Below are 243,793 nucleotides of genomic sequence, written 5' to 3'. Positions count from 1 at the left end.
GGTGCGCCTGGCAGGGGTTGCTCGCTTGCATGCATGCTCGCTCGCAGGCGTGCACGCATGCTCTCTCGCTCACATATACGCACGCACGCATGCACGGACACATGCACCGACAGACGCATACACGCACGCCCTCACGCACGGACGGACGTATACACGCCAGGACACACGCGCACACACACACACACGCACGCATGCTCTCTCGCACGGACGCATGCACGCACGGACACACACACGCACGCATGCACACACGCACTTAGCACACCCTCCTCTGATGCTCTGGGCACCCAGGTTAGATTCCAGATGCCAAAAGGCACAGCCTGGGGGATCTCAAGGCTTGGCCCCGGGTTCTAGTCCGCACGTCCAATCAAACCAAGTCATGCCCTTGCTGCAAGCCTGCGTCACACTAAACCCAAAGACCCGCCCGCCCTCCGCATGCTGGCAGCTGGCCTGGGTGGGACCTGGCCCCTGTTACCCCGCACCGTGCCGCAGCCTTTGCCTCGCCCTCTGTTGTCTTCGCACCCAGGAGGCTAACCCGCCCTCTCGCTCCCACACCGCGTGCCCCTTGCCCGGTCCCACGGCCAATCAGAAGGGCTGGGACTGCGTGCAGCGTGGCCGAAGCGATGTGCAAACACGGACCTCGGGGGGTGCAGGTATGGGGGGGTCCCTTCTTCTCCCCGCCTCAGGACAGGCTCGCCTACAGCTTTCTGCGTGCAGAAAGGGGGACTCCGAAGCGGGTGACAGCTCTCCGTGGAAGGAGCGGGGAGCCAGGGCTGCCCAGAGCTGCGAGAGGGGACCCCAAGTGTTGGGGGGCGCGGGGGGGGGGGGCGGGCAGAGCAGAAGCACCTGCCTCCTCCTTGGCTGGCAGCTGGGGAACATCAGGCTCCAGGGGTCACACCTGGCCCCACCTACCTCTGCAGGGGGGCTTCTGCGCTCTCAACCATACAAACCCGTGGAACTGCACAAGGCCCGGGATAACGCCCGGGCGGACTCGGCCACACGCCGGAGCATTGCGCCAGGAGGTCCCAGGCCTCCAGAGCTGGCCTTACAGGACTGCCCCTCCCCCCCCCAGAGCAGGGGTGGGGAGTGGGCAAGGGCTATGAAGGGACCTGGGGGATGGGTGGGCACCCCTGCCCTCCCCCCACCCCACTGCACAAGGTCTAGCAGGGGGCATTGGTTTGGGTTGCAGCAGATTTTGAAGGAGGGGAAGGGTGTTGGCCCCAAGAGGCACCTGGGAGAGTTGGCACCTGCACCTCGGGAACAGTCTTCCTCCTCTTGCCTCAGTGGCACCTTGTCCCCGACTTGTCTACCCGTTCCAGCTCTCCGAGGACCAGCCTGCCCCAGAGTTCCCAGTCTGACTCCTTACGCGCAAACCTTCCCTAGTAATAACAATACTATTAATAATACATAACGTATCTGACTTGCTTCTCTGCTCGGCACTCTGAGGGGCACCCTAAGAACATGAGGTAGGTACTATTTTATTAGACCCATTTTACAGATGGGGCAAACTGAGGCACAGTGGTCTTGAGCCAGCCGCTCCCTGACCACACGGCGAAAGGGTGGCTGCGCACCTTGACTGCAATCCTAGCTGTCTCCAGAGTCCGCGTTCCTCAGCACCCTCTTTGAGCGCTGCCAGATGCTCGTTGGAGTTCCCATGGGATCTTCCCCCAACCAGAAGGGGAGCCACGAGCACCCTGGGTCCCCCTGGGGGAAGGTGGCAGCACTGCCACTGGCGGTGGCGGCCAAGAGCCAGCCCGTGGGGGAGAGGAGTTGGGCTAAATCTCTTTAAGGGCACATGATCTGGCACGGGCACCTGGGACACATTCGCTAAGGCTCGGTAAGGCACCGTTACTTCCTGCAGTCGGAGTGCAGGGCCGCCTGCCTCGGAGGGAGGAGAAGTCTACCCAGGACCGGGGGGCTGGCTTCCACGGGTCCCCCTGCCCAACTCCTCCTCCTCCTCCTCTGTCATGCCCAGAAAGTGGGAGGCAAGAGGAACTGCGGAGGCTCAGAACCCACCGGTCACTATGCACTGACCCACTCTCCTGGCCTCCACCCTGACTGGCCTCCCGCTTCTGGGATCTGGGGACCCTCCCTGCACCCCCCAAAAGCAGCAGGGCCTTCCATGCCCACCTGCAGGAAGGGACTGACGCCATCCATCCATCCATCCATCCATCCATCCATCCATCCATTCGCGGCCCCTCCTCCCCGGCAGGGCCTCAGCTGCCCATGTGTCCAGTCTGGCTCCCGCAGAGGCTCTCTGTGGGGGTAGCAGCAGAGTTGGGGATGGGGTGGGGTGGGGGTGGGGGTCCTGCTGCGGCCACCGAAGAACCATCCCGCTGAATTGGTGTCTGGTGACGTTGGAGGGCGAGTCCCCCGGGGCACGGGCATCAGGCCAGCCCAGCCTGCTTCCCAAACTGCCCCCTTGTCCCTGCGAGGCTCAGACAGCCAGCTCCGGTCCTCCGGAATACACAACAGCCTGGGTTTATTGGGGGCGCCCGCTGCAGGCTCCTGGGCAGGAACGCTCCCGGGCCCTGGGCCCTGCGGGCACTTCCAGGGGCTGCCCCAGCGGGCCCCCTCCCCCACATCCCTGCACACACGTCGTCGCGTCCCCCCCCCCCTGCTCCCCGAGTCTCTCATTCCTTCACCAGCCGGTAGATGTGATGCTGGGCCCCATGCTCGCTGGCGGACACCTCGAAGACGTAGGCGATGCACAGGAGAGTCTCCTGCGTGTCTCTGTTGGTGACCACCTGCAGGGGACGGCGGAGAGGAGAGCTCAGGCCCCGCCCCACAGCGCCCCATTGGCCCTTCTGGTCCTGTTGGCCACGCCTCTCTCCCTCCATTGGCCCTCCCTGTCCAGTGGGCCCACTGGCCCCGCCCCTGTTGGTCCTGCACCACCACGCCCCATTGACCATTTCCGAGCCTGTTGGCCCCGCCCAGCCCCACCCATTGGTCCCTCCTCACCGCGCCCCATTGGCCCTTCCGGTTCTGTTGGCCCCTCCCCTCAACTCCCCATTGGCCCTCCCTGCCCTGTGGGCCCACTGGCCCCGCCCCACTCTTTTGATCCCGCACCACCACGCCCCATTGACCATTTCTGAGCCTGTTGGCCCCGCCCAACCCCACCCCATTGGTTCCTCCTCACCGCGCCCCATTGGCCCTTCCGGTGCTGTTGGCCCCGCCCCTCCCTCCTCATTGGCCCTACCTGCCCTGTGGGCCCACTGGTCCCGCCCCACTGTTGGTCCCGCACCACCGCACCTCATTGACCATTTGCAAGCCTGTTGGCCCCGCCCAGCCCCACCCATTGATCCCTCCTCACCGCGCCCCATTGGCTCTTCCGGACCTGTTGGCCCCGCCCCTCGACTCCCCATTGGCCCTCCCTGCCCTGTGGACTCGCCGGCCCCGCCCCACCCTGCCCGTTGGCCCCGCCCCACGCTGTACCCACCTGCAGGATGGTGAAGTTCTCCAGCACGCTGTTCATCATGTACTTCTCCGGCAGGTGCTTCAGCTTGTGGATGAAGTTGATCATGTACTCACACAGCGGCGACCGGTGGATGCGGTAGGAGTAGTGGCCGTTCTCATAACGCGCGTACTCGGTCTGCGGGGTCCAGGGCAGCGGGGACTCTTTCACTGGCTTGTTTTTAGGCCCCACCTGGCAGTGCTCAGGGGTCACTGCAGGCGGGCCTCAAGGGACCACATACGGTCTTATAAGAATGTGAAAAAACCACCTCCTTTCCATAGATGGTTAGAACGAGCACGCATAGGGCAGACTTTGCACGTGGGAGGCCTGGGTTCCCTCCCTGGCACCGCGCGGTTCCTTGAGCACTGCCAGGAGCAACCCTTGACCTCTGAGACTGGAATAACCCCTGAACATCGCTGGGTGTGACCCTAAAACAAAAGTCACTCCAGGGCTGGAGCACCAACAGTACAGTGGGCATGGTCCCTCGCATGCGGCTGACCTGAGTTTAATACTCCCTATGGTTCCCTGAGCATTGGCAGGACTGATCCCTGAGCACAGAGACAAGATTAAGCCCTGAACTCCCGTGTATACACACACACACACACACACACACACACACACACACACACACACACACAGAGTCACTCCAAGCCAGGAATGTGGCTCAGCATCAGAGCATTTTGCCTTGCACAGATGAGGTCCCACAAGAGGGAAAAGGGAGTCACTTTAAGAGTTATGAAAAAACCTGGGCTGGAGCAATAGTGCAGGGGGTAGGGTGCTTGCCTTTGCATACACTGACCTGGGTGTGATCTCCAGCATCCCAGATGGTCCCCCAGGCCTGTCAGGAGTGATCCCCTGGCCCAGAGCCAGGAGTAAGCCCTGATCACTGCTGGGTATCTTCCCCCCCCCCCAAAAAAAAAGACGAGAAAAAATCATTTTAGGTGCCAGTATTGAGAACCCCCCTAAGATGGGGGCCATCACTTCCGATTCTGTGTGACCGGAAGTGGGTGGGTTATGAGAGAAGTGGCCAGAGCCGGGAGGAGGTGAGGCTGGGGAATCCATGGGATCCGTGGCGTGGTGCCTACCTCCACTTTCTCCACCACCTGCTTGCCAAAGGAGCAGACCTTGGTGGAGCAGGTGATGATCATGTTCTCTGGGCTCTCGTACTGGCTGGACACCCCATAGAAGGAGTTGCCTTCGTCCTCCATGTTGGTGTTGAGGTCTGCCTGGAAGGAGTGGCGGAAGAGAAGGTCAGTGGGGCTGAGTGTGGGGGTCAGTTCACAGAACCCCCTGGGGGGTGGCCGCAGGCCAGGCGCCTTGGCCATGGAGCAATCAGGAGGACCCTTCAGAAAACACCACGATGTCACAACCCTCTTTGAGCCCCTCTGTCGCAAGGGGATGGCTGCCCCTCCCTGGGGTCTCCCTCCCCCCATATGAGCAGCAGTCCTGACAGTCCTTTAGCCGAGCTGGAGTGCTAATCAGCTCCTCCCATCTAAGAGGTGACACTCTCCCCACACCACGTGCCCCCCATCCCCACTAGCTCCAGTTAATTCTCCCTGACAGCCTTGCCTAGGCCACCCAGTGGGGAAGGAGCAGGCCCCAAGTGCAGGACCCCAGGGAGAGACAGGGAGCACAGGCTGGGTGCCTGCCCAGAGGCAGGAATCACATTTCCCTTTTTTTTTTTTTTTTTTTTGCTTTTTTTGGATCATACCCAGTGATGCTCAGCGGTTACTCCTAGCTCATGCACCCAGGAATTACCCCTGGCAGTGCTTAGGGGACCCTATGGGATGCCGGGGATCGAACCCAGGTCGGCCGCGTGCAGGGCAAACGCCCTTCCCGCTGGACTATCGCTCTAGCCCCAATGCACAGACTTTTTACGAAGGGCTTCTTCTTGGGCTGAGGCCTCCATCCACCCACTCCTTGCAGTTCCGTATCACTGAGAAGCTGAACTCTGAGCGCAGCCTGTAAATGAATGGGACTCCGGGACCCTAGAGGCCTCTCCAGGCAGAGGGGGCCCGAGAGCACCAAGGAGGGACAGGCAAGGATGGAGTCAGGAGTCAGGCAGCCTGTGACTGGGCCTTAGGAGATGCTCAGTTGGTGGGGGGACAGGGAGGGAGAAAGGGGGAGAGAGGAGAGAGGGGAGAAGCTTGGGTGGTGGGTGTTGGACATCTGAGGGCACAGCAGAAAGTGCTGGGGCCAGAGAGACCCAAGCTCTCGCCTTACACACGTCTCAGTACTGGATTGACCCCAGTACCCCTTATACGGTCTCCTGAGTCCCCCAGGAGTGAACCCTGAGCACAACAGTTTGTGGATCACAAAAGAACAAACAAAAAAGAAAATGCCATGGAGCTGGGCCCGGGGTGATGGTACAGTGGGGAAGGTGCTTATCTTGCACGTGGCCAACCCGGGTTTAATCCCTCGGACCCCATATGATGACCCTGAGAATGATCCCTGTCAGGAGTGATCCCTGAGTGCAGAGCCAGGAATAAACCCTGAGCACTGCGGGGGTGACCCAAACGCCCTCACCCGACCATAAGAAGATGCCATGTAGTTGCAAAAAACAGTCAAGGGGACAGAGCGATAGCACAGCGGGGAGGGCGTTTGCCCTGCATGCGGCCAACCCAGGTTCGATTCCCAGCATCCCAAAGGGTCCCTCAAGCATTGCCAGGAGTCATTCCTGAATGCAGAGCCAGGAGGAACCCCTGTGCATCATTGACTCAAAAAGCAAAAAAAAAAAAAAAAAGCTGGGGATCGGGGGTCGGAGTCCGTGTGTGTGGGGGCATCTGTAGCACCTGCAGGTGGCTGCAGGCAGAGGCACGGGAGAGAATTGGGGAGCGGGTCTGAAGAAAAGGTTGGCTGGAAGACCAGGAGCTGGGAAAGGCAGGGCCCCAAGTAGGGAGTATGGAGGTGGGCGGAGGATGCCGCCCAAGGCCCAGAGCCCAGAGCCCAGAGCCATCTCTCTCTCGGCTGGCCTCCACTTCATTCGCTTCCTTCATGCTCCACCTGGTCTCTTACACCCTTAAATCTATTCCATTCCAGGCCCCAATACCGGCCAGTATAACCAGGGCACCCCAGATGAAGCAGGTACAGCCCCCCTCCCCCCGCTTACTCCAGGTGGAATCCCAGTAACCAAGAGCTTCAAGCCAGGCCCTCGATATGCGGGTTCCAGGACTACATCTCCAGGCCACATGGCGGCAGAGGACCTGGGCTGTCCCACCACCGGTCCCCACCCACCCAGAGGACTGGCTGCCACACTCACAATTTGCCTCTGGGCTCCATCTTAGCGCACCAACAGCCCTGGCCCAGAGACTCCCAATGGAATCCCAAAATGGATCAGTGCCATACAGAGATGTCTCTGGAACCCAGCCATTTATAATCTAGAACTTTACATGTGCGATCGCGGCCATGCGAGTTCTCATGATATTCAAAATGAGCAGTGGAAAATAAATTATCTAGCATCCGCCCCCTGGCAGGTAGGCTTGAATGATGGTGGGAAAATTTGAGCGAAACATAGTGCCCCAAATTAGAAAGAGAGAGAGAGAGTATTGGGGAAATTGCCTGCCATAGAGGCAGGGATGTGTGTGTGTGTGTGTGTGTGTGTGTGTGTGTGTGTATGTGTGTTGGGCGGGAGTAGGGGGTAGCGGATACCGGGGACATTGGTGGTGGAGATTGTGCACTGGTGGAGGGATGGGTGTTCCATCATTGTACGGCTGAATCTCAAACATGAAAGCGTTGTTTCTCTATCTCACGGTTATACACCGTCACTGTCCACTCTCCTCCCGTTGTTCATTGATTCGCTCGAGCGGGCCCAGTAACATTGCGAGACTTGTTGTTACTGTGTTTGGCATATCCAATATGTCACAGGGAGCTTGCCAGGCTTTGCCGTGCAGGCGAGATACTCTCAGTAGCTTGCCGGGCTCTCCGAGAGGGACGGAGGTTTCCAAGACGGAGGAATCGAACTCGGGTGGGCCGGGTTGGCCCACGCGCAAGGCAAATGCCCTACCTGCTGTGCTCTCGCTAAAATAAAATAAAAAAAAAAGTAATGTGGAGTTCATTCCCAATTCAATCAGCTTAATCAGTGGCTGAACAAATAGCAATATTCCTACATAATTATTATTATTATTATTATTTTTAAATCTGCTCTATTATCCTAAAGTGGCAGGGCCAGGAATTGAACCCAGGACGCCATACCCTGGAGTGGCACCCCGTCCTCCCTCCTAGTCACAGTTCCCGCTCCAGGCCGCTAAGAAGCCAATTCATTTTACTCACTCAACACCACTCAAGCCAGGTGGGGAAACATGCAGGCAGCCCTGGGGCTCAGGCGGGACAGGCACCCCCAGTATCTCGAGGGGTGAGTGGGAACTGCGGCTCCCCGCCCACCTGCTGACCCCCCGCCCTTCCCCTGGCCGGTGGAGAGCTCCTTGAGGGTGGGCAAGCGGCTCCTTTTCCTGCTCTGCCCCGGCCTGGCCCTGGAGAGGACAGAGGGGTGGGGGTGGGGGGCTTCCTTTCTGCGGCGTTTCCGCTTCTCTCCGCTGGGTGGCGCTGGGCACAAAGCGAGAGGCCTTGGTCTCCGCGAGGAACTGAAGCTAAGTGGGACCCCGCGGCACCCCATCCCTCCCGCAGCAGCGCCTAAGACAGTGGACCCCCCAGCCCGGTCATCTCGGGCACACGCAGGGGCACAGGCAAGGCTGCCCCCACCGAGAGCCTGGCCTGAGTTCGGCCCGCAGCATCGAGATGCACCGAGATGCCGCTGTTCTCAGGACCACCCTGACCGCCCCTGCACCCACAGCCCCTGTGCCTGCCCTTGTTGCTTGACGCCCCACGCTGCTCCCCCTCTACCCGTTCAGAGCCCTGGTGGGGTGGGCAGGGCAGATGTGGGGGATCGAGTGACTGAGAGATGAGCCCCCACAACCGTGGCCTGGGGTGGGGGGGTGGGGGGGATTCATTGGGGGTGTGGGGCTGGCGGGGCTGGGAGTCATTGTCATGTGCTGGTCTGAGCCTGGGACAAATGTCAGGGCTGAAAGGGAGTGATAGTACAGTTGGGAGGGCATCTGCCTTGCCCGCGGCCGACCCGGGTTCGATTCCCAGCATCCCATAGGGTCCCCTGAGCACTGCCAGGAGTGATTCCTGAGTGCATGAGCCAGGAGGAACCCCTGAGCATCACTGAGTGGGACCAAAAAAAAAAATTTTTTTTTAAATAGTCATTTATTCTGTGTCATTTATCCTCAGCTTGGCAGGCGTGGGCCAGTGCGTTGAGCGGCTGCCTTTGAAGGGGTCATCTGGGGAGAGGGCCTGCAGGAGCCCCTGTGTGAATGAGGCCCAGCGAATGCCCTGTCACTGTCCTTTCCCACGCGCCTAAGGAGTCGTGATGGTTCTAACCACACAGCTTGCCCACATTGGGGGAGTCCCTCAAACAAGGAGGGGGGGGGTCTCAGGGCCTGCGAGCAGGAGGTAATGGGAGGAAATGTGGAGGGGTTTCACCGTCTTCACTGCCCCAGTCTCCACCTCTGTAAAGAGCTCAACAAGGCAAAGGCTGGAGTGTGATAAAGTCCTTTCTTAAAGGTGGGGCATGGGCTGGAGCGACAGCTCAGCGGGTAAGGCGTTTGCCTTGCACGTGGCCGACCCAGGTTCGATTCTCAGCATCCCATAGGGTCCCCCGAGCACCGCCAGGAGTGATTCCTGAGTGCATGAGCCAGGAGTAACCCCTGTGCAATGCTGGGCGTGGCCCAAAAAGAAAAAAGAAGAAAGAAAGAAAGAAAGAAGGAAAGAAAGGAAGGAAGGGAGGATGGCCGGGCAGGAGGGCAAGTGCCCAGCATTTGGGTCCTTCCTCCGTGTGGCATGGAAACGACCACCAGGGCCCCAGTCCCAAGGACAGAGGTGGCCTCTGCCAGTGCCAGGTGTGTGTGTGGGGTGGGGTGTCTTACTTAGCAACTCGGCCCCTGCTCCATCTCCTGCAGGAAGTGGCCATCGCGTCCAGCCTCAGAACCCCCATCCCTCCTGCTGCCAGCTGATTTGCCCGGGCAGCACAGGAATGAGGGACTGCCCAGGCCCTGCCAAGCACTGTGGCTTGGCGGGCAAAGGGGTTGGGGCGTGGGGGGTTGGGGTGGGGGGGGGGGGAAGGGGATGATGGCGAAGTCAACACTGGCTGCCAGGGTGCCCGAGAGATGGTACATCAGGTGAGGAGGGCAATGGTCTTGCATGCGGCTCACCTGGGTTCAGTCCCCGGCATCCTATATGGTCCCCCCAAGTCCTGCCAGGACTGATCCCTGAGCACAGGGCCTGGAGTCCTCCCTGAGCACAGCTGGGTGTGGTCAATAACAAGCCAAAAACCCCACTGAGTGCAAGGTGGGACAGGAAGGAGGGCTTAGGAGGGCCAGAGCACTGCAGTGGGGATGGTGGTCAAGGGAGGGACCCAGGGGGGCTCATGAAGAGGGTCCCCCGTGTGTGGGCGGCCGGAGCTGCCCACAAGGTCCCGAAGGTGACTCTGACAGCACTCGGATTTGCACACCGGCATTTCTCTCCTGCCACCAGGCCGAGACGTGAGCTTCCCCGGGGACTCTGGCCACTCCACGCACCAGCAGGGAGCAGGTGGCCCAGCGACCGTGTCCTGGCCACAGCTGCACCCCCGGCTCTGGTTTCACCTGTCCTCACTCTGCCCGGGCAAGGGGGTGGCGGGCACACAGTGGAGCCCAGGCTGGCCCACACCTCTGCACCCTGCCGGCCCTCAAGAACAAACCCTGAGGGGCTGGAGTGGTAGCACGGCGGGGAGGGCGTCTGCCTTGCACGCAGCCAACCCGGGTTCGATTTTTGGCATCCCATAGGGTCCCCCGAGTAACACCGCTAGGAGTAATTCCTGAGTGCATGAGCCAGGAGTAACCCCTGTGCATCGCCAGGTGTGACCCCCCCCCCCCAAAAAGAACAAACTCTGGGGCCTGGTCAGGAGTTCAGGGATTGGGATGCACGTGTTGACCATGCAACACCCCAAGTTTAATCCCCGGCACCCCACGTCTTTATACCCTCAGCTCGGCAGGTCCTGGGCAGTGCCCCAGAATGGAACTGTCCAGCCTGCGTGGCCAAGTGCTGCCAGGAGCACTGTTTGGGAACACCCAAACTCTCCACTTTCCAAGTGGAGGAAGAGGCCAGAGTAGCCACGCTCCAGGCTCCAGGCAGGGGGCCCGAGGAAAGCAAGCTCGGGGCTCTTGGTACAGACGCCACCGACCCTGCCTCATGCCTCCCCACACACCAAGCCCTGCTCTGCAGGGTCCCCCAGGCTCATGGCTCCCAGGTCCAGAAAGGCCACGGCTAGCCCATACCCTGGGTGCATGAGGCCCATGCGTGTGTCCACACCGACTTCGTGGCCTTATCCCCTCAATCCGAGGCCCCCTTCACCTCCCAGAAAGGCGCTGAAGACCAAAGCCCTGGGCAAGGAGGGAACATGGCAGAACTTCCTCCACGTGTGACAACTTTTTTTTTGGGGGGGGGGGGTACTTGATCATTGTATAACTGAAACCCAAGCACAAAAATTTATAAGTCTATAAAAAGGTAAAGGCCCTCCCGTTGATCGTCGATTTGCTCGAGCGGGCCCAGTAACGTCTCCATTGGAGAATTTGTTGTTACTGTGTCTGGCATATCGAATACTCTCGGTAGCTTGCCGGGCTCTCCGAGAGGGGCGGAGGAATCGAACTCGGGTCGGCCATGTTGGCCGCTTGTAAGGCGAACGCCCTACCCGCTGTGCTATCGCTCCAGGGGCATAAGTCTATAACGTGTGCCAACTTTTATCTCCAGGTTAACACCAACCTTCTGAGTCTTTTCTTTTCTTTTCTTTTCTTTTCTTTTCTTTTCTTTTCTTTTCTTTTCTTTCTCCTTCCTTCCTTCTCTCTTTCTTTCTTTCTTTCTTTCTTTCTTTCTTTCTTTCTTTCTTTCGTCACACATCCTGGCTCTGCACGTGGCCTACCTGAGTTCGATTCCCAGCATCCCATAGGGTCCCCCAGCACCGCCAGGAGTAATTTCTGAGTGTAGAGCCAGAGAAATAACCCCTATGCATCGCCGGGTGTGACCCAAAAAGTAAAAAGGAAAAATAAAATAAAATAAATGGAAAAAAATTAAAGTGCCACAGCTGGTAGTGCTCAGTAATCACCCCCGGGGGAGGGGGGGTTCAGAATGATAGTCCAGTGGGTAGGGCATTAGCCTTGCACAAGGCTGACCCGGGTTCGATCCCTGGTGTTCCAGCTGGTCTCCAGAGCCCACCAGGCGAGATCAGTAAGTATCGCGCCAGGAGTAAGCCATGAGCAACTAAAACAGCAACAAGAAAAGGAATCATTTCTGATGGCGACTGCGGATGGGGCTTGGGATTGAACCCTGGTTGGCTGCAGCAAGGCAAGTGATGCCAAAAGGCTGCCAACAGAGTGGGAGACAAGAACTTGCGGATTCTCAGCAAGTTCTATCTGCGCTGGGACTACTCATTCAGAGGGAGGAAGAAATCAGAACTCAGTGTGAGCCCGGAGTGTCTGGGAACAGCCCAACAGCCCAAGAGCAGGTAAGTAGATAAAGATGTGGTATTTGCCCACTCCTGGGAATATACCCCAGAGAGGCAAAAATGTATAGTCGAAGTGACATCTGCACTTGTTTGTTCATTGCAGCACTCTTTACAATAGCCAGAAACTGGAAGAAACCTGAATGCCCAAGAACAGATGACTGGTTAAAGAAACTTTGGTACATCTACACAATGGAGTACTATGTAGCTCTTAGAAAAGATGAAGTCATGAAATTTACATACAAGTGGTACAATATGGAAAGTATCATGCTAAGCGAAATGAGTCAGAAAGAGAGGGATAGACATAGAAAGATTGCATTCATCTGGGGGATATAAAGTAACAAAGTAAGAGATTAATACCCAAGAATAGCTGAGATCAGCACCAGGAGGATTACTCCATAACTTAGAGGCCAGCCGGGTATCCTAGAGGAAAGGGCAGTTCAGATAGAGAAGGGAGCACCAAATAAAGGATGTTTGGAGGTTCCTCCCAGGAGGGGAGATGCATGTCGAAAGTAGACTATGGACTGAACATGTTTGCCACTCAATGCCTCTTTTGCAGACCACAACACCCAAAAGGAGAGAGAGAACACAGGGGATTGCCCTGCCACAGAGACAGGGGGGATGGGGGGATGGGGGTGGGAGGGATATTATCCATGGTGGTGAAAAACGGGCACTGGTGGAGGGATGGGTATCTGATCATTGTATAATTGAAACCCAAGCACAAAAAAATGTAAATCTACAACTGTAAAAAAAATAAAAATAAAAAAAAGAAAAAAAAATAAAATTCACATGTAAAGAAATTAAAAAAAAAAAAGTCAACTATCAAAAAAAAAAAAAGATGTGGTATTTGCCACACAGCAGGATATTAATCAGTCACTGAGGAAGATCACTTGATCACTTGACATCCCGGTACTCATCGATTTGCTTGAGCCGGCGCTGGTAATGTCTCCATTTGTCCCTGTTGCAGTTGATCATATTCCTCGTCAATGTTGTCAATGATGGTATCTTCCCATGTTGCCGCAATAATGCCAAAGAGCTCCCAGTTGGTGGTCGTTCTGGGAGTTCACTTCTTAAACTTTGCAGCCCTTTCTCCCTGCTCTGTGAAGTAGTATTTTGCATGAAGGAGACAGTGGTCTGATCCCATTTGGAATTTTGGGACAACAGCGACATTGGTCAGGCAAAACCGTCGACTGAATATGATGTGGTCAATTTCATTGTGGAACTGTCCACTGGGAGACTCCCATGTCCAACATTTAGATTTGGCCTTCTGGAACTGTGAGTTACCATGGATGGTCTTGGTCGACATGATGAACTCAGACAGTCTCTCACTCTGTTCATTCCATTCTAGGCCATGGGTCCCGATGTGGAGTTCTTCGGCTGATCTTCTCGGTCCTATCTTGGCATTAAAATCACCGACAATGATCTTGTAGAAGGTGTGGTCTTCTTCACAGAACTTCTCCAGCTCCATGTAGAACTTCTCAATTTCTCCTTCATCATAATTGGATGTTGGTGCGTAGACAACGAAGATAGAAATTGCCGGCATGAGCCACATCTATTCAAGTGGAATCATCCGATTCGGGTTGTTAGGCATTCGGTTGAATCGATGCTCATGGTGAAGTTCGTGTTGACAAGGACACTGACACCTCTGATGCCTCTTTTGCCGCATGTTCCGAGGAACAGTTCTTCTCCAGTGTCGAAAACGGTGTGATGTGATTGATGCCTTCTTGTCTTGGTCAGACCAATGATGTTGTACTTGATCTTTCGTGCTTGTACCATCAGGTCCTCGATGGATGCATCCGATGCCATCATATGTGCATTGAAAGTACAGACAGTCATTTTTGTCTTTCTTCGTTTTGGCAGCCTAGTTCGGCCTTGAGATTTTATCGGCCTCTCCTTCCTCATCCTTCTAGGGAAGGTAGAGGGTTTTTTTTTTTCCCTTTTTGGGTCACACCCGGCGATACTCAGGAGTTACTTCTGGCTCTGCACTCAGGAATTAGTCCTGGTAGAGCTTGGGGGACCCTATGGGATGCTGGGAATCAAGCCGGGGTCGGCTGTGTGCAAGGCAAATGCCCTCCCCGCTGTATTATCACTCCAGCCCTGAAGATAGAGTCCTGTCTCTTGCTGGGACTCAAGGGAACCTGGAAGCAGTTATGCTAAGCAGAGGAAGTCCGAGGGAAAGGGACAAAATCAAAGAGCAGAGTCCAGGACCCGGAGGGATAAGACAGCGGGAGCCGGGGGGGACGTTTGCCTTGAACATGGCTGACTTGGGTTCGATCCCTGGCCCCCTCCTTATAGTCCCCTGAGCACTGCAAGGAATGATTCCTGAGGAGACAGGTGTTAAGCCCTGAGCACTTCTGAATGGGATCCTCTCCCCACGCCAAAAAAAAACCCCCGAAGTTCCTTTGCTTTTGCATTATCATGTGTGGAACTGGATCTCTCTGCGACTGGGGATCTGAAACACAGGCACAAGAGTGATCCTTGCATGCAGAGCCAGGAGTATGCTCTAAGCACTGCCAGGTATAGTCCAATCCCATCACCACCTCCCCCAAAAATAATTTAATCAAAAAAAGAAAATAAAAAAAATGAAACGAAATAAATGGCACTGGAAAAACTAGACAGCAAAGTGCCAAAGAATGACGAACCCGGGCCATTATCTTAACACCACACACGAATCAACCAAAAATGAATTGAAGGGCAAAAAGACAGCACAGCGGGGTGGGCACTCACCTGGCACTCGGCTGACTTGGTGTACACCGCCCCCGCCCCCCGCCCCGCACCTGAGTCAGGCCAGGAGTGATCGCTGAGTACAGAGCCAGGAGGAAGCCCTGAGCACTGCTGGTAGCACTGTCCTCCTGTTGTTCATCAATTTGGCCGAGCAGGCCCAGTATCGTCTCCACTGTGAGACTTGTTGTTACTGTGTTTGGCATATCGAATACGTCACAGGGAGCTTGCCAGGCTCTGCCGTGTGGGCGAGATACTCTCGGTAGCTTGCTGGGCTCTCCAAGAGGGACAGAGAAATCGAACCCGGGTTAGCCGCGTGCAAGGCAAACGCCCTACCCGCTGTGCTATTGCTCCAGCCCAGAGCACTGCTGGGTATGATCCAAAAACAAAAATGAAAACAAAGGAGAAGAAAAGAAAAGAACTGGGGCTGGAGAGATAGCACAGTGGGTAGGGCGTTTGCCTTGCACGCGGCCAACCCGGGTTCGATTCCCGGCATCACATATGGTCCCCTGAACAACGCCAGGAGTAACTCCTGAGTGCAGAGCCAGGAGTAACCCCTGTGCATTGCCGGGTGTGACCCCCCCTTCCCCCAAAAAAAGGCAAAAAAGGAAAAGAAAAGAACTGAAGATCTGAGTGTATGTCCTAAAATCATAAAACTCCTGGAACGAAGCTGGTGGCAAGCTTCTCAGCAACAGTCTTGGGACTGCCTTTTTTTTTTTGATTACTGTGGGGGCCACTCCCAGTGGGCCCCGCAGTGGCCAGCATACCGAAAGGCCAGGGTATGCTGGGCAGTGGGCCCAGCATCTCAGCTACGCAAGGCACGTGCTCCACCATGGGAACCACATTTCTGCCCTTGTGGGTTTTTTATTATTTTGGGTTTTTATTATTTTGGGTTTTTCATTGTGGGGGGGACTACATTGGTGGTACTCAGGGCTTCTCTTAGCTCTTTGCTCAGGGATCACTCCCGGGCCTACTCAGAGGACCATATGGGGTGCCAGTGATCGAACCTGCTGTGCCATCGCTCTGGTCCCACTGGTCCCACTCATGTTTTTTTTAATTTGTGTATTTATTTTTTGCTTTTTGGGTCACACCCGGCCATGCACAGGGGTTCCTCCTGGCTCTGTGCTCAGGAATTACTCCTGGCAGTGCTCAGGGGACCTTATGGGGTGCTGGGAATCGAACCCGGGTTGGCTCCATGCAAGGCAACCCTACGTGCTATGCTATCACTCTGGCTCCACTCCTGTTGTTGTTGTTTTTTTCTCCCACTCCTGGTTTTTAAAACCTGACACCAAAACCCAAAGCAACTAAAGCAAAAATACATACAATATAATACATGCATAAGTGAAACTACATACGTAAGTAAAACTTTTAAGCACAGCAAAGAAACCCCCCCCCCAAAAAAAAAATTAAAAGGCAACCTATCCAATGGGAGAAAAATCTTTGCAACCGGATCAGAGGTTACTATCTAAAGCCTACAAAGGATTCAGAACAGAAATACGAATTCTCGACCAACAGGTACATGAAAAGGTACCACAGCTGGTAATCCTCGTGAACAGGCGGCACCGGGAATCGAACCGGGCCGAGTGTGTACTAGGCAGGGCCCAACCTGCCGTTCTCTCTCCCAACCCCCCTCAAGGGCGCTTCAGAGCAGCTGTTCTGCTTGAGGCTCTGCAACCAGCCAGCATCCACTGTTCAAGCCCAACTCCGGGCTGACTCCTCACCTGCCTGTGCCCTGGTCTCTCCCGGACCTTTCCCTGGTTCTGCAGCCCCCTGGATGCTCCATGGACAGCCCCCACCACACTGCTCAGCACCCCCAGCGCTGGATGGCCTCAGGACCCCTGCTCCCAGGGACCCTGGTCCAGCTGGGCTGACTCCTCCACCTCCTCCCCGCTCCTGTCTTCTCAGCTCTGGGGCAGTGAGAGCCTGTCCACGGGCTTACCCAGAACTTCACGAGGAAGAAGGCGTTGGTGGGACCCCGTTCAAAGAGCTCCTTGAGCCCTCCCTTCTTCTCCGGGAATTTGTCGTAGATCTGGCGGATGTCCACGGCCTCGAGGTAGGGGTCACTGTAGCTGGGGCTGGACTGGCCGATGTGCACGAAAAGGTGCTTGTTGTACTGCGGAAAGGATGATGGGTATGTGTGTGGGGGTGGGGAGGGGAGGCGAGAGCCTCAGGCGGACAGATGGATGGATGGACAGACAGGATTCCAGGCCCCAACCACATCACTGGCAAAGCGGAGAAGCAAAGCTGAGAGGTGGGCATGAGGCCCCCGAGAGTTGTGCCAGCACCCAGCAAGGGAGGGGCTCCAACTGCAGCTGCTAAACTCGTACCCCAGCCCATGCCATCCGCAGGCAGGGGGCGTCTCATCTCACCCGACCCTCAACTAACATGCATGCCACATGGAGCACCCCCCCCCCCCGCACACCCTATGCTCTGTCCCACATCTCTGTTGCTGCTGGGACCCTGGCAGGGGCCGCTGGGCCCCCCGGAAGGGAGGACGGCTGCTCCCTACCACCGGTTCGGGGGGATCAGGAATGGGGGGAGGGGTCTCTTGGAAGGACGCATGCGTGTGCCCAAGGAGCGTGGGGGACAGACAGACAGGGTGTGGGGCAGGGTCCAGGGCTTGGCGGGGAGGGCTGAGGCCTGGACCAAGGCCCTCTCGAGAAAGCAAGGGAGGGGCTGGAGCCATAGCACAGCCCGGGGAGGGGGGGGGGGCGTTTGTCTGGCACGCGTTTGACCCGGGTTCGATCCCCAGCATCCCATAGGGTCCCCTGAGCACTGCCAGGAGTGATTCCTCAGTGCAGAGCTAGGAGAAAGCCCTGAGCATCGCCAGGTGTGACCCAAAAAGAAAAAAAAAAAAAAAGCAAGCAAGGGAGAGCAGGCAGGGGAGGGGGAGGGGAGGGAAGAGGCTGGATGGGCAGAGGGACCCCCCCCCTCCCTAGCCTGCCCTGGGGTCGGGTGGGGTGGGGAGCAGAGGCAGGGGGCCGGGGTCTCCGCGGAGGCAAAACCTACTGCATCGGGGTCCTGCTGCTCCAGGAAGGCGGAGAACTCCAACATCCACAGCTTGGAGCTGGCCACGCTGCGGCCCTGCCACGGGGGCGCCGGTGGGGACGGGGCAGCTCCTGCGGGCGAGTGGAACTCTGCACACAGGCTGCGGCATGGGGACCCCGGGGTGCACCACCTCCAGGTCACCACCACCCTCCGTGAGCGGGGACCTCACTGCCAGGCCCCAGCACGAGCCTCCTCGCTGGGCGCTGGGGGGATGAGAGGAGGGGAGTCTGGTCCAGCACGACCCCCCAAGTCCCCTCCTCGAGCTGATGCCGGGGCCAGGAGCAGGCTGCCCGCTGGACAGAGGGGTCCCCGGGCAGGCACCCAGAGATTCTTGCCCGGAAAGACTGTCCCTATCAGTGAGATGTAACTGAGACTTCGAGATGTGCCTGTCGGGGCTGTTTCACTTGGGGCACCTTGGAGGGGTCAGGGGGTGGGTGAGAGCCCTCCCTGCCCCAGGGACCAGTCCCGGTGGCCGGAAACCTCCACGCTCACGGCCGCTTTCCACACGCTCGGGCGAGCCTCACCCACGAGTGTGAATCTGTTCCTGGATGCTTCAAACCACACACCCTGCCCATCCTCCAGGATGAACCGCAACACATTCCACATTTGGTAGGGTTCAAAGTAGGAGGCAGGGGCTGGAGAGATAGCACAGCGGGTAGGAAGTTTGCCTTGCACGTGGCTGACCCGGGTTCGATTCCCAGCATCCCATTGGGTCCCCTGAGCACCACCAGGAGTAACTCCTGAGTGCAGAGCCAGGAGTAACCCCTGTGCATCACCAGGTGTGACCCAAAAAGAAAAAAAAAACCAAAGTAGGAGGCAACAATCTTAGAGGGAAATATATATATATATATAACAAACACACACACACACACATATATATATATATATATATCACTGTCCTCCCATTGTCCATTGATTCTGCTCGAGCGGGCCCAGTAACGTCTCCATTTTGAGACTTGGTGTTACTGTGTTTGGCATATCGAATACATCACGGGGAGCTTGCCAGGCTTTGCTGTGCGGGATATATATATATATATATATATATATATATATATATGTATACACACACACACACACACACATATATAGCACACAAGGCTCAACCTTTAATAACATGTTAGTGATCTCTTATAGAAGGGCTTAATGCCCCTGGGTGAAATACAACAATCTCCATACTCCTTCTTCTAAGGAAACTTTTTTGGTAGCATTTTCAGTGGTTTTTCATAACAAACAATACAGAGTATATTATTTCAGTTCTGCTTTGGGGCAGGGCTTGGGGTTCAGGACTGAAACATCTGAAATATGGTGGTGGGAAGGTGTCATGGTGGTGGGATTGGTGTTTGAATATTAAATGTAATGAAATATTGTGAACTACTTTATAAATTAAAAAAATTAAAAATAAATAAATAAATAATTTTAAAAAATGTGCTTGTCATCATGCTGGAGCAATAGCACAGCGAGGAGGGCGTTTGCCTTACACACGGCCGACCTGGGTTCAATCCCAGGCATCCCATATGGTCCCCTGAGCACCGCCAGGAGTGATTCCTGAGTGCAGAGCCAGGAGTGACCCCTAAGTGTTGCTGGGTGTGAACCCCCCCTAAAAAAAAGTGCCTGTCAAGGAAGGCCAGAGAGATAGCACAGCAGGGAGGGCTGTGGCTGCCTTGCACGCAGTCAACCTGGGTTTGATCCCTGGCACTGCACATGGTCCCCCAAGCACTGCCAGGAGTGGTCCCTGAGCACAGAGAGAGGAGTAAGTCACAAGTACAGCCAGATGTGACCCAGAAATTAGAAGACAGAAAGAAGGAAGGAAGGAAGGAAGGAAGGAAGGAAGGAAGGGAGGAACGAAGGAAGGAAGGAAGGGAGGGAGAGAGGGAGGAGGGGAGGGAGGGAGGGAGGGAGGGAGGAAGGAGGGAAGGAAGGAAGGGAGGGAGGGAGGGAGGGAGGAAGGAAAGAAGGAAGGAGGGAAGGAGGGAAGGAAGGAAGGAAGGAAGGAAGGGAGGGAGGAAGGAGGGAGGAAAGGAGAGAGGGAAGGAAGGAAGGAAGGATGGAAGGAAGGGAGGAAGGAGGGAAGGAAGGAGGGAGGGAGGGAAGGAAGGAAGGAAGGAAGGAAGGAAGGAAGGAAGGAAGGAGGGAAGGAGGGAAGGAAGGAAGGAAGGAAGGAAGGAAGGGAGGGAGGGAGGGAGGGAGGAAGGAGGGAGGAAAGGAGAGAGGGAAGGAAGGAAGGATGGAAGAAAGGGAGGAAGGAGGGAAGGAAGGAGGGAGGGAGGGAAGGAAGGAAGGAAGGAAGGAAGGGAAGAAGAAAGGAAGGAGGGAGGGAGGGAGGGAAGGAAGGAAGGAAGATAGGAAGCAAGGAAGGAAGGAAGGAAGGGAAGAAGAAAGGAAGGAGGGAGGGAGGGAGGGAAGGAAGGAAGGAAGATAGGAAGCAAGGAAGGAAGGAAGGAAGAAAGGAAGGAAGGAGGGAGGGAGGGAGGGAATGAAAGAAGGAATGAAGGAAGGAAGGAATGAAGGAAGGAAGGAAGGACGGAAGGAGAGGCAGCCCACAGGCTCTGCAGGTGACAGCCCGAGGCAGGGAGTCGCTCCCCAGCCAGAAAGTGGGGATGCCCTGTCTTACTGGGGCTGTGGTCCCTTGGGAGAAAGAAGCAAGGGGCGAGTTGGGCAGGGGGCAGGGGGTGAGAGGCTCCTGGGGGGTTCTGCCACCAGCGCCCCCTCCCCGCCCCCCCCCCCACCCCGGGCGGGCTGCGGTCTGCTAGCTGTGCTCAGGGGAGCTGTATGGAAGGTGAGGACGTGTCTCCCCGGGGGGCCAGCCAGTGGATGGGTGCAGATGTACCCCCTGACTGCCGGCCGAGCCCGCACCAGGACAGGACACCCCCGTTGTGTGAGTGCGTCTGGGGCAGACCTCGGGGTGCGTGACCGCGCAGCAAGGGGGCACCCCGCGCTGAGACTCACCTGGCAGCGGCAGGGAGGGCTGGACGGCGGCGTAGGATTGCGGGGAGAAAGGTTTCACACTGCAGAGACCACACGGAGGGAGGCCTGAGCCCCGGGCCCTACACGGCCCCCAGTCCTGCAGCTGGGCTCACCTCCCCTTCTCGGTCTTCTTCCCCGCTGACCCCCTACCCAGAGCCCCTTGCCCCAGCTCTGCTGAGCTCTGAGAGTCACCAATGTCACTCCAGGGCGTCCACACTGCAGGCTGGGCCAGGAACAGGCTAGAGTCTCCAATCCCCCAGGCTGCCCAGTGGGGACCCCCCCCCCCATGCCACCCTGGGGGCCAGGCTCAGGTGACAGTCCCCGGCCATACTCACTCGTGGGATGTTCCGGCTTGTCCCGGCAAATTTCCCTGCCAAAACTGAGGGGACAAAAAGTAGAGTGAGGTGGGGGGGGGGCTGGAACAATAGCATAGCGGGTAGGGCGTTTGCCTTGCACGCGGCTGACCTGGGTTCGATTCCCAGCATCCCCTATGGTCCCCTGAGCACCACCAGGGGTAATTCCTGAGTGCAGAGGCAGGAGTAACCCCTAGGCATCGTCGGGTGTGACCCAAAAAAGAAAAAGAGAAAAAAGAAAAAAAAATGACCCAGCAAAGTCCCCAGCGCCCAGCCCTGGCCATGCCTCCTTCCGTCCCTGCCTGCACGGGTGCAAGACCCAGGTGGCCCCTCCAGCCAAGCGCCCCTGGGAGGACTCGCCCTGGAGAGGAGACGCTTCCGGAACCTTCTCAGAGAGCAACCAACCCTTCCAGTGGCGGAGCCTGGAGACAGGGGGAAGGGAGGGCCAAGCCAAGCACCTCTGGGCACAGCCGCGTTGAAGAGCTGGTGGCCTTCACCCCCTCGTCAGCGTGCCACAGAGCATGGCTCTCCCTGGGGACAGGGTTGCAGGGTCACCCCCACGCAGGGGACTCTTCATGGCCCCTTCATCCTTGCTCTCAGACCCCCTGCCCCCTCCCCCCTAAATGCTACATGCAAAAAGCCAAACAAAACAAAACAAAAAATGACTTGCAGAAATGGTTTGCTTCTGGGGACAGGACCAGGCACCCAACTTCCAAGGCCTTTCATTTAGGCCTAATTATTTGGGGGTCACACATGAAGGTACTGGGGCCGAGATCTCTAAGCCTACTCGGATTGGGGCCGAGCATCCTCCACCCAGATCCTCCAAATTCCAGTAGGCAGGGGTCACACCCACCAACTGGCCCCCTGGCACCATGTAATCCCATCAACGGCCAAGACTCAGAGACTATAAAACCCAGCTCCCGGAACATCTTATTATGACATCTTATTATCTCATTCCTACTTTGGACAAACTGGCAGGCTACCGAATGTAGCCTGCCCACACGGCAGAGTCTGGCAACCTCCCCGTGGCGTACCCAATATGCCAAATACCAGTAACAATGATGGGTCTCATTCTCCTAAAGAGCCTTGAATATAATCTCAGGGCTAGGATGAAGGAGACGTTACTGGGGCCTGCTTGAGGCAATTGACGAATAACAGGATGGTCGTGATTCGTGATTTGGGGGTCATTTTTGGTGACCGGAAGTGCTCCGAAGGCAAGACTGGAGTGTCACATCCCACCCTGGAAAACCAGACCAGACTCCGGATGATCTTGTCAACAGAGAACTGGACCCACACCTCCCAGTGGGCAGCTCTGATCCAACAAAGGTCTCCTGACTCAAATGAGACGCACTGGGATTCTCCAGAGGGGAGGAGCGAGCAGGCCACGCTGCCCACTTACCCCTGAGACAGCTGCGTAGCCGGGGCCCCGGGCCAGGGCCATTTTACTGTGGAAGGCGGAGGCGGAAATGATCTGGGCCGATGACATGGTAGCCATGCTCTGCAGGGCCTTGTCCTTCGCTGCCTGGTCCTGGAAGGAGATAACGGGTGGGGGTCTCAGTAGGACAGCAAGGCTCCGAGCGGGTGGCAGGGAGGCTGTCCTCTGCCTGCGGCTGTCGCCCTGGACCAGGCACAGGTCCCCACGGTGCCCACCTGCACACGCTCTGGGATGCTGAGCACGGCCCTGAGTTTCCCGGGCCCGCGGACCTCCCTCTCCCGGGACATGACACTCGTCTCCTGAGAGCTGGGCGAGTGTCGGCAGACTGGTGGCCAGACCGCAGCTGCCCTCTGCCTGGTCCCCGCATACCCTGAACTCTTGTCATTTTATGACGAGTGTCTGTCCTGCAAACAGTGTCGTGGGATAACCAACCAGCTGACTGGCAATTCTGAGACATGAAGACAGTGGGAAATATAAAAAAAATGATTTGTAGAGACTGGAGCAATAGCATAGCAGGGAGGCTGTTTGCCTTGCACGCGGCTGACCCAGGTTCGATTCCCAGCATCCCATAGGATCCCCCGAGCACCACCAGGAGTGATTTCTGAGTGCAGAGCCAGGAGGAACCCCTGGGCATCGCCGGGTGTGACCCAAAAAGAAAAAATAAATAAATAAAAAGAATGGCTCTCCCCTGCACGGGCTGTTAATAAGCTTTCAGGAGAGCGCCAGGTAGGAGCAAGTAAGAGTGTAAGACACAGCATCGGCGAGACAGCCTCTGTGATTTCTGAATAACGGGCCCGAAGGGCTTTAGGACCAGAGGGACAGCATTCTGGATTTCAAACACTCTAAGTTGGGGCCAGAGTGATAGTACAGAGGGCAGAGCACTTGCCTTGAATGTGGCCGGCCTGGGTTGCATCCCAGGCATCCGACGGGATCCCCCGAGCCCCTCCAGGAGTGATCCCTAAGCACAGAGCCGGCAGTGAGCCCTGAGCACTGCTGAGTGTGCGCCAAAAGCCAAACAGAGCACTCTAGGGGCTGGAGTGATAGCACAGAGGGTAAGGGCGTTTGTCTTGCACGCGGCCAACCCGGGTTTGATCCCCAGCATCCCATAGGGTCCCCCCAAGCACCGCCAGGAGTAATTCCTGAGTGCAGAGTCAGGAGTAACCCCTGACATTTCAAACATTCTGTATTTCAAAAAGCCCTCTAGGAACGGTGTCTCTGACCAAATGAAGATCACATAATCTGCTGGAACGAGGCGTGTCAGCCAACCAGCGTCACAGCTTTATTGGGGCTAAAAGATGGGATTCCACAGGTCATCTGTGAGAAATTCCCTGTGTTTCTTTCGGGGTTGTTTATTATCAGCAACACTCGGGGCTTCCTTCTGGCTGTGCGGTTCACTCCTGAGGTTGGGGAGTCGGGGGGGGGGGGTCATATGGGATGCTGTGGATCAAACTCCGGTCAGCTCTGAGGAAAGCAAGTGTTTTCCCTGCTGTTCTATGGCCCCCGGGTCCTGAAATTCTTCACCTTTCTGATGGATTCTCTCACGGGGATAAGGAATGGGCCATGGCAGGGGAAGGATCTGGTAGAACTGGGTCAGTGCTGAGTGAGGGGCAAGTTGAGAGTGGACAGAGGTCCTGGAAGTTGATCGGGCCTGGCCCCTCCTCAGTTTCCCTGGGAGAAGTATCCAGGAGTCAGGCTCTGAGGGGCGCGGGGGTCCATCAGATCCTCCGTGGGGCCCCTCAGAGACCACTAAGGGCACACATCCCACCGCGTGGCATGAGATAGTCCAAGACCGCAGTGTCATAGCCCTCTGTGAGGCGGGAAGCACCCACCCAAGGAGGGCACCCCACAGAGTGACTCAGTGACAGGGCCCGAGGGGAGGACCACAGGACTAGGGAGGCACAGGTGGGACTGGCACTGCGCCCCCACCAGGGGCATCCGGGCATCCTGCCAGGCCTTCAGGATTGGGGAATAGCTGGCGTGTGCCCGAGTCCACCCAAAGAGGGTCAGGGACCTCCTTCACCCGCGGCCCCACCAAGCCAAGGCTGACTCTGCTAACTCAGGTGGGAGCTAGGGACTGGCTGGGCACCCTGGTCAGCCTGCTCAGACCCCTCCTCCTGGAGGACAGGCCCGGAGCGGTGGCCGTCCCCCGGGAAGTCTGGCAGACTAGTGTCCCCTCAGTCTCAGCTGCTGCAGAGCTCAGCAGGGAGTAGGGGCCCTGACCAGAGTCCCGGAGGAGGTGACCTATGAGCCCACCCTGTCACAGGCCGTTTGAGGGGGTTGTTTCTGTGCCACACCCAGGAGTGCTTGGGGGCTGCTCCAGACCTAGTGATCAGATGGTGACTGATCCTGGCCCAGTGCTCGCTCCTGGCAGTCCTTTGGAAAGAAAGACCATGCCCTTTGGAAAAGCACCAAAGACGCAAAACAGCTGCCCCTCAGGTGCCGTCCCTCCACCTGTCCCCCAGGAACCCCGCCAGCCGCCATCTTCTAGAACTCAGCGAAAAGCTCCACATATGGGTGGCGATGGCAGGAAGCGCCAGGCCTCACAGGACAGGGGAGGAGTGGGCCCTTCTCTTCCCCCAGCCCCGATGGGACTCTGAGATGACGCCGCATCCAACCATGTCACAGTGCCATGATCCAGAGACACACAAATGAATCTTGGACCCAAGCAACTTGCTTGCAGTGAGCTCTCCGGACCCTAATCATTAAAATTTTAGAATTCCCAGAGCGAATGTGGCCATGCGACATTTATGTCGTATCCATAAAAAGCAATACAAAACACACTGTCTAGCATTGCCTTTTCAGCGGGTCTGAGTGGTGGTGGGACTGGGCTCAAATATCGAAGGTAACTGAAGTAGAGACAGAGACTATTGTGCAAATTGTCTGCCACACAGGCAGGGGGAGGTGTGGAATGGGGGGCGGGGGGATACTGGGGAATTGGGTGGTGGAAAACGTGCACTGGTGACGGGATGGGTGTTTGATGACTGTATGATCGAAGCTCAAGCGTGAAAGCTCTGTTACTGTACCTCACGGTGAATCGACAAAAAGGGGAAAAAAAAAATACCTGCCCTGCAGCTTGCAGCAGAAAAGTGAACGGGCTATGCGTTAATCCACGCCACCATGCCTGCCCGGAGGGGAAAGGGTGTTGCTCCCTTCCGCCTTTTTCCCTCTGGAAAAAAAGATGGCAGCCACTTCGGAGCTTTATGGAAAGCCAGGTATGAGCTGGTCGTGTTGGGGTGACTGAAACCTCATGGGAAGGGAGGTGTTCCCGGCTCGTCCTTCACGCCCTACCGAGGTCACCAGTTGCCCCCCACGAGTGGCTCTCTCCGGCACAGCCATGGCTCCAGAGCACAGAAACCAATCTCATAATTATCTGACTCTCAGCAGAAATACTTCCAGGCTTAATTAGTAAAATACCAGAAATCCAAAATTGCGCAGCCGTGTTAGTGGCCGCGCGACATCGTTTGATTCTTGTGACCAGCTGTAGAAAACAAATTATTTCACAGTACCTTTTCAGCAGGTCTGATTTGGGGGTGTAAACTCTAAATAATAATGGTGCATCTTTTGTCAAAACAATGAATCTGATCAAAGTAGATAGAGTGTTAACTAGAATTCATCTGCCTCACAGGCATTGGGAGGTTTGGGGGGGAGGGGGGCTTACTGGGGTTCTTCGTGGTGAAAAATAAGTATTGGTAAAGGGAAATGTGTTTGATATTTGCATGACCGAGACTTAAACCTGAAAGCTTTGTAACTTTTCCCACAGTGATTCAATAAACAAATTAATTAATTTAAAAAAAAAAAGAAAAAAATACCTGCCCCTAATTTCATGGTTCCCAAGTCCGCACTGAGCTGGCTGATGGTCCACTGAAGGCTGCCCTGGGACCTGGGCCAGAGGGTGTGGAAAGGTAACACAGTCCCTTAAAGCAAATGTGGGCCACTCTCTGGACCCCAGAGAGTTCTTTTCTCAGGAAAAGAAAGGTTGGTCACCCCACCGCCTGTCCCCTCCACCCAGTCACCAGCAGAGGCACTGTCAGGACTCACCAGAGAGGGGATGGAAGGGGAGTAAGTGTGTGTGTGTGTGTGTGTGTGTGTGTGTGTGTGTGTGTGTGTGTGAACATTTGGGCCCCAGGGCTGGGAGTTTTCAGGGTACATGTGGTGGCCTGAGAGGATGGGAGCAACAGCTGCGGCCCAGCCGCTGTCCGGGCACAAAGGGGCAGCTGTGAAGGGCAGAGGACAGCTGAGGGACCAGGGAGGGAGCCCAGCAGGCACTCCTGCAGCCCACTCACTCCCTCCTCCTGGGACTGTCGGGATCAACCGACCTTTGGGGCATCTAGTTTAGAGACTTCTTTATTCTGTTTTTGGTTCGGTGGAGGCACATTCTATAGTGCTTGGGGGTCACTCCAGCGCACAGGGAAGCAGAGAGATAGCCCCAGGCTCAGCATGCAGACCCCCCCACCATCTGGCTCACCTCCCTCTTCCTCGGGGAACCATAAAAACCACTCAGTGCCTCCCTGGAAATCTACCTTCTTTATGCAGACAAGCAGAAAGCACTCCCCTCCCAACTGTACCACTCCCCAGGCAGCTCACATTAAGACACACTAGAGATCTTAAACCCTAGGGTAGTTTGGGGTTCTAGGGTTTATACCTACAACTCAACTACCAATAACTGAAAAACCACAGTTCTGTACTTAAAAAAGAAAAAAAAGAAAAAAGAAAAAAGAGATGTTTGTGTGAATGTGGTGTTTTTTTCTTTTTCTTTTCTTTTCTTTTTTGCTTTTTGGGTCACACCTGGTGATGCTCAGGGGTTATTCCTGGCTTAGCACTCAGGAATTACTCCTGGCGGTGCTCGGGGGACCCTAAACGATGCTGGGAATTGAACCCGGGTCGGCCGCGTGCAAGGCAAACGCCCTCCCTGCTGTGCTATCGCTCCAGCCCTGTGGGTATTGTTTTAATGCACCATAACCCGCCAGAGCCAGGCTCCCACCCTTCACCCCAACACCCCGACACTGTGTTCATCCCACAGAACACAGAATCCAGACACAACTCCCATTGTGTAAGGTGCCCCACAGGCTCCAGGGGATGTTATGAAGGGGCCAGAGGGACTTTGAAGGGGACAGTCACTCTAGCAGGTTCTCAAGAAATGGGGTTGGATTTTTTTTTTTTTTTTTGGTTTTTGGGTCATACCTGGCATTGCAGAGGGGTTACTCCTGGCTCTGCACTCAGGAATCACTCCTGTCGGTGCTCAGGGGACCATATGGGATGCTGCTGCGTGCAAGCCCTACCCGCTGTGCTATCACTCCAGCCCTGGGGGTTGAATTTTTGAGAGCAATTTCCTGCTTTCGGCCATGTGTGTTCCTGCCGGGCTGCAGGAGTAGGGACTGGAGAGATAGTGCAGTGGGTATTTGCCTTGCATGGGGCTCACCCAGGTTCAGTCTGTGGCTTCCTATGTGGTCGCCCAAGCACCATCAGGAGTAATTCCTGAGGGCAGATCCAGGAGTAATGCCTGAGCATTATCTGTTGCACCCATCACTGGGTGTGGCCCCCAAACAAACGAAAAATGAGGGAAGAACAGGGATACCCTGGCAGCTTCCCAGTATGCTATATGAAACTTGCTCTACACACACACACACACACACACACACACACACACACACACACACAGCACTTGAACCCCCATCAATAGGGAGATGTAGGCTATCTCTGCACACAAGTAACCAGGCCCCAAACCTCAAAGGAAGAGAGCTCCAGGCTCAGGGACGCACCATCCTCCCCTCTCCAGCCCTGGTTACTCCAGCCCCCCTCTGCCCGACCTACCTTCAGTTTGGCTTGGATCTCGCGGGCTTTGCGACGAGCCAGCACCTGGATGTGGCTGGAGACCTGTGACCGGAAGAGAAGGGTCCTTGTCTCTCCTGGTACTCCCAGCCCTCAGTCCCGCACAGCCCTTAAATCCACATCTGCAGATGGAGGGAGGGGTGGGTGGGTGGATGGATGTAGGTGTTTATGTGTATGGGTATATGGATGGATGAATGGATGAAGGATGGATGGATGGATGGATGGATGGATGGATGGATGGATGGATGAGTCGGTGGATGGATGGACCATAGGAGAATGGATTGGGGAATGGAGAGTGGGTAGATGGTAGATGGATGAATTGGTAAATGAGTGGATGGGTGACTGTGGGTGGGATGGATAGGCTGATGAGTGTACGGATGGAGGGGTGTATGGATGATGGATAGATGTGTGGGCGGGTGGGTAGATGAGTGGATGGATGAATGGGTGATAGATGAATGGGTTGGTCAACGGATGGATGAATGGGTGAGTAGATGGATGATGGATGGATATGATGAATGAAAGGAAGGCCAGGTCAATCACAGACCAGGAGACCTGCCTTATCCCACTAATTCAGAGTTCAGCACCAAATCCAAGAGAAGTGTCAGTGTTTTGCCCTGCTCTGGGGTACCAGAGGAGGAGGAGAAGGGGCTGCTGGGTCAGGTTCAGGGACCCATCCCAGGTGGTGGCTGCAGGGCCCACTAGCACAGCAAACAGAACCCACCCACACAGCCTGAGGTGGGGGGCTGCCCCCGGGGCCCTCAGATCCATCTCCCCGGGCTCACCTGCTTCCTGGTACGGGTTTTCCCTGTCCGGAGCTTGATGTATCGGGCAATCAGCTCGTTCCGACCTGCAGAGACACCAGCAGGGGCTGAGAAGGGAAAGGACAAAAGACTACCAAGACTGGGGTGGGCGTCCCATGCTGCACGCTGTCCACCTGGAGTACAATAAAAACACTGTTTTTTTTTTTTTTGCGGGGGTGGGGGGATGGGGGAATGCAGCACATCCGTCAGAATTCAGGGCTTAGTCCTGGCTCTGTACTCAGGAATCGCTCCTGGTGGGCTCAGGACTCCTGTGTGTTGCTGGGGATCAAACCCGGGTTGGGTGCATGCAAGGCCAGTGCTTCACCCTCCGTATTATCTCTCTGGCTTCATTATTTATTTTTATCAAGTGAGCAAGAGGCTATTTAAAAATAAGCAGATCTGGGGCTGGAGCGATAGGACAGTGAGGAGGGCATTTGCCTTGCACGTGACCAACCTGGGTTCGATTCCCAGCAACCCGTATGGTCCCCCGAGAACCGCCAGGAATAATTTCTGAGTGTAGATCCAGGAGGAACCCCTGAGCATCACCGGGTGTGGAAACCCCCCCGCCCCCAGCAAAAAAAAGCAGATCTCCAAGAGTGAATAAACTAAAATAGTGAGCCTAGTCTATTCAAGGGCTGCAGGGATAGCACAGCGGGTAGGGCGTTTGCCTTGCACGTGGCCAACCCGGGTTCGATTCTTCCATCCTCCTGGAGAGCTCGGCAAGCTACCGAGAGTATCCTGCCTGCACAGCAAAACCTGGCAAGCTCCCTGTGGTGTATTCGATATGCCAAAAACAGTAACAACAAGTCTCACAATGGAGACGTTACTGGTACAAGTCTCACAAAGGAGACATTACTGGTGTCGACTGGAGCAAATTGATGAACAACGGGAGGACAGAGCTACAGTGCTACAGTCTATTCAAAATCGACAAAAAAACCCCAAAACAAAACAAACTGTATTGAGGCACACTTTATCCGTGAGTTTGAAACAATCTTCTGGGTATAGAAGACAGACTATTTCACTTTTTGCACCTCAAACACGTGAGCACCAAAACTGTCAAAGAAACTTGATATTGAGTAAAAAAAAAAAAAGTAAGGAATGGACTTGTTCTTCAAGCCTGTGTTCTCCCTCCAACATGTATGTCACTTGCTTGTCTCTGTGTAGTATTGCCTGTATCTTCCACTCTGAAGAAGCTGTGTTCTCTTTTGAACACGCATTCCTTTCCTTCCTCTCTGCATCTTTCTAAGTAAGTCTTGTTCAGTGAAAACTATCGTGTGGGCCAGACAGCTGGTGCAGCAGTTGCCTTGAGTGCTGTCTACCTGGGTTCAATCCTGGGCACCCCATATGGTCCCTTGAGTCCTAGTAGGAATGATCCCTGAGGGCAGAGCCAACAGTAAGCCAGAAAATGGTTGGGCGTGACCCAAAACCAAACAAGCAAACAATCTCGCTCCCCTATGCACCCCCCACTCCCGGCCCCCCCCCAAAAAAAAATCCTAGTAAGGAGTGTGAAAATTAAGGAGGTGTGAGGAGGAAAGGAAGCATGTGTAAAAGAAATCTTGGAGACTAGTTTATTGCAAAGAAAACAACGATATACACTCCGGGGCAATAGCACAGCGGTAGGGCGTTTGCCTTGCACACAGCCAACATGGCCAACCCGAGTTCGATTCCTTCGCCCCTCTCGGAAAGCCTGGCAAGCTACCGAGAGTATCTCGCCCGCACGGCAGAGCCTGGCAAGCTCCCCGTGACGTATTCGATATGCCAAACACAGTAACAACAAAGTCTCCAATGGAGACGTTACTGGGCCCGCTCGAGCAAATCGATGAACAACGGGAGGACTGTGATCCGTGATCCGAGACACATAAAATACCATAAATCGGGGCTGGAGCGATAACACAGCGGGTAGGGCTTTTGCCTTGCACGCTGCCGACTTGGGTTCGATTCCCAGCATCCCGTATGGTCCTCTGAGCACCGCCAGGAGTAATTCCTGAGCGCAGAGCCAGGAGTAACCCCTGAGCATTGCTGGGCGTGACCCAAAAAGCAGAAAAAAAAAAACCCATAAATAGAGACTGGAGAAATGGTCACACACTAAACAATGGATAGTCCATAAATTAGAGGTGTGCTGCGTACACAGAGAAGAAGCAACCGTGAGTAAAGCAGAAAAGACCCGTCCCCAAGGGAAGGGTGGGAGGATGCACCGTTCTGCAGACCCCTTCCTGGTCCCCTGAGGCCCCTGGTCACCTGGAGTCCTCGCGGGTTCGGAGCATGTGGGCCACCGTGTCACCTATACCCCATGGCAGATGGGGAGCCCCCTCTATCCCCCCTCCTGAGTGGGACCTTCGACCCAACTGTGGGGCTGCAGGGACATCCCGGGTTCTGGGCTTCCTCCTGCAGCTGACACCCGTGGACCCCCCCATCCCTCTCCCAGGCTGACCCCCACAACAGTCCAACACGGGGACTGCAGAGATAGCGCAGTGGGTAGAGCACTTCCCTTGTATGCAGGAGACCCGGGATTGAGCCCCATACAGATACAGTTTTCTGAGCACCACCAGGAGTGATTCCTGAGCACCCCTGGGGATGACCCCAAATCAAAAAGCAAACAAAAAAACAAAAGCTGCCTGTTCTGTGGGTGGGGAATAGGCGACCAAGGGGGTGTCAATGTGGAGACCCCAAATGAACCCAAGGAGGCAGTCAGAGGCCCTTAAGTCCAATACAGAGAAGCCAGGTGAGGGGCCGGAATGATAGCACAGCGGGTAGGGCGTTTGCCTTGCACGCGTCTGACCCGTGTTCAATTCCCAGCATCCCATAGGGTCCCCTGAGCACCGCCAGGAGTAATTCCTGAGTGCATGAGCCAGGAATAAACCCTGTGCATCGCCAGGTGTGACCCAAAAAGAAAAAAAGAAAAAGAAAAAAAAAAGAAAAAGAAGTCAGGTGACCTGCACACACCTACTTGCCGCCCTGTGAGCTCCTGGCCCAAACAAGGCCACCTGAGTGTCCACTATAGTAAGGGGTGGGGATCTGAGCAGACACAGGGGCTGCACAGTGAACCCACTGGGACCCCCACAATGGGCGCCGCATGTGGAACCACGGGCGGGGTGGGGGTGGGGGTTGTCACTTCTCTGCGCAGCGCAGGATCAGCGGGCCCAGCACCCCGCCCCCTCCCGCCTTCACTCAGGAAACGGGTGGTGCGAGGGAGGTGGAGTGTGTAGGCTGGAGGCCACCTGGCGTGTCCCCAGAGAGAACCGCCAAGATGCAGCTGGCCCCCCAGCTGACCTTTCTCCCCTGCCAAGGCTGAATTACGAGGCCGAGGCCACCGTTGGGAGGACTCGTCGGCCAGGAAGAACGGGGCCTGGGAAAGGGGGGTGGATGGTGGAGACCCACCACGGCCTCCCCAGCACCCCAAGCTGCCACACAGCACTGTGTCCCTGCTCGGGCTTTCCAGGGAAAGGCGTCACGCAGCCACCACCCTGCACCCAGGCACCATGGGACGGATCCCCCTCACACCCACCACCCCCGGGTCTGCAGCCCTGGCCAGGGGACCCCAGTGATAAGCGAAAACAGGGCACAGAACAGGAGCTGGAGGTCACGGCCCCAGTTAGTAGGGAGCTGCCGTCCTCACACTGCTCCTGGCACAAGGGTCAACGGACTGGCCCTCGGAGCCCACACAAGGAGACTAGTGGCCTCCAGTCTTTATCAACAACTTTTATTTATTTATTTATTATTTATTTGCTTTTCGGGTCCCACCTGGCGATGCTCAAGGCTCTGCACTCAGGAATCACTCCTGGTGGTGCTGGGAATCGAACCCGGGTCAGCCGTGTGCAAGGCAAATACCCTCCCCGCTGTGCTACCACTCTGACCCCAATCAGTGTTTCTCAACCTGCCCTCTGGGACATCTCCTCTGGGGAACAAACCCAGAGCCTGTGGGTTCAGAAGCATCTAAACACTGGGAGAGCATCCTTGAGAAAACCGAATCAAATACGAGGTCAGAGAGATTCGGGGCTCAAGTCGTTTGCCTTGCACGTGTAAGGGACCCCAGCTGGATCCCTGACACTCATATGATCCCCCGAGACCCTCCAGGAGTGACCCCTGAAGTACACAGACAGGAGTAAGTCCTGGGCACCATCAGATGGGTTTATCTCTGCCCCACCACCAAAAAAAAAAAAACAAAAAACCAAAAAAGTAAGGTAAAGGTAAAAGGTAAAGGCCCTCCCATTGATCGTCGATTTGCTCGAGCGGGCCCAGTAACGTCTCCATTGAAGACTTTGTTGTTACTGTGTCTGGCATATCGAATACTCTCGGTAGCTTGCCGGGCTCTCCGAGAGGGGCGGAGGAATCGAACTCGGGCCGGCCATGTTGGCCGCTTGTAAGGCGAACGCCCTACCCGCTGTGCTATCGCTCCAAAAAAGTAATAAAGAAAAATACAAATGCAAAATTAAGGAAAGATCCTTCTTCTTTTGGGGGAGCGAGGGGTGTGTTCTCTTCTGATGGCACTTACCTCTGCCAAAATGTACAACAAAAAATGCAGATTTCAGGGCAGAGAGAGAGAGCACAGTGGGTGGGGCACTTGCCTAGCATGTAGCTGACCTAGATTTGATTCCTAGCACCACCTGGGTCCCGAACACCACTAGGAGTGATCCTTGAGCACAGAGCCAGGAGTATGCCCTGAGCACTGCAAGGTATGGCTGGAGCGATAGCACAGCAGTAGGGCGTTTGCCTTACAAGCGGCCAACATGGCTGACCCGAGTTCCATTCCTCCACCCCTCTCGGAGAGCCCGGCAAGCTACCGAGAGTATCTCGCCCGCACAGCAGAGCCTGGCAAGCTCCCCGTGACGTATTCGATATGCCAAACACAGTAACAACAAAGTCTCCAATGGAGGCGTTACTGGACCTGCTCGAGCATGGCTAAAAGAAAAACTAAAATGAAATCAGTAATTGGGTATCAGTAATTAGGTATCAGTAAAGTTGTTCTGTGGTGGGACGCTTGCCACAAATGATGTGTGTGTGGGCGGGGAGGGGAGCCAGAGAAGGACTGAGAAGGGACCACTGGGATAATGATAGCTGGGAGTAATCACTCCGGACAAGAACTGAGTGCTGAAAGTATATAAAGGGATGTACACCTGTACTGCAAACCATAATGTACCTATATTACAAACCATAGTGCCCAAAAGAGGAGGGAGGGAGAGGGGGAGAGAGAGAGAGAGAAGGAAGAGGGAGAGAAGAGAAGAGAGATGAAGAAAAGAGAGGAGAGAAAGAGAGAAAAGAGAAAGATGGAGAGAGAAGAGAGGAAAAGAGAAAAAAGAGAGATGGAGTGGGGCTGGAACGATAGCACAGCGGGTAGGGCGTGTGCCTTGCACATAGCCAACCCGGGTTCGATTCCCAGCATCCCATAGGGTCCCCTGTGCACCGCCAGAAGTAACTCCTGAGTGCAGAGCCAGGAGTAACCCCTGTGCATCGCTGGGTGTGACCCAAAAAGCAGAGAGAGAGAGAGAGAGAGAGAGAGAGAGAGAGAGAGAGAGAGAGAGAGAGAGAGAGAATGTTGTACAGGCAGGCCAGGCTGAGGGGGGGAGGGAGGGTGTTGACAGAAGAGAAACTGTTGATGGGAAATGTACACTAGTAAAGGGGCAGGTGTTGGAACATTGTTATGACTGAAATCCAATCATGAACAACTTTGTAACTGTGTATCTCATAATGATTCAATATGTTTCATTTATTTATTTATTTATTTATTTATTTATTTGCTTTTTGGGTCACACCTGCTGATGCACAGGGGTTCCTCCTGGCTCTGCACTCAGGAATCACCCCTGGCGGTGCTCAGGGGACCACATGGGATGCTGGGAATCGAACCCAGGTCGGCCGTGTGCAAGGCAAACGCCCCATCCGCTGTGCTACCGCTCCAGCCCCTCAATATTAAAAAAAAAAAAAACCCACTATATTTCCATGAGAATAAATAGGTTTTTATAGCACTGTAGCATTATCCTCCCTTATTCATCGATTTGCTCTAGCTGGCACCAGTAATGTTTCCACTGGTGAGACTTGTTGTTACTGTTTTTGGCTTATCCAATACGCCACGGGAGCTTGCCAGGCTGTGCCGTGTGGGCGGCATTCTCTCGATAGCTTTCCAAGCTCTTCGAGAGGGATGGAGGAATCGAACCCAAGTCGGCCTCATGCAAGGCAAACAAACGCCCTACCCGCTGTGCAACCTCAGACCTCTGGAGAGATAGTATCAAGGGCAGGGCTCTTGTCTTGCATATAGCCAACCTGGGTTGAATCCCTGGCACCCTATACAGTCCCCCTGAGCATTGCCAAGGAATTATCCCTGAGTTCAGAGCTGGGAGTAGGACCTGAGCACTGTTAAGTGTGGCTCCCACACCAAAACAAACCAAAACCCTAAACACCAGGTCATTCTGGAAATTCAGATTTGTAGGATACAATTTAGGATGTTGGAAGGGAGGGGGAGTTCACACGCGTGCGTGTGTGAGGGGTGTGTGTGTGTGTGTGTGTGAGAGAGAGAGAGAGAGAGAGAGGGAGAGAGGGAGAGAGAGAGAGAGAGAGAGAGAGAGAGAGAGAGAGAGAGTCTGAGCCCCTGACCTCCTCCCTAGAATACTGTAGATGATCAAACCTATCTGCTTTTAATTTCTGTGTTTTTGTTCAGTTGGTTTTAGTTTTTCTGTCACATCTGGTTGTGCTCAGGGATCCCCCCAGCAGGGCTCAGGGGACCATACAGGGTGCCTGGGATTGAACTGGGTAAGTTGCATGCCCGGCAGGAAGTGTATTAGTGCTGTACTATCTCTCCAACCCCTATTTTGGGGGAGACAGGTCGGGGACTGGGTCAGCTGGCAGGGCTACTCCCAGTTCCACACTCGGGGCTCACCACAGTGGTACTCAAGAGACAATATGGTGCTGGGGATCGAGCCAGCATCATTCAAGGCAAGTGCGCTAACCCCTGCACTCCCTCTCTGGCCCTCAGTGCTCCCATTTGCCAGAGAGGAAGCTGAGGGCCTTACCCAGGCGACCCAGCAGCCAACAGATCCCGATTCAGCCACTTCCAAGTGGCACAGAGCATGGCAGTTGAAAGTTGAAACCCCAAGCCCGGACTGAGCATACCTCTTAACCCGGATGCAGTAGTGCTTCCTCTGCACTGCTATAGGGGTGAGGGGGGGTCTGCTCTGCACCCCCTCCCTGTGAAGACCTTCCCTGTAGGCAGCAGAGGGAAGGAGAGAAATCCCAGTGAACACACAGGAGGGAAAGAAATAAGTGTCTGCGATGGAGTACTATGCAGCTGTAAGAAAAGATGAAGTCATGAAATTCATATACAAGTGGTACTACATGGAAAGTATCATGCTAAGCGAAATGAGTCAGAAAGAAAGGGACAGACATAGAAAGATTGCATTCATCGGGGGAACATAAAATAACAAAATAGGAGACTAACACCCAAGAATGGCCGAGATTAGTACTAGGAATTTTACTCCATGGCTTGGAGGCCAGCCACACATGCTAGGGGAAAAGGGAGCTCAGATAGAGAAGAGAGCACCAAATAAAGGGTGTTGTGAGGATCCTCCCAGGGTGGGAGAAGCATGCTGAAAGTAGACTATAGACCAAACATGGTTGCCACTCAATGCCTCTCTTGCAAACCACAGGACCCAAAAGGAGAGAGAGAACAAAAGGGAATGTCCTGCCACAGAGGTAGGGTGGGATGGGGGGATGGGGGGTGGGAGGGATATTGGGATTCATGGTGGTGGAGAATGGGCACTGGTGGAGGGATGGGTACTCAATCATTGTATAACTGAAACCCAAGCACAAAAATTTGTAAGTCTACAACTGTACCTCATGGTGTTTCACTAACAAAAATTTAAGAAAAAAATAAAAGAAATAAGTGTCCGGAGCTGGAGCGATAGTACAGCGGGAAGAGTGTTTGCCTTGCATGTGGCCGGTCTGGTTCAATTCCCAGCATCCTACAGGGTCTCCTGAGCACCACCAGGAGTCATTCCTGAGTGCATGAACCAGGAGGAACCCCATAGCATCGCCGGGTGTGACCCAAAAAAAAAAGGGGGAAAGAAAAAAGAAAAAAAGAAATGAGTGTCTGTCCCCGGCCCCAAAGCCCTCCAGGGGCTGAGTGTGCTTACTGGGGACACAAGTGACCTCAGGGGAGGCCAGCCGGGCAGCTGGGCATGACAGTGTGGCAGGTGGTCTTGGCCAAGCCCAGAGAGGCCCTGGGTGTGGCTGAGAAGGACGGCAGTGCATCTGTCAGGGGACATGTGTCCAGCAGCCCCCACCCAGGTCACGGCCACCCCCCACCCCAGGCCAGGGCTGCCCTGGCCTCGCCCCGGGCTGAGGACCAGCACCCCTCTGTGGGGTTCACACAGCGTCCCTCCAAACCACAACCCCCCACCCAACCTCAGCACGTACCCCCACCAGGTTCTTTGGGGAGGGGCAGGGGTGGGGACACACCTCGCGGTGCTCAGGGGCTACTCCTGGCTCTGTGCTCAGGGGGCCCGATCAGAGTTGCCCGAAACGAGGACAGCCCCTCAGTCCCCATCCTCTCTCTCCCGCCTGCTGCCCAAACCCCGAAGCCCGTGAGGGGACGGGTCATCTCTGGGTCCCGTCGTCTCCTCACCGCGGTGTCCTCCTCTCGCCACCAGCCCTCTCTCGGGGGCCAGAAACCGAGTCCACATTTGTGCCATTTAATAAGGGAAGCAGCTGCCGCCTGCCGCGAGCCAGCACACTCAGCTACTATTATTACTACCGTGAGAACGTCCCCTTACGACGGGCTGATTCAGTTTCAGCTGGAGGAAGCGCCAAGAACCCTGAGCTTGGGCCTCCCCAGCAAGGGGCGGCAATGCATCTCTCCCCAAAGCCCCCCCTAGTGCACGGGCCTGCACCAGGGTCCCCGGGCAGCCCGGATCCAGCCGGGCCTGTCGCCGTTATCCCGCCCCCCCCCCCCCCGGGGCAGCCCAGGCAGGCTCAGGCACCCACCCACCCGCCTCCAAGGCGGTGCCCCAAGAGCAGCACCCCTCTGCACCCAGGGGGTGCATCTGCTCCCTCCCGGGGTGCTGGGCCTTTGGGGCTGCCTCACTGTGGTGGTCAGACACACTCGGACATTAAAACCCAAGGGACAGGGAGCAGAACCAAGCCTCCCGCCTCCACTCATCCACCGTGAGGCTCCCCTGATGTGAGGGCCCCAGCACTCCCTCAGAGTCAGAAAGGCACCTGCCCAGACCCCCATGGGAGAGGGAGCCCCCCTACCAAGCTCCCAGGCAGAGGGTCAGTCTCTCCCAGGGCCGGGCACTGCCCTCCCTCTCTCCCTAGCTCAAACTCCACGCGCCCCCAGAAAACTCCCAGCAGCTCGGGGATCTGGTTCCTTGAGCTGGCCAGGGGTGGAGGGTGCTGGGGTTTGACTTCTTCCAGGATGTTCTCCTGCCTCTGCTCTGAGACCATGAAACTCCTGAGCCATGGTTTCTCTCTCTCTCTCTCTCTCTCTCTCTCTCTCTCTCTTTTTTTTTTTTTTTGCTTTTTGGGTCACACTGGCTGATGCCCAGGGGTTCCTCCTGGCTCTGCACTCAGGAACTGCTCCTGGCGGTGCTCAGGGGACCCTATGGGATGCTGGGAATTGAACCTGGGTCAGCCGCGTGCAAGGCAAACACCCTACCTGCCCCACTGAGCCTTGGTTTTCTCCAACCCACCTGCCACTCAAATGGAGCAAGAGGGGAACCGGGTCCGCTCTGAGAACCGAGGGCAGAGCTGGTGCAGGCGGGGGGCACTGCCCCGGGAGCGGCCGAGGGCCCAGGAGGAGGAGAAGGCGAGGAACAGAGAAGCGAGGCGGAGAGAGGCAGAGGGCGGCGGGGCCCGCCTTGGCCCTCCCTGACCTCCCGCCACCAGCCCGCGGGGCCGCAGCCAGGCCGGCCGAAGGAGGTCAGAGTGACCAGGGGGCCGTGCCAGGGCGAGGGTCAGACCGTGACGGGGCAGAAACGACGGCGGCGGCCGGGAGCGGGTCCACGTGTGGGGGTGGCTCGGGGCGCAGAAATAACAGGCGCTAATCTGCCCGGGGGCTCTGCGTGCCACCCGAGTGCCCGCCAGCCGGCCGGCCGCCCACCTGCGGCGCGAGCAGCTCCGTCCCTGTCCTCAGGGCCTCTGCGTGCAGGGCTCCCGGGGCCCTGGGGCCGTGCGTGTGCTCCTGCCGCGGCCGCCAGCTGGCCAGGGCCACACTGTGCTCTGGTCTCAGGTCTCAGGAGGGGACAGCGGGGAAGGCGGGAGGGGGACAGCACGGGGCTCGCAGGGGCTCAGGAAACGTGCAGCCCGAACGGGGCAGGAGAGGCCTGGAGGTCAGGGGCAGTGCAGGGAGCCTGGGCAGCTGGGGGACATCTCTGTCCCTGCCTCCCGGGGCTCACTAGGGTGCGCGCGCGCACACACACACACACACACATGCACGAAAACACACATACACACACGCACGCACACACACATCTCATAGACACACATGTCTTCCCCACACACACATGCATCTCATACACACACATTTCTCTTTCACACATCTCATTTGACACACAATCTCATATATACATATCACATCTCATACAGACACACGTCGCACACACATCATCTCATACACACATCTCATAGACATATGTGTACCCCCCACACATACACACGCACATCTCATACACACATATGTACCCCCCACACACATACACACACACATCTCATACACATCTCATAGACACGCTCGTCCCACATACACACACATCTCTCTCTCGCACATCTCATATGCTCATATGTACATGTCACACACATCTCATACACACACACACATCCCACATGCAGACATATCTCATACACAAACACATCTCATACACATACATCTCATATACAGACATCTCAAAAACACACATTTCATATACAGATACATAATCTCATACAAGACACACATCTCACCCACACACCTCAAACACACACACAAACATCTTATACACATCTCATACACAGACACATAATCTCAACGCACACACATTTCACACACACCCATAGCAAATATCACGCAAACCTCTTGCACACACATACACAAACCTCATGCATACACACCTCGTAGACACAACCTCACACATACACATCTTCTACCCACAGCTCACACAACCCCATGTCCCATACACACACCTCTCATACACAACTTATCTATGCAGACACATACATATACACATCACATATGCATACAAATCACACACAGATACGTTAGTGGTGACCTCTCTGCTGGGGCTTCTGGTGACCCATCGTACACACACGCACACACACACACGCATGCACGCACGCACGTATGCACACACACACACACACACACACATACACTGAGCTCAGAACTATATATACCGTCCAGCTGGACAGGCCAGCTCTACAGAAAAGCTCTTGCCAACGTCCTGTGTGCCCGGCCATGGCACAGACCAGGGCCCAGCTGAGAAGAGCTGAACCCACTCCAGTGCCCGGGCCACGGTGGGGTCTGCAAGGGGATGGGTCAGCCACCAGCCGCGCAGCCTGCAGCCCACCTGGCCCTGCGCTGGGCACAAGGTGGGGCCGGGATGGTGAGGGGTGGGAGAGCCTTTTCCCAGAACTCCCGGAGGCCTTGCAGGGAGGCCCAGGGGTGCAGTGCGGGAGGCTGACGTGGGCTCCTGGGCTCCCCAGGGAGGCCGGGGAGAAAGCCCAGGCTGTCTGCGTTCCTATCGCTCAGGCCTCTGTCCCCACGGCAGAAAAGAAGATAACCGGTGAGCAAGATCACGGAGCATTCCATCTCTCCTATCTGTTCGGGGCAGTGCTCGGGGGTGCCTCCGGGCTCTGTGCTCAGGGGTCACTCCGGGACCATACGTGATGTTGGGGACAACACTCAGCACTCTGAGCCATCTCTCCAGCCCTCCACATCCTATTTCAGCAGGAGTACCGGCTGTATTTCACCCAACAGCTGTCCATGATGTGACACATTAATTGTCACAGCCTATCTTTAAGTGACGCTGTCATGATTTTTAAAGCATCTCAGAAGGGTCAAACGCTGTCTTTCATTTTTTAAAATTTTGTTTGGGGGCCACACCCAGAAGATCTTTATCAACCAGGTGTTGCAGTCCTGGGGGCTTCAACACCCCACCAGTCCAGCCTCCCAAACCGGTGACACCTGGTTTGGGACTTGGGCCCCCGGCCTCCACCCCCAAGCTGAGAGTGAATCAGTTCCAGTGGTTTTAAGCCACAATTATGGTCATCTGGTAACACACAACACACCCCAGGAAACAAAAAGCTGCTTCCCCCCCCCCCCCCACCCACCCACGCCGGAAGCAGCTGAAAAAGCAGAGGCCAGGGAAGCATGCGGCTTCAAATGGTGGGAAGTTGGGAGCCGGGCAAGGCCGGGAGTGGGGATGGGGGCGCAGAAGCTGGCCTGCAGGGGGCTGGAGCAATAGCACAGTGGGGAGGGTGTTAGCCTTGCACGCGGTCAACCCAGGTTCGAGTCCCAGCATCCCACAGGGTCCCCTGAGCACCACCAGGAGTAATTCCTGAGTACAGAGCCAGGAGTAATCCCTGGGTATGACCCAAAAAGAAAAAAACAAAACAAAAACCCTGCAGGTTGGGGCTGGAGCAATAGCACAGCGTGGAGGGCGTTTGCCTTGCATGCGGCCAACCCTGGTCTGATTCCCAGCATCCCATATGGTCCCCTGAGCACCACCAGGAGTGATTCCTGCGCGCAGAGCCAGGAGTAACCCCTGTGCATTGCCGGGTGTGACCCAAAAGGCAAAAAAACAAAAAAACAAAAACAAAAACACCCCTCCCCGCTGCAGGTTGACATTAATTCTTCCGATAGAAACAGAAGCCTGTGCAGTCCGGCTACTCTCGGGCTTAGCTTTCCTAGGGGGCCCCTCTCTGCTGCTCGGTCAGCTGTGGTGGCGGCCATGCAGTGCATTTCTGAGGGGTCCCACCTCCCCATGACGTTGCTGGCCAGGCCCTGTGGGAGTGCAAGGTCCCTGAACATGTCTGGGACCCTTGTCTACCTTGCCGGTCTCCCCAGGGGGCCGGGGAGGGCAGTCCCCACTGTGAGACGGGACAGACCTGCTCCACTGACACAGGAAACTTGGGAGGCCCTGCAGGGCCGAGGCGGGAATGAATGACTCAAGGTGTCCAGGTGGGCACACGAGTCCAGGGACCAAACTCTACCTTCCTTTGGCGTGATGATCCGGAATGAGCCCTGGCATGGCTCGGAGGGGTTGGGGGGGTTGGTTGAGGGATTTTCCCAGTGTGTAGAGGTGGGTGTCGGGGGACAATGAGCCTCAGTTCCCAGACCCCTTGAACAAAGTTTCTCCCTACCCCTAACATCCACTTGCAGGTGACCCTTCCAATCCCTGGGAACCCGGGACAGAAACCCCCAACACCAACACCCTCTTGCCTGGCTGCTGTATTCCGCGCCGAGCCAGGAGCCGTCCCCACCGGGCTCCTTACCGTACATCTTGCCCTCGTCGGACAGGATGATCTTGCGGCGGCCGCAGGGCGGGTAGATGGCCAGGGCCTCCTGGAAGCTCTGCTCGATGTCGGGGCTCCACACACCCTCCGCGTCATTGTCGATGGGCTTGTCCAAGGCCTGGCTGCCCCCAGAGACGTTGCTCCCCTCGGGGGAGTTGGGAGAGCTCCACTCGTTGGAGGTAATGGTGCCGGCCTTGCCCTCCAAGGCTCCGCTTGGAGTAGCTTCTGCGGGACCTGGCTGGGCAGAAACCCGGGCGCTGGTGAGACCGTGGCAGAGGACCTGGATCCCCAAACCCAGGGTCTTCTCTGCTTAGCCACTCACAGCATAGGGGCTTGGGAAGGGGTGGGAGACGAGGCCAGTGGGGGAGGTGAGGAGGAGCTGCAGAAAGAAAGTGGGTAGAGGGGCTGGAGCAATAGCACAGCGGGCAGGGTGTTTGCCTTGCATGTGGCCGACCCGGGTTCAATCCCAGGCATCCCATATGGTCCCCCAAGCACCGCCTGGAGTAATTCCTGAGTGCAGAAATAACCCCTGAGTATCACTGGGTGTGACCCAAAAAGGGAAAAAAAAAAGAAAGAAAGGAAGGAAGGAAAGGAAGGAAGGAAGGAAGGAAGGAAGGAAGGAGGAGAGAAGGAGGAAAGAAAGAAGGAAGGAAAGAAAGAAGGAAGGAAAGGAAGGAAGGAAGGAAGGAAGGAAGGAAGGAAGGAAAGAAAGAAGGAAAGAAAAGAAGGAAAGAAAGAAGGAAGGAAAGGAAGGAAGGAAGGAAGGAGGAAAGAAAGAAAGAAAAGAAAGAAGGAAAGAAAGAAGGAAAGAAAGAAGGAAGGAAAGAAAGAAAGAAGGAAGGAAGGAAGGAGGAAAGAAAGAAAGAAAAGAAAGAAGAAAGGAAGAAAAGAAACAAAGAAGGAAAGAAAGAAGGAAGGAAAGAAAGAAAGAAAGAAAGAAAGAAGGAAGGAAAGAAAGAAGGAAGGGAAGGAGGAAGGAAGGAAGGAAGGAAGGAAGGAAGGAAGGAAGGAAGGAAGGAAGGGGGGAGGATCTGGAGCCATAGCACAGCTGGAGAGGGTGTTTGCCTTGCATGCTGCTGACCCGAGTTTGATTCCCAGCATCCCATAGGGTCCCCCAAGCACCGCCAGGAGTCATTCCTGCGTGCAGAGCCAGGAGTAACCCCTGAGCATCACTGGGTATGACCCCAAACACAAAAAAATAAATTAAAAAAAAAGGGGGAGAGGGCCGGAGTGATAGGACAGCAGGTAAGGCATTTGTCTTGCATTTGGCTGACCCTGGTTCGATCCCCAGCTTCCCAGATGGTCCTGAGCCCTGCCGGGAGTGAATTTTGAGCACAGAGCCAGGAGTAAGGCTTGAGCGCCACTGGGCGTCTCCCCCCACCAAAAAAATGATAATAATAAGAAGAAGAAGAAGAAAACCCGGAAGAGGAATCTGCCCACTTTGCTACTGTCCTATTAGACCTTGAGAAGCTTGCGGCACAAGGACATCAACTGTGATTCCAGTGTGACCTGTCCAGGACACAGAAAGGAGATCGATGGTTATCAAGGGCCAGAAGGCAGAAGACGTGAGGGTTTTAAAAAGAGTTCTGGCTTTTGCAAGATGAAAGAGCTTTCTGGAATTCCGCTACCCAACAATGCGGAGAGCAGGGCAGCTGCCCACGCGGGGTCGGGGAGATAGAGGTGAGGGGAGCTTCTGCCTTGTACACGGCCAACCCCGTTAGATCCCTCGAGCACCACACAGGGTCCCCTGAGTCCACCAGGAGCGATCCCTGAGTGTAGAGCCGGAGCTGCCCTGAATGTGGCCCCCAAACACACAAAAACCTGGAGACTTAGAGCCGGCCAGGAGGATACATTCTGTTATGTTTTAAAAAAATACTAGTATAGGTGCTGGAGCGATAGCACAGCCTTGCACGCGGCTGACCCAAGTTCGATTCCCAGCATCCCATATGGTCCCCTGAGCACCGCCAGGAGTCATTCCTGAGTGCATGAGCCAGGAGTAACCCCTGTGCATCGCTGAGTGTGACCCAAAAGGCAAACTAATTAATTAATTAATTAAATTAAAATACTAGTACAGCCTTGCTTGCACACTGCCAACCTGGGTTCAATCCCCAACACCCTGTGTGGTCCCCCAAGCATCGCCAGGAATAAATCCTGAGTGTAGAGTCAGGACTAAGACGGAAGTGTGGCCCCCAAACCCAAAACAAACCTCTGTTTATTTATTTTTGTTATTTTGGGGGTCACGTCCGGCAGTGCTCAGGGCTTACTCCTGGCTCATGCGCTCAGAAATTATTCCTGTCCCCCCTCGCCCAAGGACCCCAATGACGCTCCCTTATAACACCTTCCCTGACCAACTCGATTGTATGGATCAGTTCTCCTGTTGTTTCTTTTAAAGGTGTAAAATAAAATGCAGTTTCCCATTCTCCTAAACCAGTGCTCCCAAAGTGGGAGATACTACCTGGGGAATAGGGGGAGTGGAAGCTTCAGGGGAATGGAGGGACACAGAGAAAAATCTTTTTTTCTCTATAAAGGGGACAGTAAGCCAAACACGTTTGGAGATCCCTGTCCTATTACATACCCTTGCCCTATTACATTTCCGATATATAACAGAGAGAGAGAGAGAGAGAGAGAGAGAGAGAGAGCACGCTATGACCTACAAAGGAAGCCTGAGTCAATACAATATTTATTTATTTATTTATTTATTTATTTTTGCTTTTTAGGTCACACCCGGCAATGCACAGGGGTTACTCCTGGCTCATGCGCTCAGGAATTACCCCTGGCGCTGCTCAGGGGACCATATGGGATGCTGGGAATCGAACCTGGGTCGGCTGCGTGCAAGGCAAACGCCCTACCCGCTGTGCTATTGCTCCAGCCCCGTCAATACAATATTTATTAAGAAGAAAAAAGTTGGGGCCGAAGCAATAGTACCGCGGGTAGGGCATTTGCCATACATGCAGCCGATGCGGGTTTGATGCTTGGCATCCCGTATGGTCCTCCAAGCACCTCCAGGAGTAATTCCTGACTGCAGAGCCAGGAGTAATCTCTGAGCATTGCTGGGTATGAATTCCATCCCCCCCCAAAAAAAATAAAGTTGGGACTAGAATGACAGTACAGCAGAACAGGTAGGGCATGGCCCACGTGGGTTGGATCCCCGGCACCCCATAGGGTTCCCAAGTACTTCCAGGAGTAATTCCTAAGTGAAGAGCCAGGAGCAATCCCTGTGCATCGCTGGGTGTGACCCCAAAATAAAAAAATTTAAAAGTGAGAATTAGGCAGGGGTAGGCTGGAGGGCACTTGAGCTAAAAAATTCTAAATCGAAAATTCTGGTCTTAGGTTGGAGTGACAGCACTGCAGGTAGGGCTCTTCCCTTGCAGGCAGCCAACCCAGGTTCAATTCCCGACACCTCTATGGTCCCCTGTGCACCTCCAGGAGTGACCCCTGAGCACAGAGCCAGGTGGCCAGGTGTAAGCCCTGAGCACCACTAGGTGTTGCCACAAAAAAAAAAAAAACAAAGTAAAAAGAAATTCTGCTCTTGATTCAATCATGCACACAGATACATATTTCTGTGCCTTCTAGAAATAAAAACTTGACTGGGATGGGGGTGATTTGGGCTACACCAGCAGTACTCAGGGTCTACTCAGGGCTCAGGGCTCAAGGGACCACCCGTGGCACCGGGGACCCCTGCAGGACCAGCCACATGAAAACTCTCTGGGCTGCAGGAAAAGACACTTCTTAGAAGAGAAGTCAACTTTTAAAATGTGCAGCAGGAACCAGAGAGAGCTCAAGGGCCGGGGCTCATGCTTCACATGCCAGAGGTCGGGCCTCCATCCCCGGAACCGCACAGCCCATGAGCACTGCCAGGAGCACTGATTTGGGAGCAGTCCCCAGCCCGGCTGGGTAGGACCTAAATGAAACTCAGAAATAAATGCCTCACAATTCAGTAGATGTTTTTGAAATGCTCATACTACAAAAGAAATTTAGTGATTATTAAAAAAAAAAAAACGGGCTGGAGCAATAGCACAGCGGGTAGGGCATTTGCCTTGCACGCAGCCGACCTAGGTTCGATTCCCAGCATCCCATGTGGTCCCCCGAGCACTGCCAGGAGTAATTCCTGAGTGCGTGAACCAGGAGTAACTCTTGTGCATCGCTGGATATGACCCAAAAAGCAAAAATAAATAAATAAATAAATAAATAAATAAATAAAATAACAAAGGCACTTTTTTCTTTTTGTGGGGGGGGGCCAAACCTGGTCCAGTCCTCAGGGCTCATTCCTGGCAGTAGTTTGTTGTGGCGTCAGGCTCTAGCCTGGGGTTCCAGCAAGCAAAGCTTCCAGCCCTTTGAGACATTCCTCCCTCAGTCCAGCAAACTTACTTCCCCTTCCCTCCCCCTCCCCTTCCCTCCCCTCCTCTCCCCTCCCCCTCCCTCTCCCCCTCCCCTCCCCTCCCCTCTCCTCCCCTCTCTTCCCTCCCTCCCTCCCTCCATCCCTCCCTCCCTGTCTCTTTATATCTCACTATCTGTCTCTATCTCTCCTTTCTGTCTCTCTCCCCTTCTGTCTCTGTCTATCTCTCCTTCCCTCTTTCTGTCTCTCCCTCCCTCTCTCTCTGCTCTCCCTCCCTCTCCCTCTCTCTCTCTCTCTCTCTCTCTCTCTCTCTCTCTCTCTCTCTCCTTCCCCCAAACCCATACACACTTAGGGGCTACTTCTGGCTGTGCTCAGGATTCATTCCGTGCTGGAATCCAAGCCTGGTCTCCCAAAGCTTCTCTCTGGCCCCAGCAACGCCATTTTCCAACATGCAGCTGACCCCAGAAGAGAGGAAATCTTGAAGGTGACAGGTGAGAATGCCAGAGAGACGGGAGAGAGGTGAAGGCACTTGCCTGGCATCCCGAACATCGGGTTCGAATTCCCGGCAACCATGGATGGTTTCCCAATCAAGGCCAGGGGTCACTCCTGAGCACAGAGCACCAAATGCACTAACTCACCCCCCCACCACCCAAAAAATAACATCAAAACCCTCAAGTGAGAGCGACAGCAAGGAGCTGTCCCTATCATGGCCCTGGGATGTCAAGAGTATCCCCGAGTCAGGATTAGTCTTGTGGCACCACAAAGGGACAGACAGAGGGAGGGAAGGAGGGAGGGAAGTAAGAGAAGGAAGGAAGGAAGTGAGGGAGGGAGGAGGGAGGGAGGGAGGAAGGAAGGAAGGAAGGAAGGAAGGAAGGAAGGAAGGAAGGAAGGAAGGAGAGAGAGGGAGGGAGGTAGGAGGGAGGGAAGGAAGGAAGGAAGGAAGGAAGCAAGGAAGGAAGGAAGGAAGGAAGGAAGGGAGGAAAGAAGGAAGGAAGGAAGGAAGGAAGGAAGGAAGGAAGGAAGGAAGGAAGGAAGGAGAGAAGGAGGGAGGGAGGAGGGAAGGAAGGAAGGAAGGAAGGAAGGGAGGGAGGGAGGAAAGAAGGAAGGAAGGAAGGAAGGAAGGAAGGAAGGAAGGAAGGAAAGGAAGGGAGGGAGGGAAGAAGGAAGGAAAGAAGGGAGGGAGGGAGGGAGCGAGGGAGGGGGGAGGGAGGGAGGGAGGAAGGAAGGAAGGAAGGAAGGAAGGAAGGAAGGAAGGAAGGAAGGAAGGAAGGAAGGGAAGGGAGGAAGGAAGGAAGGGAGGAAGGAAGGAAGGAAGGAAGGAAGGAAGGAAGGGAGAGAGAGGGAAGGGAAGGGAAGGGAAAGGGACGGGGAGGAAGGAAGGAGGGAAGGAAGGAAGGAAGGAAGGAAGGAAGGAAGGAAGGAAGGAAGGGAGGAAGGAAGGGAGGGAGGGAGAAAGGGAGGGAGGGAGGAAGGAAGGAAGGAAGGAAGGAAGGAAGGAAGGAAGGAAGGAAGGGGAGAGAGAGGGAAGGGAAGGGAAGGGAAGGGAAAGGGACGGGAGGAAGGAAGGAGGGAAGGAAGGAAGGGAGGGAGGGAGGGAGGGAGGGAGGAAGGAAGGAAGGAAGGAAGGAAAGGGAGGAAGGAAGGGAGGGAGGAAGGAAGGAAGGGAGGGAGGGAGGGAGGAAAGAAGGAAGGAAGAGAGAGAGGGAAGGGAAAGGGACAGGAGGAAGGAAGGAGGGAAGGAAGAAAGGAAGGAAGGAAGGAAGGAAGGAAGGGAGAGAGAGGGAAGGGAAGGGAAGGGAAGGGAAAGGGACGGGAGGAGAAGGAAGGAGGGAAGGAAGGAAGGGAGGGAGGGAGGGAGGGAGGGAGGAAGGAAGGAAGGAAGGAAGGGAAGGGAGGATAGGAAGGAAGGGTGGGAGGAAGGAAGGAAGGGAGGGGAGGGAGGGAGGAAAGAAGGAAGGAAGAGAGAGAGGGAAGGGAAAGGGACAGGAGGAAGGAAGGAGGGAAGGAAGAAAGGAAGGAAGGAAGGAAGGAAGGAAGGAAGGAAGGAAGGAAGGGAGAGAGAGGGAAGGGAAGGGAAGGGAGGGAAGGGAAGGGAAGGGAAGGGAAGGGAAGGGAAGGGAAGGGAAGGGAAGGGAAGGGAAGGGAAAGGAAAGGGACGGGAGGAAGGAAGGAGGGAAGGAAGGAAGGAGGGAGGGAGGGAGGGAGGAAGGAAGGAAGGAAGGAAGGAAGGAAGGGAGGGAGGGAGGGAGGAAAAGGATGGGAGGGAGGGAGGGAGGGAGGGAGGGAGGGAGGAAGGGAAGGAAGGAGGGAGGGAGGGAGGGAGGGAGGGAGGGAGGAGGAAAGAAGGAAGGAAGAAAGAGAGAGAGGGAAGGGAAGGAAAGGGATGGGAGGAAGGAAGGAGGGAAGGAAGGAAGGAAGGAAGGAAGGGAGGGAGGGAGGGAGAGAGGGAGGGAGGAGGAGGGGAGGGAGAAAGGAGCTGCTTCTTCCCCTGAGCTTAAGTGGCTAATCAGAGCCAGGACAAGGTGCAGGGAAGCTGGAATCAGCAATGAACCTCAGTCCCCAAAGGAAAAAGCGACATCCTGATGGAATAAAACAAAGAGAGTCTTGGTCTAGGCCCCATGATGGTTAACATAAATTAAAAAGTTTTTCCTGGGTTGGGCGCTTGCATTACATGTGGCCAACACAGGTTCAATCCCTAACACAGCATTTGGTCCCCCGCTGAGCCCTGCCAGGAGTGATGCCTGAGCACTGAGCCCAGAGTCCACCCTGAGCACAGCCAGGTGTGGCCCAAACAGCAGAAGAAGAAAAAATTTTTTCCTAAGGATTTATAAGCAAAGACATTCAGAGCCTGTCTTTAGATGATTCCAAAACTGGAAAATTTTAAATTAGGGAGGAACTCTCAATCAGTTCATAAAAATAAACAGTGCTCCCAAGCTGAAAATCTCTGACAAGCGAAGATTCCTGGTTGCTGTTACTTTGGGGGCCACACCAGGCAGTGCTCGGGGCTCCCACGTGAAGAAGCATTGCAGGAGGCCTTTGAGCCATCTCCCCAGCCCACCTGAAAAGACTACCTTAGCCCAGACTCCAGGAATTTTCCAAGATAACAGTCTCCTAAGAGGATCCCAAAACCCAAAATTGCAACATCTGAGTTAACAATCTATGGGCTGGGGAGACAGTGCAGTGGGTAAGGCACTTGCTTTGCACGCAGTCGGCCGGGATTCGATCCACAAGGTTCCCCGAGCACCGCCAGGAAAAAATTTTTTCCTAAGGAAAATTTTTTTCTGTGTTTATAAAGGCCCTCCCGTTCTTCGTCGATTTGCTCGAGCGGGCCCAGTAATGTCTCCATTGGAGACTTTGTTGTTACTGTGTTTGGCATATCGAATACGTCACGGGGAGCATGCCAGGCTCTGCCGTGCGGGCGAGATACTCTCGGTAGCTTGCCGGGCTCTCCGAGAGGGGTGGAGGAATCGAACTCGGGTCGGTCATGTTGGCTGCGTGCAAGGCAAACGCCCTACCGCTGTGCTATCGCTCCAGCCCTTTCTGTGTTTAACTGTGTTCAAAATGATTCAAGGATTGGTGCCAGAATGATGGTACAACAGGAAGTGCGTTTGCCTTGCATGAAGCTGACCTGGGTTCGATCCCCGGCATCCCATATAATCCCCTGAGCATTGCCTGAGTGCAGAGCCAGGAATAACCCTTGAGTGCAGAGCCAGGAATAACCCTTGAGCATCACTGGGTATAGCCAAAAAAAAAAAAAAAAAAAAAAAGGAACAATCTACCAAGATTCACTGTGATTAGCACCCCAAGAAGAACAAATAATCAATAATCAAGCTTAAAAATTCTTATAAAATTATAAAATTGTGAGGCTGGAGCAATAGTACAGCCGGTAGGGCATTTGCCTTGCACGCAGTGGCCCCGGGTTCGATTCCCAGCATCCCATATGATCCCCTGAGCACCACCAGGAGTGATTCCTGAGTGCATGAGCCAGGAGTAACTCCTGTGCATTGCCAGGTGTGACCCAAAAAGGAAAAAATATATATTTATATAAAATCATGTTTAGAATAGTCGCTTAAAATTAACTGTGTTTAACTGTGTTCAAAATGATTCAAGGATTGGTGTCAGAGTGATGGTACAACAGGAAGTGCGTTTGCCTTGCATGAAGCTGACCCGGGTTCGATCCCCGGCATCCCATATAATCCCCTGAGCATTGCCAGGAGTAATTCCTGAGTGCAGAGCCAGGAGTAATCACTGAGCATCTCCAGGAGTGCCCCCCAAAAAATTTTAAATTTATTTAATTTTTAAAATAATAAAATGAGTCAAGGATTTAGATGCTTGAGAAAAACTAGACTATCAAAAGAAATATAGAAAAAGAAACCAAATAAAACATTCAGAAATCGATGTTTTAGTCATCTAAATGAAAAACTCAGGGGGCCAAAGAGATCGTACAGTGGGCAGTGAGTAGGGCACTTGCCTTGCACACGACTGATCCGCGTTGGATCCTGCCCCCACCGGCCCCCGCATGTTCCCCTGAGCCCTCCAGGAGAGACCCCTTGAGCTCAGAGCCAGGACAAGCCCTGAGCAATGGTGAGGGTGGCCCCCGCAAAAACACAGAACAAAAAAGATAATAATAAATAACAACAGGGGCTGGAGCGATAGCACAGCAGGTCGGGCATTTACCTTGCACGCAACCGACCCGGGTTCGATTCCCAGCATCCCATATGGTCCCCTGAGCAGCACCAGGGGTGACTCCTGAGCACAGAGCCAGGAGTAACCCCTGTGCATTGCTGGGTGTGACCCAAAAAGCAAAATAAATAAATTAATTAAATAAAATAAAATTTAAATTAAAAAATTATTTTAGGGGCTGGAAAGATAGCACAGCAGGTAGGGCGTTTGCCTTGCACGCGGCCGACCCGGGTTCGATTCCCAGCATCCCATATGGTCCTCTGAGCACCGCCAGGAGTAACTCCTGAGTGCAGAGCCAGGATTAGCCCCTGTGCATCGCCGGGTGTGACCCAAAAAGCAAAAATAAACAAATAAATAAATAACAATAAAAAAACACTAAAATGTATCTGGTAATATTCAAACTCAAGACCCAGTTATAGTTAGAACTTTTAGAACTACCAGAAAGTTGGCAGAGTGGAGAGACAGTGCAAAGGTCACGGCGTCTGGCTGGCATGTGACTGCGGCTGGGATCCTGATTTTAATCCCGATGTCACACGTCGTCCTCTAAGGGAGCAGCCTCTGAGCGCAGAGACAGGCAGGTTCCCAAAACCGAGACAAAATGAAGATTTCTTGAAAGAATCAATTCGAAATCAATTGGTGCTAGAGTGATGGTACAACAGGAAGTGTGTTTGCCTTGCATGAAGCAGCCTGGAGCAATAGCACAGCGGGAAGGGCATTTGCCTTGCACGCGGACGACCCGGGTTCAATTCCCAGCATCCCATAGGGTCCCCCGAGCACCGCAAGAAGTAATTCCTGAGTGAAGAGCCAGGAGTAACCCCTGTGCATTGCCAGGTGTGACCCAAAAAAGCTTAAAAAAAAAAAGATTATCTTCCAAACAGTACCATTTAATCACCAAATAACAGCATCAGAATTGAAGAGATATTCCAAGTGTTAAGGTATTTCCCTCGCATGCAGAAGACACTGACTTAGCTCCCAGCACAAGGTCCCTGACCTGAGCACCACTAGGAGTGACCCCTGAGCAAGGAGGGAGAAATATCCCTCACCCCAACTACTACAGTCCCCAAACCAAATAAACAAATACTGGAAGGACAGCCTTTAAAGTCAGGAATGAGGGGCTGGAACGATGGTACAGCGGGTAGGGCATTTGCCTTGCATGTGGGCCGACCCGGGTTCAAATCCCAGCATCCCATATGGTCCCCTGAGCACAGCCAGGAGTAGTTGCTGAGTGCAGAGCCAGGAGTAACCCCTGAGCAACGCTGGGTGTGACCCAAAAATCCAAAAAAAAAAAAAAAAGTAAAGTCAGGAATGAGATTTTTTTCATTCATTTTTATTATATAATATATATAAATTATATAAATATATGTATTGTTTTGGGGTCATACCTGGCAATGCTCAGGGGTTACTCTTGGGTTTACACTCAGGAATCAATCCTAGTGATGCTTGGGGGACCTTATGGGATGCCAAGGATGGAACCTGGATTGGTCACGGGCAAGGCAAACATCCTAGCTGCTGTACTATAATTGCTCCGGCCCTGATTTTTTCTTTTTTAAATGCTCATGCTCAGTGCTCATCCTGTAACAGAAGTCAGAGTCAACCAAAAAAGACATGTGATGAGCAGAAAGAAAGCAGAATAACTGTCATTTTTCAGTGATAAAAGACTGAAAATAACCTTATCAATGACAAAAGCTGCTAATGTATAGTTTGGTAAGATTAATGTATCAAAATCAATCACATTCTTTAATACCTGCAAGGCATTAGACAATAAAACTCTTCCCCTCCCCCCCATTCTACTTAGTGGACACCAAACTCATCATTTATCTAGTGGCAAATCTAACAATAGTGGAGACCTTTACAGAGAAAATTAAAACTATTTTTGAAAGACACTAAATAAAATTAAAGAAAAAAAAGACACTAAATACCTGAATAGACGGAGAGGAAATTGGGTGTTTATGGCTGGGAAACAGTATTATAAAAATGTTCCTGTGGAATTACGATGGGAAAATCCCACATGGTATTGTAAAGAACTAAACACACACACTGATGATCAAGATGCATGTGAAGCAAGAGACCACTCTTTATTACGTTTTTTTTCTTTTTGGGTCACACCCAGCGAATCTCCTGACTCTGCACTCAGAAATGATTCCTGGTGGTGCTTGGGGGACCCTATGGGATGCCTGGTATTGTGCCTGGGTCGGCAGATATCCAAGGCAAATGCCACCCTTGCTTGTATGATCACTCCAGCCCCAAGAGACCATTCTTTTTTTTTTTTTTTTGCTTTTGGGGTTGTACCCTGCAACGCACAGGGCTTACTCCTGGCTCTGCACTCAGCAGTTACTCCTGGCAGTGCTGAGGAGACCATATGGGATGCTGGGAATCGAACCCGGGTTGGCCGCGTGCAAGGCAAACGCCCTACCCGCTGTGCTATCTTTCCAGCCCCAAGAGGCCATTCTTAAGCTGGCCCATGTCTCCACTTTTCTTCTGCATGACTTCCTACATTTTGTTCCCTTGTTTGGGGGCCACACCCAGCACTGCCCGGGACATATTCCTGACACTGTACTCAGGAGTGACCTTTAGCAGTCCAAGGGGTCCATATCCGGTGCTGGGGATTGAACCAGGGTCAACTTTGTGCAACGCCCAATCCTTGGCTTCCTACTTCTCCATATGGGTTTTTTGTTTGTTTGTTTCTTTTTTGGGTCATACCTGGTGATGCACAGGGGTTACTCCTGGCTGTGCACTCAGGAATTATTCCTGGCAGTGCTCGGGGGACCATAAGAGATACTGGGAATCAAACCCGGGTCGGCCGCGTGCAAAGCAACTGGACCATCCACAAACCTTCTGAAGGAGACCCACTCATGGTTCACAACTCATGGTGGCTCAGACCACCGAGGCTTTGAGGTCCAAATCTGTGCCTCTGTCCAGACTCTGAGCTTACATCATGCCACCCCCTCCCTCCTAGCCGAGCTCCAAAGCTCCTCAAACTCAGGAGCTACTTAAACAGAACCTTCAGCTGCTAACCCCCCTCCCCCACCTCCTCAGGAAATGACTCCACCATGCAGCCAGAGGCCAGAAACCCGGGGCTGTGTTTTGACTTTTCTCTCTTATCTCCCATAAACAACAAGAGTTTTACATTCTTGGTATTCCCACAACACAAACCCCAGCCAATTCAACTGATTCTTCTTTTTCTTTTAAAAAAAAAAAAAAAGTTTGAGCCATGCCCAGTGGTGCTTGGGGCTGGCTCTCTTGGTGGGTTAAGGGGACCTTATGGGGGGTCTGGGTACAAGGCAAATGCCTTCCCCTGGTGATTACTGCTCCAGCTCCAGCCCCATCCATCATAGGCTTTGTAGGTCACACACACACACACACACACACACACACACACACACACACACACACACCCCCCTATACTCCCTTCTCGGCACCCACAGCCCCATCCATCTTAGGCTTTGTAGGTCACACACACACACACACACACACACACACACACACACCCCTATACTCCCTTCTCGGCACCCACAGCCCCATCCATCATAGGTTTGTAGGTCACACACACACACACACACACACACACACACACACACACACCCCCCTATACTCCCTTCTCGGCACCCACAGCCCCATCCATCATAGGCTTTGTAGGTCACACACACACACACACACACACACACACACACACACACACACACACACACACCCCTATACTCCCTTCTCGGCACCCACAGCCCAAGCTCACTCAGGAAATTCAAATGATGGGCCCTGCTACCTTTCTCCACGCCTATTGGGTGGGCCTCAGTAGCTTTCCTCTCTCGTCCCGCCCCCTTTCCCCTGACTTCCGCACACTCACAGGTCCAGCCAAAGGGTCCCGTGCAGGATGGGAGGATAGTCCAGCGGGTAGTGCGCTTGCCCGCTGGACAGTCCACACGGCTGGAAGTGGCCCTGGGGCCTCGCAAGTACGCCCTTGGAAGCACCCAGTTAATTAAATTGAACTTTTTAAAGCTAGGGCTGGAGAGATTGGACAGGGAGTAGAGCTTTTGCCTTGCACGCAGCGGACCCGGGTTCTGTCCTTGGCATTCCATATGGTCCCCTGAGCCCTGCCAGTAGTGACCCCTAAATCAAGAGCCAGGAGTAATCCCTGCCCGTCGACAGATGTGACCCAAAAACCAAAGAGAGAAAAAAAAACAGCAAAGGGCCCCTTCCTCTGTCAGGAAGACCCCAACTTTTTATGATTATTATTATTATATCTTATTTTCTTATTTTTCCTTTGGAGAACCTGGCAGGCTACCAAAAGTATCCTGCCCACACGGCAGTGTCTGGCAAACTTCCCGTGTCATACTCAATATGCCAAAAACCAGTAACAATGATGGGTCTCATTCTCCTAATCCTGAAAGAGCATTGAAATGGCTCTTTTAAAATCTCAGGGCTAGGGGCTGGAGAGATAGCACAGCGGGTAGGGCGTTTGCCTTGCACACTGCTGACCCAGGTTCAATTCCCAGCATCCCATAAGGTCCCCTGAGCACCGCCAGGAGTAACTTCGGAGTTGCAGAGCCAGGAGTAACCCCTGTGCATCGCCGGGTGTGACACAAAAAGCAAAAATAAATAAATAAATAAATAAATAAATAAAATCTCAGGGCTAGGAAGAAGGTTACTGGTGCCTGCTCAAGGCAATTGACGAACAACAGAATGATCGTGATCGTGATTATTATTATTATTATTATTTGAAAGTCTGGCAAGCTACCCATGATGTATTCAGTATGCCAAAAACAGTAACAAGAAGTCTCACAATTTGTTGCGAGACGTTACTGGTGCCCACTCGAGCAAATCGATGAGCAACGGGAGGACAGTGCTACAGTGGACAGTGCTATTATTATTATTATTATTTATTGAATCACCGTGAGATACAGTTACAAAGCTTTCATGTTTGAGTTTCAGTCACACAATGATGGAACACCCATCCCTTCACAGTGCACATTCTCCATCACCAATGTCTCCAGTATCCCCCCCCAAACCCTTTCCAACCCTCCCCCTGCCTCCATGGCAGACAATCTTCCCCATACTCTCTCCCTACTCTGGGGCATTATGGTTTGCAATACACAGACTGAGAGATCATCACATTTGTGGAGGACCCCAACCTTACACGAGATTCAAAGTCCCCTGACAGGCTCCAACAGATGCCCCCCCCGCCCCTGCCCCAGGTCTTGTACAGCCTACTGCTGCCCCCAGATTCTTTTTCCTCCCCTCACACTTCTAGACACTGCCCTAGCCAGAAGGGTTTTCCTCTGCCAATCTTCAGCATAAACCTCTGCTCCGGGGGCCAGAACAATACACAAACCAAGGGTTCTTTGTAGTATTAGGATTTTTCTGGGAACAAAGAGTCGCCTATGTCAGGAAACTAGAAAAGCTGAAAACGCCCATGATTTCGCTTTGGCACATCAGCGGGGGTGTTGGAGCCTGCGTTGGATGGTGGTGATCCCTTTGAACTTTCTGGAAAATGCAAGGGAGTCTTGTGGTCACCAGTTCTACAAGCTACAATGTGACCCGTGGTCAAATTCCTCTAAGCCTCTGCAGCCCTGTTTGCTCGCCAACGAAAAGTTGACAAGTTGGGGCAGGAGAGATACAACATCAGGTGGGGAGCTTGCCTTACACACGGCCAACCTGGGCTAGGTCCCCGGCATCCCCACACTGACACCCTGAGCGCCACCACGAGTAATTCCTGAGAGAAGAGTCAGAAGTGGGCCGGAGTGATAGTACAGCGGGTTAGGCGTTTGCCTTGCACGCAGCCGACCTGGGTTCGATCCCTGGCATCCCATATGGTCTCCCAAGCACTGCCAGGAGTGACTCCTGAGTGCGGAGCCAGGAGTAATTTGCTGGGTGTAAACCCCCCCCCCCAAAAAAAAGTCAGAAGTTAACCCTTGAGCATTGCCAGGTGTGGCCCAAAAACAACAACAACATAAAGGGGGGGCACAGAGAGATAACACAGGGGTTAGGGTGCTTGATTTACATGCGACCAACATGCGATCAAACATAGGTTTGATCGCCAACATTCATATGGTCCCCACATGGTCCCCTGAGCACTGCCAGGAGTGACTCCTGAGTGCAGATCCACACTGCTGAGTGTGACCCAAAAGTAAACAATAAATAAATATAGAAATAAACAGATAAATGAGAGAAAATAAACAAATAAATAATAGAAATAAGACAAGCCAGAGGGAGAGAGCTGGGCACTGGCTTTGCCTGTGTGTCCCTGGGCCCAATCCTCAGCACTGCGTCCATCCATCAATCAAACTGATGAAGGGCCAGGGAGGGGGGATGATGGCTCAGAGCCCTGAGTTCTGTTCCTGGCCTGCATGGTCCCCAAGCACTGCAGGAAGTGACCCCTGGGCACCAAGTACCAACCTGGCACTGCTGGGGGTGGAGGGTGGGGGGGGGGCAGGGGGAGGAGACCCAAAGCAATACAGAAGGGTGGTGGGCTGCTCCCTTGATCCTCTCTCGTCCTAGCCACGCCCCCACCCCCAGACCCCTGCTCTCTCCCTCCCGGAGACCTCCAAACAAAACTCATAGACTCTGCCTTGTGGCCTTGGTTCTGGAAGGCCGGGGAGTTGCTCTGTCATGGAAAGACCCCACAGAGGACCAGCTGGGAAGCGACGTGTGCAGGCCCGACCAGGTCTGGGCCAGCAAGGACCACTCCCTGTCACCACCTGCACTGTCGAACTGTCCTCCCATTGTTCAGCGATTTGCTCAAGCGGGCACCAGTCACGCCTCCATTGTGAGATCTGTTGTGACTGTTTTTGGCATAGAGAATACGCCACGGGGAGCTTGCCAGGCTCTGCCGTGCAGGGGAGATACTCTCGGTAGCTTGCCGGGCTCTCCGAGAGGGGTGGAGGAATCGAACCCGGGCCGGCCGCATGCAAGGCCGCAGGCAAATGCCCTCTCTGCTGTGCTATTGCTCCGGCCCCCAGTTTGCAGGGCTTCTGGCAGCTCAACACAGAATGCTACTTGCAGCCCAGCTGCACAGAAGGCTGAGGCGACCTCCAAGAGACAGAGGCAAAGGAAGCCACGGGCATCCGTGGTCTCTGGGGCCTTCCTCCCCCCAAGTCCAGCCAGAAGGTGAGTAAAACCGGAGACGCATGACAGGCACCACCCCGTGAGTAAGGGTTCCTGAGGAGCCGCACTCCATGTCCCCAAGATTGGGCCCAGCCCAGGGAAAGCAGGGCAGCAGGTCACCCAAGGCCCTGGGCCACGGGATGGATTCATTGCGACATGGAGCGGCTCCCAGCCCCAGGGGACCGTGCTCTGGCCTCCCCTCTCCCATCCTCCCCGTGCTCCCAGACCTGGCAGCCGACCCTCACCTCACCACGCAGCCCCTGCCCTGCGGGGTGAATGACACAGGGGACCTGCCAGCACCAGCCCAAGGCAGGGTCCCCATCCACCTCCTCCCAAGCACAGCAGTGACCCTTGGTGCCCGCCAGAAGGATCTGAGGGGGCAGGGGACAGTTGGCCCCAGGACGCGTGCCATGAACAGAGGAACAAAAATAAGCCCCGACTTGGCTGCAGGAGCTTCCAGAACCATCCCTCCCCCTCCCCCAAACCTCACTTGGTACACCCCCCACGCAGTAGCAACCCCACCTTGCCGAGCCTGGACAGCCAGGGAAGCCATGGCTCTGGAACTGTCCAGAAGCATCGGGAATTTAGGAGCTTTCATGAAGATTTTCTTTTTACTTTTTTGGGGTGGCGGGGGATGGGGGGGTCATACCCAGTGATGCTCAGGGGTTCCTCCTGGCTCTGCACTCAGGAATTACTCCTGGCGGTGCTTGGGGGACCATGTGGAATGCTGGGGATTGAACCCAGATAAGGCAAACACCCTACCCGGCTGTACTCACGCTCCAGCCCCTACTGTTGCTTTTAGTTTTGGGGGAGAGGGGTCACGCCCTGCAGTGCTCAGGGACTACCTCCACCTCTGCACTCAGGTCCCCACTGGTGGTCTCAGGGGACCGTATGGGGTGCCGGGGATATCAAGCCAACGCTGGCCCCGTGTAAGCCAAGCACACTGCCTGCTGCACGGTGGCTCCAACCCCACACAGGTGCCACTCGGCAATGCCCCGGGATGGTGTCGGTGAAGCGCTTTTTGGATCTCTGACCCTCTTTGAGACTCAGAGTCTCCTGCCCCCACTCCTGGCTGCCCTCAACGGGGCCCTTTGGAGGGAGGAGGATTGAGGCTCTCTCCCTGCTCCCCCCACCCCAAGCAGAGCCCCAGTAGCTGAGGACCTCCGGAGCCGGCCATGGTCATGCTGGGACCACTCTCCACATGTCCGGACGGGCCTCATGCATGAAAGAACTGGCAGAGGAACCCAGGCATGCGGGTCCTGGGGCTGGGGTCTCCAAGCCTACTTGGACTGGGACTGGGCCTTCTCCACCCAGACCCCCCATCTTCCAGTAGGTAGGCGTCACACCCACCAGCTGCCGCCAGCGCCAGGTTGGTACCATCAACGGCCAAGACGCAGAGACTATGAAACCCAGCTCCCAGAAGTGCGCAGTCGCATTTGCAGCCACGCAACATCTTATTATCCTATTTTTCCTTTGGAGAACCTGGCAGGCTACCAAAAGTATCCTGCCTTCACGGCAGAGTCTGGCAAACTTCTCGTGTCGTACTCAATATGCCAAATACCAGTAACAATGATGGGTCTCATTCTCCTAATCCTGAAAGAGCATTGAAATGGCTCTTTTAAAGTCTCAGGGCTAGGAAGAAGGAGACGTTACTGGTGCCTGCTTGAGGCAATCGACAAACAACAGGATGATCGTGATCATGATCGTGACCCTCTTTGGCCAGGAAGGGAGCCAGTGCCCCCCTCTCGGGGCAGAAACTGGGCTCCGTGGAGAGGGCTGTGTGCAAGCTAATGGCCACGGCAGCTCCATGGCCGACTCCCCACAGGTGACGCCTCTTCCCCAGAGCTAAGTGTCACCAGCTGGTTCTGGGGACTCCAGGAAAGGGCGAGGGCCTGACGCAGCAGGGTGAGGGGGTTCAGGTGAGTTGTGAAGGCACGAGGGCTGTAGTCAGCCTAGCGGGGGTGACGAGTTTAAGTCTCCCTGCAACACAGGCACTCCTGGTGAAAGCTGCAGCTAAGAATTACGGGGCTCCTGGGCGACGTGGGAGTGAGGGTGAGAACCCTAGAAAGTTGCACCCTGGGTTGGAGCGAGAGCACAGCAGGGAGGGTGTTTGCCTTGCACCCGGCTGACCTGAGTTCAATCCCCGCCAACTCATACGGTCCCCCAAGCACCACCAGGAGTAATTCCTGAGTGCAGAGCCAGGAATAACTCCTGAGCATCGCCAGGTGTGACCCCCTCCCCCCCAAAAAAAGAAAGAAAGCTGCACCCTGATTCCCAGGTGGAAGGATTAAGGTCCTGAGACAGGACTTGCCACAATGAGGGGCCAGAGAGACCGGACGGGGCTTAAGGCATTTGCCTTCCAGGTAGCCCACCCCAGTTCAATCCCGGGCACTGCACGGGGTCCCTCAAGTCCTGGCATATGTGAGCACTGAGCGTGGTGCCAAGTGTGAGCCAACAGACCGTCCCTCCCGAGAGCACACACAACTAGGTAAAAGTGGGACCAGGAAGGACATTCAGCCTGCACTTCCCTGACAGGCAACTCCAGCCTCTGTGCCTTCATCTGCAAAAAGCCGGGGCCGAGGAAGAGGGAGTAAGTTCTGTACGTGAGCCAACAGCCTCACCACGCACAAACTCCCGACTGGGCTTCTTTTCATGCCTAACGCCTTACCATTGGTGCTGTGAGTCCTTCCTTCCTTCCTTCCTTCCTTCCTTCCTGCCCCTTCCTTCCTTCCCTCCCTCCTTCCTTCCTTCCTTCCCTCCCTCCTTCCCCTCCTTCCTTCCTTCCTCCCTCCCTCCCTTCCTTCCTTCTCTTCCTGCCCCTTCCTTCCTTCCTTCCTTCCTTCCTTCCTTCCTCCCTCCCTCCCTCCCTCCCTCCCTCCCTTCCTTCCTTCCTTCCTTCCTTCCTTTTCTTCCTGCCCCTTCCTTCCTTCCTTCCTTCCTTCTCTTCCTGCCCCTTCCTTCCTTCCTTCCTGCCCCTTCCTTCCTTCCTTCCTTCCTTCCTTCCCTCCCTCCCTCCCTCCCTTCCTTCCTTCCTTCCTTCCTTCCTTCCTTCCTTCCTGCCCCTTCCTTCCTGCCCCTTCCTTCCTTCCTTCCTCCTCTACACTGGCCACCTACAAGACACTAAGCATGGGTACCAAGCCATGTATGTCCCCGCCCTCGACCTCCTTTGTTCTAGAGGCCCAGAGTTCCCTGCAGGAGCCATGTACAGTTGGATCCTTATCTGTCATCCTCACCTGCAGAGCTCACATTTGCAAATGCACGAGCTCACTGAAATGTGGAGCCCCCCCCCAAAAACCTGGAGCTTCCAATCCCCTTCAAAGCATGTGCTGAGCTGCCCCCAAATGTGAGTTCCCAGGAATCGAAGCAGGAAGCACTCACGCCCTGGTATCTGGTATTCTCACTTAGACTGCAAACTCCTACGTGCCTTTTTCAACATCAACTTCGTGTCATTTTTTTTTCTCATTTGCGATGCTGTGCTTCTTGTCAATCCCCAGATGTCCCTCCGAGCTGCTAGCTAGCATTCTCAGTGCAAAACTCAGGGATGTGCCACAGAGAAAAACCACGTGTTTCCATGAGCTGCTCAGGCACCAGTGAGTGCGATGTCCTGAGCTCAACAGTAAAGAACACACAACATACCTAACAGGAGGTGTTCTCTCACTGGAAAGAGATAGGAAACAAGGACCAGAGTGATAGTACAGCGGGTAGGGCATTTGCCTTGCACGCGGCCGACCCAGGTTCGATCCCCAGCATCCCATATGGTCCACCAAGCACTGCCAGGAGTAATTCCTGAGTGCATGAGCCAGGAGTAACTCCTGAGCATTGCTGGGTGTGACCCAAAAAGCAAAAAAAAAAAAAAAAAAAGAAATAGGAAACAAAGTTTGTGAGTGAATGAAGAGGACAAGTCAGATACTTGGGAATCTCATCTCCTATTCTTCTATATCCTCTGCAGTCATGACCCAAGATTGAATTCTCTAACTTTCTAGAACAGCACCACTTCGAACAAGACTCAATTGTAGGGGCGGAGCGATGGGACAGCAGCGAGTGTGTTTGCCTTTGCATGCACCCCACCCAGGTTCGATCCCTGGCACCCCAGATGGTCCCCCGAGCACCGCCAGGAGTCATTCCTGAGTGCAGAGACAGGAGGAACCCCTGAGCATCGCTGGGTGTGACCCAAAAAACAAAAACCAAACAAACAAAAAAAAGACTCGATTTGGGGCTGGAGCGATAGCACAGCAGGTAGGGCAGGGCGTTTGCCTTGCACGTGTCCAACCCAGGTTTGGTTCCCAGCATCCCATATGGTCCCCTGAGCACTGCCAGGAGTAATTCGCGAGTGCAAAGCCAGGAGTAACTCCTGTGCAACGCAGTAACTCCTGTGCATCACCGGGCGTGACTCAAAAAAAAGCAACAACAACAACAAAGACACAATTGTAAAACTGGGGACGTGGCCCTGTGGTAGAGGATGCGTCTCACCTACATACAGCCCTGGGTTCCAAGGAGGGAGGGAGGGAGGGAGGGAGGGAGAGAGAGAGAGAGAGAGAGAGAGAGAGAGAGAGAGAGAGAGAGAGCATCCGGGGACTGTGAAGTTTTTTTAACAGTCGCTGCACTCAAGGAACTTGAGAACAGCACACCTGAGAGAAATGTCAAAAGGTGCCAGAGAGATGGGGGCCGGATAGCACAGTGGGCAGGGCACTTGCCTTGCATGTGGCCGACCCAGATTCAATTCCCAGCACCACATATGGTCCCCCAAGTACTGACAGGAATGACCTCTGGGCACACAGCCAGGTGTAAGCCCCGAGCACTGCTGGGTGTTTCCCCATCCCCCAATAAAAATTAAAAAAGAGCTTAAAAAAAAAGGTACCCAAGAGAGTCGCAATATGAAACATCAGATAAGTCCATCAGTCCATCAACAAATTAATAGACTAATATGGTAGATCCAAGTCACGGAGCATCATTCAGTTCGGAAACTGAACAGAGGGGTGAGGAGACAGCTTGAGGACCCAGAGCACATGTGTTGGATGCAGGGGACCCGGATTAGATTCCCCGGCACTGCACAGCCCTGAGTACCACAGTGTGAGACCCCCAACGCCAGAAATAAATAATGTCACTGTCCTCCCATTGTTCATCAATTTGCTCAAGCGGGCCCAGTAACATCTCCATTGTGAGACTAGTTGTTACTGTGTTTGGCATACCGAACACGTCACTGGTAGCTTGCCAGGCTTTGCCGTGCGGGCGAGATACTCTTGGTAGCTTGCCGGGCTCTCCGAGAGGGGTGGAGGAATTGAACCCGGCACAGCCGGGCTGGATGCACGCGAGGCAAACGCCCTACCGCTGTGCTATCGCTCCAGCCCAGAAATAAATAAATAAATAAGTAATAAATATGGGAATGGGATCATTCTAGGTGACAACGTCTGACACAAAAGGACACATCAGCTCACTCTTCCAGGCCATGCTCTGCTCACATGCCTACCTCCTTTGTTAGGTCTCTGCTTGTTTTATCCTTGTTCTCTCTGCAAGACAGATTTCCTCTTTTTTTCTCTCCCTCCCAACATCATTCAGTAAAAACTACCTTGTGCCACTGAAAAAAAAAAAAGGACAAAAGGTGCACGGCTGCGCTGTCAAGTACTTAAGACAGGCAGAGTCACAGAAACCAAATAAAATAGAGACCACGGAGGAAGACGGAGAAGGATTGGGAGTCAGTGTTTAATAGATGCAGGAAATCCCTGTTGGGGTGATGAAAGGGCCCTGACAATGGATGACACGAGTAGCACTGTTTCTCAGTGGTTAAACATAGTCAGTTTGGGGCCAGAGAGACAGTATAGCTAGTACGCAGCTGACCTGGGTTTGATTCCCAGTATCCCATATGATTTCCTGAGCCTGCCAGGAGTGATCCCGGAGTGCAAAGGCCTGAGCAAGCTTGGTGTGGCCCACTCCCACTCCATCAAAAAATTAAAATCGTCTGGGCCGGAGTGATAGCACAGCAGGGAGGGCGTTTGCCTTGCATGCAGCCGACCCGGGTTCAATCCCTGGCATCCCATAGGGTTCCCCCCCTCTCCCCAGCCCGAAGCACCGCCAGGAGTAACTCCTGAGTGCAGAGCCAGGAGTGAACCTTGGGCATTGCTAGGTGTGACCCAAAAGGAAAAAAAAAAATTAAAATGCTCTATTTGGGAGCAGGAAAAATAGCATGGGGGAGGGGGGGCATAAAGGTGCCTGTCTTGCGTGCAGCTGACCTGGTTCAATCCCTAGCGTTGCATAGGGTCCCCCAAGGCCTTCCGGGAGTGAGCCCTGAGCCCAGAGCCAGGAGCAAGCCCTGATTCCCAACTGAGTGTGGGCGCAAAACCAAAACAAAAATACTAAAATCGGGGGAAAATACTTGCCTGGCATGTGCGGACCCCAGGTTGAATCCCTGACACCACGTGTCCTCTCAGGCACCAAGAAGTGTAGCTCTGATGACCTCCAGCATCCCTGGTGTAATCCTCCACACCACCACGCCCCCCCCCCCCCAAAAAAAACAAAAACAAAAACAAAACCACCAAAACTCACATCTTGAACTCCCATGCGAGGGCACCCTCCACAGCTGCTGAGTGGTGTCTCTGCTTTCCTAAAAGGCAGGATTTGGGGGAAGGACCACAGACAGGCCGTTTAATGAAGAAGCTTCTAGAACCTGAATTGAAACCTGCCTCTTGGGCCTGGAGCAATAGCACAGCGGGTAGGGCGTTTGCCTTGCATGCGGCCGACTCGGGTTCAATTCCCAGCAACCCAGAGGGTCCCCCGAGTACCACCAGGAGTGATTCCTGAGTGCAGGAGTAACCCCTGAGCATCGCTGGGTGTGACCCAAAAAGAAAAAAAAAAAACTGCCTCTTGCAGGGCCAGAGCACCCAACATGCTTTGCTTGGGGGAGCCTGAGCTCAACCCCCAGAGTCCCACCAGGCACCACTCACCCCCCAACCTCCACCTCAGCACTGAGCTGGGCGAGGCCCCTCTACCCCACACTGCTGAGTGGGGGGCCTAAAAGCAGAAACCCAAAAAGCAAAACAACACAGGAGGTTCAGCCAGCGTGGAGGATCTGGTCCCTGACACCCCACATGATCGCCAGAGCCCAGGCAGGTGTGTGATCCCGGGGTGCAGAGCCAGGAGTAAGCCCTGAGTACCGCCAGCTGTGGCCCAAATACCAAACAGAAACAAAACCTGCTTCTTTGCAGTCCTGTGGCCAGTGATTTAATCAACGTCCCTAACAGCTGGTTCGGAGGGATGGGAATACGTTAAGAGAAAGAGATGCCCACCCAGACCCACACTGACCATGCCCTGCAGAGTTTCCCGGACCCAGCGGACCCACTGCCCCGTCATCAAAGAAAATCACTCAGGGACTGGAGCTGTAGCACAGTGGGGAGGGCGTTTGCCTTGCACGCTGCTGACCTGGGTTCGATTCCCAGCATCCCACAGGGTTCCCTGAGCACTGCCAGGAGTAATCCCTGAGTGCATGAGCCAGGAGTAGCCCCTGTGCATTGCTGGGTGTGACCCAAAAGCAAAAAAACAGAGAGAGAGAGAGAAGAGAAGAAAAGAATAGAAAAGAAAATCACTCAGCATCTCCCTCACTCCCTTCAAGTGAAGGAACAGATAACACCTTTAACTGAACCCAAGACTGGCCCGGCCCCACCACCACCAAGGACCAGGGACCCCTTGGAGGTCTCTAGCCACCTCCCCCCACCCCACTGGGAAAGAGGGCTTTAAGGAGGGGGAACTGAAGCCAGGTCCCGAGGGAGGCCCCGCCTGCACTCAAGACCTGCCTCCCTGCCGCCCCATCACTGGGCCGGGGGCACACGCTCTTTCCCTGTCCTGCTGGTGGCCGTGCCGGGAGGCTGTGGTCAGTGCTGCCCATGAGTTGCCCGGCTCCTATGGGGCTCAAGTGGAGTGTGGGGGTGGTGGGTGGGGTATGAGGAGGGCGAAGGCCAGCAGGCCAGGGGCCCAGCGGGAGGAGGAGTAACAGGAGATGCAAGGAGCTGCATGAATGAGTAGGTGGAGACTTGGGGTGGGTAGGGCCACCGGGCGGGGTGCTCGGAGGAGGGAGACAAGATCCGGCCGGCAGCATTGAGGCCTGGGCAGGGCCGGCGGCAATCTCCGCCCACCCACCCGCTCCGGGGTGCAACGTGCAGAGGGGAGCCCGGCCCCGCCAGGCCCGCCCGCCCGAGTGGCAGCTGCGTGGGCGTCCCGGGGGCCTGGCCAGGCACGCGGAGGAAGTGGGTCACAGCAGGTGGGCGTCCGGGGCCCTCCCGGGCCGGGGCCAGGCGGGGGCTGAGGGTGGGGTGAAGCCCCTCCAAACATGTCACGTGGTCAGCTGGGGCCTCCCCTCCTCTCCCCCGCCCCAGACCTCCCCACTTCCAAAAAAAAAAAAAAAGTGTGTCAATTCAATGATAGGAAATGAGCCAGTCCAGGGTGCATTCACCCGCAGATGAAGCCTGGGTTCTAGCCCCAGCACCCTCGGACCTGAGCACTGCAGGGTGTGGACCAAAAAAAAAAACAAACAAAAAAATCGGGGAGGGGGGTTGCAAGGGAGGGGGCATGCGAATAATACAGTGGGGAGGGATTTTGTTTTGCATGCGGCCAACTTGGGTTCAATCTCTGGCAGTCCATACGGTCCCCCAGCCTGCCCGGAGTGATCAGGAGTGAGCCCCAGGCACCAGCGGGTGTGGCCCAACTTGTCCCCCTTACCCACAAAAAGAGAGAAGTAAAAATAAAAATAAATAAATAAAAGAATAGGGGCTGGAGCAATAGTACAGTGCGTAGGGTGTTTGCCTTGCATGTGGCGACCTGGGTTCGATTCCCAGCATCCCATATGGTGCCCCGAGTACAGGAGTAATTTCTAAGTGCAGAGCCAGGAGGGACCCCTGAGCATCTTCTGGGTGTGACCCAAAAAGCAATAAATAAATAAAAGCTTTTCAGAAGGACTTGGGTTTTTGTTCTTGTTTTGTTGTGTGTGTGTGTCTGTCTGTCTGTCTGTCTGTGTGTGTGTGTGTGGTGTGGGGTTGCTTTTTGAGTCTTCCTTGAGGATTCCACAGCAAAACAAACATTGGACCAGAATACAAAGGTGAAGGACCTTGCCTAGCATGTGGCTGATCCCCGTTCAATTCCCGGCACCACACATGTCCACCTGAGCCCGCCAGGAGTGATCCCCGAGCACAGAGCCAGGAGGAAGCCCTGAGCACTGCCAGGTGTAGCCCAAAAATGCAAAATAATTTTTTTTTAATTTTAATAAATAAAGTTGGCTCACTCCTCAAGCCCAGGTTCTCCCTGGAACACGTTTTGCTTGCCTGTTTCCAGTCTGGAGAAGTCTGCATTCTCTCTTGAACACCCTTTTTCTCTCTCTGCACATCTCTCTAAAATAAATTTCAATAGAAACTACCTTGCTTCACCAAAACAATTAAAAGAAAGGCACAGCTCCAGGATCCCTGGAGAGGTGTAAGTACTAAGGACCCAGGAATTCCACTCTCAGGACTGTGGATCTGGGGCTGGAGCACAGCGGGTAAGGCGTTTGCCTTGCATGCTGCCAACCCGGGTTCGATTCCCAGCATCCCAAAGGGTCCCCTGAGCACTGCCAGGAGTCATTCCTGAGTGCAGAGCCAGGAGGAACCCCTGTGTATCGCCGGGTGTGACAGAAGAAGAAGAAGAAGAAGAGGAGGAAGAGGAGGAGGAGGAGGAGGAGGAGGAGGAGGAGGAGGAGGAGGAAGAGGAGGAAGAGGAGGAAGAAGAGGAAGAGGAAGAAGAAGAAGAAGAAGAAGAGGAGGAGGAGGAGGAGGAAGAGGAGGAAGAAGAGGAGGAGGAGGAAGAGGAGGAGGAAGAAGAAGAAGAAGAAGCAGCAGCAGCAGCAGCCCTCAAGTGTCCCAGAAGAGCATGGGTTGAAAGGGTTTCCTCTGCCACATTGCACGGCCTGGGGCGGGGGTGGGACTTCCTCCACCCTCAACCACAACTTATCCAAGAAGGGACCTCCATCACTGGGCCTCCCGACCAGGGGGTGCAGGTGACCCCAGGCCCTGAGAAGACTCAGTTTCTACAGAGGTGGCTTCTGGGAAACAGGAGGCACAGGGGAGGGAACAGGTAAGAGCCGAACTCCTCTCCTCGGCTGAAAGAGTCCTCAGACCCTACGCTGAGCTCGCCGGCACAGGAGACCCCACCCTGACCCAGAAAACTCACCCCATTGACTTCCTCTTGCGCCAGCAGCACACCCCACCATCAGCCTCGCACCCAGGCCATTTCCCCACCTCCCATTCCAGAGAGGCCCGGTCATCTGCTTGGGAAATAGGGCCACGTGGGACAGGAACGTTCGGGGTCATGGAGGGGACCGGCCTAGCCTGACTGGCCAGCCAGAGCAGTGGGCCAGGTGCGGCCAGCTTTGAGGAAGGGTGTCCAGCACCTAGACACCCACCCACCCACCCACCTACCCACTCACATGGGCCGCTCTACTGAAGCTGCTCTAGGGCAGAACAAAACTTCACGGAGGACCCAGTTCCCCGTCTTTTCTGTCAGTGATGCTGACATCATTGTCCCCATTCTTGCCCTTGTTCTTGTTTTTGTATTTTGTGAGTTTTTTTTTATTTTTTGCTTTTTTTGAGGGGGGGGGGGTCACACCCGGCGATGCTCAGGGGTTACTCCTGGCTCATGCACTCAAGAATCACTCCTGGCAGTGCTCGGGGGACCATATGGGATGCTGGGAATTGAACCCAGGTCCGTCATGTTCACCTTACCTGCTGAACTATCGCTCTAGCCCCCTCCTGCGCTTGTTCTTGACAATGAGGAAAGAATGAAGTTCAGGATCCAACAGGATCCAAATGTTTTTGAGCTGTTTTGGGTGTTTTTAGCTTAGTTCAATTTAGTTTTTTTTTTTTTTTAAATTTTGAGCCACACTCAGGGCTACTGGGGCTATTCCTGACTCTGTGCTCAAGGAGTGACTCCGCCCCCGGCCCCAACGGTGCTTGGGGACCCAGGGATTGAACCAGGGCTGGCCACAGCAAGGCAAGCACCTTACCTCCTGGGCTATGTTGCAACCTCAGCACCCCAAACTCTCACCTTAAGCTCAGAGTCTTTACAACCTGCAACTTCTTTGAGGTCTTCTCCCCTAAATGGATCTTTTGAAAACAACAACAACAACAAAAAGTGCAACTCCTACACCTGACCAGAACCTGGGCTTGAGGAGTGAGCCAACTTTGCTTTACCAAAGGGGGGGGGGGGGTTGTGTGCACATACACGCGTGCGCGTTTGCACACACACACACACACACACACATACACACATTTTGGGCAAAGAGCAGAAAAACGTGCCACAAGCTTAGTCATCAGGGAAACACAAATTTAAAATACAATAATACATAACGGAGGAAACCGAGAGAGAATTCCACAGGCTGAGCACAGGTTTTGCACACAGGAGACCGTTTTTCCCAAACTGCCAGGAATGACCCCCAAGCAGCAAGAGTAGTCTCTGAGCGCGGCTGGAATATCATAGGCTGGAGAGCTAGCACAGCGGGGAGGGAGGGCACTTGCCTTGCACGTGGCCAACCTGGAATTGATACTTAGCATTTCATATGATTCCTCCAAACACCACCAGGAGTGATTCCCGAGTGCAGAGTTAGGAGTGAGCCCTGAGCATCACCAGGTGAGGCACCCAAACCAAACCAAACCAACATAATGAACCCACGCCAGAGAGATGGTACAGTGGGTAGGCCACTTGCCTTGCATGTGGCTTACCCAGGTTCAATCCCCAGCATCCCATATAGTCTCCTGAACACTGCCAGGAGTGATCCCTGAGTGCAGAGCCAAGAGTAACTCCTGAGTATCGCCAGTTGTAGCCCAAAAACCAAAATCCAAAACACACACACACACACACACACACAAATATAATGAACCTCTCCTCGCTGGCCAAGACAAAAACAACAACGAGACACTTAGCACATCAGGAAAGGCACTTGCCTGAACAAGGGGGTTGGGGTGAGAGGTGGAAAGCCACCAATTAAATCCCCTAAGTCAGGGGACTGCATATGGTCCCCTAAGCACAGAGCCAGGAGTTATCCCCTGAGAACAGGCCAAGGTAAGCTCTGAACACAGCCGCTGGGTGTTCCCCAAAACAAACAGAAAATATGTTCAACTGAGGATCCCACATTCCCAACTGATTCAAGAGAAAGGAAAGCAGGTATTTGGAGTCACCCAACAAATCCGACATCTGTAGACTGCAGCTGAGTCTGGAAATATAGCTGGCCCTTCAATCAGTGATGGGAGGGGATGGAGCGATAGCACAGCGGGTAGGGCGTTTGCCTTGCATGTGGCCGACCCAGGTTCAATTCCCAGCATCCCGTATGGTCCCCTGAGTACCGCCAGGGGTAATTCCTGAATGCATGACCCAGAAGTAACCCCTGTGGTATGACCCAAAAAGAAAAAAAAAAATCAGTGATGGGATTTGCAGGTCTGACTTCACCTAGTCAGACTGTCGCTCAGTACCAAGAGGAGCGATTTTTAAGGAGTGAGGGGCCTAGGAGCCACGCACCGCTCAGTGACTTAGAACTGTTTTCGTAATTGGGTTTGGGGCTATACCTGGGGGGGGGGGGTGCTCAAGGCTGATTCCTGTCTCTGAGCTCAGGGATCACTCCGGTGGGCTTTGGGGACCGTATAGGATGCCGGTTGAACCTGGGCTGGCAGCGAGTAAGTCAAGCGCCCTACCTGTTGTACTATTGCTCTGACCCCTGGTTTCTTTCTTTCTTTGCTTTTTGGGTCACACCCAGCGATGCTCAGGGGTTACTCCTGGCTCTGCACTCAGGAGTTACTCCTGGTGGTGCTCGGGGGACCATATGGGATGCTGGGAATTGAATCCGGGTTGGCCGCGTGCAAGGCAAACGCCCTCCCCCCTGTGCTATCACTCCAGTCCTGACCCCTGGTTTCTTAAGCGTTTCTCTGAGACACAACATGACACAGCACCGCCGAGAACTGGAATTTCTCATGCGGCTGTGTTTGAATTTAGTCTTACTCGTTGCCTGTTCAAAAACCATTCACTGCACCCAAAGTCTTCACAGCTTCCACCTCTGGGACACAGCCCCATAAGTCCTGTGTCCCCCCACCACACCTCTTCCCTGCCACCAGCCCTTGCTGAAAAAAGTCAGAACTCAGCTATGAGCTCCAGTCAGGTGGCCCTGAAGGTGCCAAGCATGGTGCTGGCAGCTTTGCCATCTGAGCCCCTGGTACTGCCATACCATTTCTGGCTGCCACAAAGAAAAACACCATGATGGAAAAGGGGTGTGACAGCAGAAACCCCATCTGTACTCCTATGTTCATGGCAGCCCTATTCACAATAGCCGGAGTCTGGAAACAACCCGAGTGCTCGAGAACAGACGACTGGATAAAGAAACTATGGCATGTCGGAAGCAATGGAACACTACACAGCTGTGAGGGAAAACGAAGTCGTGACATTTGCCTATAAATGGATGGAACTTGGAGAGTATTATGAGTTGATAATGGGCCAGGAGGACTGGTCAGTTGTTGGAAATTACCACAAGGGGGTGGGGAGTAGTTAAGATAGAGGAGCGTCCATTATGACAACATTAGTTGGAAATGTTCACTCTGGACAAAAACTGAGTGTTGAAAGTAGGTGAAGGGATATACGTGATAACCTTTCAGCATCTGTATTGCAAACCATAATGCCTGCGATGAGAGAGAGACAGAGACAGAGAGAGAGAAAGAGAGAGAGAGAGAGAGAGAGAGAGAGGAGAGGTGCCTGCCATAGAGAGAGGCAGGCTGGAGTGAGGGGTGTTTTGGAAGGGCAGGAGAGAAACTGGGGACACTGGTGCTGGGAAATTACACTGGTGGAGGGAAGGATGTTGGAACACTGTATGATTGAAACCCAGTCATGAACAGCATTGTGATGCTCGATCTCACGGTGATTCAATAAAATAAAAAAATACTATTAAAAAGAGAGGGTGTGTTGGGGCTGGAGTGATAGCACAGCGGGTGGGGTGTTTGCCTTGCACACGGTCGACCTGGGTTCGATCCCCAGCATCCCATATGGTCCCCCAAGCACCGGGCAGGAGTAATTCCTGAGTGCAGAGCCAGGAGTGACCCCTAAGCATCGCTGAATGTGACCCAAAAAAAGCAAAAAAAAAAAAAAAAAGAGGGGTTGTGAACCCATGTGACCGCTGCAACTAAAATATGCCTGAGGGGCTGGAGTGATAGCACAGCAGGCAAGGCATTTGCCTTGCACGCGGCCAACCCGGGTTCGATTCCCAGCATCCCATATGGTCCCTTGAGCACTTCTAGGAGTCATTCCTGAGTGCAGAGCCAGGACTAACCCCTGTGCATCGCCAGGTGTGGCCCAAAAAGCAAAAAAAAAAAAAAAATGCCTGAGCACTATGACCCAGAAGTGCAACCCGCCAATACCTACACCTTCCTCACCTCATGAGCACGACAGCCAACATGTGTATAAACTTGACTACTAAAGGGTGTAAGCGCCCGGGAGCTCGGGTGAATGCAGATCCAGAAGCTAAAAGAGTAAAAAATCCCCTGACAAGCAGCGCCATTATGAATTGTGTGAGCACCAAAGCCGGGCATGTGTGGGCGACCTCCGATCCCTCAACCACAGCAACAGAGGGAGAAGAATGTGGGGAAATGACAAGGGTGAGAGGCAAATCCAAAAGGCTCTGTGAGTCCATGCAGTCCTGTCAAGGAGAAGATACAGGGGCTGGAGCAATAGCACAGGGGGGAGGGCGTTTACCTTGCACGCGGCCGACCAGGGTTTGATTCCCAGCATCCCATATGGTCCCCTGAGCACCGCCAGGAGTAATTCCTGAGTGCATGAGCCAGGAGTAACCCCTGTGTACCGCCGGGTGTGACCCCAAAACAAAATAAAACAAAACAAACAAACAAACAAACAACAACAACAACAACAAAAACACAAGAGCTCAAACTTGTGCTCTCAGGGAATGGGTTTATGAGAGTAATCCCTGAGTGCAGAGCCAGGATAACCCCTGAGCATCACCAGGTGGGACCCAAAAAGTGTGTGTGTGTGTGTGTGTGAGAGAGAGAGAGAGAGAGAGAGAGAGAGAGAGAGAGAGAGAGAGAGAGAGAGAGAGAATTTTAGGGACAGGAGAAATAGTGCAGCAACTAGGATGCTTGCCTTGCATACTGCCGACCCTAGTTCCATCCCCAGCACTCTGGAGGGTCCCTTGTGTCCTGCCAGAGGTTTCCCTGAGCACAGAGTCAAGAGTGATCTCTGACCACAGAGCCAGCACCACATGTGGCTTAAAAGTCCTGAGCGTCACCACATGTGGCTTAAAAGAAAAAAACAATCGAAGATAAAAATTAAAATTAGAAAATCAAATGAAACAAATGAAATTTCCAATTTTGCTTTGTTCTGCCCAGGGTGCCCAGCTCAAATCAACCTCATGCCCAATGCCCAGTTCTTTTTTCTTTCTTTTTTTTTTCTCCCTGCTCTATTTCATGATGCTAGCCCTAAGACCATTTACCTTTTCTGTATCCTCACAGCGATTTCTCCACCTGCCTATTCCCTTGCCTGCCGCCCCCCCCCCGTATTTCACTCTCTTTCTCTGTCTCTGTCTCTGTCTCTGTCTCTCTCTCTCTCTCTCTCTCTCTCACACACACACACAGAGCTCTGAAAATCCAAATCAGTCATCAAAACAGAGCTCTTGCTTCCTCTAGGAAGTCTTCCCTCCCCGCTCCCAGCCCCGCCCCACCAGAATGAACTTGTCTCACCAGGCGCCCTTCTTGACACGTGTGTGTGTGTGTGTGTGTGTGTGTGTGTGTGTGTGTGTGTGTGTGCTTTTAATAGTCTCTCGGAGGGGCAGGTGGTTATTGTTTAGTTTTTGTTTTCTTGGAGCACACGTGGCTCTGAACAGAGCCCTAGTCCTGGTTCTGCACTCAGGTTCCCTCCTGGCAGGCTTGGGGGGCTCTCCAGGGCACTGGGGGGCGGGGGTCCATCCCAGGTCGGCGGCCTGCAAGACAAGAGCCACGCCCACTGTACTCCCACTCCAGGCCCTACAAGCCCTTCGCTCATCTGGGACAGGACCGGCCTGTAGCCCCTGCGGGAAGCAAGTGGCTTAAGGAAAAGGATCATTCCACTCGCGTTCTGTACCTCCCCTCGGCCCCTCCGCCCCACCCCGCACCATCCACACTGACACCGGTGCTGATGTCAGGGGCGGTGGGCTGCGAGCACACCGGACCCACTGGGACTGCTCTTGACTGCTCCGGCGGCAGGCTCTGCCTCGCTCTTGCCTCAGCTCTCCCCTCCCACCCCAGGACGAGGTCCTGTGATTTACGACAGAGTCTCTGGAGGCTGCTGCTTCCTCATGCCACCCAGCACAGTTCTCAAGCATAAGCAGTCACACCCTTTTGGGGCTGTCATTCCCCACCCTGAGGAGGCCGCCCTCGGCCTCAGCAGCAGAAGCGCAGGCCCTGGTGATGCAGAACTCCTAAGCTCAGGCTGGGGAGAGGCAGGGCAGGCTGCAGGCTTCAGATCCCAGCATCGCAGAGAACCTCCAGGCACCCCCAAGACCCACCCCCAAACACCCGCCTGGGAGTCATTTCTGGGCACCATCTGGGGCTGCAGAAAACTCAGCAAAAAGGTACAGCCCTGGGGGGCTGGAGCAATAGCACAGCGGGAGGGCGTTTGCCTTGAAGGTCGCCCACCAGGGTTTGATTCCCAGCATCCCATATGGTTCCCCGAGCACCGCCAGGAGTAATTCCTGAATGCATGAGCCAGGAGTAACCCCTGTGCAACGCTGGGTGTGACCCAAAAAGAAAAAGAAAGAAAAGGCACAGCCCAGACCCCCAAGCCAAAGTCACTCTACAGTTTGATGTTCCAAGCATCTCACCTTCTCCCTGTTAGAAATTCTAGCACATTTGGGGCCGGAGCTATCGATAGATAGTACAGTGGGTAGAGCCTTGCCTAACACGCAGCCGACCTAGGCTCAATTCCCCAGCATCCTATATGGTCCCCCAAGCACCACAAGGAGTAATCCCTGAGTTCAGAGCCAGGAGTAAGCCCTGAGCATTGCCGGTGTGACCCTAAAAACTCACACACAGAGAAAAGAAACAAAAGAGACTCTAGTGCATTGTCTATAGGGGATTTGTTTGATAAAGCATTTCATAAGTGTGCAAAAAAAAGCTTCTACCAATACTATCCTTTTAAATTAATTTATTTTGCTTTTTTGAGTCATACCCATGGTGCTCAGGGGTTACTCCCGGTGGTGCTCAGGGGGCCATATGGGACCATGGGGATCTAACCCGGGTCACCCGCATACAAGGCAAACGTCCTGCCACTGTACTACGTCTCCGGCCCCAATATCATCCTTTTAAACCATCAACCACATGAGGTTGGCTCTATGGATATTATGAATAGAGCTGCATTTTGCAGAGGAGAAAAATGGGACAAATTTTAGTTAGATCACCTGCCCACAGGATGAGAGGCAGAGAAGGGACCCAGATGCACAGGCTCTGGGTGATGTGGCCCCAAGCCCAGTTACGTGGCTGGACCATGGAGCACTTAAAAGCACTCCTGAGCACACAGAGGTAGGAGCAGTCTCTGAGCACCAATGGGTGTGACCCCAAAACCAAATTTAAAAAAAATGGGGGCTCATCCAGCTGAGGGCTTCTGAGGGTCAAAATGTAACAAAATAAGATAAATGAGAAAGAACTTCTGGGAACACAGGGGTAGCACAGTGGGTAGGGCGTTTGTCTTGCTGGGATGCTGCCATCCTGGGGTCGATCTCCAGCATCCCATATAGTCCTCCCAGCACCACCATGAGTGATCCCTGAGTGTAAAGCCAGGATAACCCCTGAGCACCACCACATGTAGCTCAAAAACACTGAAAGAAAGAGGGAGGGAGAGAGAGAGAGAGAGAGAGAGAGAGAGAGAGAGAGAGAGAGAGAGAGAGAGAAAGGGAGAGAGAGAGAAAGAGAGAGGGAGAGAGAGGGAGAGAAAGAGGGTGAGAGAGGAGGGAGAAAGAGGGAGAGAGAGGAGGGAGGGGGGATTCTGAAGGCCTGAGTGGGCGTTTCCTGGTTGAACACTTGCTCTGTAGATGTGAGGCTTTGGGTTCAATGTAGAGCAACACACAGACGCACACAGACTCTCACTCAGACACACACACTTTGGGCTGGGGTCTGGCTCGGCAGTAAAGCGTAGCCTTGCTTGCATGAGACCTGGGTTCAATACTCAGCTAGGCAAAAGAAGGAAGAGAAACATGGGACTGAGTGACAATACTGTGGGTAGGGTGTTTGTTTGCCTTGCACATGGCCAAGCTGGGTTTGATTCCTGGCATCCCACAGGGTTCCCCCAAGCACCACCAGGAGTAATTCTTGAATACAGGGCCAGGAGGAACCCCTAAATATTGCGGGGTGTGGCCCAAAAACTAAGAAAGGAAAAGAAAAGAAGAGAAAGGAGAAGAAAACCTCAACAGTAGAGCACACACCTTGCAAACTGAGCTACTCAATGTGAAATACACGCTAGGGGCCAAAAAGAGAATAGGATGCTTGCCTTCCCCGGGGTTCTAGCCCCGGCATCTCATATAGTCACCGGAGTCCGCCAGGAGCGATTCCTGAGTGCAGTCAGGTCTAACCCCTGAGTATCGCTGGGTGTGGCCCAAAAACTGATTGATAAATAAATAAATAAAGATAAAACAGGGAGCTGGAACAATAGCACAGCGGGTAGGGTGTTTGCCTTGCATGCGGCCAACCCGGGTTCGATTCCCAGCATCCCAGAGGGTCCCCTGAGCACCGCCAGGGGTAATTCCTGAGCACAGAGCCAGGAGGAACCCCTGTGCATTGCTGGGTGTGGCCCAAAAAGCAAAAAAAGAAATAAAAGATAAAATAAAATACAAGCTGGATTTCTAACACTTTCTCTGAAAAAAGAATGACTGAGTTCATTGAGATTTTTATTATTTTATTATACGTTTAGTGTTGCTATCTTAGCGGCAGTGCAGTTTATTTGCTTTTCTAGGGGGGGGGAGGGTGTGTCAGCCACTTACTCCTGGCTCCACGCTCTGTCATTACATCTGGCAGGGTCATTACATCTGGCAGGACTCAGTAGTGCCAGAGAAGCTAGGTCAGCCACACGCAAGGCATGGGCCCAACCCGCCAGGCTTCCTCTCTGGCCCATTAAATTTAGTATCATAAATTCCTTGAGAAAGTAGCTTATGGGGGCTGGAGCGATAGCTCAGCGGGTAGGGTGTTTGCCTTGCACGTGGCTGACCCAGGTTCAATCTCTAGCATCCCAAATGGTCCACTCATGCACTACGAGGAGTCACTTCTGAGTGTGGAGCCAGGAGCAACCTTTGAGCATTGCTGGGTGTGACTCTCCCCAACAAAAAAAATACGTAGCTTCCGGGACGGGACGGGAAGATAGGGGGTTAAGGCACTTGACTTGTGCCATTCCCCAAATGCTCAGGCCGAGCCTCATGTACGAGTGAATGTAATCCTAGACCTCAACACATCATAAGACACTCCTGACCCATTCTCCATAAGTACCACACCACATCTGATTGGGTTCAAATAGTAGGCAACAAATCACAGAGGGAAGTATATATATATATACTTCTCCCGGAGGAGAACAGCTCAGAGTTTCCTGCCCCCACGCCTGGCTGTCCTCACTGAGGCCCCTTGGAGGGGGAAGGGTTGAGTTTCTCTCCCCCCACCCCCTGCCCTGAGCAGAGCCCCAGCAGCTGAGGACCTCCGGAGCCAGCCATGGCCATGCTGGGACCACTCTCCACACGTCCGGACGGGCCTCATGCATGAAAGAACTGGCAGAGGAACCCAGGTATGCGGGTCCCTGGGCTGAGGTCTCCAAGCCTACTCGGATTGGGACTGGGCCTTCTCCAACCAGACCCCCCATCTTCCCGTAAGTAGGTGTCACACCCATCAGCTGCTGCCAGCGCCAGTTTGGTCCCATCAACGGCCAAGACGCAGAGACTATAAAACCCAGCTCCTGGAAGTGCGCAGCTGCATTTGCGGCTGCGTGACATCTTATTATTTTATTTTCCTTTGGAGAACCCGGCAGGCTACCAAAAGTATCCTGCCCACACGGCAGAGTCTGACAAACTTCCCGTGTCGTACTCAATATGCCAAATACCAGTAACAATGATGGGTCTCATTCTCCTAACCCTGAAAGAGCATTGAAATGGCTCTTTTAAAATCTCAGGGCTAGGAAGAAGGAGCCGTTACTGGTGCCTGCTCAAGGAAATCGACGAACAATAGGATGATCATGATCGTGATATATATATATACATATATATATATGCATATATACACAATTCCAGATATACAAAAGCTCACATCACTAAACCTTTAACAACATGTTAGTGATATTCTATAGAATGTCTTAATGGCCCCCTTCCAAAATAGAACAATCTTCACACTGTCTCCTGTATGGATACTTTTTTGTAGCAATTTCAGCATTTTCCATAACAGACAATACAAAATACATCCTTTTGGTTGTGCTTGGGAACAGGGATTGGGGATTGGGATGGAAATGTTCCAAATTTGGTGGTGGGATTGGTGTTTGAATATTCACTGTAATCAAATATTGTGAATCACCTTATAAAATTTAAAAAAAAAAAGGCACTCGCCTTGCTTATAGCTGACCCGTTTCTAATTCCCAGGATCACAAGGGCCCCCAAGGACACCAGGTGTGGCCCCCACCCTTGAAATAAATGGTAGCTTACCTCTTTATTTTAATATTCGGAAGGGTTGGGTCACACCCGAAACAGAATAAACTAAACCAAGACAAAATATAGCTCAGGAGCAATGCCTGCTGGGTACTGAGAAGTGACCAGCTAGGTCCAGGGCAAGCATGGTGACCCCTGCTCTATCCCTCGAGCCTCTCCTTTCACGTCCTTTAATTTGTTGTGTTTTGTGGCTACACCCGGTAGAACACAGTGCCTTGCCCCCACTCCCAAGGGACCATGCAGTGCTGAGGATCAAATCATCAAAGCATGTTCATGAGCCCTTTGAGTTTTCTCCTGGGCCCTCTTTTTCTTTCTCTTTTTATTCCTTTTGGGCCACACCCAGCGATGCACAAGGGGTTACTCCTGGCTCTGCACTCAGGAATGACTCCTGGCGGTGCTCAGGGGACGCTATGGGATGCTGGGAATCGAACCCAGGTCGGCCGTGTGCAAGGCAAATGCCCTACCTGCTGTACTATTGCTCCTTCCCCCAGTTCTTAAATGACTCCCAAGGGTTGGAGATGTGGCTTTATGGCAGGGCGCCTTCCTTGCACGTGCAAGGCCCTGGGTTTGATCCTGGTACCAAAATTGAACAAAGGGAGGGAGGAGGAGGGACAGGGGAAGGAAAGGGGAAAAGAAGAGAGAAGAGGGGTGAGGGAAGAGGGGAGCAGAGGGGAGGGGAAGTGGGGAAGGGATAGGAGGAGCGAGGAGAGGAGAGGAGGGGAGAGGAGAGGGAGGGAGGGAGAGGAGGGAGAGGAGGATGAGAGCTGAGAAGGAAAAGAATCAGAGAACAATTAGGGTCCAGAGAGAAAGTACAACCCAACTGCACATTAGAGTCCTATTGGAGAGCAGACCTTGGCCTGGCTTGGAGGCGCCCCTCCCCCTGCCCAGCCTCTCCCTCCTCACCCCTTGATCCTCAGCACAAAGGCGATGGGGACCCAGCGAGAAGCAGCGCAGGGTCCCCTCTGCGCCCAGAGTGGGGGCCAGGCTGTCCTGTCCTTCCCGGGTCTCAGCGACCGCCGAGGAGCCCTAGAATGCGGGAGTGAGGGCTGGTCCCTCCCAGATGCCCGGGCAACCCCATCATCTTCTGCTCTGCCGTGGCTGCAGCCTGGGGCAGGAGACAAAAGTTCGAGAAGCAACCGGTCCCAAATCCACCGTGCAAAGAAATCTCTTCCCCACCTTCTCCTGCTCTCTCTCCCTCTCTGAGCCACACGGAAGAAATGACTGAGGGGGGTCTCCATTATTCCCGTAACTCCCCCCCCCCTTTGAGGGGCTCCTCTCACACCCTACCAGGGCTCTGCTGCTTTCACTCCTATAGCTTCTTTCAGGGTAAACTCGCGCCCCCCACTCCCACCCTACACGAACAGGCAATCCCGAGGCTGAGAGATTACACAGGGGCGGGGGTTAATTCTTGCATGTGTCATGTGTCGGACCCGGGTTCGATCCCTGGTACCGTCTGGCTGAGTCAGTTAGCCAAGGACTGCGGGGAGTGGGCTTGGGAGCTACCCCCCACAAAGAGGCCGTCGGAACCCAGAAAATTCTGTGTGATCTAACTCCTTTCTCTCCGGTACATCTTTCCCACCCCACAGACTCTGTTCTCTGAAGATGCAGAGGACCAAGGGCGCTCTGCCTCCCGGAACATTCCAGCACCTGCCTCAAGCAGGAATCTCTCCCGGCCTCCTGTGCTCCTGTCTATCTTCGTGCTCTGATTTGTGGCTTGGGGAAACACACACACACACACACACACACACACACACACACACACACACACCCCTTCCTGTGAGCCAGCTGACCTAAGCCTCTGCCCCGAGCTTGGCCAGTGCCCAGCCACCTCCCACTTGGTCCGCTCCAACTGTCTTCCTGCTCAGCACCGGGACAGAGATGAGCCGGGAAGCCGAAGCCACCAGCGGAGCCTTTGATCCCTGCTAGGGGGCGAGTCTCAAGGCTCCAGGAGGGGACAGACCTGCGGCAGGCAGGGGGCAGCTGGGCATGGGGCGAGACACCTTTGCCAGAAAGACCCAGGGTGCCCAAGCTCCTCCGAACCAACCAGGGTGTTTAAAGCCGCTTCAGTTTCAGGGAATCGAGAGCCCCCTTGGGACGGAGCCCCCTCCCCCACCCCGGTGCCCTTTGCACCGCCCAATACCCAGCCTTTCCTCAGTGCAAGATATGCCTCCCATCCCCCCCCACTGGGACCTCCCCACCCCCCCTCCCCACACACAGCTCCCATTTCCGGCTCCTGGTGACTCTTCTGGAGCCTATTGTTCCCCTGAAGTTTGAGTCCCCACCCACGGGGGCCCGCCCACCCTCCAGTCAGCCCCCACCACGGAGGGCTGCTGCAGCCTCCCAGGGACTTGCCCCAGTCCAGACTGGGGGGTGTGGGAAAGGGGGCTCGGAGGTGGGCTTCCGAGGCGCGTTTCCCCCCAAATCTCCTGGCTAAGAGAGCCGGTTCCAGCCCAGGCCCTACAGGGGGTGATTAAACACATGCCCATGACCCATCTACGTGGGAGCTTCAGAAGCACCGGAAGGACTGTCATTCGGGGGGTGGGGGGTGGTGCTGGAGCGACCCAGGTTCCATCCCCGGCATCCCAAAGCACCCCGAGCACCTCCCAGGCGTGATTCCTGAGTGCAGAGCCGGGAGTAACCCCTGAGCATCGCCGGGTGTGGCCCGAAATAGTAATAATAATAATGATGATGATGATGATGATGATGATGATTTAAAAAGAACTGTCATGTGGAAGAGGGGGAGCCAAGCTGACCCGAGAGTGCTGGAATTGGAGACTATCTCCCCAGGGATAAAGCCCTGCCCCCCCTCCCCCAGCTGGTTGAATACTCCCCCAGGGGAGGGGGGCCCGGAGAACAGCTGTTCAGCTCCAATTTCAGAGCTTTAAAGGGACCAGCCACCCCAGCTCTGCCAACAAAGGGTCACGAGGGGCAAAGGAAGACAAGCAAGGTACAGACACGCTCCCAAGCCTGAGTTTCCCGCTGCCTCAGACTGACCTCCAGGAACCAGAGTCCCTTTCGCCGGGAGGAAGAGGAGTTACCAGTGGGGCCTGCCGGAGCCGAACTTCAGATGGAAGGACCCTGGGAGCCTGGGGGGCTGGAGAGAGGCTGGAGGGCATGCTCTGTGTGCTGGAACCCAGGGGTCACTCTCCAGCACCACGGGGGTCCCTGGACGCCGCTAGGAGAGAACCCCAAAGCACTAGGCTGGCAGAAGTCTCCAAGCACGCTGCCCAGATGGGAAGCCGCATTAACACCCAGCTAGCTGGCCCTGGAAGTTAACACAGCGGTTAGAGACCTACGCCAGGACCCTGACTGCTGGACCCAGCCCCACCTCCCCAGGGCCCCAATGCGGGTCTCTAAGCAGGAAGAATCTTAGGCCGGGCCAATGCTCAATGCTCAGGGGTGTGCCCTGGGCGGGCCAAGGCTTCTCCGGGATCTACCTGGCATTTGGTGGGGTATCTCTGTGAACACTGATTTTTTTTTTTTCCCAACAAATCTTCTCGACAAACTTTCTGAATACTGGCCACCTCCTCACCATTCCTCACCAGGGAAATGAGTCTGAAATCCTAAAAAGGGTAGCGAGGGGCCGCGGGCACATGCGCCCAGCTAGGTCTAACTCCAATCACAATCACAATCACGACCATCCTGTTATTCGTCGATTGCCTCGAGCAGGCCCCAGTAACGTCTCCTTCGTCCTAGCCCTGAGATTTTTTTCTTAAAGTGCCATATTCAAGGCTCTTTCAGAGTTAGGAGAATGAGACCCATCATTGTTACTGGTATTTGGCATATTGGGTACGCCACAGGGAGTTTGCCAGACTCTGCCATGTGGGCAGGTTACATTCGGTAGCCGAAGTAACCTACCGAAGTTAGACCATTCGGTAGGTCTAACTCCAAACCTGTGCTTTTCATACTGCTTCAAAGCTGCCTTTAGGGGCTAGAGCGATGGCCCAGCAGGCAGGACACTTGCCTTGAATGAGGCAGACCCTGGTTCAAACCCCTGAGTCCCATATGGTCCCTGGAGCCTGCCAGAAGTGAGCCCTGAGTGCAGAGCCCAGAAGTAGGTCCTGTATATCACCCCCAAACCAATAAACAAATATACAAAGCTGCCTTTGAACCAGAACCCCCACACACACACACACACACACTCCACATACACACACCTCAGTGGCCCAGTGGTACACCTGTATTTTCAGGGGAAATGGAAGAGTAGTGACAAGAGTGCACCTCCCCCCCCCCAGATTCCTGGACAGCACACACACACACACACACACACACACACACACACACACCCCATCATCATCATCATCATCATCAGGAGAGTTCAAGAACCAGGGCTACCATGCCCCGCCCATGGGCACCTTCATGTCCTGCCCAGCTCCTGCCCTCGGCTGCTCCTCTGCCACCCCGCTCCTCTCCTCTAAAATGTTCCTACCAGTAAACTCCAAAGGAGAGAAAATGGGGAACGAATGGGCAGAGATGGGAACATGAGCACATGGGCGGCAGTCACGCTCTCCCAGGCTGGCACTGATGGGTGACGCCTGCCCCAGCAATAGACACCCCCTGCCACAACCAAGTGTCACACGGTCCAGCGCTCATCTCCATGTGGATTGCTGCCCCATCTAGGGTCCCACCACCAAATGTGGAGGTGGTAGAAAAAAATCTTTAAACGTTTGTTTGCAGGGGCTGGAGAGATAGCACAACAGATAGGGCCCTTGCCCTGTGAGCCGCCAAATGGGTTCGATCCCTCCTCACATCCCATGGGGTCCCCTGAGCACAGTCAGGAGTAATTCCTGAGCACAGAGCCCGGAGTAACCCCTGAGTATTGCCAGGTATGGAGGTATGGACCAATACCCCCCAACACACATACACACACACACATACACACACACACACACACACTTTTATTTTCCAATAAATTTCCTTGGGATTCATTATCAGTAACTTTTATGTACCCATACGCAGGGGATGACATAAACATTTTTCAGGAGAAAGAGGATCAAGTAGTGGGAATCATCCCGGCAAGAACATAAACCCCCTCACCCCCCCCCCCCCCCCAGGAAGAACAGGTGCCCGCGGAGGCTAGTGTGGACAGCATCCTTCCCGGTCTGCCCAGTCCCAGTCCCAGGCAGTGAGGCCTGGAGCCCCCCGCGCCCCCTCCCCCGACCCCACTCCCGCCAGGAGGGCGGAATCACCCCAGAACACAGCCAGCCCGGGCAGGTCTCTCCCTGAGCTCTGCAGGACCGAGGCGCAGAGAGCTCCGAATCCTGATCCCGGGAGGGGAGACGCTTAGAGACCAACCGGCACATGGGCTCGGCCGCCCCGCAGACAGCGCTCGCCCCCCGAGTGGAAACGGTCCGGTCCAACACAAACCTCACACGTCCCGGAAGTCTCGGTGAGTCATGCGTGAGCTGAGACACCCAGAGCAAAGGCGACCAGCACCCTCGCAACTCCGCCGCGACCCCCGGGGCCGGCAGCGAGCGCCTTCCAACAGGTGCGCACCCCGGGACCGCGCGCGCGACCGGTTCCCATACGCGCGCTCCGGGGGCGGGGGTGCGAGTTGGACCCCCCGGGTTCCCGTGTCCCGAGGCTTCGCTGGCTTTCAGTGCCGGGCATCCCCAAATCCCCTGGGGTGTGTCGGGCGACGCCTGAGCTGCCGACTCCCATCAGGGACCCCAATAGGCTTAAGAGCTGGGGGCAAGGTCCCTCCCATCCTCGCCCTCTCCTTTCTCCCTCCCTAAGTTCCAGGGCTGGTTCTGCGGAAACTCGTCCCCCCTTTGGAGCGCCCGTCAGAGGCTCCTGCGCCGCGTGGCCGTCGGTCCTGCCTCCGGTCCTCTCCGCAGCGCGGACTCCCTTATCCCTTCCACACCGGGGGTCCCCCATCCCCGCCCCCGGCGCCCGCGGACTCCTGCCTAGCCCGGGTCGCCCCGCGCGCGCAGCCTTACCCGTCCCGGGGTGCGGGGCGGCGGGGTCGGGGGGGGGAGGGAAGGTGGTCCTGGGGGGTGGGCGCACCTCCCCGAGCGCCACTTCTTCCCAGCGCGGCTCCCGGGACGCGGGCAAGCGAGCGCGCGGCAGGGACCCCCGCGGGCAGGTCGGCGAGCCGAGGTGGCCCCTGGGGTCCCCCGCGGGCAGCGAGCAGGGCTGGAGCGCGGCACGCCGAGGGAGGAGCTTTTCCGCGAACGGGCCGCGGGCAAACACCGGCGAGCCCTATTCCTGGAGCGGTGAGTCAACCCCGGGAGGAAGGGAGCCGGGCGCGGCGTCCAGGGGCGGCGCGGGGCGGGCAGGGGCGCGGCGGGCCGGGCGGGGGCCCCGACGGCGCGGCCGCCTCTCACCTGCGGGGCGCGCGGCGCGGCGCTGCGGGCTCTCGGCGGCCGCCGGCCGGGGCTGGGACGCGCAGAGGCAGGAATGCGCGGAATGAGGGCTGGAACGAGATGCGCGCAGCTGAGGGTGGCAGGCGGCGAGGGAGGAGACTGCGGGGCGGGGCGGGCCCGCGGGGCGGGGAGGGGCCTGGGCCGCCCTTTCTGCGGGGCCCCCACCCCCCCAGCCTGGCCCCGCCAAGGTTCTTTTCCCTTTGATCCTGGGGCTCCCCGCCGGGCGTCCACTCCGTGCGCTCCCGTGCCGCCCTCTCCTGCTGCGGTCTCCACTTTTCCCTCCCCGGGGGCAGCTGATCCAAGGGGGGTCCTGGAAGGGAACAACTGGGGGGTAGGGTCCCGCGGCACCACGCTCGCCCACCCTCCCCCCGGCCTCGCGCCCTGGCCACGCGGCAGGTCCCCCAAGGGCCGGGGAAGGGGAGGGCGCCGGCGAGCAGGAAGGGCTGTGCCCTTCCCGAGGTTCCCACCAAAGGACACTTGCTCCGGGGAACCAGGAAGCAGGAACCGGCGCGCGCGGCTGGGGTGGGGTGGGGGGGGTGGGGGGACCAGGTCGCCCCCAGGCTCCGCCCGCGGCAAAGCGCTACCCGGCTGCCCACGGCGGAGAGGGACGCTCCGGAAAGCCACAGGTGGCCCGGACGCCTGCGGGCTGGGACCTCGGAGGCCACTTGGTGGGGATCTCCGCGCCCAAGAATGGGGGGCGGGAGTCAGTCACTTCCTCGGAAGGTTGAAAGACCAGGACTTTTCCCCAAAATCCAACCCACGTTCGATGCATCGTTATCACTTCACCTCGCCTATCTGTGGCTGCCTGGATCTTATCTCCTTGGCCAAACCGAAACTTCCTTGAAGACCCAGATTTATCTTATCGCTGACCCAGCACCGGTTTTGGGAGGGCTCAGAGCCTAGACCTCTTAGAGAAATGAAAATCGCACCCCCATAGTATGGAGAAAGAGAAGAAAATACTGTGAATGTCAAGGCTGTTTCCACCAGAGGTTGCCAACGTGTTTGGGGTAACGACAGCACCCTAGTGCGATTTACAGTCGGTGGTGCTCAGGACTTTCTCCTGGCTCTGTGTTCAGGAATCACTCCTGGAGAGCTTGGGGGGACCATATGGGGTGCTGGGCATGGAACCTGGGTGAACCATGTGCAAGGCAAGTGCCCTGTTTGCTGTCCTATTGCTCTGTCCCTCCCCGCCCCCCTCCCAGATGCAGTTAGATACTGGACCAAGTATCCAGTCGCATTAGGAAAAGGCCTTGGAAGGAAGTAGACTTATTTGTATACATAAATTATGTATGTTAAAATTATGTTATGTATATTAAATTATGAGTCACATCAGACTTGTTCACACCTGACTGTGACAAGAACAGCAAAAGAGAGCAGAACACACACACACACACACACACACACACACACACATACTGTAAGTGCTAAAATGTGACAATTGCCTTGATTGTCTTTTTGTTTGGGGGTTGTTTAGTTTTGGGGCCACACCCAGTAGTGCTCAGGGGATATTCCTGGCAGTATGTTCAGGAGTGACTTCCTGGCAATGTTGGGGGACCGTTTGTGGTACAGGGTATTTGAACCTGAAGGCAAATGCCTTCACCCATATGGCCCAATTAAGTGTCTTATTAATTTTGATTGCCGTGCTAAGTGCCTGCCCCCAAGAAGACTGTTACACAAAGTTCAAGAGAAAAACCCAAGGAGACCACCTGGTTTTTTTTTTTTTCTTTTTGGGTCACACCCGGTGATGCACAGGGGTTACTCCTGGCTCTGCACTCAGAAATCACTCCTGGCGGTGCTCAGGGGACCACATGGGATGCTGGGAATCGAACCCGGGTCGGCTGCGTGCAAGGCAAACGCCCTACCAGCTGTGCTATCTCTCCAGCCCCACCACTTAGTTTTTGATCTTTGGGGTTTTGTGGGGTGGGGAGTTGGTTTGGGGGCCACACCCAGTGATGCTCAGGGATTATTCCTGGCGCTGTGCTCGAGTGTGACCCCTGACCATGCCCAGGGGACCATATTCAGTGCCAGGAATAAAACATAAAGTGGGGGGTGGGGGGAATCACACACCAGGCGAGTGCCTAACCTCCTGTACTACCTGTCTGTATTTTCTTGTTTTTTTTTTTTTGTTTTTTTGTTTGTTTGTTTGGTTGGTTGGTTGGTTTGGGTTTGGGGGCCACACCCGGAAATGCTCCGGGGTTACTCCTGGCTCTGCACTCAGAAATCATTCTCAGCGGGGTGTTCTGGGGATCCTATGGGATGCTGGGGATCAAACCTGAGTCACCACGCTCAAGGTGATCACTTTGCCCATTGTACTAGTCTCCAGCCCCAAGGCCCCTGTTGGTTTTGGTTTGGTTTGGGCACAGGGACTGAACTCCTGGGGGTATGACGGGACTCCTGGCAGTGTATGGGGAATCATGCAAGATCCAGAACTGAACCTCCCGAGTACAAAGCATTTATTAGCCCTTTGAGTTCTCTCCGACCAGTGACATTTGATCTTGCTGGTGAAGGGTAGAGGTGAATTTGCCAGATTGAAACTGGACAACCCACAGAGGTTTGATGGCCAGCACACGTGGGAGAAGTCGAGGGAGAGTCTGATAAGCTGATGTGGCGAGATTCCGGTAAGTGGGGGGTCCCTTTATAAAGAGCACCATATACCACGCTGATGAGCACCTAGTGTTCCCTGCAGAAAGGCCGGGTTAGCCTTGAGAGGCGGGGCTTCTAGCCTGTGCTCTGCTCTTAAGGTTGGGGGAGGGGGAAGGGCCTGGAAAAGAATCAATCTAGGGGCAAAAACCATGCCGAATTGGTGATTAGATCTTTTGTGAGGAGAAGCAAAAAAAAAAAACTTCCCTCTAAACTTTGACAGCTAGCACAGCGGGTAGGGCATTTGCCTTGCACGCGGCCAACCCGGGTTCGATTCCCAGCATCCCATATGGTCCCCTGAGCACCGCCAGGAGTAACTCCTGAGTGCAGAGCTAGGAGGAACCCCTGTGCATTGCCAGGTGTGACCCAAAAAGCAAAAATAAATAAATAAATAAACTTTGACAGCTGAACAACTGAAGGTTCATTCATGGAGATACGAATTCATAGGGCGTGGGGGCAGGTGGGATCTGGCTCAGTGATAAGGGCAGGGACTTGGATACACAAGGGTCTTCTTTTCTACACAGAGGTTTGAGAAAGAGAATTCAAAGCAAAGGAGGAGAGGGGGCCGAGCTATAGCACAGCGGGGAAGGTGTTGGCCTTGCACGCGGCCAACCTGGATTCAATTCCCAGCATCCCATATAGTCCCTCAAGCGCTGCCAGGAATAATTCCTGAGTGCAGGGCCAGGAGTAACCCCTTATACGGCCAGGTATAACCCAAAAAGCCAAAAAAGAAAAAAAAAAGTGAAGAAGGAGGAAGGTGGTGGAAAAGAAACCTGGAGATCAAAGCATTTTTGATACCTTGATTTATTCCTTCCCAATGTCATGAAAGACACTGCCTTATTCCTTCCCAGTGTCATGGTGAGTCTCTGGGGCTTAACCCTCCTGAAGAATCCCTGCTCCACCCACCCTGGCTTCAGGACCTCCGAGAACCTCACTCCCTAGCCATAAGGAAAGTTCTTTTTTGTGTTTGTCGGGGGGTCACACCTGGCTATGCTCAGGGGTTACTCCTGGCTCTGCACTCAGGAATTACTCCTGGCAGTGCTCGGGGGGACCATACGGGATGCTGGGAATCGAACCAGGGTCGGGTCACATGTAAGGCAAATGCCCTACCCGCTGTGCTATCCCTCCAGCCCCCAAGGAAAGTTCTTGCACATAGAAATGCTGCAGGAATCAAGGCTGACATTAGTTTGAAACACATGTCCTGTCCTTTCTTTATATTTAATTTGTCACATATCTTTTGTGGGGAGTTAGGCCACATGTGCTCAGGGGGACATATCTAGTGCTGGAGGTGGAACTAGGATTGACCATGTGCAAAGCAAGTGCCTTAAACCCTGTACTGTCTCTCTGACCCTAGAAGTTACATTTCTAGAGGAAGGGGCCTTTCATTCATAGGCTTTGGGGAATGAAACTATTGAGGGACATATTTCATCTCTACAGGCGTGGTCCCCCAATTACACTACAGAAGCAGTACATCTCACTTCCTGTTGTCCAACCACTCTCCCTAGGGGTACTAGTGGATGGTCACTCAAACTAGATAAATAGTGACGGTCTGTTTTCTTATTTTGGCTTTGGAGCCAGACCCAGTTGTGCTCCTAGGATGATGTGACACTCGGGATTGGACTCAGAACTCCATCATTCATTTATTTTATTATTATCATTATTTTCAGCTGACCCGGGTTCAATTCCTCCGCCCCTTTTGGACATCCCGGCAAGCTACTGAGAGTATCACGCCCACACCACAAAGCCTGGCCAGCTCCCCGTGACATATTCGATATGCCAAACACAGTCACAAGTCTCACAATGGAGACGTTACTGGGCCTGCTCGAGAAAATCGATGAACAACTGGAGGACAGTGACAGTGACAGTGATCATTATTTTGCTTTTTGGGCCATACCCGGTGATGCACAGGGGTTACTCCTGGCTCTGCACTCAGGAATTACTCCTGACAGTGCTTGGCGGACCTTATAGGATGCTGGGAATTGAATCCAGATTGGCCACTGTGCAAGGCAAACGCCCTATCCTCCTTGCTATCACTCCAGCCCCATTATTTTATTTAATCACTGTCACTGTCCTCCCGTTGTTCATCGATTTGCTCAAGCGGGCCCAGTAATGTCTCCATCATATGAGACTTGTTGTTACTGTGTTTGGCATATCGAATACGTCACGGGGAGCTTGCCAGGCTCTGCCATGCGGGCGAGATACTCTAGGTAGCTTGCCGGGCTCTCCGAGAGGGGCGGAGGAATCGAACTTGGGTCGGCCATATTGGCTGCGCGCAAGGCAAATGCCCTACCCGCTGTGCTATCGCTCCAGCCCAGCCCCATTATTTTAATTAATTTATTTATTTATTTACTTATTTATTTTTCAGAGCTCCCTCATTCAAAGGATTATGCTAGCCCTCTAAGTTACCTCCCTGGCCTCTGGTAAGTGGGGTTTTTACAGGGAATTTTTAGGTGGGTTTTATTTCATTTTGTTTTGGGGATTACATCTGGCAATGCTCAGGACTTCCTCCTTGGCTCTATACTCAGGGATCAGTCGCAGCTGGCAGGGTTCAGGGGACCACATGAAGTGCCAGGGATTGAATCCAGGTTGGCTGCATACCACAAAAGCACCCTCCCCCCTGCCCTATTTGTCCATCCCCTGTTGAGTGGTTTTGATGTGGAGAGGGTATTGTGGCTGTCAGTACCCCAAATTCTATGTTTGAAAAATTGTCTTGCAGGGCCATGGAGATATAACATGGGTTGAAGGACTTGCCTTGCATCTAACCCCAGTTTGATCCTCCACACTATCTATGTCCTCTGCACCCCAGTAGAGTCACTCCTGAGCGCAGAGAGAGCTAGGAATAGCCCCTAAGCACAGTTGGGTGTGACCCAGGCTATACCTCCAAATCATCTTGCTTTGACATTGTTGCCGAATACAATTCCTTTTATGAAGTCTCCCCTCTCCACACAGACTAAAATATTACCCATATGGGGCTGGAGCGATAGCACAGCGGGTAGGGTGTTTGCCTTGCATGCGGCCGATCCAGGTTTGATTCCCAGCATCCCATATGGTCCCCCAAGCACCACCAGGAGTAATTCCTGAGTGCAGAGCCCGGAGGAACCCCTGTGCATCGCCAGCTGTGATCCAAAAAGCAAAAAAAAAAAAAAACTCTTATGATACTTTTATGTAAAATCAGCCACACCTGGGTAAAGGAATTTTGCAGCTGTTAATAAGATTTTTTTTTTAGCAAATCAGAGCAATATTCATGATATCAAAAATAGAAAAGCGGATTCCCACATCCATATAAGCTGTTCACTCAAGTCATCCTGAGTAGGATTGGCAGAACACTTGATGAAGGACAACCATGCAAGCAAGCCGGGTTCCGAAAAGGATTTAGCACGATCGACCATATCCACATGGTAACCAAGTTCATTGAGGTGTCTCGGGAGTTCAAGATGCCACTCTGTCTAATGTTCATTGATTTAAAGAAGGCCTTTGATTCTGTTGGAACTGAAGCAGTCATCAAAGCCCTAGCCAAACAGGGCATTCAAACTCAATACATCAGGATCCTCTGTGAGCTGTATTACGGATTCACTACCAGGATCTCACCATTCTACAAAAAAGTAATCATTGATGTCAAGAGAGGGTTTCGGCAGGGTGTTACCATTTCAGTGAAACTCTTCAGTGCCACCCCCAAGAACGTCATGCGACGACTGGAATGGGAAGGAATGGGAGTGAAGATAGACGGTCGGCAACTACACCACCTCCACTTCACTGATGACATTGTTCTCATAATACCAAACATTAGCGAAGGGGCACAAATGCTGGCCGACTTCGACCCTGAGCGTGGAAAGGTCAGACTACACCTGAATCTCATGAAGACAATGTTTATGAGAAACATCATTCCTGATGTTCCATTCGCTCTCAATGAAACAAACATCTCTGAATGCAACAGTTATGTGTACCTAGGTTGAGAAGTCAACGTGATGTTGAATTCCTGAGTTGTGCAGGAGGAAGAGAGCAGCTTGGAACACCTTAAAAAGAGTCGAAGAAACAGCTAAGAGGACGAAGAGCCTCTGGCTCCGGGCACATCTCTTCGATTCCACTGTTCTTCCTGCATTAACATATGCCTCAGAGACCTGGGCCCTACGAAAACAGAATGAGAATACTATTTGGGTCTCCCAAAGAGGAATCAAAGGAGCTATGCTTGGAGTATCACGCTTCACTCAAGTGAGAGAAAGAATCTGGAGTTCTGACCTCCATCAACAATTGAGAATCAGGGACGTTATCTCGTTTGCCAAGGTGTCGAAAATCAGATGGGCTGGACATGTAATGCTATTTGGAGATGACCTCTGGCCATTACCAACTGGATTCCACAGGACGTCAAAAGATCGCATGGCCTCCCACCTACGAGATAGTCAGACTTCTTCATCAAGACCCTGAATGATGAGTTTGAGGCTCTTCGTGTTCCTGGAGCAAGCAGAAGCCATTGGGCTACACTAGCATATGACAGGGATGAATGGAGACGTTACTGGTGCCCGCTCAAGCAAATTGATGAGGAACAGGATGTTAAGTGATCAAGTGATCAAGTGAATAACTTCATCCATACATATCTTTTTCTATAGATAACAACTCAATTTTTGAAAAATAAACTGAAACATATTTGAGTGGTTATCTCTGACAGATCACAGAGTGAGGGAGTTTTTTTATGTTCTATAACAAACTTGTACTTTTCAGATAAGTGTGTTTTATGAGGTATTTTAAAATATATCGTTGAAGAACTATATATTTAAAACTATATATTTAATTTAATCCTTCTAGAATTTCCCCCACTCACCCCCACCCCCCTTTTTTTTTAACCCACATGTCCTAGAGATCTAGTTCAGGGTTTTTTTGGGGGGGGGGGGTTTGTCCTTTGGGGTAACATTCAGCTATGGTCAGAGATTACTCCTGCCTCTGCTCTCAGGAATCACTCCTAGAAATTCTTGGGAGACCATATAAGATGCCGAGGCATTGAACCTGGGTCAGCCGCTCTCAAGGCAAATGCCCTCCCCGCTCTACTATCACTCCAGCCCCTACTGCAGGGGTTAAGTCTTTTGCTTTGTATGCATTGTGACTCAGTCCCAGCACTGTATATGATTCCCTAAGCACTGTCAAGAGTGATCCTTGAACACTCAGCCAAGAGTAAACCCTGAGCACCACCAGGTGTGCCCCCAAATACCATAAACAAAGGAAAAAATACTCACGGTTGAATTTACCAGATTGCTGAGAAGTCAACAAGGACAGAACCAAGTGAAGATTGGTCCTTGGGGGCTGGAGCGATAGCGCAGCAGGTAGGGCGTTTGTTTGCCTTGCGTGCAGCCAATCTGGGTTTGATTCCCAGCATCCCATATGGTCTCCCAAGCACCGCCAGGAGTCTTTCCTGAGTGCATGAGCCAGGAGTAACCTCTGTGCATTGCCGGGTAGCACTGTAGCACTGTCCTCCCGTTGTTCATCGATTTGCTCGAGCAAGCAACGAAACAACGTCTCACAACAAATTGTGAGACTTCTTGTTACTGTTCTTGGCATATTGAATACGTCACGGGTAGCTTGCCAGGCTTTGCCGCGTGGGCTAGATACTCTTGGTACCTTGCCAAGGGATCTCTGGTGGAGGGGCGGAGAAATTGAACTCAGATTGGCTGCATGCAAGGCAGACGCCCTACCCACTGTGCTACTGCTCCAGCCAACGTCGTTGGGTGTGACTCCAAAAAAAATTAAAAAAAAAAAAGAAGAAGAAGAAGATTGGTCCCATCCTTTAGGTAAAAGGACAATGAACTGCCTTTCTGAGATTCCAAAGCTGGCCCCATCCCACCTTCACACATGTTACACAAGAGAAAGCACAATGGGCTGAGTACTTTGCATCTTATACTATACAGTCCCCTGGTACCCCTGGGAGTAATCTCCTACCTGAGCACTACTGGGCCCGACCCCCCCAAAATCAAAACAAACAAAATGGGATTGGAGCGGATAGTACAGTGGGTAGGGTGTTTGTCTTGCATGTGGTCGACTGCTGCCAACCTGTGTTCAATCCCCGGCATCCCATATGGTCCCCCAAACACCTCCAGGAGTGATTTCTGAGCACAGAGCCAGGAGTAATCCCTGAGAGCTGGGAGCATTGCTGGGAGCATTGTGGCCCAAAAACTAAAAAAGAAAGAAAAAGTACTACAATTGACTTTTGTAATAAGGTCAATCGTGGTCAGCTACCATTGCAGGCCATTCTCTTCTTCAGCCTCTCCACAGTTTATTTCTCTTTGCTTTCATTTTATTTCTTTATTTATTTATTTTGGGGGGTCACACCTGGTGATGCTCAGGTGTTACTCCTGGCTCTCCATTCAGGAATTACTCCTGGCGCTGCTCAGGGGACTCTATGAGCTCAGCCGGGGATCGAATCTAGGTCGGCCGCATGCAAGAGAGACGCCCTCCGTGATGTACAGTCGCTCCAGCCCATCTTTGCTTTTCCTTTAAAAAACTTTTTAATTTTTATTTATTTATTTATTTATTGCTTTTTTGGGTCACACCCGGACATTGCACAGGGGTTCCTCCTGGCTCTGCACTCAGGAATCACTCCTGGCGGTGCTCGGGGGACCATATGGGATGCTGGGAATCAAACCCGGGTCGGCCGCGTGCAAGGCAAACGCCCTACCTGCTGTGCTATCACTCCAGCCCCCCTAAAAATTTTTTTAAAGGAACCTGGGCTGTATCTTCTAATTCAAGTGACAAAACGGACCTTTATTAAAGTTAGTTGGAGTTTTTTTCCTCTATGGAGAATAAGTCTGTATTTTGATCAATTTAACATTATTTCAGTTGACTGTGGGGGTGGAGGGTGTTGGGCTGCGCCCAGCAGGACTCCTGGGTCACTTTGGGTGGGGCTCAGAGGGCCAGAGGTGGTGTTGGGGATTTGAATGTGGGTCAGTCATGTGCAAGGCAAGCACCTTATCTCCTGTACTAATAGTTGTGTGTGTTTGTTTATTTGTATGTGTGGGGGCCACACCTGGTGATGCTCAGAGCTTACTCCTGGCTCTGTGCACAGGAATTACTTCTGCTGGGGGTCAGGAGACCATATGGGATGCCTGGGATCAAACTCATGTCGGCCACATGCAAGGCAAGTGCCCTACCTGCTGTGCTATCACTCTGGCCCCTGCACTAAGAATTTTTTTATAAATTTTTATTAGTGAGACATCATAAGTTACAGTTGCAGACTTACCAATTTTTGTGCTTGGGTTTCAATTATACAATGATCAAATACCCATCCCTCCACCGGTGCCCATTTCCCACCACCACAGATTCCAGTATCCCTCCCACCCCCCATCCCCGCCATCCCACCCTGTCTCTGTAGCAGGGCATTCCCTTTTGTTCTCTCTCTCTCTGCACTAAGAATTTTTTTATCAAAGAGAAATGTGAATGAGAGCAGTCTCTGGACCTACATTCTAGGAAACAGAAACAGAACTGCTATGACTGAACTGTGCTCCCCTCCACCCCTGCAATTCATTTTTTTTAAATTTTTGTTTTTGGGGCTACACCTGGCAATGCTCAGGACTTACTCTGGGCTCTGCACTCAGAAATTACTCTTGGTCGGGGTTCAGGGGAACCATATAGGATGTTGGGGATAGAACCCGGGTTGCCTGCAAGGCAGATGCCCAACAACCTGCAGCTCTATTGCTCTAGTGCATGAAATTCATATTTTGAAGTCCAACCTCCAGCCTCTCCTAATGTGACATGTTTTGTTTTTTTGTTTTTGTTTTGCTTTTATGGTCACACCCGGCAATGCACAGGGCTTACTCCTTGCTCTGTGCATAGGAATTACTCCTGGTGGTGCTTGGGGGACCCTATGGGAAGCTGGGAATCGAACCCTGCTTCAGCCAGGTAAAAGGCAAATGCCCTACCCACTGTGTTATTGCTCCAGCCCTAATGTGACTGGTTTAAAGAGAATAACACTTAGGAGGGGCTGGATCGATAGCACAGCGGTAGGGCGTTTGCCTTGCACGCAGCCAACATGGCCAACCCGAGTTCGATTCCTCCGCCCCTCTCAGAGAGCCCGGCAAGCTACCGAGAGTATCTCGCCCTCACGGCAGAGCCTGGCAAGCTCCCCGTGACGTATTGGATATGCCAAACACAGTAACAACAACAAGTCTCATGATGGAGACATTACTGGGCCCCCTCGAGCAAATCGTTGAACAACGGGAGGACAGTGACAGTGACTAACACTCAGGAGGTGATTGCATTTAAATGAGGTCTTTGGAATGGGCCTTAATCGAATGTTTCTGGTGGCCTTATGAAAAGAGATGGGGACAACACGGGAAGAAATGTTGTTCTGGCAGGCCTAGGAAGTGAGTATTTCTGGCTGGAAAGAGAACAGTTGGTTTCCAGAACCTTCTCCACTCAGTTCTCTGAGGTTTGCCAGGGCTCTTGAGGAGCGAACACCCAGGATCTTTCCTGACAAGGGGGTGGAGAGCGAAGGGAAATACAGACAGAAGCGAAGGCTTCCTCTGGCCTGGCTGATTGAAATGTTTCCTTTTCAGTTCCTGAGACCATGTTAAATAGCTGAAAGTGAACTAACAGAAGTCAAGTGTGATGATCGCGGAGGACAGTTAGACAACGTGAGTTCCAAAAACTGCTTGGCCTCATAAAAACAATGACCTCATATAGTTAATATTACAAGACTCAGTTTCCTCATATTTCTTTTTTTAGGAGGTGGGGGAGGAGGGGATTTGTGTGGTTCAGGCCATACCTGGTGATGCTCAGGGTTACTCCTGCCTCTGCACTCAGGAATCGCTCCTGGCAGTGCTCAGGGGACCCAGTGGGATGCTCTACCCACTGTAATATTGCTCCAGCCCTTCTTTCTCTCTCTCTCTCTCTCTCTCTCTCTGTTTTTTGGGTCACACCCAGCGATGCACAGGGGTTACTCCTGGCTCTGCACTCAGAAATTACTCCTGGCGGTGCTCGGGGGACCATATGGGATGCTGGGGATCGAACCTGGGTTGGCCGCGTGCAAGGCAAACGCTCAACCCACTGTGCTATCACTCCAGGTCTCATCTTTCTCTTTTAACCTGCACAATGTACAGGTGGGCACTGGACGGAAAGAGAAAAATCACATCCCTGCCCCTAGGGCAAGAACAGTGGCCCACAGTCTGGGCGAGGCAGGCCTGGTGCTGACTCTGCATATAGGAGCCCCGGGCTCAACCTTCATGTGGTCCCCAAGCATGACTTGGGAGGGTCCCCTGAGCACCAGGTCTCTGGGTGTATCTTCAGAACATGGCAAGATGCGCCGACACTCTAAACTAAAATAAGCCCTTAGTCTGATGGGGCAGTCAATTAAGCAACATCTTCCACAGTTGAGCTTCAGACCTGAAGCTGAGAAGTCTGTGGTTGCAAGTTCTCCAGCAGATGGTCGAGTCGCCATCCTTTCTGGAGTCAGGAAATTTCTTGTTTGTTTTATTGGGGCCCTTTTGTGTGTGTGTGTGTGTGTGTGTGTGTGTGTGTGTGTGTGTGGTGGGGGGTCACCAACCAGGCAATGCTCAAGGCTTGCTCCTGGCTCTGCCTCAGGAATTACTCCCGGAGGTGCTTAGGGGACCATATGGGATGCCGGGGCTTGAACCCAGGTGGACTGCGTGATAGGCAAGCACCTTACCCACTGTGCTATCGCTCCGGCCCCACTTGTTTGGTGTTTGAGCCATAGTTGGTAGTGCTGGACTGCACGGAGCTGGGATTTAACCAAGGCCTCCTGCATATCAGGCACGCACTCCAGCCCGGAGGGTGCTCTCACTTTCTTGCTTTCTCTCTCCTTCTCTCGCCTTCTCTTTCTCCATGTCTCTCTTTCCATCTCTCTCCATCTCTCTCTCCAACTCTCTCTCCATCTTGCTCTCTAACTCTCTCCATCTCTATCTCTCTCTCCGTCTCTCTCCATATCTCTCCCCCCCCTCTCCCCCTCTCTTCATCACTCTCTCCATCTCTCTCTCCAACTCTCTCTCTATCTCCCTCTCTCCATCTCTCTCCATCTCTATCTCTCTCTCCATCTCTCTCTCCATCTCTCTCACCCTCTCTCACCCTCTCTATCTCTCTCTTCATCTCTCTCTGTCTCTCTCTCCATCTCTCTCTTCGTCTCTCTCCATCTCTCTCCATATCTCTCCCCCTCTCTCCATCTCTCCATCTCTCTCTCCATCTCTCTCTTCATCTCTCTCCATCTCTCTCCATATCTCTCCCCCTCTCTCTTCCCCTCTCTTAATCACTCTCTCCATCTCTCTCTCCATCTCTCTCCATCTCCCTCCATATCTCTCCATCTCTCTCACCCTCTCTTAATCTCTATCTCTCTCTCCATCTCTCTCTCCAACTCTCTCCCCATCTTGCTCTCCAACTCTCTCCATCTCTCTCTCTGTCTCTCTCCATCTCTCTCCATATCTCTCCCCGTCTCTCTCCATCTCTCTCTCCATCTCTCTCTCTCCTTCCCCTCCCCTTCCCTCTTCCCTTCTCCCTTCTCTCCCCTCCCCTCTTGGGGGACGTATGTGGCACCAGGGATCAAACTTGGACTGGATGCTTACAAGGCAGGCCCCCTGCCGTCCTCTCTCCGGCCCCTCAACTGGATTTTGTCTCTTTGCGTCTTGCATCACACACAGCTTTGCTCAGGTCTCACTCTTGGCTCCAGACTCAGGGATCATTCCTAGCGGGTCATTCCTGGCAGGGCTCAGGGGACCCTATGGGGTGCCAGGGATTGAACCCAGGTCATCTGCATGCAAGGAAAATGCCCTCCCTGCTATACTCTCTCTCCAGCCCCATGGATTTTACTGAACATGGATTTAAAAAAATTAGATGTGACCAGAGGCCATTGTGTTGGACGGCACAGCTGGGGCCAGTCCTACAGGAGGTGTTCAGTGGGCAGATGGGTGATATTTGCTGAGCTAAAAAGAAAATTCAGGGACTGGAGTGACAGTACAGCAGGTAGGGTGTTTGCCTTGCATGTGGCCGACCCAGGTTCGATCTCCAGCATCCCATAGGGTCCCCCGAGCGCTGCCAGGAGTAACTCCTGAGTATCACCAGGGGTGACCCAAAAAAGCAAAATAAACCTAGATAAATAAATATTCTGACCTCCGTCGATGATCAAAAATCAGGGATGCTGTCTCATTTGCTAAAGTAAAAGTAAAGTAAAGTAAAGGCCCTCCCGTTGATCATCGATTTGCTCGAGCGGGCCCAGTAACGTCTCCATTGGAGACTTTGTTGTTACTGTGTCTGGCATATCGAATACTCTCGGTAGCTTGCCGGGCTCTCCGAGAGGGGCGGAGGAATCGAACTCGGGTCGGCCATGTTGGCTGCGTGCAAGGCAGACGCCCTACCCGCTGTGCTATCGCTCCAGCCCTGTGCTATCGCTCCAGCCCTGGGCCAGACACGTAATGCGGTTTAGAGATGACCACTGGACTAGCGCTGTTACCGACTGGATTCCACGGGATGTCAAAAGACCGTGTGGCCGCCCACCTACAAGATGGTCAGACTTCTTCATCAAAACCCTGAACAAACTGTTTGAGGCTCTTTGTGTTCCTGGAGTGAGCAGATGCCACTGGGCTACACTAGCACAGGACAGGGACGAATGGAGACGTTACTAGCACCCGCTCAAGCAAATCAAAGATCAACAGGATCACAAATGATACAAGTGAAATAAATAATAAAGAAAAAGAGACTCCAGGATGAAGGAGAACATCAAGTGTAAAAGTCGTGGGAGTGGCTGAGCCTGAGGGCGTCTGCGAGGTCCCAGCCCCGTCACCACATGGATCCCACACCGTGAAGGACCCAGGCTCAACTCAGGGCTGATTCCTGACTCTGCACTTGGGGATGACTCTGGGACTCAGGGGACCCTATGTCGTGTGGGGCATCAAAAAACGGTCAGCTGCACGCACCCTTCCCGCTGTACTATTGCCCCAGGGAGAGGGGGACCCCAACACCCAACCTGAAGACATCTCAGAAGGCATTTTTCTCCCCTGTGCTTTTGTGTGCCGATTAAAAGGGCCAAGCGGAAGCGATATCACAGCAGGGAGGGCATTTGCCTTGCACCCAGCCAGCCTGGGTTCGATTCCCGGCATCCCATAGGGTCCCCTGAGCACTACCAAGGGTAATTCCTGAGTGCAGAGCCAGGAGTAAGCCCTGTGCATCACCGAGTGTGACCCAAAAAGGAAAAATAAATAAATAAAAATAAATAAATAGCACTGTAGCACTGTCCTCCCGCTGTTCATCGATTAGTTTGAGCGGGCCCAGTAATGTCTCCACTGTGAGACTTGTTGTTACTGTGTTTGGCATATTGAATATGTCACAGGTAGCTTGCCAGGCTTTGCCGTGCGGGCAAGATACTCTCGGTAGTTTGCTGGGCTCTCCAAGAGGGGCTGAGGAATTGACCCCAGGTCTGCTGGGTCGGCCGCGTGCAAGGCAAATGCTCTACCCACTGGGCTATTGCTCCAGCCTGATTCATCACTATTGGAGTGATATAACTTCTAGAACTAAAGTAGAATTTCAACAGATCGCGAGTTATCAGCAATTAATTTAAGCCTCAAATGTGTCCTTTCCAACACTATGAAAAAATTCTCTACTACAATGTTTCTAATAAATAAACAAATAAAGGGCCAAGGCCCCAGCCGACCTCCCACATGCATCCCGGAAGGGTGTGCTCCTGGGAACGCAGGAGCCGTTTCAGAACTTACTGTGTACCCGGGCAATCTCTGTGTGCCAGGGACCCTGGAGGAAGATGCCCAGTCCCCACTGCCCGCCTGAGGGGTGTATCGGAGAACCCCACTTTCCTTGCCAGTCACTCTGTGTGGGCTGGGAATGCCTGGGTGGGTAGGTTCTCAGCAGACCTACCCACCGCTCTCTCGCCCCCCGTGGAACATTCCAGAAACCCCTTTTCTCTCCCCAGTGCTGGCTGCACGTGGGGGTTACTGGGGTGCAGCCGGCCCAACTCGACGCCGCACCTGTCTACCATTGCGGTGCGGGAACCCAGCCCTCAAAGGAGTCGGTTCAGAAACGCCCTCTGCTCCTCAGCTCTGTGTGCCGGGAACTGTCAGAGTGCCCTGGCCTGACCTCCCGCCTCTCCCCCCCCCGCCCCACCCACACCTGCAGCCCATTCATGAAGTCCCCAATGCCCAAACCCCGCAAAAAAGACATAGATTCATTATTATTATTATTATTATTATTATTATTATTATTTGAGAGAGAGGGGACTCCATGCCAGGCCCTCCCCATCCCAAGGGACCCATCCCCGACAGCTGACCTCCACTGCCCAGCGGCTGCCACGCTCCAGGCCGCTTTCCGGATCCTCAGGCACGGAACCCAGATAATGCAGAACTTTGTGACCTTAGACTCTGGACTCAATGGGACCCAGAGCAGAGATCCTCTGCCTGCTTCCCCCAGTCTCAGGTGACTCAAGGATCACACCCATAGGCCACACCCTGCCGGTACTAAATGATCTCCTCATCAGCCACCCTCCAGAACTCACAGTTGCTCCTCCCAGACGGGAGTATAAAAGGTCGCCAAAACCATGGACTCCATGCCACGCCACACCGGGCTCCCTCTCCACCCCAAGGGGCCCAGCCCCAGCAACCAACCTCCACTGCCCAACTGCCACCAACGTTCCAGGCCGCTGACACATTATAAGACACTTCCTACTCATTTATGCCTCTTGGAGAGCCTAGCAAGCTACCGAGAGTATCCTGCCTGCATGGGCAGAGCCTGGCAAGCTCCCCGTGGCATATTTGATATGCCAAATACAGTAGCAACAATAGGTCTCATTTCCCTGACCCTGAAAGAGCCTCCAATCATTGGGAAAAGACGAGTAAGAAGAGGCTGCTAAAATCTCTGGGCTGGGGGTATGGTGCCGCCAGCTGGTCAATCTGTACCTGTGAGGCGAGTGCATCAGCAGCCTGGTGGCGCTTTCAGACTTCCAGATACCCCAAAATTGCTGCTGTGCCTTTGGCCAGACCCCAAAAACTTGGGGCAAAGTTTACCAAGAAAGTAAACGGCCAAAAGTTAGGTATGTGGGAGACACACCCACAAACCACCTCAGGCTCAGCTATATAATTGGAGGCATGGCCTCTCTGGTTCCTGATCGAACTGCTTAACGGCCATGATCCCAGAGACTCAGAAACGAATCTCGGAACCCAAAGGCTTTTGGCAGAAATGCATCCTGTTCCTGCAGTAGGTTACTGGGGCTGGGCCACTCCAGGTGGGAATAGGTTTCGTGCCTTGGCCTGCTCCCCTTGGCGGCTCGGTGACCGCCATTCTCCAGAGGCCACTGGACAGTCAGGTTTGGGCCTGCAGTGATGAGACAAGCAGGGCCTCACCAGATGAGAGTGAAACCGGCCCTTTCCTCCCCATCCCAGCAAGACCTCGAATTGCCGCCTACAAATGGCCTCTCTGGCTCCTGATCAAGCTGCTTAACGGCCATGTTATCAGAGACTCAGAAACAAATCTTGAAACCCAGTGGCTTTTGGCAGAAATGCGTCCGGACCCCACAGTACGTTACTGTCAGCGGGCCACCCCAGGGGGGAAAGGGTGTTGTCACTCCGCCTGCTCCCCCTTGACGGCTCAGTGGCCATCATCCTCCAGAGGCCATTGGACAGTCAGGTCTGGGCCCATAGTGACAAGACATTTTGGGCCTCAAGGGATGGGGGTGGAGCCGGTTCTGTCCTTCTTGTCCCAACGAGACCCCAAGTCATCGCCCACGAACAGCCTCTCTGGCTCCTGATCAAGCTGCTCAACGGCCATGATCCCAGAGACTCAGGAGCAAATCTCGAAACCCAGTGGCTTTTGGCAGAAATCCCTCCAGATTTAAGTGTTAAAATTTTGGAATTTCAAAACCACATGGCCCTACTGCAGCCACACAATATCATGTTATTCATAACCAGCAATAGAACACAAATTGTCTACTGTTGCCTTTTCAGCAGATGTGAGTGTTGGGGTAAAATCTCAAACAATAATGGTGGGTCTGGTGTTGAAATATTGAATGTGATCAAAGTAAAGAGAGAGTAATGTGGAAATCACCTGTCCCACAGGTAGGGGGAGAGTGTGGGATGGGGGTATACTGGAGTTGTTGGGGGTGGAGAATGGGCACTGGTGAAGGTACGGGTGTTTCATTGTATGATTGAGACTTAGACCTGAAAGCTTTGTAACTGCTCTCATGGTGATTCAATAAATAAAATTATAAAAAATGAAAAAAAAAAGTAAGGTGGAGTTCATGCACAATTCAATCAGCTAATCCATGGCTGAATAAATAGCAGTACTCCTACATAAAAGTAAATTTAAAAAATTTAAAAAAATCTCTGGGCTGGGAGGAATAGAGACGTTACTGGCGCCCGCTCAAGTAATCCGACGATCAATGGGATGGCAGTGACAAGTGACAGAATTATTCGAGAGGAGACGCTGTTAAAATCTCAGGGCTGGGACGAATGGAGGCGTTACTGGTGTCCGCTCGAGCAAGTCGATGAACAATGAGATGACGGTGACAGTGTTATTATTATTATTATTATTACTATTATATAATGCCAGAGCTGTTTCCAGGTGCTCTTAGCCTGTGGAGCACTTACGCCCTCACCTGGACTCCTTTTGGTTTTGGGTTTTGTGGTTTATTTTTATGGGGGGGGTGTACACCCCGCTGTGCTTAGGGCTTACTCCTGGCTCTGCACTCAGGGATCACTCCTGGAGGTGCTCAGAAGACCACATAAGGATCAAACCCCAGTTGGTCGAGCGCAAGACGAATGCCCTCCCTGCTATACTATGGCTCCAGCCCCATCCTGAACCCCCTCTAGCAGCTGTAGCAGCATCTCTGAGCCCCTTAAGCAGTTGCCGAATGGGATTTAAAAACATGGTCCTACTGGCCAAGGAGCTGTTTTTCCAGAGGCAAAATCTCAAGAAGAGTAGAGGTTCATTGCTCTGAGAATAAAACCAGCAATTGAACTTCCCTATGACACAGCAATACTGATCCTGGGAATATACCCTAGGGGCCCCCAAACACAATACAGAACCCCCATCTGCGCTCCTATGTTCATGGGGGCACTATTCACAATAGCCAGAATCTGGAATCAACCCGAGAACAGATGAGTGGATAAAGAAACTATGGTATTTGCAGCACTCTTTACAATAGCCAGAATCTGGAAAAAACCTGAGTGCCCAAGAACAGATGACTGGTTAAAGAAACTTTGGTACATCTACACAGTGGAGTACTATGTAGCTGTTAGAAAAGATGAAGTCATGAAATTTACATACAAGTGGTACTACATGGAAAGTATCATGCTAAGCGAAATACGTCAGAAAGGGAGGGACAGACATAAAAAGATTGCATTCATCTGGGGGACATAACGTAATAAAACAGGAGATTAATACCCAAGAATAGCCGAGATCAGTACCAGGAGATTACTCCATGGCTTAGAGACCAGCCGACATGCTAGGGGAAGGGGCAGCTCAGATAGAGAAGGGAGCACCAAATAAAGGGTGTTTGGAGGATCCTCCCAGGAGGGGAGATGCATGTTGAAAGTAGACTATGGACTGAGCATGATTGCCACTCAATGCCTCTTTTGCAGACCACAACACCCAAAAGGAGAGAGAGAACAAAAGGGAATGCCCTGCCACAGAGGCAGGGTGAAATAGGGCAGGATGGGTGTGGGAGGGATACTGGGATCCATGGTGGTGGAAAATGGGCACTGGTGGAGGGATGGGTATTTGATCATTGTATAATCAAAACCCAAGCACAAAAATTTATAAATCTCCAACTGTACCTCATGGTGTTTCACTAATAAAAATTAAAAAAAAAAGAAACTATGGTACATCTACGCAATGGAATACTATACAGCTGTTAGGAGAGGCAGAAATCATGAGAGTATCGTGAAGTTAGGCTGAGGGGGAGGGACAGACACAGAACGATCTCTCTTGTATGCAGAATATAAAGAAACTTGGGAGTGGAATGTTCAAAGGCAATAGAAACGAAGAGCAAGAGAACTGGTCCTCAGTAGGAAGCTCGCATGGGGTGGGGGAGGGCGGGGGGGCTAAGTTAGGAAATGGACCACTAGGATAATGGTGGAGGAGAACAGCACAGAGGCAGGCTGTGGGGTGGGAGGGAAACTGGGATCCTTGGGGGAAGGAAGTGGACACTGGTGAGGGGGTTGGTGCTGAAACATTGCATGCCTGAAACTCAATCACGAATAAATGTGTAATTCACAGTGACGAAGTTAAGACAAAACCCAACCTGATGGTCACCGAGTGCAGTTTAGGGCCCTGAATCCCATGCACAAAATGTCACTGTGTCGGGGGGCCGGAGGGAAGGGACCGTTGGTGGGGCACTTGTCTTGCACACGGCAGATCTGGATGCAGTGCCTGGCACCACTTACGGTTCCGTGAGCCCAGAGCCAGGAGGAAGCTCTGGGCACTTGCTGCTGTGGCCCAAACACCCCCTGCCACCACCACCCCCACATCTGTGTCCCCTGGGCTTGACTGTTTATGCCTGAGTCCCTGGACAGCCTCTGTGAGGGATGGGGCCAAGGACCAAAGAAGACTTCTCCCTCCTTGCCTGAGAAACCTGCAAGCGACTATGGGACCCTGACGCACGGCTGCCGGGTTTGTTAGAGCTGACGCCTTCTCTTCCCCGGGCTTCTGAGATCCGGGTGTGTAATTCCTCCCTCCCTCCCTCCCTCCCTCCCTCCCTCCTTCCTTCCTTCCTTCCTTCCTTCCTTCCTTCCTTCCTTGCTTCCTGCTTGCTATCCTGGGAAGGTCTTAGGGTTGGGTCCTGGGGCCAAAGCTAAGGAGCCCACTGACATTCCGGCAGCACTGCGCCTGCTGGAAATTTCCCAGGGAATTTTCCCCTCCCTGCAACCCTGAGTCCTTGTTTCCTTTTGTTTAACCATGAGTTAAGCAAAACTGAGCTAGAGGGGCCGGAGAGATAGTACAGCAGGTAGGGCACTTGCCTCGCGTGCAGTCAACCTGGGCTTGATCCCCAGCTGGTCCATAAGCCTGCCAGCAGTGATTGCTTTGAGCACAGAGCCAGGAATAAGTCCTGAGCACCAGTGAGTGTGCCCCACCCCTGCAAAAAAATGAAAAACAGAAAAAAAATCACTGAATTAGAACTCTAGAGACACATCCTCAAAGCTATGCTATGATTCAAAAGCAGTTTTAATGTTGTGTGTCCAAATGGTACTTCCACTCTTGAGGAAGTTGTTTGTTTGTTTGTTTACTTGTTTGGGCCACACCCAGCGATGCTCAGGGCTGACTCCAGGCTCTGGGCCCAGGACTCTCTCCTGATGGGCTCGAGAGACCATACGGGATGCCGGGGTCCATTTCAGGTCAACCGCATGTAAGGCAAACGCCCTCCTTACCATACTACAGCCCTGGACGCAGTTCTAGAAACTTTTCAGTCACTCTACATCCTGGGCTGGAGCGATAGCACAGTGGGTAGAAGCTTCCACAAACTCGTGGCTGAAAGCAGATCTTTTTTTTTTTTCCTTTTTGGGCCATGCCCAGTGATGTTCAGGGGTTACTCCTGGTTCTGCACTCAGGAATTACTCCTGGCGGTGCTCAGGGGACCACATGGGATGCCGAGGATCAAACCTGGGTCGACCGTGTGCAAGGCAAACTCCCTGCCCGCTGTACTATCTCTCCAGCTGAAAGCAGAAAATCTTCCTGGAAATTTGTCTCGCCTTTTGATGGGATACGAGATGAAATGATAGTCATTGTGTGATGGCCTAAAGCCGCCTCCTGGCTTAGTGCTAAGAAGACACGCTCCTGACTCACTGGTGTTTAATTTAATTTAGGTGTTTGTGTGTGGGGGGGGGGGGAGGGGTGATGGTCAGGGGATTATTCCTGACTCAGAATTCCTCCCCCCACCCCTGCTTCAGAGGTTTGGAATCAACCACTTTAACAACTATTTTGGGTGATTGCCATCCCCAAGGGAAGGCAGAACCATACTCTAAGTTCTGGAAGTCTCAATACTAGTCTCAATTTTTGTCTAGGGCTAGGGAGATGGTTCAACAGGCTGGACACCCAGGTTGTATGCTGGAGTCCCCCTGGACATACAGAAACTGTGATCAGCACACACACACACACACACAATCCTGGGACCTGGGGTGCAGGAACCCTGCTTCCTTCCCACTAGACTCAGCTCAAGACCTCTGCCTACCCCCGTGCTTAGAGGGGAGGTGTCCGAGAATTTGCTCGAGCGGGCCCAGTAACGTCTCCATTGGAGACTTTGTTGTTACTGTGTCTGGCATATCGAATACTCTCGGTAGCTTGCCGGGCTCTCCAAGAGGGGCAGAGGAATCGAACTCGGGTCGGCCATGTTGGCTGCGTGCAAGGCAGACGCCTTACCCGCTGTGCTATCGCTCCAGCTGTCCGAGAATGGTGAGCAGATTCCCATACAGGATTAGGACCTTCTGCACCAAAGCACCATCAGGAGTGATTTATGAGTGCAGAGCCAAGAGTAATTCCTGAACATCACTGGGTGTGACCTAAAAAGCAAATAAATAAATAAATAAATAAATAAATAAAATGAAGTGTACCATCACTATATATATATACCTATTCACTGAGTAAATAGTAAAATATTTGAGCAATAAATAGTGCAGCAGATAGGACCTTTGCCTTGCATGCAGACAATTCATGACACCCCATTTGATCCATGACACCATATAAGGTTCCCTGAGCACCGCCAGGAGTGATTCCTGAGTACAGAACCCTGAGTGCAGGAACCCCTGAGCCCTGTGGGGTGTGACCCCCCAAAGTGAACCAACAAACAAAATATTTGTAAGTGCTCTTCATGGCCCATCAATCTTCCAGTCTTTTTTTTTTTTGCTTTTTGGGTCACACCTGGCGATGCACAGGGATTACTCCTGGCTCTTGCACTCAGGAATCACTCCTGGCAGTGATCAGGGGATGATACTATATGGAATGCTGAGAATCGAACCCGAGTCAACCGCGTGCAAGGCTCTTACTCATAAATTACCCTGCCCACTGTGCTATTTTCTAACCCTTCGGGCTGGAGCAATAGCACAGCGGGTAGGACGTCTGCCTTGCACGCAGCCAACATGGCCGACCCGAGTTCGATTCCTCCGCCCCTCTCGGAGAGCCTGGCAAGCTACCGAGAGTATTCGATATGCCAGACACAGTAACAACAAAGTCTCCAATGGAGACGTTACTGGGCCCGCTCGAGCAAATCGACGATCAACGGGAGGGCCTTTACTTTACTTACTTTACTCAATCTTCCAGTATTTCCCCCCCGAAGTTAATTCACTTATTTTGCAAGGAGGTAGAGGAGTGTCACACACAGCTGTGTGAGGTGAGGGGGGTGAGGCAGGAGGGGTTGACTCCAGCAGTGCTTGTGGGGACCTTGTGACGCTGGGGTTCAATGAGACGGAGCCATCTCAATGATCCCCAAACTCCCACGTTTGTGTTTGGAGGATGCTGGGGATCGAACCTGGGTTGGCTGCATACAGAGCTAGTGTCCTACTCATTGTACTGAGTCCTCAACCCCTCCAATTTTTTTTAGAAAACTCTTTTTTGGGGGGGGCGTCTCAGGGGCTACTCCTGGATCTGCACTCAGGAATCAGTCCTGGTGGTGCTCGGGGGACCATATGGGATGCTGGGAATCGAGCCTGGGTTGGCTGCGTACAAGGCAAACACGGTTTCCACTGTGCTATCGCTCCAGCTTCTAGAAAGCTTCTTTGATTCGATAAAAAAGAGTTTGTCCAACTGTAGAAGATTCCTCAATGCCCAACCCCTCCCTTCATTCATAGAAATGCAAGCGCTTCTCGAATCTCCTATTTTTAAACCCCTGTGAGCTCCTGAAAGGAACGTGTTCGAGCTAGTCACCCTTCTTCACCCCGACTAGCGATGGACAACAGTGGACAAGCAGGGGAGATAGGAGCTGGGGGCAGAGTGGAACCTCGAGTGGGTTTGCTTAGCCGTTCATGACTATGATTAGGGCAGGTTGGTTATTTTCTAAGCCCCAGTGACTTGATGACCAAAGCAGGTGTCAGGACCCTATTTGAGAGGCTGGAGAAGTAGTTGGATGGGCTCGATCATGAGCTTTCAACATGGGGGTTCTGAGGCCGTCTCCAGCAACTCCTGGTCCTTTGTATATTATTGGGTTTGGCCCAAGAAACTCCCCCTGCCAAAAAAAAATCCTATTTTACAAGGTTTCTACATGTAAATCACTTGCTCACTTGACATCCCACTACTTATCGATTTGCTCGAGCGGACGCCAGTAATGTCTCCATTCGTCCCTTTCGCGTGCTAGTGTAGCCCAATGGCATCTGCTCTTTCTAGGAACACGAACAGCCTCAAACCGATCCTTAAGGATCTTGAGGAAGAAGTCTGACCATCTCATAGGTGGGTGGCCATGCGATCTTTTGACGTCCCGAGGAATCCAGTCAGTAACGGCTCTAACCCACCGGTCATCTCCAAATCGCATTACGTGTCCAGCCCATCTGATTTTTGATGCCTTGGCAAATGAGGCAGCGTCACTGATTCTTGACCATCGACGGAGGTCAGAACTCCGGATTCTTTCTCTCATTTGAGTGAAGCGTGATACTCCAAGCATAGCTCTTTCGATTCCTCTTTGGGAGACCTGAATAGTGTTCTCACATTGTTTTCATGGGGCCCAGGTCTTTGAAGCATATGTTAATGCAGGAAGAACAGTGAAACCGAAGAGATGTGCCCAGAGCCAGAGGTTCTTCGTCCTCTTTGCTATTTCTTCAACGCTCTTGTAGGTGTTCCAAGCCGCTCTCTTCCTCCTGCGCAACTCAGGTGCCAGGTCATTCATCATGTTGACTTCTCAACCTAGGTACACATAACTGTTGCATTCGGAGATGTTTGTTCCATTGAGAGTGAATGGAACGTCAGGAACGAGTCCGTTTCTCATAAACATTGTCTTCATGAGATTCAGGTGTCGTCTGACCTTTCCACACTCAGGGTCGAAGTCAGCCAACATTTGTGCCACTTGGCTAATGTTTGGTGTTATGAGAATGATGTCATCAGCGAAGCAGAGGTGGTATAGTTGCCAACCGTCTATCTTCACTCCCACTCTTTCCCATTCCAATCGTTGCATGACATTCTCCAGGGTGACACTGAAGAGTTTAGGTGAAATCGTATCATCCTGCCAAACCCTTCTCTTGACATGGATGATCACTTCCTTGTAGAATGGTGAGATCCTGGTAGTGAATCCATAATACAACTCACAAGGATCCTGATGTATTGAGTTTGAACACCCTGTTTGGCTAGGGCTTCGATAACTGCTTCAGTCTCAACAGAATCAAAGGCCTTCTTTAAATCAATGAATGTTAGACAGAGCAGCTTCTTGAACTCCCAAAAAACCTCAATGAGCTTGATTATCATGTGGATATGGTTGATTGCACTGAATTCTTTGCAGAACCCGGCTTGCTCGCATGGTTGTCCTTTATCTAGTGTTCTGCCAATCCTATTCAGGATGACTCGAGTGAACAATTTGTGGACAACAGACAACAGGCAGATTGGGCGATAGTTGTCAATGTCGTGGATGTCTCCCTTCTTGTACGGTAGAACAGTCCTGCTGGTTTTCCACTGGGACGGAACCTTGTATTCAGACAGGTAGTGTGTGAAGAGCTGAGCCAGTGTATTGATGAGTACTGACGGCAGGTTCTGCAGGTGTTCGGGTCTGACCTTGTCTGCGCCAGGTGCTGTTTGCTTCTTTACCGACGAAATGGCATGTCAGATTTCAGAAGACCTACATGTAAATGGTGTATATATAAAGATGATGATATAGTTAAAGCATTTCTCGTACACTCGGTATATCATAAATGCTCAGTAACTTGTTGCTATGCCATTACCTCATGTCTAGGTTCTTAAAATCATTGACTGAGAGCATGGTAATAAGACAAAATATGCTTTTCAAATCAGGTCACCCCATATTTAGGTGTGAGGTTAGAGTTGCTGAGACTAGATATTCCATTTGTGTCTTCTTTTGTGCCTCTAACACCTTATTCTCAGCACACATTCTCTCTCTTCAGAATATGGAATAAGGGGGCTGGAGTGATAGCACAGTGGGTAGGGCGTTTGCCTTGCACGCAGCCTACCCAGGTTTGATTCCCAGCATCCCATATGGTCCCCTGAGCACCGCCAGGAATAATTCCTGAGTGCAAAGCCAGTAGTAACCCCTGAGCATCGCCAGGTGTGACCCAAAAAGAAAAAAACAAAACAAACAAACAAAAAAAACAGAATATGGAATAAAAATAGTCGAAGAACACACAGCATTGCCCCCTTCCAAGAAGGATGAGGGGGTGGCAATCATTGATATATTCCTTTTTGTTTTGTTTTGGGGGCCATTCATCACGGTGCTCAGGGCTTACTCCTGGCTCTGTGCTCGGGGATCACTTTTGGTGGGGCTCAGGGGCCTATATGAGGTGCTGGGGGTTGAACCCAGGTCAGCTGAGGGCAAAGCAAGCACCCTACCCGCTGTGCTATTGCTCTGGCCTTCCCTTCCACTTTTTTTACATTCAGAATAAAACTCTTGCTCTTTGGGTGCGCTGGAGGGGTAGATTTGCCGTTACCCTGAGAGTGGAACATATCACCTGTGAATCAACAGACCTGACCTCCCTCCAGCTCACGGGCTCTCATGCCAGGGCTGTGACCTTCTCACACACCTGTGGACCATCCAAGCCCCACACATTGTTCCCTTCGAGCTCCAGATTTGTCTTTAGAAGTCATCTCTGACAACAGCTAATCTCCCACCCCCACCCCATGGAAGACACAAATCTCTGAAGCAAAAACGCCATGAAGATGTGTGTTGCTGGAAATTCAAACATGGTAGTTTTGTAACTGCATCTCACAGTGATTCAGTTTAAAAAAAAGAAGAAGAAGAAGAAGAAGAAGATGTGTCTTGCTGGGCCAGAGTGATAGTCCAGAGGGGAGGGCATTTGCCTCAGTCAACCTGGGTTCGATCCCCAGCATCCCATATGGTCCCCCAAGCACCATCAGGAGTGATTCCTGAGTGCAGAGCCAGGAGTAAGCCTTGAGCAAACCAGATATGACTAACTCCCCCCCCCTCAAAAAAAAAAAAGATGTGTCTTGCTGCCTTACTCTGCTGTCACTCCCATCATCCCTCGTGCCTCTGCTCACCCTCCCGTGCCCACTGTGGCCAGCATTGGCAGCGAAGGCTTTGAGGAACACCTGAATACTTGAAGCCACTGTGAGTGGTGGGAATTGCTCTGTGAAAAGTGGCCAAACCAGATGGAAGCATCACTTGAGATGGTAGTAACAGCTCTGCGAAAACAGAGAGTACTTTGAAAACATCACAGTTTTCATCTGATCTGGGAGAGAAGTTTGAGGAAAGTATAGTTGATGGCAGAAACGCTCAGACCATCTGCAACTTTGAGGACAGTATACTAGTTCAACACCAGGAATGTGACGGGAAGGATAGCACAGTGAGAAGAAAATTGAGGGGGTCGGAGAGATAGTAGAATGGGGAGGGCGCTGGCCTTCACGCGATCCACCTGGGTTCAATCTCTGGCATCCCATAGGGTCCCCCGAGCACTGCCAGGAGTGATTCCTGAGTGCAGAGCCAGAAGTAACCCCTGAGCATCACCAGGCGTGACCCAGAAAGAAAGAAAGAAAGAAAGAAAGAAAGAAAGAAAGAAAGAAGGAAGGAAGGAAGGAAGGAAGGAAGGAAGGAAGGAAGGAAGAAAGGAAGAAAGGAAGAAAAAGAAAATTGAGGGGACCAGAGAGATAGTATAACGGGGAGGGGGCACTTGTCTCGCATGTGGCCCACCAGGTTCAGTCCCTGTCATCCCACAGGGTCCCCCGAGCCCAGCAGCAATGTTCCTTGAGCACAGAGCCAGGAGTAAGTTTTGAGCAACTTGGGCGTAGCCCAGAAACCAAACTAATGATGATGATGATGATGATGGTGGTGGTGGTGGTGGTGGTATTTGAAAATATAGTACTAGAGAAGATATCCATATCATAGTGAGATCTCAAGAGTTTGATGTCTTTTTGCTATGAAAAATGGTTAACACTTTAGAAATAAAAAGAAAAAATGCCCATGGTACTGGAGTGCATCTCCCTGGCCCTCCAAAGAAGTTTTAAAAAAATCTCAAATCCCCACATTCAAAAGAACAAAAGCAACCGATGTTGGCACGGATGTGGCGAGAAAGGGACCCTCCTTCACTGCTGGTGGGAATGCCGACTGGTTCAGCCCTTTTGGAAAACAGTATGGACAATTCTCAAAAAATTAGAAATTGAGCTCCCATTTGACCCAGCAATACCACTCCTGGGAATATATCCTAGAGAGGTAAAAAAGTATAGTCGAAGTGACATCTGCACTTGTTTGTTCATTGCAGCACTGTTTACAATAGCTAGAATCTGGAAAAAACCTGAGTGCCCGAGAACAGATGACTAGTTAAAGAAACTTTGGTACATCTACACAATGGAGTACTATGTAGTGTTAGAAAAGATGAAGTCATATACAAGTGGTACTACATGCAAAGTATCATGCTAAACGAAATGAGTCAGAAAGAAAGGGACAGACAGAAAGATTCATTCATCTGGGGAACATAAAGTAACAAAATTGGAGACTAACACCCAAGAATAGCCGAGATAAGTACCAGGAGGTTTATTCCATGGCTTAGAGGCCAGCCACACATGCTAGGGGAAAAGGCAGATCAGATAGAGAAGGGAGCACCAAATAAAGGATGTTGGGAAGATCCTCCCAGGATGGGAGATGTATGCTGAAAGTAGACTAAAGATCAAACATGATTGCCACTCAATTCTTCTTTTGCAAACTACAGCACCCAAGAGGAGAGAGATAACAAAAGGGAATGCCCCGCCACAGTGGTAGGGTGAGATGGGGTGGGAGGGATACTGGGACTGGTGGTGATGGAGAATGGGCACTGGTGGAGGGATGGGTACTCGATCATTGTATAACTGAAACCCAAGCACAAATATGTGTAAGTCTACAACTGTACCTCATGGTGTTTCACTAATAAATTTTTTTTTTTTTTTGCTTTTTGGGTCACACCCGGCGATACTCAGGGGTTACTCCTGGCTCATGCACTCAGAAATTGCTCCTGGCAGTTCTCAGGGGACCATATGGGGTGCTGGGAATCGAACCTGTGTTGGCCATGTTGGCTGCGTGCAAGGCAAATGCCCTACCCGCTGTGCTATCGCTCCAGCCCCACACTAATAAAATTTTAAAAAATCTCAAAATCAAATAAGCTAACTAGACTAGAAACTATATACGGAAAAGTGGGAAAAAAGAAAGAGGAACTACTATAGGAACAGTGCATCCCTGGGCCTGGAGAGATCGTATAAGCTGGAAGTGGTGTATATGAAAGGCACGTGCCCTCCCCACTACACTCTCTCTCAGGCTCCTCAAATACAATTTTTGGTCTTTTTAGGTCACATCTGGTGATGCGCAGGGCTTACTCCTAGTGGTGCTCGGGGGACCATATGGGATGCCGGGGATCGAACCTGGGTCAGCCGCGTGCAAGGTAAATGGTTTCTATTGCTCTGGCCCCTCAAATGCCAGTTTTAGACCCACAACCTTGGTGAAAAAAATTTTTTTGGCTTTTTTGGGTTACACCCGGCGATGTTCAGGGGTTCCTTCTGGCTCTGCACTCAGGAATCACCCCTGGCGGTACTCAAGGGATCAAACCCAGGTCAGTCACATGTGAGGCAAATGCCCTCCTGATGTACTATTGCTCTGGCATCCAAATATTCTTTTCTTTTCTTTTCTTTTTCTTTGAATTGCAAAAACATTTAAATAAAACACTTTTTTTTTTTTTTTTTTTTTTTTTTTTTTTTTTTTTTTTGCTTTTTGGGTCATACCCATCAATGCACAGGAGTTACTCCTGGTTCATGCACTCAGGAATTATTCGTGGCGGTGCTCGGGGGACCATATGGGATGCTGGGAATCGAACCTAGGTCAGCTGCGTGCAAGGCAAACGCCCTATCCGATGTGCTGTGCTATTGCTCCAGCCCCCAAAACACATTCTAAAATTTCTCATATCAAAGAGATGAAATAATGAAATTCGCATATAAGTGGAGGGACATGGAGAGTATCATGCTAAGCGAAATGAGTCAGAAAGAGAGGGACAGACATAGAAGGACTGCACTCATTTGTGGAATATAAAATAACATAATATGAGACTGACACCCAAGGACAGTAGAGAGAAGGGCCAGGAGGATCACACTATGGTTTGGAAGTCGGCCCCATGTGCTGGGGGAAAAGGCAGTTAGGATGGAGAAGAAACCACTACTTAAGTGAATGATGGTTGGAGGAATCGCCCGGGATGGGAGATGTGTGCTGAAAGTAGGCTATGGACCAAACAGGATGGTCTCTCAGTATCTATACTGCAAATCATAATGCCCAAAATTAGAGAGAGTGTAAGGAGGATGGTATCTGCCACAGAGGCAGGGAGTGGGGCGAGGTTGGAGTGGCGAGAGGGACACTGGGAACAATGGTGGTGGAGGGATGGGTACACTGGTGGAGGGACGGGTGCTCAAACACTGTGTGACTGAAACGTAATCAAGTAAATTTGTAACTGCATCTCACGGTGATCCAACAGCACTTCTTATAAAAGAAAAGGGAGAGGAAATAATAGAACAATAAAATAAAATAAAATTTCTCATATGGGGTGCTGGAGGGAGAGTAGGGTTGCCGGCCAGGCTTGATCCCTGGTACCCCATCCCTGAGCACTGCCAGGAGTGGTCCCTGAGGACAGAGCCAGGACTCAGCCCTGAACATTGTTAGGTATGACCCCAAACAAGCAAAACCCCAAACATTTTCCTCCATGAGTCCATGACCCCAATTTCCTCAGCGGGACTCTGGTGGCTCTGGGCCCCACATCTCCGTCCTGTGGTGAGACCTGTCCCCCACCTCCAGGTGCTGTGGGTGGGGCTTCTCCTCCTCTTGCTGCAAGTCTCACAGCAGCCAAGGTGGGAGGGGGACCATCCCAGGTCATGGAGCTGGGCTGGGCTTAGATTAGGCGCCCCTAATCTAAGGGCCCAGTGTGGGGCTCTTCATGCTCCTCCAGGGATCAACATTTCAGCCAACCAAGACCAGAGTCTATTTTTTTTTTCAGTTGAATTTTCGTGAGATATAGCTACAAAACTTTCATGTTTGAGTTTCAGTCATACGATGATCAAACACCCATCCCTCCACCAGTGCACACTCTCCACCACCAATGTCCCCAATGTACCCTGCCCCTTCCAACCCTACCCCTGCCTCTATGGCAGACAATTTCCTCCATAATCCCTCTCTCTACTTTTGGGCATTATGCTTTCCAATATAGATACTGAGAGGCTATCACGTTGGGTCCCTTGTCTACTTTCAGGACACATCTCCCATCCCGAATGATCCCTCCAACCATCATTGACTTAGTCATCCCTTCTCTACCCCAGTTGCCTTCTCCCCCAGCTCATGAGACGGGCTTCTAACGATGGAGCAATATTCCAATATTCCTGTGTCTACTGCCCTTGGGTGTCAGTCTCATATTATGTTATTTTCTATTCCACAAATGAGTGCAGTCATTCTATGTCTGTCCCTCTCTTTCTGACTCATTTCACTTAGCACTATACTCTCCATGTCCATCTACTTATAATCAAATTTCATAACTTCATCTTTCCTTACAGCTGCATAGTCTTCCATTGTACAGATGTACCAAAGTTTCTTTAACCAGTCTTCTGTTCTCGGGCGCTCGGGTCGTTTCCAGATTCCGGCTATTGTGAACAGTGTTGCATTGAACGTACAGATGCAGATGTCATGTCTACTGTGATTTTTTTGCACCCTCCAAGACAAGATTTTCTTAAGATGAGTATCAACAAATGACTCCCCCAGGGCCCAAAGAAATAGTCCAGGGACTTATGAGTACTTGCCTTACTTATGAACACTTAACCATGGTCACAAGGTCAAATCTCCAGAACCCTGACATGCTTGTGTGTGATCCCTGGTGCCCCAGAGCATATCTGGACACAAAGCAATCAGGTGTGTGTGTGTGTGTGTGTGTGTGTGTGTGTGTGTGTGTGTGTGTGAGCACCGAAGGGGTCATGACCCTCCATCAGCATTTCGGCTGAGTGTGTGAGCCCCACAACCTGATGATGTCCAGAATCCGCCCCTGCCCCCGTTACCGTGCCCTCTCTATCAGCGCTCCCCCCCCCCAGTTAAACAACACATAAAATATGCCTGCATCATGGGTAGGTGTACGGGCAAACCCTCGGTTATTAAAACGCAAACGATGCCAGTCAGGGCCAGAACCATAGTACGGTTGGCACAGGGCTCACCCCGCATGCAGCAGACCGGGATTCAATCCCTGGATGCCCATAGGGTCCCCCATGCCCAGCCAAGAGGGACCTCCCTGGTTGCATGCATAGCCAGGAGTAAGCTCTGAGCACTGCTGGGCATAGCCCCCAAACCAAAAGAGTAAAAAAAAAAAAAAATAGAGATCAAGAAAGGGACAAGTAAAATAGATAATGTGCCCATAGTTGTAGGACAGGCACATGGGAACCACTTGGAGGTTATAATCTGCCCAAGTGACACTTTAGAGAGCTGAATCGAGAAGCACTTAATGTGCTTCAGAGTCAAGACGGCACTTTTTTTTTCTTTTTTTTTTTTCTTTTTGGGTCACACCTGGTGATGCACAGGGGTTACTCCTGGCTCTGTACTCAGGAATTATTCCTGGCAGTGCTCAGGGAACCACATGGGATGCTGGGAATCGAACCGGGGTCAGCCACGTCAAGGCAAATGCCCTCCCCACTCTGCTATCACCCCAGCCCCTGCGGGGAGGTTCTTTTGCCCAAGCTCGCCAGCTAAGTAAGGAGGAGGAATATCTAGGACAGAAGACTTCTCCTCTTCGACAGCTGCTGGTTCTGTGGTCTGCAATCTGCAATCGACAAACCCTTCACTGTTTGGAAATTAAATTCCCCCGGTGAACATATGTCAAGGGTTTGCCAGTCAAGTGTCAGTCTCCAGCTGCTTCCTATGCTGCCAAGTCCGTGCATTCTCCCAGGCTTAACCGAGTCAGCGACTCCCTCCGACACACTTCTTACCCTTTCCACACAGCCCAGCAGTGTAATTCCTTTTTTTTTTTTTTCCTTTTTGGGTCACACCCGGCGATGCTCAGGGGTTACTCCTGGCTCATGCACTCAGGAATCGCTCCTGGCGGTGCTCAGGGGACCATATGGGGTGCTGGGAATCGAACCTGTGTCGGTCATGTTGGCCGCGTGCAAGGCAAACGCCCTACCTGCTGTGCTATCGCTCTAGCCCCCCCACCCCCTCCGCAGTGTAATTCTATTTCAGCATCACAGCGTAACTCAGCTCATCAGTCAACGCATCTCCTGGTGGGTTATTCTGCCTCCAGACTCACCCCTCTCCAATTCACTCTTACAGCTCAAGGGTCATTTTTACCTTTTCTTTATTTTCCCTTTCCTTGCCTGCCTTCTTCTCTTCCTTCCTGCCTTCCTTCCTTCGGTAGGATAATTTTTCTGTGGTCCGACTCTGATCTTCTTTCTCAGCTGAAGATCCCCCAGATTTTCTCAATGGCTGTAGCGCATTGGGAAGACCTGGCTTTGATCCCTGGCACAACACTCTCTCCAGAGCACCTCTGGGTGTGACTCCTAAGCCGGACCAAGCCCCAGAACACTGCTGGGTGCAACCCCCACACCTTGTTAAAAAAAAAATCCACACTGCTTTGTGTTGCCTTAAAATGGAAAGAGAAAGGGGAATATATCATAGATTTATTTATTTATTTATTTTTCTTTTTGGGGTCACACCCAGCAATGCACAGGGGTTATTCCTGCCTCTGCATTCAGGAATCACCCCTGGCGGTGCTCAGAGGACCCTATGGGATGCTGGGAATCAAACCCAGGTGGGCCGCGTGCAAAGCAAACGCCCTACCCGCTGAGCTATCACTCCAACTCCAGTAGATTTAATTTTTTTTTAAATTTGGGGGTCTGGAGTGGGTAGAGCATTTGCTTTGCCTGCAGCCAATCCGGGTTCAATCCTCAGCATCCTATATGGTCTCCCAGCAACTACTGGGAGTAATCCTTGAGTGCAAAGCTCTTGGCATCAAAGCCGGGTGTGACCCAGAAAAGGAAAAAAAAAAAGCAAACCCATTGCCAGGGATTGTTTCAGTGGTGAGGTACAAGCCTTGATTGCATGAGACCTGGGTTTAATTCCAATAAATTACTCAAATACAATCATAAATACATGTGCAAAGGGGAGAAGCTACAGGAACACACAGTGAAATTTTTTTTAGCTGCTACAACTATGGATGACCTTTTTCTAGTTTTCTATATTTTCTTCCATTTGGAATTCGAAAAAAATAACAATTTATATGCTGAATCAGAGTGATTTTCTGTGGACTGGCTCTCTTTCATAAAAATATTTTGATGACCTGCAAAAATTTAATGCTACTGTTGAAAGTAGACTATGGACCGAACATGATTGCCACTCAATGCCTCTTTTGCAAACCAAAACACCCAAAAGGAGAGAGAGAACAAAAGGGAGTGCCCTGCCACAGAGGCAGGGTGGGATGGGGGAGATGGGGGTGAGAGGGATACTGGGATCCATGGTGGTGGGAAATGGGCACTGGTGGAGGGATGGGTATTTGATCATTGTATAATCGAAACCCAAGCACAAATTTGTAAGTCTACAACTGTACTTCATGGTGTTTCACTAATATAAATTTTTTTAAAAAATTTAATGCTACTTAGCAAATTATGGTTCTGCCTGCATCATATAGTGGTTCTATTATAAATATTGATAAATATTCTCTCTTCTTTCTGCCTTTCTGGGCCACATCCTGTAGTACTTAGGGGTAACTGCTGGCTGTCCACTCAGGAATTACTCCTGGCAGTGCTTGGGATGTCGAGGATCAAAGCTGGGTCAGTCGCATGCAAGGCGGGATAAATATTCTTAGTCTCAGTCATGTTTTTGATTTCTGCTTTTGTGGTCTGTAAAATGTTTCTCTTATTCATACCAGTCTGCAGGTATCAAGAGACTGAAAAACTGCTGCTATAGATCTCAGGTTATTTTCTTTTTTTTTTGTCACTAAGGAGCAATCATTTTTGCTTTTTGCTCATTTTACGAAATAGATTTAGGGCCATAGAGATAATTCAGGGGTAAGGTCTTTGGAGTAATCCCAGAGCATTGCCATGTGCGGGCCAGGGACCAAAACAAACGAACAAACAAAAAAGAAATTAAACGAGATTCAGGTAAAGGCTAAGAAGAAAAATTGAAGGCAGCAAGAATATTTCAAATAAAAATGAATTAACGCTGGAAAAAGCAAGACAAAGAACATGACAGCAGGCTGAGGAGGTCACTCAAAGGGGGTGGAGGAGAGGGCAGTGCTGGGCACGCAGAAGCACTGGCTCTGAGGGTCCCCCACTGTGTGGTCTCCGAACTGCTATGGGGTGGCCCTGAGCACAGCCGGCTGTGGCCTTCAAGCCCCCAAACTAGAATATGAAGAAGAGCAAAGGCAAAGGCCTAAGAGACTGAGAAAATAATCAAAAAGACGGAAAAGAAAGGGAAGGAAAGGAAAGAAAGGAAAGGAAAGAAAGAAAGGAGAGAATCAAGACCAGTCAGCCGCTTCGGAGCTTTATGGGAAGCCAGGTATGAGCCCGTTGTGATGGGGCGACTGAAACCTCATGGGAAGGGGGGGGGGGGCGTTCCCGGCTCGTCCTTCACACCCTACCGAGGTCAGGAGTTGCCCCCCACAAGCGGCTCTCTGGCACGGCCATGGCTCCAGAGCACAGAAACCAATCTCATAATTATCTGACTCTCAGCGGAAATACTTCCAGGCTTAATAAGTAAAATACCAGAAATCCAAAATCGCGACATCATTTGATTCTTATCACCAGCTGTAGAAAACAAATTATTTCACAATACCTTTTCAGCAGGTCTGATTTGGGGGTGTAAACTCTAAATAATAATGGTGCATCTTTGGTCAAAACAATTAATCTAATCAAAGTAGATAGAGTGTTAACTAGAATTCATCTGCCTCACAGGCATTGGGAGGGATGGGAGGGGGGGTTTATTGGGGTTCTTTGTGGGGAAAAATAAGTATTGGTAAAGGGAAATGTGTTTGATATTTGCATGACCGAGACCTAAACCTGAAAGCTTTGTAACTTTTTCCACAGTGATTCAACAAATAAATTAATTAATTAATCTTAAAAAAAGGTGAAAAAAAAAAAGAATTAAGGCCAGAGAGAGTGCAGCAAGGAGGAAATTTGCTTTTGGGGCATTGCGGGGAGCACACCCAGCGATGCTCAGGGGTTGCTCCTGGCTCTGCGCTCAAGCGTTACTCCTGGCGATGCTCGAGGGACCATATGGGATGCAGGGGATGGAATCTGGGTCTGCTGTGTGCCCTGATAACCGCTTTTTAAATGTGTCTCTAGGGGCAGAGCACCTGGCTTGCAGGCACAAGGTTTGACACTGGCCCTGTCCCACAAACCAAGGACAAAACCTTGTCTTCAGAACGACAATGACAAGGGAAAGGAAACGGAATATATGCCGGTGTATAAGCGCACGTATAAATTTGGGCCGTCCCAGCCTCGAGGACTGCGCTGTACTTCACATATTGTCCACCAGATGGCGCACACATCCCCCTACAAACGCACATCCAGGCCTGAGTCAAACAAAACGCGGTAAAGATCCAAATCTCGACGTTCTGGAGTCAGCCAGGGTGCCCACAAACCCCCAAGATCTGAATGCTCCGGAGAAAAGTAGCGCGAGCAACGCAGAGGATACTTAGCGGGAAGCGAAGGCTTTGTGAGGGGCAGGAGCGATAGTACAGCGGGGAGGGCGTTTGCCTTGAGGCTGACCCAGATTTGATCCCTGGTATTCCATATGATCCCCAAAGAACTACCAGGAATAATTCCTGAGTGCAGAGCCAGGAGGAACCCCTGAGCATCTCTGAGTGTGATCCGAAAAGCAAAAAATAAAATAAAATTAAATTAAAAACTTTGTGTTTGGTGTTCTAGTAATTGGGGCGGTAGAGGGTTGACCACATCTGGTGATGCTGGGGACAGAGTTGTGCCGGTCGCAAACCCAGGTGGCGGACGTGCTGGACATGCCCCAAGCCTTGCCCTATGGCCCATTCGGGGACCATAGAGATATACAGTAGGGAGGGCGCTTGCCTTGCATGCAGCCAGCTGGGTCCCATCCTATCATCCCATATGATCTTTCCAGCACCTCCAGCCGTGATTCCTGAGTGCAGAATCCCACCCACTGCACTATTTCACCGGCCCCCAACAACATGAAAAAAAATTTTTTTTTTGAAGTCAGAGAACCCATATCCAAGAACTCGATGCTGAGTACCAGGGATCAGGCTAATTACAGAGACCTTGAAATTGTGAGATTCTGGATTTAATCCCCAGTAAACTCACAAAAAAACACAGAACAGAAATAGCCAGGTACAAAATGTCTAAAAACTTAGTATGTTTCAGGATTGTTCCATGAGCTACACTTGGTGGTGCTTGGGACATACTTAGGATGCCAAGGATGGATCCCAGCGCATACACACACATGCCAGGCAATTGCTCTGACTCACCAGTCACATCCTCATCCTGAGATTTTTAAGATTTTTTTTCTTTTTGGGTCACACCTGGCAATGCACAGGGGTTACTCCTGGCTCCGCACTAAGAATTACTCCTGGCGGTGCTCGGGGGACTATATGGGATGCTGGGAATCGAACCTTGGTCGGCCTCGTGCAAAGCAAATGCCCTACCCATTGTGCTATCGCTCCAGCCCCGATTTTTAAGAGTTTTAAATGTTGAAGTCTAAGATTTAAGGAAAGAAGGTTAGGAAAGTAACATCTAAATAATAATTCTGCTACCTGGATGATGGAAAAACGAGTGGACAGGAAAGGAAATGGTCAGGAAATGGTCTCTAGGGATATCGTGCAACAGAGACCGAAGGAGTGGGATTTTCCATGTGTGTCTTGTGTCCACGCAGGGCAAATGTCCTGCCCAGATACTCACGTACCCCATTCCCTCATCAGCTCTAAACTTTAGTGAGATGAATTAGTCAGACCGTCCTACATTAATGATACCTACCCAAAGTTCACCTTACACTCTCTGCATACTGTGATTACAAACTTACCAGGCTACTTTCTGATACACAGTTACATTATACTGTAAAAGTCAATCAAGACAGGGGCTGGAGTGATAGCACAGCGGGTAGGGCGTTTGCCTTGCACGCAGCCAACATGGCCGACACAGGTTCGATTCCCAGCATCCCATAGGGTCCCCCGAGCACCGCCAGGAGCAATTCCTTAGTGCATGAGCCAGGAGTAACCCCTGAGCATCGCCGGGTGTGACCCAAAAAAGAAAAAAAATGCACCGGGGGACAAGGACATTGAGGGCTGGTCACAGATTGCATTTCCAGTGACCAAGCACTTGACTCCATGGTCTCCACACCCCCGCCCCCACCCAGCCGCACCCCAGGCAGGAAATGGGTGAGGAGCCTCTATCCCATTTCCTGCCCCGGTGCATTCGAGACCAACAGTCGTTCCCCCCGGCTGATGGACAAGGAATGGGTCTCAGGCTGATCGCCAGACAACTAGTTTCATTGAAATTATTATTATTATTATTATTATTATTATTTTTGCTTTTTGGGTCACACCTGGCAATGCACAGGGGTTACTCCTGGCTCTGCACTCAGGAATTACCCCTGGCGGTGCTCAGGGGACCATATGGGATATGGGGAATCGAACCCGGGTTGGCTGTGTGCAAGGCAAACGCCCTACCCGCTGTGCTATTGCTCCATCCCCAGTTTCATTGAAATTAAACAGAGCTAATATAGGGAAAGAGCAACTGCTCAAGAGTCAGGGGACACCTCCACCTGCCCCCTGGCAATCCCGGCAGCTGCCATCTTCCAGAACTCAACAAAAAGCTCAGGTATACAGGAGCAGTACCGGCAAACGCCAGGACTCACGGGACAGGGGATGGGTTGGTCCCTCTCATTCGTTCCAGCCCCGATGGGACTCAGATGACGCCCACGAACTGCCCCCGGCTACTTATTAAGCTCCCAAAAGGCCATGATCCAGAGACACACAAATGAATCTCGGAACCAAGCAACTCAATGCAGAGATCTCTTCAAACCCTAATCATTAAAAGTTTAGAATCCCAGGAGCGCACAGCTGCAACATGATATGCTATTCATGGCAAGCAATACAAAACAAATTGTCTGGCATTGCCTTTTCGGCAGGTTTGAGTGGTGGTGGGAAAATTCCAAATAATAATGGTGGAGGAATTTTACTCCCTGGCTTGGAGGCCAACCACACATGCTAGAGAAGGGAGCACCAAATAAAGGTGTTGGGAGGATCCTCCCAGGATGGGAGAAGCATGCTGAAAGTAGACTATAGACCAAACATGATTGCCACTCATTGACTCTTTTGCAAACCACAGCACCCAAAAGGAGAGAGAGAACAAAAGGGAATGCCCTGCCACAGAGGCAGGGTGGGATGGGGAGGATGGGGGGGTGGGAGGGCTACTGGGATCATTGGTGGTGGAGAATGGGCATTGGTGGAGGTATGGGTATTTGATCATTGTATAATTGAAACCCAAGCACAAAAGTTGTAAGTCTACAACTGTACCTCATAATGTCTCACTAATAAAAATAAATAAATAGATAAAGTTTATCTTAAAAAAATAATAATGGTGGGACTGGTGTCAAAATATTGAATGTAATCCAAGTAGAGAGAGAGTATTGTGGAAATCGTCTGCCACACAGGCAGGGGAAAGGTTGAGATGGGGTGGGGGCGGGGGGATACTGGAGATTTTGCTGGTTGAAAATGTGCACTGGTGGAGGAATGGGTGTTTGATCACTGTATGACCGAAACTCAAACATGAAAGTTTTCTCATGGTGATTCAATTGAAAAAAAAAAAGAGTGGGGGGACAGGGGTAGACTGGGAAGCCATGCGGGAAAGTGAGGCACAAAGGAGAAGTTTGTGCCCACGGAACTGTGTGTGTCCCTGGGGAGTCCAGGTGCTTCGGAACTGCAATGCAGTGTGAGGTCGCGCAGTGACAAGCTCTCTGCCTGAAGGGCAGCTCAAGGATCGACCACAGCTATGGCAACGATGGGGAGACGGCGCCCCTCTTGGTGCTGCCCTCCGGGTCCCTGGGGCCTGTCTCTCCTGCCCTCTCTTCCCTCACAAAGAAGCCCCCAGGTGATAACTCAACAGGGCAGGCCCAGGAGTAGTGCCAACAGGGAACAAACAGGAGTCAATGAATCCCCTGCTTTGGCTTAATCTTCTTCACAGCCAAGCCGGACTGGGAACCAAGTTCGCTGACTCCAGCACCACATTTTTCCCCCCATTCCTGCGAGGGTGTTGGGAGGGAGGGGGATGGAAGAGGGGGAGGGCGAGGGGAACCCCAGGGCAGTAACCCTCCTGCTCCTGGCTATTCTTTTTTTTTTTTTTTAATTTTTAAATTGGATATCCAGGGGGCTGGAGCGATAGAACAGCGGGGAGGGTGTTTGCCTTGCACGTGGTTGACCCTGGGTTCAATTCCCAGCATCCCATATGGTCCCCTGAGCACCGCTAGGAGTGATTCCTGAGTGCATGAGCCAGGAGTAACCCCTGTGCAATGCCGGGTGTGACCCAAAAAGCAAAACAAACAAACAAACAAACAAAAAACAACTTAAAAATAAATGTATTGGGACACACAGCAACAAAGAAAAAAACCGGTTGGAAGGCCCCATAGCTCCCGGAGAATGCTCCAGGTCCCAAACAGAGCCGAGATCACCGGGAAGTCCCAGATGGGGTAGGTGCCGCATCCCGCCTTCTCCAGATGGAACCCCGGTGACCATGAGCCTCTACAAGCATAGCTCTGGCATGCGGGAACCAGGACATTTTTTCCAAACCGCTGGCCGCTTACGTGGCTGCGCAACATCTTCTTATATACAAAGTGATCAATGGAAAGAAATCATCCAACGTTTCTCCCTGAAAATCAGGCTTAACTTTTTGCAAACCACAACACCCAAAAGGAGAGGGTGCGGGGGCTGGAGCGCTAGCACAGTGGGGAGGGCGTTTGCCTTGCACGCGGCCAACCTGGGTTCGATTCCCAGCATCCCATAGGGTCCCCCGAGCATCGCCAGGAGTAATTCCTGAGTGCATGAGCCAGGAGGAACCCCTGTGCATCGCAGGGTGTGACCCAAAAAGAAAAAAAAGAGGAGAGAGAGAATAGAGGGGAATGCTCTGCCACAGAGGCAGGGTTGGGATGGGGGGGTGGGGGTGGGAGGGATTCTGGGATCCGTGGTGGTGGGAAATGGGCACTGGTGGAGGGATGGGTATTCAAAATAAATAAATTATAAAAAATGTATCGGATAACTGTGTGACACAAAGTTACAGAGGGGCTCAGGATTGAGTTTCAGTCTTGCAAGTGGAGACCCTGTCCTTCACCAGTGTTCCCTCCCCTCGACCAATGTCCCCTCCACCAATGTCTCCAGTCTCCTTCCTGCTCCGGGTCCACCTCTGCAGCAGACATTTTTCTTTTTCTTTCCTTCCCTTTGGGCTCTGTGGCTTGCAATCCCGTTGCTCAAGGGTATCGAGCATACCCCTTCACCTCCTTGGAGCATCCAGGTCTTGTCCGGAGTGACCACCACCCACTATCCCTGTCATAGTGGTCCCTTCTCTCTCCCAACAACCCTCCCCCCATTGTGGCAAGCTTCCTACTAGGACCCAGGCCTCCTGGCCTCTGTTTGTTTGTTTGTTTTTGCTTTTCAGGTCACACCCGGCGATGCACAGGGGTTCCTCTCCTCCTGGCTTTGCACTCAGGAATTACTGCTGGCAGTGCACAGGGGATCATATGGGATGCCGGGAATTGAACCCAGGTCAGCCTTGTGCAAGGCAAACACCCTCCCTGCTGTGCTATTGCTCCAGCTATTACTCAGCTTTTAAAATCTCAATCAAATTTCTCACCTTCCTCTGCCTTCTTCCATCCTTCTTCGGCAGAGCTCAGGCGCACACCCAGGTCAGTTTGGTGATTGGGAATTGTTTGGGAGTTGCTCTGGGAAGTACTTTTTTTTTTTCTTTTTGGGTCACACCCGGCGATGCATAGGGTTTATTCCTGGCTCATGCACTCAGAAATTACTCCTGGCGGTGCTCGGGGGACCATATGGGATGCTGGGAATTGAACCTGGGTCAGCTGTGTGCAAGGCAAATGCTCTACCCGCTATTCTATCGCTCCAATCCCAAAATTATCACTTTTAACCAAGAAACCAAAATCTCTTAATTTTTTAACATCCTAAATCTTTTTCTATTTTTCCATCATTTCCTAACTTAAAATCTTATTGTGTGATCACAATTTTTTGTGTGAGTACACTAGCAAATAAGGCAGAAATAGTTCTCATAGATTCCCAGTAGCACACACACACACACACACACACACACACACACACACACACACACCCAAAAAAGTAAAACAAAAATGTTGTAAAAAATTCTATGTATGTGTGGAATAGAGTACAATCTTTTTTTAGTTTCTATACATTCTCGAGAACATCATGCAACGATTGGAATGGGAAGGAATGGAAGTGAAGATAGATGGTCAGCAACTACACCACCTCCACTTTGCTGATGACATCATTCTAATAACACCTAACATCAGCCAAGCGGCACAAATGCTGGCCGACTTTGACCCTGAGTGTGGAAAGGTCGGACTACAGCTGAATCTTACGAAGACAATGTTTATGAGAAACAGCCTTGTTCCTGATGTTCCATTCACTCTCAATGGAACCACCATCTCCGAATGCAACAGTTATATAACCCTAGGTCGAGAAATCAACATGATGAATGACCTGGCACCTGAGTTACGCAGGAGGAAGAGAGTGGCTTGGAATGCCTTCAAGAGCGTTGAAGAAATAACTAAGAGGACAAAGAACCTCCAGCTCCGAGCACTTCTCCTCGATTCCACTGTTCTTCCTGCATTAACATATGCCTCAGAGACCTGGACCCTACGAAAACAGGATGAGAACGCTATTCAGGTCTCTCAAAGAGGAATCCAAAGAGCTATGCTTGGAGTATCATGCTTCACTCAAACGAGAGATAGAATTCGGAGTTCCGATCTCCGTCAACGCTCAAGAATCAGGGAGACTGTCTCATTTGCTAAGGCATCAAAAATCAGATGGGCTGGACACTTAATGAGGTTTAGAGACGACCACTGGACTAGAGCCATTACTGACTGGATTTCATGGGACGTCAAAAGATTGCGTGGACGCCCACCTACAAGATGGTCAGACTTCTTCGTTGAGACTCTGAATGATCGGTTTGAGGCTCTGCATGTTTCTAGAATGAGCAGATGCCATTGGGCTACGCTAGCACGCAACAGGGATGAATGGAGACGTTACTGGCACCCGCTCGAGTAAATCGATGAGTAACGGGGTATCAAGTGATCAAGTGATACATTCTATAGATGTGGAGTTTATTAAACTTTATACATGTAAAAAATTATACATAAATGTATATAGATACATATATAAATATAGATAAATTAAAATATATATAGATTTGGGGTTGTTGCAGAGAGAACAAGGGCACATATGTTGTATGTGGGAGGCTCTGCACCAAATGGTCCCCTGAGCACTGCCAGGGGCAGTACCAGAACTCAGAGCTAAGAACAGCTCTGGGGACTAATCAGGGTGTGACCCCAAAACACACACACAAACACACACACACACACGATTATACTTTTTTTCTTTTTTCTTGCTTTTTGGGTCACACCTGACACTCTGCACTCAGGAATCACTCTTGGCAGTGCTCAGGGGATCATATGGCATGCTGGGGATCGAACCCAGGTCGGCCACGTGCAAGGCAAATGCCCCTACCTGCTGTGCTATCGCTCCAGCTCTAGACTCAACTTTGAAAGTCTCAATCTAATTTCTCACCCTCCTCTGCCTTCTTCCATCCTTTCTCCTCCAGACCATGCTTCCTTCCTAGCCCGCCAGCTCCCAGATGGAGAGAGAGAACGACAGGCATATGCTCCCTGCATACCTGGCGACCACCAGGAACCGCATCTCTCTAGAAGACTTGGTTTTGCTTTTGAGCCATACCTGGAGATGCTCAGGGGTTCCTCCTGCACTCAGGAATCACTCCTGGTGGTGCTCCGGGGACCCTAGGGAGTGCCACGAATGGAACCTGGGTTGGCCGTGTGCAAGGGGAGGGCCCTACTGCAGCCCCTGCGTAGAACACTTAACCAGGAGAGAAAACTCCAAGGCTAAGGTCAGGCAGAGCACCCGGTGGTCAGTTCCCCGCCCCCTGTTCCCCACTTCTTACCACCTTGCCCCCTTGCAGCGAGTCTGGGTGTGGGCCTGGTACCCCAAGCGCTGCTGGCCCCAGAAAGGCTGCTGAGCTGTGAACACAAACCTCTGGCAGCTTGGAAGCCGTCTCCCTCCTCCGAGCCAAAATTCTAAGGCTTGGGGCTGGAGCGATAGCACAGCAGGTAGGGCGTCTGCCTTGCACAGGGCTAACCCGGGTTCAATTCCCAGCATCCCATATGGTCCCCTTAGTTCCTGACGTTCCATTCACTCTCAACGGAATGAACATCTCTGAATGCAGCAGAGATGCATTGAGATCTAGGTCAAGAACTCAACATGACAAATGACCTGGCAACTGAGTTGTGCAGGAGGAAGAGAGCATCATGGAATGCCTTCAAGAGCGTGGAAGAAATAGCTAAGAGGATGAAGAACCTCTGGCTCCGGGCACATCTCTTTGATTCCACTGTTTCTCCTGCATTAACATACGCCTCAGAGACCTGGGCCCTATGAAAACAGGATGAGAAAATGCTACTTGGGTCTCCCAAAGAGGAATCGAAAGAGCTATGCTTGGAGTATCACACTTCACTCAAGTGAGAGAAAGAATCCGGAGTTCCGAACTCCGTCGATGATCGAGAATCAGGGACGCTGTCTCGTTTGCCAAGACATCGAAAATTAGATGGCCTGGACACGTAATGTGATTTGGAGACGACCACTGGACTAGAGCCATTACCGACTGGATTCCACGGGACGTCAAAAGACCACGTGGCTGCCCACCTACCAGATGGTCAGAATTCGTCGTCAAGACCCTGAATGATAGGTTTGAGACTTCATGTTCCTGGAGCGAGCAGATGCCATTGGGCTACACTAGCACGCGACAGGGACGAATGGAGATGTTACTGGTGCCCACTCGAGCAAATCTCTGAGTAACAGGATGTCAAGTGATCAAGTGATCAAGTCAAGCAGTGCCAGGAGTAATTCTTGAGTGAAGAGCCAGGAGTAACCCCTGTGCATTGCCGGGTGTGACCCAAAAAGGAAAAAAAAAAGACTTCTAAGACTTGAGAACCACTGGACGGAACAAAACGGCAACGACCGATAAGCCAGGACAGTCCCAAGTCAGCCTGCACCCCTCTAGCCTTTTAATTCTGTGGAGCTGAGTCTGCAGGGTGAATCGAAGGACACCGAAGCATAACTGTCCTCCCACCCCTCCGCCCCCTCCTCCCCGGGGGATGGATGGTCAGGCGCCAGCACTAGTTGGTGAAGTACATAAAGAGGCTGTGGTGCCTCTTTTTCCTTTGGGTATCTCCTTTGGAGAACCTGGCAGGCTACCAAAAGTATCCTGCCCGCACGGCAGAGTCTGGCAAACTTCCCGTGTCGTACTCAATATGCCAAATACCAGTAACAATGATGGGTCTTATTCTCCTAATCCTGAAAGAGCATTGAAATGGCTCTTTTAAAATCTCAGGGCTAGCTAGGAGACGTTACTGGTGCCCGTTCGAGGAAATCGACGAACAGGATGATCTTGATCGGGATCTTTGATGCGCTTATAGAGGGCGTCCAGGAGGTGGCGCTATGGAGCCGTCCTGGCTCAGTGAGTGGCGAATGGTCCCTGATACCACAGGCCACCTGAGCATAGAACCGGAATAGCAATCAAACACCACCCCCAAGCTAATAACTTCCACGTGAAGACTTAGCATCAGAGAACCAAGTACTCCACTGCTTTCAGCAATAGCGACTATCAGGATGAACAAAGCAGGGACTCTGGGAGGGGTGGGATGTTGTCAAGAAAAAAATAAGTGACACTCGTGGACTTCATATAAATTATCTTTTATTTCTAAAAGCATACAAAAGGTATAAATATGTCGAATACGTCAAACCCAGTCTCTTGCACACACAGCCAGAGTTCACACAGCTGGAATCCGTGCGGTCCCAGAGGCCGCGGGAGCGGGAGTCCCTCTGTGTACCTCGGTGCGGGGGGCGGGGGGGGGGTTCCCCTCCAACTACCATCTACCAGACTTAGGAAGAAGGAAGTTTCTGCTCCAAGGAGGCGGCTTCTCGGCCAGTCCACTGGACGGGGCTGTGGGCACTTGGTGAATGAGGCACTTGGTGGACAGCCTTGGGTGGGGCGGAAGCCAAGCCCCTCAGAACAGGAGCAGGGAGCGGCAGAGGGTCCTGGTGTCTCCCCAGCTCACTCTGCCTCATGGTGCGACCAGTCCAGAGCCCGGTCACGAAAACAGGAAGGAGGGAAGTGATGACTTGCTCTCCCTGCATCCTGTCCTGCATGGACTTGACACTCGGTCCCCAGCACCGAGGCTGGACATGGAGACCAGAGGTCCTGTGATGACCGCTGAGGACCCACTGGCAGCGAAGGCCAGTGGTCTTGATGAAAGCCGCTCACGGCTTTGGCTGCGGCCATGGGGGGCTTCTGCGACCAGAATATGTATGTGTGTGTAGGGGGGTGTTTGTGGGGGGGCTCAGCTGACCACCCACTTTCTGCTGGGGAGGGCGTTGGAACCAGGCCCAGGTGGACGCTGTACCTCTGCCCTCGGCCCCTCTTTTGCCTGCAGGACCCCCAAGGTCCCTGAGCCTGAGAGCCGTTTGTGGGGATCATGGGGGCGGGGTCCCCCATGCACTGATCAAGGAGACAGAAAGGAAGCAAGGCTGAACCGGAAGGAGCCCCCTCCCGCGAGCCAGTCCTCGGCCAAGCCTCTCCTGCCGTCCCTTCGAGCAGGACACCGACACATCTCACCTCCCGCATGTCCCTGAACACTGACGCCACTGTAATACTGTGACACTGTGGGGGGGGGGGCGGCACCCCCTGTAGTCAGGAATAAAGGCAGAAGTCAAGTGATTCCAGGGCTTAATCAGACAGTCTGCGGGGTGGCCGGTGCGTGCAGTGTGACATTAGGACAATGTTCTTATGTTCTCTTTTCTATTTTTTTTTTTTTGCTTTTTGGGTCACACCCAAAAAAAGATGCAGAGGGGTTCCTCCTGGCTCTGCACTCAGGAATTATTCCTGGTGGTGCTCGGGGGACCCTATGGATGCTGGGAATCGAACCCAGATCAGCTGCGTGCAAGGCAAACGCCCTACCCGCTGTGCTATGGCTCCAGCCCCAGGATGATGTTCTTATTGGGCGGATTATAAACCTGCCCAGAGCCCCCTGAAGGCGGGGACCAGCTCTGAGCCAGGAGTAGCCCCCGAGTTGGCCACTTCCAAAAGTCCTGCTCTGGGCAGGAAGGAGCGGCGGGCACTGCGGCATCAGGGCTCCCCCCAGCCTGCCAGGAAGGCGGGTGGTCACCCCGTGCTGCCTCTGACTCACCAAGCCAAAGCAAACGCACGCGAGTCTAGGTTTGCTTCCCGGTGACCGTGAGCTCCTGAGTGGGGACGGTTCCCCCTCCACGACATCAGGAGGGGCGAATGTCATCATTTTCCTTCATGATGACCCACCAAAATGGCCACTGACCTCAGGTTTTGCCAAAACACCAAAAAAAAAGGGCAAAACCACACCAAACCCAAACAAACAGAATAACAAAAAAAAGTGGATTCTCTGGGTCCCTGCCTTGGAACTGGTGCTGTCTACCTTCCACTTCTGGGGTCCCATGACCACCGGCCAAGAGGGTGGAGGGGACTCAGGGAACTATCTCTCTCTCTTAAAATCTCAAAAAAATGGTGGCGGGAGGGAAACTGAGGATATCGGTGGCGGGAAGCCACCAATGGGTGCTGGGACATTGAAGGCCCGAAACCCAAACACGAACAACTTTGTAACTGTGTATCTCCCGGTGAGACTTAAAAAAAAAATTAAGAGATTTAAAATTTTAAAAAGAATGCGAAAAAACATCTTCTAAGAATCCTCAAAACTAGAGTAGTTAATCATTAGAACCTGATTCTAACTTCCTGTTTCCGAGCGTCGGGAATCAAACTTCAGAAACGACTTTTTCCAATGCTTAGAAGCCCTGGGTTTGCTCAGGGCTGTCTCTTGGCCCTGTGCTCAGGGGTCACTCCTGGTGGGGCCTGGGGAACACCAGGGGATGCTGGGGATTGAACATGGGTTGGCTGCATGCAAGGCAAGCACCCTATGTGCCGTGTTCTCTCTCCAGCCCCAGGAAATCAAATTTTTTTTGGGGGGGGGCTTTTTGGGTCACACCTGGCCATGTACAAGGGTTACTCCTGGCTCATACACTCAGGAATTACTCCTGGCGGTGCTTGGGGGACCATGTGGGATGCTGGGAATCGAACCCAGGTCGGCCGCGTGCAAGGCAAACACCCTACCCGCTATACTATCGCTCCAGCCCCAGGAAATCAAACTCTTAAGGCACAAAATGTGTTGGGCGAGAACTTCCAAAATCACCCGGGGGCTTCTGAGCAGAGACCTGCCCTGGGTGCCTTTGAGGGTCTCCCCTGGTGCAAGGGGGTCCCTGACCGACCTGGACTGCCACGCCTGAGACCCGTGGCAATGCGTGTACACAGGTCTCTGTGTGAGGTGCCGCGGGTGTTGCCCGGTCTCAGAGGCGTGTGTACACATAGACTTGGTGCACTCAGGGACCATGCCTGAGTTCCAGGGGCGACTGTCAGCCTTCCGTGGGTGAAGGGGGGTCATCTGGGGAGGGGGGCGCGCTCTGTGTGGAGGATGGCCTGCTGGGGAGCGAGCCCTGCCCGGCGGCTGCCTGGACCCTCATTCGCAGGCCAGCTTGCTGTCGAAGCTGGACAGGCCGATGGCAAAGGCCTGGAGAGCACAGAGTGGGTAGTTGTAGTCCAGGGTGAACTCATCTTCCGCCACGCGCCCGAACTGCATGACGATGTAGGAAGCTGGGGATGGAAACAGAGAGGCTGTGAGAGCCGCTGGCGTCGGACTCCGAGGAGCCCGTTGAAGACACAGAAACAGACTCGCGCTAGACCCTCCGACCGACTGGCCGGCCTCTCTGACACAGGGGTGCAAGTCGGCTCCCCGGGAAGGATGCTCCCGGGCTGTTCCTCTGCTTGAGGTGAGCGGGAGACCCTTCCTGACTGCGGGGGAGGGGCTCAAAGGACAGAAAGCCCAGTGGCCGGAGCAATAGCACAGCAGGGAGGGCGTTTGCCTTGCACACAGCTGACCCGGGTTCGATCCCCGGCATCCCATAGGGTCCCCCGAGCACCGCCAGGAGTAATACCTGAGTGCATGTGCCAGGAATAAATCCTGAGCGCCGCCAGGTGAGACCCAGTGCAGAGCCAGGAGGAACCCCTGTGTATCACCGGGTGTGACCCAAAAAGCAAAAAAAGAAGAAAAAAATGGACAGAAGCGAGTCCAGAGCGGCCGGCTGGGTAGGGGCCAGGAGCCTTGGCCTTCTGCACACAGCAAGGACATCTGCATCTGCTGGAGATCCCACGTGGGCTCATCAGAATCTCTCCCACTCTTGGCACAAGGGGTCAGATGCACAACAGTCGCCTCGGTCTTTCCGAGAAAGGACACGTTTCTCCAAAATTCCTCTCCTGAAGGCCTCGGTCAGTGCTAGGGACTGGATCTGCCCAGCCCCCACCCCCACCCAGTGTGGTCTGTGCGCCTTTTTGTCCATTCCCGTCTGCCCCTGTCTTGAGGGGGCTGGAGCAACAGCACAGCGGGGAGGGCATTTGCCTTGCATGCGGCCGACCCGGATTCGATTCCCAGCATCCCATAGGGTCCCCCAAACACTGCCAGGACTAATACCTGAGTGCATGAGCCAGAAATAAATCCTGAGCACCGCCAGGTGAGACCCACAAAAAAAAAAAAAAGTCCGCCCCTGCCAGTGGACTCACGCTCATTTTCATGGACGATCTGGAAGTTCTTCACGGATGCCTGCGTCACCCGGCCGCGGAAATTGAGCACGTAGGACTGTGTGTCGTTGTTCCACACCGGGGCCTTGTTGTGCAGCTCGATCAGGTTGTCCATGGCCTTATTCCGCCACTTGGACAGCAGGCTCTCGTGGTCCTGTGTGAGGGGGCAGCGCGGTCCAGTGCCGGGCACCAGAAGGGATCCCTTCCCCCCACCCTCTAAGGAACACGGCGGGGGGAGGAGGGGGGACATTCTCTTCCTTTCAGAACTGGCCAAATGAACCAAAGCTGGAAAGCGGGCTTGCTTTCCAGTTTTGATTCATTTGGCCGGGCTGGCTTTTGTTTTCTCTGTAATCGTAGTCTAAGGGGATTTCTCTTTACAGACTTCAGTGATTGCAACATGACCACTTTCAAAACTGCTAGGACTGGGGCTGGAGTGATAGCACAGCAGACAGGGTGTTTGCCTTGCATGAGGCCGACCCCGGTTCGATTCCCAGCATCCCATGTGGTTCCGCGAAGCACCGCCAGGAGTAATTCCTGAGTGTATGAGCCAGGAGTAACCCCTGAGCATCGCCGGGTGTGACCCAAAAAGAAAAAAGACAAAAACAAAAAACTACTAGGAGAGCTGTCCTGGGAGAAGCTGCAGCCTTGCGCCGGATGGACCAACACATCCTTCATTGGTTAGGGTCAGAGAGGTCAGCCAATGGTCAATCCACGTGTTTTTCATGCTGGAGCCTAGGTATGATCCCTGGCACCTGGCCCCCTGCCCCCAAACAACAACAAAACACAGAAGTATTAGGTGGAGCGAGGTAATTGCCTACCGGGATCAGAAATCTCAACGCATTATCATAATTATGATTAATTTTTTGGAGAGCCACACCCAGGGGTGCTCAGGGGTTACTCCTGGCTCTGCATTCAGGAATTACTCCTGGTGGGCTCAGGGCATCACATGGGATGCTAGAAATCGAACAGGGGTCGGCCTTGTTCAAGACAAATGCCCTATCTGCTACACTATGGCTCTGGATCCTACACAATTTTTAAAGTGTACACACAAACAACACACACACACACACACACACACACACACACTTTTTTTTTCGGGGGTAGGGGGAAGTATCGATCCCTCTGTATCTGGTCCTTTGCTGTGTTCTTACTTACATTTCGTGGCTGAACTGGGATTCGCTCATGATTCATCGTCAGTCCTGGAATGATCACAGACATTTTTCTAGGACCTTTAAATCCAAGCACATTGGTTTCCTAGACAGAAAAACAAGGCAGAACTTTGAAACAAAAGGGAAAACTAAAAGACTACTTTCTTAACGTTAAGACCTGCCTGGTCATGTAAATTAGGAGCATGCAGCTATTTTTCCAAAGAGAACGAATGCTGCCAGCCGGGCAGCTCTGCAGGCTGCGTGCAGGCTTGCCATGAGTGAGCCCAGGCTAATTCCCACTACCGCAAGGCCAGCCGAGCACTGCCAGGGGAGCCCCCAATCACCACTGGGCATGGCCCAAAACTTCAAACATGACAAAGAAACAGAGTAGAAAAGTACCACAGTACTTTTAAAAACCCACTCTGAATACTGATTATATTGAAAATTTCACCTGACATAGAATGACTGCACTCATTTGTGGAATATAAATCACATAATACGAGACTGACACCCAAGGACAGTAGACACAAGGGCCAGGAAGATTGCTCCATGGTTGGAAGCCTGCCTCATGAGCTGGAGGAGAAGGCAGCTGGGATAGAGAAGGGACCACTAAGTCACTGATGGTTGGAGGGATAGTTCAGGATGGAAGATGTGTGCTGAGCGAGGAGAGAAAAAAAAGCAAAGGGATCTGGTGCCAGGGACCAGAAGGATGAAGGCCAAGTTCATACAAGGGCATTAGGGAAAGGAAGAGAAAAGAAGGCCAAAATCACTTTGTCAAACTCAGATTTGAGGGGCCGGAGTGACAGCACAGCGGGTAGGGCGTTGGCCCTGCATGCGGCCAAACCGGGTTCGATTCCCAGCATCCCATAGGGTCCCCTGAGCACCGCCAGGAGTGGTTCCTGAGTGCATGAGCCAGGAGGAACCCCTGTGCATCACCGGGTGTGACCCAAAAAGAAAAAAAAATCAGATTTGAGAGCCAGAGTGACAATATAGTGGGTAGGGCCCTTTCCCTGCACTCAGTTGACCTTAGTTTGATCCCTGGCAACCACAGGGTCCCTGAACACTGCCAGGAATGATCCTTGAGTGCAGAGCCAGAAGAAGCCCTGAGCACCACTGGGTGAGCCCTGCCAAACAAAACAACGACAACAACAACAACAACAAGAAGTAGAACTGAATTTGATCGGTCATGGTCACGGTCCTCCTGTTGTTCATCGATTTGCTCGAGTGGGCCCAGTAACGTCTCCATTGGAGACTTTGTTGTTACTGTGTTTGGCATATCGAATACGTCACGGGGAGCTTGCCAGGCTCTGCCGTGCGGGCGAGATACTCTCGGTAGTTTGCCGGGCTCTCCGAGAGGGGCGGAGGAATTGAACTCGGGTCGGCAATCATTCAGAACTAATACAAGTTCATTATATGGCCATAGAGGTGGCACTGCAGGTAAGGCGCTTGCGTTGCCCACAACCAGCCCAGGTTCAATCTCCAGCATCCCACACGGACCCTAGAGCACAAAGCCAGGAGTGAGCCCTGAGCTCTGGGTCGGAAGCAAGCCCTGAGCACAACCGGGTAGGACTGCCCTCCCCACACAAAGAAGAGTTTCAACGGCGTAGCAGGGCCCCGGGGCCCTGCGGAACTTCTACCATGCAGCCTTGCAGTCTACATCTAGGTGAGGGCTAACCCACCAGATCCAACACTACTGTGAGCGAGGGGGTCCAAATGTAACCGTCAAGAGGTCAGGCTGATGCTCAAGGCCGCCCTCCACACACTCGGATGAGCCCCACCTATGGGGGAACCGGCAGGAAAACCCAGGTATGCAGGACCCGTGACTGAGATCTCCAAGCTCGCTTGGAACGGGGCTGGACCTCCTCCCCCAGCTCCCCAGTTTTCCAGTAGCTTGGCAGTCACACCCACAAACTGCCCCCAGCGCCATGTCATCTCATCAACGGCCAAGATCCAGAGACTATGAAATAAAGCGCCCGGAGAGAGCGACACGGATGTCCTGGAATGCGCAGCAGATGCGGCCATGCGACCTCTTTTACTCTAGCCCCCCAGATGTACCAAAAGTGGCACACATCTGTTTGGGTTTAATATATATATATATATATATATATTTTTTTTTTCCTTTTTGGGTCACACTCAGCGATGCTCAGAGGTAACTCCTGGCTCTGCACTCATGAATCACTCCTAGCAGTGCTCGAGGGACCATATGGGGTGCTGGGAATCGAACCCGGGTTGGCCGCGTGCAAAGCTAACGCCTTACCCGCTGTGCTATCACTCCAGCCCCGTTTTTAATCTTTTATACAAGGGGTTACATGGCTCCAGGATAAAATACAACAACCTTCACACACTTCCCTCTTATGGTGGCGGGAAGGTGGTAGGTGGTGCGATTGGTGTTTGAATGTTCTCTGTAATGAACTATTGTAAACAACTCTATAAAAATAAAATTGAGGGGGCTGGAGTGATAGCACAGCGGGTAAGGCGTTTGCCTTGCACGCAGCCAACATGGCCAACACAGGTTCGATTCCCAGCATCCCATGTGGTCCCCCGAGAACCAGAAGGAGCGATTCCTGAGTGCATGAGCCAGGAGTAACCCCTGAGCATCACCGGTGTGACTCAAAAAGAAAAAAAAAATTGAATTTCAAAAAAAAAAGGAAAAAAAGAGGTCAGGCTGGCAGTGGAAGGGAAGATGGGTTTGATTCCCAGCATCCCATATGGTCCCCCGAACACCACAAGGAGTAATTCCTGAGTGCAGAGCCAGGAGTGACCCCTGTGCATTGCCGGGTGTGACCCAAAAAGCAAAAAAAAAAAAAAAAAAAAAAAAGCTGGTTACTTTGAGAAAATGTCAGTTACAGAAAGGAGGAAAGCCCGCAACTAGGAGGCAACCGGGGTGGGAAGTGACACCCCCCGCCAGCTGAGCATAGGCTCCCGCAGGCATGACGCATCCAGGATGGCCTCAGGACGCGGCTGCTGGACACTTACGTAACTGATGGCCGCCAGCTCCTGCCTCATGTAGCACTTTTCTACCCGGCCGCTGGACTTGTTGGGGTTGACGCCGTGGTCGTAAATGGTGAACTTGGTCCCCATGAGGTTGGATCTGGAAGCAGGAGAAAGCGTCGTCAGGCTGGTTCCTGGGTTCTCCCCAGCAGAAGCAGCCTCGGAGGAGCAGGCCCAGAAGGATGCCCACAGGCCTGGCCTGTCGCCAAACTGATGCCCAACAGCTCGTCAACTCCTCAGAGATCATTGGTCCAAGCGAGGGTTGGCTTCCCTGGCAGCTACCGTAGCTCTGCCACGAGTGGCTCAATCCATTCAGAAATTTAAAAAAACCACTAGGAGGGGCTGGAACGATAGCACAGTGGGTAGGGTGTTTGCTTGCACACAGCCAACATGGCCAACACAGGTTCGATTCCCAGCACCCCGTATGGTCCCCCGAGCAACGCCAGGAGTAATTCCTGAGTGCATGAGCCAGGAGTAACCCCTGTGCATCGCTTGGTGTGACCCAAAAAGAAAAAAAAGAAAAAAAAAAAACAACTAACCTGGCTCTGCATGTGGTACCCAGAGCACCACCAAGGGTCACTGCTGAGCACAGAGACAGGAATAGTCCCTATGCAATGAAGAGTGTGCCGAGCCCACCCCCAAGTCTCCTAGTTGTTTGTTTGTTTTTTTTTTCCTTTTTGGGTCACACCCGGCGATGCTCAGGGGTTACTCCTGGCTCTGCACTCAGGAATTACTCCTGGCGATGCTCGGGGGACTACATGGGATGATGGGAATCGAACCTGTATCGGCCATGTTGGCTGTGTGCAAGGCAAACGCCCTACCCGCTGTGCTATTGCTCCAACCCCAGAGCCAAGATGTAAACTGGGTCACAAAGTCCGGGATGAGTTATTTCCCCCCATCTCCCAGGGAGGTACAACCACGAACCACCTCCAGTGCCAAGTAAATTCAATCACCAGCCACGATCCAGAGATTCACAAGTAAATCTCAAAAGAGACCAGCAAGGGGCCGGAGCAATATGAGAGCGGGTAGAGCGTTTGCCTTGCACATGGCTGACCTGGGTTCAATCCCCGGGACCCTACATGGTCCCCCAGGTAACCCCAAGAGTAATTCTTGAGTGAAGAACCAGGATAACCCCTGAGCATTGCCCTGGGTGTGACCCAAAAAGCCAAAAATAAAGAAAAAAAAAAGAAAAGAAAAGACCAGCAAGTTGCAGAGATTCTACCAAACCCTGTGTAAGGTGAGTCATCCAGGGCACCCCGGAGAGGGACGGGTGAGCCCACCACCTGCCCAAACAGAGTCCTGGTAGCCAAAAGCCTCCACACTCCACAATCACCACCATGCTTCCAGCCAGACTCCACCATTCAGGAAGAGCCTCATCCAGAGATTAATACGTTGAAAAACTCAGGCATGCGAGTCTTGGGACTGAAATCTCCAGGGTCCCACGGAGTCGGGGATGGGCTACCTTCCCCATGTCCCTGCATTTCCGGAAGCCGCGGCAATCATATAGTCACCCCAAAGTTGTGACCCAGTTAAAATTTTAACTCCACTGAAACCCAAGCACGAAAGTTTGTAAACTGTACCTCATGGTGTTTCACTAATTAAAAGAAAAAAAAAAGGAAAAAGAAAAAAATTAAAATTTCACATGTAGATCTTGAAAAAAATAATAATAATTAAAAAAAAGAAAAAAGTTAACTCCAGCTGTATCACCCCATTAAAAATATTGGACTTCGGGGCTGGAGAGAAAGCACAGTGGGTAGGGCGTTTGCCTCGCATGCGGCAGACCCGGGTTCGATTCCCAGCATCCCATATGGTCCCCTGAGCACTGCCAGGAGTCATTCCTGAGTGCAGAGCCAGGAGGAACCCCTGAGCATCGCCGGGTGTGCCCAAAAAGCAAAAAATAAATAAATAAATAAATAAGTATTGGACTTCCTGGAATAACTTCTCAAACTCTACAACAATGATAAACCAGTAGCACATCTGATTGGTTGGGGTATAACGTAGAAGGTAACCAATCTCGAGTCAGAAAATATAAACCAATGGGGCTGGAGCGATAGCACAGCGGGTAGGGCGATTGCCTTGCACGCCGCCGACCCGGGTTCGATTCCCAGCATCCCATATGGTCCCCTGAGCACCGCCAGGAGTAATTCCTGAGTGCCGAGCCAGGAGGAACCCCTGTGCATCACCAGGTGTGACCCAAAAGCAAAAGAAAAAAGAAAAAAAAAAAAGAAAAGAAAAAAAAAAAGAAAATATAAACTCAGAAGGCTTAACCTGTGACGACATCTTAGTAATCTCTTATGCGAGGGCTTAATGGCTCCATGGTGAGATACAACAAGCTTCACTAACTTTCTTCTAAGGAAACATTTCCTAACTCATTCTTTTAGCAAATTATTTATAAGCAGCAATGTAAAATAAATTATTGCGGGCCTGCTTCAGGGGCAGGCTTAAGGGGTGGTTGGGAAAATTAGAGATAATGGTGGTGGGAAGGTACAATGGTCGTGGGATTGGTGTCGGTATACTGAATGTAACAAATCATCATGAATTTGTAAACCACCGTGTTTATATAAAGTGTAAGGGGAAAATAAAATTTAAAAAAAAGGGGGCTGGAGAGATAGCACAGTGGGTAGGGCGTTTGCTTTGCACACGGCTGACCCGGGTTCGATTCCCAGCATCCCATATGGTCCCCTTAGCACCGCCAGGAGTAACTCCTGAGTGCAGAGCCAGGAGGAACCCCTGTGCATCGCTGGGTGTGACCCAAAAAGCAAAAAAAAAAAAAAAACCCAGAAAAACAAAACAAAACAAAAAAACGGGTCACAGTATATGCAAGGCCAAAGCATTAAACCCCATATGATCTCTTTGTAGGTGGAGGGAGATGGTTTGGGTCACACCCAATAGGCCAAAGAATCGAGGCTTACTCCTGGCTTTGCCTCAGGAATTGCTCCTGGCAGGGCACAAGGAACCATATGTGGTACCAGGGATTCGTTGGCCATGTATAAGGCAAGGGCCCTACACACTCCACTATCTCTCAAGCCCTATATATGTATACACACATATATATGTAGCACTGTCCTCCCGTTGTTTATCGATTTGCTCGAGCGGGCACCAGTAACAGCTCCATTGTGAGACTTGTTGTGACTGTTTTTGGCATATCGAATACACCACAGGGAGCTTGCCAGGCTCCACCGTGCGGGCGGGGTACTCTCGGTAGCTTGCTGGGCTCTCTGAGAGGGGCGGAGGGATCAAACCCGGGTCGGCCGTGTGCAGGGCAAACGCCCTACATGATGTGCTATCGCTCCAGCCCAGACCATTCATTAGACAGCTCAAACGGTCATCATGCTAATATTTTGCATTTTTGTTGAGGGTTTTATTCGGTCACAGTCCTCCCGTTGTTCATCGATTTGCTCGAGCGGGCCCAGTAACGTCTCCTTCGTGAGACTTGTTGTTACTGTGTTTGGTCTATCGAGTACGTCACGGGGAGCTTGCCAGGCTCTGCCGTGCGGGCGAGATACTCTCAGTAGCTTGCCGGGCTCTCTGAGAGGGGTGGAGGAATCGAACTCGGGTCGGCCATGTTGGTCACTTGTAAGGCAAACGCCCTACCACTGTGCTATCGTTCCAGCCCAGGGGGGGGTTATTATTATTTATTATTATTATAATTTTTTGCTTTTTTGGGTCACACCTGGCGATGCACAGGGGTTACTCCTGGCTCTGCACTCAGTTACTCCTGGCAGTGCTCAGGGGACCCTATGGGATGCTGGGAATCGAACCTGGGTCAGCCACGTGCAAGGCAAATGCCCTACCCGCTGTGCTATCTCTCCAGGGCTGGAGCGATAGCACAGCGGGTAGGGCGTCTGCCTTGCACACAGCCAACATGGCCGACCCGAGATCGATTCCTCCGCCCCTCTCGGAGAGCCCGGCAAGCTACCGAGAGTATTCGATATGCCAGACACAGTAACAACAAAGTCTCCAATGGAGACGTTACTGGGCCCGCTCGAGCAAATCGATGATCAACGGGAGGGCCTTTACTTTTTACTTACTCTTATTATAATTATTTTGGGTAAATACCCAGTGATACACAGGGGTTTCTCCTGGCTCATGCACTCAGGAATTATTCCTGGCAGTGCTCGGGGGACCATCTGGGATGCTGGGAATCGAACCTGGGTCGGCCGCATGCAAGGGAAATGCCCTACCTGCTGTGCTATGGCTCCGGCCTCTTCCCCTCCACTCCCTCCCACCACCCTTTCTTTTTAAAGAAGACAGAAAACCAAGGCTGCTCACCTGAGTTTGCCAATGTAACTTAACCCTTCACGGGATAGGTCAATGGGATCGGTGGAAATAAGGTAGTTGGATGTCTTACTCTTCTTACGCTTTCTAGCTGCTAGAACAAATACCTGGGACAAAGAGAGGAATGCTGGTCAAAAATGAAGCACACCACCATGCTGGGTCATACATGTTCACTTAGCAAATATTTACATATTTGTAAGAGCCAATCATGTATACAATCAATCTTCTGGTCTTCTTTTTTTTTTTGAAACAGATTTAATTCACGTGAAATTTTTTTTTTTTTGCGTGAGGGGTTCAAGCAGAGGTGTTTGGGGGTCAATTTCAGCAGTGCTCGGAGGGACCATGAGTATACGTCCAACTCTACAGACAAGTATCCCCAACGCTTCCATCACTCACAGAAGTGCAACTGCTTTCTAATCTCCGTGTGCGTGTGGCACTTACATCCCCGTAAGCTCACATGAACGAATTCCAGCTACTCACGCTTCCTCACCCTGCCCAGAGGTGGACATTAGTGGACAAGCAGGAAGGGCAGGAGCAGGGAGACAGGGCGGAATCTAGTGTGAGTTTGCTTTGCAGTTTAGAACCGCAACTTGGGGCAGGTCGGTCATTCCCGAAACCCCAGTTACTCTATGCTTAAGTCAGGTGTGAGAGACCCTATTTCAAGGGCTGGAGAAAGAACTCAGCGGATGGCACCATATACTTTTCATGAGAAAGTTCTGCTTCAATCCCCAGAACCTCCTGGTCCCCTGATGCCCGTCATCATCAGGTTTGATCCCAAAACCAAAGCACACCTCCCCAACACACACACTCTCTCTCTCTCTCCTATTTTACAAGGCTGCTACTACCAGGAGCACAGAAGATTTTATATATATATATATATATATATATATATATATATATATATAGCAGCACATCCATGGTATGTCAAAAATGCTCAATAAAAGCATGGTTCTAATATCATCATCGTACATCTAATCTCTAACATAAACATCTTATTATCTAGTTCTTACTCTGGAGAACCTGGCCAAAAGTATCCTGCCCACACGGCAGAGTCTGGCAAATTCCCCATGTGGCGTATTCAATATGCCAAAAACCAGTAACAGTGATGGGTCTCATTCTCCTGACCCTGAAAGAGCCTCGAATGTGGCACTTTCTAAAATCTCAGTGCTAGGACGAAGGAGACGTTACTGGGGCCTGCTCGAGGCAATCGATGAACAACAGGATGACAGTGGTACAGTGATATCTTAAATCTCATAAAACCATCGACTGAGACCCTGGGAATAACACAAAGTATGTTCTTCAAATTAAGCTGCTTCATACTTATGCATAAAGCCAGTGAGTGGTAGTACAGCAGGGAGGGCGACTGCCTTGTTGTGACTTTGCTCTCCAGCATCCTGTATGGTCTCCTGAGCCCACAGGCAAAGCCTGGCAAGCTCCCCGTGCCGTATCCGATATGCCAGACACAGTAACAAAAAGTCTCACGATGAAGACACTACTGGGCCCGCTCGAGCAAATCGATGAACAACAGGAGGACAGTGACAGTGACCCCCCACCCTGCACCCCCTCCCCCTCCCCCACACATATGCACACCCCAACACCCCCAACGATCTTCCCCTGGAGTCCCTGATTCGTGCTGAGAATTCAGTCTCCTACCTTCTCATTCTTACTCTTTTCCAGGTGCATAAAGTAAGTGGGGAAGAGACCCCGATCCATTCCTTTTTTGTCTCGGGTTATCCGACAGGTCATGGTGATGCCCCGAGGGGCGGGGCGGTAGGCAAAGTCCTCTAAATTCTCCAGATCGCCCAAGAGCTTCTCTGCTGCTATTTGCCGGGCTACGGAATGGGAAGCGCCCAAGTCCTGAAAGCAGCAGCGTCCAAACATCAGAAAACCGTCAACTCTCAAAATGTAATCAACAGATACCGTTTTAAAAAAAGAAAAAAAGAGGGGCTGGAGAGATAGCACAGCGGGTAGGTAGGGCGTTTGCCTTGCACGCAGCCGACCCGGGTTCGATTCCCAGCATCCCATAGGGTCCCCTGAGCACCGCCAGGAGTGACTCCTGAGTGCAGAGCCAGGAGGAACCCTGCCAGGTGCATTGCCGGGTGTGACCCAAAAAGCAGAAAAAAAAAAAAAGAAAAGCAAAAAAGAAAACCTCCAACTCTCTCTTAAGAAACACTTCGACAACAAGACCATTGGTTGCTTTATCCCTATGTCTTCCTTCTGCAAACACTGTCCACTGTAGCACTGTCCTCCCGTTGTTCATCGATTTGCTCGAGCGGGCCCAGTAACATTGTGAGACTTGTTGTTACTGTGTTTGGCATATCGAATACATCACGGGGAGCTTGCCAGGCTTTGCCGTGCAGGTGAAATACTCTCGGTAGCTTGCCAGGCTCTCCGAGAGGGGCGAAAGAATCAAACTCGGGTTGCTGGGCCAGCCGCATGCAAGGCAAACGCCCTACCCGCTGTGCTATCGCTCCAGCCCTTTTGAAGCTGGAACCCTCATGTTGATTTTCATGAAGCATCTAGATCTTTCCTGTGCTTTCCCGCTGGGACCCCCCATAGCGCCCGCCTTTCATCCAGCCTCAACTTCTCCAGCATCAGAGCCTTCCTGGGCTGCCCCACTGCTGTCCACTGGGAAGGTCACATGTGCAAGGTGGGACTCTGCACCAAACGAGTGACCATCATCTCGCTGCACACAGTCAACACCTAGCACCCACACCCACACCACGACTGCCTCCCCTGCCAGCAGAGATTCCAGAACCTTCCGTGTGTGTCTGTGCTCAGAGCAGCTGGGAGCAAAGGCCTGTTCCCCATCTCCCTGGAGGGGCTGCCCGGGGGTCTCATCAGAAGCAGTGCTGAGCCTCTGGCCAGCACAGGCACCCCTCGTGCTACCAGTCTGGGAAGAGGAAGCACATTCCGGACCTTTCTAGAACCTTCCAGTCAAACGAGGGCTCCTCCAGTTCCTTCTTCCCTCATCTAAGGCCCTCGCAAACAGTGACTTTCTTGAAAAAAGGGCTTTGTGTATTTTCATGTACCCAAGATTTTATAGAAATAATTAAGAAATTTGATTACAATCCCATTGTGGCTGTTTACTGGGAGAACAAACCTTTTGTGCAAACACTTCCTCACCCTGACTAATGCATCGGAGTTTCTTTTTATTTCTAAGGCATCAATTCTCCTTGTTGACAGTGACTTTGGAGAGAGGCAGTAGCGAGGCTGTTTGACTAAGTTTCTAATCTAATAAGTTCTACGGAAAAAAAATACTGCCACGGCCGCCACCTGACAGGCTGCTCCTCCGGGGACAAGCCCAAGTGCTTGCCTGGCCCCACTGGCCCATTTTTCCTGGGCAGACTGAGGCGGGGGTGGAGAAGGCCCAGGAGGATATGATGCATGGGCATGGGGGGGTGGGGGGTGACAGCAGCGAAGGCAAGGGAGTGGTGACCAGGCCACGCCCGGGCACCTTGGGGAGCTGACGGCGGACCTCAGTGGCCAAGGCGGAGTGTCCCTTGGGCCTGCACTGGGTCCCTCAGCGCCCCGCAGGTTTCTGCTGGGGCTTGGGGTGGGGGGGACACTGGCACCTGCTGTGCCCCGAGTCCTTCCAGGCCTTGCAGGGAGAGAAGTGGACCTGTCCTTCTGCCTGAGCTGCCCCCAGGCCCGCGCCAAGCAGAGCCTGAGGCAGACCAGGCAGGTCCTATACACCCGGGGACGCGCTTGCCTCAGCGTGGTCAGCCCCGATTTCCGTGCCCAGCAGCGCAGGGGGTTGACCAAACAGCACCCAGAGCGACCCTGGATTGAGCAGGGGTAAAGCATGAACACCGCGGGGATGGTCCCCGAACCCCAAGGGGACTGAAATAGAAATACAAGTGGCTGTTTTCCTGAAGAGCCTTGAGGATCTAAGGCACCTCGACTCGGGCTGGCACCTGGACAGGGCAGGGCGCCCATCTCTGAGTCCCAGCCCAGGGTGGGGTGTGCTCGGGGTCCCAGGACTTGCCTTGTGGTAACAGTGTGGGGTGGGGGCCGAGCTGCCCAGGAGCTCGTGTCCCGCCTTCTGCGCCCTGGCCTGCCGCCTTCGAGAAGGCCTGAGTGCAGGGGGCCACCCCCACGGGCGGGGCAGCGAGGGTCTTGGGCGAACTGTGCTCCCTGAGCACCTTTGCCAGATGTGGGATCATTCGGGCCCAGAGCTCCTTCCTTCCACATGCCCAGGACGCCCTGACCTGCGGCTCCCACGTCTGCCTCCCCCCGCCCCGATCTTCTAGGCTAGGGCGTGCGGGGAGACATCTGCCCCCTGCATGCACGGGATGGGGCACCCCGAGTTTCCAGCACAGCAAGCAGAGAAGCCAACAGTGGTTATGTAGGGACATGGGGACGCCGGCTCTGTCCCAGGGAAGGCTGACAGCTGCCGCTGGCGTCACCCGAGCACACCCGTGCCGTGCACACAGCCGGGCCCCAAAACATGGACGGTGTGATGGACTCATCAACACAGGACGTCCCGAATGGGTAGGTGTGCAGGGCTGAGGGGAGGTGAGCATCTCCCGGGGTGCAGGGGGAACCCACAGGAAGCTGAGAAGTTACTTGTGGCCTTACAATGCTCAGGGGTTACTCCTGGCTCATGCACTCAGGAATCACTCCTGGTGGTGCTTGGGGGACCCTATGGGATGCTGGGAATCGAACCCGGGTTGGCCGCGTGCAAGGCAAACACCCTCCCCACTCCAGTCCCTCATTCTCCCCCTCCCCCCGCTTATTCTTTAGTCTCTGAGTTGCCTGGAATGGTGCCTTAACTTCTGAACATAGAGGGAATTTCCCCAGCATCTTCTTGTAACCGTCTTCTGGCTGAAATTTTGCTCTCTGGTACTTTGAATTGTTGGCAGGCAGGAAAACTTGGTATTGAAAATGCAAATGCTTGGGACATCTTTGGGTTTGGTGATGGTCCCCGGCTGCCCGAGTGTCCTGGGGTCACGCCCACTGTCCCCCAGGCCAGCTGCACTTCCTGTCTGAGGGTGGCGCGTGAGCACAGTCTCCCCCTGACAGTGACAGAGCTGTCCGCTCTATCACTCATGTTTTTTCTCTCTTGACAAATTGGTTCTTAGTGTATTCTCCCAGAACCAGAGGGGAACGTGGTGTTTTTGTCTCGTTCCATCTGTTCATCTGTCCAGGGGCCAGTTGTGCGAAGGCCGGCATCTCATCTGTCCCTGTCTACCGCATAGAGCTGACGAGGTCATGGAGACACACACAGGGTCCCCGTCCCCGCTGTGCCATGCCCCGGTGCCTCTATCCTTCCCACATCCGCTTTCCTGGTGCCACGGTGTCTGTGACTGTGTTGGTGGCGTCCCCCACTGTCTGTGGACACCCACCTCTAGGCTGGCGTTGGCCAGGAGGTCAGAGGGCATTGTGAGGCCGCAAGTAACTTCTGCAAACAGTCTTGGGGAAATTTCAAAAAGCAGGGCTAGAGCGATAGCACAGCGGGTAAGGCGTTCGCCTTGTACTCGACCGACCCAGGTTTGATTCCCAGCATCTCTTAGGGTCCCCTGAGCACCGTCAGGAGTAGTTCCTGAGTGTAGAGCCAGAAATAAACCCTGTGCATCGCCAAGTGTGACCCAAAAAAGAAAAAAAAAGACCAAAAACTCAATCAGGGGGCTGGAGCAATAGCACAGAGGGTACGGCGTTTGCCTTGCACGCGGTCGACCCAGGTTCAATTCCCAGAATCCCATATGGTCCCCAGAGCACCTCCAGGAGCGATTCCTGAGTGCATGAGCCAGGAGGAACCCCTGAGCATCGCTGGGTGTCACCCAAAAAGCAAAAAAAAAAAAAATCTGAGCTGAAATCTTTTGGCGAAGCACCTAAGTTAGCAATGGTACGTAATGCCAAAGGGATGTTTGGCAAGTAACTCCCTTGGTCCTAACCGAACCCTAAGATGGCAGCTCTCACTCAACTCTGGAGACGGTCCAGACCTACGTACTGTGATGGACAGCCGGCTGGGCCCAGATGAGAGCGTCTCAGCCTCCAAACTGGGTGGGTGAGATCTGAACCGTTTTCCTTCTTCTTCCGCAGAGTCAGTCCCCTCCTCGTCAAAGTTCAGACTGCCTGAAATACCTGTCGGGAAAGGAAACGTCAACAGCTGCCAGCCCTTATGGAAAACGGAAATCTCTGAAGCAAAGACATCATTAAGGAGCGGGAGGGGCAGTCCAGTGGGTAGGGCTTGTGGGTCTTGAATAGAGCAACAATAAAGGAAAGGGGACCAGAAAAAGAGATATTGCGCCCACGTTTGTAGGACAGGCACATGGGAACCACTTAAAGATTAAAATCTGGGGCTGGAGAAATAGCACAGCGGGTAGGGCGTTTGCCTTGCACGTGGCCGACCCATGTTCAATTTCCAGCATCCCATAAGGTCTCCTGAGTACCGCCAGGGGTAATTCCTGAGAGCAGAGCCAGGAGGAACCCCTGTGCATCGCTGGGTGTGACCCCCCAAAAATTATAATCTGCCAAAGTGACACTTCTGAGAGCTTAATCGAGAAGCACTTAATGTGCTTCAGAGTCAAGACGCCACTTTTTTTTTTGCTTTTTGGGTCACACCCGGCAATGCACAGGGGTTCCTCCTGGCTCTGCACCCAGGAATTACTCCTGGTGGTGCTTAGGGGACCCTATGGGATGCTGGGACTCGAACCCGGGTCGGCCGCGTGCAAGACAAACGCCCTCCCCGCTGTGCTATCGCTCCAGCCCCAAGATGCCACGTGCCGAGAGGGCTGAGCCGGCCTGGCGCTGGAGGGGGCTGTTCTGAGAGAGCGCGGCTGCACTCGCAGACCTGCAAGGGTGCAGATCCCCCTTCACAGTGAGGGATTCGGCGCCCGGTCAGGGTCAGGGCCATGTCTACCTGCACCTCAGCTCCAGCGCCGGGAACCGGCCTGGAGGACACGGAAAGCTCCCCACGTGCTTCCTCCTCTCTGGCCGGGCAGGTCCTGCCCTTGGTTCTGCTGGACTCATCGAGGTGGGAGAGGAATGGGCCTGCATCCTTAGAGATGGGAAACTGAGGCCAAGAACAGTTCTGGGGGGCAGAGGTAAGATCCCAGACTGAGCGTGTCGGCTCAGAGCTCAGGCGTCCGCCTGCCTGCCCTGACCACATGCCCTCTACTACCCCACGCACCTGCTTGCACTCACTGCCTCACCCCAGGCCCCTGCATGGAGGGTTTTTTTTGTTTGTTTTTTTGGGGGGGTCACACCAGGCGATGCTCAGGGGTTACTCCTGGCTCATGCACTCAGGAATTACTCCTGGCGGTGCTCGGGGGACCACATGGGATGCTGGGAATCGAACCCGGGTTGGCCGTGTGCAAGGCAAACGCCCTCCCCGCTGTGCTATTGCTCCAGGCCCTGCGCTAGATTCTTTCGCCCAGGCTCGCCAGCTAAGGAGCAGGAACATCTAGATGAGTTCGCCTCTTGGACAGCTAGTTCTCTGGTCTGCAACCTGGAGACCCTAAGCGGTCAATAAACCCTTTAGTGTTTTGAAATAAAATTCCCCTGGTGTCAGTCAAGGTTTTGCCAGTCCAGTGTCAGTCTCCAGCTGCTTCCTCCGCTGCTAAGTCCATGCATTCTCCCAGGCTCAGCCGAGTCAGCGCCTCCCTCCGACACACTTCTTACCCTTTCCACACAGCCCGGCAGTGTAATTCTATTTCAGCATCACAGCGTAACTCACCCCACCAGCCAATGCATCTCCTGGTGGGTTAATTCTGCCTCCAGACCTGCTCCTCTCTCCAATTCACTTGTTATGGTGCAGGGCAGCTTTTCCCAGGCCCAACTGCGCTACGCTTTCTCAGCTAGAAATCCCACCTAAGAGGCCAGAGAAATAGCTCCAGGGCATGTGGGAGACCCAGGTTCAGTCCCTGGCTGGCACCACAGTGACCCCAGAGCACCATCCGGAGTGACTCCCAAGCACTGGGTCAGGAGTAGCCTCTGAGCACTGCTGGATGAAACACCTGCCACCCCCAAAGAGAAAACCCCACACCACTGGGTTTGGCCACACACACAGACAAAAGAAGGTATTATATAAATTATAATTAATTATAATTAATGCTGCTGGCTCTTTCTACTCTGTCTTTTTTTTTTTTTTTTTTTGCTTTTTGGGTCACACCAAGCAATGCTCAGGGGTTCCTCCTGGCTCTGCACTCAGGAATTACTCCTGGCAGTGCTTGGGGGACCATATAGGATGCCGGGGATCGAACCCAGGTCGGCTGCGTGCAAGGCAAAGGCCCTACCTGCTGTGCTATCGCTCCGGCCCCACTCTGTCTTATTTTTGAGTAGGAATTAGGGTAATTGCTAATATTGCTGAAAATGACCGAACCACCATCCAGAGGTCACGGTGCCTAACACTGCAACCTGTTAAGCCCTTAGCTGCCTTATCGCCAGCTAGAATGTTCTCCAACAATGAAAGTAAGAGGCTGGAGCAATAGGATAGGGGGTGCAAGAAACTTGACTTGTACCTTTCCCACATGAGTGAACCCCCAGCCCAACCTTCCCTCCCCGCGAAAAAAAGGTCAAAGCACAAGATGCCGAAGTCAGCACCGACGACCTGACAGTCACTGAGTCCGTCACGTGGTCTGCACTGATCCTCACCGTGTTTTTGAAGGACCTCCTGCAGGTCCTGCTTGGGGACAGCGTCCACAGTGTTTGTCTGACCCGCGTGTCCCTCAGTGTCCACTTCAGCCGCAGGAGAGTCAACAGCGAGGACCGGAAGTTCCATTTCCAAATCCTGAACATCGGGTTTCATGAAGGCGGCCGGGCCATCGATGCCTGGGACCCGAAGGAGAGACAATGAGAGAAAGAAATGAGGCTTTTCTCACTGAGTGGTTTGGGTGCGTACGAGAATGCAGAACCACCAAACCACTGCACTCCTCATCTTTGCATGAACAGGTAACGCTGAACTGGTGCTCCTTGGTTTACGTTTCCCGGATGCAAACGATACTTGAGGTCGTCATTTAGAAACTTAACATCAGAAAACAAAGTCAGGGCTGAAGTACAGCAGGTATGGCGCGGGGCCAGGAGTAACTCACTGCTGCAGCGCCAGAAGGAAGCCCTGAGTACCACAGAGTGTGGCCCCCAAACTAAACAAACCAAAAAAATAAATAAATAAATAAAAATAAAAACCTAGGGGCTGGAACAATAGCACAGCGGGTAGGGCGTTTGCCTTGCACACAGCTGACCCGGGTTCGATTCCCAGCATCCCATAGGGTCCCCCGAGCACCTCCAGGAGTGATTCCTGAGTGCGAAGCCAGAAGTAACCACCCCTGAGCATTGCCGGGTGTGACCCAAAACGTAGAAATAAATAAATAAAATAAATAAAAATAGAAAAATAAAAATCTAAGTCTGTGCTCCAGAGCTTTGATGCTACCCAGGCCGGTCAAGTTCAAGGGGCTCAAGCTGAGACCTGCCTGCCCTGAGTGCGCCTTTGAGTCGCAGCTACCAGAAGCATGGGTGCCCTTACTCACTCCTACTTCCCGGTTAGCTCTGAAAGATGAGGGGCTGGGATGGCAGTACAGGGAGGAAGGCTCTTGCCTTGTATGTAGCCTAGCCAGGTTCAATCCCAGGCATCCCATTTGGTCCCTCGAGCCCACCAGGACTGATCCTGGGGAGCACAGCCTGGGTTAAGTCCTGAACGCTGCCTGGTGTGACCCCCAAACAAACAAAAACCAAAAACCCTCTGAATCAAGGCAAACGCCCTACCAGTTGTGCTACTGCTCCAGCCCTGAACTCGCTTTTATGGCATCTAAAATAATAAGTTGTCTAGGCCTGGAAGATGGCTCGAAGAACTGGAGCACAGTTCTTCGAGCCATTTTCATCAGAAAGAAGCCCTGGGTTCCAGCCCAGCTCCATTGGGCATCTCTGGGAGCTGCTACCTAGCCAGAAGTAGGACCCGGGCACGACCAGATGTGGTCCAAAACCAACAGAAAAAGGGCAGGAGCAATAGCACAGCGGGGAGAGTGTTTGTCTTGCACGCAGTCGACCCAGGTTTGATTCCCAGCACCCCATAGGGTCCCCCGAGCACCGCCAGGAGTAGTTCCTGAGTGCAGAGCCAGGAGGAACCCCTGAGCATCACTGGGTGTGACCCAAAAAGCAAAAACAAACAAACAAACAAAAACAACAGAAAAAACCAAAACCTATTCTAGGGTGGAGAGCAAACCCAGTGACTTTCTATTGAGACCAAGAAACTGGCTCACAGAACTGGAGGTGCTTTCTATGTGGGGGTCCCCAGTACCATATGATCCCCAAGAAACACCAGGTCTAGCTCCAAAACAGGAGGAGGAATGAATCCCGCCCCTCCCCCCACCAAAATACCCTTACTATTCTTAACAATAATCACTGTCACTGTCCTCCTGTAGTTCATCAATTTGCTCAAGCGGGCCCAGTAACGTCCCCATCATGAGACTTCTTGTTACCGTGTTTGGCATACCGAACACATCACCGGTAGCTTGCCAGGCTTTGCCGTGCAGGCGTGATACTCTTGGTAGCTTGTCAGGCTCTCCAAGAGGGGCGGAGGAATCGAACCTGGCTCGGCCGGGCTGGCTGCACGCAAGGCAAATGCCCTACCACTGTGTTATCACTCCAGCCCCTTAATAATAATAATAATAATAATAATACTAGGTCTTCCACTAAATAGGTCACTACTTTCCTTCTAACTCAAATGCAGTTTCCAGGACTCTGATGAATGCTGCTAACTGTGTCCCTCCACAGGCTTCCTGCCTTCTCTTGGTGTGTGACAGCTCCACCCCCCTTGGGCACAGCCTCAGTGCAGATACCCACCAGGCAGGATGGCCTCCCTGTGCGGCCCCGACTCCACCAAAGGGGTCTGCTCCTCCCCACGCCTTAGCTTTGGCCGACGAAACCCGGCGTCAGGGTTGGGCTGAACCATGAGTGGGTCGAGGCGCTTCTTTCTCTGCCTTTTCTCCAGCAGCGCTCTCTGCAAGGAAAAGGGAGGAGACACTGAGGGGCGCTCCGTGGAGAGCTGCAGCTTCACACCACGAGCTCCTCGGCGGTCACAGAAAAACTCCTTCTAAGTGAGTTTTGCTCCCTTCAGTCACAGGAAAGGTGAGGACCTGAAGGGGCACAAAGATTCACTCGCTTCACCAAACAAACCTTGATCGACTAGCTATGAAGATCTGTTTGGAATGTCTGGCACATTTCGAGACCAACTAGGAACAAGATCTAAGCTGACAGAAAAGACATACAGTGATAATCATTATTGTCAGATCAGGACCACAAATTTAAAGTGTAAACACGCTGGCCAGGGATGTGTCTCAGCAGTGAGTATGAGGTTCAATGCCCAGAACCACCAAATAGATGGCTCAAATATGAACCACCACCACCATATGTAAAAGGTGGGTAGGGGGGGCTGGAGAGATAGCACAGCGGGTAGGGCGTTTGCCTTGCACGCGGCCGACCCGGGTTCGATTCCCAGCATCCCATATGGTCCCCTGAGCACCGCCAGGAGTGACTCCTGAGTGCAGAGGCAGGAGTAACCCCTGTGCATCACCGGGTGTGGCCCAAAAAGCAAAAAATAAATAAATTAAAAAATTTAAAAAAATTAAAAGGTGGGTAGAGGGGCTGGCTGAAGCAATAGCACAGCAGGTATGGCATTGGCCTTGCACACAGCCAACCCGGGTTCGATTCCCAGCATCCCATAGGGTCCCCTGATCACCGCCAGGAGTAATTCTTGAGTGTATGAGCCAGAAGTAACACCTGAGCATCGCCAGGTGTGACCCAAAAAGAAAAAAAAATGGGGGGATAGGGACAGGAACACGCAGAGTACAATATGAGAGATTCTTTTTCTAGTTTTCTAAATTATCTTTTGCAAATTACAATGGAAACAACCACACACGCTATATTTTCCTCTAAGTCAGTGAGGTTCTATAGTCCAGTGCTCTTCCACAATTATTTACTGCGGACCTGCTAAACATTTAACACAGCTTAACCTGTACCTGCATCATATACTGGTGAAATCGTCAACAACACTGGCACATACGTGTACGTATTATAAATCAGGTTTTTGTGTTTTGCCTTTTGTAGTCTTTGAAATGATTCACCAATGTTCACAGTTCCACTGGGGTCAAGAGGTTGAAAAAACACAACACTTCCGGGGGACTGGAGCAACAGGCTAGTGTAGGGTCTGCCTTGCAGGTGGTAAACTCAGTTCAATCCCCAGCACCTCCTCTGGTTCTTCCAAAACTGCCAGGAGTGGTTCCTAAGTACAGAGCCAGGAGTAATCCCTGAGCATGGAAGGCTCTGGCCAAAACAAAAACAAACCCACTGCTGAAAATCTCAAGTTATTTTCACCTTTAATTCACAAAAGGGCAATGAAGGTTGCTTTTTTTGCTCTCTTTACTGGAGCGATAGCACAGCGGGTAGGGCGTTCGCCTTACAAGCGGCCAACATGGCCGACCCGAGTTCGATTCCTCCGCCCCTCTCGGAGAGCCCGGCAAGCTACCGAGAGTATTCGATATGCCAGACACAGTAACAACAAAGTCTCCAATGGAGACGTTACTGGGCCCGCTCGAGCAAATCGACGATCAACGGGAGGGCCTTTACCTTTTACCTACATATTTAAGAAAGATGGGCTGGGGAGGTAGCTCAGAAGATGAGGCGGTTTCCTTACATGCAGCCAACCTGGGCATGCCAGATGATTCCCGGAGCACCACCAGGAGTGATCCCTGAGCATCACTGGGTTTGGCTCCCCCCCACTCCCCGCACATAAACAAAATATAAATTCGAAAGAAAACAACATTAGGGAAAAGGGCAAGAAGATAAAAGTGAAGGCAGCTGGAACTTTCCAAATAAAGCAGTAACTCTGGAAAGCAAGACAAAGAGTTTGGCAACAGGCTGAGGAGGTTGGGTTTTGGGGGTGCTTGGCACACAGATGCACTGGCTCTGGGGCACCTCTCGGATGGAGGGATGCCTTAGCATCACAGGGTACAACCCAGAAAACAAACACTATTTTCTGTTTTTCTGTTTTTGCTTTAGCACAGCGGTAGGGCGTTTGCCTTGCACACAGCCAACACGGCCGACCCGAGTTCGATTCCTCCGCCCTATTGGAGAGCCCGGCAAGCTACCGAGAGTATCTCGCCCGCACGGCAGAGCCTGGCAAGCTCCCCGTGACGTACTCGATATGCCAAACACAGTAGCAACAAAGTCTCCAATGGAGACGTTACTGGGCCCGCTCGAGCAAATCGATGAACAACTGGAGGACCGTGACCGTGACCGTGTTTTTGCTTTTGGGGTCATACCCGGTGATGCACAGGGGTTACTCCTGGCTCATGCATTACTCCTGGCAGTACTGAGGGAACCATATCGGATGCTGGGAATCGAACCTGGGTCGGCCGCGGGCAAGGCAAACGCCCTACCTGTTGTACTATCCACTCCAGCCCCAAACAAACACTATTTTTAAAAGTGTCACTGGCTTGCTGGCATCAAGGTTTGATGTTGGCCCTTACCCATATACTAGGGTTGATCCCGTCTTCACAAAGGAAAGGGGGAATGAAACGAATCTGTACGTATACAGGCGGGTCTACATGTTCCGTGAGGAGGAAGGCTCACGCCCAAGGGTGACTCTACCTGTAAGGAAGTATATTCTTGCTGCATTGGGTGAAGAAAGGATGCAAATTTACCCAGACAGAATAAAAGAAACAGAATGGGAGCTGGAGCAATAGCACAGCGGGGAGGGCGTTTGCCTTGCACGCGGCCGACCCGGGTTCGATTCCCAAGCATCCCAGAGGGTCCCCCGAGCACCGCCAGGAGTCATTCCTGAGTGTATGAGCCAGGAGGGACCCCGGAGCATATCCGGGTATGACCCAAAAAGCAAAAAATAAATAAAATTTAAAATTTTTTCAAAAGGGGGGGCTGGAGTGATAGCACAGCGGGGAGGGCGTTTGCCTTGCATGCGGCGACCCGGGTTCGATTCCCAGCATCCCATATGGTCCCCCAAGCACTACCAGGAGGAATTCCTGAGTGCATAAGCCAGGAGTAACCCCTGTGCAACGCCGGGTGTGACCCAAAAAGCAAAAAATAAATAAATAAATAAATAAATAATTTCAAAAGGGGCTGGAGCAATAGCACAGCGGGTAGGGTGTTTGCCTTGCATGCGGCCAACCCGGGTTCGATTCCCAGCATCCCATAGGGTCCCCCGAGCACCGCCAGGAGTAATTCCTGAGTGCAAAAAGAGGAGTAACCCCTGAGCATCACCGGGTGTGACCCAAAAAGCCAAAGAAAGAAAAAAAAGAAGAATGATTTCCTTCCCCTGACCTGTACAAAGAGGAAAACACCGAGGACCTCTTATCACCGTGAACCGAGAAGACATCAGGTGGGGACGGAATGGTCGGTTGTTTATTTAGCGTTTGCATCACCCCGCAGTGCTTTGAGGCTCCTCCTGGCTGTAGGCTGAGGGGGGTCGCTCCCAGAGGGGACCACGAGATGCCGAGGCTCAAGCTCGGGTCTCCAGGATGCAGAGCATCTTCCCAGGTCTCTGAGCCAGTGTCTCAGTCCCATCATTGGAATTTGGGAGACTCTTTTGAGATTGAACACACACACAGAGAGAGAGAGAGAGAGAGAGAGAGAGAGAGAGATGGACCTCAGAGGGCCAACAGCGCTATCAGCTCTGAGGTCCCCGCCACAGAATCTGCCAACAGGTTCTCTCGCAGCCCAGAAGCTCGGTGTTGTAGGGAAGGAGCATCCTGCCTGAAGACACGCAAACACAGAGACGAGAAGGAGGAGTAACAGTCACCTATGGGACCACAGTCAGTCTACGCCAACTGCAGAGCTGTCTGACGACTCACGGAGCAGAAACCCCACCAACAGCCAGTCGGCTTGATTGCATGACCGAGCAAAGCTTTTGTGTAGAAAAGGTGCGCCCAGCTGTTGTCTGGACAAGGGGAGTCTAGAGAGCTGGAACTGCACACATGTTCAGCTGGCGCAGTGGGCCGGGGGGGAGGGGATATTCTACTTCCTGGGGGACTTTTTTTTTTTCTTTTTGGGTCATACCTGGCAATGCACAGGAGCTACTCCTGGCTCTGTACTCAGGAATTACTCCTGGCAGTGCTTGGGGGGCCCTATGGGATGCCGGGAATCAAACTTGGGTCAGCCGTGTGCCAGGCAAACGCCCTCCCCGCTCCAGCCCGGGATTTTACTTTCTTCGAAGACAAGATGACAGACAAGATGATAAGAAACTAGATCAGGCTTCCTTGTGGCCCAGGGGGAAGGGCCCTGGGGACTGTCTAAAAGGTTTCTCTCATCATCTCCTTCCCCGAGCGTTGGATCAGATTTCCGGGACCGAGGCAGGGACAGGAGAGCGACGCGCAGGCCAGGTGATCAGCGTTCCCGTTGGAAATGAACACCCTGGGCCCCATTTCATCACTCCCTCTCGTGAGTCTGACCCAAAGGACCTGCTTCCACCCCAGCTCACTGACAAAGCCCAGTTCTAATTTTTCTGAAATCACACTGGCTTAATTTGCTGTCGGTTCCCAGCTCTACACAATTTCAGGAGTACAGTTTCACAGTTCAAGGTGTGTGTGTGTGTGTGTGTGTGTGTGTGTGTGTGTGTGTGTGTGTGTGCTGAAACTCACCAGCACTACCACCAAAATTCCACTACCTCCCCTCCCTTAAAACCACACACACCTCCAGGGGGCCAAAGAGATGGTTAAACAGGTAAGGTGCTCACCCTGCATGCAGCCAACCAAGGTTTGATCCCTGTCACCCCAGATGGTCCCCCGAGCCCTGCCAAGAGTCATCCCGAGGGGCGCGGACTGACAATACAGTGGGTAGGGCATTTGCCTTGCACGCGGCCCACCCGGGTTCGATCCCCGGCATCCCATATGGTTCACCCACCCAGAACTGCCAAGGTTAATTCCTGAGTGCAGAGCCAGGAAGAACCCTGAGCATCACAGGGTGTGACCCCCCCCCCCCACAAAAAAAAAAGAAGAGTCATCCTGAGCACAGAGACAGGAGTGCTACTGGGGATGGCCCCCAAATGAAACAAAAACAAAGCAAAAAACCAGTCCCCCCCATCCCCATTCCTCCCACCTCTGGGAACCACCAGAGTCAGAAGCTTAACTTTGATCATGTTTTACAAGTTGGTTTGCTTTTAAACAAAGTTCTTAGATCTGTAAGAACTTACGAGGCTCCCGGCCCCAGTGATCCCAGGAGGGTTCCTGGTAAAGCCTTTCACTAACAACATGTATACCACCAAACTCATTTAGATAACAACTTCAGGAAAATAATAGCTATTTGGGAAGGGGAGGGGGCCTGAGAGATAGTACAGCAGGTAGCATGCTGTCCCTGTTCGCAGCTGACCTGCCAAGCATCCCACATGGTCCCCTAAGCACTGCCAGGAGTGATCCCTCAGCGCAGAGCCAGGAATTCATTCCCCTTGCTGAGTGTGGTCCCCAAATAAACCAACAGAGATATTTAAATGATGAACTTCGGACTGTGTTACTCCAATGCAGCATTGCATCTGCGGCCGTACTCCCCTGAACGTGTCTGATCTCATCCAATGCAGCACCTATTGTCAACGCCAACCTAGTTTGTAGCACTGTAGCACTGTCCTCCCATTGTTCATTGATTAGCTCGAGCGGGCCCAGTAACGTCTCCACCGTGAGACTTGTTGTTACTGTGTTTGGCCTATCGAATACATCACAGGTAGCTTGCCACGCTTTGCCGTGCAGGCGAGATACTCTCGGTAGTTTGCTGGGCTCTCCGAGAGAGGCAGAGGAATTGAACCTGGGTCTGCCGGGTCGGCTGCGTGTAAGGCAAACACCCTACCCGCTGGGCTATCGCTCCAACCCGATTTATCACTATTGGAGTGATATAACTTCTAGAACTAAAGTAGAATTTCAACAGATCGCCAGTTATCAGCAATTAATTTAAGCCTCAAATATGAACTTTACAACACTATGAAAAAACTCTCTACTACAATGTTTCCAAGTTCCTAATTATAATATTTTATTCTGCAAATTTTCATTCCAGTCATTTTGCAATACTTACCTATTGTCAACACCAACCTAGTTTATAAATAAGAAAAAGAAAATCACAAGATATCTGCTTGTAGGAGCGGGGATGGGAGAAATATCCTCATATGGGCCAATTCCCACCTTGGTGACATTAGCTTTTTTTTTTAGGGGGGGCTGCTTTTTGGGTCACACCCAGTGGGGCTCTGAGTCTTTACTTGGGAATTACTCCTGGTGGTGCTCAGGGGACCATATGGGATGCTGGGGATCAAACCCGGGTTGGCCACATGCAAGGTAAACACTGTCCCTGCTGTGCCATCCTCCAGGCCCTGTCATCTGCTTTCGATTCTACCTGCTCCTGACACACACATGACCCGAGTCGGGGAGGAAGGAGGTGCTGAGTTTCCGAGGGGCGATGTCAACTCATCTCTCACTTATAATTTCTCTCCCTGGAGAGGCTAAGACTGCTTGACACCAGGCAGCATGGACAGAGGCCCTCTCGAAGTTAGCCAGGGAGCCCGGGGGCCCCCTGATGGCCAGAATCAGTGAAAACAGGCACCTTCAGGACTTTGAGTCACTTGAATGAAAGGTTCAAATTTCCCGATTCCCTGGGGAATTGAACAAGAGCTAGAAGAATCCATCTTCTCTAGAACCCGAAGGAGTCTATTACCAGTTTTGGGGGGAGAGGGAATGAAAGAATGAATGATGGCGGCAAAATGACTCAGGAAACAACAGTGGGGACAGGAAGATTGTTAGCAGAGGAATCGGCTACAATCAGGCCCCGACTTTCCATGAACGGATACTGACCGCCCTCCCAAGTCTGGTCTCAGGGAGTTTATTCATGATGCTACTTCATTTCCCTCCGAAGCACTCACTGTTCCCCAGTTCAATACAGCCCAGGGCAGGGTGGGATGGGGGGGATGGGGGGTGGGAGGGATGATGGGACCCGTGGTGGTGGAGGATGGGCGCTGGTGGAGGGATGGGTGCTTGATCATTGTATAACTGAAACCCAAGCACAAAAATTTGTAAGTCTATAACCGTACCTCATGGTGTTTCACTAATTAAAAATAAATAAATAAAATACAGCCCAGGGTTTCATCTTCATAATTAAAGATGAAAAGATGAAACTTAGAACTGGATCACTCGTCCCTTCTCCTTTCATCTAGTTTACAATGCTGCATCTTTTTTTTTTGCTTTTTAGGTCACACCAGGCGATGCTCAGGTGTAACTCCTGGCTCTACACTCAGGAATCACTCCTGGCAGTGCTCAGGGGACCATATGGGATGCCAGGGATTGAACCCAGGTCGGCCGCATGCAAGGCAAACACCCTACCTGTTGTACTATTGCTCTGGTCAATGCTGCATCTCTTAATGGCCAGCCTTCTCTTAGATCTGCAGCTGGGCTCAACTCTTTCAAGCCTCAACACAGTCCTTGTAGTTTATTTATTTATTTTGCTTTTTTTGGGGGGGTCACACCTGGCAATGCACAGGGGTTATTCCTGGCTCTGCACTCAGGAGTTACTCCTGGCGGTGCTCAGGGGACCATATGGGATGCTGGGAATCGAACCCGGGTCGGCCGCAAGCAAGGCAAACGCCCTACCCGCTGTGCTATCTCTCCAGCCCCAGTCCTTGTAGTTTTAGCCTTTACCTCCGTAACCACTCCGTTTCCCATCATAACGCCACTTTCCCTGGGCAGACGGAGAACCCTTACCCTTGGTGTACTGTGTGACTTTTGGCGGTCGATTTTGGCCACATTTCTTACAAAAAGTTTAGTGGGTTTTTGTTACGTTCCCCAGGCTTGGGAGAGCGGTCGGTATCGGTGAAGTCATAGGGATGATGTTGTACTTCCACCGCCGCCCACCAGATGGCATAAGCATGCTTGGCACAAATCCCGGGGAAGCCCAAAAATCTTGACATTCTGGAGTCAGCTAAGGTGCCTAGAAACCTTGAAAATTTGAGTACTCCGGTGAAACTAGTACAAACAAAAGACGATTCTTTATAGAAAACAATGGCTTTTAAAAAATGTATTTATTTGGGATGGGGGAGCCTGCCCAAAGGGGTTCCCCAGCAAAGCTTAGCCAACAGGGCCCTCATTCACTGCAGGGGCGCCAGGATGTGGCACCCGTTAGTCCTGCAATGCTGGGCACCATGGGCGACTACCCCAGCAGCTCGGGATGTCCACGGCCAGTCTGGCAGTTCCTAAAGCTACCACACGGCCCAGTAATTCCACTACGCCAGGTGAGCAGGCCTGTATCTGCAGGCCCATGTTGAGGTGTTTTACCCACCCGAGGTTCAAATAGTTCCAAAACACTTATGCATAAATGCCCAGGGCAGCATGACATGTAATAGTCAAAACGCAGAAACAACAAGATGGAAAAAAGTACTAATATAATTTCTTTTTTTGTTTTTGTTTTTTGGGTCACACCCAGAGATGCCCAGGATGCATGGACACTGGACACTCCCAGGAAATCTCGCTCCTTGGTTTTCTGTTGCCTGATATCCCTAGAGACCGTTGCCCTGCCCATTCACATATTTTTTTTCCATCATTCAGGTAACAGCATTGTTTAGATTTTTTTCCGTATCCTTTTTTTCTGTATCCTTTTTCTCTTGCAATAAAATCTTTAAAATTTAATGTTTAAAATTCTTTTTTTTTTCTTTCTGGGTCACACCTGGCGATGCTCAGGAATTACTCCTGGCTCTGCACTCAGGAATTACTTCTGGTGGTGCTTGGGGGACCATATGGGGTGATGGGGATTGACCCCAGGTCAGCCATGTGCAAGGCAAATGCCCTACCTGCTGTACTATCTCTCTGGCCAATTTTCAACATATAAGAAATTTGCTAAATCAGAGAACCCCGACACAAAATACCACATGTGTAAGAAAGAGAAGGGATGAAACAAAATACAGACCTTAAATACGTGAGGATCTGGGTTCAGCCCGCACGACACCCCCAAAACGTACATAGGACAAAAACAGCCTGGTTTAAAAGTCTCTGAAAATTTAGTAATTTGTTGTATCATTCCGTGAGCCACGAAAAATTGACGGGACTTGGGGCCTCGGATCGAACCCAGGACCATACACAAAACAGGCTTATACTCTACCACAAAAGGCATATCCAGGTCCTAAAAATTTAAGAATTTTAAACATTTGGGGCTGGAGCAATAGCACAGCAGATAGGGCATTTGCCTCACACACGGCTGACCCGGGTTCAATTCCCAGCATCCCATAGGGTCCCCTGAGCACCGCCAGGAGTAATTCCTGAGTGCATGAGCCAGGAGTAACCCCTGTGCATCTCCGGGTGTGACTCAGAAAGAAAAAAAATTTTTTTAAACATTAAATTCTAAGATTTTGTTGCAAGAAAAAAAAAGGATACGGAAAAAAATCTAAACAATACTGTTACCTGGATGATGGAAAAAAATATGTGAATGGGAAGGGCAACGGTCTCTAGGGATATCAGGCAACAGAAAACCAAGGAGTGAGATCTCCTGGGAGTATCCAGTGTCTGTGTAGGGCAAGTGTTCAGGCCAGATACTCCCGTATCCCATTCCCTTGGCAGCTCGCGGCCTTTAGTAGAGGTGAATTGATCAGGCCATCATACATTAATGACGCCTACCAAAGATCAACTTACAGACTCCACTCACTGTGATTTCAAACTTACCAGGCCACTTTCTGATTTATATAGGTATAAAAGTACATGGTTATTGAGTGCCCGAGAACAGATGACTGGTTAAAGAAACTTTGGTACATTTACACAATGGAGTACTATGTAGGTGTTAGAAAAGATGAAGTCATGAAATTTACATACAAGTGGTACTACACGGAAAGTATCATGTTCAGCGAAATGAGTCAGAAAGAGAGGGATATTCATCTGGGGAACATAAAGTAACAAAATAGGAGACTAACACCTAAGAGTGGCCGAGATTAAAAAGTAAAAGTAAAGGCCCTCCTGTTGATCATCGATTTGCTCCAGCGGGCTCAGTAACGTCTCCATTGGAGACTTTGTTGTTACCGTGTTTGGCATATCAAATACATCACGGGTAGCTTGCCAGGCTCTGCTGGGCGGGCGAGATAGTCTTGGTAGCTTGCCGGGCTCTCCGAGAGGGGCGGAGGAATTGAACTCGGGTCGGCCATGTTGGCTGCGTGCAAGGCAAACGCCCTACCGCTGTGCTATTGCTCCAGCCCCAAGAGTGGCCGAGATTAGTACCGGGAATTTTGCTCCATGGCTTGGAGGCCAGCCACACATGCTAGGGGAAAAGGAAGCTCAGATAGAGAAGGGAGCACCAAATAAAGGGTGTTGGGAGGATCCTCCCAGGATGGGAGAAGCATGCTGAAAGTAGACTATAAACCAAACACGATTGCCACTCAATGTGTCTTATGCAAACCACAGGACCCAAAAGGAGAGAGAGAACAGTAGGAAAAGCCCTGTCACAGAGGCAGGGTGGGATGGGGGGTGGGAGGGATACTGGGATCCGTGGTGGTAGAAAATGGGCACTGGTGAGGGATGGGTACTTGATCATTGTATAACTGAGACCCAAGCACAAAAAAGCTTACAACTGTACCTCAAGGTGTTTCACTAATAAAAAAAAAAGAACTAAAAAAATAAATTAATAATAATAAAAAAAGCACATGGTTAAGAATAAATCAAGACATAAGACAGGGTATCTGATGAGATGCGCACACAGACACGCAGACACAGACAAAGACACACACAGGGAGACAGAAAGACAGACAGACAGACACACACACACTAAATTACTCAGTTCCTTCTTGGAGCGAGGCTTCCCTCTAGTCATTCCCTGTGACCTGTGCCGGCCAGTGGATTCAGGGGCACAGTTTAGTAGAAACTAACTAATTCCCCAATTTAGCTTCAGCCCTTAATATTAGTCTTTTTGGTGTTTTGTTTTGTTTTTTACTTTTTGGGTCACACCCAGTGATGCAGTGATGCTCAGGGGTACACTCCCTGGCTCTGCATTCAGGAATCACTCCTGGCAGTCGGGGGTGGGGGGGTGGGGGGAATCATACGGGTCGGCCATGTGCAAGGCAAATGCCCTCCCCACTGTGCTATGGCTCCAGTCCAGCCCTTGCTATCTGTTAGTATGAACCGATCCTTAAGACACTGATGGGTGCTGGTCTAATCCCACAGAGACCATGAACCAGTGACTCTCGACGACGGTGACATGCCACAGCAGAGTCCCTAAGGACTGAACTCGGGGATGCCTGAGCTGGCCTTACAGAGAGACAGAGGGCCCCAGTACAGCCGGGAGGGCATTTGCCTTGGGTTCGATGCCCGACATCCCATAGGATCCCCGAGCACTGCCAGAAGTGATTCCTGAGTGCACAGCCAGGAGTAAGCCCTGAGCATCGCCAGGTGTAACCCAAAAAGCAAAAATAAATAAAGAAATAAAATCAAAGCTCTGCCCAAGTATGTTGCTATTATTTTTTTATTTACTTTTGCAGCTCCAGGAATCGAACCGGGTTCTTACACATGTGAGGCAATTCATCACGAGTTGAGCTAGAGACCCAGCCCCCAGATTTTTGTGGATTGGGTTTTTTCCCCCACTTTTATCATTTTGTTTCGTTTTGGCCATACTGAGTGGTATGTGTGTGTGTGGGGGGGGGGGGGGATGGGGGAGTGTTACTCTTGGCTCTGCACTCAGGAATCACTCAGGTGCTCAAGGTACCCTGGGGTGCCACGGATCGAATCCAGCTTGGCCATATCCAAGGCAAAGGCCCTCCCCGCTGCGTTCTGGCTCCGGGGCCAGTTTTGTTTGTTTTCCTTTTAGTATTTTGGTCCACACAAGATGGTACTCAGGGCATTTTGCAGTGCCAAAGACCAAAGGATAGGAGCAGTCCTGAGTACTGAGCCGAGAGTAGCCCCCTGCAGGTGTGACCCAAAAGAAAACACACACACACACACACACACACACACCAAACCTTCAGAGCCCAGGGCCAAGTCACATGGCACCCGGCCCCAAGTCTGATCCTTACACCACCTGGTCGCAGAGAGCCACCCTGAGGGTCCACATTCTCGAGCCCCGATTCCAAGAACCTGGCTGGCTGGCCAAGGGTTGCTGGGAGTGGCCCCTGGGTTATGACCACTACTTGACGGGCCACCAAAAACCTCGGCACACTGATTTCTCTTCTGTCCCTGGAAGGGGACATTCGCCTGGTAAAGGGCAGAGCAAGGCAGAGAAGGAGCGACTTTTCCATCTGCAGAGATACCCCGCCTATCTCATAAGGCAGCAGGACCTACAGAACTGACCCTGATGGACCATTCTGGGGGCCAGTGAAGGCCCTGGGTGCCACTCCTGAAGGCCTGGAAAGTGATGACTATCTCCCGCACCCCAGGCACGCAGCAGCACGTGACCAAGGGCACCCACACAGTTCCTAGAGCTGGAAACTTGCACGGGCACAGGTCCGTGGGTCTGCGGGACTCAGCCCCAACCTTCTCTCCTGTGGAATCATTCAAGTCACCTATCAGGCTAGAAGTCCCTGAGCAACAAGAAGAAGCAAGATAAGGGGTTGGAGCGATAGCACAGGGGGTAGGGCATTTGCCTTGCACGCAGCCGACCCGGGTTCTAATCCCAGCATCCCATATGGTCCCCTGAGCATCACCAAGTGTGATTCCTGAGTGCAGAGCCAGAAATAATCCCTGAGTATCGCCAAGTGTGACCCAAAAGCCAAAAATATATATATATAAAAAAAAATAAGGGGCTGGAACAATAGTACAGCAGGTAGGGTGCTTGCCTTGCACATGGCCAACCTGGGTCCGATTCCCAGCATCCCGTGTGGTCCCGAGAACCGTGCAAAGCCAGGAGTAACCCTGTGCATCGCTGGGTGTGACCCCAAAAGCAATAACAACAACAACACCAATAATAATAATAATAAATAGATAAAAAAAAAAAAGATTAAAAAAAAAAGCAAGACAAAACTGTCATGGCATGATCGGACACCAAGAAACTTCGTGGACGGTCTTCCCAGGGTAGACAAAGGTATGGAAATCCCAGGATCAGAAAGCACTCACATGAAAAAGTAAATGAGAGAGCAACACGGGTCAGGCACAGACACTCAGCGGACTGCATGGTGATCACACCATCCAGTGTTATTAACTGATAACACTATTGCTCCTTCATTCAAATATTTAATGAGGGTCCGAGTGGTAGCACAGCGGGTACGGCGTTTGAATGTATGTGGCTAATCCAGGTTCAATTCCTGGCGTCCTGGATGATCCCCCAAACCTGCCAGGAGTAATTCCTGAGTGCAGAGCCAGGAGTAACCCGCATCCCCAAGTGTGGTCCAAAACGACCGCCACCACCACAAACCCCAAATATTTCATGAAGATTATGAAGCCCAGGACACTCAGCGAGAAACTTCTGATGTGACGGTGATCATCAACAGTCTTGCTTCTGTTCTCGGGACTGGCGAGGCTGTGGAGGAAGGGACTCAGCAGGCCAGAGAGGCTCGTGAGCAAAACAGCACCGAGTTCGGGTCTGTCTTGTGAGGATCAAGACACAGCCTCGCCGCTGGATGGAATTACACTCCGGAGAGACATCTAAAGCAGCAGAGCCAAATGACTACAACAGAAACGCCACGTGAACACATTCTCTGAATTCTTCGGAAAGGCGCCAGGGAATCTTCAGTGGTTTCATCGCTGATGGTCCCAGTGCCCTTTGATCATTTCAGACCCCAGAGTCTCAGCTCAGCATATTAACCCCAGACAGTGCTCAGGAACGTCTGAGCTGTTCCCTCACCAGGCTCCTTCTCCTGGCCCCACCAGAGCCCTAGTTAAGACCCTCCTCATCAGCGGCAGCGTGCAGCACAGGGAACTGATTTCAAAAGAAATGCAGTAGGGTCAGAGCGATAGCACAGCATTTGCCTTGCACGCAGCTGACCTGGGTTCCTGCCTGGCCCCCTGAGCCCTGCCAGGAGCAATTCCAGAGTGCAGAGCCAGGAGTAAACCTGGCCCCCCCAAAACAAACAAACAAACAAACAAGGATATCCAAAAGAGAGGTCAGGCTTACCTGATTGTCCAGTTTCAGCTGTCGCAGCCTCAAAGACTCATCTTCGAAGTCACTGTATAACACAAAGGGAGAAAGTCACTGAAACCCTCAGAGCAGACCAGCTCCACCCTTCCGGTATGTCTGTTCCCCTGAGCCAGTTCACTGCACCTCTGCACCGCCTCAGTTTCTGGAGCTGTTCACACGGAGGGTGGAAGTCTGGCTGTTGGCTCACTTGGTTGGTTTTCTGGGCCACACCAGGTAGTGCCTTGAGGTCACTCCCATTTGCATGTGGTGCCAGAGATCAAACCCAGGACTCCAAAGCATGTGCTCTCTCCCTCTGAGCAACCTCCAGGAAACAGGTCTTCTATTTCTTTCGGGAGTGGAAATGGGGGGACTTGCTTTTGGTCCACACCAGGAGGTGCTCAGGAGTCCCTTTTGGTTCTGGCCTCGGGGTCCCTTCGGCAGTGCTCGGGGACCATACAGTGCTGGAACTGAACTCAGACCTTCCATGTGATAAGAATGCACTCAGTTCAATAAGTATCTCTGATCATCCTGAATGCCTGTCTTCCAGAGATGTCTATGTGTCTGCTTTTTTTTTTTTTCTCTTTTGGGTCACACCTGGCAATGCTCAGGGGTTACTCCTGGCTCTGCACTCAGAAATACTCCTGGCGGTGCTCAGGGGACCATATGGGATGCTGGGAATCGAACCCGGATCAACCACATGCAAGGCAAACGCCCTACCCGCTGGGCTATTGCTCCAGCCCCTGTGTGTCTGTATTCCATCCTGATGTCTGTATTCCAAAGAGAATCTAAGGAGATTGCAAACTCAGAGGATAAGATAAACACAAGGGCTGAAGAGATGGACAGCGCTAAGGCGCTGGGCTTGCAGTGGTCAGCCTGAGCGTGATCCCCACACCAGGTATGGTCCCCTGTGTACTGCCAGGAGTGAGCTCTGAGTACCATTACATGGGGCCCCCCGAACAAAACCAAACAAGACAGATGCACAGAACAAAGCTTTGTACACACAAGGGATTCTCTTCTTTTTTTTTTTTACTTTTTTCTTTTTGGGTCACACCCGGTGATGCTCAGGGGTCACTCCTGGCTCTGCACTCAGGAATTACTCCTGGCGGTGCTCGGGGGAACATATGGGATGCTGGGAATCAAACCCGGGTCGGCCGCGTGCAAGGCAAATGCCCTACTCGCTGTGCTATTGCTCCAGCCCCAATTCTTTTCTTTCGAACCATGCACTGACTGATCACATTCTGGACCCAAGAGCTATGTATTTTCAGACAATCTTTTCTTTCTTCTTCTCAACCACCCTGTGAACTGGGTACTCTTATCTGTCATACTTTCATGATGAAGACGCAGAGGTGAAAAGTCGTGCATAACGTTTCACAGCAGAAATAGCCCCTGGTCTTGACTCGTTTCCTCTCAAAGACAAAATTTCACCTTCGAGATACTTCTTTTTTGCAGCAAGTTCTAGCAAACTTCGACTGCGTACATGGGGTCATTACAGCCCACTAATTTTATTAAGATCTAAGCAAGTCACTTAACTTACTCTTCAAGTCTGCTAATTACCCCTTATGTCAGGGGCAGGTGGGCTGGCTCAAAGGGCTGGGTTCAATTTTGGGTACCCACATGCTTCTTCCCAAGTGCGGAGCCAGGAGTAGCCTCCAGCACTGCTGGGGTGATCCTAAGTCAAAAAAAAGATGTGTTTTTATTTTAGGGCCACACCTGGCAATGTTTAAGGCAAGCACCCTACCTACTGTACTATCACGCCAGCCCCACAAAAGATTTTTTTTTCATTTTTAGAATTAAAAATAAATAAAGCATTATGCAAGCATCAAGGGAAATTCTAAGTGCAGATGAACAGATAAGATTTACTAGCGTGAGACAGGTTTGTCTGATGAGAAAATGATAACCACACACACAGCATCAAATTACCACCTTCAATCAAGAAACCAAACCCTTTTATCTTTTGTTAACTTTCTGCTGCCATTTTTACTTTTCCCAACTTTATATTTTGTAAAAACTACGATTTTGGAATGCTCATACTATCAAACAAGGCAGAAATCAGTTCCCAGTTCTTTTTTTTTTTTTGGCTTTTCGGGTCAAACCCAGCAATGCTCAGGGGTTTCTCCTGGCTCTGCACAGGAATTACTCTCGGTGGTGCTTGGGGGACTATATGGGATGCTGGGAATCAAACCCGGGTCAGCCTTGTGCAAGGCAAACGCCCTACCCACTGTGCTACCGCTCCAGCTCTAGGCAACCACACTTCTATGTTCACTGCAGCAATATTCACTGGAGCCAAAATCTGGAAACAACCCTAGTGTGCAAAAAGAGTCAAATGAATAAAGAAGCGATGGCGCATCTACACAAGAGAATACTACACGGCTGTCAGGAAAAAAAAAAAAATCAAGTCATGAAATTTTCTGATACATGGGTAAAGCATCATGTTGAGTGAAATGAGTCCGAGAGAGAGGGGCAGACAGAGAGTAATCGCACTCATTTGTGAGATATAAAGAAACATAGTAGGGAGCGATAGCACAGTGGGTAGGGTGTTTGCCTTGCACGTGGCTGACCCAGGTTTGATTCCCAGCATCCCATATGGTCCCCTGAGCACCGCCAGGGGTGTTTCCTGAGTGCAGAGCCGGGAGTAACCCCTGTGCATCGCTGGGTGTGACCCAAAAAGCCAAAAAAAAAAAAAGAAACATAGTAGGAGAATAATACACGAAAGAACAATAGAAACCAAGGCTGGCAGGATGGGGCCTTAGTAGGAAGCTCGCCACAATGGGGGCAGGGCAGTTAGGACAGAGAAGGGCCACTATGGCAGTGACAGGACTGGAAGCAGTGACTCCGGGCAGGAGCTGAGTGCTGAAAGGAGGTAAAGGGGTATGCATGATACCCTTTGGTAACAGTTTTGCAAACCACAAAGCCCAAAAGGGAAAACAAACAAACAAACAGTGTCGGGGCCAGAGCTAGTATAGAGGGCAGGGCATTTGCCTTGCACACAGTGGACCCAGGTTCGATCCCCAGCATCCCAGATGGTCCCCAAGCACTGCCAGGAGTGACTCCTAAGTGCAGGGTCAGAAGCAACCCTTGAACATCGCTGGGTGTGACCCAAAAAGAAAAAAAAAAAAGGTGTCTGCCACAGAGGCAGGGTGGGGGGACAGGAGAGACACTGGGGACCCTGGTGGAGGGATGGGTGCTTAACACTGTGTGACTGGAACTCAAATATGAACGACTCTGTAATTGTTTATCTCACGGTGACTTAATTTTGAAAATAGTTTTAATGATCTTTTTTTTCTTTGTTGTTTTGGAGCTACAAAATTTTTTTAAATGATCTACTTCTTTTCTTTCTTTGGTTTTGTTTTGGGGGCCACACCCAGAGGTGCTCTGGGCTTATTCCTGGCTCCTCACTCAGGGATCACTCCTGGCAGTCTTGGGAGCACCTTCTGGGATGCTGGAGACCGAACCTGGGCCAGCAAATGCCCGACACACTGTACTATCACTTAAACACCTAAATTATTCATTCATTTATTTATTTATTTGGCTTTTTGGGTCACACCTGGCGATGCACAGGGGTTACTCCTGGCTCTGCACTCAGGAATTACCCCTGGTGGTGCTCAGGGGACCATATGGGATGCTGGAATTGAGCCCGGGTCAGCCGCGTGCAAGGCAAAGGCCCTACCCGCTGTGCTATTACTCCAGCCCCGATTCATTTATTTAAAAAAAAAAAAATTTACTTCCATCCTGAAGGTGCTCCATTTTCCTTTCTGGTTCTAAAATTTCGATTACATATAAATACCTATGTATGCCATATACTATATATAAATCATATATATACACATATGTATATATGATTTTGGAGTCACACCCAACAGTGCTCCGCCGTGACTCCTGGCTCTGTGCTCACGGATCACTCCTGCCAGCAGAGGGAAACAATTGTAATGCCAGGGATCAAACCAGGGTCAGCTGTGTTTGACCTGCATTCACCTATTTTTAATTTTAACACCATACCTTGCCAAGTTACCTATAATGTAGTTGTTTCAGGCATTAAATGTTTCAACGCCAATCCCACCACCAGTCTGACCTTGCCTCCACCAATGTCCCCAGTTTCCCACCAACCAGCCCAGCCTGCCCCCTTGCAGGCACGAGATAATTAACTTTTTACTTGTTACAGCACAAAGGCAAATGGAATTATCAAAAAAAAATCAATAAAAGTTAATTTTTAATAATTGTTTTATCTCATAATGGTGCCACTGAAGGGACTATGTGAGAATTTACTGAGATGGTTGGCACTGGCTGAACACCCACCTATTGTTTTTTTTTTTTCTTTTTGGGTCACACCCGGCAATGCACAGGGGTTATTACTCCTGGTTTTGCACTCAGAAATTACTCCTGGAAGTGCTCTGGAGATCATATGGGATGCTGGGAATTGAACCCGGGTCAGCTGCATGCAAGGCAAATGCCCTACCCGCTGTGCTATCGCTCCAGCCCCGAACACCCACCTATTCTTAAGCTCTGGCTTTATGAAATAAAACACTAGAACATAATTGGTATTTTATAACATTCATCTACATCTAAAAAAATTCTACATAAAAGGCCTAAAACCATTATGAAAAGTTTGAATTTTTTTCACCGACTTACTCTTTCCTGTAAAAATGCTATTATTGTACTATATTGCAACACAGCAGAGTAAGAGTAAACTTGGCTAGAATACCTTGGACAGTCATGGATAAGTATTTTCCACAGCTACTTCACTGAATCCTGCTTTTCTTCCACTCATTCTGTTCTCCGCAGAAAACTGGAAAATACTCTGGCACCGAGAATAAACCACGCCCACCCCCTCACCCTACCCAAACCCTGAAACCTCCTCAATAATGTGAAACTTGGGCTGGAGCGATAGTCCAGTGGATATAAGCCTTGCATGCGGTCGACCTGGGTTTGATCCCTGACATCCCCTACGGTCCCCCCCAAGCACTGCCAGGAATAATTCCTGAGTACAGAGCCAGGAGGAGTAATCCCTGAGCATTGCCAGGTGTGGTTCCCTACCCCCACCTACACACACACACACACACACACACACACACACACACACAGACGTATGTGGAAACTTTTGAGACATAATTAACATTCTCAAGTACTTCTCTTTTGGGGGGCTTGGAGGGAGGTGTTGGGGCCACACATGACTTTGTGCTCAGGAGTTTGGGGGGATTATATGTGACGCTGGGGATTTGAATCCGGCAAGTGCCTTACACCCAGTACTCTCTGTCTCTCTGTCTCTCTCTCTGTCTCTCTCTCTCTCTCTCTCTCTTTCTCTCTCTCTCTCTGGCCCTCCAGCACTTAAGACCTTTAATAGTGGAGAAACCAGGTGTGTCTTAACGCCCCGTCTTGACGCCACTCATTTCCTTTCATCAAGCCTGGGCAAGTGGGACGATTTCACTAAACACGGTGTAATCAAAGCATCCTGACCTGAACAGCCGAGTACTAAAGAGAGGCCCCGTAATTGCCATGTTTAGGCGCCTCCAGACACATCAAAAGCGACACTTTCTCTGAGCTCTTGTTTTGTTGCAAATTCTAAATGCGCAGAAGCAATCTACTTGATCCGCTCGTGTTAAGTCTGAACTAGGACTTTCAGTCTAAGCTGGAGCGTGAGCTGACCAAACTTTCATTTTCCCTACGAAGAGTCTCTCGCCTTTGTTACTGAGCCTAAACAAACTTGCTTAGTAGGTCGACATGAGGCAGAAATAAGTCCTACGAAGCACAGGAGATGAAATGACCATTTTCCCTGCTGTTTTTCCTACTCATAAGCATCCTATCTGGACCTAAACATTCCTCTTGGTGGGGGCTGGAGCAATAGCACAGCGGGTAGGGCGTCTGCCTTGCACGCAGCCGACCTAGGTTCGATTCCCAGCATCCCATATGGTCCCCCAAGCACCGCCAGAAGTAATTCCTGAGTGCGTGAACCAGGAGTAATTCCTGTGCATCGCTGGGTGTGACCCAAAAAGAAAAAAAGAAAAAAGAAAAAAATTCCTCTTGGAGAAGCACACGTCAGTACCGCAGTGCTGTCGCCACAGTGCTCAGGAGCTCCCCACAGTTTCTGGCCAGTCTCAATGGATGTCTCTGACAGGACCCACCGAGGCAGCCTGTGCACCAGGCAGTCCTCACGCTGCATCCATCCATCCAGTTTGGTTTCTGGAGGCCGAAACACGTTCCTGTCTCCTGGCACTCTTTTCCCTTACTCTAAGTCTAACTAATATTGGGTAAACATCTGTTAAAGGCGAGCCATGTAGCTCAGTGTAGAGTCCTCGCCTTGCATGTGTGAGACCTGGGTTCGATCTTCAGAATCAATTTAAAAAAAAAATCATCAGAGGGGGAAAAAATCTGGGCTGGAGTATTATGCAGTGGGCTGTGCGCTTGCCTTGCCAGTGGCTGGCTTCAATCCCCAGCACCCCACAGGGCCTCTGGAGCACCTCCAGGAGTGATCCCTGAGCACAGAGCCAGGAGCAAGCCCCGAGTACCACCGGATGTGGCCTAAAACACCAAATCAAAAGCCTGCTCCAAGGGCACTTCTATTGCAACACCTAGGACACTGCTAGTAGGAACCCTTGACTATCAAGATACTTTGTTTGATTTTTTTTTGGGAGGGGGTCACATCCAGCGATGCTCAGGGGTTACTCCTGACTCTGCACTCAAGAATTACTCCTGGTGGTGCTTGGGGGACCCTATGGGATATGGGGGATCAAACCCAGGTCGGCCACATGCAAGGCAAACATCCTCCCCGCTGGACTATCACTCCGGCCCCCTATCAAGATACTTGTAAGACTCACAAACTGCCTCTCAGGGTCCAAGTGGGGCCAGCGGTCTTGTTTCCACCCCCCCAACCCCAAACCCCCTCCTTGGCCCCTCCACCTTCCAATACAGCTGGTGAGCAAAAGAAAAGGAAAATCACCGGATATTTTGAAAACATACATATTGAAAAGAGGGTCAACATTTGATCTGGTCATTCAGCAGAACTGAAACATCGAAGAAAATGAATTTCATGGACACACGGTTATCAGTTGACTGTCAGCGTAATGAAACAAGAGGGGAAACCTAGCACTTAGATTCCTTTCACAAAAAGTTGAAGCCATGACAAATTATAGAGTACTTACAGAATAGGGCGGAAAAGGGCGAGATGAGAACAAAGAGGAAGAAAAATTATCATCTCCGGTTTAAAAAAAAAAAAAGTGAACCGCACACATTTATGGCCATCTTATTGGAGGGGGTGGGGCTACCCCTGGTGGTGCACGGGGTCTCTTCTGGACTCTGGACTCAGGACTGAACCCTGGCCGTGCACGCAATGCTGGCGATCAAACCAGGGTCAGGGCCAAAGCGGCCACACGCAAATCAAGTGCCTTTTCTCCTGACTTGTGCCGCTGGCCCCTGGCCAAGTCACTTTTGACAGAGTTCCAAGGTCATTCAAGGAAGAAAGAACAGTCTCTTTAACAAGGAACGCTGGACAACGAGTTGTCCACATGCCAAATGACCTCTCTCTCACATCACGCACAGAAACGGACTCAAAATGGATCAATGACCTAGACAATGGCTAAAACTCAAAAAATTCTTAGAATAAGCAAATCCTTCTGACGTGAGATATCGATGGAATATGAAAAGTATAAGCAACCAGACCGATACACTTAACTTCATCAAAACGGAAACTGTTGTGTGGGGGGAGGGGCAGGGAGAAAACTTGAGTTTTGGGGCACATGCCCGGCACATGGAAGGTTCTGGGTCCAGCCTCAGGCAACACATGGTCGCCTGAGCACCACAGGGACTAAGCAATGAGCTGGGAGTAACCTATGAGTAACCTAGGTGCACACTAGACCAGCCTTTCTGGAAAACAATATGGACAGTCCTTCAAAAATTAGAAATTGAGCTTCCATATGACCCAGCAATACCACTTCTGGGACTATATCCTGAGGATGCAAAAAAGCACAGCAGAAATGACATCTGTACCTATATGTTCATTGCAGCACTGTTAACAATAGCCAAAATCTGGAAACAGCCCAAGTGCCCTAGAACAGATGACTGATTAAAGAAACCTTGGTACATTTACACAATGGAGTACTATGTAGCTGTTAGAAAAGACTAAGTCATGAAATTTACATACAAGTGGTACTACATGGAAAGTATCATGTTAAGCGAAATGACTCAGAAAGAAAGGGATAGACACAGAAAGATTGCATTCATCTGGGGAACATAAAATAACAAAATAGGAGACTAACACCCAAGAATGGCCGACATTAGTACCAGGAATCTTGCTCCATGGCTTGGAGGCCAGACACACATGCTAGGGGAAAAGGGAGCTCAGATAGAGAAGGGAGCACCAAATAAAGGGTGTTGGGAGGATCCTCCCAGGATGGGAGAAGCATGCTGAAAGTAGACTATAGACCAAACATGATTGCCACTCAATGCCTCTTTTAAAAGCAAACCACAACACCCAATAAGAGAGAGCGAACAAAAGGGAATACCCTGCCACAGAGGCAGGGTGGGATGGGGGGATGGAGGGTGGGAGGGATACTGGGATCCGTGGTGGTGGGAAATGGGCACTGGTGGAGGGATGGGTATTTGATCATTGTATAATTGAAACCCAAGCACAAAAATTTGTAAGTCTACAACTGTACCTCATGATGTCTCACTAATAAAAATTTAAAAAATAAATAAAATAAAGAAACTTTGGTACATCTACACAATGGAACACTATGCAGCTGTCAGGAGAGATGAAGTTATGAACTTTGCTTATAAGTGGACAGACATGGAGAGTATCATGTTAAGTGACATGAGTCAGAAAGAGAGGGACAGACATAGAAGGACTGCGCTCATTTGTGGAGTATAAAACAACGTAACATGAGGCTGTTCACCTAAGGATAGTAGATACACAGGACAGATAGATTGCTCCATAGCTGGAAGCCTGACTCATGAGCCAAGGGGAGAAGGCAGCTGGAATAGAGAAGGGATCGCTAAGAAAAAGATGGCTGGAGGAATCAGTTGGGATGGGAGATGTGTGCAGAAAGTGGATAAAGAATCAAACATGGTGACCTTGGGGCTGGAGAGATAGCACAGCGGGTAGGGCGTTTGCCTTGCATGGGGCCGACCCGGGTTCGATTGTCAGCATCCCATATGGTCCCCTGAGCACCGCCAGGAGTAACTCCTGAGTGCAGAGCCAGGAGTAACCCCTGTGCATCGCCAGGTGTGACCCAAAAAGCAAAAAAACAAACAAACAAACAAACAAAAAATATATGGGAACCTCTGAGGGTCTGTATTGCAAATCATAATGCCCAAAAGTAGAGAGAGATTATGGGGAATATTGTCTGCCATGGAGGCAGGGGGAGGGTGGAAAGGGGGGGTATACTGGAGATATTGGTGGTGGGGAATGTGCACTGGTGGAGGGATGGATGTTTGATCACTGTGTGATTGTAACCCAAACACAAAAGTCTGTAACTTTCTCATGGTGATTCAATAAAATTTAAAAAAACAAAAACAAAACAAAAAAAACTAAAATTAAAAACCAAAAAGAAAGAACAAAGGACTCAGGTTCAAAGCTTTTTCAGGGCTGAATAGTAGAGCAGCTTGTAACAGTGCTTATCGTGCACACAGCTGATCAGGTTCGGATCCTCAGCACCCCACAGGACACCCCCCCCCCCCAAGCACTGCCGGGAGTGATCCTTGACTGAGCGCAGAGCCAGGGGTAAGCCCTGAGCATCGCTGAGTGTGGCCCCAAAACCAAAATAATCTGTTTCAGATCCAGCTGGGGATGGGATGGAAGGCAGAGAGCATTCCTCATACGTGCGTGCTCTTGGTTTGAGCCCCTGCACTCCCTCCTACCCCCCAGTTACTCATGCAGCTGAAGAGTCACTGTCACTGTCACTGTCCTCCCGATTTGCTCGAGCAGGCCCAGTAACATCTCCACTGGAGACTTTGTTGTTACTGTGTCTGGCATATCGAATACGTCATGGGGAGCTTGCCAGGCTCTGCCGTGCGGGCGAGATACTCTCGGTAGCTTGCCGGGCTCTCCGAGAGGTGCGGAGGAATCGAACTCGGGTCGGCCATGTTGGCTGCATGCAAGGCAAACGCCCTACTGCTGTGCTATCACTCCAGCCCAGCCAAAGAGTGGGAAGCAGTAATAAACCATCAATAACCTGCTCCCCTCTGTGATTCTTCTATATACTTTCAATGTCCCGGTTCAATTCCCTGCCCGCCATCCCCTGCCTTCAGATCCACTCTTCTAGCTGCTAGTAACACAAACTCCACTGCTGCCAGAGAGCGTTTGCCTTGCACGCGGCCGACCCGGGTTCGATCCCCAGCATCCCATAGGGTCCCCCGAGCTCCGCCAGGAGTCATTCCTGAGCGCAGAGCCAGGAGGAACCCCTGTGCATCACCGGGTGTGACCCAAAAAGCAAAACAAAACAAAAGAACAAAAACACCACTGCAGCTGCATGGCCAGGGCGCTGCGCTGTGGGGCCTCCACCCAGCCACCAAGGAGGAGGACACCCTCCAGATCCTTCTGTGGTGCTGGCGGGAGCCCACTTGCAGAGGGGAAGATGATGCAATGCCCCAGGCTGGCTGCCAGAAACCAACCCTTCCTTTCTTAAACAGGGGCTGTTTTATCTTTACCACAAAGGATTCTTTCCAGAAGATACTTTTTCTTCTGACTTTACTCCTGGGCCACTGCCCACCCCTCCCACCACTCCACCCCCCCCCCCAAAAAAAAAAGCCAGGGCCAATCTGTGCCAGGGATTGAATCCAGGGAGCACACACGCCCACAAGTGAGACTTTGTCTCTGTCTCAAGAATTACAGTAAAGAAACAAAAGGGACTGGGGATAGGAGAGCGGAGGAGAGAGGAAAAAAGAGAAGGAGCGATGGAGAGAGGGAGGGAGGGAGGGAGGGAGAAAGTTTGCATTTGCTTTGGTATGTGTGAGGTGCCAGGTTCAATCCCAGCACTGCCAAAAAAATTTTTTTTTAATTTACAAAAGAAGTTATCTGGGGGCTGGAGCAATAGCACCGCGGATAGGGCATTTGCCTTGCACGCAGTCAACCCGGGTTCGATTCCCAGCATCCCATATGGTCCCCTGAGCATCGCCAGGGGTAATTCCTGGGCACAGAGCCAGGAGGAACCCCTGTGCATTGCCGGGTGTGACCCAAAAAGCAAAAAAAAAAAGTTATCTGGGGGGCCAGGGGTGTGGCTCAGTGGTCAAGCCTTCACCTCGTTGCCAACGGTTCTTGGTCCACTTCTCAGCAACACCCCGCTCCTCCCAAAATGAAGAGAATAGCTACCAAAAAACAAGGTTGAATTACTATATGCTGATTTAGTCCTTTAAGATAATATTTTAGGGGGCTGGAGCACAGCGGGTAGGGCGTTTGCCTGGCATGCGGCCGACCCGAATTCGATTCCCAGCATCCCCATAGGGTCCCCCGAGCATCGCCAGGAGTGATTCCTGAGTGCATGAGCCAGGAGGAACCCCTGTGCATAGCCGGGCGCGACCGAAAAAGCAAAAAAAAAAAAAAAAAAAAAAAAAACCAAGATAATATTTTATTGCTGCTCTTGGGGAGAAAAAGCGCCGGTTTTATTATGAGTTTTACTATATATAGTATATTTACTGTATATATAGTAAATATGTGGTATATTTACTATATATTATATATAAATATATAATATAGGAGCAATAGTACAACGGGTAGGGCGTTTGCCTTGCACACAGCCGATCCGGCCGATTCCCAGTTCGATTCCTCCACCCCTCTTGGAGAGCCTGGCAAGCTACCAAGAGTATCCCGCCCGCGCAGCAGAGCCTGGCAAGCTCCCTGTGGCATATTCTCTATGCCAAAAACAGTAACAAGTCTCACAATGGAGACGTTACTGGGCCCGCTCGAGCAAATCGATGAACAATGGGAGGACAATGCAGTGCTATATATACACAGAGTTTGTTCGGAGGTTTTGTTGCTTGGGTGTTTTGTTTGTTTTTGAGGCCACCCCAGGTGATTCTCAGGGCTCTGCTCTCAGAGATCACTCCTGGTGGGGATCGGGGGGCCATATGGGGTGTTGAGAAGCAAACTCGGGCCAGCCGTGTGCAGGGCAAGCACCTTTCCTCCTGCTCTATCTCTCCGATCTAACAAATTATATTTCATCAAAATAAAAATAAAGCTTTTGGGGGCTGGAGCGGTAGCACAGCGGGGAGGGCGTTTGCCTTGCACGCAGCCAACATGGCCGACACAGGTTCGATTCTCAGCATCCCATAGGGTCCCCCGAGCACCGCCAGGAGCGATTCCTGAGTGCATGAGCCAGGAGTGACCCCTGAGCATCGCCGGGTGTGACCCAAAAAGCAAAAAAAATAAAATAAAATAAAAAAATAAAGCTTTTGTTCTTCAAAATATATTACAAAGCAAGCTAATAATTTTTTTTTTCAAGACCGATCTCCAAGAGTTTCCATTTAACGGGGCTGGAGCAATAGCACAGCGGGTAGGGCGTTTGCCTTGCACGCAGCCAACCCGGGTTCGATTCCCAGCATCCCATATGGTCCCCTGAGCACCGCCAGGGGTAATTCCTGAGCGCAGAGCCAGGAGGAACCCCTGTGCATTGCCGGGTGTGACCCAAAAAGCAAAAAAAAAAAGAGTTCCCATTTAAACACTGAAAGAATTCATAGCCCAGAGCAGCAGCGGGGCCAGACGAGTGGGTCCTTTGCACGTGGGTCAGTCCCAGCAGGGAGTAACTCTGAGCACAGCCAGGTGTAGTCCCAAATGCAAAAAAATATAAAATAGATTTTTTAACTTTTCACATTTAGATTTAGGCCACACTTGGCAATGCTCAGGGGTTACTCCTGGTCCTGCACTCAGGAGTTATTCCTGGCAGTACTTGGGGGACCCCATGGCATGCTGGGGGTAGAACTCAGATGGCCTCGTGCAAATCAAGTGACTTAGCCGGGGTGCCATCTCTCCAGCTCAAAATAAATAAATTTTTTAAAAAAGGCACTTAAGGAGAACTCTTACTGATTTACTAGGAGACGACAATCGGGTTAAAAATAGATAAATACGGGGGCTGGACAGGCTCTGGGGAGAGCTCACACACTGTGTGTAGGCGGGCTTGGGTGCTATTCTTGGCACCGAACGACAAAATCAACAAAATAATTAAATGTGTGGTCAAGGATGTTGAGAGACTGGAACCCTTATGTACCACTGACAGGAATCGTAGAGCCACTGTGCAGGACAGATCGAGCTTCCTACAACAACTGAGATGAGCCCAGCACAGAAGATGCTCGTTGAAGGACCCCCGTCTCGGAGGCATGTGGGAAAGCCAAACTAGGAAGCATCAAGGAGGCTGCCAGGCACTGGCTGGGGGAGAGGAAAATCCAGAGTTACTGCTTAAGGGGTACAGAGTTTTGCATGAGGCAGACCCGGGTTAGATCCCAGTACCCACACACGGTCCGTCATTCCCCCCCCGCCCACCACCCAACCAAAGCCCGCCAGGAGTGATCCCTCAACAGAGAGCTAGGAGCACACCCTGAGCACCACCAGGTGTGGCCCCACACCAAAAAAATACATATAATAGAAATAAAATAAAATAGGGGCTGGAGAGATAGCACAGCGGGGAGGGCGTTTGCCTTGCACGCGGCCGACCCGGGTTCGATTCCCAGCATCCCATATGGTCCCCTGAGCACCGCCAGGAGTGACTCCTGAGTGCAGAGCCAGGAGTAACCCCTTGCATCGCCAGGTGTGACCCTCCCCCAAAAAAGGAAAAAAAAATATTAAAGAGGATGAAGAAAGTACAGGGGGAAGGTCCCCAGACCCAAAAATAAATAACAAATAAACTGGACACTTAAAAATGCTCAGCGGCAAGCTGTTGTGTATATTTACACACAATGAAAAAAAAAGTGAAGAGGGAGAAATATATAAAGCTTGAGAAAATCCAGACTAAAGTTTTATAATGTGAACTATAAAAAAATTTTTCACAGCGAATCACAAAGCTGAGGAGTAGCAAAGGGAAGACGGGCTTGAGAGTTCCTGCATGCAGCGGCTGAGACAGGCCACCAGCTCCAAATCATCGCTCTTCGAGGGATAACACGGGAATGAAAGTTCAGTACCTGAAGTCAGAAACGCTGGGTCAAATTTTATCTCTAGCATTTCTGTTACCTTCAGCAAGTCGACTGGAGATGTGGCTCGGCAGAAAGAAGGGAGGATGGAGGAGAGGGCAGGAAGGAGGGAGGGAGGGACGGAGGGGGGAAAGAAGGGAGGGGAGGAAGGGAGAAAGGAAGGAAGGAAGGAGGGAGGGAGGGAGGAAGGAGGGAGGGAGGGACGGAGGGAGGGAGGGAGAGATGGAAGGGGGAGGGAGAAAGAAGGCAGACTCAGGGGGCTGGAGGGAGAGAGTAAGGGAGAAAGAGGGAAGGAAGGAGGAAGGGAGGGAGGAAGGGAAGGAAGGAAGGAAGGAAGGAAGGAAGGAAGGAAGGAAGGAGGAGGAGGGAGGGAGGGAGGGAGGGAGGGAGGGAGGGAGGGAGGGAGGAGGAAGGAAGGAAGGAAGGAAGGAAGGAAGGAAGGAAGGACAAAACAAAAGGAGGGAGGGAGGAAGGAAGGAAGGAAGGAAGGAAGGAAGGAAGGAAGGAAGGAGGAAGGAGGGAGGGAGGGAGGGAGGGAGGGAAGGAAGGAAAGAAAGAAAGAAGGAAGGAAGGAAGGAGGGAGGGAGGAGGAAGGAGGGAGGGAGGGAGGGAGGGAAGGGAGTGAGGGAGGGAGGAAAGGAAGGAAGGAAAGAAGGAAGGAAGGAAGGAAGGAAGAAGGAGGGAGGGAGGAGGAAGGAGGGAGGGAGGGAGGGAGGGAAGAAAGGAAGGAAGGAAGGAAGGAAGGAAGGAAGGAAGGAAGGAAGGAAGGAGGAAGGAAGGAAGGAAGGGAGGAAGGAAGGATGGATCAAGCCGGGGAAAGAACAGAGGGAGGAAGAGAATGGAAGAGAGAAAGGGGAATGCTGAATCCAGCTGGCTAGTTGCAAGAACATCTGACCTTAGAGTGAGTACAATCACGTAGGTGTAAGTTTATGACAAGGCCAGTCGCCCAGTGTGAGTTTGTTCAGTGCCACCTCTGTCTGTAGGGGCTGAGGCGGCCTGCCCCACTGAACACCTTGGTACCGGAGGATCACAACGCTCGCAGAGGAAGTCTGGGTGAGTGAGGAGGAAAAAGGGGCGACCGCTCACATATGCGCTTCCAATCTATTCAGACAAAACAAAACCCTTTTAAAAAAAAAAAAAAACGAGGTCTGGAGAGATAGCACAGCGGGTAGGGCGTTTGCCTTGTACACAGCCGACCCGGGTTCGATTCCCAGCATCCCATAGGGTCCCCCGAGCACCGCCAGGGCTAACTCCTGAGTGCAGAGCCAGGAGGAACCCCTGTGCATCGCCGGGTGTGACCCAAAAAAGAAAAAAAAATTAAAAAAAAAAACAAAAAAAACGAAACTGGTTAAATCCCGCGTGGCGCAATGCTGGTACGTCTCCTGCCTGGAGACATTCTCCGACGGTCACCACCCGCGCGACATCAGGGCACGGCACAAGGCGGCTCTGCCCACCAGGGAATCATCACAGAACAGCAGAGGTGGAGGCGGGGAAGAAAGACGACTGTGTGAACACCAGCGCAAGCACTTGGCTCCAGAGTCACCCTGAAGGGACCCCAGGAACTCCAAACACGCAACCCTGAGAAATCAGCGCCAGCAAAAGGTCTGAACCAAGTTCTCAGCAAAGTACATCCAGATGACACATGCGCAGATGAAGCGAGACGCAGGGGGCTGGAGCCACAGCACAGCGGGTAGGTCGTGCGTCTTGCACGCTGTGGACCTGGGTTCGATTCCCAGCATCCCATAGGGTCCCCCGAGCACCGCCAGGAGTAATTCCTGAGTGCAGAGCCAGGAATAACCCCTGAGCACCGCAGGGTCTGACCAAAAAAAGAAAAAAAAGAAAAAAAAAAGACTCAGAATCGCCGGCCTGAGGGGGCTGCAAATTACACCCATCAAAGCATCACAAGCCCCTTCCAACAGCTGAAAGCCAGAAGTCGGACAGACAAAATCTGGACGAGGACGCAGACGGACAGCAACTCTTTTCCATTGCTGGAGGAAAAGCCCTGTGGTCTAGCCCCCTGGAGAACAGTCTGGCAGCTTCTTACAGAACTGAATCTTCATCTGACCATGCAGTCAGGCAATCCTGCCCCGTGGCATTTAGCCAGATTAGCAATAAATTTCTTCCACATAAAAAAAACCTGCACATTATGGGGCTGGAGCGATAGCACAGCAGGTAGGGCGTTTGCCTTGCACACGGCCAACCCCGGTTGGATTCCAGCATCCCTTATGGTCCCCAGGCACCGCCAGGAGTAATTCCTAAGTGCAGAGCCAGGAGGAATCACTGTGTATCGACAGAACCCAAAATGCAAATAAATAAATAAATAAATAAAAACCTACACATTCTGGGCCAAAGCGACAGACAGCGGGTTGGGTACTAGCCCTTAGTTACTTCATTACTGATGTGCATATGATAAGCATTTAGAATTGTGCATTTAGAATTCCTGAAAAGAACCCATGAAGCCAAGAGAACAGTGAAAGAAGTACACGGGGCAGGTACCTCCGCTCCTGTTGAGATGCACCCCTGAAATGGCTCCCCAAGGGCTAACTTTAGAAAGTCCCAGACCGGGGCTAGAGCGATAGCACAGCTGGTCCCCCAAGCACCAGAGATACTCAGGGGTTACTCCTGGCTCTGCACTCAGGAATTACTCCCGGCGGTGCTTAAGACACCATATGGGAGGCTGGGAATCGAACCCGGGTGAGCCATGTGCAAGGCAAAAGCTCTACCCGCTGGTACTACTGCTCCAGCCCGAGCAAGCAGTTTCTACGTTTTCTTTCCCTTACATTAAGGGATAATAATAATGACCCTGTAAAAAAGGTGAGGGAAAAGGGAAAGTCAATTAACTTTATGAGGAAACATTTCAGGTGGATGTCCAAGATCCAGATTCCATGGCCTAATGCCTTTGCTTAGAACCTTGGACAAATGACCCAACCTCATACAGAAACAGAGGATAATAGTAAACTTAGCCTGGATGCCTTGGAAGATTGAAGCAAGTTAATAAGTGCTGCATCAACAGCACCAGGCACACAGAAAGTACTCATTAAATCTCCGCGATTTCAAAAAAATCCTACTTGCCTATCTGAAAGATAATAGCTATTTTCAAGTAAGCAGAAATTTAATTGACGGCACCAATGTTAATAAGAGTTGATGAACATCTTTGCACAGGCCTACTAATCATAGCATTAGGAACATTCAATAAATTCAAGCAGCCACAAATAAACCGTGGATCAAATCAAAAGTGTGTGATTCTACCCTCAAACTGAAGAGTTTCAATCACTGCCGGTGGAGAAAAATCAAAGGAATTGACCCAAGCCCACTCACTCCTGCCCAGCCTTCCTGAAAGTCCCTGAGTTTCATTATTTCTTCATTCTCAAATAAAAAGCCCAACATTACATAGGGACCACATACTTGCTGCTTCTAATATTTGCATTTAAAATGTTAAAAATATGTGGGACTAAAGAGATAGCACAGCGGGGAGGGCGTTTGCTTGGCCAACCCGGGTTCGATTCCCAGCATCCCACATGGTCCCCTGAGGACCGCCAGGAGTGACTCCTGAGTGCAGAGGCAGGAGTTACTGTGCATTGCCAGGTATGACCAAAAAGCAAAATAATAATAATAATAATAATAATAATAATAATGTTAAAAGTATGTTGGGGGAGAAGCTGGAGAAAGAGTACAGTAGGTAGGACACTGCCTTACACATAGCTGACCCGGGTTCGATCCCTGCCACCCGATATGGTCCCTGGAGCATCCCTGGAGCCAGGAGTGATGATTCCTGGGTGCGGAGCCATGAGCAAGCCCTGGGTACTGCCTGCTGTCCCCGCCCACACACAAAAATCCGAAAATCTGCTGCCTTCAATTCGTTCACTTCAGATACCCAAGAAGACGCTGAAAGTAACTATCTCCCTAACAAGCTTCCATCCGGTAAACTTAGGGGACTTTTCTCTCCATGTCAGTCGGGGGAAGCCTGTGAACCAATTTCCCTGAGCACAACGCTCAAGGAAACAAAACTTGCTGTGGTCTCTACCCCCTTTGTCTCTTCTGAAACAGTGTTTCTGTTTTTATCAATTTAAGGGGAGCTTCCCAGCCCGCCCACTCCGAGCCATAGTCCCTCCCTAAGGGTTCCCTGCACATTCCACAAGGACAAAGAGGTCTTGTGACAGTGCTGAGGGCCACCAGGGTCACATCTGGTGCTGCTGGGGGTCACCCCGGGCCACACCCGGCAGTGCTACGGGGCAGGGACTCAAGAGGATCCTAGAATCGGACCTGGGGTCTCTTGCCTACCTGGTGTGCAGCCCCAGTCCTTCAGCTGCAGGGAGCTTCTCCTGACAACGGCTTAAAACGGTTTAACTTCAGAGAATAAGTATCTGAGTGAATCCTAGTGGTGGGTTTTTGTTTTATTTTTCTGGGGGGCGGGGGGCACCCAGGGAAGCTCTGCTATCTCTCTCTCTCTCTCTCTCTCTCTCTCTCTCTCTCTCTCTCTCTTTTCTTTTTGGTTCACACCAGCGATGCACAGAAATTACTCCTGGCGGTGCTGGGGGACCCTATGGGATGCTGGGAATCAAACCCAGGTCTACCACGTGCAAGGCAAAAGCAAGGCAAATGCCCTCCCCGCTGTGCTATCACTCCAGCCCCACCTGCTATCTCTTTTAGCCCATGAATCTTTTTTTTAATTTAATTTAATTTTTTTTTAGCCCATGATTCTTAGATGCTAAGTGTTTATTTCCAGCAGCTGAGAAATCCTAACTTGCGATTTCCCAGTTTAAATCTTAATTCAGGGTCATGTGAGAAACAGATATTTTCCCTTCAATTGAACCACCCCAATTGAAATTGTAATTGAGATATACCAACTCAATTGCGGGGAGCTGGTGGGGGATAAGAAGCTGGGAACTACTGGGCTGTGTATGTGGTGGGGGGGGGCTTCCTCATGGCTCTGTGCTCAAGTATCACTCACAACTGAACCCAAGAGAAATCCTCAATGATAACATTTTAAAGCAACGATTTCTCGCAGGCCCCCACTAACTCTTCATGAACAAGAAAACTAATTCAGATGGCTCTATTTCTCAGCTGCTCTGGCAAAGCGGAAAGAAGAGGGTTGGAGGGTCATTGCAAGGGATCAGAATGGGGGGGGGGAGCTGGAGCGATAGCACAGCGGGTAGGGGGTTTGCCTTGCATGCGGGGTTCGATTCCCAGCATCCCATAGGGTCTCCTGAGCACCGTCAGGAGTAATTCCTGAGTGCCGAGCCAGGAGTGACCCCTGAGCATCGCTGGGTGTGACCAAAAAAGAAAAAAAACAAGAAGAGGGGCTGGAGCAATAGCACAGCGTGGAGGGCGTTTGCCTTGCACGCGGACGACCCGGGTTCGATTCCCAGCGTCCCATATGGTCCCCTGAGCACTGCCAGGGGTAATTCCTGAGCGCAGAGCCAGGAGGAACCCCTGTGCATCGCTGGGTGTGACCCCAGAAGCAAAAAAAAAAAGGAAAGAAAGAAAGAAAGAAAGAAAGAAAGAAAGTGGGGGGTTCCATACACTGTATGAGACAGCCCCGACCAATATAATTACTAGAAGCAAACCGGGAAAGTGGGGAAACAGCATTTCCAGCCCCCTGATCGGGTCCGGAGCCCAAGCAAGATCCTTAGCGCAGCTCTCAGCATCCCCCACTGCCTCCAGCCCTCACAGCCCCGGGAAGGCTTCACTGAACCCAGTGGCGGCACTACCTTGGCCTGGGGAGCTGCGTCCCCAGAGGGTCAAGGGGTCTCGCCAGGAAAGGCCCCACGATCGTCTCCGAAGGGCCAGGAGCCCCCCGTCTGCGTGAGGGCTGCACGGCCGCCTCCCCGGCACCCAGAGCTGCAAGGGGGTCCTCGGGCAGGAGGAGGGACTCGCCTCCCGCCACCAACTCCGTCTCTCCCCGCGCCCTAAACCCAGTGTCTGTCCCCTCCGAGCGCCCCATGCAGGACCCCATCTCCCCTCGGCCCCCCAGGTGAGAGCGGACAGCGCCCCGCGCACCTTTCGCCGCGGGATCCCATCAGTGACCTCGAAGTCTCCATCCTCTCCGCTCCTCCCGGTCCTGCAAACTCGGCTGCTGGGCTGGCAAGCCTGGCAACCCGCCGGGCCCGCCCCCTGGCAACCGGACCACGCACTGTCGCCGCCGCCCATTGGTCCACACCCGACGCGGCTCCTCTCCCATTGGCTGTTGCCAGCGCCCCGCGATGCGGGAGTTTCTAGGGGGCGGGGAAATCGGAAGTTAAAGGCGCGTGCGCCCGCCCAGGCTCGGGGCCGGGTTGGGGGTGACGCGCTAGGGGGTGTTCCCGGCAGCTGTGCGGGGGCTCCCGTGGGGGTGGGCGGTGCTCCTGGTCCCCGGGCCCCTTCCCCCACTCTGAGCTTCCCCTGCCGGGGGCTGTTTATGCCAAACCCCCCCCCCCCAGGGCACTTCCAGAGCCCACTGGAGGACTGAGGCATCACTTGCTCCCTGCAGACCCTTCTGGGACCTCACGCTCAGGGCCCTTCCCTTCACCCCAGAGTCCTTACTGCCCCTTGGGAAACACATCTGTGCCCCCAAGGAGCCATTCCTAAGCCAAGGCAGTGACCAGCTGGAGCTCAAACTGCCCCACCCTCCCTCAGCCCCCAGACTCAGCCCCAGGCTTTGTGGGGTTCTAATCTACTTCATGCATGCAACTCGTGATCTTTCCACAGCTTGGACCACCTGTACACACCCCCATCCCAAGATGGCATGGCCACAAATTCTTGTCCCCAGCCAGTGCTTCCTTTCTCATCATCACCGTTTTAAGTTTATTCAATTATAATAATTACCGTTTGCAGTATCAGGAATGAAGCCCAGAGTTTCACACATGCCAGGCATGCTCTTAACCACTGAGCCACATCCCTGGCGCCTCCTTACCAATTTAGTGATAAATATAAGTCCTGACAGGGCATCCTGACCAAAGTTACACATAGCTACATGGTCACAGCCTTATGACCATGATCAGAGATGTCAAGGTTTTTTTGTATTGTGAGTGTTAACTGATGTACCTACTGTTTATGATACTGTATTTTTAACTATTTTTTAAAAACCATACTGTATTTTTAACTATATTGTTTATAACTTTTATAACTATATTGTTTATATTGAACTATGTTGTAATTTTTAAAATTATTTTAAAAGTATGTTGTATTTTTATTTTTATTTTATTATTATTATTATTATTTTTGCTTTTTGGGTCACACCCAGCAATGCACAGGGGTTACTCCTGGCTCTGCACTCAGAAATTACTTCTGGCGGTGCTCAGGGGACCATATGGGATGCTGGGAATGGAACCCAGGTTGGCCGTGTGCAAGGCAAACGCCCTACCCGCTGTGCTATCCCACCAGCCCCCTGTTGTATTTTTAAACTATACTTGAAGCAACATTGTTACAAGTGTGCTCAAGATTGTTATAAGTTAGGGCACCCCACCAGAACCTGCTGAGACCCCACCCCCCACCCCTTTCCCTATGTCACCTCTCCTTCCCTTTCTTTATTCCCCATCACAAACACGCCTCTCCACTGGGCTTGATTTTCTCATCCCTTTAATTTTTTTTTCTTTTTTAGCTTTTTGGGTCACACCCAGCAATGCACAGGGATTACTCCTGGCTCTGCAATCAGGAATTACTCCTGGAGGTGCTCAGGGGACCTTACGGGATGCTGGGAATCGAACCTGGGTCAGCCGCGTGCAAGGCAAAAGCCCTCCTCACTGTGCAATCGCTCCAGCCCCCATCCCTTTATTTTTTTTTTAAATTTCGGTTGTGCCAGGAGTTGAAGGCAGCCTCCACCAGCTCTGCTCTGCTGCATCCTCCTTCTTTTGAATCTGTCAAAGGCATAAAAAAAAGCAGCTTGCAGAGCAGGACAAGTACAAGGTCAGCCCCGACTCTCTGTGTTCATTCTCATTCTCGGCTTCCAGTCCTGGCTGAGTAAATAAACAGCAGCCCTGCCGTCTAGGCCAGGCTGCATCCCAGAAGAGATGAGTCACTTTATTTATTTCCCTTGGAATTCTTTAGAGGGGTTAACTTTCATCTCTCTGTATCATTAGATGTTTGCTCTTTCACAAAGCAATTGATATGTACTGTCTGTACCATTGCTTTCCTGCCTTACAGAAATTCAGTATTAATTTTCCTTCATCTTGGATTGATTTTTACCCTTCCTAGGTGTCTTCTTTTCCCTTAAAGTATTTCACCTATTTTTTTAAGACCGCTACATGCTTGCATGTCGGAAGCAAGATGTCCAGGTGAGGCTTAGCTACTACACACCGTCAGCTCTGATGCTCCTTCCCTGCCTCACCTATTCCACTCGTGCCCCCAGTACTTCTGGAGCTTAGCTAAGACTCTTGAGCCAGTACATTGTCTTTCTAGCAGCGTGAGTGATGAGTCACGGATGCTTGGTGTATGCCTTTACTACCTTTAAAGTTCTTACAGTTCATTACTTGCCTAATTGTTACTAAATCCTTTTCTTAATGTGGATCGGATGGGGAGAAATTATAGCCAGCACTTTGCGAGGAACCTTTTGGGAAAGAATATTAACTGACACTACTAAATGAAGACAACAGAAGACGTTATCAATGTTCTTTGTAACCTGAAAACTGAATGAAGTGGTGAGGCCCATTTCAAAATATTTTTAAGTGTTAAAAAAAAAAAAAGGAAAAATATATACACGTACACTGTTTCCTAGTTGTTCGCCCAAACCATGTCAGGACTCTTGAAAGTAAAATGTCACAGGGATTTGTCACTTGTTACTGAGCTCAGAAGCTGTGGTAACCCCTGTTCTACCCCAATTTCAGTTCAATAAAAAAGTTAATTTTGTAAAAAAATTAATTAATTAAAAAAAATTACTCCTGGCGGTGCTCGGGGGACCAAATGGGCTGAGGACTTTTTTAATTTTTTTTTTTTTTAGCTTTTTGGGTCACATCCAGCGATGCTCAGGGCTTTCTCCTGGCTTACTCAGGGCTTACTTCTGCACTCAGAAATTACTCCTGGAGGTGCTCAGGGGACCATATGGGATGCTGGGAATTGAACCCAGGTCGGCCGTGTGCAAGGCAAACGCCCTACCCGCTTTCCTATGGCTCTGGTCCCAGGCCGAAGACTTTTGTAGTGCTGGAACTCCAAACTCAGGGCTTCCATGGCAAGCAGGCCTGCCACCACTAAGTTTATCCTTAACCTCCAAGGGCAGGTTCTTACCTGCTAAATGGAATTGGAGGAGGAGCTACAGAGTTGAAAGAGTGGGCTCAGGAGTTGGAGATGCTTCCTAAGGGTCAAAGGGCAATGGAGACATTTTGTTCATGCTGCAGTCTTTGGGCATGAATGGTAACAGCAGAGAAGTGATGTTCCTTGGAATTTTTTTTTTTTTAACTTTTTGGGTCACACCTGGCAATGCACAGGGTTTACTCCTGGCTCATACACTCAGGAATTACTCCTGGTGGTGCTCGGAGGACCAAATGGGATGCCGGGAATTTAACCCGGGTTGGCCACGTGCAAGGTAAACACCCTGCCCGCTGTGCTATCGTTCCAGCCCGTTGCTTGGAAATTTTTGTTTTGCTTTGGGGCCATACCCAGAAGTACTCAGAGACTAGTCCTGAGTCTGCTCAATGGTCGCTCCTGGCAGTGCTTCGACCATGCAGGGGTAGGGATCAAACCCAGGCCTCCTGCATGGCAAGCAGCCCGCTGAGCTACCTCTCCAGCACAGTACTTGGCGGGATGGAGGGGAGGTGGGGGAGGCCAGGCCACAACTGGCAGTATTGAGGGTGCCTGGAATCAAAACCAGGTGGGCCATATGCAAGTACCCTGACAGCTGTACTATTGGGCCATTGGGCCCCTCATATTTTTTGTTTGTTTGTTTTTGGGCCACACCAGGCGACACTCAGGGGTTATTCCTGGCTCTGCACTCAGGAATCACTCCTGGAGGTGCTTGGGGAACCACATGGGATGCCAGGGATAGAACGGGTCAGCTGTGTGCAAGATAAGCACCTTACCTTCTGTATTGTATCTGACACCCCTTTAAAAAATTTAAGGGCCCGAGGTTTGTTTCTGAGTCTCTGGGATCATGGCCATTAAGCAACTCAATCAACAGACAGAGGACTCGTTCGTGAGCACCAACTCAGGGTCTTGTAGGGGGGGACGGACCGGCTCCACCCCCATCCCATGAGGCCCTGCGTTTCTTGTTACTGCGGGCCCCTACCTGACTGTCCATAGGCCTGGACCCCCAGCATCCCAGAGGGTCGCAAAACCTAGTAGGAGTGATCCTTGAGCACTGAGCTGTGAGTACTCCTCATGCACCGCTGGGCTGCCCCAAAGCCAAATACAACAAAACAGACAGACACAAAAGTGGCTTCAAACAGCAAAACGAGGTGCTTCCGATCTGAAGTCTCATCCCAGGAATCCTTCCAAAAGAAACTCAAGACAGACGGACCAGGAAGCCTGTGCACTTCTGTCACTGCCTCCTGTCACTCTGTCCCTCTTCTCCTACCTGTGGACCGTTTATCAGAAGGCAGGAGGAGAAAAAAAAAATTGAAGGGCCATTTTGGTGATGCTTGGGGGTCACCAGGGTCACACCTGGTTGTTCTTTTGGAACCGGGTGGTGGCAGAGGCTCAACTTCAGGCCTCGGACTTGCCTGCAAATGTCTTCTCACTTGATCCCGCTTTCCAGACGTTCACATGCATTTTCCACAGCTACTGCATAAAATGATTCCCACCCTGTTTATCATTTATGGTTTTCTTCAGTCAATCATACACAAAAAAATCAAAACGTAGCAAGCCAAAACACTTAGCTCTGCCTGAGCAGCTGTATCTGAGGAGACAGGGCTCAGGCCTCTCTCTTCATGGGACTTTCTGAGGAGAAGCCAAAGTGGAAGGGTTGGCAGCACGGCTGTGCAATCAGTACCCGGGACATGGCGACTAGCCCGTATGGGACACATGTGGGCTTTCCCCAGGAACACAGAAGCTCCCTGAATGCCCCAGGGGCCATTGTGAACAGAGCCACCCGCTGCCCTGATGTAACTCCCAAAACCAACAACCAAAAGTGTGATTTTTTGGGACTGGAGTGATAGCACAGCAGCCTTGCACGCGGCCGACCCGGGTTCAATTCCCAGCATCCCATATGGTCCCCTGAGCACCGCCAAGAGTAATTCCTGAGTGCAGAGCCAGGAGTAACCCCTGTGCAATGCCAGGTGTGACCCAAAAAGAAAAAAAAAAAAAAGTGTGATTTTTTTTTTTCTTCTCCCTAGCATGTCACAAGGAAATGACCACTTGCCTTCATGGCACAGGTGATTCTAAACAACAGAGAACGACTGAGTTCATTTTGTTTTGGAAGTTGCCAGAAATAGATCCCGGGACCTCCTACAAGAGCATACGCCCCTTTCACTAACTTACATTCCCGGCTCCTGGGCCAGCCGTCTGAAGGAAGTGAATAAAAGTGTAATGAGTTGGGGCGTGGTACTGTGGCATTATTGGCATTCTCGAGGCTGGATTCTCTCAAAAACTTCCACGACCATTTATTTATATACATTAGAAACAGTTTCTAGAAGCTGCTTTAAAATGTGGAACAGGGACTGTTCAGAGAAATAGGAAATGAGCCATTCATGACAGTAAAGAGGGAAAACTGTTCCAGGGCCGGCCAATTTAAAGGCCAAATGTGGACATTAAAAGTCCCTTGGGACGCAAGGTTTGGGGGATACCTGGGTTTCGTGTTTCTGGGATGGGGCCCTTCCTGCTCCATCAGTGGACACACTGTGCTGAGTCCCCAGGGGGCCCTGAAGCCTCTCCCCGGAAAGCCGCCGCCCCTTTTTAGGGGTGCTGCTGGGAACGCAGCTGTGACAGGGTCCCATTCTTCTTTTTTTGGGTTGTTATTTTGGTTTGGGGCCCACCCCAGCCGTGCTCCGGGGTTGCTCCTCTCGGCTCTGCATCCCCACCTGGGAGGCTGACATCTGTCCATGTCAGATCTTCACATGGACTTGGCTTGGGCTCAGCTTGCCCCTGTCCTGCAGAAAGGCCAGCAGCTGCTGCCTCCTTCTCCAAGTGACCTTCAGCCCGTACTTGTCCTCGGGGGTGTCCCTCACCAGGACGGGCCCCGGCTCTGTGCCCATCGGGGCTCCTGGGAGGCTGTTTTCCCCCTGGCGCGAGGCAGCGGCAGGCTCGGGGGTCCTGATGTCGGGCAGGGTGCAGGCGTGAGGGCAGCCTGGGCTGGCCTGGCTCTGAGGGCTGAGCACGGGCACCAAGGGGCTACTGCAGACCCCCTTTCCTGACGGCTTGGAGGGCGTGCGGGCCGCGGAGCTCCGAGGTGGCTCTGGGCTCTCAAAGCCGAGACGCGGGAACTTGGAAGCGCAGCTTCGGCTTGAACGCCGGGCCGGGTCTCGGCGACGTCGTTTCTGGGGGTTCGGGGGGCCGCTGTCCGCGGCTAAGTCAAACTGCGGAGTTACCTAAGGACAACAAAGGGTTACCTAAGGACCACAAACCGAGGGCCCCCCGGGGCGCGCCTGCTGCGTAACGCCAGGGGGCGCTCCCGAGCACAGAGCCAGGACTGGTACCCAAGCATCACCAGGCATGATGCTGCTTCAGCCCCCTCTGCCCACAGAAATTGGGGGTTGGGGGTGGGAAGAGCCAACTCCCAACAGGGAATGGGAGTAGGGGGCTATGGTCTTGGGCACAAAACCAAAAAACTGTTGTCTGAGGGACTAACAGAAAACAGTGAGTTTTAGGGAAACTGATTTCTGATTCAGTTTTACTTGTGTAAGACAGGGCTGGGGGGTGGCCCTGGCTATGGAAGTAGTTCAATGGGTCAGAGCACAGGCTTTGAAGAGTCTTGGTTTCCATCCCCGGGCACCACATGGACCCCCGAGACGAGCTCGAGGTGGGGGTATCTGAGCACCAGCATGTTTGAACCGCCACCTCAGAGCTTATGGGAAAGCCAAGTATGAGCCTGCGGTAACGGGGCAACTGCAGTCTCATGGGAAGGGGGGCGGTACCGGCACATCCTTAACGCCCTACCGAGGTCACGAGTTACCCCCCCCCCCCCCCACAAGCGGCTCTCCGGCAGGGCCATAACACCAGACACACAGAAACCAATCTCGTAATTATCTGGCTCTTTGCAGAAATCCAAAATCGTGGCCGCGTGACATTATATGATTCTCATAACCAGCTATAGAAAACAAAATATTTCACAATGCCTTTCCAGCAATTCTGATTGTTTGGGGGGGGGGAAATTCTAAACAATAATGGTGCATCTTTTGTCGAAATAATGAATATAATCAATGTAGAGAAGAGTGAAGTGGAAATCATCTGCCTCACAGGCATTTGGAGGGATGGGGGGGGAATATACTGAGGTTCTTGGTGGTGGAAAATGAGTACTGGTGAAGGGAGAGGTGTTTGATCATTGTATGATCGAGACTTAAACCTGAAAGCTTAGTAACTTTTCCCACAGTGATTCAATAAATAAATATAAAAATGAAAAAATAAATTAAGGTGGAGTTCATGCCCAATTCAATCAGCTAATCAGTGGCTGAATAAATAGCAGTACTCCTACAAATAAAAGGTAAAGGCCCTCCCGTTGATCGTCGATTTGCTCAAGCGGGCCCAGTAACGTCTCCATTGGAGACTTTGTTGTTACTGTGTCTGGCATATCGAATACTCTCAGTAGCTTGCCGGGCTCTCCGAGAGGGGCGGAGGAATCGAACTCGGGTCGGCCATGTTGGCCGCGTGTAAGGTGAACGCCCTACCCGCTGTGCTATCGCTTCAGCCCGGCAAGCTACTGAGAGTATTCGATATGCCAGACACAGTAACAACAAAGTCTCCAATGGAGATGTTACTGGGCCCGCTCGAGCAAATCGATGATCAACGGGAGGGCCTTTACTTTACTTTACTTTACTTTACTCCTACAAATAAATAAATAAATAAATAAATAAAGTAAAAAAAGGGGGGGGGGGGGAGAAAATACCTCATCATCACTCCCATGGCTGTAAGTTATTTTATTCTGAAGGCAGGTGCCAGCAATTTTGTTTACCGTGAGACCCATCATCTCAGCAGACTGTCCAGCCCCCTGATGGCCACTAGTAAGTAATGAACATCAGAGCAGGAAGGGTTGGAGGTCGAGCAACAGGACAGCAGCTAGGATGTTTGCCAGTCGGTGGCACCCCACGTGGTCCCCCCCAGCATGACAGTCGTGGTCCCTGAACACTGAACACGGGGGAAGGTGACACGTTCCTGGCTCTGCTCCCCTGAGCCATCCTCTCCACCCTTTTTTTTGGGTTTTGTTTGTGGGCTACATACTACTGTGCTCAGTATTAAATCCTGGCTCTGCACTCCTGGCGGAGGACCATACGGGATGCTGGGGATCGAACTTGGGTCTGCCACGTGCAAGACAAACATCCTCCCTGCTGTACTAGCTCTCCAGTCCCAACAACCTCATCTCTTACTTATTCTGCCCTCTCTCGTTTTCATTTTATTTTTCATTTTGGGGGTCACACCTGGTGGTACTCAGGCTTTCCATTGCCCTGTGCTCAGGAATCACTCCTGGCGGTGCTTGGGGGAACCATATGTCATGCCAGGTACTGAACCACGTGTTGATCAACTGTTAAGATAAGAGCTTAAACTGCTGTGCTATACACTGGGTTTTGGGGTGGTTTTTTGTTTTTTGGCTTCTTGGGTCACACCCAGCAATGCTCAGGGGCTACTCCTGGCTCTGCACTCAGGAATCACTCATGGCAGTGCTCGGGGGACCATATGGGATGCTGAGGACCAAACTTGGGTTGGCCGCATGCCAAGCAAGCACCCTGTACTAGATCTCTGGATCACTTCTTTTTCTTTGGATTCTGGGACCCAGCTGGCTACTCCCGGCAGTGCTGGGGATCCATGCAGAGCTGGGGATGGAACTCGGGACTCCTGTGCTGAAAGCCTGTGCCCATCCAGAATCGCATCTCCAGCCCCATTTGTCACTCTTTCTCACCTAGTATGGACTGAATCCTTATTTATTTTAACTTATTTTGCTTTTTGGGTCACACCTGGCAATGCTCAGGGGTTTCTGCTGGTTCTGCTCTCAGGAGTTACTCCTGGTGGAGACTGGGGGACTTAAAGGATGCTGGAGATTGAGCCTGGGTTGGCCGCATACAAAGCAAATGCCCTACCCACTGCGCTGTCGCTCCAGCCCTGAAGTGAATTTTTTATATATATAAAATTTATCTGAGGAATGTGAGGGAAAAGACCTCATTTCATAGTAACCATGGTTCAAGTCAAGTAAATGTGACGGATGCCCAGGACTGATTCAGAGTCTGTTAACTTCCAAATTACAAAAGCACCGTTTCTATTCTTTTTTTTTGCTTTTTGGGTCACACCCAGAGATGCACAGGGGATACTCCTGGCTCTGCACTCAGGAATTACTCCTGGCGGTGCTGGGGGGACCATATGGGATGCTGGGAATCGAACCCAGGTTCACCACGTGCAAGGCAAACGCCCTCCCCGCTGTGCTATCACTCCAGCCCCGCCTGTCCCTTTTCAATGCCAGGGTAGTTTACAACTTGCCCTGGGTCTTTCCAAGTCCCTTGCTGGGACCCTCCTTTTCGGGGTGTTAGGAACTAAGGGCAACTGAAGCATAAGTCTAACCTAAACTAAAGCTGCCCCTAACACTAAACCTAACACTTCCTTAGGAAAAACTCTGATGCTAACCACACAAATCATAACTCTGAAACTAACCCTAGCTCAACCAATACCCTAACCCACATCCTAAGGAGAGGGGAAGCCTGTCCTAAACAATAAGTTAATACGAACCTTAAACCTGACCCAAACCCTAACCCTACTCAAATCATAATCTTACCCTCACAATTAACTCTAACCCTCTGACTAACATGACCCTACCCATAAATCTAAACCTAACCCTAGAACAATGACCCTACCCATAAATCTAACATGACCCTACCCATAAACCTAAACCTAACCCTAGAACAATGCCTAATAGGAACTCTGCCTTACCCCTAAGTCTTACTTTAACTGTAACCGTAAACCTATGCCCAACACAAACCCTCAGCATAACTGTAACCCAAATTCTAAATTAACCATAACCCCAACATAAACCTAACCTCAACCCTAACCAGACCCCTAACCCCAATCTAACAGTAAACCTGTCACTGTCACTGTCCTCCCGTTGTTCATCGAATTTGCTCAAGCGGGCCCAGTAACGTCTCCATTGGAGACTTTGTTGTTACTGTGTTTGGTATATTGAATACATCATGGGTAGCTTGCCAGGCTTTGCTGTGCAGACGAGATTCTCTCGGTAGCTTGCCAGAGTCTTCGAGAGGGGTGGAGGAATCGAACTCGGGTCGGCCATGTTGGCTGCGTGCAAGGCAAACGCCCTACCGCTGTGCTATCGCTCCAACCCAACAATAAACCTAAGCTTAGAAATAAGCTTAGAAAATCTAACCCGAAGCCTAACTCTCAAAATAACTGTAACCCTTGATTTGACCTCAACAGGAAACCTGTCCCAAACCCCAAACTAAACCTGAAATTACCTAAACCCAAAGAATAATTCAAAGCCTATCAGCAACACTAAAGCAACTAGAACCCTTACTCTAAGAACAAGTCGACCTCGACATTCAACTCTAAGCCTTGCCCTAAGCCTAACCCTAAACCTGATCTTCACACTTACCCTAATCCTAACCTTCATGCCAACCTTAAGAATAAACTGAATAAACGGGGCCAAAATCCCAACACTAAAGCAAACTCTAACCCGAAGCCTGACCCAAATCCAATCCAACAAATATCCTAACCAAAAATCTAATCCGAGGGGCTGGAGCACTAGCACAGCGGGTAAGGCATTTGCCTTGCATGCGGCCGACCCGAATTCAATTCCCAGCATCCCATATGGTACCCCGAGCACGGCCAGGAGTAATTCCTAAGTGCAAGAGCCAGGAGTAATCCCTGTGTGTTGCCGGGTGTGACCCTCCCCCTCCAAAAAAATAGTCTAATCCTAAATTCACACATAATACTAAGACTAAAACTCAAGTACTGACCCTAATCCTAACCAGGCCCTAAACTGACCTAAGCAGAACTATAATCTTTATATCATCTTTTTTTATTGCATGTGTAGGGCACTGTTTGGGGATACGTCTGGTAGTGTAAGGGGCTACCCTGAGCTCTAAGCTTGGGGGTCACTGCAGTTGGTGCTGGGAGATTATGTGGTGTTTAGAGGTGGCTGCATGTTAACCCCAGCATCTTAACCCTGTACTGTCCACTCCAGCCCTAATCCCAATCCTAACAACAAGACTAGCCCTATCCCAACGCTAACTTAACACTAACTGGATTTTCATTTTAGGCACTGTAGCTTACAAAACTGTTGCTGGCAGGGAACACAGAACATTCCAGCACCACACCCTTCACCAAATGTTCACTTCCCTCAACCTCTGTCTCAAGGCCCTTCCTCCTACCTTCTCTCCAGTGCTAAGTTTTCTAATGAAGAACCTGTTCCTGGTTTCTGTTGACTCTGGGTACTGGTTATTCCCCTGGTATGAGGGAGACCATGCCCTGTCTGTCCCCCTCCGAACTTCTTTCAGTGTGTTACTCCTCCAAATCCATCCACATAGCAGCACACTGCACGATTTCATCTTTTCTTAAGGCTGTGGATATTCCATTGTGTACATATCACATAGTTTCACGATCCAGTCATCAGCTCTTGGCCATTTGGGTTGTTTCCAGGATTTGGCTCCTGTAAATAGCGTTGCAGTGAAGGAATACAAATGTCTTTTATGAATGGAGTTTTGGGAGAGATGCCAAAAAGTTGAATTGCAGGATTAGCTGGAAGCTCTAGTCCTAGTTTTTTTAAGAAATGTCCATATTGTTTTCCAAAAAGGCTGGACATTCCCACCAGCTGTGAATGAGGGAACCCTTTTATCTCAACAGCCACACTGACATTGGTTGTTTTCGTTCTCTGTGATGGATGCCAATCTCACTGGTGTGAGATATCTTGTTTTGATTTGCATTTCCATGATGATAAGTGGTTCTAAGCATTTCTCTTTGTTTGTTTGTTTGGGGGCCAGACCCAGTGATGTTCAGGAGCTACTCGTGGCTCTGTACTCAGGAATCATCCCTGACAGTCTCAGGGGATCATGCGGGATTCCAAGAATCAAACCTGCTGTACTATCTCTCCAGTCCGCATTTTTTTTTTGGTACAACTTTTTTTTGGGGGGTCACACCTGGCAATGCACAGGGGTTACTCCTGGCTCTGCACTCAGGAGTTACTCCTGGCAGTACTCAGGGGACCATATGGGATGCTGGGAATCGAACCCGGGTCGACCGTTCACGTGCAAGGCAAACGCCCTACCCGCTGTGCTATCTCTCCAGCCCCTTGATACAAATTTTAACCATCTATATGTCATTTTTCAGTAAATAAAATGGATCTCATTCCCCTGACCCTGAATACGGCAGAGTTGAGAAGGATGTGGAAGGAGAGGCTGATAAAAATCTCAAGGCTGAACTAGGTTGCCCAAATGAAGAAAGACAAAATGACTGTACTTTCAATGCACGTATGCTGGCATCTGATGCTTCCATGGAGGACCTGATGGTACAAGCACAAAAGATCAAGTACGACATCATTGGTCTGACCGAGACGAGAAGGCATCAATCACATCACGCCGTTTTCAACACTGGAGAAGAACTGTTCCTTGGAATATTGTGACAAAAGAGGTGTTGGTGGTGTTGGTGTCCTTGTCAACACGAACTTAGCCATGAGCACTGATTCATTTGAGTGCCTAACAACCCGAATCGGATGATTACACTTGAATAGATGTGGCTCACTGCCAGCAGTCTCTATCTTCATTGTCTATGCACCAACATCCAACTATGGTGAAAGAAAAATTGAGAAGTTCTACATGCAGCTGGAGAAGTTCTATAAAGAAGGCCTCGCCTTCTACAAGATCATTGTCGGTGATTTTAATGCCAAGATAGGACCGAGAAGATCAGCCGAAGAACTCCACATAGGGACCCATGGCCTAGAATGGAACAAACAGGGTAACAGACTGTCTGAGTTCATCACGTCGACCAAGACCATCCATGGTAACTCACAGTTCCAGAAGGCCGAATCTAAATGTTGGACATGGGAGTCTCCCGGTGGACGGTTCTACAACAAAATTGACCACATCATATTCAATCGACGGTTCTGCCTGACTGATGTTGCTGTTATCCCAAAATTCCAAATGGGATCGGACCACCGTCTCCTTCGTGCAAAATTCTACTTCACAGAGCACAGAGAAAGGAATGCAAAGTTTAAGAAGAGAACTCCCAGAACGACCACCAACTGGGACCTCTTTGACTCTGTTCTGGCAACATGGGAAGATGCCATCATTGACAACATTGACGAGGAATACAATCAACGGTTCAGCACCTCCATGATTGTACGAGGAATGCCAAGAGAGAGATAACCACAAAAAAAAAAACGCCTATCTTCGAACACTCTTGAGCTTATTCACCAACATGGCTTGGTGCATGCCTTAGGCAACTGCAAGCAAACGTCCGAGCTCACAAAACAGTGCAGAGAAGCCATCAAGGAAGACCTCAAAGACAGAAGAGCAGCAGTGCTGGTAGATGCGGCAGAAGACAGGAAAAGCTTTCACAACGCCCGCCTGTTCTTCGCCAACTACAAGACCAAGATGACTGCCCTTCAATATTCTGATGGATCTATCACATCTTCCAGAAGGGCAATGGAGAAGATTATCCATGACTTATACTCGGATCTCTTCGATAGCCACATCCACTGTAGAATAACACTGCTTTGTCCTTTCTCTGATAGATGGTCGGCAACTACACCACCTCTGCTTTGCTGATGACATTGTTTTAATAACACCAAACATCAGCCAAGCGGCACAAATGCTGGCCGACTTCGACCGTGAGAGTGGAAAGGTCGGACTACAGCTAAATCTTACGAAGACAATGTCTATGAGAAACAGCCTCATTCCTGACGCCCCGTTCGCTCTCAACGGAATGACCATCTCCGAATGCAACAGCTATGTGTACCTAGGTCGAGAAGTCAACATGACAAATGACCTGGCACCCAAGCTGCGCAGGAGGAAGAGAGTGGCTTGAAACGCCTTCAAGAGCATAGAAGAAACAGCTAAAAGGATGAAGAACCTCTGGCTCTGGGCACATCTCTTTGATTCCACTGTTCTTTCTGCATTAATATATGCCTCAGAGACCTGGGCTCTACGCAAACAGGATGAGAACGCTATTCGGGTCTCCCAAAGAGGAATTGAAAGAGCTATGCTTGGAATATCACGTTTCACTCAAATGAGAGAAAGAATCCGGAGTTCTGACATCTGTCGACGATCAAGAATCAGGGATGCTGTCTCGTTTGCCAAGGTGTCAAAAATCAGATGGGCTGGTCACATAATGAGATTTAAAGACGACCGCTGGACTAGAGCTATTACCGACTGGATTCCACGGGATGTCAAAAGACCGCGTGGCCGCCCACCTACCAGATGGTCAGACTTCTTCATCAAGATCATGAACGATCAGTTTGAGGCTCTTCATGTTCCCAGAGCGAACAGACGCCACTGGGCTACACTAGCACGTGACAGGGACAAATGGAGGCGCTACTGGCGCCCACTCAGCAAATCGACGATTAACGGGAAGTCAAGTGATCAAGTGATCAAGTCCTTTCACCCTTGCCACAGGAGCTTAGGTTTATCAGGCTACACCCAACACAGAGCTCCCATTTCTTTGTTTATCTGTAACCACTTCTCTCTGCTCTCCTCCCCAACCAGTTAATCAGCTTTTTCCCCTAATCAGACTCTGTTAACTTGTAAGGTCAGATTCCTCAGAAATCTATGATTTTATATGTATGAGTGAAATATTGCCTTTCTCCTCTCCTTATGTCTTATGAATAGTTTACTTTAAAGCAATGTCCTTTTTGTATAGATACAGGAAGACAGTTAATATTATGCTTTTGTAATTTAGGATTTAATTGGCTTTGAATATTATTCGCTCCCGGGCATCTGCTTTCTTGACTTATGCCTCAGTTGCCCTTGGTTCCTAACACCCCAAAAGGAGGGTCCCAACAAGGGACTGAATGGGCCCAGGGCAAACTGTGAGCTACCCTGGCATCGAAATGGGTGAGGTCAAAGTGCCACGATTCTTAACTATAAGTTAAGAGCTTGTTCATGGACAGATGCTGTCATGATCCAAAAGTAACAACGAGACTAGGACCCTGCTAGGAAAGACTATCTGGCCTAAGCACTGTAGTCTGAGATCGAGATGGCCCTGGGAGAGCAATTCTATAAACTTAGGGTATTTCTTACTGAATCCATACAAAATGATTTATATTATGTATGCTTATATGTTTGTTGGACAAGGAGAGGAGAAACACACCCAGGGGATTCCGTTCTAGGGTGGGTCGTCCTGCTGAGGGAGTATCTGTCCTAGAAGCGGCATTCCCCGAGGGAAAGAACTTTACCCCTATTGATTGTGACCACACCTATATGTAAGCCCCAACCCCTCATGCTTTGGGATTTAACTAGATGGTAAGAGTGGGCTGGGGGATCAGGATCCAGACTCCAGAAGGAGAAAGGGAATCGGGATCAGGATCCAGACTCCAGAAGGAGGATGAAGGGGGATCAAGAAGGAGAATGAAGTAGCATGGGGGAGGAAGAAGCAGGAGGAGAATCAGAGAAAAATGGAGATGGGAATGGAATAAACTGCAACTAAGACCAACCAGCCTGGCCCTTGTTCCTTCCTTCGCCTGCCGATCACCATCGACCTTCCCGGGGTGGGGGAACCAGCGTGGGACTACCGAACGCAGGCAGCGGGAGAGATATAGACCGCTGCTGCTGTCCTTTTGAGTTTACACGGTCCACCTGCCCACATACCAATCCCATGGGATGGATATGTCGTTCCCAATGTTCTCCCTTCTGAAATCCAACTTGCCATTTCTTTGGTAAAGAAGCGAACAGCACCCAACCCAGACACAGTCAGATCCGAACACCTGAAGAATCTGCCATCAGTACTCATCAATACACTGACTCAGCTCTTCACACGCTACCTGTCTGAATGCAAAGTTCTGTCCCAATGGAAAACCAGCAGAACTGTTCTACTGTACGAGAAGGGAGACATCCACGACATTGGCAAATATCGCCCCATCTGCCTGTTGTCTGTTGCCTACAAGCTGTTCACTCGAATCATCCTGAATAGGATTGGCAGAACACTTGATGAAGAACAACCTTGCGAGCAAGCCGGGTTCCAAAAAGGATTCAGTACGATCAACCATATCCACATGGTAACCAAGTTCATTGAGGTTTCTTGGGAGTTCAAGATGCCGCTCTGTCTAACGCTCATCAATTTAAAGAAGGCCTTTGATTCTGTTGAGACTGAAGTGGTCATCGAAGCCCTAGCCAAATAGGGCATTCAAACTCAATACATCAGGATCCTCCGTGAGCTGTATTACGGATTCACTACCAGGATCTCACCATTCTACAAGGAAGTGATCATCCATGTAAAGAAAGGGGGGTTTGGCAGGGTGATGCCATTTCACCAAAACTCTTCAGTGCCAACCTCCAGAATGTCATGCAACGACTGGAATGGAAAGGAATGAGAGTGAAGACAGATGGTCGGCAACTATATCACCTCCACTTCGCTGATGACATCGTTCTAATAAGACCAAACATTAGCCAAGTGGCACGAATGCTGGTCGACTTTGACTGTGAGTGTTGAAAGGTCGGATTGCAGCTGAATCTCACGAAGACAATGTTCAATGAGAAATGGACTCGTTCTGACATTCTATTTGCTCTCAATGGAACGAACATCTCTGAATGCAGCAGTTATGTGTACCTAGATCGAGAACTCAACATGACAAACAACCTAGCACCTGGGCTGCGTAGGAGGAAGAGTGGTGTGGAACACCTTCAAAACCATCAAAGAAGTTGTTAAGAGGACGAAGAACCACTGGCTCCAGGCGCATCTCTTCAACTCCACTGTTCTTCCTGCATTAACATGCCTCAGAGACCTGGGCCCTATGAAAACAGGATGAGAACGCTATTCGGGTCTCCCAAAGAGGAATCAAAAGAGCTATGCTTGGAGTATCACGCTTCTATATAAATTTTAACAGCATTTAATCCACATCTTTAAAAGTATTATTGGCACTTTTATAGGGACTGCACTAAATAATGCTTTTGCAATGCTTTTGTATAATGCTTCAGACTAGACTATAATTTTGACATTAATCCTTCAATCCAATGTGTTTCCATTTCCTGTGTCCCCTTTCATATCTTTAAGTAGTGCTTCAGGATTTTCTTTGTATAAGTCTTTTACCCCTTTTGTTATGCTGATTCCCAGGTACTTGACTTTCTGAGGTGCAAGTGTGAATGGCTGGATCATAGCACAGCAGGTAGGGCATTTGCCTTGCAGGGGGCTGACCTGGCCCACCCTGGGTTCAATTCCTCCGCCCCTCTGGAAGAACCTGGCAAGCTACCGAAAGTATCTCGCCTGCATGGCAAAGCCTGGCAAACTACCTGTGACGTATTCGATATGCCAAACACAGTAACAACAAGTCTCACAATGGAGACGTTACTGGGCCCACTCGAGCAAATCCATGAACAACGGGAGGACAGTGCAACAGTGCTACAGTGCTATATTAAAAAAAATAAAATTTTGGGGCTGGAATGATAGCACAGCAGGTAGGGCGTTTGCCTTGCACACGGCCAACCCAGGTTCGATTCCCAGCATCCCATATGGTCCCCTGAGCACCGCCAGGGGTAATTCCTGAGCGCAGAGCCAGGAGTGACCCCTGTGCATTGCCGGATGTGACCCAAAAAGCAAAATAAATAAATAGATAAAGTTTTGAGGCCACATACAGCAGTACTCAGGGCTTACCCCTGGCTTTGTGCTCAGGCATCACTCCTGGTGGGGCTGAGATCAGATATGGGATTTTGCAGACCAAACCCGGGTTAGCAGCATGCAAGGCAAGCACCCTGTCTGCTATACTTTTTCTCCGGATCAATGAATGATGCTGTCTTGTAATTCCTCGCTTCTATTTCATTATTGCACGTAGGAAAGCCATGAATCTCTGTGCACTGACTTTGCAGCCTGCCATTGTACACGCCTATTGTTTCTAGGAGCTCTGGGGTGAGCTTTTCTAGCTGGAGTTTCTATCATGTTATGTGCCTACTGTGAGAGTTCGACTAGCTTTTTTTTTTCCCCAATTTGAAAGCCCTTAATATCTCTTTCTTGCCTAATTGCTATGGCATATACCTCCAGTACAATACTGAACAGAGGTGATGAGAGTGGGCAACCTTGTCTTGCGTCCACTTGCAAGGAAGGATTTCAGTTTTTCACCACTGAGTATGATGTTCATTGTGGGCTTGTGATAAATGACTTTATGGTAAGAAAGTTCCTTTAGCCCCGATTTTATTGAGCATTTTTATCACGAATGGGCGTTGGGTCTTGTCAAATGCTTTCCCTGCATCTACTGATGTGATCCTATGAGGTTTGCTTTTCCTGGTATTGATATGTTGTATTATGTTGCTTGACTTGTGTCTCAGGGATGAATTCAACATGGTCATGGTGTATGATCTTTTGATATATCATTAGGACTCAGAATGCAAATAGCTTGCATCCATGTTTATCAGACATGCAGGTCTATAGTTCGGTTCTGTGTTGCTGTTCCCTGTTTTTGGTAATTCTTTTTTTTTTTTTTTTTTGCTTTTTGGGTCACACCCAGCAATGCTCAGGGGTCACTCCTGGCTCTGCACTCAGGAATTACTCCTGGCGGTGCTTGGGGGACCATATGGGATGCCGGGGATCGAACCCAGGTCGGTCGCGTTCAAGGCAAACGCCCTCCCCGCTGTGCTATCGCTCCGGTTCCCTGTTTTTGGTAATTCTTATCTGCTTTTGGTATCAGGGTAATGTTTGCATCACAGAAACTGTCCAAGAGGACTCCTGTTTCTTCAACTTTCCAAAAGAGCATGAAAAGGATTGGGAGTAGGTCTTCTTTAAAGGTTCAGAACTCCGGGGGCTGGCATGATAGTATAGGGATTAAGACACTTGCTGTGAACGCGCCCGACCAGGGTTTGGTCCCCAGCATTCCATATGGTCCCTTGAGTGCCGCCAGGAGAGATCCCATAACCAGAGCCAGGAATAAGTTCTAAGCACCACTGGGTATGACCCCAAACCCAAACATTTTTTTAAAATTAAGGTTTGGAAGAGCTCATGAGAAAGCCCATGTGAGCCTGGGTTTTTGTTTTTGGGAAAACTTCTAGTTACTAATTTTTATTTCCTTGATAGTGATTCAAGTGCTCTGTTTCCCTTTGATTCAACCGTGGAAGGTTATAGGAGTCAAAAACTTTATCCATTTCTTCTAGGTTCACTACAGTTATCCATTTCTTCCAGGCTCATACTGGAATGACCCCGAGCAATGAGTATTCTCAAGAACCACCCTAAGAACAAATAAAATCTAACCAAAATCCCAGTGAGAAACTTACCCCACCCGATGAGATGAAACCTAACACTAACCCTTAGCTCTAAATCTAATTCTAAACCAAATAATAACCCTAACCCAAATTATAAACTAAACTTAGGGCAGGAGAGATACTATCAGGTTATGGCACTTGCATGCAGCTAACCCCATTTGGATCCCAAGCACTACATGACCCCCCAACCACACACACACAAACACACACACACACACACACACACACACACACACACACACAGCTAGAATCAACCCCTTCTCAACACAAGAGCCGAGAATAGCCCCTGAGCCCCGCTGGATAAGGTCTAGAAACCAAATATATATACAGATAAATAGACCCAAATTAGAACCCCAGCACTAAAATTTAACATTGACCCCAACCCTACACTAGCCCTAGCCCTAAGCAATAATAACCCTGACCAGCAGGTACATAAGAAATAGTAAACAGAGGCTGGAGAAATAGCACAGCTGGCAGGGCGTTTGTCTGGCATATGACTGACCTGGGTTTGATCCCTGGCATCCTATAGGGTCCCTCAAGAACCACTAGGAGTGATTCTTAAGCAAAGAGCCAGGAGTAACCCCTGAGCATCACTGGGTGTGGGTTTATCCACCAAAAAAAAAAAAAAAAAAGGAATCGGTATTCAGTATAAATAATAAGTAGGATAAGAAGTAAATAAGGATCAGAAAGGAGCTGGAGCGATAGCACAGTGGGTTGGTGCTTACCTTGCATGCTGCCGACCCGGCTCCATCCCTGTCATCCCATAAGGTCCCCCGGGTACCACCAGGAGTGATTCCTGAGTGCAGAGGCAGGAGTAACCCCTGAGCGTCGCCAGGTGTGGCCTAACCCCCCTCCCTACACACACACACACACACACACACACACACACACGGATGGGAGAGATCGTTCAACAGACTGAGAGCATATTTCACAAGCAGGAGGACTGGGTTCTACCCCTGGCACCACACGGTCTCCTGAGCACTGCCAAGAGTGACCTCCAAGCTCAGGGAGGGCATGATGGAACAGAGGAGGGAAGAAGAAACAGAGGGAGAAAGGAGGGAAGGAAGGAAGGGAGAAAGGGAGGAAGGGAGGAAGGGAGGAAGGGAGGAAGGGAGGGAGGAAGGGAGTGGAGGGAGAGGAGGGAGGGAGGGGAGGAAGGAAGGAAAGGAGTGAAGGAGGGAGGGGGGAAGGGAGGGAGGGAAGGAAGAGGAAGGAAGGAAGGAAGGAAGGGAGTGAAGAAGGAAGGGAGCGGAGGGAGAGGAGAGAGGGAGGGGAGGAAGGAAGGAAAGGAGTGAAGGAGGGAGGGGGGAGGAAGGGAGGGAGGGAAGGAAGAGGAAGGAAGGAAGGAAGGAAGGAAGGAAGGAAGGAAGGAAGGGAGGGAGGGAGGGGAGGAAGGGAGGGAGGGAAGGAAGAGGAAGGAAGGAAGGAAGGAAGGAAAGAAAGAAAGAAAGAGAGAGAGAGAGAGAGAGAAAGGAAGGAAGGAAGGAAGGAAGGAAGGAAGGAAGGAAGGAAGGAAGGAAGGAAGGAAAGGAGTGAAGGAGGGAGGGAGGGGAGGAAGGGAGGGAGGGAAGGAAGAGGAAGGAAGGAAGGAAGGAAGGAAGGAAGGAAGGAAGGAAGGAAGGAAGGAAGAGCTTATTTACTCTCTAAGGGCCAGGGATGTGGTCAGTGGTACAATTCGTGCCACAAATGAGTCAGACCCGGCGCGTAATCCCTGGCACTGCAAAAGGAAAAAAGCGGAGCCAGAGAGATGACTCGGGGGTCAGGACCTAAGTGTGACCCCCCCACCACCACCCAGTGCCGCATCTGCACCCCACCCACTCCACCAGCAGCACCTCTGGGCAGGAGGTCCCTAAATGCAGCTGGGCCATGAGGCTGCCAGCAGACCCCGACCCCTCTGGCCCGGCTAGCTCAGTACTGGGGTCTGCAGGCGCCCTCAGCCTCCGCAGCCCCCAGAACCTACCCAGGAGGTGATGGTGCTGGCGTCTATGGGTCGGCTGGGCACGGTTCGAGCTTGGGTGACTGGTCGCGGGGGCGCTGCGGGGAGGCGTCGGGGGCCCTCCAGTGGCGGCTCGTGGAATAGCAGTGGCGCTCTCTGGGCCGGTCCCGCACGTTTCCTCCTCCGGGGTGGCATCAAGGAGCGGGCGGAGTGGCAGGAGCAGCCGCATGGTGCTGGCGGGAGTCAGCGTGCTCACGGGACTGCAGTTCCATCCCATGCCTGCGGAGAAGACACCGAGAGGCGAGTCCGCAGAGCTGCTGGTGCCGGGCCTCCCGGGGCCGAACTTCCTGCAGAAGTGTCCACTGCCTGGGCAACGGGCAGCGGCCGAGGGGCTGGTCACACGCCCACGGTGCATGCAGGAGGCCCGGCTCCACCCCCGATGCTGGACTCGGCAGAGACCAGGTTGTCTGACATGGTCAGTGACATGCAGCTCAGTGACAGTTTATCCAACCCTGGGGACTGGAGCGACAGCACGGCGGGGAAGGTACTTGCCTGGCAGAAGCAGACCCAGGGTCCATCCCCGGCAATCCATTAGGGTCCCCTGAGTCCCACCAGGAATGAGTAGTGAGTCCTGAGCCAGGCATAGCCCCTGAGCATCGCTGGGTTTGGCCCCCAAACCAAAAACCAAAAAAAAAAAAAAAAAAAAAAAGAGGAGCAATGCTGAGTTTGGGGCTGTATAAAGGTTCTATTGTCATTTCCTGCCGAGTCCTTGTAGGGACACAAAGGTCAGTGTGTTGGGGGGCTGGAGTGATAGCACAGCAGGTAGGGCGTTTGCTTTGCCTTGGTTCGATTCCCAGCACCCCGACGGTCCTCCCGAGCACCACCACCAAGAGGAATTTCTGAGTGCAGAGCTAGGAGTAAGCCCTGTGCATCGCCAGGTGTGACCCCCCCCAAAAAAAAGCCAAAAAAAAAAAAAAAGATCAGCGTGTCCCTGTCTAGCTGAGGGACACAGACTCAGGCCTCAGGCCCCTTTACTTTTTTAAACAAACAAACAAACAAACAAACAAACAAAGAAACAAAAAAGCTCAACCCTTTATTTGACAAAAGAAAAAAATAAAAATTCATTTACAGTGGCAGGGCTGGAGCGATAGCACAGCGGGGAGGGCGTTTGCCTTGCACACGTCTGACCCGGGTTCGATTCCCAGCATCCCATAGGGTCCCCCAAGCACTGCCAGGAGTAATTCCTGAGTGCAGAGCCAGGAGTAACCCCTGAGCATTGCTGGGTGTGACCCAAAAAGCAAAAAAAAAAAAAAAAAAAATTATTTGCAGTGGCTTTTGCTCACTGGACCAACTGCACTGCTCTGGGTTTGCCCAAACCCACCCCCCAGCCTTCCTAGCTTGCCCAAGGGGGCCACCCACCCCAGAATCCAGCAGCCTGGTCACCGCCACCCCCCACCCCCAATCCCTGCCCCCTCTACTGCTCAGCGCACGGTGGGACCGGAAAAAGCCTCATCCACAGCCCATGGCCAGTGTCCCGGACAGTCCCACCAGACCTCAGGTGCCAGTGACTCAGGGCACGGGACATCAGCAGCTTTGGCACATCTTGAAGCTGCCAGGGCTGTTCTTCTCCCCTGGACCTCAGGCGGGTGCAGACCCCTAAACCTCCTAATACCCCTGGGCCGGTCATACACAGAGGCAGGGGGAGAAATAGCCTAGGAGACATGTCCGACCCTCAGAGAGCACAACTTGATCCCCTCATCCAACAAGCCCGCTCTAGGCCCTGGAGGGGGAAGAGGGTCCCTTGATGGCTGCCAGGCCGCCCCCCCTTTTTTTTTCCTTTTTGGGTCACACCTGGCGATGCTCAGGGGTTACTCCTGGCTCTGCACTCAGGAATTACTCCTGGCGGTGCTCAGGGGACCCTGTGGGATGCTGGGAATCGAAGCCGGGTCGGCCGCGTGCAAGGCAAACGCCCTCCCAGCTGTGCTATCGCTCCAGTCCCACCCCACCCCCCACCCCCGTGACTGCCTTTCTTCCAGCCGGGCAATCCCAGAACTCTCCCCCCCACCTATGCTCCAGATGCACGGCAGGCGGGGGCCCACTCAGGCGTTACTCAGAACAGAAACGTTCGGTTCACAACAACCCGGGTTCAGCGTTCCTTAGGACACACAAAGATGGGGTGTGTGGCTGCAGGATGCCGCTAGCCATGAAGGGGCAAAGAGAAAAATGGGCGGCGGAGAGATTAGTACCAGGAGTTTTACTCCATGGCTTGGAGGCCAGCCACACGTGCTAGGGGAAAAGGCAGCTCAGATAGAGAAGGGAGCACCAAATAAAGGGTGTTGGGAGGATCCTCCCAGGATGGGAGAAGCATGCTGGAGCAGACTATAGACCAAATATGATTGCCACTCAATGCCTCTTTTGCAAACCACAGCACCCAAAAGGAGAGAGAGAACAAAGGGGAGTGCCCTGCCACAGAGGCAGGGTGGGATGGGGGGTGGGTAGGGGGTGGGAGGGATACTGGGATCCGTGGTGGTGGGAAATGGGCACTGGTGGAGGGATGGGTGTTTGATCATTGTATAATTGAAACCCAAGCGCAAAAATTTGTAAGTCTACAACTGTACCTCATGGTGTTTCACTAATAAAAACTTTTTTAAAAATCATTAAAAAAAAAAATGGGTGGCCTAGACCAGCTGCGACCAGTTTTACCATTAGGGCAGGTATCTCTAATTCCAACTGATGGATGACTAAATGATTTTGTTCTTTTTTTTTTTTTTTTTTTTTTTTGCGGGTGGAGAAGCACACCCATCGTAGGTTCTGGCTCTGCACTCAGGACTTTACTCCTGGCGCGCTCAGGGGACCCTATGGGATGCCGGGAATCAAACCTGGGTGGGCTGCATGTCACGGCAAACGCCCTCCCCACTGTAGTATCTCTCTGGCCCATTTGATTTTTTTGATTCCGGGGCTACACTTAGCGGTGCTCACGGCTTCTTCCTGGCTCTGTGCTCAGGCCATGTCCACTGCCGGTGCCTGGGACCCCAGGGAGGGCTGAGGATCAAACCAGGCCGGTGCCGTAATTCCTGGACTATTTTTCCAGTCATTTGACACCAGCTAAAAGAAAAATGCAGGGGTCCTGGAGACAGTGGAGAGGGGCTTGCTTGCATGCAACTGATCTGGTTTTTTTGCCTTTTTTCTTTGTTTTGTTTTGGTTTTGCTTTTTGGGGTCAGACCCGGCGATGTACAGGGGTTACTCCTGCTCTGCACTCAGGAATTACTCCTGGCAGTGCTGGGGGGACAATATGGGATGTTGGGAATCGAACCCGGGTCGGCTGCATGCAGAGTAAATGCCCTATTTGCTGTGCTACAGCTCCAGTCCCAGGCCCACCAGGAGTAATTTTTTTTTTTTTTGGCTTTTTGGGTCACACCTGGCCATGCACAGGGGTTGCTCCTGGCTCTGCACTCAGGAATTACCTTGGCGGTGCTCAGGGGACCATGTGGGATGCTGGGAACCGAACCTGGGTCGGCCGCGTGCAAGGCAAACGCCCTCCCCGCTGTGCTATCACACCAGCCCCACCAGGAGTAATTCTTGAGTGCAGAGCCAGGAGTTATTCCAGAGCATCGCTGGGCATTGCCCCCTCCCCCCCAAAAAAAGTCAGCCCCTGACCTGGGTTTGACCCCTGGCACCTCAAACCCACACCCCCAGCACCAGCAGGAGTGATTCCTGAATGCAGAGCCAGGAGTAACCCCTGAGCATCATCAGGTGGGCTCTCCCCCTCGCCAAAAAAATGTAAAGAGAGGGATAGGGGCTGGAGAGAGTACTAGGGGAAAGACCCCGGCATGTGGCTGACCCGGGGTCAGCTCCCAGCACCGCGTGTGGGTCAAGACCTGCCAGGAGCAATCCCTGAGCAGAGAGCCAGGAAGAAGCCCTGAGCACCCTGGGAACAACCCAAAAACAAACCAAAATGGCAGGAAGGAAGGAAGGAAGGAAGGAAGGAAGGAGGGAGGGAGGGGAAGAAAGGAAGGAGGGAAGGAAGGAAGGAAGGAAGGAGGGAGGGAGGGAGGGAGGGGAAGAAAGGAAGGAGGGAAGGAAGGAGGGAAGGAAGGAAGGAAGGAGGGAGGGAGGGAGGGAGGGAGGGGAAGAAAGGAAGGAGGGAAGGAAGGAGGGAGGGAGGGAGGGAGGGAAGGAAGGAAGGAAGGAAGGAAGGAAGGAGGGAGGGAGGGAGGGAGGGAGGGAGGGAGGAAGAAAGGAGGGAGGGGGAAGAAAGGAAGGAGGGAAGGAAGGAAGGAAGGAGGGAGGGAGGGAAGGAAGGAAGGAAGGAAGGAAGGAAGGAGAGAGGGAGGGAGGGAGGGAGGGAAAAAAGGAAGGAGGGAGGGAGGGAGAAAGGAAGGAGAGAGGGAGGGAGAGGAAGAAAGGAAGGAGGGAAGGAAGAAAGGAGGGAGGGAAGGAAGGAAGGAGGGAGGGAGGGAGGGAGAAAGGAAGGATGGCGGAAGAAAGAAAGGAGGGAGGAAGGGAAGGAAGAAAGGAGGGAGGAAGGAGGGAGGGAGGAAGGAAGGAGGGAGGGAGGGAGGAAGAAAGGAGGGAGGGACAGAAAGAAAGGAAGGAGGGAAGGAAGGATGGAGGGAAGGAAGGAGGGCGGAAGAAAGGAGGGAGGAAGGGAAGGAAGAAAGGAGGGAGGGAGAGAAAGAAAGGAAGGAGGGAAGGAAGGAGGGAGGGAAGGGAGGGAAGGAAGGAAGGAAGGGAGGGAGGGAGGGAGGGAGGAAGGGAGGAAGGAAGGGAGGGAGGGAGGGGAAGGATAGGAAGGGAGGGAGGAAGGAAGGGGCAATTCAAAAGGACATAAGGCAGCAGGGCTGGGGGCAGGGGCTGAGGCTCTCTCCTGCTTCCTTGGCTTCCTTCTCTCCTCCCTCCCCTCCCTTCCCTTCTCTTCTGCTTTTGGGTCACACCCAGCAATGCTCAGGGGTTACTCTTGGCTCTGCACTCAGTAATTCGAATTACTCCTGGCTCTCTGCTCTCCGCAAAGGGGCTTCTTTTCCTTTCTTTTCTCTCTCTCTCTCTCTCTCTCTCCCCCCCCCCCTCCCTCTCCCTCTCCCCCTCTCTCCTCTCCTTCTCCCTCCCTCTTCCTCTCTCTCTGTCTTTCTTTTCTGCTTTTGGGTCACACCCAGCAATGTTCAGGGTTACTCCTGGCACCGCTCTCAGGAATTACTCCTGGCAGTGCTCAGGGGACCTATATGGCATGCAGGGGATCGAACCCGGGTCGGCCACATGTAAGGAAAATGCCCTACCCCCTGTATTATTGCTCCGTCCCCAAGAATTCAAGTTTCTAGAGACAATAAACACTCAGGGTGGCAGAACCTGGCCTTTTAAATCGGGAGTGGCATCCGGGGTAGCCTAAGTGCATTCTGGGATCGTGGACCATCTTTTCCTCGGGCGAGGAGAGGCAGTGCTGAGGCCAAAGCCTGTGGTCGGGGGCGATCCAGGCTCAGGGTTAGCGGGTCGTTCACAGGGGCCCTCGGGGAGCAACGGTCCCAGTGACCACACTCCAGTCCCTACACTTTACATAACTACATTTCTTTTTTCTTTTTGCTTTTTGGGTCACACCCGGCGATGCTCAGGGGTTCCTCCTGGCTCTGCACTCAGGAGTTACTCCCGGCGGTGGTTGGGGGACCCTATGGGATGTCGGGGTTGAAACCCGGGTCGGCCACGTGCAAGGCAAACGCCCTCCGCGTTGGACTATCTCGCTCTGGCCCCACATGCCTATATTTTGGGGCCACATAAAAGTCTCGAGTTCAAGGGGTTGCAGAGATAGTCCAGCAGGGACTTGCCTTGCATACTGCTGACCAGTTCCATCCCCAGCACCCAGAGGGTCCCCTGAGCACAGAGCCGGGAGTAAGCCCTGCACACCGCCAGGTGTGGCCCAAAAGAAAACAAAAATAGCAGCTGGAGAGATAGCACAGCGGGGAGGGCGTTTGCCTTGCACGCGGCTGACCCGGGTTGATTCCCAGCATCCCATATGGTCCCCTGAGCACTGCCAGGAGTAACTCCTGAGTGCAGAGCCAGGAGGAACCCCTGTGCATCACTGGGTGTGACCCAAAAAGCAAATAAATAAATAAATAAAATTTTTTTCCTAGCTGGGCACAAAGCGGCCCATGAATGGAAAACGCCCTGCCCTGGAGAATGGCATCCAGGAGAAGGCCGTTCTTGGCCATGCAGCAATTTTCTGGAGGGGCTGAGAGCAGGCCAAGGATGGACCGGGTCGGGACAGTCCCACTGAGACACTGTCAGACGAGCAGGGGGACAGAGACATGGAGTGGGGCGGAGCCCGGAAACAGAGCACACCAGTCAAATGACAAGAACTGAGGCTGCGAGGCTGGAGTGATGGCACAGCGGGGAGGGCGTCTGCCTTGCACGCGGCCGACCTGGGTTCGATTCCCAGCATCCCACTGGGTCCCCTGAGCACCGCCAGGGGTAATTCCTGAGTGCAGAGCCAGGAGGAACCCCGAGCATCTCCGGGTGTAATCCAAAAAGCAAAAAAAAAAAAAAAAGAACTGAGGTTGCACCTGGAGCCAGGGTCCGGCCAGGCCAGGGCCTGGGCTGTCCCGGGAGATTTCCTCTGGCAGCAGATTTTAAAGATCAGCCCTGGATCCTGTTTAACCCCAGCACTTATCACTTATCACTTAACTTCCCGTTAGTCGTCGATTTGCTCGAGCGGGCGCCAGTAACGTCTCCATTTGTCCCTGTCGCGTGCTAGTGTAGCCCAATGGCATCTCTTCGCTCCGGGAACATGGAGGGCCTCAAACCGATCGTTTATGACCTTGACAAAGAAGTCTGACCATCTGGTAGGTGGGCGGCCACGCGGTCTCTTGACATCCCGTGGAATCCAATCAGTAACAGCTCTAGTCCAACGGTCGTCTTTAAATCTCATTACGTGACCAGCCCATCTGATTTTCGACACCTTGGCAAATGAGACAGCGTCCCTGATCCTTGATCGTCGACGGATGTCAGAACTCCGGATTCGTTCTCTCATTTGAGTGAAACGTGATATTCCAAGCATAGCTCTTTCTATTCTTCTTTGGGAGACCTGAATGGCGTTCTCATCTTGTTTGCGTAGGGCCCAGGTCTCTGAGGCATATGTTAATGCAGGAAGAACAGTGGAATCAAAGAGATGTGCCCGGAGCCGGAGGTTCTTCGTCCTCTTAGCTATTTCTTCCACGTTCTTGAAGGCGTTCCAAGCCGCTCTCTTCCTCCTGCGCAGCTCAGGTGCCAGGTCATTTGTCATGTTGACCTCTCGACCTAGGTAGACATAGCTGTTGCATTCGGAGATGGTCGTTCCATTGAGAGCGAATGGGGCGTCAGGAACAAGGCTGTTTCTCATAAACATTGTCTTCGTAAGATTCAGCTGTAGTCCTACCTTTCCACACTCACGGTCAAAGTCGGCCAGCATTTGTGCCGCTTGGCTGATGTTTGGTGTTATTAAAACAATGTCATCAGCAAAGCGGAGGTGGTGTAGTTGCCGACCATCTATCTTCACTCCCATTCCTTCCCATTCCAGTCGTCGCATGATGTTCTCGAGGGTGGCACTGAAGAGTTTTGGTGAAATGGTATCACCCTGCCGCACCCCTCTCTTGACATCAACGATCACTTCTTTGTAGAATGGTGAGATCCTGGTGGTGAATCCGCAATACAGCTCACGGAGGATCCTGATGTATTGGGCTTTAATGCCCTGATTGGCTAGGGCTTCAATGACCGCTTCCGTCTCAACAGAATCAAAGGCCTTCTTTAAATCAATGAACGTTAAGCAGAGCGGCATCTTGAACTCCCGAGAAACCTCAATGAGTTTGGTTATCGTGTGGATATGGTCGATGGTGCTGAATCCTTTGCGGAACCCTGCTTGCTCACATGGTTGTCCTTCATCTAGTGTTCTGCCAATCCTATTCAGGATGACTCGAGTGAACAACTTGTAGATAACAGACAATAGGCAGATCGGGCGATAGTTGCCAATGTCATGGATGTCTCCCTTCTTGAACAGTAGTACGGTCCTGCTGGTTTTCCATTGAGATGGAACCTTGCATTCAGACAGGTAGCGAGTGAAGAGCCGAGCCAGTGTATTGATGAGTACTGACGGCAGGTTCTTCAGGTGTTCAGGTCTGACCTTGTCTGGGCCGGGTGCTGTTTGCTTCTTTACTGACGAAATGGCGTGTCGGATTTCGGAAGGGAGAACGTTGGGAACGACATACCCATCCTGTGGAATTTGGTATGTCGGCAAGTGGACATGGCTATCGAAGAGATTTGAGTAGAAGTCATGGATAATCTTCTCCATTGCCGTTCTGGAGGATGTGATGGATCCATCAGGACGTCGGAGGGCAGTCATCTTGGTCTTATAGTTGGCGAAGGACAGGCGGGCGTTACGAATACTTTTCCCGGCTTCTGCCGCATCTACCAGTACTTCTGCTCTTCTCTCTTTGAGGTCTTCCTTGATCGCATCTCTGCACTGCTTTGCAAGCTCGGATGTTAGCTTGCGGTTGCCTGAGGCATGCGCCAAACCACGCTGGCGAATTAGCTCAAGAGTTTTCGAAGATAGGCGACTTTTTGTGGCTATCTCTCTCTTGGCGTTCCTCGCACATTCATGGAGGTGCTGAACCAGTCGATCGTATTCCTCGTCAATGTTGTCAACAATGGCATCTTCCCATGTTTCCGCAATAGTACCAAAGAGTTCCCAGTTGGTGGTCATTCTGGGAGTTCTCTTTTTGAACTTTGCAGCCCTTTCTCCCCGCTCTGTGAAGTAGAATTTTGCACGAAGGAGACGGTGGTCCGATCCCGTTCAAAATTTTGGGACAACAGCGACATCAGTCAGGCAAAACCGTCGACTGAATATGATGTGGTCTATTTCGTTGTGGAATCGTCCACCGGGAGACTCCCATGTCCATCGTTTAGATTCTGCCTTCTGGAACTGTGAGTTACCATGAATGGTCTTGGTCGACATGATGAACTCAGACAGTCTCTCACCCTGTTCGTTCCATTCTAGGCCATGGGTTCCGATGTGAAGTTCTTCAGCTGATCTTCTCGGTCCTATCTTGGCATTAAAATCACCCACAATGATCTTGTAGAAGGTGTGGTCTTCTTTAACCCCAGCACACACACACAAAAGGAGACTAAAGCAGCCCAGCGTCATGGCCTATTGAGATCAAACCCCCACCTCCACCCCTTCCCCCAGCCCCTGCGATAGATTTGTTTTCTCTTTGGGGTCCCATGAGGCAGTGTGGAAGAGCAAACCAGGAGTCAGAGGCAAAACGTGCTCTTCAAGTCCTGGACTCCTCTCTTGGAGGAAAGGATATCCCAATTATTATTAGATTAGTCCCAGTATCACAAATACATATGCAAATATATATATATATATATATATATGCACAGTGTCTATTTACATACATAAATATTGAGCTCTATAAATTCCTCACTATCAAACACGCAGACCAAGTTTTGAGCTATTGGGGCTGGAGCGATAGCACAGTGGGGAGGGCGTTTGCCCTGCACGTGGTCAACCTGGGTTCGATTCCCAGCATCCCATAGGGTCCCCTGAGCACCGCCAGGAGTAACTCCTGAGTGCAGAGCCAGGAGTAACCCCTGTGCATTGCTGGGTGTGACCCAAAAAACAAAAAAAAAAAAAAGGCATTGATGGGAGGAAAGGCAGCTCAGATAGAGAAGGGAGCACCAAATAAAAGGGTGTTGGGAGGATCCTCTCAGGATGGAAGAAGCATGCTGAAAGTAGACTATAGACCGAACATGACTGCCACTCAGTGCAAACCACAGCACCCAAAGGGAGAGCGAGAACAAAAGGGAATGCCCTGTCACAGAGGCAGGGTGGGATGGGGGGATGGAGGGATGGGAGGGATACTGGGATCCATGGTGGTGGAGAATGGGCACTGGTGGAGGGATGGGTACTCGATCACTGTATAACTGAAACCCAAGCACGAACATTTGTAAGTCTACAACTGTACTTCATGGTGTTTCACTAATAAAAATTAAAAAAAAATTTAAAAGGCAGATGCACAAACGAATCTCGGACCCAAGCAACTTGCTGCAGAGATGGCCCCGGACTTCGCAATAGGCCGTTTCCGCTGGGCTGCTCCAGATGGGGACAAGTGTTCTCCCTCTGCCTGCCCTCTAGGAGCTCTGGTGGTTGACATTTTCTAGAAGTCAGTGACAGGCTCCAGGTACGAGTGGCAGTGGCGGCAGACGGCAGGTCTCATAGGACAGGGGAGGAGTGGGCCCTCTCCTTCTCCCCACCCCGATGGGACTCTGAGATGATGCCACATCCGGCCACCATCTACTTAAGCTCCCACACGGCCATGATCCAGAGACACACAAATGAATCTCAGACCCGAACAACTTGCTGCAGCGATCTCTTCAGACCCTAATTATTAAAAATTTAGAGTTCCTAGAGCGGTCGTGCGACATTATATTATTGTATCCATAACAAGCAATACAAAACACATTGTCTAAAAAAAAGAATGCAAAAGGCGGGGGGATGGAGAGGGGGCAGAGAGATAGTACAGCAGGAAGGGCACTTGCCTTGCCTTACATGCAGACGACCTAGGTTCAACCCCCAGCATCCCAAATGGTCCCTCTAGGTTCAGTCCCCAGCATCCCATATGGTCCCTCTAGGTTCAGTCCCCAGCATCCCATATGGTCCCTCTAGGTTCAATCCCCAGCATCCCATATGGTCCCTCAGCCAGAGTCAGGAGTAACTCCTGAGTACAGTGCCAGACGTAATCCCTGAGCACTGCTGGGTGTGGCCCCCAAACAGGAAAAAATAAATAAATAAAAGAAAAAAGGTGTGGGAGAGAGGTGCAAAGAGATAATACAGTGGGTAGGTCACTTGTCTTGCACACGGCCCATGAGGGTTCAATCCCAGGACCACATAAGGTGGCCTGGTTCCAGCCAGGAGCAGTCCCCAAGCACAGAACCGTGAATATGCCCTGCATCAACAGTGGCCCCCTCCCCAAAACCAAATTTTAAAAAATGCAAATGGATGGGGGTAATTCTTAAAGAGTTCAGTGCCTTTGAAGAGGTATTCCTAAGCTCTGCCGCTGGCCACCCCTCTTGGCCTGAGAAAGGTTTGCCTGACCCAGAGTATGTCTACACCTCCAACTTACTGATAATAGATCATAAGCAAATTGACTTCTTTGTTGGGAGGATCCTCCCAGGATGGGAGAAGCATGCTGAAAGTAGACTATAGACCAAACATGATTGCCACTCATTGCCTCTTTTGCAAACCACAACACCCAAAAGGAGAGAGAGAACAAAAGGGAATGCCCTGCCACAGAGGCAGGGTGGGATGGAGGGGATGGGGGGTGGGAGGGATACTGGGATCTGTGGTGGTGGGAAATGGGCACTGGTGGAGGGATGGGTACTCGATTATTGTATAACTGAAACCCCAGCACAAAAATTTGTAAGTCTACAACTGCACCTCATGGTATCTCACTAATAAAAATTTAAAAATAAATAAATAAATAAATAAAAATGAAGGGGAAAAAAAAGACTTCTTTGGGCTTGGGAGTCACAGCCGGTGGTGCCTGGGGGCTATTCCTGCGGAGGCAGGTCCTGGCTGGCTGGCTGGCTTGGCAGTGCTTGGGAGAGTTTGTAGTCAGGTTTTCACACATACTTCAGGGACCGGGTGAATGCAACAGTGCCTGGTTCAAATCCCGAGTCTGTCACCGTGTGATCTCGGCCTCTGCACACTTGGCCCCACTGACATACAAGGAGAGTGGTTGGGGGCTGGACTCAGAAGGTGGCAAGAAAGCACATGAGGGGACTCAGTTAAAACGACTGCTTGGCGCGGCTGGAGCGATGATAGCACAGCGGGTAGGGCGTTTGCTTTGCACGCGGCCAACCGGGGTTCGATTCCCAGCATCCCATAGGGTCCCCTGAGCACTGCCAGGAGTCATTCCTGAGTGCAGAGCCAGAAGGAACCCCTGACCCAAAAAGAAAAAAAAAATAAAGAAAAGGAAAAAAAAAAGTGGCAAGGGGTGAGGAGGAAGCAGCAAGTAGCTAGGACTTCAAATGCCTGCCCAGCAGGCATAGGGTCATGAGTTCGATCCCTGATGCTACCACATGTGCACGGGTGGAATCCTGGCAGCTATGCTGAGCTTCCTGGCAGTGCCAACACTGTCTGGTCACCACAACTAAGGGATGCGACAGGGAAGGCGCTTGCCTTGCTCGGGCCAGACCCAGCTTCTGGCCTCTCTGGAGTCTCCCAAGCCTCACCAAGGAGTGATTCCCTGAGCACAGAGCTAGGAGTCAGCCCTGAGCACTGCTGGGTGTGTCCCTCACCCTCCAAAAAAGCAGCACATGAATCGGATATTAACTCACTTCTGCTTAAAACTTTGTTCTTTTTTGGGGGGGGGGCACACCTGGTGGAGACTACTGGCTCTGAGCTCAGGGATCACTCCTGGTAGTGCTACCGGACTCGAACCCAGGTTGGCTATGGAAACAGCTGGCTTCTTCCCATCTCGCAGGCCAAGGAAGAGCTCCTTGCTCTGGGGTTGGGCTCTGCGGGCTCGAACTCTGAGGCCCTTCCCCAAACACGGGGGCTCCCGGCCCCCAAGCGCTCTGCTGGTGGGTGCCTGGGATCTCTGCCAGGTCCAAGAGGCGCTGTATGGGGGGGGTCAGGGGGAGCATACTGGAACCCTAAGATCTAGAGGAGGGAGGCTGTGCGGTGCGTGGGCCACGGGTTGTTATTAAAAGGACCCAGACACATGAGCTCTCACTCTCAGCTGCCCCCCCCCAAGAAGCCTGGGCCTGGGGACCCCAAGACCCTGGGCTGGGGCTGGGTCTAGCAGGGACCTTCAGATCATAGGCTGGAGCTGGGTCCTGCAGGGTCCCCCCGGGGCGGGGGCTGGAGCTGAGTCCTGCAGGGCCCCCCAGGAAGGGGTTTGGAGCTGGGTCTAGCAGGGACTTCCCTGGCCGGGGGCTGGATCTGAGTCCTGCAGGGCCCCCGGGGCCGGGGTCTGGAGCTGAGTCCTGCAGGGCCCCCACCCCGGGCCGGGGTCTGGAGCTGAGTCCTGCAGGGACTCCCCAGGAAGAGGGCTGGAGCTGGGTCTGGCAGGGACTTCCCAGGCCGGGAGCTGGAGCTGAGTCCTGCAGGGCCCCCCGGGCCGGGGGCTGGGGCGCCGATCGCCTCCCGCGGGCAGGGAACCCACCCACCACCCCATCTTACCGGGCCGGGCGCCCAGACCACCACCACCACCGCCGCCGCCGCCGCCGCCGCCGCCGCCGCCGCCGCCGCCGCCGCCGCCGCGTTCGGGCCGGGAACGCGGAGACAAGGGCCGGCGCCGATTGGCTGCGCCCCGTCACGTGACCGCAACGCTCCGCCGGCGCCAATTTCAAACAGCGGAACAAACTGAAAGCTCAGGCGGCCGACCCCACCCCCGGCCCCCGGCCCGGGACCCCCGCCCCTCCCGGGATCCCCCGGGGCTCCCTCCGCGCCCGCAGCGCCGGGGCGGCCGGCCGGGCCCGCCCGGAGGAAGCGCGGAGCCCGCCGGGCAGCTGCAGAGCCGAGGTGAGCCCGGGCCCGGCCGTGCACGGCAGGGGCGAGGTCGGGGCCGGGGGCGCGGCGGGGGCCGGGGCAGGCTGGGGGTGGGGGGTCCCCGAAGGGGCGTCCGCGGGCGGGGCTGCGAGCAATGTTGCAATTGTTTGTTTTTTTTTTCCTCCTGCCTGCCTGGGCCAAGCTTCTCTCTCCACGCGGAGCCGGGCCCCCTGCACCCCACCCGCTCCCGGGGAGTTGGGGGTGGGGGTCAGTAGTGGGGGTCAGCAGCCCCCACTGGCGCCGGCAGGAGCACTGCATTCGTGGTGCATCCAGGCAAAGCCTCTGCCCCTCGGTGCTGGCTCCCCACCCCCACCCCAAGACTGTCTGGGGCCCCTGAGCGCTTTTCCCGGGGTTCCTCTGGCTCCGGGGCACCCTGTCCGGTTCCTAGGTCAGGGGGACGGACGGGCTCAGAATGGTCACTCCGGAGGCCCCTGGGCTAGAGAGCGTTGGGGGAGACAGATGCGAGTGTAGCCGGGAAGATGGAGTCATGATCAGGAAACTCAGCTGGGGCAGTGAACCAGAACATAGTGGCCTGCCCTCGCTTGAGGGGGCAGGGAGACCCCCCCCCCCAAGAGGCGGAACTAAAACTGAGGTTGGAACCGGAAAAGGGGGCGGCCGGTGCAGAGGAACCCAGACCCGGCCAGATGGCAAAGGGCCAGGCGGGTGAGGCCCATTCGGAGGGTGAAAGCTGGTACCCACCCCATCTGTTTCTAACCACCAGACCGAGAGCGGGAGAGTAGTTTCTGTAGCCAGAGAAAGCAACAAAGTACAGCTTTGGACAGAGGGAAGCTTCCCCCCCAAACTTTACCAGTGAGCACCAGTGAGGATGGAGCCCGTAACTGCATTCTGTGAGTCCAGACAGGAGGGTAGGGTTGGTTCTGAAAGAAATGGAAGGCCCGGGAGAGAGCATAAGGCTCAAGGAGCCTGCCCCAGCACGCGGCGGATGTCACCGCTATCCTGGTTCTAATCCTGGCACCGCCTATGGGCCCCCCCCCCCCCCGCCCGGCCCCCCAGCCATGCCAAGAGTGACCCCTGATGGGAGCTGCAGACATAGCACAGCAGGGAGGGCACTTGACTTGCATGCGGCCCACCCAGGTTCTATTCCCGGCATCCCATAGGGCTTCCCCAGTATGATCCCTGAGCACAGAGCCAGGCGGAAGCCCTGAGCACCACCAGGTGTCACCCCCAGACAGACAGAAAAAATCAGAGTGACCGCTGGGAGCGGGGAGCGCCCACTCTGCTTTTCCTCGCCCTGCCTGGTGACAACAGCACGGGTGGCATTGGTGCAGGCGGAGGGTGTTCAGCCACGGTGCCACTGACCAGCCTGTCGGGCTGCCTCTGTGGGCACTGACTGGTTTCTAAGGACCCACCTAGAACAGACAGTACATTGACGTTGTGTCTTTCCCCAACTCCTAACTCCCCAACACCCCCTCCCAGATCCCCCCCAGACCCATCCTGCAGCAAGGTGATCCTAGGCAATCATGGGCATGTCCTGTTTGGGTCACTCTCCCATTTGTTTCTTTTTTTTTTTTTCCTTTTTGGGTCACACCCGGCAATGCACAGGGTTCCTCCTGAGGCTCTGCTCTCAGGAATTACTCTTGGCAGTGCTCGGGGGATCATATGCGATGCGGGGAATCGAACCTGGGTAGGCCGCGTGCAAGGCAGACACCTTACCTGCTGTGCTATTGCTCCAGCCCCTCCCATCTGTTTCTAGTTTTGGCTTTGGGGCATACACAGCCACTCCTGTGGCTTACTCCTGGCTCTGCACTCAGGGATCATTCCTGGCCTGGCCCAGGGGACCATATGGGGTACCGGGGATCGAACCTGAGTCAGCCAGGTGCCAGACAATGCCCTACCTGCTGGCTGTACCATCTCTCCAGTCCTCTCTCCCATTTGGTTTCTGTAGCCAAACATTCTCACCAAGTGTTTGGTTTTGGTTTTCACGGCCTGACTCGCGGACTTCAAGTTTAGGGAATTTCAGGAGTTTAAAAGTAAAGTAAAGTAAAGGCCCTCCCGTTGAGCGTCGATTTGCTCGAGCGGGCCCAGTAACGTCTCCATTGGAGACTTTGTTGTTACTGTGTCTGGCATATCGAATACTCTCGGTAGCTTGCCGGGCTCTCCGAGAGGGGCGGAGGAATCGAACTCGGGTCGGCCATGTTGGGCCGCGTGTAAGGCGAACGCCCTACCTGCTGTGCTATCGCTCCAGCCCCTTCAGGAGTTTAGCTTCATACATCCTTTTGTTTGCAGGGGACAGAGTGGGGCTCAGGGGGGTCACACATAGCAGTGTAGTGAGCTCAGGCTTACTCCTGGCTCTGTGCTCAGGGATCACTCCTGGTGGTGCTCAGGGGACCCTGTGTGGTGCTGGGGATTGAACCAGGGTTGGCCGCGTGCAAGGCCACTACCTTAACCCCTGTGGTATCTCTCTGGCCCCGTTTCACACTCTGTACCTGTGTCATTCTCACCAATCCTGCCACCAAAGTTCCATCCCACCCTCTCCCAAACGCCCCACCCCCACTTCTTTTTTATTTTTTTCCTTTTTGGGTCACGCCTGGTGATCCTCAGGGGTTACTCCTGCCTCTGCACTCAGGAATTACTCCTGGTGGTGCTCAGGGGACCCTATGGGATGCTGGGAATCGAACCCGGGTTGGCCACATGCAAGGCAAACGCCCTCCTTGCTGTGCTATCACTCCGGCCTCCACCTCCCACTTCTTAAACTCCAAGAGACCTTTTGAGTATGCATCCAATTTAAGCCCTCACCACTCTGCTGGCATTGCATTGGTTGATTTTGACTCTTTTTTTTTTTTTTTTTTTTTGCTTTTTGGGTCACACCTGGCAATGCACAGGGGTTACTCCTGGCTCTGCGCTCAGGAATTTCTCCTGGCAGTGCCCAGGGGACCATATGGGATGCTGGGAATCGAACCTGGGTTGGCCGCGTGCAAGACAAACACCCTACCCGTTGTGCTATTGCTCCAGCACCGATTTGGACTCTTTTATCAGTACAAAGTGTGCCCTTCCAGCGGTCCATCTGGGCCTGACGGACCGCTGGCTGTCCCTCAGCCTGGCCAGCCTGACCCACGGTGCTCTGTGCTTCCCAGGGCCTGTGCTTCTCAATGGAGAGTGAAAGCGCCGATTCATCATGAGAACCAGCCCCCACCGGCCACTGATTCTCAAGAGACGGAGGCTGCCCCTTCCTGTTCAAAATGCCCCAAGTGAAACGCCCCAAGAGGACCCCAAGAGGTCCCCGGCCCAGAAGGAGGCGGGGCACCCCCAGACCCCTCCGGAGGGGGCTGAGTCCGGGGCTTGCCAGTTTCCAGCCGGGATCAAGATCATCAACCACCCCACCATGCCCAACACCCAAGTGGTGGCCATCCCCAAGGATGCCAACATTCAGAGCATCATCGCGGCCCTGACCGCCAAGGGCAAGGAGAGCGGCAGCAGCGGGCCCAACAAGTTCATCCTCATCAGCTGCGGGGGCGGCGCCCCCCAGCCCGCAGGGCGCCAGCCTCAGACCTCTGCCAGCAACGAGCCCAAGATGACCCAAGTGGGCGCCGAGGCCCCGGGACTCAGGCCTGCAGTGAGGGACGGGAATCCCCTAAGGCCGCTCGCCACCCATCCGGGGCACCGATGGGAGAGCTGCGGTATGTGGGTGCGCGCCCTGTCCACTGCTGACCAGGAACCCGGCCAGTCACGCTGGACTGTCATCCACTGACGGGCAGCCAGCCGGAGCTGGGCAGAGTCCTCCTGCTTCTTCCTGAAATCTAATTTTCTTTCTTTCTTTCTTTCTTTCTTTCTTTCTTTCTTTCTTACCTCCTGATTCTTCCTGAAATCTAATTTTCTTTCTTTCTTTCTTTCTTTTTTTCTTTTTTTTCTTTTTGGGTCATACCCGGCAATGCTCAGGGGTTATTCCTGGTTCATGCACTCAGGAACTACTCCTGGCTGTGCTCAGGGGACCATATGGGATGCTGGGGATTGAACCCGGGTCGGGCTGCGTGCAAGGCAAACACCCTACCCGCTGTGCTATCACTCCAGCCCCGTCTTTCTTTCTTTCTTTCTTTCTTTCTTTCTTTCTTTCTTTCTTTCTTTCTTCTTTCTTTCTTTTTCTTTCTTTCCTTCCTTCCTTCTTTACTTCTTTCCTTCTATCTTCCTTCCTTCCTTCCTTCCTCCTTTCCTTTCTTTTCTGATTTTTGGGTAACACTCAGCAGTGCTCAGGGCTCACTCCTGGCTCTGTGTTCGGGGGTCACTCCTGGCGGTGCTTGGGGGACCCTATGGGATGGTGGGAATTGAACCTGGATTGGCCACATGCAAGGCAAAGACCTACCTGCTGTACTATACCTCTGGCCACTTCTTTTTTTTTTTTTCTTTTTGGGTCACACCAAGGCATGCTCAGGGGATACTCCTGGCTCTGCACTCAAGAATCCCTCCTGGCGGTGCTTGGGGGACCCTATGGGATGCCGGGGATCGAACCCGGGTTGGCCACGTGCAAGGCCAACACCGTATCCGCTGTGCTATTGCTCCAGCCCAAGCTCTGGCCATTTCTTTACCTATTTCTTTTTTTTTTTCCCTCCCCTTTTCTTTTTTCTCTGTTCTTTTCTCTTCTCTCCCTTCCCTCCTCCCTTCCTTCCATTCTCAGCACTGAGGACAGAACTCAGGGCTTCACATATGAAAAGCAATAATGTTCCCACTTGACCAGATCCCTGGTCCCCTCCTGAAACCCCAAACCTTCTCCTTGGGCACACTCCAGAGGGTTGCAGTTACAGCTGGGCATTTCTGTACCTTTTTCACGTCGGAGAAGGGCATTTTGCTGTTTCTGTTTCACCTCTCCAGTGACTGGAAGGAGGAAGTAGCCAACTTTCTCCACTTACTAAAGGAGAAAATAAATAAGGAGAGGAGGGAGAAGTGAGTTTCCTAAGGTTGCCTCGGTAGCTCTCTAGCTCTGCCAGAGACCAGCCTGCAATGCCACTGGAACTGCATGTTTCTCTGGCATGAGGTTTGACAGCATCCTGAGGGTGACAGGAGGAGGTTTAGCTCGTCCCTGAGAGCGTTTGGGGAGGTGGTCCCTAACCATCAACTCCTGTGGGCCTGCCGGAAGCTAAGTGGCCTCTTGAATTGCTCCCTCCCTCCAGTGGGCACGGAGGTAGCTGGCTGCGCGCTTGATCCCAGCTTGCCCAGCATCCAGTGGCATTCCGACAGAGTGGGGTCCTGCAGCGTCAAGCAGGAGATGGAAGAGAAGGAGAATCGTCACCTGGAGCCCAATCAGGTCAAGGTAAACCAGGTGGCCCCTGGGGGGTGAGTTGGGGCAGGTGCAGGGGGCAGGGGGCCTGTGAGCTTCATCTCTGGGCGTGAGTCTGGATAATTCTGGATAATAAAAAGGTGACTCGCTATTTTTTTTTTTTGCTTTGCTTTGGGTCACACCCGGCGATGCTCAGGGGTTCCTCCTGGCTCACGCACTCAGGAATTACTCCTGGCGGTGCTCGGGGGACCGTATGGGATGCTGGGAATCGAACCCAGGTTGGCCATGTACAAGGCAAACGCCCTACCCACTGTGCTAACGCTCCTATCCCGTGACCCACTTTTCTGTGTGGAACCTTCTGACATTTTCTTGCAGGCTGCTCCCTCAGACCTACTAGTAATCTGACCCTTGGTGGGGGGGATACCTGAGTGGGGTACCTGAGCAGGGTTTGATCCCCGGCACAAATTATGGTCCCTTGAGCCAACCAGGAGGGATCCCTGAGCACAGAGCCAGGAGTAAGCCCAGCACACCGCCAGTTGTGGCCTGGAAAAACCAGTCTGAAATCTGTTCCCATTTAGGGACGTGGCAGGTACTCAGGAAATGCCGAAGAGGTCTCAGTGTGAGAAATCTTTGGGGCTTAAAACAGGTTTTTCAGGGGCTGGAGAGATAGCACGGCAGGTAGGGCGTTTGCCTTGCACACAGCCAACATGGCTGACACAGATTCGATTCCCAGCATCCCATATGGTCCCCTGAGCACCGCCAGGAGTAACTCCTGAGTGCAGAGCCAGGAGTAACCCCTGTGCATTGCCAGGTGTGACCCAAAAAGCAAAAAAGGTTTTTTATTGGGCTGGAGTGAGAGTACACTGGGCAGGGCACTTGGCCTTGCGCATGGCTGCCCTGGGTTCAGTCCCCACCACTCCAGATGGCCCCCTGAGCACTGTCAGCAGGGATCCCTGAGCACCACTGGGTGTGGCCCCAAAACAAAAAAAAAGTGAAAATCAGGGACTGGAAAAATAGCTCAGCAGGGCTGAGGACATGCTTTACAGGCAGGAGGTCCTGGGTTTGATCCCTGGTACCACATGGGCCCCCTGAGCACCCGAGGAACAACTCCAAGTGCTGCTGGGTATGCTCCAGAAACCAAAAATAAAAACCCAGACGCTGGAGCAATAGCACAGCGGGTAGGGCTTTTGCCTTGCACACAGCAGACCCGGGTTCGATTCCCAGCATCCCACATGGTCCCCTGAGCACCACCAGGAGTAATTCCTGAGTGCATGAGCCAGGAGTAACTCCTGTGTATCATTGGTATGACCCAAAAAAAATAAATAAATAAAGCCCAAAACGACACGGATGTGTATGTAAGTGGAAAATCCATCTGCACGCTGAGGGGCTGTGGCCACAGGGTGGGCACTACGAGACTACCCTGCAGAGGATACAGCTCAGTACCTTAGTGTCAGTGGGCAGAGCGTTGCCTGAGACTTTGCCAAATCTATGTTGTGTGGACACCTGTCTGTGCCCGCCTCGTAGGACGGTTTCTCTCATCCAGACTCTGAGAGGAGGCAGGTTCTCATGACACCTCAAGAGTAGGAATGACCTAAGACCCAGGAGCTTTCACTCCCACGTCTGAAAAGGAAAAGGGGGGATGGTTTTAGTATCAAATGGTGCTTTACGAATCATCAATCTCAGGCAGGAGAGATGGGGAGGGCATTCGGGTCATGGTCAACCTAGCATCCCATATGGTCCCCCGAGCGCTGCCAGGAGTGATTCCTGAGTGCGGAGCAAGGAGTAACCCCCGAGCATCGCCGGGTGTGCCGCCTCCAGGAAGGAAGGGAGGGAGGGGGAAGAGAGGGAGGGAGGGAGGGAGGGAAAGGAAGGAAAGAAATCATAATCTATGCTGACTTTTATTTATTTATTTATTTTGCTTTTTGGGTCACACCCGGCATTGCACAGCGGTTACTCCTGGCTCATGCACTCCGGAATTATTCCTGGCGGTGCTCAGGGGACCATATGGGATGCCGGGAATCAAACCCGGGTCTGCTGTGTGCAAGGCAAATGCCCTACCCGCTGTGCTATGGCTCCAGCCCCTATGCAGACTTTCTTGAGAGGTTTCAACTGGGGAAAGAAGGGAGGGAGGGAGGGAGGAAGGGAGGAAGGAAGGAAGGAAGGAAGGAAGGAAGGAAGGAAGGAAGGAAGGAAGAAAGGATAGAAGGATGGAAGGATGGATCTATGCAGACACTGCACGATCCTCTGGGATCATCAAAGGTTTCCTTGGACCAGGGGGCAGCTCAGCCCCCTCACCCTAAAGAAGTAAATAAACGCCAGGTCTCTCTCTCTCTCTCTTTCTCTCTCTCTCTCTCTCTCTCTCTCTCTCTGGGGGGGGAGGTGAGCCTTTAATGATCTATTTGTTTATTTAGTTTTAGAACCACACCCAGGTATGTGGTTTTATTTTTATTTTTTTTACTTTTTTTCTTTTTCTGCTTTTTTGGGTCACACCCGGCGATGCACAGGGGTTACTCCTGGCTTTGCACTCAGGAATTACTCCTGGCGGTGCTCAGGGGACCATATGGGATGCTGGGAATCGAACCCCTGGGTCGGCCGCGTGCAAGGCAAACGCCCTACCCGCTATGCTATCACTCCAGCCCCAGCTGTGTGGTTTTAGTTTAGCTTGGGACCAAACTTGACTTAGTCCTGGCTCTGCTCAAGAATCACTCCTGGCAGGCTTGGAGTGATGCACTATGTAGGGTGCTGGGTGCAAGACAAGTGCCATGATGGCCACTATGCTAGCCAGGTAGCCTGGAGAGGAGGCCCAGAGCACCTGAGGATTCTTTTTTTTTTTTTTTTTTTTTTTTTTTTGCTTTTGGGTCATGCCCAGCGATGCACAGGGGTTACTCCTGGCTCTACACTCAGGAATTACCCCTGGCGGTGCTCAGAGGACCATGTGGGATGCTGGGGATCGAATGCCCTACCCGCTGTGCCTTACCTCTGAGCAAATTGCTCCAGCCCTGGGCCTGAAGACTCTTCTGAGACCTTCTCACCAGCCTCTCTCTCCCAACCCGCAGGTTGAAGAGGCCCCAGAAGCATCCGCATCCTGGCAGGAGTCGGTGTCCGAGCGGCCGCCCTACTCTTACATGGCCATGATCCAGTTTGCCATCAACAGCACGGAGAGGAAGCGCATGACCCTGAAAGACATCTATGCGTGGATAGAGGACCACTTCCCCTACTTCAAGCACATCGCCAAGCCAGGCTGGAAGGTGCCACGGTCCCCGACCCGGCCGCGCTCACCCTGGCCACCAATCGGTCCGCCCCGATGGGCCCGTTCATGTGTGGTGCCCCTGGGGAGGAGAGAGATTCTGTGCTCGGGGTACCGGAACTAGAAACAGTCTGCCGCTGCCCGTTGCCTGGTCTACCCAGCCCCAATAGCCCAGTGACTCCACTCCAGGGTTTTAGGGAGGTGCTTCAGGACGCCCCCAAACCCTGACATCCCTAGCTTCTTGGTATAACTAAGTGTCTATATGAATGAGAACATGGGGGCTGGAGCGATGATAGCACAGCGGGTAGGGCATTTGTCTTGCACACGGCCGACCCAGGTTCGATTCCCAGCATCCCTTATGGTCCCCCGAGCACCGCCAGGAGAGATTCCTGAGTGCATGAGCCAGAAGTAACCCCTGAGCATCCCCGGGTGTGACCGAAAAGGTGGGGGAAAAAAAAAGAGAACAATGGGGGGGTTGGTTTTGTTTGTTTGGGGGCCACCCCCAGCAGTGCTCTGGGCTTACTCCTGGCTCTGTGTTCAGAGGTCACCCCTCCACGTGGGGAGCTGGGATCCAACCCAGGTAGGGAGCGGACACGAGCGAGGCAAGCTCCCTTCCGGATTTATCATCTCTTCCCCAGCCAGCCCTGGAAATAACTGTGACCCAGGAGCCTCAGGCTTCAAGCTCCACCTCCCTGAAGGCCACCCACCCTCCCCGGAAGTGGGGTTCTTTACTTTTTTACGTTATTTTTGGAGGGGGAGGGCATGCCCAACAATACTCCGGATTTACTCCTGGCTCTGCACTCAGGAATTGCTCCTGGTGGTGCGTGGGGGACGGAACCTGGGTCGGCTGCGTGCAAGGCCAGTGCCCGAACCCTGCACTATAGCTCTGGCCTGCAGAAGCATTGGGATTACTTGTGGGCACACGAAGACTCTGGGACGAGCTGCGTGCGGGGCACATTGTACAGATAGGAAGCGACTCAGGTTCCTCAGCCCTGAGCCAAGAGCTTTTTACCTTTTTTTTTTTTTGCTTTTTGGGTCACACCCGGCGATGCTCAGAGGTTACTCCTGGCTCATGCACTCAGGAATTGCTCCTGGCGGTGCTCAGGGGACCATATGGGATGCTGGGAATCGAACCTGTGTCGGTCATGTTGGCTGCGTGCAAGGCAAACGCCCTACCCGCTGTGCTATCACTCCAGCCCCAAGAGCTTTATTCTTTTGCTTTTTGCTTTTTGGGTCGCACCCAGCAAGGCTCCAGGGTTACTCTTGGCTCTGCGCTCAGGAATGACTCCTGGCAGAGCTCGGGGGACCATATGGGATGCTGGGAATTAAACCCGGTCGGCTGCGTGCAAGGCAAACTCCCTCCCCGCTGTGCTATAGCTCCAGCCCCAAGCCAAGAGCTTTATACTTTTTTTTGGGGGAGGGGGGGTGTTGTTTGTTTGGCCACAACTGGCGATGCTCAGGGCTTACTCCTGGATGGGCACCCGGGAATCACTCCTGGTGGTGCCCAGGGGACCCAATGGATGCTGGAAATCGGACTCAGATTGGCCGTGTGCAAGGCCAGCACCTCCCTGCTGTGAGCCAAGGGCTTTTGTTTTTCTTCTTTGGAGCAGAATTCTCCCAGGCTCTTTTTTTTTATTTTTTGGATCACACCCGGCGTTGCACTCAGGAATTACTCGTGGAGGTGCTCGGGGGACCCTATGGGATGCTGGGAATCGAACCCCGATCGTCTGCGTGCAAGGCAAACGCCCTCCCCGCTGTGCTATCGCTCTGGCCCCTCTTCCAGGGCTCTTAAGGGAAGGCAGCATGTCTTCGCTTCCATGCTTGCCTCTGACTGCCTGGGCCCCTCCTTCCTGCCTAGGCTTCCTCCGGCCCTAGTGCGTGTTGCTCTCTATCCCCGTATGGTGACGGGTTCCTGGCTGAGGTGGCCGCTTTGGCGGTGGGCTGGGTCCCAAGGACACAAGGAGCTGCCATCTACTCTGCTGGACTGACTGCTGACTGGCCATCTGTCCCTCCCTCCCTCCCTCCAGAATTCCATCCGCCACAACCTTTCTCTCCACGACATGTTTGTCCGGGAAACGTCCGGCAATGGCAAAGTCTCCTTCTGGACCATTCACCCCAGCGCCAACCGCTACTTGACGCTGGACCAGGTGTTCAAGGTGAGCCCTGTTTCGTGTGGAGGGGCCCAGGCTGGATGCTGTCCCCTCCCCTTCAGAAGGACAACCGTGCCCCCGGGGAGTTCCTGTGCCTCCAAGGTTGGGTTAGATGCCAGCGGCCCCTTTGTGCCCTGATGCCACTCACTGAGTGGCTTCTGGCGGACAAAGACCATGGGACACGTGGTGGGCCAGGCCAGACCAGGAGAGGACAGCTCCGACCCAGATCAGGCAATGTTCAGTGTGTCACTGTCCCCCCCGCCCCACACCTGCCAGGGCCCTTGTCCAAGTATAGTTTCCTCAGGCCCAGAGCGAGAGAACAGTGGGGAGGGCACTTATCTTGCACGTGGCTGAATACCAGAGATCGAACCCGGGTCAGCGGCTGGTTCCTGAGCACTGCTTGGACAGCTAATACAAAACCAAAGCAAAGGGGGCCAAAGGGATAGCACAGCCAGTAGGGCTTTGCATGTGGCTGACCCAGGTTCAATCCTCGGCATCCCATAAGGTCCCCCCAAGCCCCACCAGAAGTGATTCCTGAGTGCAGATTCCAGGAGTCAGCCCTCAGCATTGCCAGGGGTGGCCCAAAACACAACAAACACACGCATACAGCTTCCCAGGCCCCTTTTGGAGTCCCTCATTGTCCGGGGCTGGAATGAGCACATCATGGGTGATCCTTAAACCTTGCTTTGGGGCCAGAGAGATAGCACAGTGGGTAGGGCACTTGCCTTGCAAGCAGCCAACCTAGGTTCAGTCCCCAGCATCCCATATGGTCTCCTGAGCACCGCCAGGAATGATTCCTGAGTGTTGAATGCTCAGAGACACCCCTGAGCATTGCCAGCTGTGGCCCCCAAAACCAACCCACCAACGGACCAAAAAACCACCACCTTGCTTTAGGCTGGAGCCCAGAGAACAGCCCCACAACAGCTTTCCAGGCAGAAGCAAATGTTAGGTGATTTCGGGGCACCCTCACGCCCCTCCCAAGACTGAACACACCCCTTAACTCCGGGAGGGGCGGGCGGGCGCACAGGGTGGTCCTCAGCCTCCGTCAGGACTAGCTGTTTTTTTTCCCCCCATCTGCCGAGACCGACCACGCTGGTGGTTAACTTTATCTCATTTCTCTCCCCCAATGCCTGACCACCACCAGCCACTGGACCCAGGGTCTCCACAATCGCCCGAGCACTTGCAATCAGTAAGACTCTTTCCTCTGGCTGGGGCCTGGCCTCGCTTTCCCTTCTCCGCTCGGCATGGCTTAGTGGACAGGGACAAGGCGGGGGAAGGGCACGGCCAGTGGCCAGTGGCCTCCTCCTCCCCCCCCCAGGAGTTGGGGCTCAGGCCCACTTCTCTGGGCTGGCGGGGGTGGGGGGGCAGAATCCCCACGCCACCCCCAGACGAGGCCAAGGTGAGAGGTGAGCGGAGCAGAGCCAGGCAGAGGGGCCAGGCGGCACCAAGGACGAGGGCATGACTGAGGCCTTGCTGGCTGGCTGGCAGTTCTGCTCCGTAGCTCCCTGGCCTTCCTTTGCGTCTGCTGGCTTGAGTATCCCCCAGTGGGAGAGGGGAGAGGGGCTTGGGGGGTGGAGGGGGTGTTGAGGACACATCCGGAGGAAGCGGCCCACCGTCTAGTCACCGAGGACTAACCGAGGCTTGGAAACGGTCATGCTGCCCCCCACCCCACTCCACCCCACCCCCGCCGTGCACGCCCCCCCACTGGCTCTTGTCTTCCTGCCCGGGTGAGTGGTTAGCTCCAAGCAGCACCAGAGCAGCGGGTGGGATTCTTCGCCCACCCCCCTCTGGCTCCGTTAACCCCAGGCTTCTCTCTCTCCCCTCTCTGCCACGAGCAGCAGCAGAAGCGACCCCACGCCGAGCTCCACCGGAACGTGGCCATTAGAACCGAACTCCCCCTGGGCACACGTTAGTATGGGGGCACGGGGCCTCAGGCCGGGCCCCAAGCTCTGGGGGCGCCGCCAACTCGGGGGCTCCAGGTCCCGGCCCAGAGCAGGACAGCCGAGCTCGGGGAGGGGGGGGGGGGAGGTAGGGCGTTTTGCCTTGCACACGGCCGACCCGGGTTCGATTCCCCACATCCCATTTGGTCCCCTGAGCACCGCCAGGAGTAATTCCTGAGTGCATGAGCCAGGAGGAACCCCTGTGCGTTGCTGGGTGTGAGAGAGGGGTTCGACCCCGACGCCCTGCTGCTGATCTCTCCTGTTCCCCCGCAGGGCGGAAGATGAAGCCACTGCTGCCGCGGGTCAGCTCCTACCTGGTGCCCATCCAGTTCCCCGTGAGCCAGTCACTGGTGCTGCAGCCCTCGGTAAAGGTGCCGATGCCCCTAGCCGCGTCCCTCATGAGCTCAGAGCTTGCCCGCCACGGCAAGCGAGTCCGAATCGCCCCCAAGGTGAGTGGCTTCCACGGTTCTCTGCGGAGGGATGCCAGGCGGTGACACGCTGAGCTGGAGAGCACCTAGGGAGGTGTTCTCGGAAGCCTAGTGGGAGAGATCAGGCAGAAGGAAGGGCAGGGTCATAACGGGCTTCTCCGTCTTCGGGAGCAACTTAGGGGACCGTGCAAACGCTGTCAGGAGCCAGAGAGATAGCCCAGTGGGGAAGGCGCTTGCCTGGCAGGCGGTCGACCCCGGGTTCAATCTCCAGCACCCCAGACGGTCCCATGAGCCTCGCTAGGAATGATCCTTGAGTGCAGAGACAGAAATAAGCCCTGAGCACTGATGGGTGTGTGCCCTACCCCACCCCACAAAAAAAGGGGGGGGCTGGAGCGATAGCACAGCAGGTAGGGCGTTTTGCCTTGCACACGGCCGACCCGGGTTCGATTCCCCACATCCCATTTGGTCCCCTGAGCACCGCCAGGAGTAATTCCTGAGTGCATGAGCCAGGAGGAACCCCTGTGCGTTGCTGGGTGTGACTCCCCCCCCCAAAAAAAAAAGCACTGTCTTCCCGTTGTTCATTGATTTGCTCGAGCGGGCACCAGTAACGTCTCACAACAAATTGTGAGACTTGTTACTGTTTTTGGCATATCGAATACATCACGGGTAGCTTGCCGGGCTTTGCCGTGCGGGCGAGATACTCTCAGTAGTTGCCGGGCTCTCCTAAGAGGGGCAGAGGAATCGAAGCCAGGTCGGCTGCATGCAAGGCAAACACCCTATCCGCTGTGCTATTCAAAAAAAAAAAAAACATGAAGGAAGCCTTTACATATCCAAAATGAGTTGGTAAAACTTCAGTTGAGGTGATTGGGAATGGGCTGGAGTGGCTAAGAATTCGGAAGTGCTGACTTGAGAGGGAGGTGTCCAGGATCAATCCCCCACCCCGCCTGGTTCCCACCAGTCCCACCAGGAGTGACTCGTAAGCACCTCTGGGTATAACCAAACATCAAAAAAGAAAGTTCACAAGTGAAATAGATATTAAACAGAAGCAGACTGAGAGGCTAGAGAGACCATACAGTGGGTGCTTGCCTTGCATGCAGCTGACCTGAATTCTATACCCGGGACCCCATATGGTCCCTGAAGCCTGCAAGGAGTAAGCCCTGAGTACTGCTGTGTGTCGCCCAAAAGCCAATAAATAAATGAACAGAAGTAGATTTGGGGAAGCAACAGAAGTGGAGATGAGCCCTTTCTGCTCCCCAACTGTGTGAGAATTTAGTCCATTTTCTTCCATGTTTTATCCATGCTTAGTGTTATATAGCCACAGCTGTTACGTGTACACATGTGTGTGTGTACACACACACACACACACACACACACACACACACACACACATACTCCCCCCATTTTAAACGTACATACACAATGCTGTTGTATCCAGAAATACCAGAGTGAATGAGAGTCCGAATGAGTCAGACTCAACTCAACTTCAGCATCACTGACATTTAGGGACTAGATAATTCTTTGTCGTTCCCAAGAGGGCCACTCCTGTTGGTACCCAGGGGACCGCATGATGGCAGGAACGAACCCTGGTCCTCCTCCAGGCAGAGCATGCGCGCCAATCCCGTGAGCTCGCTCCCCAGCCTTGGGGGGAGACTAGGGCCAGCTCCAGGGGCAGTGCTCAGGATTGAACCCAACTCTCAGTTTGCCAAGTCTAGCCTTTTCGACCGTCTCTGCAGTTCCACTGGTCCCCACTAGGAACATTTTGTTTCTAGGGTTGATTTTGGATTCCTTGTTTTTTTTTTTTTTTTCTTTTCCTGCCCTTATTCAGCAATTTTACAATTAAAAAGTATTTGTTTGTTTGTTTTTGGACACATCTGGCAGTGCCCAGGGGTTACTCCTGCCTCTGCACTCAGGGATCACTCCTGGCGGGGCTCAGGGGACCATATGGGGTACTGAGGATCAAACCTGGGTCAGCTGGGTATGCCCTGAGCACTACATGGGGCTCTAACACAAAACAAAACCCAATGGGGCTGAAGAGATAGCATAGCCAGGAGGGCTGCCTTGCATGTGGCTGACCCAGGTTCAATCCCTGGCATCCCATATGGTCCCCCAAGTCGCGCCAGGAGTGAGTCCTAAGCACAGAGCCAGGAATGATCCCAGAGCATTGCCAGACGTGGCCCCACCAAAACAAACAAAAACCCCAGCTCTAGTAATATTAATTTCCACCAACAGCTTTTTAAAAACCACTGATCTCTTTTTTGCGGGGGGAAGGGAGGGGTTAGGGGGTGCTCAGAGGCTATTCCGTGCTCTGTGCTGAGGAGTGACCCCTGGCGGTGCTTGGGGGACCTTATGTGATGCCACAGTTGCAAGGCAAGCAACTTAAGCCCGGTACTACCCCTTCCAGCCCCATCAGCACCTGTCTTTACCAGAAATTGTTCATCTTTTAAGCACTGGCCCAAGTACTGTTTGTTAAACATCTCTGTGGCATATTTTAATCTTCCTTGGCTTATGAGTAGGTTTGAGCACCTTCGCATTGTTTGTTTCCAGTAAGATGCTTAGTAATCGACACTGCCCATTTTCTACAGGGTTTTGTTCATCTGTCAGAGTTCTTCCTCTGTCAATTAAATACTTTTTTTTAATACTGAAACGGAGCTTTTGGGGAGGTGGGGGGCGTTTCTATTGTTTCTTTACCTTGTTTATGGTTATCTCATGCCACGGTAACATTTGGAATTTTGATAGTCAAATATGTCTCTCTTCTCTTTTATAGCTTCTGGGTTTCCAGTGTTGGTTAAGAAGGTCACCCCTACCCTCAGATTGTACACATAGTCTCCTAGATTCTCTGTCAGGATTTGTATGGGCCTGGTTTTCTTTCTGTTTACGTTTTTCTCTGATACACTCAGTATTATTACATTATATATATTATTTTATTTATTTATTTTTGCTTTTTGGGTCACACCCAGCGATGCACAGGGGTTACACCTGGCTTTGCACTCAGGAATTACCCCTGGTGGTGCTCGGGGAACCATATGGGATGCTGGGAATTGAACCCGGGTCAGCCGCGTGCAAGGCAAACGCACTACCTGCTGTGCTATCCCTCCAGCCCCCTACATTATATATATTATTACATATTATATTATAGTAATATTATATGTTACAATTATGTATTATTATATTGTATATATTATATGTTATGGGCTGGAGCGACAGCACAGCAGGTAGAGCATTTGCCTTACACGCAGCTGACCCAGGTTCGATTCCTCTGCCCCTCTTGGAGAGCCCGGTAAGCTACCGAGAGTATCCTGCCCACGTGGCAAAACCTGGCAAGTTATCCGTGGTGTATTCGATATGCCAAAAACAGTACAAGTCTCACAATGGAGACGTTACTGGTGCCCGCTCGAGCAAATCGATGAACAACAAGAGGACAGTGCTACAGTGCTACTATATATTATATATTATAATATTATATTAATATCCATCTCCCAGGTGGATACTTATTCTGCCAACACCATGTTCAGTACTGTCTGCCCCAACCCTTCACTCTCACACCCCAAAACTAAACTCTCACCTTCTCAGACATTTGTAGGGTTCATCATTTTTCCAATCTCTATTTTTAGAGATTAGAAAAGGGGAAAGGGGCCGGAGCCATAGTCCAGCAGGGAGGGCCCTTGCAAGAGGTAGACCCGGGTTGGATTCCCGGCATCCCATAGGGTTCCCGGAGCACCGCCAGAAGTTACTCCTGAGCGCAGAGCCAGGAGGGACCCCTGAGCATCCCCGGGTGTGGATCAAAATGAATAAAAAGAGAAGTGGGGGGCGGGGGGGGGGGGAAGGATCGGCCTGTTTCTTCCTCGGCCCATCCCCCCTACCCGCCTTGTGTCCCGCTGGTGACGGGGAGCCGAGCCAGGGTCGGGGGCTCCCCTCACCATCCCCGCCGCTTACCTTGCAGGTGCTGCTGGCGGAGGAGGGCATCAGCCCGCTGCCCACCACGGGGACCGGGCCCACGGAGAGGGCACCCCTGCCCGTCAAGGAGGAGGCTGTGGAGTGGCCCCTGCCCGGAGGGGCACGCCCGGCGCAGAGCCCCCCGCTGCCTGTCAAGGAGGAGGCCGTGGAGTGGCCCCTGCTCGGGGGGTCGCACCCGGCGCAGAGCCCCCCGCTGCCCGTCAAGGAGGAGGCCGTGGAGTGGCCCCTGTCTGGGGGGCCGCACCCGGCGCCGAGCCCCCCGCTGGCGGAGTGGCCCTCGCCCAGCCCCTCCGTCAAGGAGGAGGCGTCGTGCTCCTGGGAGGACTCGTCCCACTCGCCCACCCCGACCCCCCAGGGGCCCTCCAGCGCGCCCCGGTCCCCCGCGCGGCGCGTCTCGGAGATGCTGGTCATCAAGCGTCGGGAGCAGCGGGACCGCAGCCGCTCGCGCCGCAAGCAGCGCCTGCAGCCGCCCCCCGCGCCCGAACCCGAAACGCTCAGCCCCCTGCAGCCCCCCGCGTCCTCCACGCCCAGCAAGGCCGCCTGGAGGCTCACCCCGCCTGGAGCCGCCGCGGGGCTGGACTTCAGCCCGGTGAGGACCCCGCGGCCCGATGCCCTGGGCCTGCCCGAGCTCAGCACCACCCCGCTCGGGAGCGGCCCCCTCTTCGACTCCCCCAGGGACCTGCTCCATCCCGAGCCCTTCGACCTCGCCGCTGACCCCTTCAGCGGCTGCTACTCTCCCTCCGACGTGGAAGTCCCCAAGGCCGGCTCCCCCGAGCCCCAGGACTCGGGCCTCTCGGCCAACAGGTCCCTGACCGAGGGCCTGGTGTTGGACACCATGAACGACAGCCTCAGCAAGATCCTGCTGGACATCAGCTTCCCCGGCCTGGAGGAGGACCCGCTGGGCCCCGACGGCATCAACTGGGCCCAGCTCCTCCCGGAGCTGCGCTAGAGGCCGGGCCTCGCTCCCCCCTCCCGACCCCCAGCACTTTTGGGGCGCCCCTGTGGCCTCCGAGTGAGGCCCTGCCAGGCTCCTCCAGCCCTCAGCTCTGCCTACCGGACCACAAGCTCCTGCTGTCCATCCCAGCTACCAGCACCCAGACACCCTGGGGCCGGCACCCTGCCTGGCCAGTTCAGGCTGAGAGACTCGCCCCTCTCCCAGATGTTTGCCTTTCTCTGCTCCTTTCCGGGGCAGCCCTTGTATCCGTCATGTTTATTTGCCAAATGACCCTCGAGTTATAAACGTAAGCTGCTTCACTCAGATCATTACGGAGAGGCCCCCAGAAAGCCGCCAGGGCTCAGCGGCTCATCCTCACTTCCCGCTGGAGAAAGGCAAGAACCCAGAGCACTGCACGGTTTCTTGGGGAGGGGCCCCCGAGGCGCCTGGCACTCGGCGTTACCATGGCCCAGCACCCAGCCCATGTGCCCCTCGCTGCCCGTCCCCTCCCTGCCCGCCACCCTTTTCCAAGTTAGCTTCTCCAGGAGAGCTCCTGGCCAGCAGATCGAGGTTGAGTTGGGGGCAGGGGAACATGTGTCAGAAACACAGGGTGGAGAGAGCCCTGATGTGCGCCCGGGAGACAGTTCTGATAATGTTCCTGAATCATGCCAGAGACACCAGCTCGGAGCAGAGGCAGCGGGTCCTGGCTGACCCACGGCCTGCCCGCTGCTGCCCACCTCCTGCCGGGCAGCTGGAGAACACTAACCCCTCCTCAATAAAAGCCAGGGTGGGAACGCTGGAACGCTGTGTTGGTGTCTGGTCCCTGTGGCAGGCCGGAGTGATGGAGGGGGCTGGTGACAGGGGAGAAGCCAGCACGGAGACCCCTGACGCTCAGAAGACCCAGTGACAGACCCGCACGGGGCTCACCCAGCAGTGCTCAGGGCTCACTCCTTGCTCTTCACTCGGGTGGTGTTGGGGGTTCCAGAGATCAAACCCAAGTGAGCTGCATGCAAGGCAAATGCCCTGCCTGCTATACTGTCACTCTTCCCCGTTTTGGGGGGGCAGGGGGGTCACACCAAGCGATGCTCAGGGGTTACTCCTGGCTCTGCACTCAGGAATGACTCCTGGCGGTGCTCGGGGAACCTTATGGGATGCTGGGAATCGAACCTGGGTCGGCCGCATGCAAGGCAAATGCCCTACCCGCTGTGCTATTGCTCCAGCCCCTTCTTTTTTTTTTTTTTTTTTTTTTAATTTTTTTGCAGTGCAGAGGCTCAAACCTGGGGCCTCACATACAGACCACGGGGTGTAGCTCAGTGGTAGAACACCTTGGTTTTGGGGGTCACACCCCGCAGTGCTCAGGGTTTAAGTCCTGACTCTCTGCTCCCGGCATGGCCCGGGAGACCATCTGGGATGCCAGGGATTGAACCTGGATTGGCTACGTGCCAGGCAAGCTCCCTGCCCACTGGACCATCGTTTTGTTTGGGGCCACCCTGCTGCTCAGTGCCACCCCTGGCTGGGTGCTGCGGTCCCAGTACCACGGCAGCCCTTCCTGCCGTCTCACACCTCCTGACGCAAACTGCCAGTATCTGGCTCTGTCCAGCCCGGCTCTGGTTTGGGCCTCGGAGCCAAAAGGTGAATCCAGAGCCCCTCCCTCGCCAGAAAGGTACCTGAGGGCGCCCAGCACAAGCCCACTGCTCTCTTTAACCCCTCCCCACCTCCCAAGGCAAGTCCCTTGAAGCAGCTCTTGTGACCATCTTCTGGTTAGCACCTGTGAGGGATGGGAGGACGCTGGGGCTTGAACTCAGGGTCTTACGCCCCGCAACGCTGTGCACCGCCCCAGAGCGAGATGGAATTTAGCCATTCTACCCCTGTCTGTCTGACCCGAGGCGGGGCCTCCACAGAGGGAAGGGCCTCCCCCCCAGCCACTCCCGCTGACACATCACCATGGTGACCCCAGCAGCAAACAATGCTGCCT

The 243,793-nt window shown here is 52.3% G+C and overlaps 4 protein-coding genes across 4 annotated transcripts; 1 reads left to right on the top strand and 3 right to left on the bottom strand.

Annotated features, from left to right (window-relative positions):
- Positions 1-2,615: 2,615 nt before the first annotated feature.
- TEAD4 (TEA domain transcription factor 4) lies at positions 2,616-132,095 on the bottom strand. Its single transcript, XM_056117788.1, has 12 exons — positions 132,039-132,095; positions 42,590-42,848; positions 29,117-29,181; positions 28,317-28,379; positions 22,470-22,598; positions 21,053-21,096; positions 20,700-20,758; positions 17,715-17,824; positions 16,645-16,818; positions 4,537-4,677; positions 3,437-3,589; positions 2,616-2,744 (listed from the first exon to the last, which is right to left on the bottom strand). Exons 1-12 carry the CDS (start codon positions 132,093-132,095, stop codon positions 2,631-2,633), a joined length of 1,368 nt encoding a protein of 455 aa, XP_055973763.1. The 3' UTR covers positions 2,616-2,630.
- A 2,257-nt stretch (positions 132,096-134,352) lies between these two features.
- Positions 134,353-176,063, bottom strand: TULP3 (TUB like protein 3). Its single transcript, XM_056117787.1, has 11 exons — positions 176,011-176,063; positions 168,875-168,926; positions 154,667-154,823; positions 152,483-152,659; positions 149,838-149,971; positions 145,538-145,741; positions 143,879-143,991; positions 139,592-139,706; positions 136,623-136,721; positions 135,450-135,621; positions 134,353-134,486 (listed from the first exon to the last, which is right to left on the bottom strand). The coding sequence occupies exons 1-11, from the start codon at positions 176,061-176,063 to the stop codon at positions 134,353-134,355; spliced, it is 1,410 nt and encodes a 469-aa protein (XP_055973762.1).
- Positions 176,064-194,928: 18,865 nt separating this feature from the next.
- On the bottom strand, positions 194,929-210,556 carry RHNO1 (RAD9-HUS1-RAD1 interacting nuclear orphan 1). The gene is made up of 2 exons (XM_056117786.1): positions 210,386-210,556; positions 194,929-195,411 (listed from the first exon to the last, which is right to left on the bottom strand). The coding sequence occupies exons 1-2, from the start codon at positions 210,554-210,556 to the stop codon at positions 194,929-194,931; spliced, it is 654 nt and encodes a 217-aa protein (XP_055973761.1).
- Positions 210,557-227,071: 16,515 nt separating this feature from the next.
- On the top strand, positions 227,072-241,833 carry FOXM1 (forkhead box M1). Its single transcript, XM_056117785.1, has 9 exons — positions 227,072-227,573; positions 229,059-229,198; positions 232,222-232,413; positions 234,440-234,568; positions 235,707-235,751; positions 236,398-236,470; positions 236,776-236,951; positions 240,871-240,960; positions 241,069-241,833. The coding sequence occupies exons 1-9, from the start codon at positions 227,072-227,074 to the stop codon at positions 241,831-241,833; spliced, it is 2,112 nt and encodes a 703-aa protein (XP_055973760.1).
- The last annotated feature ends 1,960 nt before the right edge of the window (positions 241,834-243,793 follow it).

The sequence above is a fragment of the Sorex fumeus genome, unplaced genomic scaffold (assembly GCF_029834395.1).
Source record: "Sorex fumeus unplaced genomic scaffold, SorFum_2.1 ptg000036l, whole genome shotgun sequence".
Taxonomy (NCBI): domain Eukaryota; kingdom Metazoa; phylum Chordata; class Mammalia; order Eulipotyphla; family Soricidae; genus Sorex; species Sorex fumeus.
This window is presented reverse-complemented; position numbering and strand designations above follow the sequence as displayed.

Coding starts and splice junctions, on each gene's coding strand:
- TEAD4 (XM_056117788.1), bottom strand. CDS start 132,095: ATGGCCGCAGCCAAAGCCGTGAGCGGCTTTCATCAAGACCACTGGCCT. Junction 21,097..22,469: donor GCTACGCAGCTGTCTCAGGG/GTAAGTGGGCAG, acceptor TTGTCCCCTCAG/TTTTGGCAGGGAAATTTGCC. Junction 20,759..21,052: donor CAAGCCGGAACATCCCACGA/GTGAGTATGGCC, acceptor TGGTCTCTGCAG/TGTGAAACCTTTCTCCCCGC.
- TULP3 (XM_056117787.1), bottom strand. CDS start 176,063: ATGATAATTTTTCTTCCTCTTTGTTCTCATCTCGCCCTTTTCCGCCCT. Junction 168,927..176,010: donor GCCCTTTTCCGCCCTATTCT/GTAAGTACTCTA, acceptor TGTGTTATACAG/TGACTTCGAAGATGAGTCTT. Junction 139,707..143,878: donor AGTTACATTGGCAAACTCAG/GTGAGCAGCCTT, acceptor TCCTGCTTCCAG/ATCCAACCTCATGGGGACCA.
- RHNO1 (XM_056117786.1), bottom strand. CDS start 210,556: ATGCCACCCCGGAGGAGGAAACGTGCGGGACCGGCCCAGAGAGCGCCA. Junction 195,412..210,385: donor CCAGCACCATCACCTCCTGG/GTAGGTTCTGGG, acceptor TGTTGTCCTTAG/GTAACTCCGCAGTTTGACTT.
- FOXM1 (XM_056117785.1), top strand. CDS start 227,072: ATGAGAACCAGCCCCCACCGGCCACTGATTCTCAAGAGACGGAGGCTG. Junction 229,199..232,221: donor TGGAGCCCAATCAGGTCAAG/GTAAACCAGGTG, acceptor CCCAACCCGCAG/GTTGAAGAGGCCCCAGAAGC. Junction 234,569..235,706: donor CGCTGGACCAGGTGTTCAAG/GTGAGCCCTGTT, acceptor GACCACCACCAG/CCACTGGACCCAGGGTCTCC.